At 41.1% G+C, this 288,358-nt stretch overlaps 13 protein-coding genes across 18 annotated transcripts; 4 read left to right on the top strand and 9 right to left on the bottom strand.

The window, feature by feature from the left end:
- Positions 1 to 41,121: 41,121 nt before the first annotated feature.
- On the bottom strand, positions 41,122 to 44,006 carry ap5s1 (adaptor related protein complex 5 subunit sigma 1). Its single transcript, XM_079573716.1, has 3 exons — positions 43,765 to 44,006; positions 42,558 to 42,849; positions 41,122 to 42,363 (listed from the first exon to the last, which is right to left on the bottom strand). Exons 1-3 carry the CDS (start codon positions 43,947 to 43,949, stop codon positions 42,235 to 42,237), a joined length of 606 nt encoding a protein of 201 aa, XP_079429842.1. The 5' UTR covers positions 43,950 to 44,006; the 3' UTR covers positions 41,122 to 42,234.
- Positions 44,007 to 48,759: 4,753 nt separating this feature from the next.
- Positions 48,760 to 56,067, bottom strand: cdc25b (cell division cycle 25B). Its single transcript, XM_079573319.1, has 14 exons — positions 55,519 to 56,067; positions 55,351 to 55,433; positions 55,136 to 55,187; positions 53,629 to 53,670; positions 53,488 to 53,521; positions 53,235 to 53,363; positions 52,860 to 52,979; positions 52,653 to 52,784; positions 52,474 to 52,551; positions 52,140 to 52,328; positions 51,605 to 51,769; positions 51,398 to 51,496; positions 50,867 to 51,112; positions 48,760 to 49,718 (listed from the first exon to the last, which is right to left on the bottom strand). Exons 1-14 carry the CDS (start codon positions 55,731 to 55,733, stop codon positions 49,578 to 49,580), a joined length of 1,725 nt encoding a protein of 574 aa, XP_079429445.1. The 5' UTR covers positions 55,734 to 56,067; the 3' UTR covers positions 48,760 to 49,577.
- Positions 56,068 to 64,870: 8,803 nt separating this feature from the next.
- On the bottom strand, positions 64,871 to 85,729 carry paplna (papilin a, proteoglycan-like sulfated glycoprotein). Its single transcript, XM_079573307.1, has 28 exons — positions 85,568 to 85,729; positions 83,600 to 83,662; positions 82,473 to 82,576; positions 80,137 to 80,197; positions 79,933 to 80,035; positions 79,731 to 79,861; positions 77,253 to 77,376; positions 77,093 to 77,173; positions 76,849 to 77,021; positions 76,652 to 76,775; positions 76,455 to 76,581; positions 76,282 to 76,341; positions 75,721 to 75,925; positions 75,269 to 75,448; positions 74,458 to 74,608; positions 74,303 to 74,380; positions 72,937 to 73,135; positions 71,783 to 71,867; positions 70,587 to 70,713; positions 69,817 to 70,285; positions 68,053 to 68,211; positions 67,568 to 67,695; positions 67,132 to 67,186; positions 66,898 to 67,044; positions 66,561 to 66,688; positions 65,872 to 65,980; positions 65,452 to 65,627; positions 64,871 to 65,350 (listed from the first exon to the last, which is right to left on the bottom strand). Exons 2-28 carry the CDS (start codon positions 83,654 to 83,656, stop codon positions 65,193 to 65,195), a joined length of 3,699 nt encoding a protein of 1,232 aa, XP_079429433.1. The 5' UTR covers positions 83,657 to 83,662; positions 85,568 to 85,729; the 3' UTR covers positions 64,871 to 65,192.
- A 6,788-nt stretch (positions 85,730 to 92,517) lies between these two features.
- Positions 92,518 to 105,045, bottom strand: psen1 (presenilin 1). The gene is made up of 11 exons (XM_079573324.1): positions 104,863 to 105,045; positions 104,072 to 104,145; positions 101,707 to 102,053; positions 99,756 to 99,897; positions 99,046 to 99,113; positions 98,747 to 98,967; positions 98,449 to 98,547; positions 97,475 to 97,567; positions 96,440 to 96,613; positions 94,942 to 95,054; positions 92,518 to 93,902 (listed from the first exon to the last, which is right to left on the bottom strand). The coding sequence occupies exons 2-11, from the start codon at positions 104,105 to 104,107 to the stop codon at positions 93,747 to 93,749; spliced, it is 1,449 nt and encodes a 482-aa protein (XP_079429450.1). The 5' UTR covers positions 104,108 to 104,145; positions 104,863 to 105,045; the 3' UTR covers positions 92,518 to 93,746.
- Positions 105,046 to 105,094: 49 nt separating this feature from the next.
- Positions 105,095 to 106,941, top strand: LOC306975683 (enhancer of rudimentary homolog). 2 transcript variants are annotated; one of them, XM_079573327.1, is made up of 5 exons: positions 105,095 to 105,132; positions 105,216 to 105,283; positions 105,725 to 105,812; positions 106,384 to 106,504; positions 106,671 to 106,941. In XM_079573327.1, the coding sequence occupies exons 2-5, from the start codon at positions 105,281 to 105,283 to the stop codon at positions 106,771 to 106,773; spliced, it is 315 nt and encodes a 104-aa protein (XP_079429453.1). In that variant the 5' UTR covers positions 105,095 to 105,132; positions 105,216 to 105,280; the 3' UTR covers positions 106,774 to 106,941. The 2 variants fall into 2 exon arrangements, with proteins under 2 accessions (XP_079429453.1, XP_079429452.1); XM_079573326.1 differs by lacking the exon at positions 105,095 to 105,132 and having other exon boundaries at positions 105,139 to 105,283.
- Positions 106,942 to 107,773: 832 nt separating this feature from the next.
- On the top strand, positions 107,774 to 121,021 carry LOC306975669 (BRD4-interacting chromatin-remodeling complex-associated protein). Its single transcript, XM_079573305.1, has 14 exons — positions 107,774 to 108,119; positions 109,443 to 109,624; positions 110,746 to 110,791; positions 110,904 to 110,946; positions 112,243 to 112,308; positions 112,780 to 114,285; positions 114,358 to 114,588; positions 114,751 to 115,387; positions 116,189 to 116,334; positions 116,666 to 116,727; positions 117,438 to 117,586; positions 117,664 to 117,758; positions 117,897 to 117,999; positions 118,663 to 121,021. The coding sequence occupies exons 3-14, from the start codon at positions 110,751 to 110,753 to the stop codon at positions 119,331 to 119,333; spliced, it is 3,750 nt and encodes a 1,249-aa protein (XP_079429431.1). The 5' UTR covers positions 107,774 to 108,119; positions 109,443 to 109,624; positions 110,746 to 110,750; the 3' UTR covers positions 119,334 to 121,021.
- A 2,226-nt stretch (positions 121,022 to 123,247) lies between these two features.
- On the bottom strand, positions 123,248 to 131,234 carry exd2 (exonuclease 3'-5' domain containing 2). 2 transcript variants are annotated; one of them, XM_079573066.1, is made up of 10 exons: positions 131,119 to 131,234; positions 130,368 to 130,440; positions 129,853 to 130,289; positions 128,383 to 128,639; positions 128,039 to 128,165; positions 127,234 to 127,547; positions 126,961 to 127,067; positions 126,750 to 126,885; positions 125,680 to 126,048; positions 123,248 to 124,981 (listed from the first exon to the last, which is right to left on the bottom strand). In XM_079573066.1, the coding sequence occupies exons 3-10, from the start codon at positions 130,255 to 130,257 to the stop codon at positions 124,765 to 124,767; spliced, it is 1,932 nt and encodes a 643-aa protein (XP_079429192.1). In that variant the 5' UTR covers positions 130,258 to 130,289; positions 130,368 to 130,440; positions 131,119 to 131,234; the 3' UTR covers positions 123,248 to 124,764. The 2 variants fall into 2 exon arrangements, with proteins under 2 accessions (XP_079429192.1, XP_079429193.1); XM_079573067.1 differs by having other exon boundaries at positions 129,868 to 130,289.
- Positions 131,235 to 132,305: 1,071 nt separating this feature from the next.
- On the bottom strand, positions 132,306 to 191,950 carry numb (NUMB endocytic adaptor protein). Of its 3 annotated transcripts, XM_079573316.1 has the most exons (11): positions 191,775 to 191,950; positions 158,300 to 158,436; positions 151,139 to 151,213; positions 139,956 to 139,988; positions 138,843 to 138,917; positions 138,205 to 138,345; positions 137,754 to 137,958; positions 137,285 to 137,590; positions 136,110 to 136,253; positions 135,440 to 135,577; positions 132,307 to 134,307 (listed from the first exon to the last, which is right to left on the bottom strand). In XM_079573316.1, exons 2-11 carry the CDS (start codon positions 158,423 to 158,425, stop codon positions 133,526 to 133,528), a joined length of 2,025 nt encoding a protein of 674 aa, XP_079429442.1. In that variant the 5' UTR covers positions 158,426 to 158,436; positions 191,775 to 191,950; the 3' UTR covers positions 132,307 to 133,525. The 3 variants fall into 3 exon arrangements, with proteins under 3 accessions (XP_079429444.1, XP_079429442.1, XP_079429443.1); XM_079573318.1 differs by lacking the exon at positions 135,440 to 135,577 and having other exon boundaries at positions 132,306 to 134,307; XM_079573317.1 differs by lacking the exon at positions 139,956 to 139,988 and having other exon boundaries at positions 132,308 to 134,307.
- A 4,216-nt stretch (positions 191,951 to 196,166) lies between these two features.
- On the bottom strand, positions 196,167 to 235,978 carry galnt16 (UDP-N-acetyl-alpha-D-galactosamine:polypeptide N-acetylgalactosaminyltransferase 16). The gene is made up of 15 exons (XM_079573320.1): positions 235,617 to 235,978; positions 228,599 to 228,777; positions 226,912 to 227,010; positions 226,673 to 226,740; positions 219,101 to 219,166; positions 217,325 to 217,446; positions 206,033 to 206,120; positions 205,603 to 205,687; positions 205,203 to 205,306; positions 203,324 to 203,450; positions 202,683 to 202,775; positions 202,304 to 202,387; positions 201,431 to 201,557; positions 200,649 to 200,765; positions 196,167 to 197,848 (listed from the first exon to the last, which is right to left on the bottom strand). Exons 1-15 carry the CDS (start codon positions 235,815 to 235,817, stop codon positions 197,705 to 197,707), a joined length of 1,704 nt encoding a protein of 567 aa, XP_079429446.1. The 5' UTR covers positions 235,818 to 235,978; the 3' UTR covers positions 196,167 to 197,704.
- Positions 235,979 to 243,250: 7,272 nt separating this feature from the next.
- Positions 243,251 to 257,620, bottom strand: vps39 (VPS39 subunit of HOPS complex). 2 transcript variants are annotated; one of them, XM_079573308.1, is made up of 24 exons: positions 257,086 to 257,620; positions 256,852 to 256,917; positions 256,708 to 256,772; positions 256,561 to 256,603; positions 256,371 to 256,465; positions 256,103 to 256,201; positions 255,931 to 256,023; positions 255,575 to 255,755; positions 253,453 to 253,573; positions 253,118 to 253,238; positions 252,747 to 252,876; positions 251,895 to 252,037; positions 251,657 to 251,797; positions 251,437 to 251,578; positions 249,541 to 249,627; positions 248,980 to 249,053; positions 248,645 to 248,861; positions 248,247 to 248,375; positions 247,804 to 247,906; positions 247,249 to 247,294; positions 246,831 to 246,980; positions 245,025 to 245,159; positions 244,656 to 244,747; positions 243,251 to 243,984 (listed from the first exon to the last, which is right to left on the bottom strand). In XM_079573308.1, exons 1-24 carry the CDS (start codon positions 257,156 to 257,158, stop codon positions 243,903 to 243,905), a joined length of 2,628 nt encoding a protein of 875 aa, XP_079429434.1. In that variant the 5' UTR covers positions 257,159 to 257,620; the 3' UTR covers positions 243,251 to 243,902. The 2 variants fall into 2 exon arrangements, with proteins under 2 accessions (XP_079429434.1, XP_079429435.1); XM_079573309.1 differs by having other exon boundaries at positions 252,747 to 252,873.
- A 1,851-nt stretch (positions 257,621 to 259,471) lies between these two features.
- Positions 259,472 to 266,356, bottom strand: LOC306975680 (transmembrane protein 87A-like). Its single transcript, XM_079573323.1, has 20 exons — positions 266,189 to 266,356; positions 265,280 to 265,337; positions 265,056 to 265,153; positions 264,179 to 264,295; positions 263,979 to 264,026; positions 263,858 to 263,899; positions 263,641 to 263,767; positions 263,500 to 263,561; positions 263,205 to 263,388; positions 263,024 to 263,123; positions 262,600 to 262,693; positions 262,379 to 262,450; positions 262,144 to 262,252; positions 261,802 to 261,860; positions 261,561 to 261,664; positions 261,407 to 261,483; positions 260,611 to 260,675; positions 260,482 to 260,534; positions 260,327 to 260,357; positions 259,472 to 259,786 (listed from the first exon to the last, which is right to left on the bottom strand). The coding sequence occupies exons 1-20, from the start codon at positions 266,288 to 266,290 to the stop codon at positions 259,745 to 259,747; spliced, it is 1,644 nt and encodes a 547-aa protein (XP_079429449.1). The 5' UTR covers positions 266,291 to 266,356; the 3' UTR covers positions 259,472 to 259,744.
- A 274-nt stretch (positions 266,357 to 266,630) lies between these two features.
- ganc (glucosidase, alpha; neutral C) lies at positions 266,631 to 276,646 on the top strand. Its single transcript, XM_079573329.1, has 24 exons — positions 266,631 to 266,696; positions 267,397 to 267,459; positions 267,534 to 267,636; positions 268,597 to 268,724; positions 268,833 to 269,040; positions 269,197 to 269,257; positions 269,484 to 269,580; positions 269,663 to 269,846; positions 270,505 to 270,649; positions 270,861 to 271,096; positions 271,825 to 271,951; positions 272,360 to 272,439; positions 272,520 to 272,663; positions 272,907 to 273,003; positions 273,098 to 273,199; positions 273,280 to 273,454; positions 273,533 to 273,601; positions 273,684 to 273,748; positions 273,828 to 273,904; positions 274,519 to 274,593; positions 274,811 to 274,924; positions 275,615 to 275,727; positions 275,813 to 275,916; positions 276,114 to 276,646. Exons 1-24 carry the CDS (start codon positions 266,674 to 266,676, stop codon positions 276,227 to 276,229), a joined length of 2,706 nt encoding a protein of 901 aa, XP_079429455.1. The 5' UTR covers positions 266,631 to 266,673; the 3' UTR covers positions 276,230 to 276,646.
- Positions 276,647 to 277,547: 901 nt separating this feature from the next.
- On the top strand, positions 277,548 to 286,924 carry capn3a (calpain 3a, (p94)). Its single transcript, XM_079573330.1, has 21 exons — positions 277,548 to 278,177; positions 278,427 to 278,496; positions 279,716 to 279,834; positions 279,927 to 280,060; positions 280,143 to 280,311; positions 280,397 to 280,480; positions 280,601 to 280,695; positions 280,777 to 280,854; positions 280,948 to 281,108; positions 281,663 to 281,832; positions 282,003 to 282,014; positions 282,108 to 282,316; positions 282,859 to 282,895; positions 282,979 to 283,056; positions 283,157 to 283,214; positions 283,315 to 283,379; positions 284,249 to 284,317; positions 284,446 to 284,524; positions 284,835 to 284,951; positions 285,606 to 285,664; positions 286,509 to 286,924. The coding sequence occupies exons 1-21, from the start codon at positions 277,878 to 277,880 to the stop codon at positions 286,533 to 286,535; spliced, it is 2,190 nt and encodes a 729-aa protein (XP_079429456.1). The 5' UTR covers positions 277,548 to 277,877; the 3' UTR covers positions 286,536 to 286,924.
- The last annotated feature ends 1,434 nt before the right edge of the window (positions 286,925 to 288,358 follow it).

Raw genomic sequence — 288,358 nt, 5'->3', positions numbered from 1 at the left:
GCTTCATCTCGAGCCGAACCTCCATGACAGCTTATCACTGCAGGAGCACGTTCCAGCTCCAGCCAATAATCGCCCAGGATTAAATCATCAGGGATTGAACCTGGGATTTTCTAGCTGTGACACACGAGCGTTAGCAAATAGTTGTTTGAAGTCTTCTATAATTTATGAAGTAATAAAGTTCTTGAGGTATGAATTGTTTTAGATTATAACATCAATATCAAGGTGAAGGTCCTCGTTTGAAAAGCCTCAAGACAAGAGACTTCAAATCACAAACACTGTGGTACAGCCTTTTCCTTTGAATGTGGACATAAAGCCCATTGTTCTTGAATTTTGTATGAGCTTTAATGAAGCAGATGGCTTCTTAGTCTGTGTTTTTTAACTCTCTTCAAACACTTTGTTATTTGTAATAGGTCAATGAATTAGAATGTTATTTTAATATTCCCTTTACATAATAAAAAAGTGTTTCTATTACATTCTCTTTGATCAGCAAAAAGCATTAAAGTAGGGAAACCTGCAGTGCTCAGCGATATGTGCAATGTAAACATGCGCTGTCTGATGTATGGAAGAGATGCCTTTTCTGAACTGCGGCCATCCTTACAGCACAATCACAAGGTGCATCAGAATGCATTACAGCCTTGAGTGCCCGTGCGCCTGTGGGGACTTTGCATGTGAGACAGTTGTTACTGGGATCCCCTCTCTGCTGGGTTTATCGCACCGGGAGCAGAGTCGTACTCCGAAGCGGGCTGCTGAGACTGTGATAAAACTCAGCGTGTTTGCAGCTAAATGGACGCAGTGCGGATTCATGGAGGGGATTTTCAGTCATGGCGCGCTGTCACGGCATAAATCACACAAATCTCTCGACGTAAGACGAAGATGAAGGCCACAGATGGGGAGTGCAAGCTTGTCAGAGTCACATGAGGTGCAGGAAACATCTGGGAGCAGCAGTGTCTACCAGTTTGTAGCATTTTGAATTAGCAATAAGACAAGACTGTGAATCAGATCTTGCTCGGTACGTAAAATAATACAATTCCATAACATTGCTGTCATTGCATCAGAATCCCAAAGGTAATATGTTCTATTCATGACAAGTTCTTTTTGAATGGATGGTGCAGTGGCATCAAGCGATTGGAACCAAAGGAATAAGTATGACCTCACAAGAGCTGGTTTCTGTGAGATAATGGGTGAGGTCATAGGCTAATTGTCCGGCTCGAAGAACTGCTTTAGGGCTGCACAATTTATTAAAAAAAAATCGAATTGAAGCATTTCTGCAGGAGAGTGTGATTGGTAGAGCTGTACAATACGAGAAAAATAACGACATCAATATATTTAGAAAATCCTGACTAACATTTTTGGGTTGCCTTTTTTGTAAATCTCAGGCAGCATTAATCCAAGATGGCACCGAGTAAGGTTGGCCTGGTGCTATTGTGCGCTCTGTTGTGTCTATTTTTGTGCGTTATTTGTGTGTCCCCGTTCTCTTACACTCGTGAAGAGCTACTGGACATCAGACCCTACGTCGACTGTTCGGAGAAAAAATCCTAGTTTGTGAACTTGATCTCAAGCAATGGCAATAAAAACTATTCTGATTCTGATTCTGATGGAGTTCCTCAGCGATTTCATCATACAGTATATTGTCATGTTTGACATCCAGACCCCGGCAAAAGAGAAAGAAATGGTATGAAATGCTGGTGCTGGTGCAGGACGAGCCTTTATGAGCAGAGTAGAGGTGAGACACGTGGAGGAGGGGCGGAGGAGGGTCACACCACCGCTGGGAAACGAGGAGCTTAAGAGGGGGATCCTGGGCGATGATTGGTTGAAGCAGGAGTTTGCTCCTGCGGTGATAGGCTGTCGAGGAGGTGTGTTTTAAGCGATGATTGGATGACTGTTGAGGGGCAGCCGGAGATGAGGCGATGGATGGAGTGCTGCAGGTTGGTCTTCCACGTTGAATTTACGCTTAAGCTTCATCAACATTTGGGAAAAGACTGAAATATGAACTGCTAAACTTGTGCTAGAATCACATGCCATCCCGAACATGTTTGTAGGGATCTAAACTACAGGGTTAGCATGCTTTGTAACAAGACCCCAGCTCTTAATAGCAATGTTTTTGCCTTTGCTTCTTTTATTGTATCCATTAAATGTCTTTTACTACACAGTGTATTCCCAGTGTAGTGTCTTTTCGCAGTGGCCATTAGTTGCCATTATGTGCCTTGATAGCACATGTGATCATTTGCCTTGACTGGATGACTGGCATTTCCCCCATCATGTTAGCAGCTCATCTCTCAGCAGCCAGGCAAACAGCAGGGTGACACCGAGCCAAATGAGCTTCTGTCTAAGTCTGTGTTTGAAGGAGAATGATGCTAAGGCACTGAAAGGCGTTGAAAGTTTATGATTTTAGACATTCACTGATGCTTTTGGGGCAATTTCTATTTCCCCCTACTGTTCAGTGACGGATGGTGATGTCCAAACTATTTATGTTGATGCATAAATAATTTCACCACTCAGCAGTCACACAACAGGAGGGAGCTCTTACTCGACAGAGATAAGATACATAGACCACTTGAGCATCATAAGACGTTTTTACATCCAAAATTCAAGCAGGATATGTTGTACATTTGAGACATTATCAGGGTCTGCGAGAGCTAGAAACGCATATGCAACAGCTAAGAGATTTTACTCAGACAGCTAAGACTTTCACAGTTTTTACAACAGAGTATTTCAGGTGGTTGTATTTGTTCTAGTGGACTGTTTATGGAATTGTACCATTTATTTATTTATTAAATAGATGTTTCATTCATCCTTGAGCGCTCTAATTCCTGCTTTAAGAAATGCATAATACATACAACGCTAAAAATAAGCTGCTAATACTCAAAAGCCGTACGTTTCCTCCATATTTAGCCTTCCTGTCATTCGTCTGGACAGATTACCCCACACCTGCCACAGTCTCAGGATCTACTGAAGTCATTTATTTCCCATAGTTCAACTGTGGCACACGCGTGGTCTCTTTATTTTGAGTTATTGGAGTGCTGAACTCGTACTTAGAGTGACTTACCCCCGTGCGCCAGCCGCAGCTAAAAAATGTCAACCAGCATTCATCAGCGGAGTGTCAGGCGTGCAAACAGCCGGGATCACACACGGAGGGAGGCTGCATGTATAATATATAGGAGTATTTTAGCCACTGAAGTATTACAGTATAAACCAAAGTGCAGCCTTGGAATTCATCAAGGAAGGTTTGGAGTAAATTTGGGCACAACGGGACTAAAATTGTTGTGTTTACGATGCAGATCCAATGGTGCCAAATGACGTTTACGCCTCTCCTACAAGAAAATAATTTGATAACCGCAGCTTTAAAGGAGGATTGTACAATGTTTTTCATCTGATCAAATACTAATACTGTAGGATGTGTATGTCTCCCAATAACAAGCATCAGTCTGCTGTGATGCCTTTTACACTGCACATGAATACTTGTGCAGAATAAACAAAGTCTGCACTAAATCATTTTGCTGCTCAATTAAAAAAAAAAAAACAACAACTTTGTTTTCAAACTTTGGGTCTGTAGTGGAGTGTTATTGTACATTATATATTTCATAAATGATCTGTCTTTGCCTCAGGACAGTTATCCAATCAGAAAGCAGAATTAGCTCCACTCTTATTGTTGCCAGATCCAATAGTTTTAAATCAGTTTGGAAATAAACATCCTCAATTGCAGCCTCCAGTCGTTAAAGCTTTGAACTCTAGAGGTTCTTAGCTTTCAAATGAGGATGAGGATGTAGTAGTGCTGTAGTGACTTTTTCAAAGCACTATGAACCTCCAACAAACATTCACTTTAATTTTTCTCAAACAACACGTCCTCAAATCTTCAAAAAAAATAACTTTTCCATGCACATTTTACAGCCAAACAATTAATTGATTACCAAAATAATCGTTAGTTATTTTTTTACTTTGGGCAAAGCCTCCACTGTCAGTGCTTAAAGGAACAGGCCACCGTTTTTACATACTGAAACATGTTCTTACCTGAGCTTAGACGAGTTGATACGTACCTGTCTGGTCTTTGTGCGTGCCCTCAGTCACGCAAAACAACCAAAGATGTTGATAGTATTTTTATTTGTTTTTTAATGATTGATTTCTATCACTAGCATCATAACTTTTTAGTTAATCCGTTGGTCGATCATCAAAGGAATGTGAAAAAAAAGACACGATAACTAGATGACCATGTTCCACCAACAGCACAAACGTTTGAGAAGCACTAGTAACTTACTGTGCTGAGAAACACTTCATTATTACAACTACAATCCGCTGGTCTTCAGTTGTTTCTCAAAGTGGCGTTAAGACATTACAGATGATGCATGCCTCCACTGTGCAGACTGTATAGTGGCAAGGCTTGATGTTTTCTCTCTTTTTCACGCGGCGAACACTCCTTGTCACGCTTTTGCCTCGCTGACAAATGAAAAAAGTAGACGGCTGTTTTTTTTGTGTGTGTGTGTTTTTTTTATTATTTGTTTCCTACCACACTTCACTTTCCTCCTGTGATCTCGGCGACAGTTACGGCTCATTATGGCGACTTCACACACACACATTTCGAAGGACGATTACAGGTTTGTGAAAATGACAGTTCGACATGCTAAAAGGAAAGCGTAAGGTAATGGGTGACGCCAACACAAGAGCCGCTCTTCTGTGCTCTCTCCAACATGTCACCCAGAGTTTACCATCTAATTTGTTCCTTTTTTGCACAAAACATACTGACAGTCCATCACTGCCAACCATACACAAGGTTGGCTGCAGATCAGCCGATGTCCCGACTTCACCCTGAAAAACGAAGATTGAAAATGTCTCCTCGTTTGTGGGAAAAGGGGAAGAGTCCCCAGGAGATACTGCCACCGTGTTGGTTCGATAAGTCTAATGAACGCAGATGTTACTGTTGCGACAATGTGAATTTGGGAAGACCAAGATAGTGGAGTAATTTCAGGGAATTCATATTTTGTAAATTAAGGAGAGAAATTAATAAAATGAATGGAGATGAATCTATTATGGGTCACCTTTGGTTGAATATATCACAGCACAATGCAATACAAGCAGAAAAAACAACCTTTCAGGATGAAAGCAGAATAAACGCACAGGCTTTGTGCATGAAGTCTCCCCGTTCAAAACAATCATCAGCAAATATAAGTTTAGATGCCCCAATAGAAAGTTAGCGACCGGAAGTGTTCTCTGGAGAGAGAGAGGAAGAAGAAAGGTGCAGAGAGAGAGAGAGAGAGAGAGAGAGAGAGAGAGAGGGCACATCTCCACCGATTCTGTGTCTTTGGGTTAATAATAAGTTCCAACTATGCCCTGCTCCAGTCACAAACAGCGATGTGGGGATGACAAGCCGCGGGTCACGGAGAAGAGACCATGATGCAACACTGCACAGACACAGCCAGATGTGCACGATAGGTTCTGCAGACAAAGGCGCAGTTGAATTGCCCTGGCTTGTGGACGTTGCCATCGTTGCTGAGTTTAGAGGTGTGAGGAGCATCAACAAAGGCAGCGTGAGCAGAGACTCCGCCCACTTTCGGCAGTATGAAAAACAGCTGTGGTGAGCACTTCAGTCAGCTGAATTGTAACGCGCCACTTTGTTTCCCCAGTTACGAAGGGGAGAGTAATTAATTTCAATTACTCCGTTACCAAAAGGGAAGCACCGTTAGTAGCGCCGCTATACTTAAACACTGTTTTCCTAACACTGTTCATGACTGTTTGAGTGATCTTTGAATCTTCAGCAGAAAATATGAAGTGCTCATACATGGCTCCTACAATCTATTCAATATCTACCTCCTGGGAGCTGCAGAGACAGTGGTGTTTGTTTGGATTTGGAGGAGGGTCTTAAAGCGATAGAGGCGATTATTTCCAATCCAAGGAAAACAACATGTGTCGGCTTTGTCTCCCGTCACTCTCCACCAACTCTAAAATGTTCTGATAAAGCCTGTGGCCGAAAAAGACAAATATTCTTTACACAGACTACCACTCCCTGAAATGTTTCTTTTTATGGTCATCTTGTTTCAACACTTCAATCTGCTGCTGTGACGTACTCCTCCCCAGTTGATGCTCTTGTCTGGCCTGGGTATATTTCACAGCCAGGACTTTCCCCTTTTCAATCTGCCATGCTAGACTATCCATGTCCGTCATGGGAGCCAGTGTGGAGACTTTGGGGTGAAAAAGTGAAAGGCTGATGAATATTCACCCTGCGTAGCCCCATGTAATAGGCTCTAAGGACTCGGAGCACAGTCTGTTTGTGACAAGAAAAATGCTCTGGTCCAAAACTGAGCTGTGGGAGCGTCATGATTTTCACATTTGACACAGCGTAGATTTCTCTAAAGACAAGTCTAACGTAAAGTTGGAAAATGTGCATGCTGTCTGCTTCATTAGTTTCTGATAGCAGGCAGGGTTTTTATCTGCTTACTCGTTTCTGCTTCCTGTAGCCCTGACTGGTCTTGTTGCTTACATACATTTGCCAGAGAGAGGAGAACTTTACACCCTAACTGTCTGACAAAGCCTCATGTTCCTAACAGCGGTGCTTGTCATGTTCATGTTGCCATCTGACACATACTTGCAGCGCACACAATGAAAGCCAAAGGGGAAACTAATACAGATGTGTTTTCTGAATACACTGTGTTACAAATTATTATGCAAATTGTATTTTTGTGTCAAAATGGTTAAAAAAATAAAAAAATAAAAATGAAACTCATGAATGGTATTGTGTCTCGGGGCTCTTTGAATCACTGACATTAATCTCAGGTTAAGCCCAGAGAAGGGAAAAACTACTGAAGAAGGATGTTCCACTTTATTAAGCAGATCATCATTTTCAAGCAATATGGAAAAGAAAAAGGGAGTTTCTGACTGACCACTTTCTTCTATGCTACAAAAAGAAGAGCCGTGCTTTCCCTAACAAGATCATCTTCATGCATGACGATGCATCATGTCCTGCTGTAAAGAATACCTCTGTATCACTGGCTCCTATGGGCATAAAAGGAGAGAAACTCATGATGTGGACCCCCTCCTCCCCTGACCTCAACCCTATTGAGAACCTTTGGAGCCTCAAGCAAAACTCCTATGAAGGTGGGAGGCAGTTTTCATCCAAACGGCAGCTCTGCTATTCTGACATCCTGCAAAGAAATCCAAGCAGAAACTGTCCAAAAACTCACAAGTTTAATGGATTTAAAGGTCCTATATCATGCAAAATCGACTTTTTGTTGCTTTTAGCCATGTTGTTATGCTATTTCCTTATCAAAAACACCCCCAGAGTGGTTTGTGGCTTCATTCACGCAGCTCTCAGCACTCCTCCTGAATCGTGCTCTCTGAGCAGCTGCTCCGCCCTCTCCTGGTGAACAACTGACCTGCTCCGTTGGGACGTCACAGCGGAACGGAAGTGCTCGACGTCTGTAATGTAATGTCTTACAGCCTGATTTTAATTTGTAAAATAGCTTTTTCATTATTTCTGTCGCAAGAGAGAAACAAAGAGGAAAATAAAAAGGTAAAAAAAATAATAATTAAAAAAATTAAAAAGGATGTGCCCGAGGTGCTTCCAGGTCAGCTGAGGCCAAAACAAACACATCCCTGAGCGTCTGAACGTCATGTTTGCGCTGCAGCTGTGAAGATGGAGCTCGTTATCACCTGTTCTGGACACCTGTTCTTTATTCTTACCTAACGATAATGTCACAGAGAAAAAGAAGCGTGTTTGGCTACGTGGACAGGAGTATATATACAGTCTATGGTTCAACCTTCCTAAAGAGGCCACTCGTCCGAAGTTGTTTTTTTCTCCGGGATTCGGCGACTATCACCAAAATAGTGTTTATCTGTGCCTGTCACTGATGGATGTTTGGTGAACCTTCGCCTGAATCAAAGTGGATTAACTTTTATAACCAACGCAAGTCCCATAATGTAAACAGCGATGGACCAGAGCGGTGAGTCAATCCAAACGCGTGTTAGCTTGTGTGTTATCTTCACTTATTGCTGTTAATTTAAGATAAGATAAGATAAACCTTTATTAATCTCACAAAGGAGAAATTCACTTGTTACAGTCGGCGTGTTTGTTATATTGTTATATTATGGTAAAGTTGTATGTGCGGAGAGAGGGGGCGGGGCTAACTGAATCGAAGCGTTGTGTCTTCCGGGTTCGAAAAATACCTCCAGAAAACACATATATTTATCACAAAAATGAGTGCTCCATAATGGTAGAGGTACAATATATCATATAAATGCCTATACTTAACTTTGGAATGGCTAAAATAGCATGATACAGATCCTTTAAGAATTTTGAAGCTGCTATCACACAAGGGCTCCTATGGTAAAATATAACTTGACCTGTTAATACTTTTTTGATTGAAATAGCTTTTGATTTCAGTAAATATGACCTCCTAATGCTGCAAATTCAACAAATAACCATTTTCAGTTAATTACAAGCTTTAAAATGTATGGAAACGATGAGTTGCATAATAATTTGGAACAGTGTATTTTGAGGTTTTTACTATATTTATTTTTGAAAAAAATACTGTAACTCAGAGATTTTTTCCACCACATTTAAATGATCCTCTACCAGTTAAAGACTTGAAAATTATGCTGACTCTCATTTGAGTTGACAATTTAGAAAATCTTAGAAAAATGTCATTTGCATAAAAATTTGGAACGCCGTGTAGATCCAACCAACAACAGTAAAATATGTCACAATTCTGGGAGGGTGAATCTTGTAAAATAGATTTATATATACTTTTTCTCTCTCTCTCTCTCTCTGTTTCTCAATTGGTGGCATTGTAAAGCTCAGCTGCAGAACCTAAAAAAAAAAGAAAAACGACGGGGATTGAATAGCCTTTCCCAGTTTAATGAGATCAGTGGGAGAGGAAAAACATGAAGAATCAAAGACTCCATGTTTTTGGCTGCGAGCTCCACTGTTAGGACTGTTGTTTCATGTTGGTTTTCCTGAGCCCCAAACAGCTCTTGTTCTGCTCTCAAAGAGTGCGAGTAAAAAGGGGCGTTTTTTGTTTTTTCAAAGAAAAATGCTTTGACTCAAGAACTGCCGCCTAAATCCAATAAATTGTTTTCACTTAAGCACTTGTTATTAAATATTTTCACCACTACAGAAGTTGGCTTAAGAAATGCAATTTTTATGGACTAAAATGAATCTACGCTGACTAAATCTTCAGACCGACGAATGAAGAAGCAATCAACACAGAACATTTTACCCAATACACAGAACAAAATATGAGCATTTATGTCAGATTTGTATTAATTGATGAAAAATAACGACTTACGAAAATGACGACTTACGACCTCAGAGCGTTGCAGGTGAATAAACTCGTATGTAAACAAAACGGCTAGTGCTACAACAGGTAGCTAACGTTTTATGACCGTTTCTCCAAACCAGATATAATTAAAAACATACGAAAAGTAACGTTCACATTACTGATGTAGTGGTTTTGTTACTGTTTTAACATTAGCAGCGCTGCTCCACTGGGGGGCGCCATTACTGTCGTCTCATATACAAACTCGTTGCAGTCTTCATGTTTCCGAGTTCATAAGTTGTAATTACCAGTTCGAGCGGCAGTCCAAGGCATTTTACCAAGTGGGAAGTGGTAAATGTACCAGTTACCAGTTGCCTGGAACGCACCATCAGGTTTGTGTCACCACTTCTCCTTATTCAACTTATTACGGAAGTTCGCGTGGGCGCAGCCATGAATTGTGCCCGCCCCTTTTCTCCTATCAGTTAACATGGGACTGGAGAAGTCCAGATAGAATCAGTTACTACACAAAAACAAAGCTGTTTTTAGGCCGCGCAGAGAAACAGTGCAGTGTTGACTTGTTGACCAGAAGTGTCAATACAACGGAAGTGCAGAGACAAGGCAAAAAGAGGCAAAAGTGGGCCGGGCGGAATCAGGTGAATACGATCTGGAGACAATCATGAATCAACCAATTTTGAATAGCATTCATAATCTACAGCAGGGATAGGAAAGTGGGCCGAATCTCTCAACTGAAGCTCTTCTACAAATGCCAACATTGTATTTAATAATAAGATATAAGATACAGAATTGACAATATTTTCCACATTTTTTGAGTAGTTCACCAGGTATTTGATCTCTTATTTGTGTAGTAATGTTTCTCACCATCATCTTGATAGCCAGAGGTTCTGTGCTGGAAGGCCATGACGTTGCCAGCTCTGTTTACACGGGGAATGTATCTTTTACACAACACACATTGTATTGCCTGACACCCGGCCTCAATGAAAACCCTGGAGGAGGAAGTTCCATGTCTCAGCGGGAGGCCGTTCTCAGCCGCTCTGTCTCGTATGAACTGTAAAATACAAGGGCAAAGCTTTATATATTTAGTCAAAAAACTGTTTGTAAATCATTTGTAATGACTTACATTCACTTTAGAAAGCTCCAGAGTTGCCTTTTAAGGAAGATGCAACAGATAAACTGTCTTCCTCTGTGAGCTCACGGTGTATATAAAAGCGTGTGCTGGGAACACAGCGCCATTTGCTGGACAAAGCCATGCACTGCAGTTCCAGATGTTTTGTTGACACCTCATCGTTTTCATATGAAAGCAGATCGAGAGAGGATGTGACTGCTGCGTTTTCCTGGAGACTATTGCTGTGTAAATATCAAACAATTCCAATCAGTTCAAACACAAAGAGAGTCACATATATTAGATTAGATTTAAATGAATTGTCCCTCGCTAGAAATTTGTCTTGGGCTCATAGCACTTTGCTAATCCTAACACAACATAGAAACATATATAAAGCACAAAAGAATCAGTCTATGCATCTGACAGACCTCTCATGTGCACTGACATGGCATACATAATGAAGCACAACTAGCGTCAATAGATAAAAGACACTGGGGTCAACACTGGGGGGTATATGTGACACGACTCAGGTTCCTGTCCAATTAAGATGAGATCACTTCAATGTGGAGAGGTCATTATCCCGAGAGCTGTGAAGGAGGCTGTTAACACTGTCCCGACGCTGTGATGGTTCAGTAACGATGCACTTTGGTGTGAGCTTCATACAGTGACATGTGGTCTGGAGTTTAGAGGATCTTTGTTGTGTGAAAAAAAGCACAAAATAGATTGAGAAACATTTAAGAAGGAAATAATTGGATGAGAAAACAAAGGTGAAGTGAGGTTATTTCATTGAGTAGGCGAAACAGCAAGGACTGTACAAAGTGTACGCTACACTTTCTACTGCACACATTTCTACATATAAAGCTTTCTACTTGTCTTTGTCTTTTGATGTGCAGTAATTGGCCTGTAGTCTTAGTATGTAAGTAAGTGCTGTGTCATTGTGTTCAGGTGTTAGTTCACAATAACTCAAAACTATATAATAACCATAATGATAAGGAATCAATTTGCCAACCTTCTAATATGAGACACTCACTCTTGCATCTGAGCCACGATCACCCCACTGTTCCAAATTCTGCTTCCTTGCTGTGTGCTTTGTATTTTTATTAGAACAGTGTTTGAAATTAGGAAAAATGGGTCACATACCGAGGAAAAAAACTATTTTCCAGGACACCTGCTGTTAAATATTAATGTTTTACTGTGCAGTAACAGCTTTCCGCTACAAAAACACGTGGAGTTCTTCTATTTTCCTCAAGCTGTGACTTAAATATAACTTTGTCTAGATCTGTCTCTCCAGAGGCCGCACACACCTGTTTCAACTGTGTAAACAATAATGAATACATTCATGCAGAGATAGTTTATGTTGATTTCACACTCCGGTAAAAGAGACAGGGATTCCTGGAAACAACAATCTAATTTAGTTTTTATCACAAAACCCAAGGGCTAAAACAGTGAACGTGGGAAAAGGCAGTAATTGATGGAGCAGAGAGGCTGCGATTATTAAGCAATATGAAGTCTTTACTTCAAAGTCTCTGTGCCGCCATGAGGTCTTATTAGGTATAAAACTTTATAGGTTAGGCCAGTGGTTCCCAACCTTTTCTGTCCCACGTACCCCTTGAAGGCTTAATTAATACCCCCTAACTCCAGAATCCTGCCAATTCTAATGAACTGGACAACTTAACATAGATTATTCAGTATTTTGTAGAGTGTTGTGTTTACTGAAAAACATCATTAAAAGTTTTTTTTTCTTCTCTTTGAAAGTAATATTGAAATTCTACTCAGTTTCACCTTCTTTTAAAAAAAAAAAAATCTGAGGCAATTCCAAGTACCCCTGCCAAGTGCTTAAGTCCTACCATTGGATCAAGTAAGTAAGTAAGTGCTTTATTTGTCATTGTACATTTGTTTAATGAAATTACGTTCAGGTGTTGGGTTAGTCCTGAGCCGCTGCGACTGAGCGCGCCGCCATAGTGGGCCGACCTGACCAGCATGCTTTTAGTACTGCCTTCAGTGATCCTCTGAAACGAGAGCGTGGTGTTCTGCACTGGTCAGCTCCTCCACCGCCTCCTTCCTCTTCCTCCTGCGCAGCTCCCTCCGCTCCAAAACACTCTTTCACCATCTTCTGGGAGACAAATATAATCTGTCCTATTGTCCAGTGAACGTACATGTACGTTAGTCAGCACAATAGTAGGGATAGAAAGCTTACTGTATGTGGCTGCAAATCTTGCCTGGATTGTTACTAACTTTTCGAAAATTGTTCTGCTGCTTTTCTTATTGAGAAAATTGTTGTCAATGAAAAACATACTGTACATGCATAAGTTATCACACAAAATCTTATACAAGTCTGAGCAAACACAAACGAGTGAGACGTCATTGTTATTAATACTCTCGCTAAGTTGAAAATGTTGCTGGTGTAAGCAAGCTGCCTGGGGTTACAGTTTCTCCGGGCTGTAGACATGTGTGAACATAGGTGAAGGCATGAGGTACAGGCAGCGTTTGGGGAATCGCGCTTGACAGAAATGCACTCATGCAGAATTCTGATCAAATGGAGGCAGAGGCACCGCCATCGAAGCAGCAAGATTCAGCGGAGATCTGGTGACGTGACTTGCACTTGAAAAGACTCAGCAGGCTGTAGTAAGAGAAACAAGTCATGCGGATTTTCAATTATCAGCCGTGCAACAGGTTGTTTCTGTCATGGTGATGATGATGATGCATCATCGTGTGGCTCGGCTGCTGTGTTGCCTGTATTAACAGAACATGTTGTTTTTGTAAAGTGTGCTATTCTTATTATATATATGGGGACGGGCATTCAAAACAATCATAGACTTTACATGTATGCGTGCCCACAGAATCTTGTACTTCTTAACAACAACATAGTCTGCCTCGCCTGCCCACGAAGCTTCTTAATTCCTAAGCACACTCTCCCTCTGCAGAGTCCTGAGACGTTGCCATATGACCTAATTATCTCTCATTAGTGGCCTCAGTAATTACAAGGCTCCTTTTTACGGCTCTATCTCCTCTGTCTCACCAGGAACGAGATTTCAATTAGGCCTTTCACTGCCCTGCTCAAGCTGCATCTCACCTGAGCAGCCGAGCATAGCCGAGGAATAAAGCAGCACTGGAGCCGGTGTGTGAGAATGCCCTTTTTTTTCTTTTTTTTAGAAGAGTAGGCTACAACTAAAACAGGATTAAAAAACAGGCTACAAAACGGAGTGACCCAGGACTGACATGGGAATTAATCAGGCCAAAACCAGGATAAAAACTAAACACAACAGCCTAATACATACCTAAACTAGTCCCCTATAAGTCCCTCAACCAAACCCCCATTCCACCTGTGAATCCCAGCATATCCAAGGATGCAGGCGGCTCCTCTCTTTCTATTCATTGCAAATCACAAACGCATCAACGGGACACGGCAACCAGACAGCTTCAAAAAGCCTGAAGAATGAAATAACCTTTTATGTCATTTCGCGAGCTGCACATTCTGAAAAATACATAAGTAACAACTATACTACTTCAGCCGCAGGTAAAATGCATATGACGAGGGAAATGGGCGCCGTTAGAGTGACAGAAAATGCTGCTATTAAGTTGGACCTGTCAAGTGTAACTGCGCGGCAAAAGAGAATGAATTAGCGTACCGGACTTGTGGATAAAAGCATAGATACATTATGACCATATGCAGTGTTTCGTATTCTAATTTATTTTTGTCAATACACAAGATAATCCACGTTTATGTGCAGTAAACCAGGTGTAATTGACATCGCAACGCCGGCCAATAAGTGACTTCCTGTTTCGATCCGGCACGCCAAAATAAAAGCACAAGTTCATGCATTAGTTCAGCAGTTCATTAGTTCAACTTTCTTTCTGGCTGACTATAAACAGACAAAACACCGCGTAGAATTCCAGCTCGTTGCCATGGAGATGTCGACTAAAGTCAGCAGAATTGAAGATTTAAGGCGGCTAGGTCCTCATCCAGATCCAGTCTTTGATTACCCACTGCAGTAATAGCATTTTCTGTGTCGAGCTGGTCATAGGCGTATGTTTTATACTGATGGCAACAGTATAGTGCAAAATGTTACGCAGTGTCCCTTTAATTATATTCTTGTAATGTTGCAAGAACCTGCCGAACTAATCAATGAGACGAGCTGTGTGCTTTTATTGTGGTCAATTGGGTTTAAAAAGGGGACAAACTAGACCAAACCAAACAATTCTGAGCTAAACATCGCTGATTGGAACAGAACCATCCTGGGATTAAAGCTAAAACTAAACATCAGGACTAAACATAGAGGTCACAAGTTTGGATATTTTTCTATCCACTCAACGCCCGCCTAAACCATGTGCATTTTCTCCAGTTCAGCTTTACTCAAATCATAAAGTTTACAGCCCATTGGCCAGTGTCACGCCCCATTTGAAAGCTAAGACCTACAAAACTCATCGAGAAGGATCTTTTCCCCCCCCTGTTGTTAGGTACATCATTTTTTCATCACTTCTTCATCACTTTTTTGTCACTTCTTTGTCACTTTTAATCACTTTTTAATCACTTTTTCGTCACTTTTTCATCCTCATTCTTGTCTCTTTTTTGTCACTATTTTAACACTTTTTCAATACTTTTTTGTCACTTTTTTTTAACATTTTTTCATTTCTTCATTGTCACTTTAGTCATCGCTTTTTCACCTACTTTTTTTCACTTTTTGATCCTTATTCTTCTTAACGTCAAATGTGCTCGGTTCCGGTGAGGGCTTATTAATGAAATGCTTATTTGGTCAGTATTGCAATAACAACACTTTTGTCGATATAATGCAAAAGCAAATAGAAATGTGCACAGGAAACACTTTACACCACACACTGATACCAAATATATGTGACCAACATATTAAAGCAACATAAAATACTTCAAGCAACCTTGAATAGTGATCAATTGCAGACTCGGACTCTAATGCTGAATCAGTCACCCTAATTAACAAGCCGTTGCCAGAGTGTGGTCAATACAGAGCAAAGGGATCGTTAACCCCTTGTGTGGTGGGTCGGCTCCAGAAAGGTGAGATTATAATTGACTGAGATGGTGTTGTCTAATTGTGGCTCCTCGATACAGAGTGTGAGGTTATCAGGAATCATTAGGTTGCATATGGCAGGGGGGTAAAGCAGCAGTGGGAGTGAAACATTGTAAATCAGTGAAAACAAGCTCTCATCTTCAGCTAGCGGCAGGTTAGCAAATCAATGACACTGTGATGAACCCACTTTGAGCGTGCTTAGTGATGGATTGTAGACTTTAGCAATGTGGAGGACAGTTTAGTTTTCCCAGAAGAACAAAATGAAATCCAGGACATACCGATCAGAGTGATTATTTTTGTAAAGAAACAGCCAAAGTGAACAGGATTACTCAAAACTGCATGAATGAAGCAAAATACAGCTCCAGATTTGTGGCGAGGGAACAACGTGACAACATGGTAAAAAGCTCAATTTGCATAGTTTGTCACGTTTATAAAGTTGTATCAAGAACAGCATAAGCAAAATGTCCACGAACAAGAGACACGATGTTGTGATTCTTTTCATTTATTCTTCACGCCACCATAAACGTATTTCACTGCAGAAAAAATGGACCTTTCTCCATTAAAATCCTGCCGTTTACATAAAAGCTGTGACTGAGGCAATGAGATATGGGGAGATGATATGTAAGATGACAAACATAAAGAGAATAAACATATGATCCTCTGAATGGCAAATAGATGATAATTATGCAAAGCTTTTATCCTGAACACTGCACTTAAACAGGATTAGCTCCGATGAGAGAGGGGCATAATATAAAACATCACTTAGACCAGATCAAAAACAGACCTGCACAATATAGTCTTGAAATTTATATTCGATTATAGGTTTAAAATTTTACAGAAAAGGCAATGCCATATACTACTAGTACTGGCGTCGTGAAAACAGGCAGCAACCTCCCTCTCTCTTGGTACAGCTGCATTTTTTGCTTTATTCTGCAAGCTGCATTTGTGGTTTCTGTGTTCCTTATTTTTTCACTGGATGCTTTTGTACGTCTTTGTACGAAAACAGCTTTTTAAAGCAGGACCAAGTAACTTGTTTACCTTAATAAATCCTTTTCGTAGTTCCTCTGGGGGTAATACAAGTGTTAATGGGATGATTGGGGGGCATTTCATCTCCCACTGGTGTTCCTGGCCAGAAAACCACAATTGCAACTTTGCTGCCTAGGAGTCACCAATACACACTAATGGAATCATGAAGAAGAAGCTAACGAGCTAACAGGCAAAGCTAACTGCGGGCTAGCGCAACTTAAACAGTATTTACAGCCAAGTTAGTGTAAAAAAATGTACCTCCATTGTGTAATTGGATGTACAATATCCCTTTCTCCCTTTGTCTTTTCTGTCAGCGTAGTATTTACTCTCATGGACAAAAAAACCCGCAACACTCTACGACACCTGCAGTGGCGCTTATGGCCTCTGGGGGCATGGGTTACTTAGTGCTGCTTTAGAGGTCAACTGCTGGCTTTTCAGCTTAACCTATTTAGTCCATGGGCCAAACCCCAAAATTTGGCATATCGGTACCGAAAAGGTGGCAAAGGCTATCGTTGATTTTTAAGTAGGTCCATGTCTGAGGTTTATATTTTTGTATGATAGCCTTTTTAGAGTTACAGCTTTATCATAGTTTTCAGCTGTTGAAGTGAACCACCCCCATGTCAAAAAAGTCGCTTTTGACACTGGTCCATATTTTGGTTTAGGCCATTTCCAGCCCATTAGATACTGATTCACACCATTGTATTTGGTATCATTGTAAAGAAGACATTTTCATGTTTCATTTGAGCCCAAATGTACTACACTCAAACTCAAACCTGAGGACATTTTTTTAACCATTTTCATAAAAACAGTTTTACTATGTTTAACGCTGCTTCTTCAAGGAATCTCAATCTCAGGTTTGGGTTTGAGGAGCTATGGTTACCACGGTAATAGTCACAGTGTAGTACATTTGGGCTCAAATGAAACATGAAAATGTCTTCTTTACAATGATACCAAATACAATGGTGTAAATCAGTATCTAATGGGCTGGAAATGGCCTCAACCAAAATATGGACCAGTGTCAAAAGCGACTTTTTTGACATGGGGGTGGTTCACTTCAACAGCTGAAAACTATGATAAAGCTGTAACTCTGAAAAGGCTATCATACAAAAATATAAACCTCAGACATGGACCTACTTACGATAGCCTTTTCCACCTTTTCGGTGGAAGATTTAATAAGAAAAAAAGAAGAAGAAAAAAAAGAAGTGTTGTCTTGGCACATTCACGTATTTTTGAGTAATCTGTAAAAACTCGGATGGCAGCCATTTTAGGGATAGGTTTGCCTGAGTCGTCCTAGGAACGCCCCCACCTCCTGACGCCTCCGAGCTTTCGTCGCCAGACGAGTAACCAACCACTGCTCCTCAGCAGAACCCCCTCCCCACTGATGTCACAGACAGCGTGTGGAGGGGCCTGTCGGAAAGGGTCAGAGGTTCTTAAAGAGACAGAGGCCTATTTCAAGACATTCACTACAGCCATTTTGAGAGAGCAATTTAATACAAGGCAGTTATTCTAATTTACTGCATTTACAGACCAGCAGAAGGTTTCATCATCATTGTAGTGTGCTATAGACTGGTGCGATGGGACTGAAAAAAGCAGAATATCCCCTCTTTAAAGCAGAATACCCCCTCTCTTTAGCCTCTTGACCCCCACCATACCTGAGTGCATGCTCCTCTCACAGCTATTATGGGAGATGGATGTGAAGGGGCATGACGGTAGCCTACTTCGGACCCGAATTAACAACTTTTTGAGTGACCAAAAAATAGCCCGTGTCCCGTGTCAGTGAACAAATGACACAGGATGGCGATGCTTGCAGTATCTGGGGTGATCGTTAGCTTACAACTGAACTGCATCATTCAGCAGCGTGTTTCCAAATCTCCGCCAAAACGTCATCTTTAGACCTTTATTTTTGGAGCAATAAAAAGAACAGGCATCAAAACAGTGTCTGGTTACAAGTAATGTGCCAGAAAAGCAACAATAATACAAGAAAAGGGTGACTGAAGAGCGACAAATAAGTGACAAAACCACAACAAAAAAGGCACAAAAAAATGACGGAAAAGGGACAAAAACACGCCAAAAAAAAAAAAACAGCAAAAAAGTGACAAAAACATGAATAGAAGAATAAAAAAAGCACACAAGCGCAAGTGAATGCTACTTTTAGTGAGTCCACGTCGGAGAGCCAAAGTCTGGAGTGTCTGGAGTGATGTCATCATTGTGAAATGTGCGCTCAAGTTTGAAATACTTTATTTAAACCACAAACAGAGACAATTGTGTCCATACTATTCACGTGTATTTACTTATTTTATTTACTTTTTAAATATTTTTAATGATTGTAATTTTACCTAGCCCATTTTTAAATTGGGCTACACGACAAAAATGTGCCAGAAAAGCAACAGAAAATGACAAAAAAGCCACAAAAAAATGATGAAAAAGAGACAAAAACACAACAAGAAAAACAACAAAAAAGTGACAAAAACATGAATAGAAAAAGAAAAGAAAAGAGCACAAGAGCAAGTGAATGCTAAGTGTTTATTGGCCGTAGCCTGGTCATGTGGCTCTATGCCCTGCGGCGCCTTGTCCGCGCCTGCTGGCGGCGGGGGCGGCGAGGGCGGCGAGGGCGGCGGGGGCGGCGGCGGTTGCCGCCGAGGGCCGTGCCTTCGGGGTTGTGCATCGCGCCGCCAAGCCTGCGCCTGTTTGGGCGCCTGCGTCTGCCTGCGGATGCACGTCGGCGAACCATAGTAACCAGTGCCATGGCAACGACACATGACAACGCTAGCTGTATCTGGAGTGATGTCATCATCGTGAAATGTGCGCTCAACACTTTATTTAAACCACAAACAAACAGTGACAATCCTGCAATCAGAGGTGTAGCGGTCAGTCTTCAGTGCTTTAACTGAAACTATTGTGTCAATAAATATTCACTTGTTTATGACATTTTTTGACATTGAGGAGGTGGACAGTTTCAAGTACCTGGGTGTTCACCTCAACAATAAACTGGACTGGTCCTACAACACCAACTCCCTGTACAAGAAGAGCCAAAGTGGCCTCCACCTTCTGAGGAGACTGAGGTCCTTCGGAGTGAGCAGGCCTCTGCTCAGGACTTTTTATGACTCTGTGGTGGCCTCTGCTCTCCACTACGCTGCCGTGTGCTGGGCCCCGGGCAGCACAGAGCGGGACAAGAACAGACTGAACAAGCTGGTCAGGAGGGCCAGCTCCGTCCTGGGCTGCCCCCTGGACTCTGTGGAGGAGGTGAGTGACAGGAGGGTGTTAGCCAAGCTCACCTCCATTATAATAATAACATAATTTGAGACCTTCAAATTTCTTCTTCTGAGACACTGAAGAGGCATCAAGAGCCCCCCACAACAACAGCACAGTGGAGGTGTCAAAAGAGGCGATAAAGGAAACAAGGAAGGGACAAAGGAAGAGGTATCCGGGTGAGACTCACAGATTAGCCACACTTGCCTTCCATTGTTCTGGCTAAATGATATTCACTGGAGAATAAAACAGACTAACTGCTAAACTCTTCCCAGAAGATGATGAAAGACTGTTGTGGGGAGGGAGCGGAGGGAGCCCCTCAGGAGGAAGAGGAAGGAGGTGAAGGAGCTGACTTGTGCAGGACACCACGCTCTGGAACAGGGACAAACCTAGGAGGCACTGCACTGTTTCAGAGGATTAGAGGAAACTGAAGGCAGCCGGCCAGATTTCCTCCGGGTGCTACGGATTCCCCGACCTTCATGAACATGCTGGTCAGGTTGACCCACAGTGGTGGCGCGGCTCAGTCACAGGGGCTCAGGACTAACACCTGAACACACTTACTCACTTACTTACTTACTATAGCTACATTTTTGATTAGGAAAGTGATTAAAAGCTCAATTTTATTATATGTTTCTTTGAAGGTAATATGCGCCACAATCGTTCCTCACCACCACCACTAACCCTAACCCTAACCCTTATATTCTCAATACGTCTTACTTAAATTCAACCCCTTGAAGATATTACTCCCTTTTTCTGGAGAATGCTTTAATTATTATAAGAAACCTATAGCCGTACATTACCCAAACAAAGACATAAAACATTACAACCTGTTTTCATCTGACACAAACTCATTGGACTGTTGCATCCACCTAAGTGTAACAACATAATTGGGCTTTTTGAATATAGCCTGAAAGTTGAAAGTATAGGCTCGGGTCACAAAGTTATGCACTTTTTTTTAAAATCACCACAAACAAAGGAAGTCATCTGCAAAGAAAGAAGAAAAACATATCTAAATGTAAGTCTTTAAATAAACCCTACAGGAGAAACCAACTCAGCATCTACGGCAGTCTTTAATTGGAGATTTTAAAGCCACTCATTAAAAGTGAAACAAAAGCAAGTCTTGGTTGTTTGGTTTGGAGATCACCTGTGGAGTTTTCTTTGTGGAGGAAGAGTCAAACGGCAAGATTAAGCTTGCAAAGGCATCAGGCGCAGGGACAGGTAGCGCTTTGAAACCTGCGATAATGAGCCGTGACAGATGCAATTGCAGCGGACGGAAATCTCTCATTAGCAAACGCAGGCAAGAACCACGAGCAAACATTAAACTGTATTTGAGGTAGGGAAGTTATTTTAGGTCAAACCAGCCCAGTCACGGAAGAGATATAATGCTATGGGTAGGCAAGCCATAATTACCTTTTGACCCATTATAATCTAAGTGGTAACCTTTGGAATTATGTATGCGATTGATAAAGGCAACAGGCGATTACTGAAGACCTGACAGAATCCCTTCTAACACCTGGTTTAGAACATGGGCATGTTGTCTTTGATTGATGCAAAGTTTGAGAAGCACTGAATGAGTGAATAGAAGAAGGTTGAAGGAAGGTTGTGTTGTATTTTTCAAATTCATGAAAGAGAGGTATAGGCTTGTCATATTCAGTGAATATTAAATGTAGCAGTTTGTATTGTTTGTATTGTCTGCTCTTGTTTTGTACACTCAACTCTGTGTGCATTGCGTGCTCCCCAGCAGATGCCTTTATTTCATTTGTTCCTTTTTTGTTATTTGGCTTAGTGTTTTAGAGCTTTAATTTGGTTATACTATAGTCTTAGTTTAGTCATTGTTTTTTTTTTTCAATGTGCAGCACTTAAAGGCACACTATGCCACATTTTAGATTCTATTTCTAATACAAAACATGCTCCTAATGACCAGCTAGACACAGAAAAGTATTTTTGCAGTGGGTAATCAAAAAATGGATTTAGATGAGGACCTAACCTATTTAAATCTCATATTTGGCTGCCTCTAGTCGGTCTCCATGGAGACGAGCTGGAGTCCCACTCCCAGTAAAGCTACAGTCAGGTTTTAGGAGAGGTGGTGCATGCTTGTTTTCTCATTAGGTATTTTTCAACAATAAAATATGTGTAATAAAATAAGGGCCTGTATTTTATTCTATTTATGAAGGGAAATGTTACGCAGTGTGGCTTTAAATACTGTGGGGCTCACCCATAGACTGTAAAAAATAATGGACGTCTTATGCTCACTCCTCCCCGTTTACCATAATGACCACGGTCGTGGGGGAATTCATGGCGGATTTACAGACTCCCCTCCCCAGCTCTGACGAAGCATGTTCCTAAAAAGGACATACGGGCGGCATTTTCACCGTAGACTCGGCCCTCGCGTGACGTGTAGCTCGCGCTGCTCCAATGCTAACAGTCCGAGCCTCTTTAAGTACGAGATTTCAAAAATTCTTTTTACGTAAACCAGCCTGGTTTCATATATTGTGATTAACCCAACGTTATCTCAGGAAGAATATCTAGCCTAGTCTAGTGTTGAAAAAATTTAAACCAGGCGTTAAAGTTGTTTTTAAGGCGTCTAAACTCCAATGCTTTTCAATGGGGGCCTAGTGGCGATATGGAGGTACTACAGCAATGGCGGAGCAATGGCGGCCCCCAGTGTCGTGGTCATAAAGCAGAGCAGCCAGCGCCCGTTGGGCTCACCAGTGCTGCCCCCAAAGACTAATCTGTTTAGACACTAGTCAAATGACAGGGCGGACACCAAAAATAGCAAATTGTTTTCAAACACAACAAGTCTTATCAAGTTACATGATTCATTCTTTGCAGTAATATTATTCTAACAATCCGTCTTTGTCCTCAAATGAACAGCTTTAACGACGGCCACATGTCATTGAGAGGCATGTCATGATGTGTTAAACAAACAGTACAGTGACACTGGCCTTTTGAATGAATCACAGCGACAGGCCGCTTGAACCCATGCCGCCCCAGACTGACGGATGTGCTTCCAAAAACAGGATGAACAGTCGGGCCTGACAATGCTCGCTCCAAAATCATTTATATCTGATGAGAAGTGACAGAATGGGTAATCGTTTCATCCAGCACAAAAGACAAATAAAGATTTTTTTCACTTTGTTTAGAGGGATAAGAGCCCTGTAACACTGCCTGTGCTCCAGTCTGAAAAGTAAGTCTTAAATGTGAATGTGTAATGAGTTCATACAAGGCTGCGGGTCTTTCTTGCAATTCACCCCATTACATTCATTAGTGACAGAGAGGAGCTGCCCACTCGCATACACAGGTGGCTATTATGTTGTCTATGCAAATATAAATGAGAGGGACCTACAAACCCAGCACTTACATTTAAATAAATGCTATAAATTATAAGTTACCATCAGGCATTTAACTCAATCACTCTCACAAATAGTAGCATGTCAGGGGAACGTTGGTATACGTTGTTCTCCTACCTCACAATCAAAATGTCCCTGTCCGTGTGAAGACGTTCTTGTCCTGGTTGGTCTCTTTCATTCCTGTCCCCCGATCAAACTATACCATGTACATCTGTATTATCCTCCCCACCAAACCTAACTCACAGGTTTCCCCAGTGGCATTGAAGGATGGGTCAAATGATGAAGACACACCTAAAGTAAGTAAAGTTTGCTTCTAACAAAGACCATGAAGTTTTTTTTTTTTATGGTTCAAATTTATATCCATCCTCCTTTGTTTTCCAGTACCTGAAGTGACTATTTGTTCTGGGGGAAAATGAGAGTCCATTTCTAAAAGGTTCAACTGAAAGTGATGTACGTTTGCTTAGTGACCAGGACTTCCGAGCAATGACCTACAACAAGAGTGTAACATAGCATCAAGCTAGGAGGACCCAATCAGGACAAAATGAGCGCAACTTCTTTGTTGATGTCAGGCCAAGCCCAGACATCTTTAGACTCGTCAGTTGATGGAGTTCACATTGCTCAGGTCATAGAAGCACAATACTCCACAGCTAAACTAGCTCCATGTTAGCAGCCTGTGCAGAGCGATGAAAAAGCTGCAAAGACGCACAAAGTGATGCTCAGTCAGTGAACCGCTCTTTGTGGCTTGATAGATTTTCTACAAATCTATATAAGTCTACTATGGAGTAACTAACATGTGATTTTTTCATTTTACAACAGTATATAATTTCACATGCCGCTAGAGGGCACTGCAGGCTAATCGAGCAGCAGAAAGACAGTTTGGAGTGAGCGAGAAACTTGCGAGGGACTGGCGAAAAGTGGAGGTTACTCTTACGCGAAGAAAACAATAAAGCTAATCACGGGCTTAAAGCGCGATGGCCACAACGAGAGGAACGAGTTTGCAAATGAGAGCTTGAAAAACATGCTGCCGGGAGAGGCTTGTCAACAGTGCAGTTACGCCTCCTTGCCCAGGTCGCTAGCAAGGGAGATGGAGAGTTTGGTATGTTATTTATGCTATAGTTATCTGAACTGTTTGTTTGTTTTTGTTTGTTTGTTTTATTGTCCCCAGAGGGAAATTCGTCCTCTGCATTTAACCCATCCTTCCGCGCGGCACTGGTCGACGGCAGTGTTGCGCCCAGGGACCCATCTCCATGATGTAGAGCCAGGCTGATGGTCAGAATCACCTGGCTGGAGGATTCACCTATTGCACATGTTTTTAGTGGTAGGGGAAACCGGAGTACCCGGAGGAAACCTACGCAGACACGGGGAGAACATGCAAACTCCACACAGAAAGGCCCCGTCCTGGTGGGAATCGAACCCGGGACCTTCTAGCTGTGAAGCGGAGGCGCTAACCGCTGCACTGCCGCTGTTTATGTGACGTTAGCATACCAGACGACACCTATTTAGTTTGTTATTTATGCTTCATGTAGCTAACCATCCATGTGCTACGTTAGCATACCGTACACCTATTCAGCCTGTTGTTTTTTTCTTCATTAGTGCGTCTTATACTCCGGAGAGACTAATAATCCGGAAAATATGGTAAATCATGCAGTGTTTGGGATTTGCTGATTGCGACCATGCAACTCTTCATTCGATGTAGTGAGTGATTCAAATGTCCCTGCAGAGTATTCTCCTCACACACACCTCACACTCTGAACCATAATCTCTTTTTTTGAAAATGCCATCGCTGGGCGCCATGAAACATGACAGCTGCCATCCGCTATTTCATAGGTGAACAGAAGCGGTGATCATGAAAAGGAGATCATTCTATTCATGTAAATTCTCCCTTGCTCTTCGCGTTTTGAATGGCACAAGGGGTCGGCCCGGAGCAGCTCAGGATTATGCAGATATGACATGACAACAGCACAGTGCTCTCTTACTTCCTCTTACTGAGGGTCCCCAGTGTCATACATGACCCACTTCCTCCCTCTGATTGCACTTTGCCTCTTTAAAAGTGTATAAGGAATGCACAAAGCAGATCTGAGAGCGGGCCACAGCTCATACGAGGCCAAGGGATTTGTCTTTGCTGTTAATAGGGAACCGGAGTGTTTATTATGTATAAGGAGCTAAACACAAGCAAGTGCATTTTCACAATTCATGTCTGTGCAGTGAGCAGAACCCGTTGTGCTATATTTAGGTTAATAGAAAACTGTGAGCATGGTTCTTCCAGCTAATCCCACATTGCTTTTTTTCTTCATGCGAAATATGTCTAATTATCCTTTGTTAATCCCTGTGTTGAAAGCTAAAGTCTATATGAGTCAGTTACATGATATCAAAGTGACATTAAGAAGTATTTGCACTTTTTCACCTTTAGATTTCCGTATGGGTTTTTGACACTTATTCACGGTACATACCGGTAACTCACCATGCCATAATGGAAAAAATATATATCCTATTTTCTCTAAAATTACATCAACATTTTCTACTTGTTGTAAACTTGTCAACAAAGAAACATATCTATGAAGACTCACAGCTGAGACTCTGTTCTCCCGCCCTCCAGTTAATCCGGTGTGGTCCTGTGCCATTTATCTCGACTTTACAAGTTGATAAAGATCTGAGCTTGCTGTTAAACGACTTATCAGGGAGTAATGCATTATGGGATACGTCAGGCCATGGCGGATTCACACAGACAGGCTGCATATTCACAACACAAGCCTCTGAGTCTGACTGACACTTCACACATCAACTACAGACAACAGATGAGTGATAACACCTCTGTTCCACTGATGTAATCTGTGCATGTAATTGATTTTAATACTGAGGATGGAAGAAAAACACGAGGCTTACATTATGCAGCGATACCTGTTCTTTATGTGGACTGTGAAAAGTTTTTATGAGTACTTTTCTTTGTGAATTTAATTGTTTATCATTTTTGCTTTTAAAGCCAAAGGAGTATCCAGAGCTGGAGGGTTATAGTCTATTGTGCGATTTAGGTTGATCTCCAAACAGTTAAGCACAAAGAAAAGCTCCACCTAAAGCAGGAATTGAACCCAAGACCTTCTTGCTGTGAGGCAGGAACACCACACTCGCTGTACAGCATTCCGTTTACTTTTCCCTGTAAAACAGATTACAGTGTGAGACATTTGGGAATAAAAACTCTAAGTGTTTCTTTAGTGTTATTTTTTTCTCACAATGCCCACTCGGCACTTCCTACTTACAGGTCCTATTTCATGCTTTTACCACTAGCCTTGTTTTATTGTTTTTTTTTTTAGCAACTAAAATAATGCTTTGCCTAGAAAACACACTAAAACATGAACATGAATGCAATGCGGTAAAAAATTTAACTAAATGCTTTTATAAGAGGTTTTCCTGTTCCCATCCATCCATCTTCTTCCACTTTTCCGTTTCCGGGTCGTGGGGGCAGCTGCTGGAGTTGCCCAAATCACATTGCACCAGCCCCTGGGTCCACAGAAGGACGGCCTCACGATTAACCAGGCCTGTTGGTCTCTCATAGGGGGCTTCTGAACCGCTCTTTGTCTGACCCATCACCTATAGGACCTGTTTGCCCTAGGAGACCCTACCTGGGGCACGAAGCCCCCGACAACAGAGCTCCCAGGATCATTCGGGCGCTCAAACCCCTCCACCACATTAAGGTGGCGGTTCCTGGAGGGGGTTTTCCTGTTCCCCAGTCTCTTAACCTCTTACATTTTTTTCCCCAGGCTATACTATAACTACTACACTGGTCTGATACTGGTCTGAGGGCCGCATTTGGACCACTATTACTTATAAAGTTACTTAACCTCTTACCCCTCACCTAAACCAAGCCCATTTTCTCCAAATCTAAAAGCTTCTTGACTGGGGAGCAACATTTGAAAGCTAAAACCTAGAAAAGTGATCGTAACTTTGTTGTCACATTGTCGCCGTGTTTTCGTCTTGTTTTAGTCAAGCTTTTGTTGCATTTTTGTGGCGAGTCTTTTCTCCCAATGGGGATGACACCAACATCATTGTGGACACAGTGATCCCATGCAGGTACAAGGCATGTGTGAAAAAGGACCTCCTGGACCTATAATAATTTATGTGAGCGCTGCATGGTTCATGCTGCTCGGCTGTTAAGTGGTTGCATGAAAAAGCCCATGCCGTTTTCCTGCTGGGTTTAAGCACATAGGGGATTCTCCGTGAATGAATAAAACATCGCTTCCCCCATTTAATTTGGAAAGCCTTCGTAATGAGCCACTTTCGCACTGTGTATTCTCTGTCACGTGCCGCAAGGACCGAGCTGGAACTGCTAATTGACTCTGCTAAACTAGCGAGGGCACGAAGTCACAGTCATAAATAATTTCAAGATTTTTAAGGAGGTGTAAATTAGCGTATTTTGTGAAGCAAATTAATTGAGTGGCATTAGCATCGAGATGAGAGATTGCGAGATTGTCGGAGGGATGTGATTAAAACAGGCTCGGCACCGTGGAAATCCCATCATGCATCGGCGCGCTTTTTATTACCGTGGGTTTCCGAGACGGCGTGGTTGTGCGCGTCGACGATGGGGAGATAGCGCTTATTTGCACTGAATCACCGTGTTCAACATCTCATCAGAAGATTTTATCTGCGCTGATGTGGAGTGGGCTGCCCGCGAAGGCAAAACGAATAGGAAATGTCAATAGGAGACAGTCATAACACTGCGTTGATGGGCGAAAAGTAAGTTGCATGTGCATCAGTAAAACAGACCAGTCAAACATAAGCAAATGATTGTTTTCTATATTGAAGAGTGCAGACAAGTGTTGCAGCAGGCTATAAGGAAAAATAGGCCAATGGTTTTTTTGTACGTATTCAGTTGTCGACATACAGATAGATTCAACTTTTCAGCCACAACTATTTCACCATTTGAACTAGGGCTGGGATGAAATATCGGATCTGCAATACCAAGTGTCGATACTTTGTCTAGTATCGCAATACTTTCAATACTTGTGTGTGGAGGTTTTTTGTCTTACACTCCTTTGTTTTCCAGTACCAGCGCTTTGTTACATTTTGTGTTAACGCACTTTTCAATCTTAACTCTTCAATAAATGTCAAATGGCATTTGGTTTATAAACTTTGGACACTTCTTTTTACACATTTTAAAGGGACTATAAGGAGTTTAAATATGTTAAAACAAAGCATCTTCCTCCCGCTACCTGATCCAGCCATGTCCTAATGTGTTAAATGAGCCGAGACCTGTTCACCACAACTGCCTTTAAAATCTCTCTCAAAAAGTGGTTAATTCGGGTCCAAAGTGCCGTCATGCACGAGCTTAATACAGAACCTGCAGTTACGCATAAGATCTGAAGTGGCAGTAGTGAGTTTAAAATGAACAACTTGCAACTAGTCCCTTTAAGCTAGACATATCACTTATCATACATAGTAATTGTAACGCAATACGTATCGGATTGGCCCCGAGTATTGTGATACATATCAGATCCAGGACTGTTTAGTGATCGATTTGTCAACACAGACTCAAATTGAACAAAAATGACATGAAAATTTTGTATTTTTTTATGAAAACCTACTTTGTTTTTAAAGCAGTACAAAGTAACTCTTTTACCTTAATAAGTCATTTTCGTAGTCCGTCCGGGGGTAATACAAGTGTTAATGGGATGATTGGTGGGTTTGTCATCTCCCCTGGCGTCTCTGGCCTGAAAACCACAATTGCAACTTCGCCTGCACCGGACCAGAGCAACCAATACACAGTAATAGAATCACGAAGAAGAAGCTGTTTTCTAACAGGCAAAGCTAACTGCGGGCTAGCGCCACTTAAACAGTATTTACAGCCAAGTTTGAGTGAAAAAAATGATCTCCATTGTGTAACTGGATGTACAATATCCCTCTCTCCCTTTGTCTTTTCTGTCAGCGCAGTATTTACTCTCACGGACAATTAATAAGCAAAAAAATCGCAATATGCTACGACACCTGCAGTGGCCTCCAGGGGCAAGAGTTACATTGTACAGCTTTAAAGTTAGGGTCTGTAGTGTTTTGTACATTGAACATTTCATAGATATCCGTTAGTGTCTCATCCAATCAGAAGCAGAATCAGAGCCAAGAGCCTCCAAAAACATTCACTTTAAGTTTATTCCATCAACATGTCCTCAAGCGGTGCCACTTTAGCGTTATGTGAAAATAATCGGTATATTAATCGCTTACCAAAATAATCGTTAGTTGCAGCCCTAATGGGATCGTGACAAAAGTGGATGGTCCCAGCCCTAATTTGAACTTACTACACTGATTTTCACTGTGTCTCATCTGGAAGGTCGTAACATTTAATAGCTGCCACTCCGCGCAGGATCTTATCACATTTGCACAGAGCGGCTGGAATTACAATCCCAAGTGCCGTGATGCCCCATAACCTCGCGTTATCATTTTAATTACAATAAAACTGGCAATTACTGACCAATATTGCCCAGGCATAAAGCAGCAGACGGTTTGCAGCGTGACAAAGATGGCTTTGTTTCATTAATTGGGCTGGAGTTGCAGATGGCACTGGCGCCGAAGTCAAAGTGAATGTTTGAAAGTGTCACCAGTCACTCCATCTTTGGTTAAATAATAGCGGGAATAGGAGGACGAGAGGAGAGGCAGATGGCCCAGTGTCTGTGTGTAATCTCCTCTGAGGCGTCATCACAGCATCAGGAGCAGGGAGTTTTCTGCAGTCTAGACAACTTCAGCACTTTGCTTATTTACAGATCAACAAATCAATTTGAAGGGAAAAAGAAAAAGTCTAAGAGTTTCTGAAAGAGTGTGTGTGAGGGATCACTGTGGATTCTGGCAGGGAAGATCAACCTCTGGCATCCTCACTGGATATTTTTGATCTGTATACAACAAGGAGGTATGGAGGCATATTGGTATAAAAACTATTTTTATCTCAGTCTAATATTTAATCATCAAGAGCAGAGAACACATTTCCCTATGGGGATTAATAAAGTATACCTTAACCTTAAACAAGAATATAAAGTGCATGTGCAGGAGTATACTGTATGTTTCCCGCTAAAGCCCCTGTGCATACTTTTTTTTTTTTTTTTTTCAAACTGGGGAAGAGTTGAGTTTAAATTGTAGGTCTTCACATAACTACTAGCCTGTGTCTTGCCAGGTTTACAATCGCAAAATCAGTTCATGATACGATGCAGACTGAATGATATGTGGGTACTGGATACAATACTACAGGGGGAAAAAAGTACAGCTACTTTAAATATATATATTATGACTTCCACCAAATGAGTTAATTTTTTTTAAACGAAAAACATTTGAAGTGCATTTATGTGACTGTCTCCCCTCTGCATAGCCACAATCAGAGTGCACTTCATTCCATAAGTGGAAGTGTGGTTGTATATATTTAAATCATGGCTCGAGATTGAAATAGATGCAATTCGAAGAGGAAGCATGGCTGTTGTGCCTGATGAATACAAGCGAAGATCAATTTGTTCTCTTCCTGTACTTCAATACGAAAGAGGCGTGCTTGAGAGCGTTACCGGCTGTAATGTGAGCTCATAGCCGTGCAGAATTCATATCTGTAAAATCCTAGACATTAATGCAAGCTTAACGTGTTGATGCCCACGCAGAGAACTTCCAACATACAACATAATCTTCCACCTACACAGGCTGCGAGCTAAAATTTTCACGTGTATTTAAGCCACTGCCCTGCGCCCCTCCCTTTGAGAGGAAAATGTCCAAATTCTCACAGCATGTGCTTGAAAGGGAATAAAAAAGAAGCCTAGTGTCAATGTGTTTGAGTGTTGGAAGAGTTGGACAGTGGAGTGCAAACTCCACGAGTTGAACCTAATTTTCAGCCAAAACACTAACCCCTCTGCCATCAAGAGAGCTCTAACAATCCGATGCTGACTTTTGATTAGAGCTCAGGATTGTGTTTTCAAAACCGCAGAGATTTCTGGGATTCCTGCCGGATTCCATCAAAATAAAAATGTAAAATACTGGAGTTGTTGTTCACATTTATGTTTTGCTTTGTACTTTTCATATGTTTCCTTGATGTAAGGCGACCTTAGAAAGTCACAAATAAAATAACAAATAAAATGTATTGTTATCATTATTAAGCATTTGGACACTACATTGTGTTAGCTGTATTCTAATGGAGAGGTTTCTCAGCTCTTTGCTCTGTTTTATATTATCTTCAGCTCATTTTAGTCAAAGGACCACGAACATTTTATCCTGCGGGAACGTAAGACTCTGACTTTATGATTTCTCCTGGGATGCCTTCTGTTTTGTATCTTTGCCAAATATATTCTTTGACTGATTTACTTCTCCAATGGCTTCTCTGCTACTGAATCTCAATAAAGGCCTTGTTAAACAAGTTTTCGGCAGCTGTGAACCACTGGCTTATCAATCCAAAAAACTGTCAACACAAATCAAACAACACTTTTCAGACGTCTAAATAAATGAATTAATTCCACGTGCCATGTTCAAGGTGTTTGTTTACCCCTAAGGGCCCTGGTACCCCGGGTTAGGAATCAGTGCTACTCAGAATATAATCTCCCTCCTACGCTGGTTCCAGGCAAAGTGGAAATTTACACATCAGGCATATCTGTTGTGACACCAAAAATGAATGTCATTTAGCCACTACTGCACTCCTAATCTCAAACGGTCTGCTTTAGAGAGGTACATTTTGAAATTCTCCTGGCGTGCCATGAAAGGGAATAAAAATGGTGCCTAATGTATATGAATGGGAGGCGTAGCATTGGGGGTATTTCACGGCGCTGTGCCCTGACGGAGGCTGGAGTGAATAAGCCGTCAAGTTTGCATTGAAATTCATATTGTATCCGCCGCGACTGGAGCCAGGCCCGTTCTCTCCACTCTCCACAAGACACACAACACGTCTAATGAGGCAGGAGAAGGAAATATTAAAAGACGAAAAAATCCTTAAAAGTTGGTGTGTTCAATGGGCAGGCACAAGACTCAAAGAGGAAGTCTGGTACACTTAACTTTTTAGAGCTGTAATAACATGGTAATAAGATGGAAATGACACAGTGACAATGGAATAAATGCATTTTTGCAGTTTCCATATTATTACCAAGAAAATACGAACCCCCCTTCCTGGCCATTTGGGATGCACTCAAACTGTCAGAACTGTGCCATAGTCTGGGTCGGTTGGGGAAAGGTCGGTGTCCCACATTTGCCTGCACTCACACCGGCAAGGAACAGAGACTATAAAAGCGGCAGCATAGAAAAAAAGAGAGGTTTAGCTTTGGTGAGATATGCTCCACTTTTGGGTTTTGGGTTAACAGAGGAGCAATAGATAATCCCTACAGTCTTCATACTTGGTTTGGATTAGTCATTATCACAAAATGAATTACCTTTTTCCATGTAATTAACTCACACTTTTAGGTGCTATTCCCCTCATATAACCATGGAGTGTGTTTGCATGTGGTCGAGTAAACTGGTTAGGCATATCCTGATTATGACAATATTCCGCATATGATGTTTAAATGTGCTCAATAAACCAGGACACTCATATCCATGTTTTCATGAGCAACTACAATATTCTGAATATTTAGATTCCAGAGAGGGGCGGAGCTAATGACAAATATGGTAAGGAGCTAAATACTTTAGCATGTTGCTAACGCATGGCCTTTTCCAACGTTTCTCTAGCACAGGGACATGACCTATCCAAGGGAGCACTTAAAACAGTAGAGTTCTTTCCCAGTTTTAGCGACAGACAAAAAATAAGACAAAAATTGGTTCGAGTTTAGAGCGGCGCTGACTTCCACCGGTGATACCACAGAGCAAAAAAGTAGTTGTTTTTGCTCTTGCCCTATCTGTTTCAAAAGTTTGCACACGCTCAGGACATCAGCAATGGTGAAAAAACAGAATACTGTGTTTATATGGAACAGTATCCTGGAAAATCTTGGAAGATGCCAGTGAGAATATCCTTGTTTCTAATAATCTGGATATTGGCTTTTCCAGGAAACTGAAACCAGGATTCTGTGTTTACATGAACCAGACGAAACCAGGAAACTTGAAATCCCCATTAATAACCTGGATACTCGAGTGCATGCAAACACACGCTGCTGTAAAGTCCTTCCAGAAAGTCCTATTGTTGCAGAAACAGAGCAGGTGGGAGGCAGAGCAATGAGGGATTGACTGAGATGAGCGGTGACAATGTCGGTTTGGGTCCGGTCGCCGCACGAAAACGATGAGCGAGGGAGTCTGAGGGCATTTGAAGCGGCAAAGGGAAAAGAACAAGGAGAACTGGCAAAACGTTTCAATTTGGAGACTACACGGGCTCAACATGCAGCGATTTCAAACAAGATTCTCATTGTTTACGCCCAAAGGTTGGTGAGGAAGAGCAAACTGAAGTCTCTCAAGCATACGAGCGATTAAAATACCTTTTTGTTTGGACTTTAGCAGAGAATATTGTGCATAGAGAAACCAACCACAGTCAAGAAGGGAAAATCATCCACAAAAAGTGAGGACAGAACATAGAGACGTAACACTTCATATAATATTTGGCCTTTCAACTACTTTCTGGGCCCGATCCTTATCAAATCGAGACTAAAGTGGGTCTAAAATGCAAAACAAACACTAAATCTGTAAAACAAGTCTAAAACAGAAACACACACAACTGAAATGCATTATTGAAGAAGGAATTAGATTATCTGTAGAATATATTTGTGTAGTGAAACCGTCGTAAATGGGGGAAAAAGTATGACTACAATTGTTTCTTTTCCCGGGACGTTTTTAGTGGTTGAAAACAGATCCCTAACAATGTGTGTCACTGTCATTCGTTTGCTTGCAATCAATGAACTACTCAAAGCAGAAGTGTGTGTGTACTTTCGACCTGTCGGGAGTTGTACTTGCTTGCTGTAAGATATCTAGCAAACTGTATATTCTAAGGTTTTGGCTGAAGGCAAAATTGTAAACTTTAGAGAAGTTTCCCCCCAGTGACTATAGGCTATCAAAGCGCTGGATGAAAGGTTCCCATGATTCTCTGAGTGGTACAGTAATTCAATATTTCCCTTTCTTTCTTTTTTGTTCACTCTCCCCAAGTCTTCGTTATTCTCTAAACTGATGTAGTGTTTACCTTTGAAGATTTGATTGACCTGGCTTGGTGGGATAACAAATAATATGCCAATAAGTTGTGGCAAAGTGCAACATCACTTTTTACGATGGAAGAAATACAAAGATACCACAAGGAGCCAAAATGTCACACGCCCTTAGATATTAGTTGTCGCATTGTTAAAAAGATCCAAAGTTGCATTCCTTTTTCATCAAGATCTTGTATTGATGATGGGAGAGTGTGAGCACTGCGGAAAGCCTTTGTGGCGGCCAATCCATGTGTGAAAAATACTGCCTGATGCTCCCTGAACCACTCTTTCCCAACGTGAGCCTGATGAATCCTGGCATTGTGGAATATGCCCGAGCATCAAGGAAGAAGAAATCCATTGATGGAGTAACTTTGGTCATTCAGGATGTAGAAGTCGTCAGCTGATCTCCTTCTTTTGGGCACATAGTGTTTCTGAACACTTCCACTTTAGCTCTGACTGTTTTTCTTTCAGCTCACTTTTCACAGCCTGAAGTCTGTGCTCTTGTGTTTGCGATTGCTGAGGTCGTGTCTGCTTGCGTTGGAGGTCAGTCATTAAAAGGCAGGTCGATTCTCCGCTCCGTGCTTCGCTCTGTGGGGACTGGTTTGGCCTCTGCATGCGGCGCTACAAGGTCCCGACCCATAGTGAGCGGTGCGGTGCGAGACACTTTGAGATTCGATGCTTAGTAAATAGAATTATAATTGATATGTGCTTGTTGATCTCATGGCCTTGGGTCTTCATGTGTGTGAGCATGTGAAGAATGAGGTTATAATCTAAGAAAGTCAAAGCTAGAACTAAGCAAGGCTGCATTCAATCTGGATTTGGACTTAATCGGGTTTAAACCGAGACTAAAGCAGTACCGGGACTGAGGATTAAACTGGACCAGATAGACTGAAGATGCAGGCAGACATAATAATGAAGCATAATGATGGCTGAGTTATTTTTGCCTCACACCGAGATGTTTAATTCCCAGTTCCTTGAAGGACAGGTCACGCACAAATCACAAATCACAAATCACAAATCATAAATAACAAACAGGGGCTGAAGTGAGAACTAAACCAGGTCTTGTGGGTCTAAACCAATCAAGGACTAATTTGACTAAACCAGTACAAGAGGCCTAACATCGGACTAAACCACATCATCAAGAGTCATCTATTTGTGGAAAAAAAAAGACTTGCTGCAGTTACTCAAGGGCAAATCATTTTGCAACTGAAAATGCTAGTACTGTCTTTTTGCTTCCTTTGGTAAGTCTGAGAGGAAAAACAAACATTCGGAAGTTACACAAGATTGTTTTTTTATCAGAGATTTTCATGTATACCGCCGTTAATGGCCTCCAATTTACTCCTTTTGTAAGTGTTTGTGTAGCCGACAAGTACTCAGCGTTTCATTAAAGCGGCTGATTTCTCCAATACAGCTCCTTTCGTAATCACAAATGGGCCTAACCTCTGTACCCTTGGATTTCGACGGCGGAGAGGAACCTTTTTCTACTTAGTCTTTTAGATTTAAATGCACTGTGGTCCCAGTTTAAAGTAAATATGCTCATTTGGTACAACTTGATTGCTATCATAACACGTTCCGTTTGCTCTTAAGTAGGTTTTGTAAAGTATTAAAAGCTTGTGGGTCAAAAGTCGACTGAACTCAACATGAGGAGAAAAAGGAGGTATGGGACATGCAGAAAACCGGATAATTTGTTGCAATTTAGTTTGTACATTTCCCATGGTGCATCGCTAGATACAGAAATACAGATACGGGGGACAGTGGCTCAGTGGTTAGAGAAGGAGTGCCCAAAGTGGGGCCAAATTTGGCCCGCCGAAACAATTCTGTTGGCCCGCCAGAGAGTGACCTACTTTTGCGCTGTGTGTGGTTAAAACTCTCTTCCATTCATTCTCAATGGTAAATATGGGTGCAGTAAACTTTTTGACCACCAGCGTCAAATTGGGGGCGCAGTTTCACTCCTTTTGGAAACACTTGTGGTGTCTTGGTATTTATTAATCACAGAGTGTTGTAGCAGTTTTCCAACTTTTATTGCAAAGGTTGTTAACATCGACAACAGTATATGTTAAAAATTGACTTATAAAAGAATTGATGCGTAACTGACACTTTCAAAATAAGCTAATGTGGCATTTTCTTTGCGTTAGCGAATGAGGTAAAGTTACCGTAGGTGCTGTAGATGCAGATGTTTTTTTTTTTTTTTTTACATTATGCACTAAATTGCTACAATTGTTGATTTTGTTCTACTAAAACTAGGCTTTTGCCATAGTTACCATTTGCTTTAATATAGCATATTATTTGCATAGATAGAATCCCGGGGGCACTTTTTCATTTTGGCCCTCAGAGACAAAAAGTTTGGGCGCCCCTGGGTTAGAGCGTTCATCCAGCCATTTCCATTTCCTCTCTTGCAAATGCATTCATGTACACATACAAATGTATATACTGAAAACAGATGTTGCTGTTGCTGTGTACTATTTGCGGTTTCTGTTTACCAAATGTTTTACTCGTTTTGGATGTGGGAACAAGTTTTTTTATGCATTCTATATGTAAGTCAAATTAAGCAAAATTCAAAATGCACTTGAAGTTTGGTCTGAATGTCCTTATGCACCTCTTAACCCCCACCTGAACCGAGCACATTTTCTCCAGTTCCTAAAGCTTCTTGAAAAAAAGCATCAAAATAGTGACAAAAACATAATATGAAAATACAACAGAATTGTGAAAATGCAACAAAGCAAAAGTGGCAAACACAAACGAAAAGAGCAACAAAAAAACAACAAAGTAGCCCTAAAGAGTGACGAAAACGTGCCAGAAAAGTGACAATAACACACACAAAAAGTGAAAACCGCACCAAACAATGTGACAAAAATCAGTTTTCTATCAAATGAGGCATTACACTGTTGCTCTCCAGTCAAGAAGTTTTTAGATTTGGGTAAAGCCGAACTGGAGACAATTTGTTAAAGGGGCTATACAGAGTTTAAAAGTGCTAAAATTAAGTATTTTCCTCCCCCTACATGTTCCAGCCATGTCCTAATGTGTAGAATGAGCCCAGACCTGTTCACCACAACTGCCTCTAAAATCCTGCACTGTCACTCAAAAAGGTGTTAATTCGGGTCCGAAGTGCCGTCATGCACGAGTTTAAAGGGATATTTCAGGATTTTTGACATAGAGCCTCATTTCCCAGTTATCCAGAGTGTTGCTGATACCTGGAGATATTTTTTTTGTAATTCATGCAGTTCTTATGTTTGAAGAGTTTCGTGGCGCTAGGCTAATGTAAGGCCAGTGCATTTCTACGATGTCAGCTAGCCTGCATTAGAAACAGTCTTATGCACTCCACAGAGCACCTGAGGCAAATCACTTATAACGCCAGACGGTATAAATGTCTGTGTCGATAGAATCATTTTTGGAATATTGAGGGACTATTTTCTAGCAGATCATTCCACCGCTGCGTAGCTTATACAACCACAAAGGAGATGCTGCTCAAATATAAGGTATTTTAAATGCAAAATGGTAAAAAATATTCTATCGACGCAGACATTTATATGGTTAGTCTGGCGTTATAAGTGATTTGCCTCAGGTGCACTGTGATGTGCGTAAGACTGTTTTTAATGCAGGCTAGCTGATACCATAGAAATGTGCTAGCCTTGCATTAGCCTAGCACCACGAAACTCTTCAAACATAAGAACTGCATGAATTACGAAAAAAAATATCTCCAGAAATCAGCAACACTCTGGATAACAAGGAAATGAGACCCTATGTCAAAAACCCTGAAATATCCCTTTAATATAGAACCCGGTGGCAGTAGTGAGCATAAGAATGACGAGCTTGCGTCTCTTTAAGGCGGGGGGGGTAAGAGGTTAAGAACAAATCAATCAATATGCTTCGCAAGACACTTTCCTCACCTAGCATCCACGCACAAATACCAGACAGTGACTCTGAAAATCCATTCTTGTTCTATGATCACATTGTAGTGTCTTGTTTTGATCATTTGAAGCTCATTAAGGCATAACCACGACACCATCTATCGCAGTGCAATCAAACAGACAGATTTGAATTACCTCCCCATGCTCCACCACGGACTGCATCATATTCAGAGATTGTATTCTGCACTTGACTCGTGCATTCCAGCAGACAGCTGTTTTCAGGCCGGGATCAGGCTCCTGTGTCAGTACATCTCTAATTAGATGTAATTACAAACTGCTCTCGTCAACACAAAGTAGAAAATGAACACAGCGTGGTGCGTTTGATGTCTCGCACCTCAAAGTTAAATTGTTTAGAGGCCGCTGCTGCATTCCTGATTGCGATTTCTGCTCCGGAGTCAACATTCGTCTCTTGTTATCAGCTGCACAGTCTGAAGGAGGCTTTAATGACTGGCTACACACCGCCCCCTAGCGGACAAGAATAATACGGCTTTTAATGCCTTTTCAGTGTCCAGATAACATTTTTAAAAGGCCATTAGAGGTGGGTAGAGTAGACACAACATTTACTCAAGTAAGAGTAACGTTACTTTTTCAATACTTTTACTCAAGTAGTGGCCCAAATAATTACAAAAAATGTTACTTGAGTATTGTTATAGCATAAAGGTCTGATTCATGTTACAGTAGTTTAGGAGGACATTTTTGTGTTGCTCTCACCGGCAGCAGTGACGTTTCAGGCCCTTCATCAAATTACTCATGTTTCAGTAGTGACATAAATGATGAGAAACAAGACATGATGGAATAATGTAAAAATTGTAGAACATAGAACAGGGGTCGGCAAGTTTTCTTAACGGAGGGCCAATTTTCTTTCATTGTAAAAAGACCGAGGGCCGAAGCCGCCAATTTTAGGCCAAAGTAAAGCACTACACTGGAAAAATGTGCATCTTAAATGAGATAAATGACTTAAAATTGCTTGAATAAAGGTTCTTTGTGTTGAATTTGAGTCTGTTTGGACTAATCTAAGACAAAGATACAAACGCTAATGCCAATGGAACAAGCATGAAACCCACTTTGAAATCAGACAAATTAACTTTTAAACAGATTTGTTTTTCACTTGAAATTATACAATATAATCTGAATTAAGAAAATAATGACTTGTTCCATTGGCGATAAGATGTTTTATCTGATCTAAGACCAGACCAAATCTACTCAAAACTTAGATTGAATCTCTTAATTCATGTAGGTTTCTGTCATTTCTTCCTTAAAATGATAATTATTTTTCCAGTGCACTTTCTACAAATGCCAGAGTTGTACATAATATATGACCTAATTGGGTGTATTGACAGTATTTCTCCCATTTAACCCTAAAAATGTTAAAGTACTTTCTGATTTGTGTCATAATATTTCTCAAAATCATCTTGAGGGCCAGAGGTTCTGTACTGGAGGGCCGGATTTGGCCCCTGGGCCTGACGTTGCCTACCCCTGACATAGAATATAGAACATCAAAATATACAAAGAAATCATCATGAAGAATTATGTTCATGAAACGAGAAATAGTGATCATCAAAATGAAGATTTGCCACTTAAAGATTTACTTCCTGTGGCATGAGTTACTTTTTTGGAGTCAAGTACAAGCACAGATAGGCCTACTTCATTTTAATATTACTCAAGTAGAAGTGAAAAGTCGTCTACTGAAGAAAGAAAAAACAGTTACTCAAGTACAGGGGTCACCAACGTGCCCAGTAGCCCTTGAGACCTTTTATAAGATGTAAAACACAGACTTTTCTTGAAATTGCTTCGTAAAAATAGTTATTTCTGCTCTTCTGACTCAGTACGACTTAAAAATAAAGCTATTTTTATATAATATGTGGTCAATATCCTATAAGGAAAACTGTACGTTTAAGTCTTTTAGGATTTGTTTTTAACTGGTAGCTCACGACAACTTACTGCTCTTGAGGTCAAGTACATGTGCTTAAGTAGTAATTCATGTTTTAGATTTACAACCATTCCATTATTTTCAATAATTTTAGAGGAATGAAGGGAGATGTAAACATTAAGAACATTTGGAAAAAACAGGTACATTCAGAGCCACGTTAACCAATGGGCTGGCAGGGGCTGGAGCTCAGGGGCCTACCATAGTCATGGCCTATCAGAATTAAGTGGGGGGGGGGGATTCGTTTCATGTCAATCACTTCACTTTGCGGCAAGACTAACCGTATGCGATGGCTGCGCTGCACTCCTATGTGTGTACCTGGAGTAGGCCCACCCGACCTTTCCCAGAGCGATACATGTAGGAGAAGCAGGGTTAGGGTTTTTGTGGGATTTAGGGTTAGGGTTAGGGTTTGCGCTGAGGGGGGTTGGGAGTCTACAATTCTGTTTAAGCCTATAGGTACATCAAGGTGGGCCTGGGTACATTGAGCAAACAACATTTGTATGGCTGACACAGACTTTACAGAGAATTTTATAAAAGAAACAAAGTCATGTGATTTGGATAGTTGATGAGTTTATACAGCAAGGCATGTTAGAATCAAATGTAATGCTTTTTAGTGACATTTGGCAGAGGACTTGACCTATGGTAGAATAGTTAGAATAAACTGTCAAGATTAAAGTATAAATAGACAAGAATGACTCAAACAATTATGTGGGGAAACAATGCAATTGACTATGTGTGAAGAGGACACTTAAAGACAGACTTAATTCATTTTCATTTCCCACTAGACTCAGGTGATGGTTTTATTGAAATGTAAATTCAGGCCAAAGTCAAACGATTGGAGATAAGATACAGAATTTCCTCTTCGATCTTGATCTCTCCTCAATACAATATGGTCTGCGACGCCTTCGCAACACTGCCCTCTGCTGGTGTCCTGACGCTGGACACTCGCGGCTCAGGTGTTCTAGGTGAATGTGTGATGTGTAGATTCTCGCACTGGGACGAACACAACCCTCACATCTCTTTCATGCGTGTCTTAAACTACCCCCTCAGCGCCTCGCCTTTCAAAACTCGCTGTGTCCTTGATTGCAAAGTACACAAATTTCAAAGAATTTGCCTTAGGTGAAAACAAAATCAATTTATTTTTTAATTTAGGAGAGGGAAAAAAAGTCAGATCAAAGCCACTGCTGGCATCTAGACAGGCTTTATTATTCATCTTTCAACAAGAACTGATTTTGTTGCGGATGCCAGCATGAAACAGAGGTCGTAACAGAGTTTTATGAGGCCAATGGGAGGAGTGGGAATTGTCTGGGTCACAGAAAAAAAGCTCAGAAACATTTGGCTCATGTTAAGTATTTCGTGTTCGCTGGAGATGAAAGCCTCCATTATGTTTCAAGGAACATTTTAACACTACATTATTTTATCCACGCAGAGGAATTAAACCCTCTATCCAATCACAGCAGGGTCACTTTTGCAATTATGGCTTCTGTTTCTTGATCAACTCAAAATCTAAACATTTCTTGTGATGTATTGATATTGTTTTGTCTGATCAGTGCATATTGTTCAAGTAGCAAAGTGCTCATTACTTCAGCTGCCTTCTATCTTAGGCAGGTATGAGGCTTGACATAAATTGAGGCTTCACTTCAGAAAATCAGTCAGAATTGAAATGCAAGTGCATCCATTCAAACAAAGAGGAAAACATGCTTCCAAATTTACATTTTTCTCAAAAGGTCTTGACTGTCACGACACTTCTGAACGGAAATTGCGTAAAACATGATTCACCTCAATCTCTATTTGCATCAGCGGCGTATAATACTCTAAACATTTGATTCCCTCCTCCACAGGGAACAAAGGTCCCCGATCAAGTCACCGTGACTCTCTTTTACAGCCATTAAAACGCGACGCAAACAACTGTACACAAATATCTGCAGAGGGCCTGATTTCCCCAAGGTCGCGCTGTGACATTTCGAGTGCGCTGAATCAGATAAATAGCAGCGTTTAATGTTGACAAGTAGGTTTTAACTGGCCTGTGCTCAGTGCTCACTTTGATGTGCCAAACGGTTCTTTCCACTCCTCCGTTTGACGAACAGGATTTGAACTGAAGCCTCCCACACAGTCAACAACAAGGCACCAGTCAAACAGGGCGCATATTTGCCATTTGTTTACCACTGGCTCAATTTTGGAAACTGTCACTAGTCTCTCCGTCTGTGCTGCCACGGCTTACGGCTCGAGAGCTTGGGCGGCTTTTGTTTTGAAGTTCAAAGTGGCAATACTTGAAGTTCACTTGATCATGTAGGCAGCCACCTCCTTCTCCAGACTCTGGGCAAATCTGTGGTTCAAGAAGAGGAGCTGTCCGTGAGGGAGCAGGCGGCTGAGCAGGAAGTCAACGCGGTTGCTCTTCAGAAGGATCTAGACAAGACATGAGTGTAAATGGTCGAATAATTCAATCAATCCTAATTTATACAGCCGGTTTTCAGTTTCTGCATGTTTGTAACCCTCGTAGTTAATAAGATCTACTAATAATGGCGTACACTTGCTGCACAAGCTTAGACAGTGCTGCAGAATGCTCAACAGTATCGACACGGTCATGTTGTTGCCCTCACCTCACTGCCTTGTCCCAGCATGTGCAGGTGCTCCACACACAGTCGGGCCAGTGTTCTGAGCGTCCCCTCGGCCAGCAGCAGGTTGTCATGAGGCTCACAGACCAACGTGAAGCCCACGTTCAGGACGCTAAGCCACAGAGCGCTCATCTCCCCAGGGAAGGGCTGTCCCATCCGGAGACGCACCACTCCACTGTCGGCCTCTTGCAGGGCCAGAGCCTCCTCTCCCGGGACCACCTCCACCAACTGCCGACCAGAGGCATCCCGGAACAGGGAGACAGCACTGCGTACCTGCCTACAACACAGAAACAGAACATACAGTAAGATACATGCAGAGTTCATCTTAAACAAATTAGGATTGTAATTCTTCATTTATTTTTTAATTTTGCCACAGTAACTTCTACTTTCACAATTTCCAATTATAATGTATCGAGTCAAAAGATACATTTCAAAATGCTCAGGAAGTTTTTGACAATAATTGCTCTGTGATGAAGATTCTCTATGCTGTTTCGGAGCAAGAATCTATCTTCCACCTAAAGAGAATGTATAGAAGTATTATACTTGAAAAATACCTTAATTCTGTTTACTAGTTTGTTTAAGACTGTCAACTTACTCCTTTTGAATGTCTGATGTTATGTTGGAAAGTTAACAAAAACATGTGCTGTAAGTTTAAAAAAAACAAGGGTAGGCAAAATAAGCATTAGCTTCAGCCTATACCTTTTCGGTCATTTTGTATGTTATGTTATGAAGAAGTATACTTAACTGAATGTAAATCTTTTGTTATAATTTTGACCGAATAAACTGAACTGAACTGAAGAACTTGTGAGAGAAAAAAAAAAAAAAAAAAGCACACTTCCTGCATGCAAGTTCTTTTTTTACATTTTCTCTAAAAAGCCTTTATTTCAAGGGACTGCTTCATTTAGAAAAAAACTTTGAAAACATTGCACGCTGGGTATTTCTTAAAACTACAATGTAATGCCAGAAAAGCACAATATTGATCCCTGACCATTGGCATAGTCTTCTCACAATAGCTTATGTAAACAATCAACATTACAGTGATGAGATGAAGAAACACCCAAATTCCAACTCAATCAAAATAAAATATTAGCCTACATACTCTTAGAAAACACAGGACTAAAAATAAAAGCTACCAAATTGAAGAAGAGCGATGTAATAATTATGCTGGGCTTATATGCAAAAAGAGCCAGACCTGGCGACCACAGCGACCCTCTCCCTCTGCAGCAGCCTGCTCTCCTCGGGACTCGGCTCCTGGGTCTGGTTCAGCTCAGCCTCGGACTCGTTTGGACCGAAGACCCGGGAGTAGAGCACCCTGCTGTCCCCGGGCCCCAGCGCACTCAGCCCGCACACCGTGTGGATCAGGAAACACCGCACCATCCCGGGACTCGTCCACGAAACCCCTAAAGTTCACACGCAGCTGCAGTCAAAAGGCTCCACTGTTCAGTCTGTGGGGCGTGTGACTTCCGGGTTGGTCACATGCGCGCGGCCTGTGGTCACATGACATAAACAAATGCGATAACGGGAAAGATCCTCTAGAGGGCGCGCGCAGCATTAAAACAAAACCCTAAAAGGAAAGGAAAGGAAAACTTATTTGCTGAAAGTGTTTTAGAGCAAAAGTTAATAAAGCTTAACACGTAATTACAGCGTTATTATAAAAGATATATTTGAAGAGATGAGACACAGAGTGAAGCTGTCAACTGGGAAGCACAAATTAAATATAATAGATTACCTTTTTTCTAAACAGTTTTGCATCCAGTGATCATTGGGCCTTATTAACTTTTTAATTCATGTGTCTTTGGGAAAGTTGCACTAGAAGTAAGAAATACGTTATGCTTTCCACCCAGTGTCCCTGAGTGGAAGCCACAACATTAAAATGTGTCCAAGCATTCATTCCTAACTTTCCGAACACATTTGTAGCATCCACATTCTTCACATGGAGGATTTTATTGGCACATTTAACAACATACAGGGTCACTTTAACTGAAATGTCAGAAAACTATAGACCCCAAGTTCATAATATTGTTCCAAATGATGATATGAGACACTGTTTTTCCCCACAAATGTCTAGATTTACAATATACTAAAGAAGGACAAAGCCAGGGGGGAAAAAATAGGTATAGTTTACCTCTTTATCGAATAAGCAATAAAAGGATAGACTATAGGCCTAAACCTTTATATCTAGCCTGAGAAAAAACATAATTATGTGTCAGCAAGGAATCTAATATAATACCCAGCCTTTTCCTTTTGAGGATATTGAATTAGTTTCCATTTGAATTTTCGAAGATTCTGCTGATCACTTTGACCAGGTGGTTGTTTGCACAGAGCTGTGGTTGATTGTCTTCATGCTGTGCACATTTATTGACTGATCTCATTCAGTGCTGCTGCAAGAACATACATACCTTTACATGTGCCACGACACGGTGACAGACTGAGTGTAAAATCCATCAGGAAACAATTAGCATCAACAAAAGAGAAAATCAATGGCCCAGACAGGATTTAACCATGGCTTGAGGTGGACTCTTTTCAGTACAAGCTAATAGATGAGATAACGTCACAAATCACCCATGCAACCAGTACCCTCAGACATTGATATAATGATCTGCTAGTGGAATAATAACACATCTTAAAGTTAAATTATCTTAAAGCATACATACAGCTACATATGGAAGTACAATGAATGGCTATACATTTCTAAACAATTACCTACTTAAGACTGCATTTATGAGGGAGTAATTATCCTATTGTCCCGGCTCACAGCAGTGCAGAAGTGTGCCACTGGTTTGTGAACAGATGTTTGGTCAACAGACAGATGGACCTCACTTTCAATGGCGCAAGCCGGAACTACTTTTAAATCACACGCTTTTATTTCATTTTCAAGGCAATTAACGTCTGTCAATGTGTCACCCTGATTAAAAACAGAAATGTGTTGTACATTTATTGTTCCAGCTGTGGCGTGCAATGGTTTCACAGCTGTCCTCCCCTCTCTCTGTGATGTTCAGACAGAAGGAGGTTTGTTTGACAAACACGGGCAGTTGTGGTCTCGCTCTCTTTACTCCTCCTGATCGGCCCTCCCATTTGTGCTGTCTGTGTTTGTGGCTGCTTCATTTCTAAGAGAGAGCGACAGAGATGTGTGTTTGTCCATGAACTAATATCAACTTAAATACAGCACTGAACTGAAACACATGGGGCGAAACATTGATTTGGACTGACACACGTGTGGACTAAACCAAGACTGGACACAAGAAAACAGAGTCTGTTAAAGGGAAGCATTTTAACACTTTTTTGAGGACTGCTGATTAAAAAGAAACACAAACATGCTTCCCATTTTCAGTTTTATTTTTTTTTAAATCCATGTGCAATTCTGCCTACTCAGTCAGCTATAGCTTTTGAATGTGCCTTTGGTTTACCAGTCAGCTTTAAACAGCTGTAGAGGCAGCTGTAGAGGCAGCTGTGGCGACAACAGCTGCTCCATTCACTGCCTCTCATTGGTCTGTTAACCCTTTCACCTCTGTATTCACCCTCGTATTGAGAGAGTGTCAGCTTTAGATAAAGTTAAATAGTTTTATGGACCTGGAGCTGATGTTTTTCATTTGATGTTTTTTGTGGTTTGTTGTGAATATATCTGCATGTGAATTCTGTGTTCGTGAAATTACTTTTATGTGTCAGGAAATAACACCCGAACTCAAGTTACTTCACTGTGGCTTGAATTTACCCTTCACATTTGGCCACATTTAAGCGTCTCACAAATAGGTAAATATCCTGGCGGCGTCAGTATGAGTCAATCAATCTGCTTTTTACTACTACTACTACTACTACTACTACTACTTCCACATAGAATTCTGCCACTCATTTAGTTCATAAAAAGGTGACCATCTTAAATACTTAGCAGAAGCACTGGTGTGTCAGAAGTACATTAGAGCTGTGTAAGTATTAACCAAGAATCACAACCAACTGAGCCAATAAGAACCATGCAATATCTACTATAGGGCGCAATTTGTCATTGTAAAAGTGGACGTTTTTTTCAAAAGAGAGCGTGCAGTAAGAAGGAGGGGTGTGCAGTTGCTGAAAACCATAAAGGTGCGGTATTTTCAAACTGAGTCACACTGAGCAAGAAGAAAAACAGGATATGAATGAAGAACACACCGCCAATAAAAAGGAAGCATAGTTTGAAAACATCCAGCATTTGTCTCACACCCGTGATGTGGAAATAATCTGTGCTAACAACTCTTTGAAATGGCCGGTTGTAAAAAAAAAAAAAAAAAAAATTGGATTAAGGTCCCATTCATCAAGGAAAGCGTTCATGTAAATAACCACAAGCACAGCAGACTCTTGCATGCACTTACCATAGCAATTCATTAAAATAAAGTATATTTTTTGAGCTTTACACCAAAGTTTCACATCTATCTATAGCAGATTGCTGTTGCGGCTGCTGCTTCTACTGCATATTATAGATTCTGCAATATTTACTACATTCAACACAAAGTATGCAACTACAATTTCATCATCCAGCATGTCGTGTTCCAGTTTCTGCGTGCTGGGTTTGATCATTCTCTCACTGAATGAGTTACTGTTTGCAATTCTCAATGACTCACTTTCAGGATTTGCGAAGAATAAGACGCTTTATTGGAGGGATCTGGTACATAAGAGCTGAAAGTTTCAATTCCCCGCAGTTCACAGCCCCTCCCTGTGTCTTTCAAGAATGTTTGTGTGTGTGTTTTACCAGCGTTTGAGGTGTCAGCGCTGAGTTTTGCAGTTTTGTTTGTTGTCAATAGCAGGTCAATGTTATCAGGAGCCTGAAAGCCACGTGGTAGGTCGACCGAGCTCTGAGTTTGGCCTAAAACTGAACAGAAAGAGGGCAACATTAGTCTAAAAGCACAAGACTAGAGGTGTGCTGGTCCTGATATAGTATTTTACGTCTTGTTTGATGAGGAAAATTATTAGCTTTATGTTTTAGCATGCACTGTCTAAATAATATAGTAATAATGTTGTCAAATAGTGCATTTTTTCCTCATATTGTGCGGCCCAAATATGCAACAATCCCCGTGTTGACTTGATAACTCCTTCACCCCTAATTTGTTTTGTTTTTTTCCTTTGAGACCTTTGTTGATTCACATGTTAAAACTGCTGCGGGGAAGGAAAAGGAAGGTTGCCTTGTTCCTGTGATGCATTATGTATGGATCAGCCCAAAGGTAAGACAAAAACGACTGTTCTCTTGAAGGACAGCGGCTCAGTTCAATGTGAAAAGTCCTTTTGACACATTAGGAGCACAGAGAAATGCTAAATAAGGCTGAGAAGAAATGGATGACAGACTAAATAAGAGGATTAAATAAGTCAATGCAGGGTCTCTTTGTTATTTGAAGGGCATACTTCCATATTTGAGCTTACATTTTGTATTCTAAGTAGCCTCAACATCCCTCTTTTCCTTTACAAGTTGTAACCAAGTCTGTTTCTAGTAATAAAAAACAATTCTAACCCTAAATGTTGAGGTTTTCAGGGATGTTTGAACAGGCAGGAGGAGACCGCTTTCTCTGAGACAATCCTGAAATCTCAGACTTTCCTTATCACTAATCTGTCCTACCATTTAGTTAAACAAGCCTTGACGGTTACACTACTATATATAACCTCAGATGAACTCGTACAATCCAAAAGCAGCGCTCACGTGAAGAAACCACCCTTGCACGAGCTGGAATGCAAACACAACCAGCCCTATAGCTCTTGGCGCTTGGGAAATCCGTGCGACGGCGCCAGATTCAAACTTTGGTCGAGCGCCCAGAGGGAGGGTGTGCTTACAACTGTTTACTATCACGTTTTTACAGCACGTGAGCTAGATTTTCTGTTGCTTTTTTTTTCCCTCTCACGTTTGGCTCTACCCTCCTCCGGTCAGGACATGCCCCAGGCGCCTCCCAGCTCCACTCCCCCCCCCCCGAACGCAAGAATGTATAGGAGAGGCCACTCCCAGAGCTTCAGTGGAGGGAGATTTGAAAAAACAGGAACTGTGGGAAATCTAGCGAGGCCCCAGCACAAAAGACTAAACTAAACACAGCTTTTTTTGTAGCGCTCTGAGAAATCCCGGTTTGCCTGTAGTGTTGCAAAACCTTTACAACTCGCTCTTTAAAAAGTCTAGCTGCCATGTAAACAACCACAAAGCACAAAAGAAAACATTGCCAACGATTTAAACACACTGGATTTTATTGCACAGCTCTTCTTCGAGCCCGTACCACAGATCAATTCAAACCAGCCTTAATTTAAGTATATTAACACCCAAGCTTCAGAACAGGAAGACATGTAATCTTTATAATTCGGCGGATTCACAAAGCAGAACAAAGTCACTCTTCACACACTCGCTGACCTGCAGCACTGGAAAAATAATCTCACTGCAAAGTTAACAGGTAGTTTGTTTTGCTTTGGTCTTTTCTTCTCATAAAAACCACAATTTTCTTCAGTATTGCAGCTCTGCGTCGATCCGGTGTTCTTACAATTAAAAGGAATGATAGCTTTCAATTTACATTATGGGACACGTTCAATCTAGGAAGCTCGTATAAAATACATAAAACAAAAGCAAAAAACATCGAAAGCACCTCACCATTTCAAGGCAATTTTTAAATAAGTGCTTAAATAAAAAAGGTGGGACGAAACAGAAAAAACAAAACTATTTTTGTGAAGAAGCAACCTGGGCAATGTGTTGATTCGGACACGCTCGGGCAGTGATTTGTGTTGCTCACCCAAAAAAAATACAAACAATAAAATCACGACTGGCAGTTCAGGTCCAAGTGGTTTTAAAATAAGATCACTGTCAGGAGATCCACCATTTTCATGTCTTTAATCTTAAAACTATTGCATAAATAACTAACATTTTGCCGTAGGCATTGGAGGTTGTGCGGAAGGGGGAGATTGCTGGTGGTCTGTCCCGAGTGTTGGAAGATATGGACCTTGTGGTGTGGGAGGTGGCGGGGCTTGTGCAGGATGATGGCAGTGATAGGAATCGGGATTACGGAGGTCTGAGTTTCACAGTTTCTTGAGGCGGCTGTACATGTCCCGTTTGCTGCGCTCGCCGGCCCATGTGCGGCTCTTCATCCTGAACTTCCTCAGGTCCTCCTTGAAGTCTTCGTGGTGCATGGGACGGTACGACTGGGGCTCACATTGCACCTAAAAACGGGACAAAACAGTTAAACGTTGTGTCTTTAAAAAAGGGAGTTTGATTAATTGAGTTGTAATTGGTTGTTGGAGAGAAGGAAACATTATCCTTTTCTAGTGACTGAACAATTGCTTATACTGGATGACATGCATAATGGGGGCCATTATGTTGTAAATTTTAATTGGAGAAAAAGGTTGAAAGAATTTCAAATTTGCCTAGTGCTCCCTCTGTAGACAGGAATGGGAATGGCATGTTAAAGGGGCTAGATGCAAGTTAGCCATTTTATACTCCCTACTGCCACCTCAGGTCATACATGTAACTGCATCTTCTATATTAAGCTCGTGCATGACGGCAATTCAGACCCGAAGTAAAACAGTTTTGAGTGCAGGATTTTAGCAGGAGTTGTGGTGAGTAGATCTGGGCTCATTCTACACATTAGGACATGGCTGGAACATGTAGGGGGAGGAAAATACATAATTTTAACATTTTTAAACTCTGTATAGTCCCTTTAAAAAGAGGCTTTTACTTTCATTCAACAGCATGAATGCAAATTGTGCCCACTCTTTCATGTAACAAAATCTAGGAAATATGGAACGGCGCACTTGGGCAGAAGAGAAATAAATGAATCAAGTGAACACCATATTTTCCAGACTATATGTCACACTTTTTTCCCATAGGTTGGCTGTGGGTGCGACTTATGGGTGCAAACTTTATAATTGCACATGTGTCGTTTTCACACTACAGCCGCAAGAGGGCGCTCTAGGCTTGGGTGCCAGTATCTGCTACTAATGTACTACTGAAAATTACAAAAATAATGGTAATTGAGCAGCAGAAAAAATGTGGAGAGAGTGAAACTTATGAGGGACTGCAATGACGAAAACAAAAAAAGCTTATCACGAGTTAAAAGCTAGACGACCACAGCTAGAGGAAGAGGTTCGCAAATGAGAGCTTGAGGTAGTTGCCAAGGCCGGTGCAACTTATACTCCGGAGCGACTTGTATGTATTTTTTTCTTCATTATGCATATTTTGGCTGGTGCGACTTATACTTCGGAGAGACTTAACGTCATATTCATTTTTTGTCATTACTCGTCTGTTGTCTGTGTCATTGAGCTTCTATGACCTTTTATTGTGAATTAATAACATTTGACTGAGAACAAACCTCGAAACCGGGGAAGAATTCCTTGTAGCCGCCCTTGAGGATGTAGAGCTCTGGATAGTGGAGTTTGGGATACTCGTTCATGGCCCTGTCCCGCTCGCGGACGAAGCGGCACATTCTCGGGCCGCGCTCCGACGAGAACTCGCAGTGGAAAACCAAGACCACACGCTTATCCTCGTTGCATGGGATGATCGGCCTCTTCAACAGGAAGTCCTCCACCTGGTCCTCCTGGTGCAGGTTGAGAGCGCCCTGGGGGAAGAGTAATGTTAGTGATGAAAAAAGGATTGTACTGCTTAGTCCAGCTTTAAGCACGAGTCTGGTCAACTAATTCTATACTAAAATTTGTTGCAATTTATACCTATTCAAGAAATGTATAGGATATAAATTACATGGTAAAAAAGTTTCCATAGTACTGCAGACAAAATGCCTGGTTTTCTGGTCATTTACAGCATTTATACAAGGTTCAAGTCCAATTTAGTCGCTGGTTTTAGCACTTAAAATAAAGTAAGTTTGAATAATTGCCACATTGCTCACCTTAATGTGTCCTCCCTCAAACTCATACGGATAGCGGCAGTCAATGACAATGAGCTGCTCGACTAGATGGTTGAAGTGACCTTTGAGTGCTGCCACCATCTGGAGAGAAAGGGAGAAAACTTTAGTCAACATAATACTGCAGCAACAACTTAAATTGTGCTTGAAGATAAATGTATTTTCTGGTTTTCAATGCGAAACACAACTCACCGTGTCTGGAGTAATGTACTTGAGGTCTTGGCGTTTTCCATTCACTGTAGGCAGAATGAATGGCTTGGTGAAATCTCCGATGAGGTCCCCAGAGCCACCCTCATCGTCCATCAGCTTCTCGATGTCCGTCTGACACAACGATTTGGACCTTTGTAACAGGCAGATCTGAAAGACATACATTAACATGGGAATAAACAAGGTGAACCTAGAAAGCAGAGAGATTTTCAAAAGAGGGAGAAAACGAATGCTGGGACTGGCTTTTTGTTTCTAACCAAATGAGATCGTCTTTGGCCAAGTCGCCAGAGCACCATCTCCCAGAACAATTGGGAGCTTTCAGGGGTCAGTTGGAACGATAGCCTGTGAAGCGGCGAATTTCAGCAATCGTTTCATTTATGTCTCTCATATCCTTAGCATAAAGTAGTAACAAAAAGCAAAAACCCATACAGAAAATTGAGGCACTTAGACGAGCATAACAAGTATCCAAACAGTGTAGTTGTATAATGTTGATTCACTGTTATAATTATCGATTGCTCACCGTTCGCGGGGATTCTGGATCCTGCTCCATATTTGTGACCTGTGTCCCCGCCAGACTGCGCCTCCTCTTCACTCTGACAGGTGTGTTCTCGTCGCCGGGGCAGTCGGGACGCTTCGCTGAGGGGCGGGAGACTGGGCTGGGCATGGAGGGTGAGCGGAAGAGGTTTCGGGGCCGACACCGGATTACGGGCTAAAGAATAAAAAAAAAACGAACAACTGATTATTTACCTTAAATGAATCAACAATGTTCGATCTGAATGGAGTATGCAGGTAAATATTTCAGAAACATAACAATAGTTGGTGAGCTACGTTTTGTGCAGACCTCTACGACTTACCGAATCTTCAGCGTTATTCTCCCCAACGAGTGGTGCGGTGAGAAGGCTAGCCATTCCCATCGGCATCCCAGAGTCACTCTGTAGGAAGCAAATATTTATAGAGGTCAGATTATTTTAGTCAAGAGCAGCACGTTTGCAGGTCGTACAGATGAAAAGTGTTAATTTGATCAGATTCTTACCTCCATGTTGTCGTCCATGATTTCCAGGAAGCCGTCGTCCTCATCGTCGAGGGAGCAGGTGAGAGAGGAGCGTCTGAGGAACATGGGGCTGGAGTCGAAGTCGGGCTGCTGGACGCGAGGGGGTGAGATAAACTGCAGACAAAAGACATCCTGTTATACAAACAAACTGAAGTGAGCTTTAGTGTATTGTATCATGACGAGACTAACCATGAGGGCTGGAGCGGAGTTTGGTCGCCGAGAAAGTGTGTCCTTGCCCTTCCCGTCGTTGAAGGAGCGAACGCGGTACCGGGACGCAGGACGAGTGGGTTTTTTGAACTCAAAGCCCTCCTTAAAACAAACAATTGACATAAGTTAGAATAATGGCCCTTATTAATCCAAGTTTTTCTTACGAATCTACAGTGTATTCAATAGGCCAAATAATGCAATTCTTTTTCCATAGCAACAGACCAAATCAAAAGTTATGTCTCTAAAAACAAAATTACAGTGATTTCCTCAAAGCATTTCCCCCCCAGATAAAAAAAAAAAAAAAAGGTTATATTCTATATCAAGTCACAACTATTTCATAGCTCCGTCTTTACTCACAGGCATATTTTCCTTGTTGCTGTGTTGCGATGACATGGGCATCCGGGATGGTTGTTGGCCAAATATCCCATAGCGATGCGAATCAGCCTCCTGGCCTTTCATAGATGGACTGAAACTAAGCAGCTGAACCTGAAAGAAAAAGAGATGAATTCCATAAGCCAAATTTCAGAGACAGTTTCAGCAGTAAACGGCATATGGTTGGGATAAAAAAAAATAAAAAAATAAAAATAAGGTAAATGAAATGCCGACTTACCGGTAACGAGTTGTTCCGCCGAATCGGCATTTTACTGTAAAACAGAAAGCAGTCAATACAAAAGCAAAATGCCTTCAAACTTACCAGTCCAAACAAATTCAGACAGGTCAAATTTATTTAATTGACTGAAAACCAACTTACTCATTGACAATCTTGCTTGACTGCTTTATAGCTCTTTCAAAGCTGTAAGAAAAAAAAAAGAAACATATTTAAAGTTGTGGAGTGGGGAACATGTACAAGGGCCAAACAAAACTTCCTATACAAAAAAAAAAAAAGTAAAAATATATGTACCACCATTTTTTGCCATGTACATTTTATTGCTTATTGCATCGTCACCCTAAAAAATACACAGTAGTATGCCAATTTTTCATCTAATCACTCCAAACACTGTAGTCATCCAGTGCTCCTGACAGGTGTAGCTGAGGCACAGTTTGAAGGATAGGTCAAAAGGAAAGGACAAACTGTCCTACGGGACAATAAATGCAAAGAAACTACACACATTGCATACTAATTAAAACATAAAATGCACCAAGAGTGCTCAGACAGCCAACTTTGTCTCCTAGCACAAAAAACTGCAGCTCCATTGAGGAAGTCAGAGAACGTTGGAGAAATGCGCTTGAATACGAGGGGTGGCCCAGGCCAGGGCTGGATAGATGCCCACCTGTATGCTAAATGAGCAGAATGCTCAAGTGTGTGGGGGGTGGGGGGTGCCTGGATCAGATAATCCACCATATGCCTCCCTCAGCCAGAGCCGCCAAGCTCCGTTCCACAAGAGTCCTTTGTTTGCCAAAAAGGGGGAGCGTGTCTCATTCAGACTGGCCCGGGACAAGGGAAGGGTGGGTGCTCCGAGGGGTGCCCTAAATTCAATAGAACAAACCAGGCCTCAGCCTTCCTTTAGAAATAACATAGCATAGGAAGAGTGTGCCACAGACTAGAAGGGGATGGGCTATCATTAAACCCATTGAAGAAACACCACGTCCTCAACCACCCCAAAAAACGCAGAGGAGAGGGGCATAGCAACCACCAAACAGCTGTAAAATGAGGCCGGGGGGTGGGGGGTAGGCTAGAGGGCAGCTGTGAAGGAACTCACACATCTGAGAGCAGCAAATGTCAAGCAAGGACTCGCCCTGACGCAAGCCCAGGGCCACCCAAGATACCGTGACAAGTTGGTTAAAAGATAAAGATGAGAAAGAGTACAGTGGAAGTTACTTGAGGTTACTAAGTCAGCAGATTTTTCACAAAATCTTAATCTTTTAATAAATTAATATGAATAAGCTTCATTAATTAATGGGCTATTTTTTATTTTAGCATTTTTTAATAGTCGGCCAAATGTCAATAATCAATTGACAACCATATTCCAAAGCTTGTGCACAATTTGTAACCGGTGGTCAGTGCACTACAATATTTTGCCATAAAAAGGCACAAAAACTGAAAAGTGAGAATTTCACTTAAAAATGTTCACTTAAGAAAGTCAAGATCATTATCTAAGCTCCTTAAGAAACTGCCAGTTATTTTAAAGCCAACGGCAAAGACATTAATCCTTCAGCTGAGATGCGCCGCTTGGTTCAACTGGCATGGGACAGGGGGGTGAAAAGGGGGGGACAGTGTGATTGATTGGGACAGACAAGCGGAGGACAGTACAACTTACGCGTCCTCGAATTCAGCAGCATCCACTGGACTCGGGGGATCCATGCCGAGGCCTGGAGGAGGAGATGCAATTATTCAACACAAATATAAAAGAGTAAAATGTGGCTTGTATACAAATGCAATATCAAAAGATGAAGTGTTGTGAGTGAACAATGGGCTGACACATTTAGGACAGTGGCATCAACTAGGAAAGACAAAAAGTATTGACACACTCACCAGCGTCAGATGAGGTATCTGATGCAAAAGAGGGGATCTTCTCAAATGGTGGGTTCTTTTTCCTTTTGGGGGTGTCTGACTGGCTGTGTGCAGAGTAAACAAACCCAACATGAACTACATTGAACAAAAAAAATACATGCACTCTGGTAAACATTTATAAGCAATTACCTCCCGAGTCCAACTAGGTTATTCATGTCTAGAGCCAAATTTGTGACAGGGGAGAGGACTGTGGCAGGTCCCGGGGAGAAGAGCGTCCTGCAGTGGGCGGTCTTGGCGCTGAAGTCGGGCAGCGACAGAGGGGAAAGGCCGAGGATCCCTTCAGGCCTACCACTCATCGCGTTGTTGACAGAAACAGGGCTGTCGTAAATGTTAGGCGACTGCATTTTTGGCTCCGATTCGGGTTAAACTTGCAGGATCAGTCGCTCTTTGGTTGCTTCTAGGGGTGATTTTCGGTCAAAGAGCCAATTCTTCGCCTGGGCATCAAGGAGGTCCGAACCTGAAGCTAACCCGGAAGCTAACACAGCACAAAAGTTAAGAAAGCATGTTCAGCGAAGGCGATCCAAACTCCGTCTCCGAGTGGGTTTTGGAAGAGAGATGAGCCTCGACTCGGTTTACTAATGCCACATAATGGTAGTTTTTGGTGTGTGAGAGCTGCAGCACGGCGTACTCCTGTGTGACAGCCCCTTGTGGTGTGAGAGGGAGAGCGAGGAGCTGCTCGTATTTATGTTCAAAATACTAGCTCACGAGCGGCAATCCTCCAGCCAATCAGAGGCCTGCTTACGTCGACGCAGCCAATCAGAGAGCAAGACTCTCCCCACTCTGACGCCCTGGGCCGGATGAGGCTGGACCGAGAGAAGGGGATGTGGTTCAAGGGAGGCTTCAATTTTCTCACATATTTGGGTTTCTTTGTTCCAAATATCCGTCGTGAAAATATGATAAGTATAAAAGCATGATGCATTGTTATAACAGTGTTTGCACGTAAGACAGTTAGCCAGTACCATGAACATAAATCAGCACAATAGAGGCACAGATGCAAAATGTGCTGTTCATTATAGATAGGCCCATTATTTATTGGTGTTGTTTAGTGGCCCTTTCAGGAAAAAAAAAACTATATATAGAAACAATATATGATTTGCAATTGAGTATAACTATAGCTGTGAATTGCATGATGTTCAGGGCATTTTTGATACACTGGAACTTTGTGCGGAAAGTATCGCCCACACAAAGTGACTAAGAACAAAGATATGACTGTCGAAACATAGGCAGCATACTTCTTGCGGCTCAAGCAGAATTTTGTTAAAAAGCAGAAGAAGAAAAAAACAGTTCATGAAACTGTATCATACATAGTAACCTATTGCTTGCAAATAGGTTGTATGATACAGTTTCATGTAGGCCTAGTTTATGTAGGGAAAAGTAGACTGTAGATACTGTAGGTGTTCAGAGATTTAAATGTATCTGAAATTATTTAGTTTGTAGCTTTACACAGCACATTTCTTTAACCAACTTACTACACTGCACATACATATTTCAAAGAAGTAATTCCCTTTTTCTCCTTCATTCCTTTAGAGACACAAGGATCTGTAAGCACCTTCATTCTTCAGTGAAACAGCGACAAAACCAGTTACTGGACCATTATTTGGACTGGATGGACAAGTAAGCTAGTATGTCTCTAGTTTTTACATTGCTATGTGCAGGAATAGTGCTTACAAATGAAAGTAATTCTATTCTTATACATTATTCTGCTTCATTTTGAGATAAACTCCAAAGATATGTATTTATTCCATTAACTGCTTAATTTGCGCTCGTGCCAGTGCTTTCTTTAAATGTTGTAAGCTTACATTTGTCCATAGCTTTCCATATTATCCTGCTTTTGGCATGTGTGGTTACATTGTATGTGTATGCAAATTACAGTGTCCCAGCATTTATGAAGGGGTTGAGTGTCTTCTTCTTACATCTGCATTTAGGTGCACCATGTGACCCACCAGCCTCTCGATTGTAAAAACCTCTTCAATGAACTTCCCAGCAGAGGTACAAGCACTAGCTCCACACCCCACATGTGAAAAGAACAGACAAAAGGTGATCTTACCCTCCTCACACCTCCTGTTCCCACTAAACCTGCAGCTCACCCCCACACTCTGCAACGGTGTCTTTAGCATAAGCAGCGAACAGGAGCTTTTTAACATTATTCAAGGGCTGAGGATCTTAAGGGTGTGTATGGGGCATTCCTGCACCAGTAACACTCATAATATGACAAAATGCACTGCTGCCTCTTTTTTGTAATAGCTTCCTGTTTGGGAATATTGTAGCATTTCAATTTGAATAGACATCACCATCTGCTTTAACTTGACCCAAAATGTCACTTTGGATTCTCAGATCGTCCTTTGTAGTATTACGATATGAAGGATTCTGTGGGTGATACTCATTAATTTAGAACCTGGTTGAGGAATGCAGCGAGTTGTATTACAATGATAGATAGAAAAATATAAGCCTTTACCTTATGTTATGTGATACAATATAAAATCATAACCACCACTTTACTTCCTGGAATAGAATGGTCAAGTGAGCAATAAATCAGTAGTTTCATAATTACTTGAAAGATCTAAAATCTTCTTTTATAGCTTTCATTCATCAGTCGGTTAAACATTAATTTTTACGACAGGGGAAAGCTATTGTGAAAGTAAAATGTCACACTTTTGATATTGCAAACTAAGATATGCATTGTATAATTTATTTAATGTTAAGGACATTGATAACTTGACACTATCACTAGTTTGTCTTCAATATAAAACATTTCCACTTCTGATGAAATGTTGGAAGTGACTAAAAATGTGTACTTAGTAGTATACTAGATTAGATACTTATAGAGTACAGTATACTCAACCTGAGGGCTTTTGGATTGCAAAGTTGGATGGCAAGGTCAAATACAGTATTCTCTCTTTCTTACTTAAAGGGACTATACAGAGTTCAAAAATGTTCAAATTATGTCTTTTCCTCCCCTTAAATGTTCCAGAAATGTCCTAATGTGTAGAATGAGCCCAGACCTGTTCACCCCAACTGCCTCTAAAATCCTGCTCCTCACTCAAAAAGGTGTTAATTGGGGTCCCATCCTGCACAAGCTTAATATAGAAGGTGCAGTTACACATATGACCTGAGGTGGCAGTAGTGAGTATAAAATGGCAAACTTGCATCTAGCCCCTTTAAAAAACATACCCAGCAAGTCCAGACTTAACAAAAATAAAATACTTTTCACCACAGATGCTATGTTGCATATACTGTACATTTAAAATACAAAACAAAAGAAACATCGCTCCTGCGTGAATAGGACAGACATTTGCATTGACTCTGCCAATAGCTGTGCGGGGTGTTCCTCCAAACCTGAAATCGGCCGTCCTAAATGCAGTGACAGCTGATTGGAGAAGCCATACATTAGCATTTCACTCATCTGTAAATGAATTAGTGCTCTGCATTAACATTGATGGCAGTTCAAATGGGCCATTAGCACCGGGCCTGACAGCTCACTGCACAAAAAAGCACCTCAGACTGTGGGCGTGAACTGACACCCCAAAAGATGATCAACTTCACACCGAAATGTCTACCGGCTTTATTTTGTGAAATAGCTTTTTATTCAAACTCTCATTTCCAGTCAAGTATTTTAAACCAAATAAGTATTCAGGCTGTACACACACACAACTTTCGCAGTTAAATGTGAGTTGGCACAATGTAAGTGTAGAATATAAAGAGCTTGTCACAACAGATCAAAGTTTTCCTCATAAAAGATGTGTATGGCTTTGGTAATGGATTTGTAGCACATTTTGTAACATGCAAATACAAACAACACTAAATACAACACTGGATAGGCCCTTTGTCACAAATTACAGGACTGTAATTGGAATATATATGTGGAATATATATATATTGACATGTGACGCTAAGTATACCAACATGGAAAGGCTTAATATATGATTAAAAAAATAAAAATTAATCTTGTTACACAACTAAATGTTGCGCAGTGTGGAATCGTAATTTGAACTGCCAAGCCTGTGTTGTGTTTCACTATCTCTTAATTCCTGTTTTCCTGCTACCACAGTGCTCAGATAAGAGGATCTCTGATAAGACTTTCCTCTATGTAGATAAGTGGCCAAAATAATGGTTTGGCTCAGGTTGAGTGGAAGCTACTAAGACAAATATTATACCAATATAAATATACCCATTAAAAATATGCCTTTCTATTCTGTTTTGCATAAGATCACCGGAGGCAATCTTTCACCTACCATAGTGTGCAGTGATTATGATGTGACAGGCAAAGTAAGTGTATGTCTTGTGGCTTTAGTGCACAATAAAATAATCAAATCAGACTTTGACTTCTTGGAGAATAAAACCCAACTTAGTTGATTTATGACGGACATGGTTTGGCTCAATAATGAAATCAAAAACGATCTTTAAAAACTAGTGAACAACAAATAGGATAGTAATAAAAGAAATAAATTAGGTACACATATGCAGACTTGTATATTTACACATTTACATAGTCTAAATAGTTTCACAGATCGTAAGTAACATCACAGGGAGACAGTTTGGCTCTATCCCTTCCTCCTCCTCTGCCCAGCCTTTGTCCGTGGGCTTTGTTTCTGAGCCGCCTCAAGTTGGGAGTCGGGTCATTCTGCTGATCACCAAGAAGCCCCCTTCCTGACCTCCACATGGGCCATATCCCTCTACTGCAGTGGTTCCCAACCAGGGGTACAGGGACCTCTTAGGGTACTCAAAAACGTAGCAGTGGGTACTGAGGGCTGTTGAAGTGAAACTGAACATTATTTTTGAAAAGAAAAGCTATGTTTTTGCAGTAAAACGTATAGTTTGGGGAGTATTTTTGTGTTTTTACTTACAAAGAGACATTTTAAGTGAGTGCTTTCTAAATAAGCTGCAACATCTTTTGAGGGAGTAGTACCACTAAAGGGTCCAAGGGGTCCGCAAGACACAAAAAGGTTGGGAACCACTGCTCTACAGTACTCTAAAGGTGCAAATTGAAATGATTTAAATAGTAAAATAATATATGAACATATTTAGTTCCAAATGAGTAAACACTTCATTGCTACAAAAGACCTGATCGGGTAATGCTTGTTGTACCCTAGTCATATTTGTAGATGTAGAAGTAATATTTTATAACTTTATCAACACGATTGAGATCATATAGGGTTTGCAGCTGGAATTTAATAAAAGCTCCCATTTTATTTATTTATTGTTTTTAGCAACATAAGTAGAATCAACTGACATGTTCTAGCTTTGTCTAAGGGTTCACCAAAACTGAAGTGCTTAATATTAGGTTTCTAAACAGTCCTGACATACTACATCGTGGTATTTTGAAAGGAAATTAGACTAAACCTTGAAAACCTAATGCAGCGATATATCAAGATGCTGAATTTTTTTTTTATGCCTTTCAGTTATGTCATTATTACTTTAGTACAAAAACAAAATACTCTTTATGCCAAAAGTCTTCAGTATGAATGCAGTCACAGTTACCTGCAGCACTTGCCTTATCTGTATATCAAGTAAAGGCTACATTAACATAGATCATGGGAGTTCAAATAGCCCATTAACACATCAGACTGGTGTGAGAGAAAACACCTTATGAGGTCATTTACCGCACACACCAACATGTTCGGGACAAAATGTTATCTATTGAAAGTGTATTGAGAGATAATACTTAAATCTAAAGGAGTCGAGTAATTCTGTTTTTGAGTTTTCCTTCATCATGGAAAAGTAAGTTATTCCTGTCTCCAATACGCATGTGCAACAGAAACTCTCTTACGGCGGGTTTTACCACCAATCTATAAGACGAACCCGGAGTCGGACTAAACATCTGTCCTAAAAAGAGTAGGAGGTGGATGTGGACAGATGGACAGCTGAGCCCGTGTCCCGAACAGGAGAATTCTGGAGGGAAACTGGGACAATAGACGAGCGCCAAGGAGACAGCGGCAGTGGGGCGGGGGGCAGGGGGCGGCGTAAACTGGGTTATAGAGTGAACGGACAAGAAAACAGTTAGTTATTAGTGGCACAGGGACAGATGTCATGAGAGGAGCTAAAGATCAATACTGCTCTGGTTTTAAGGCAGCAAAGAGGACGTTTTAGGCAGTAAATAATACCTAATATTGTTTTTATGTTGCCAATTTGGGGACAATGTCTAAAAACACTGCCATGGCATATAATTTAGAAAGCAACAGCCAAAGGGTAAATGTATGTTGTTGTAACTGTGCAGTGATCGCAGTACAAGTAGTACCAATGGAACAAAATTGATGCTTGATGTAGATGTTCAACAGCGGGAAATATATAAAACATAATATTCAAGAGACCTACGACAGGAGTAGCTTTTTCATCAATTTCACAGTAACTAAATCACTAGTTTCCTTTTTTTCCCCTCCGGCTCCGGCTGTATGTAAATCCGGCTTGTTAGAAGTGTGCCAGTCCTCTCGACCCCTGCGCGTGTCCTTGTGTCCTTGTAGGTTTCCCCGTCCCACGGCAGGGGCCCGTGAAGGGATGAGGAGGTACCAGAGCGATGTGTGGATTCCTGCTCCAACCCAAACCCTGAAAAGAGATTTGTGAATGAATGGCTCGGCAGTTGAGACTTTAATTAGAAGATCCTAATCTATGTAGTGCCACAGCTCCAGGCGAAACCCAGGGGACAGCTGCTACAGTTAACCAGAGAGACCCCCAGCATTTTAGTATGGTGGAGACCTGGTGTAGCTCTGGTGTAGTTTAGCTGTAAACTTGTTTAGTTCAGTGCTCTATTTCTTCTCTTATAGTCTTGGTTCAGACCTGAGGTTGGCTGCTCCAGATCAGACATGTCCAAAGTGCGACCCAAGGGCCAAATGCGGCTCTCAAACACATTTTTGGTGGCCCTCAGGCTTCTTGCTTTATTGGCACACATCACCAGAGATGGCACTTTTTACTGCAATCTTAATAATTTCACACAATTAAAGCCTTTAAAAACAATTATTGTGAGACAGCGCTGGCATTATGGTTCCTAACCTAAATAAAGATGTGGGGAACCTCTCTTAAAGTTATAGCCCACTGTTTTTACATACAAGTTGATACATACCTGTCTGGTCTTTGTGCGTGCCCGCAGAAGAGCGTGGTAGCTTCCAACTTCACCCCCGTTTGGAGCTATAGGAATACATTGGGAGAGGCACGAAGACCAGACAGGTACAAATCAACTCGTCTACGCTCAGGTAAGAACATATTTCAGTATGTAAAAACGGTGGACTGTTCCTTTAAATACACCCAGATGAATGTTTGAATGCACTAATCACGTATCCATGTCAGTATGTGGCCCTATGTGAAAAAAGTTTGGACACCCCTGCTATAGATTTAGTACTGGTTTAGGTCATTACAAACCAAAGAGGCTTCAAGCTATTTATTGTAAAATTACATTCTGCATCATATCAATCATGCTCCACTCGTGCAGATACACTATAGATCCCCAATTACGAGCGAGTGATGAATTTTCTACAACTGTTTCTATGAATGTGTCGGTGTGACAAAACATTCCCTGATCCTGAGCATCATACATTTTAATAGACAGAGTTCCGATGTTGACTTTTGTGTTTTGATATGCGAGCTCAAGATATGTAATTCCCTCATCTCTTTTCGCTCAAGAGGGTCACACTGGGCAGGTATAGGTTTGTTGACCTATGCTGCTTTATGTGGCTTGCATTGGTTTTGTGTAGTGTTGGTGCTGTAAAGAAGAAACTGCCTCGGGGTCTTTCTGTCACGGAATCTGCTGGGAAAAACTGTGACGTATGAAAAGGGTTTTGAAGACTTAAAATATCTGAAATTTTACCTGGTTTTATGGTAATACAATAATGGTAGAGGACACAGTGACGGGGTAGAACATTGTGGTATTTCTGAAAGTGATAGCCCTGAAGTATAAACAAGGGTTTTGCCTACATCATTTGTACAACTACTCATATTTGCAATCATAAGAAAAGCAAGAGCTAGAGAGAGTACGTAATGTTTCCTGCAAACGTCAAATACATATCCTGCCTCCATGGGGTTTTGGGTGTTTACATTTGCCGTCAAACAAAAAGGGGACATTTGTGGGTTGTGTGGTCAGTGAATTAACAGGTAGTACGTTGAAAGTCTACTGCTTTTGATATGTAGATGAAACTTGTGTCTCCATCTTGGTAATGAACACACAAAAGGTGACTTGGTAAGGAGGCCCCTCTTTGTCCGTCGGGTCACGTGACTCCGCTGTGTGCGTCTTGAATATTACATGGAAGTCGGTTGGCTCCATCTGTCTCTGAGTGACTCGTAGCCTGCAGGCCTAACATAACTGCAGGGCTCCAGACAAACATCCCTAAAGGCATCCTAAATGTTTCAGTGCCAGTACATCCCCGAGACGTTCACCATACTGTTCAATTAATCCTCCATAACAAAGTAGAATTGACATGTTTGAATTGTAACAACACATGAACTTAAGACACCTATGCTGTAAAGAGCGGCTGAAGAAGAGTGAAACCCTCAACACTTACACATATATTTTAATGTAAACTGGCACAATGCAGAAAAAAAAAACATTTTGACTTGTTTCCACATGACATAACTATGCCTTAAAGACTTTTTTCTTCAATCTGAAACTGCCCATTATGGTTGTCCTTCAGGCCCTGAAAGTAAAATGCACAAAAATAAATGTTGTGAGATAAACAGGAAACCCCAAAGAAACACTGTCTTTGTAATAGCTGCTCTCCTGCTGCTACAGAAAACCATCTCATTTTAAACAGAAACACCATACTCTGCTGCTGAGGTAGTTATGAAGAGGCAGAAATAACACAGAGACACACATTATATTGACAATAGCTTGAGCGGTAAGTTGAGTGATGGGTGTTAAGATTTAGCTCAGGACATTTGTTAAAACCGAAAAGCAACAATAAAACAGTGAGACATCCATAAAACAGCAGGGTAGCACTTACAATGCAGAGAAAGACACATATTCATTGACTTATTCTAAGTAAATGAGCCAACCACATTTCCTATAAATGTGTCAACAATTGCAGCGTATTGCTACATTCCCGTTGACAGATTTTACTACTTTACCTGAAATATCTCTCATGTCCCATTAAGTAGCTGATCTGTCATAGGCCTATATACCAGATTCTTTTTTCTAGTAGTGTAATAAAACACATTTTTAATTCAGTATATTGCCAAAGCAGACATTTGTGAGAGAATAAAGTCTTGTGTGCATCTAATTATAAAGCATTTACGCCTTGAAAGTTGTGAAATGTGCTTATAAACTCTCTGAAGAATTAGGATATCAGCATTAAGAAAGTAAGGAATGAGATTGGATGACACGTAGTTAAAACATTATCTGAGTCTAGTTTCATTGTTTGTAAACTAAAAAACTGCATTGCAGCGTTTGAAAAATGATTATCATGGATATCATACTTGCAATAAGTCAATATATCAAAATAAAGTTTTTAATACCAAATATATTACAATAATATCATCACCAAGAGACAAACCGAACAGATACAAACGAGGAAAACAATAATCATGTTCTCTAAAAACAGAGAATGTGAAAAAATATAATATCCAGTGAAGTTTTCTGCATCATAGTTCACCACCTTTTATAACATTATGAGGTCAATGATAGGAAAAGTCCCATAATTCCAGTTTCAGTGTTAAACTTAAGCAGTGAATGACCATCTAAAGTTACATTCATAGATTTCTTGTGAGTTAAAAACACAAAAGGATAATGAGTCCATTTGTTGCACTTTGTAAATGTCTCCAAGAGGCTCAGATGTTTTTGTTTCCTTTCTGTGCCATTGTCTCTCCTCTCGTCCTGTCTCTCTCTAGCCAAAACGCTTAAACCTGTCGGTCCGCTGGTGCTTGGTGCAGCTGGCGCAGCAGAAGCTGGAGTAGTACAGGTTGGAGCAGAGTCGGGCGTAAACGATCAGCTGACAGTTGGCCAGCTCCGGTAGGTCCACACAGTCCGGAGGAATATCATTATCTGAGAGAGAGGAGTACAGTTTCATACATAAGATAATAAATCTTTTGGTGCACAATGATCAAGTTCAAAATGTCAGGTAAGTATTTTTCTCCACGCCTCACCCAGTTCGGTCTTCTTGATGACTCGGACCTCGGCAGTGGCGCTCACAGAGTAGATCCCGGTGAAGGCGTTGCAGCTGTAGGTGCCTTCATCTGAGGGCTTCACCCTGTGAAAGACCAGGCTCCCGTCAGACGACACCTGGATGTTACGCCCGTCCGGTCTCACTGGGACACCATTTCTGTTGGATAACAAAAAAACAATTGTGGATGCATAGTAAATCATGATTATTCTATGCTTGAAAGTAGGCTGTGAGTGGTTAGCACTCAGCAAGAAGGGCTGAAGTTTATATATATATGAGAGAGAGAGAGAGAGAGAGAGATGTATATAGATATAGATATAGATATAGATATAGATATAGATATAGATATAGATATAGATATAGATATAGATAGATAGATGCCAAGTGAGTTGGTTGCAGGTACCTGGACCAGCGGATACTGACATTGTCTCCAGACACTACACAGGGCAGAAGAGCTGTGCTGCCTTCAGACACTTCGATGTTGTTTGGAGCTGTAGTGATCCTCAAATCGGCTAAATGGGGGAAGACAAACAATCAACTATACTGTATGTCTTTACTGGCCTCTAGTGGTGACTTGATGGAATAACAACACAAGACAATCAAATCTTTTTTTCCTCATTTAAAATTAGGTAGGTGGGTCAATCTTAAAACTACGGCTCAACTTGGGTTGCCTTAAGCCGCAGATGAGAGACGTACAATATTCACTGTATGTGAAGATGTCATTCTGCATTTTAAAGCTAGTGATCTCAAGAGATCAGCATGGACGTCAGCACTTGCACTAATTAGGACTTGACGGGACAGATGCTGCGATAGGGGATAAACGTTAAGTGTTGATGTTACTTTGTTAACTGGTTTTAAACATAATAAGATCTGGCAACCTAAGAGCCATTCTGCTTTCTGATGAGATAATCATCTTGAGAAACAAAACAACAACCTGTTACATCATGTAAAATGTTTTTGTAGTTTTGAATAATTCAACATTGCAATTGTCATAAGTAAAACCCCAATTTGAACATGTATGCAAAAGCGAAAGTTGTTCCATCGCAGATTGATCATTGACCATGTGAGCGCTCACATTGAATGTGGTCGTACCTTGCACTCTGAGCTGTAACTGCCGCTGCTCGAGCTGCTGTGGGCTGGACACAGTGCAGGTGTAAAGACCAGAGTCCTCAGACCTCAGAGCCCACACAACCAAGGTCCCATCAGAATCCTGAGCGAACCTACAAAAGAGTAGTAACATTGTGAGATTAAATATTCTGTACAAATGGATCAAGGGATGACTAGCATTGCTTCACATTATGTCCTTTTTGTATAAGCTCTCATTTGTACATGCGGTCCCTATCACAGACAAAGGTTTCTTGAGCTGTCATCTGTACTCTGTAGTAGTCTGCACTTGATAATATAGTTTATAATGTACAAAGAGAGTTACCTTGAGTCCGTGAGCGTGCGTCCGTCTTTGGTCCACTGAATGTTGACAGACTGAAGCGCTGAGGGAGGCAGCACAGTGCAGGCCAGTCGAGCAGTTTGTCCTTCTCTCAGCTCCAGCAGAGACGAACCGCTCCGATCAATATTAAACCTATAAGACCAGACACATGCAGAGAGCACTTTCAAGGACATGCAATATCTATTTATGTTTAGCTGTCTGACAGAAGGAGATTCTTACTTTGGGAATGGGCCGTCACTTGGGTGTGAATTGGGATCCACTGGAGCTGTTCCCTCTGAAATAAGTAGCGGCTGTTATTAATTACATAACATTCATTGTAGTACAGTAACTAGACTGTTGAGACATGGCCAGGGGCATTAACGCTAGAGACTGAAACTTGAACTGCTAAATATGGATTCCAAATCGTGTCTGTAGGCGTTATTATCTACAGGGTTGCAATAATAATAAGACATAATAAGAACCCATAAAGATATTGATATTTTGTTGGCAACATCACATCATACAATTTCGTCATTATAATTGCAATACAATTCAATTGTAATAAAGGTTTCAGGCTTAGTTGTGTGTGTAACCAATATTTTACAGTCTTTGGTAGCCCCGGTGTAGTGCCATTTAAATATGCAGGTCATGAACATTGTCTGAGGTGTATTGTTACCATTGACAGACAGGTAAATGTAGCGATGATCTCGTTCTTGCTCTTGGGTCGCTACACACAGGTACCAGCCTTTGTCTGTTTTAATGAGAGGACCGACCAACAACGAGCCATTGGGTTGCTGGTGGTGTCTGTCGAGAGAGAATAGGACAAATTCATAAGCAACAAAATCCTTAAACGGTAGTAGCTAGATAATGTCACGTCCATCTGCTGTTATATTTCGTGATTAAAAAGCTGGGAAGAATTGAGCTTTCTTTTTGTTGGAGTATGTTTTTCCCACTCATAATAACTTTAGTAAATTAACAGGAGAAGACAAGGCCATAGATACTGATAATAACAGGCCTAATCCAGGACTGTGTTGGCCTGAATCTAAACTGAACCTAAGCTTAAAAGTATCTAAAGTAAAAAATGGAGATCCTTAGTACTACCATAAGCAGTGCCACACTATGCGCCACACAGTGACCTCTACTATAAATCCAGTGGCCCACCTGTTAGTGGACACAGGAGTGCCGTCTCTCCTCCACTCCACAGTCACAGTGGATGAGGGCGGGGGGCTGACTCGACAGGGCAGAACCACTGTCTGTCCCACCAGAGCCTCCACTGTGTCCGGGTCTGACTTATCGATGGTCACTCCTCCCAGGGTCAAACTGTGGGAACAGAAGGCTTAACAAAACACATGGAGAGAAATGGATCGATGGAGGAAGAAAGATGTAGGATGGAGAGAAATTTGAAAAATGGAGTCCACCAAAGCAAGTAAAAAGTCCACCCACAGACAGGCTGATGAAAGGGGAAAAGTTGCACAACACCCAAATATGTCACCCACAAACATTTAATGAACCAAAAAATATTGAAAATGACTTATTCTTGACCCATCAGCCTTTAAAACTTTATATCTAAAGAAAATGAAAAATAATAATCATAGAGATAGACATTTCAAAATAAACCTTAGCGATTGTCATTGTCATAAGTCTGTTTCCAAAAGGCAATGGATATAGACTAGACTAGAATAGACAAGATTAAATTGGCACATAGTAACTAAACCCACATAGAAATGAACCCTGGCAAGAGCTGAATGAGACAAACAGTGATCGACAAACACAGACAAAGACATTTAGCGTCACAGCACAACCTTTATTAGTTCACAGACAACAGTGAGGTAAAAACAAGCCCAAAAGACAATGGGTGACACAGTGAAAAGGCGGCAGACAAACAAAATACATCAAAAGACAACCACCAGACAGTGAATGAAGTGTCCCACATGTGATTAAAGATAGGAGTCCGTTTGTGCAGGTTGCCGTGAGGTGAAAAGTCCCTGGTTCCATAACAAAAAGGGTGCAAAGCAAGCGTGAAAGCGTGATTTGTGACGCGACCAGCAAAAGATGCGGTGATTTGGGTGGAGCAAAGGTTTGGATCATAGTAGCAATAGGGCTGCACAACATGGGAAATTCAATGCCAATTAGTCTTTATCTTTAGTCCTTTTGATTTAGGCCAGTGCTTCTCAAATATTTCTCACCAAAATACCACCTCATAAAATATTTGATCTTTCGTGTATTTCCAGGCCAAGATCATGGTCAAATCAGGACTAAACTGAGGCTCTAAAAGAGACCTAAAATTGGACTTATGCAACTATGATCGCTAATTAAAATCAATAGTCTAAAATTGTAGATGACTCTAGGTACCAGAGGTGAACATAACACAGTTTGAGAACCACTGACTTCTATTTGAAGTTACTATTGCAAAATTTAACACAAAGGTAAAAAAAAAAAAAAAAAAAAAGGTTGCTATTGAAAATAGCCTCACAAAAAAACTCCTAAAAGTAACACTTTCATCCTAGTTACACATTGGGCAGCCCGATCTTGCAACACATAAATCATATACAAACAGCAATACACAAGGCATAGTGTAGCAATTATTTCACTTTTAAATCAATACTTTGAACACATTTTGTTCTTTCACTCATATTCACCCTTTGGTAAGACCAAATCAAAATGTTATTTGAACAGGAGGAGCTTGTCTACAGATTTCTGTCTATGGCTGATTGGAGGTTTTAAATATAAACGTGACATTCAGATATCTTTTGCAAAATATCATCACAATAGTCGATCGTTCTCGTGGCAAAAAGCAAGAAATCTTCACCAGCTTAATTATATTGTATAAATATTGTCACGGTGAATAGACATTTTGGCAACATTCACCTCTTTCCTTCATTCAGAAGATGTTAAACTTCACTTCCCATGATCCTCTGCTCTTACCTGGCTGCTGGGCCAGTGTGTGCCGCGGCCGGGGCAGTGGCGGCTTCGGTGTGGCGTGACCTCACCGCGGTCCTGGCTCTGTGGGCGTGCGTGGCCGCGTTTGTCCCGTACCTACCCGCGGGGGCCGCTCCACTCTGCACAGTGAACACCCGGCCCATGCTGCGATCGCGGGCCCCTGCGGCGCTACTGCCCGATCCCCCCGAAGCGGGACGTCCGGCTGTGGGGGTGCTTTCCCTGGAGGGTGTCGCTTCCCTGGGGGTCGTGACCGCAGCGGGGTCTTGTTGGCTGGGAGCAGGGGTCGGGCAAGCTCTCTGGCATTCGGCGCGGGTCATGAAGTTGTTGCTGTTTCCGTGGCAACTTCCGAACCAGAAGTGGACGCATTTGTTGGAGAGGACGTCGAAATGGTACCGGGGGATCCATCTACTGCAGGAGCCGGCGGCACGGGGCAGGGAGCAGATAGAGCGCTCGACTAAAAAAGACGGAAAGAGTAAAGGGTAGACTGAGCTGCAGAGAAGCTTAGTGCCTAAATATGTTTAAAATATTACAGTAAAATATTATACAACTATTCTCAAAAACTCTGGCAACATCTAGCATTTGAAACCCACAAATTAACTAACAGTATTTAGCTAAATCAAATATAATTATCAATACAAGAAATAAAGGGACTAAAAGACAGATCACTAAAACAGGCAAATTTATTACTATTTATTACATATTTTGGTATGAGATTTTAATATTTTTCCATTTATTTTGAAATCAGTGTGACTTACTGTGTCTGGGTGGGTCGGGGCATCCCTCTCCATTTGGTCCAGCTGCGATTGAAGTGCGGTCAAAGCAGCACCCATAGGTGGTCAGTCGACACTGTCTGGCATTTTCAGTGGGGAGAGAGGACGCCACCTGGTGAGAGGAGCAAGCAATGACCCCGTTATTTCCTACTATTGCTAAGATAGCTGTTAAAAATAATATTACAAAAGGCTGTGTGCAGAGAGGAGGCATTACTAAAATAAATTGTACTGATCAGACTGTATTACATATTATTGTCACTGGTTGTTATTATGTTTAGACAGGGGCAGGGCCTATTCTATCTTTTGAATACTGCAGGTTAAAGGGATATTTCAGGATTTTTGACATAGGGCAAATTTCCTAGTTATCCAGAGTGTTGTAGATTTCTGGAGATATATAAATATATATATTTATTCATGCTGTCCTTATATTTGAAGAGTTTAGTGGTGCTAGGCTAGTGCTAGGCCAATGCATGTCGATGGTAACAAGTAGCCTGGATTAAAAACAGTCTGACCCAAGCACAATGCATCTGAGGCAATTCACTTATAACACCAGACTACCGATATCTTTCTGTGTTGACTGAATTACTTTTTAAATAGCAGCATCAGCTTCCTGGTTGTAAGCTACACAGCGGCGGAATGATCTGCTAGGTTACCGGATCTACAGTAGTTTGTTTGCCTGCGGCCGGCATTACTACACATGGAATTCACAAAGGATATGGCAACGTTTGGAGGACTACCCGATGATTTTTGAAGAGGTTATTAATGCTACTAGTTACCATAGACATGCGCTAGCCTAGCACCAAAAATCAACAAAACTCTAGATAAGTTGGAAATGAGGCCCTATGTCAAAAATCCAGAAATATCCCTTTAATGGGGTCTGGACAGTAACCCTTCATTGGGTCAGGACAGGAAGAGTAGGAGTAGGGCTGACCACTCTCGCGCTCTACAGTGTGTCTGCTACACACAAAAAAGCCGTCAATTATCTTCCAAATTGGGAATGACTGCGAGATATGTAGAAACACCATGTACTAAGACAGACCAAACATTGTTCGAGTCTAAAATAGTATGCTTGTATGTTCTGGTTTCCTAAAGTGCAGACGACTCCCACACATGTCCCTGGATCTGGTTGCTAAATGTTTCCTGTGGCTTGGTAACAGCTGACTTCTGTATGTTTTTCTTACAGTGGGCGTCGGGGCCGCATACTCGGAGCAGCCCTCACTGTTCGGGCCCAAAGCGGTCGTCACACCGTCCTGGCAGCATCCGTAACTGCAACACGAGAAAGAAAAACACAGTGAGTGAGTGGTGCTCGGAGGGGCCGATGGAGCAGACTGGTTGCCTCGCTTCTGTCAGTCTAGCCCAAGGCAGCTGTGGCTACAACTGTAACTTACCACCTCCGAGTATGGAGTGAATGAATAATGCAATGTAAAGCGTCTTTGAGTGTCCAGAAAAGTGCTGTATAAAACCGATGCATTATAAAAACAAGGCTATGGAAGAAATAAGAAAACTAGGAAAATCATGACTAAAACTGGAACTCATTTTTAAGTTTTTGTTGCTGTTAGTAAAACATGGCAAAATGTCATTCAGACTGAAAGAGTAATTTTGCGATATATGGCAAAATAATATGGCATATTTTTTCCAGAAGATGCTATGAAAGCCAATCATATTCTGATAATTGATGTGCCAAGATCGATTCCCGCAATCAAGATATATAAAGACGTGAATTTTCAGAACCTCAGCTTACAGTTACAATAACTGTTTCTTTTACAATAAACATTGTCTATAGAGTAACACAAGCTAAAACTATATAAAAAAGTAGAGAGAAGAGGTACATCCAACACAATACGAGCGATCGCGATGTCGTCACATCCATTGGCCGTGGTAGGCATTTTACATTTTCATATTTGATAAACATTTTATTAAAATCCTATAATCAGCAAAAACAATGTCCATAAACAGTGCATTGCTTCTCTTGCGCTGTAACAGATCTATCATTTTATAAAACCGAGTTAGAGGCCTGGATGCATCAGCTGTTGCCTTCCATTCACCAAAACATCCGGCGAAAATTGTGGAAGTAAACAATAACAGCGATCGCTCGTATGCAGTGTCTCTCTCAGCTCTGCCTGAAGTGCATGGTTGAACTGAAATAGTTGTTATGGTCTGCAGAGGCTGTGGTCTCATATTTTTAAGAGCGATGTGTAAAACTAACAATATACATTTGTGGTAGGCCTACAACCCCGCACCCCCTGGTCAGAATGGTCACTTGATCATAAATGTGAAGACTAAACATAAACTCAACACTTGGAGCATAACCACATAGTAATCGCAGGCTCTGTACCTGGTCTGGACACAGGACGGCAGGGCAGGGGTTGAGGTTTGGATCTGTGGGCAGCCCAGGCCCTGTGGCCCGCCGGCGGAGGTGCGGCCGTCGGGACAGCAGCCGTAACGTGATTGGCTGCAGTGGATGGCGGGGGCGTTGCTATGAGGGTCTTCTACTGCGTTGGTCCGGGATGTGTCCACGGGGTCTGTACGGCGAGCTACGAGACCAAATAAAACGTTTGATTACATGTTAGAGATGCAGCGTTTAGGACTTTTCACTCAAAATAACTTTACTGATGCAAAATGGAGCGTTACTGCCAGATGTAATGTGCAGAGGCAAAACATAGGCTCTACATTTATTTTCAGGACTCAATTACATGTTACTGAAATCCTCCTTCTTTATATAAGTGTAACCTCTGCACCCAGGTAAGAAAAAGCTCCAGATTAGGACCTAGTAAACCAGAAGGCACACTGAATTAAACTGTCACCAAACCGATACCGAGTATGTATTTTTCTAAATAACAGCCTATCGATGGAAGCACCAGTGTTGACTGCATGGCGGCTAATGCAGCTTAAAAACTGTGGAGGCTCTGCAAGATCTAAAACCAATAATCACAGAGAACGAAAAGGCTCTTTTACAGGCCTTGCTGTTGTTTTAATTGGTTTAGTAAATGAGAAAAGGGTTAAGTCTATTTTAAAGGAGTCTGATTCTAGCATACTCACTGTTTTTTTTAACCTCTTTTTTTAACCCTACTTATCCACTACTGGTTGTACATATACACAAACAATGTGATTATGTATGTACTTGGAAAACCCCTGTTTAAATAGATGATCCCATGTGGCTCCAGTAAGTATTGTGGCATGCTGGATATATCCAATGGAAGGAAAGGTAAACGCTAAAAATTGCTTAAGTAAATTCAGTTTTTTGTTCAAATTAATTGTAGCATTATCGCGATATTACCTCGAGCAAACTCATAACATCGAGAGTCACAAACAAAACAAAACAACACAAACAAAGCGAACTTGCCAGAAACACTGCAGTCAAAGCTGTAACACACTTCAGTGGTTAGAAAGCATTTTAATCAGGCTGACAGTGGCAGTGGAGCCCAGAAAACACGGAGGATAATTAGAGCCGGGACAAGAGGAGGAGGGGCGGCTCAGAGGGACAAAGTGACAGGTTTATGTAACAAAATGTCCCCTAATTAGAAAGCTAGTGACCAGTAATGTTTTGTGAAAAATTACCGTAGTCTACAGATAATGATTTAAAATATAACCAGTGGAGACAAATACGATAAACAAATTATATTATCCTTGTCATACCATGCAAAATGACTAAAGCTAAAACTATCTATACATCTAAGGAATTCCTGTTTAGGATGGCGCACCTGTTGTGTCTGGGACATAGGGCTGGAAGCCGGTCTGGGAGCTGTCATGTCCACGTGGGTCCTGAATACTGGGGACACCTGCAGGATATACAAATACAATACAGTATGCTCAGGTTTTAAATGCACATAGGTCTGCCGTGAGTGTTGGCACTGACTCTGCGGGCTGTAGCAGGGCTGGGTGTTGCAGCGCTCCATAGTGGAGGGTTTGGGCTGCGTGCTGCACTGGTCCGCAGGGTACAGGTGTCTCTCTCTGTCCGAGCATGTCGCCTGTCGCTCACGAGACCCAGAGCCACAACTTCTCGAGCACTGAATGGGAGAACAATGAACATTTTACTAACCTTCTTTGACAAAAAAGTTTTTAAAAAGTACTGTATTTTCTGGACTACAGGTCGCTCCAGAGTATAAGTCGCACCAGCTAAAAAATGCATAATGAAGAAGAAGAAAACATATATAAGTTGCTTTGGAGTATAAGTCGCACCAGCCTTGGCAGCTACCTGGGCACGGAGGCGGAATTGCACCGTTGACAAGCCTCTCCCGGCAGCACATTGTTCAAGCACCCATTTGCAAACTCGTTCCTCTAGCTGTGGCCATCTAGCTTTTAGCCCACAATTAGCTTTTTTTGTTTTCTTCATTCCAGTTAGAGTAACCTCCAGTTTTCACCAGTCCCTCACAAGCTTCTGGCTCCCTCAAAACCTAACTGTTTTTAAATTTTCAGTGGTATAGTAAGTGAAAAAACAAATGTGAAATGATATATTTTGATATATAAGTCACACCTGCGTATAAGTCGCACCCCCAGCCAAACTGTGAAAAAAAGTGTGACTTATAGTCCAGAAAATACGCTATGTGTAAAGTCCTCTCATTTATTTCTTGCATGCAGTAAAGTTACAGCAAGAGCTCCTCACAAAGCCTACACAATACCCGCATACATTTTCATTGTGATGTGTAGTTGCTAAGTCATGCCCTTACCAGACCCCAGGGTGTGACATGCCAGCTGAGCTCTCTGGGACAGGGCGATGCTGCCTGACAGGCTCTGATGGAGGGCGGCCGTGGCACAGCGGCACAGGCCGTCTCCTCCAGCCTCATGCCCCCAGACCCCACACAGTTCACGTCCCGGGTCTGCTCTCCGGAGCCACAGGTCGCGGAACACTGGAGACGTAAAGGGGAGCACAGTTTAGTCTACAGTGTGAAGGGAAGGCGTGGGACATGGTTTAGTGCCTATAGTTGTAATAATAATCGAACCTCGAGGCTGGATGATTATTTATGTAAAGCTAGACTGGGCTGACTTGTCTATATTACCCAAAAAACTGGACTGAAGTTGTACAAAAAGTTCATTAAACCTTTTGAATTGAACTTAAAATAAATTCAAATGTTATTAAAAATTCTTCGATGTAGAAAACTCAGCATCTCAGCTCTCTTACCGGGCTCCACCTGCTGGCGCGGTACTGGGCGCACTGGTGCATGTTGCAGGTCTGCATGGTGGGGGGCGCCTCCGAGTAGGCCGCGCACACAGCGTCCTCCACCACACGGGGCCCGGATGCATCATGGGTAATACACTGCACAGTACGAACCTGGGAGCCCCCTCCGCAGGTGACAGAGCAGGCGTTCCACTCACCAGTCTTCCAGCTGTGAGTTATGGGACAGTAGAGACGGGACAGGATGAGAGTTAAGCCTAAATTACATTACAAGCTAAAAAACAAATCAATAATCAATGGTAAAAGAAAGTGCTCAAGTTGTTTCACAAGAAAGTATGTAACGCCTCTACAACTAGAACACAACGGTGAAACATACAGAGAGTACATCATTTACAACCAGTGATTAAAATGTAGCTACATGAATTTAGCTGGTGAACTATTTGGTGAAAACTATGACTAATGTGATTGTTTACTTCAGTGATTCTTAGAAATTTATAGAAATCTACAAGATTATTTTATTGTACTGCTACTATAGTCTTTACTAGGTCTACCTTACTATACAGTTACCTGAATATAAGTGCTCTGGGTTTCTTTGTCCACAACTTTGGTGGATAGAGGTAGGCCATCCTTTTTTAACAATCATAAAGCAACAATATAACAAAATCTGAATCTGCTGCAGAAGATCACACATGCATATGTACTCTATCTATCTAACAATCTACGTTTTTTTAATGTCCTACCTGTGGACCTGTGGGCACTCCTGTGGGTTGCAGGTTCTGTTGCTCTGTGGTCGGGGCAGAGAGGCACAGAGGTAGTCTGGATACGCCTCATGATCAATGGTGCAGAAAACCAAACGGCTCTGGTATCCTGGAAGAGACACAAAATTAAAGAAATACTAAATACATACAGCATTGTACACTTGGAGAAGTTGTCCTACCTGATCCACACTCTTTGCTGCAGGCCGACCAGGATCCAAAGCTCCAGTAGTATCCCTGAGTGGAGCGTCCTTTGGGGAGATAAAACTCGTAATCTACTCCCTGGTTTGGCTCTTGGCTGATCAACTAGGGAGACAGCAAAAATTAAAAAAAATTCCAACAATTTCATTACATAATACACAAATGTTAAAGTACTGACCTCTACCACCAGAGGCTCAGTGGTGGGTCCACGGCCAATGATAGTTTCTGGGACATTGTCGCCCTCAGCCCCTCGCTGGTAGTACAGGACGGTCCCAGCGATTGGTGTGGCTCTGGAGAACTCGATGACCCAGTGACCATTAAGGTAGTATTCACCCCTCAGATTCTTAATAGCTGCACAAAGACGTTTTCCTTATAAATGCATAGTTTTAGGTTTGTAAAAAGAGATTGCTTTCAAAACTCACAGAGGTAGTTGCGAGTGGCCACAGATTCTCTAATGCTAATTGTAGTCGCACCAACAGGGATAATGAACATCTGGTTGTAGCCTTGACAAATAGGAAAGGAAAAAAAAGTGTAACTATCGAATAGCATGTGTGTTTTCCATTGATGCTTAAAAGGACAAACCATTGGGCAGATCCCGTACGGAGAAGGTGTTTTTGACCTGGCGACAGGTTTGGCCGTTGCCCCCACACTGCAGGCAAGGGTCCTCCTGCTGAGCAGACTCCAGCATGTTGTCACAACCAAGACGCTGAAAGAAGAATCGAATTAGTAAGATTAGTGTGGTAAGATTGAATGGAATAGGTCAAAAATAATACATATTGCACAATGACAGAAAAAGATAAACAAGCAGTGAAAATAAAAATGCCCAGTCACAGAATTGCACATCTGCAGGCCAAACCAAAAAGACTGGATTTAATGTTGTGGAAACCAAAGTGTCTGGGAACCTACCAACTACAAAACCAGAAAACAAAATACTGGACAGAAAGTGAGTCATTTAAATCTATATTAGGACCGGTAGATCTGAGCAACTGCTGTGAGCACAACCGTGGAGAGGACACAGGTTACAGTAACAATCAGCGGAGACCGTAATGAGAGGAGAAGAGGTGTTGACATCGACAAATTATTCTGAGATTCCACTGTTCAGCTCCTGTTAGAGGTGCACTACTCTTTAGGGGCTCCAATGTATATAGTACGTCTGACTCTCAGCCCAATCCACGAGCAATCTCTCACAGACACGCTGTAGATTCTTCTATCAAAGTAGTGCAACTGTTCTCTCTTCCACATATACCTTTAATCTTATATTAGAAGTAATTCATTCAATATTATGAAGACCAAGACAGGTAATTTCTTTGTCTATTCTTATTTTGTCTATTCTTATTTTAAAGAATAAATGTTTTCACCATGTTCTTACTTTTCTATAATATTTGCACAATCTAAGTCAACATAGCAAACATGGAAAATGCAAACCCTAAAAGATGCTGCTCTAAAGTCGTCGTGTGATCCATGAAAGTCGTAAAGTGAGGTGTCGTTGAAGGATTTACTCATTTTGAAACATGCACTTATCCAGTTTACTCCGCTCTTGTTTCCCTCCGGAGCCTCACAAACACAGCATGACTCCAAAGTTATTAGACAATAAACGTGTGTAAAAACAGGGGGTGTTTCTACAGGGAGGTATGAAGAGGACAAGTTCAGACTGAAGGTTATGGCATACACACACTATAGGTGGGTTCCAATAAAATGTGGTTTATTTGCATTTTGGAGTTTTGCAATAGAAAGACAATAAAAGGAAATTCCATATTTTATGTTTAGAAGTTGCTCGAGGTCTCACTCTTGCTTTAAAGTGTCAAAGCCTTAAGGGGAACAATATGTAAAGCATCTTAACACATTCACAGACTATGCCCCAAAAGCAGATTGCATGGATCATTTTTAGCTTATACTAAAAAAAAACGAATAGAACATATATACAGTATAAATACTTATGTTTATCCCATTTAATATCCTTTTTGAGGGTTGGTAATTGTTTGGGTAAAGCAGCAACTAAAAATCTCTTAACCCCTTAACCCTTACTTTAACCAAGCACATTTTCTCCAGTTTTACGCAAATCTAAAAGCTTCTTGACTGGAGCTTGCAGCCTATAGGCCAGTTTAAAGCAGTACTAAGTAACTTGTTTACCTTAATAAATCCTTTTCGTAGTCCCTCTGGGGGTAACATAAGTGTTAGTGGGATCTTTCTCTGGCCAGAAAACCACCCTTGCAACTTTGCTGCCACCGGGTAGGAACCACAAATACGCACTAATGGAATCACGAAGAAGAAGCTAACAGGCTAACAGGCAAAGCTAACTGCGGGCTAGCAACACTTAAACAGTATTTACAGCCAAGTTTGAGTGAAAAAAATCATCTCCATTGTGTAATTGGATGTACAATATCCCTCTCTCCCTTTGTGTTTTCTGTCAGCCTAGTATGTACTCTCACGGACAATTAATGAGTAAAAAAACGCAACATGGTATGATACCTGCAGTGGCGCTTTTGGCCTTTAGGGGCATGAGATTAGAACTGCTTTAACACCGCAGTTGAAAGCCAAGACCTACAAAACTCATATAAACTTCTTCCATTTTTGCCACGTTTTCATACATTTTTTCGTCAAGTTTTTATTTGGGTTTTCAATTCTGTTTTCGAGCGTTTTGGCCTTTTTTCCCCCTGTAATGTAACTGTGATCAAGCCACAAAAACGTGACCAAAACATGTCAAAAAAGCAACAAAAACATGATGAAAACACAACCGAAAATGATGAAAACGTGGCAATCCTTACGAGGAAGAAGTTTAGATGAGTTTTGTAGATCTTAGCTTTCAAATATGGATGAGAGCTCTAGTCGAGAAGCTTTTAGACTTGGTTAAAGTCAAACTGGAGAAAATGTGCTTGGTTAAGGCGGGGGTTAAGAGGTTAAATAGCATTACTATTAGTATTATTTTCTTACTTTTACCTGTATAATTATTCTATTTCTTACATAACTGCCTCAAACTGCTTGGACCACTTCAAGAGCTTTATGTTTTTCATGTCTGCTGATGATTTCTATGATGATAATTTCCCTTTAGTGCGTTCTTACCTTGCAGACGCCGCCCACACAGACGTCATTGCGCCCCGGGTGGCAGGGCGTCCCGTCCACGACTGAACTGCGGTGGCGGTAGTAAAAGTTTTCTCCTCGAGGCATGCAGTTCAGCTCACACGGGTTCTCCGCTGTTATACAAAAGAGCATTCATGAACCCATATTCCATTAAAGTTATGTGTATTTTTATCTAGAGACACACCTCCATAATAAGGCAGCCACTTGTAACGTTTGCCCTGGAAGTCTGTGCCATCGAACTTAGAACACTGCTCCTCACGGAAATCCCTGGCGCCCTCAGGACAGTCCTGAGTCGATCGAAGAGTAAATAGAAAACGTACATGATAAAGCAGGCACAAAGCAGATATAGTTTAGTACTTGATCATTATTGTGTGATATCTTTATCTACCTGAATGTTGCAGGAGCGATACGACTTCTCTGGTCCTACACAGTTGTGCCCTCCATCAGTCCTAGATGTGAAGAAGGAAAAGTTAGTTGTCGCTTCACTTGTACCACCCAATTTATAGCTATTTTAGACCCTTTTTGAGACCCGGTTTAGTCCCGATTTGAGCTCAATCAAGTTTGAGAACTACTGCTCATGTTCATGCTCTTCCTGCTCTTCCAGATAATCACCATTTAGGAAAGGTTTGTAGATGTTTTAACCTCTTAACCTCCGCCTGAGCTGAGCACGTTTTCCCCCTATCGGCTTTTCCCAAATCTAAAAGCACCTTGAAAAAAAAGCATCGAAATAGCGACAAAAAGTTGTTTCTTTTTTTTTTTTTTTTTTTTTACAAATAATGTATATATATATATTTTTAAATACATAAAAATACAAAAAAATGAGCAACACAAATGCAAAAAAAATTACAAAGAAATTACAAAAAAAATACAAATTACAAAAACATTACAAACAGTGACGACAGCGTGACAAAAAATAGACAAAGAAAAAAGATTACAATTAAATTACAAAAAAAGGCAATAAAAAGAATATGACGAAAAAGCGTGGCGAGGAAAAATCTTAGATCAGTGTTGTCGGTATTAGCTTTCAAATGAAGCATGACACTGTTGCTCTGAGCTGCAGTTGAGAAGAACTAGAGAAAATGCACCTGGTTAAGGCGGGGTTCACAGGTTAAACAAATGATGGAAAAACAATTGATAAAAGAAGTGGTACACAGTTATCATACATCTACTGTGCACTTCCTGAGAAAAGAAAGAGTATCTTAATAATCCATGTGTCAGTGTTTTGTTAAATCAAGATCTAATGTCTTCACTTCAAAGTTCAGACGGTTTAACACGTGTTAAACCATCCATGAAAGTAAAGATTAGCCAAAGCTGGGTGCTCCCTTTGACACTGTCTGTAGCCTGCAGCCCCTGCCCTAAAGGTCTAACTCTTACACAAACAACAGCTCATGCAGCAGTGAGACAGTGTTGCGTGTTGCCGCCTTTCCTTTCCGCCTTCTCGAACACTCACGGTTCAGTCACCTCCCAAAGTACCTGCCTTTAAGCCCCAAAAACATAACACGCTCTCGTCAAAACGCCAAAAGTCAATTACGAGACATGTCCGTACAGATGCAGATGTCTCCTTGGACTTTTCTAGAGAAATTAATCAGGTGAGTTTGCTGGATGAATGTTAGGTAATAGTTTTCAGTGTATATTAAGTATTGTTTTTAAGAAAAACTATTGCAATAAACTGGAAATTCCCTCAAATACATACAATTATGCAATGACACCACATCAGTCTGATTATAGTAGTTTGAGGCGTGATTCAGACAAGATATAACAGCGCTTATTTGGAGCAAAATGCAAGAGGGCAGGACACTGTTTACCATCTTTGAGCTGAAGGGACTGACTCAGCAACACGCCACCAGGAGTCTGGCGCACACTGGACCAGAGATGGAGCCACAATTACATCTTGGTGTAGTATTTTGCAAACAGTATCTATTTAAACATGCTTCTTCTTCTTACACAAGCTTGCCCCTCATAGTTTGAAATATGACGGTGTTTAAGCAAAAAAAAACATGCTCGTCAGACAGTTGTTCGGACATGATACAGATATTTCATTACATGCTTTGCCCGGTGGTTACATGTCTTTTAGAAATAAATCAACTTTGTTTTCATTAAATTGGAGCACGTACTGTATTACCTCAAAACTTTGACCTCGGATAACCTTTATTCCTGTAAACGAAATGTTCAGGATGTAGCAGAAGCCCTTGAGAAAATAAAAACAGATCTCTTCTGTACGTAAACACCTGAAGAGGTTATGTCCTGGTTCTGCTCATGCTTCAGCCTGGTCTTTCATATCATTCAGTTGAGCCAAACGTGCCAAATATTTCCATCCAAACCTCAGCCAAATGGCAACACCCAAAAAGTCCTTTTCATGTTGAAATAGTTGACTCCCTAAAACATAGGAGTCAAGGCATGCAGTTTTGCTAATCAGCTGCTGCCAGTTTCATCCAGAAAAGGTCCAAATCTATGTTCAACTCTTGATATTATAATTGATTAAAAAGCATCAGTTTAAATATGATGGTGATCTCTAACAGAAAGTGCCCTGTTTTCAGTTCTCCTTTTTGCCAAACAAATAGCAATTTCAGTTTTAATTCAAATAAATGTCAACGCATGATAGAGAAAGGCGCAGAAAACACTAAAATGTGTTGAAATAGATGCTGATTGGCAATTATTGTTAAGAAAACTACATTACATATACACGTGGTCATGTCTAAATGATACAGTGTGTGTGATCCAAACCTGTGAGTGATGCAGCGTCTGGTCCTCATAGTGACTCCAGAGCCACAGGTGCGACTGCAATCTCCGAACGGGCCCCAGGCGTCCCATGAGTCTCCACCAGGACCCTGCGCATGAGAGCAGACTGGTTTAAAATGGGCATTTAAATGAAAGGAAGTTGGTCAAACGGGTCATATTGTCATCATACACTTTGAGAACCACTGCTTTAGAGGATTGAACCACAGGAAATGCCATATATAAAAATTATATTGAAGTGGGAAGGATCTACACAGACAACACCACACAACTAGAGCTGTCACGATAAATACTATATTGACTTATCATTAAATTAAAAAAACGATAAACGATACATTTTTGGGCTCGATATTTATCGTCTGTACATTTATTAGCATTTCCCCCCATTCTTTCTTTGCAAAACTTTGATTTTTCACTGAAGCAAATTGAGTTTCAATATATTTCATGTTTATTGCAGCTTGTGTGGTATTTTAGGATATGATGATGCACTTAAACTAGTAAACTATGGTCTACTGTCATTTTTGTGCCTGAGAGTTGGCAGTGTCTAGTATCGTTAGACTCAATAATATCATTTATCGCAATACTTTCCTGCCTCAATGTATCGAACTTCAAATTTGTTATCGTGACAGGCCGACATACAACCCCTTCAAAAGCTAGAAAATAGACAAACAGGGAACAACCCGTGGAGGAACATACAGTTGACCGAGTGGACAAGCTCATAAATACCAAACTAATAACATTTCAGTGAGATGCCAGTGGACAGAGTGGCTCAGTCGGTAGAGCTGCCATCTCACTGAAAGGTCAGCCCCATGTCATGATTAGTTGGTATGAATGGTTATGAAATGTCCCCGTTAGTCGCCATCAAGGCTCCTGTTGCTACATAAGAAACTTACCATCACTTACCAAACTTACCATCACTCAGCGAACTTGAAGGTGCTTGTCATGCTTGTAATGCATAATATTAATCAAAGCTGAGCTAAATGAAGATGAACATGCTCACACTAAACTGCACACTTGGCGACAGATGATTTCCTGTTGCTACTATAAAAGGATCAGCCCAAAGTGAGAGAAGAAGGCTATAGTGTTTCACGTGTTTGTGTTGTGTGTAAATTCACCGAGTGCACTGGAGCCAGGAGCAGCTGTAGAGCCACCAAAGGCAGGAGCGTCTTCATTGTTCCCTGGAAGAGAAGAGCCAGACATCCAGAGTTAGTCACTGTGACTAACGATGGGGCAAGACGCGCAGCAACCTTTTTTTCACAAACAAGCTCGGGCAACTACAGAGAGGAAGCCGTCATGGATGTTTGACAGAGACCACCATTCACCGGAGGGTCCCCGGGGTTCACAAAAGCTACGCTTGACTTCTGAACTCCACAACACAATGCGACGCAAATGATCAAGACGTAACAGGATTTGGCAGGGAGACCATGATCTTGCTTTAAGTGCTTCCACAAGTGCTGCCAAGTGCATAAATCTGTTCAATCGGAGGATGTAGGAGTGATTTAGGAGCAGATTTAAAATGTGTAAGGATTGTAAAACTGAACATTTGCTAGTGGTCTGTGGTTTTGGGTCGAAGCCACCACCACCACCAGCACCAGTTGCTCCTCTACATAAGCAAAGCAAGGCAGAAGGGAATGATGTTATGGTGCCGAAAATACTTTACAATTTGAAGATGAGGTAAATGTATTTCACAAATTAGCTCACTAAACAATCGGTAAGGGCTTGGGGATTGCTGGTCTAGGTTAATTTACTTCAAAATAATGTACAAGCAATCGCATTCAACATGAAAATAGACAAATCCAAATGAAAGCTTTTAGAATCCACTTGTCGCATAAAGAGCCTCTCTCCTGTTCATGTGAGATAAAAACATAAACCATCAGCCCAGAGTGTTGCACTGCATACTAAGACTAAACAACTGCCATATCTCAGTGCATAAGACCAAGAATGCATCACAGCACAACTATTATATCAAATCCTACTTGCTGCTTCCATAATTAGACATACAATTTCTATAATAAAGATATGAGAACTGGCAAATACTGAAAATGATCAATCATACTATTTATATGTGGTCATAATGGTTGGCACAATAGTATGGCTGAGCAATAGGGACACTAGGGGGTCACTATACGCCTGCAGAATGGGAATCTAGAAATAATGACAAATTGATGTGGAATTGGCCATCCCCAAGAAACACAAGAAATAGAAACAACAAAAACTGAAAGGGAAACTGTATAGTGGAATATTCCAGTAAACGGTTTCAGTTTTTGTGGAGGATTAGTGTTATAGTGGAAATGCGTCATGCACATAAGAGTACAGAATAAAATACTCAATACAAAAAATCACATTGACTCGAAGCAAAAGGCAGGAGCATCATCAGGCAAGGGATACCACTTAACCCTATAGTTAGGTCGGTCATTGGGCCATAGTGAACCTGTGAAATTCATCGCCGGATCTTGTGCACAATGTTTTTCTTCCGGCCTCAGGTGATTACATTCATTTCATTCACTTCGATTAACAATTACCAGTCATTCTGCAGAGAGCGTGCACAATCTTGTACGAGCCGTGCCTGATAGTGAGCACATTCAGCCCTGAGTCATTCATTTGGCAGGACGTAGTAATAAGAAATAACCTGTCCTCAGGGGCTTGGAGACTTTAGGTGTCTCTGAAAAAGCTATAATGTGTTTTTTAAAAGATAGGTTGTCTGCAAGTATAAAGCATCGATAACTGCTTAACTCTGCTACAGTATAAAGAATATTCCAGTCTATTCCATTCACTTGCCTATACTACTTTCGATCAACTTTTGGCTACAAATGTAAACATTGTATTCAAACACTTAATTAAACTGATAGTGACATTCTAGCAAAGACAGTATTATTTACCTTGTCATTTTTTGCTAAAACAAACCAAATCTCATTAAAAAAAAAAAAAAAACCTTTGCTCGTGCTGAATCTTGCTCAAGTCATGTTTGGCCAATGATTTCCCTACAGCAAGAAAATAAAATGGAAAAAGGCCTATTCTTGTCCAAATCTACACGTGTAATTGAAATGGCAAAAACAATTCAAAAATGAACAGAACTTGCTCACCTTGTGCTGTAGTGGTTTTTTGTTGGATGCGGTCAGGCTGCCGCTGCGTAATGACACTTCTGTGTGAGCGCAGCCGCGTTGTGTCCCGAGAGTGTGGGGTCTGTCAAGTGAAATAACTCTCCGCTGAAGCTTGTCCAGTATTTATACACCGTAGGTTTCTGAATGGACTTCTGTTTCGTCCGTGCGTCTTTCTGTCCCGGATCCAAACGGAAACAGGGGCACGAGGGAGAGAGAGAGAGAGAGAGAGGGGGTGAGAGAGAGAGAGAGAGAGAGAGAGAGAGAGAGAGAGAGAGAGAGAGAGAAAGTCTCGACTCTCGAGGGACGCAGCCTCCCCCGCGCGTCATCACTGCGCTTTTTAACCCGCGCGCGTAATGCCCAATCACGGACCCCCCCCCCCCCCCTCTCTGTGTTTTTGGATCTGTTTACACGTAGCCTGTCATTAGATATAGTAAAAATAACAGTTAATCACCGTGTTCGTTTGTTGTAGGCTCGACATAAGCATTTCTTTGATGACTTATGGAGGAACTTTATATTACCAGTAACTTAACCAAAGTCCTTATTATGGCGCTCTCCCACTCAGCGTGTGTAATGCCAGGGTAACCATTCAAAAAGCACCCATCAAAGCCTCTGATCCCGTGGAAAGGCAAGGCTGTGATTTGAGGCTGGTAATCGGTGCCAAATGTTTAGACTGTCACAAACTGTTGGCTGATCGTGAATGAATGGAGGATTATGAAGATACAGCATGAGCAGGACCACTCACATCTTGCCTCAGCCCGTGTTTGTGAAGGATGATGTCTTGCTTAGACAAAAGAAAAAAAGGATGAAGAACAACAGCCTTGTCCGAGAAAATGCAGGTTATTCCAAATGATCCATAATTAATATTGAATGTTACCAGTTTGGTAAGAACTGCAGTATGTGTCTTTGGAGACCATTTAATCCAAATCTGAAAGCTTCTTGAAAAAAGTGTCACAATAGCAGCAAAATGAGACAAAAGCAAGGATGAAAATGCACCAAAAGAGAGACAAAAATGCGAAGAAAAAGCAATGGAAAAAGTGACAAAAAAGTGACGGAAACACAACAAAAAAGAGCAACAGAAAAGTGACAAAAAAGTGATGAACAAGTGACAAAAGTGATGAAAAAGTGACAAAAAAGTGACAAAAGCAATGAAACTATGTCTAAAAGTGACAAAAAAGTGACAAAAAGCAATGAAAATATGTCGAAAATGTGATGGGAAAAAAGCAATTTAAACAATTTAAAAAGTGATGACAACGCGGCAACACCGTGAGGAAAAAGCTCCATTTAGATTCATTTTGTAGGTCTTAGCTTTCAAATGAGGCGTTACACTGGCCTGTCGGCTCCAGTTGAGAAGCTTTTGGATTTGGGTGAAGCCAAACTGGAGAAAATGCACGCTGTTACGGTGGGGGTTAAGAGGTTGAAAGATTTTAAAACACACTATATGATCCGTGTCTATACCACAATATATTTCACAAGCAATTGAGCCTATTAACTTAAAGTGTGGAAACATGTGTCTGTTAGGGGAATTATTTGGAAACTTAGCCACAGGTTAGAAATTGTCCAAATAATGTTTTTTTTTTAAAGGGGGAAGATCTATTCAAGGAGAAACCTACTGTCTCCTTTGATACTGGAGGGTTCTCGCTGGTCCTTCTCACTCTCCTACGATTACAGCAGCTATATATGAAATCCATCTGAACTGGCCCGACTTAAATGCATCTGACAACACTGAAGTCACTATGTTATTGTGAACATGTTAAAGGCGCTCAGAACGCAACAGGAAAGTGAATATTTGGGGTTATGAAGTGGAAACCTCAAAGCCACTCCGACGGCTAAGTTTAACCAGACGCCCATGCCCCTCCTCTGTCATGTTCACTTCAGGAGGTGAGGTTTCTCCCAAGCACAAAGTAAGTGCACCCAAATTATGCAAGGTTATGTCGTTGTGGTTCCAAGTAAAAATATAGCATACGTTTTTGGGATGTTGAGTAACTTTCATGGCGGTAATTAAAATGTTGTGGGCCGTAGAAAAGAACATGTTGTTCGTCTTACATGTGAGAAGCAGAATCAAATGTTTAACACCTTTGGAGCCAATTTAAAGCCACACATTTTGTATTTCTGGTTATAATAAAGCGCAATTGGGAGGATTAGCAGTTTCTCTGTTGAAGTAGTGCACAAAGCGTTCCAAGCCCAAAAGACAGATCTAGTTTAAACAATTTTTAATAGTTCAAGTCAAGTTCAGTCTTTAAAGTGAACTTCACATACTTTAAGACAGTCACCAAAACTGTTGTTCTATTTGGTTGCTACTACATCAAAAATGCATATCAAGTAATTTTACTTTTATCCAGACTTAAATGCTGAATTTATTTGTCTTTTTAATTCACTATTGGATCAAGACAAGCCTAAATAGCTTTGACCTGTGGGGGTTCCCCAGGGGTTGATTCTGGGGCCCCTCTTGTTCAATCTGTACATGCTTCCATTCCATGCTTCCATGTCTCCATTCTGACCAATGACAAGGAAACTCACTGCTGGGCCTTTCTACACAAATACATAGAGTCACCAATAACAATTGCAGTATTCACAGATTTTGAGGAAAGTGCAGCCCAAAGTGTCAAGCTGAAGTGCCACTTATGTTCAATGGACCATCACAGTTAGTTCACTTTGGTCTGAATCAGAGTCAAACATTTATAAAGGAGCAGTGCCGTAATGCAGGGGCTCAGGAATAAACATGTCACCTTCTCCCTCTGCTACTGGGAAAGTCAAATGGCCATGTCCTGACAGCGTATTATTAAAGCAGTCGCAGCGTCTATGTCATACCTGAAGATGATGTTTAGTTTGACATTGCTGGGTCTTATGATGTAAATTGACAAGGAAAAAGCTCCAAGCAAATGAGATGTTATGTCTAAATTCTTTCGCCTTTAATCCTCGGTTAAAATGTATGATGCCTGACAAAAAGTAAGAAGATATCAAAGAAAACTGTACATGTATAGTTCATTTAATAAAATGTAAGACTGGCTTTAGGGATGTCACGATTCTAAATGTTTGAGTCACGATTATTGTGTGGAAGAATATTGTGATTTTACGATTATTCACAACTATTTCCTCATCCTTTACAGTCCTGTCAAAAATGTTTACAAAAACAGAAACAAGACGTTTAAGGGTTGTGTAAATTGAAAACCAATTGAACATTCAGCCTTTCATTTTTTCATTCTTAATGCGTTTTCCTTTATTATGTAAAAAAATATAATAGGCCTAATAAAATGATGATTTAAAAATAATAAATAGGCAATAGAATGTTAGTATTAGCAATATCTAAAGGAAGCAAATTGGTGTGAATGTTTTCAAATGATATTCTAAACAAATGAACCTACTGTATATCATTCCAGGTACTTGCAGAGTCATGGTGATATAACAAACTCAGAAGCACATGGTTCTTTTGGGACTCTTCCCTTGGCAACTTGATGCAATTTATCATGCAAAAATGGATCAGAAAGATTTGTTCCCTGCTTAGGCCGGGTTTCTGACTGGAAGGAGTTTCTTCAGTCTTTACCAAGGCGTGACGGCGGTTTACAGTGGGTCCTACAATTCTTAACTGTGACAATAATACAACCGGTTAATCTTGACATCCCTAATTGGCAGGATCAAAATAAGTCAATGCTAGCTAATTAACTGGTGACAGTCAATAACTTTTATGCTTCCAGGTTCGGCACTGTGACCTTTGATTCTATATTTCTATGAATCTATATGAATCTCAACACAAATGCCCATTTTCTAGTTCGCACACGAGGTTTTCTCCTCTGTCACCTTGAAGATAATCGTGTATTTTTACTTTTCCCAAGTCCCAAAATAGATGACCACCCACTTTTCCATTGAAATCTAAACATACTCCCCCCCATCTAATAAACTCTTTACAGTCCAGCATGAAGCCTTTAGTCAGTAAGTGTGTCTTTTTAATCACATACATTTAATTAGCACAATGCCTTTCTGTACAGTTTAAGATTATCCACCTTTTCCTCGAAGACCTCCGAGCTTTACTGGTCGTTAAGCCTAGCCGTGGCTTTTAAGAGAAGCCACAAGAACTGCTATGCTATACATTTAACCTCCTAAAAGTACACATATGTTAGAGCGACATGCCTCTTGGATGTACAGTGAGTGCCAGTTTTAGCTTCCCCACTGCCCACCCAGTCCTCTCCCCTCGGGGCCAGTCTTTTGGTCGAAATCCGCCTCCGCACACGTTCCCATCATCTCAGAGCTGCCTGCTCAGCTTCCTGGCTTGCCGCTCCTTGGCGTTGAAGGCGTATTTTGTGTCTTGCAGCTGATCAATGATCTCCTTGGCCTCCTTCATTTCGCCGCAGAGTTGGGTGTATTTCTCCAGAAGCTCCTGGTTCTCTCTCCGGAGCTCCACCACCAGCTGGCTCATCTCCTGCGCTTGCTTCCCGCAGTGCACCTTGAGCTGCTCCATCTCGGACAGCGTCTCCTCCATGCGCTTCACCAGCTGCTCCAGCTTGTCCTTGTTCATTTCCGACATCCCGTGACAACTTTTGCGAGCAATTCAAGTCAAAATTTGTAGCCGTCCTGGTGGAGCGTGTTGTCTGCCTGAAGCTTATTGGAGACTAATCCTCAATGGGCAGTCTTGCAGTGAATGACATCCCAGTGTAATCTGCTTTGTGGGGCTATCCTGGGAGAGCTCAAATGTAAATTGAGACAAAGCACCACGTTGTACCCAGCTTAACCCCTCATTAAATAATAAAGGCAGTTGAAAAACTTTTTTTTCTGCCTATCATATTACAAGTGCTCATCATCTGTCTCATCTTTGTCTCTTGTCATCCTCATTATGTAACGTATGCTCGCCTACAGTGAATATGTCTCAGGTTTTAATTAGGCCTAAAGAAGGAGGGTAAAATTAGTTGTGAAACACTATCCACACACAACAACGCATTTGTAGCACTGGTGAAAACTTAAAGCATAATTAAAAAAAATGTTAATAAAGCTTCCCTTATCATTGACATCCAACTATATCAATGTGTTGCCATAGAAACACTTTACCATCATTGTGTCTTGGTTGAGGTTAAGGAAAGGAAAAAAAATGTGTTGTCTTTTACATCATGGGGTCAGAATTCCCCAAAACATCAGGAAATTTGTCCAAACTTACAAGATTTTTTTCATAATCATCATAATCAAGGGAAGACATTTTTAGTATCATCATTTTAACCTTAAAACTGGCCGGAAAAGAGTGAATTCATGTGTGAAAATCATGCTTAGACCTCTTGATCTCTTTGTGAAAGTTCAGTTTAATCCAGTTAAGTAAAGCTTCAAAGAAATAAGATTAGTCGAGGCACATCGGGTGAATTGATTATACACTACTGCCTTGGCCACTAAGGTACAAATACTTTATTTTATAGTTGAGTACTGTAGGGCAAATGGGTCACATTGGAGGTATGTACAGGATATGCGACAAAAGCTCCAAAGGGCTTCATTTCTTTTTTGCTTCATTTTATTAAAAAAGAACAAAAAATTAACTCAAATGTATACCCCTTGCATAACACACACAAATGCATGTGAAAGACAGAGCGAAGCCAGTCAACCAACAATCACTAAATACAAAACTCAGAACAAATGAAACATTGTCCCCCCCCAGGTTTTGTCTTTGCAAACACGAGTGCAACAAAAAGAAAGTCAGTGCCCCTTTCCTCCTTCACCAGCGATACCATGACGAAAAAGCTAATCTGGGTTTTTTAGCTTATCTTTTCTTTTTTTTTTTTTATAAACAAACCTGACTTTTTGGTTAGTGACATCTCCACATTGTTTCACATTTAAAGGAATACATCTTTTTTTTTTTTTTTTTTTTGCAAAGTGTACAGACTTGTGTCTCAAAATAAAGAAAAAGGTAAATTTCGGATTTATCTGAAGGGACAACAGGTGTGAAATACCAAAATCACTGCAAATGACTGGTGATTTGGTGTGTGGTTACCCCCTGCGAGTGGAGCAGATTATGCCTCATTTGTGGCCAAAAGGTTCACCCATTAGTCACCCAAAAAATTCAATACAGATGACAAGGGGAGGATCATTTTTAATAATTTGGTCCGGTATTTTGAATCAGCTGTAGAGCTTTTCATGTTGCTGCTTGAACCACAGAATGAATGACTTTTGGCTTAATCTGCACCGTTACACAGGAAAATCCCCTCATCGACACGTACCTGCATTTATATAGACCTGTCACAATAATTACTATATTGACTTAACGTTCAGTAAATGACAAACACTGTATTTTTGGGATCAATATTTATCAAAAGTAGATTAAGATTTTTGTAAAACTTGAACAATTTCACCAAAGTAAATTGTTTTTCACCGTTTCTTGTTTATTGCAACGTATGTGTTATTGAAGATATGTTAATACAGACTTTAAAACAAGAGATCACTGTCATTTACATACTTTTACATACTTAGTTTTGGCGGCATAAAACGGTCTTCAATCGTTTCTCACAATATATTCTTGCCTCAATATCGCAAACCTAAAATGTTGTAATTGTGACAGGCCTATTGATAAAGCTTCCAATCACATTAATCACATAATTTCTGGCACAATTCTGGCTGTCTTGTTCCTTTAAGAACCCCCGAACGAAAGATAACTTGAAAGAACACCACAATTTGTGTGTAGTCAAAATTATTTTACAGTTAAATGTAGCATAGTTAGGAGACAGCACCAAGCTTTGTGACCACACGATCACCGCTTACAATCCCCCGGACAGTTATTAAAAACAAAATGAGGATATTGAAATTAACCCATTTCTGATCCACTACCGAGACGCCCTTGAGCAAGGCACTGAACCACTGACAGTCAGTACACAAAGCCACGGGCCACATGAGAATATGTGTACAGTTGGTTTAGAAAGTAAATCTTGCTTTATTATGCAGCGTTTTCCCAATCATACTCGGTCAATGGACTGTTCAAAGACGGCTGAATGCTTATGTGACATTGTAATTAAATCTAAGTAGGGTTTTTTTAATCAGTAGAGTTATAATTTTAATATCGACTGCCACACAATAAAGCAGAAATAAAAATACTTTCTGAACCCACTGAAAAGTTGCTCCCTATTGAGGCACGCTGTTGTGAATATTGAGACCTTTTTATGCTCATGGTTAGTGGAATCTGGTTTGTTGATGAGTGATGCAGCATGAACGACGCAGTGAAGAACAATAAAGGTTCTGTGTGCAAATGCATTACAAAAAAAAAAAAACATCGATGATCTACTCGGTAATGTTAGAAAGAAAGTAGTATGTTGGAAAATGACAACTGTGCAAGATCACTGTTACAAAGGCATTATCTTTGAGAACGTGCAAAATGGATAACGCGTGCTAAACTGGAGCAAAAAGCAGGTGCAGTTGAGATTTGCTAAAAGGAAAATGCTAAAAGGCTGTGGCGTAGATTTAGCTTATGGGACTAAATTTACCTGCAGTGGTTTTGTGTTTTGATGATTTACATGGTAAGCCTAAGTGGTTAAACAATGTTAATGGGGAAAGAGATGGCATTTGCTCAGAGCATAAAGAGGTTGTTTGGTGGCTCATGTTAAACTTATTTCACACAGTTTGTTATTATTAAGATGAAGCTTGGAATGAAAGCAAAATTAACATTTCGCAATGAGGCAAAAAGCTCACAGATTACAAGAGTGTCTATTAATGCAATGACGTGTGATTGTAGATTGCAGATACAATGGATTATGAAGTTTGTATAAAAGGAAAAGTCTCCCCTTTGTTTTAACAGCTTAACCGCCAGTGTGTCCCTGAGCAAGGCACCTACAGCGAACAGTAGAGCCGCTCAAGTAAAAAGAAACAGTTTGAATCCCAGCGGTGTCTGTGTCGATGTGAAGCACAGGGAGTAGCCTTTATTAAGACTGCCATGTTAAGTAATGATAAAAATTAATCTCTCAGGTCCGGTGATTACCTCTCGGACCTTGCTTGAAGAGAGAAAGAAAAAAAAAAGTCACTTAAAATATAAACTTAACCGTTGTTTTCTCTCCCTTGGCGCGAGAAAGAAGAGGCAGAAAACAAAACTAGTGTCCAACCCAAATGTCCTCACTCCTCCGGGCAGCCAGGGGGCGCTCTCGTGTCGTTGGCAAAAGAGAGAGCGGCGCGTGTTGAGGGTGAGATGGGTTTCGGAGCCAGCGTCCTGCTAAATGTAGAACTGATGTAGCGCCAGTTTGTCCATGAAGGGCCGTACCAAGTTGTCTGTGGCGAAGTAGAAGACCAGGCCGAAGAATATGGAGATGGGGAGCGCGGGGAGGGCTTTCTTGAAGATGGCCAGGAGCAGGAGGGTCACACAGAGGCCCTAGAGAGGAGATTAGATTAGGTTTTTTGGGTGAGCAGAACAACATCCAGTCAGCAATGTGGAGGAATAAACAATAGACCTAAAGCTCTTAGAGAAAGCTTGGTTTTTGATACCTATACTAAAATATTTGTTGTTTAGAACCATAAAAACAGAACAACAATGTGTGGAAGATCTGCAAAGTTACAATATCGGATTCATCACTAAATGTCAAGAAATGTGTGAAAAATGGAGAATAATTTGGTGAGAAATTGGGAGAAATTGTGGCAGAAATGAGCAAAAATAGTGTAAAAAAAAAAAATGGGGAATACATTTCTGAAAATATTAGGGAAAAATGGGGAGTAATAGGGAAGACGTTAGCAATGAAAAATTAGCAAAAATTAGGGAAAGAAATTGTGAAAACGAGAGAAAAAAAATAGGGCAAAAAATTTGAATAAAATTTGTAAAAAATAAATGGGAAAAATGGGGCAAACATTAGGCACAAAAAAAGTAAAATTTCTTTGAGCTGATAAAGCAAGTCACTTCATTGCTTTCAATACTTTTTCAAATACCAGTAGAACCTAAACTTTTTTTTAAATGGTACTGGTATCGTTTAACGGTACCTAGCCTTATTCCTGTGATAATCTGCCCATTTGGAGAGAGCGTCCTATCGTGATTCAATGCTCCTCTGTTTAATACAGTTCAAGCCTCAATTATAGACATGTTCCCCACTCACTCACTCCTATTGCTCAGTCTCATCACGGTCAGAGTGAGTGACAGGAGCAACCAATCATGGTAAAGTGTGAATTGTCAGAAAATACTAAGTGCACATAGATTGTGATAACTTGAACTCTAGGCTCTAGGAACATTTATTTTAGTAAAATGACACAGAATACTTGGCCAAACCATTGCCAAAGATGTATCTTGTTAGAGGCTAAGACCAAGACACTGCGGGGGAAGGCAGCAAATTAAACGTGGTGCGAGGAGATTGACGGATTGTACGAAACCAATCAGGCCTGAGGGAAACAAAGTGGCCATAATAAGCAGGTATACGGTCACTCACGATAAGTATGGCCACGAAACAGGCCAAAGTCGTATTCCAGTCTCCGTTCGCCGAGGCCTTTCCCACCAGCATACTGTAGAAGATGAAGTCCCCAAGTCCCAGCTTCACACCCCCTGAACACACAAAAAACATGGGACACCGCATCTTAGGGTGGAGTCAAGTCAAAACACAAGATTTCTTAACTGTAATTACTATACACACTGTATGTACCATAGGTTTAGACTGAGGTCCAGACGTGAAACCTAGCAATTGCCATGAATAATCGCTTCCTAATCTGCGCGGACTAAAAACAGTACAGTGCGGTGTGCTATAGCGGCGGCGTTTGTGTACAACGGAAAAAAGCAGCACCTAAAACATTCCTAAAATGTTTTATGGGATCTGACGGATGATGATTACAGCGCAAAAGGAGCCACTCAGACAATCTGGGGAAAGTTCAAATTACACTTTATAATAGGGACCAATGCAAATCGTTCACAACTCACTATTATGCATGTTACAGCATTTACCACTCGGTTATATTCAAGGGTTGAGCAATAGAGAAAACACGTGAAATCCCTTTTTGGAGCTGATCAGACCTGTGTTTGATGTAAGAGGATGAAGGTAATTTCACAATGGTACAACAAACGTGCGTAGATCAGCTTGAGGGTCAACCCCAACACCACGTTAGGAGGTATAGGGAACCAGAGCCCCCAGAGGAAACCTATGCAGCCACTGTGCCGGCCAGTAACATTGTCTCCAGGTAGTTTTCATTGATTGCCTGCACTTTTCCCAGAAATACTAACTATAAATAGTCATTCAAACCAACATTCAAGAGCTTTTTTGTATCTTGATCATGATTTTATACTATTAGCCACCCTTTATTACTGCTTTACAGACATTCCAGATAAGTAGAAAACGCGACTCTAAATGGTGCTATGCAAGAGTAAACATCAGACTTAGGGGCGACTGTATAGGCTTGGTTTGGCTTGAGATATTTATATTCACTCAACAATGTAAATGGCTATGACTGCGTATGTGGATAATGCTTTGTGACAGCCCAGTACATGGTTTTGTGGCAAAGACTTTGAGACTGGGAGAAACTCATTAGTGGTAATTATTGCATAGAATGCATGGGTCAGACATATTATATTTAGAAATGGTCTGGTGACATTCACTTTTGTTTCCACTGTAGTAGGCTCACTGTAAGAACATCTATTTGTAACTCAGGACAACTAACAATTCAATTCAGCTATATGTGCATGCTTTTGGAATGATGGGAGATAGTTGATAGAGTTGCATAAAAAGTTGTTTATGAAAAATACCAAGACTTGCAACAAGTAGAACCTGAATATCTTCTGCTTTGCCTCAAGATCCTTTCTTAACATCATCATTACATGACCATCACCTCTTTAGTAACTAACATAACGAATTATAACTAAATGTAACTTTGAAACCAGAACACTGCCCCTGCTTAAACCTCTGTTCAAAGGTTCTCCGCCAAACACTGTATTGTACTCACTCTCCTCTTCATCATCTTCGGGCGTTGGCCGTGCGGAGGGCATCTCTTGTACCTCTCTGCGCGTGTCTTCTGTGGACTGGAGGGGGCCGAGCTGGTGCTCTTGATGATTGATCCAGGTTGAGTTGAAGCCACCATCGTCCTGGGACGGGCTGGAGGGTTCTGGAGGTGCCACAGCTACAAAAGAGAACGACGAGAAAAACTAAACATCAACTCATCTGGTTTCAACTGAGGTCACAAGAGGGAGAATACTTAAGTTATTCATATTTCATAAATGCATTTGGTGTAACATTTAGTGTGACCCATTAATGTAAGCCACGTGCCTGGAGTCGACTAATGTGCAGCTGCTTATGCTGAACTGATGAACACTGTGTTCTCTGACACTATTGCTCCTCATGTTCATAAGAAGCCTGGCCTTACTCGTCTTCACAAAGACAAACCATAAACTGTTTCTTCCAATTCTGATGGAAGTGATTGACAAGAAATGATCAATAAGAGAAACACAAGGTCTGTCCAACGTGGCGGGTGATAATATGAAAAATGAAGACCTAGAAACAGTGTCATCTTCTCCAAATCAGCGGGTGAACTTGAACAACTTGAGTCGTAGCCATCCTCATCCCTTTCACTCACATCCTTTGGCTACACACATCAGCTTTGGGGACACAAACATTACTCAAAACTACCACATTTGCAAAAAATATGTGAACGCAACGTGAAATATTGTACCAGAAGATGAGCATGAATTATCTTAAACTTGGTGTGTGTAACCAGAAAGCCTAGACCACAATCAGTTTAGACAAAAATCCAAAACAAACAACAATCTGTTAAATTATGAGTGGTACAAAACTGTATTTTGGCCTCTCTAAAGTTGTTTTGACTGTGCAAAGAGAAGTTTTGTGGCTAGTGTTTTTAAGACTTCTAAACCTTGTATGTTTGTGTGAATGCTGAAAGTGCACTTTGAGAATGGCATTTAAACTCAATCTCAATGAATGTGAACAAAAACTGCTTAAATGTACCAGTGACTAATCTTTCTCGTACCTGGTTGAGCTTCCTGCGGAGGCGATGCTGCTTCTGTTGAGTTTCTTTTTGGTCCGTCAGTGTCGGCCATGTTGACGAGCCACACCATCGTAGCTGGGAAGAAAAAAATGATAATTTCAAGCCAAATTGTGTAACATTCCAGTTTATATGTGAACCTCTTAACCCCCACCTGAACCGAACACATTCTCTCCAGTTTGGCTTTACCCAAATCTAAACAAGCCTCAAAATAGCGATGAAAGCGAGGATGAAAACGCAACAAAAAAGTGGTGAGGAGCGAGAAAAAACGCACACCGGAAAAGCAGCAATAACGCAATATAAAAGCGACGGAGAGCACAACTAAAGAGTGATGAAAAAGCCACAAAAGAGCGACAAAAAGGTGATGAAAAAGTGATGAAAATGCAACAAAAACATGACAAAACTACAAAAACGTGACATAAAAAAGAGGCATAATAAAACAACAACAAAGCTTCAGAAATGTGACAAAAACGTGGCGACAAATAAGTTATCAGTTTTGAGGGTCTGAGCTTTCAAATGAGGTGTAACTGTGGCCTATAGGCTGTAAGCTCCAGTCGAGAAGCTTTTAGATTTGGGTGAAGCCAAACAGGAGAAAATGCGCTCGATTAAGGCTGAAGAGGTTAAGATTAAATAAAAATGTCTGATATCAAACGTTCTCCTAATCATCAGCTAGTTACTGACAATGCTATTTTTGCAATGGTTTAGGAAAATAAAGCATTTGTATTTAAACTTCATGTTCGGCCAAAGCGAAGCAGCAACATCTCTATGAAGAGCAGGTGATGCTCGTCCTCGAATCAGGAGTGAGAAGAGTCGAGCCCGCTCACAGTAAAGATTCATGTTTTTTTTGTTTTGTTAGCATTTTTCTCCACCACAAAAACTATTACAGTTGAGTGAAATGTTCAGCACTATGACTGTAAGACCTGTGTAGCTAATAAAACAGTGTTTGTGTAGCATCGTACAGGAGTAGATGAGAGCAGGGAAGATGGGTTCATTCCTCTCTTGAGCCGTTTCCACCAGGATTCTCAGAGGACCTTTGGGACAGAGCACTGCCAACAGATCTATAAGAGAAAAAAAACAGTAGGAAGATAAAATACCTTAAGTCAAAGTTACACATAGTTTGAAAATAATACAAATTTAAATGTATCCCAGGACACCAGAGAATGTGAAAGAATAATAATAAGAGAAGCGCTTTGAGAAGCTTGTAAAGCACAACACAGCCATTATTAGCAAAGGTTAACACAAAGTAGTTTGATTTACCGTAGACTGAGATGACTGCCAGTATGAGCCAGGCGGTCCACTCAGGCAGGTACTTGATGAAAACCAGAGCCATGAGCGCACTGATCATGATGAGGTAGGCCTGCTGCAGTCTCAAAGGGCCCTTCCAGTGGATACACATCATGCCCACCACGCCGAAGTTCCAGATAATCAACGCGATTGTCAGGAAGTCCATCGCCAAATTGTAGGTCTTGAAAACCTCTCTATTAGCCACATGGGGGAGACGAAAGGTTTATATAGGTTGGCATTGAGGGAAAGAAAAATGTGGGAGCGTGGCTTACTTGAGGTAGATGTAGGAGAAGAAAAACAGCAAAAGGAGAGAGGATAAGAACAGCCAGCCTTGGATTACCTTGAGAGAAAAACATCGCAAGAATTAGACTTTAACATGACAACAACATGTCGACACTTGTAGACATGGGGAAGCTAAAGAGCAGCAGCTTTAACCTCAAGTGCTTTTACTACACACTTGAGGATGACATAAAACAAACACAAGTGCAGGGCCTTTGTAGTGAGGTGAAAGGTCCTATATCTGTCTGTTTTTTACTATAAAAATGTAGTCCTTTTGTTATTGTAATTTGCAAAAAAATACCTCTGTGCATAAAACCTTTATATCAATAGTGAACAGAATAGTTGTTGTTTATATGACTGTGAGATCATTGCTCCCTGGAAGTTGTGAAACACGTCGGTCAGAACTACCAACTTAAAATGAATGCTTTCCCTCCTTTATTGTTTGTAAACAAAACAAAACCTGGTATAGGGTCTTTAATGTTAGAGCAGTGCATTGCATCTTGGGAGCCTACCTATGTTTCTGTCTTTCAGAGCACTCAACATTGTGGTGTAAGCATTAAGCACTGTGCGAAACTTTGCACTTGACAAAATATTGTGCCATTTTAGTTCCATTTCACATGTTTACAATTGTGATTGTGATGATAAAGATGTTGAGTCAAGACATAACTGAGCATTGTAAATGTCCAGACAGAGGAGGGAGTACCTTGTAGCAGCGATACTTGTAGAGCAGCACCAGCACCAGCGTCATGACGATGATGACTGTGATCATGATGGTGGCGTTGAGGATGGAGTTGACTGCTCTCTGCCCCACTGTCTCAGTGTCCTCTGGGAATGGAGTGTAGATCCTGGAACAGGCAGGAAACACCGGGATAAGAATACATAGAATTTAGCAGTACTTCATATTTCAGCCATCTCTCAAAATTAATGCTAAATGTATTGAAAATGTTCCATGTGAATAGAATACTGATTTTCTTTTTTTTTAATCTAATCGCAAACTTCAATGATTTTTTCCCCCCGGAGTCATGCAGCTGTTATTAAGCTGTAAACTAAGGGTTTTTGTTCAACACCGTGATTATGCAATGAATTGATACTGATTCAATTGAAAATGAAATTTGCTTATATTCACTCATTCGTTCCTTATCTTTTGTTTCCACATTTCTATTGAGGCCGGACACAGCCTGCTCAGTTCTCATTCAATCATTTCAAGTCACAAGCAACAAAGAAATTAACTAAAAAAAGACGATGTAAAATTGTTTGAGGATCACATGAGGTCCCCAAGTCACACGAGCTGAAAACCTCATCATCAATCTTGAACAGTTTTTGAAAGAATATACTATTTCTCTTTCAACACTCTGAAGATTCATGCAGCTTTAGGGTGTGTTCATAGTTGTTGTTTTTGGATTTTATTCTTTAACCTCCTGCTGAGCGAGTACTTTTATAGTTGATAATAGTTTTGATTCCTCTACGGCCACCGCAGTAAATAGATCACGCCTAAAGGGAAGCCAGAGGGCGGATCAGGCCACGGGAACCTCAGTAGAGATCCACAAAGAAGGTTTTGGACCACCTACAGACCAACTGAAATAGTCTTACAATTATACAGTAATTATAGAATGAGTTTTAATTGTATTTATTTATTTAATATGGGCATAGCAAGGACATTGGATGAATCACATGTATTGTTTTAAGTGTACTTATTGTCAATACTTATTATTTTAGCCATACAATTCTTAAGTTATAACATAAACTTAAAAATAAAATAAAATACTAATGCTAGATTGTCCAAAAGTATTAAAAAAAAAAAAAGTAAAAATAATGCATAAAAGTGCTTTAAAATATGAAGAAAAGAAGAAAAAAGAAAAGTCTGTCTAATCTAGCCTACATTAGCGCCATCTAGTGGCCATGGAGAGCATTGCAGATCTCTTTACATTTCATATTTTTGGTTCCTTTTTTGTGTGTGGCAATATTTCATAAATAATAAAATACTACTTTTAATTGTAATTTCTTAAAGATTTTTTGAGGTCAAAAGGTTTTGGGAGACATTGCAATACTAATATCTGGTCATGTTTTTGGCTAAACTTTACACTGCTCTATTATGTGGTGTTTCCCAAAGCGTAAGCGCAACCCCTGAGCTGAGCTGGGGGTCCCAAAATTACTTCAAGATATAAATAAATAAAATATTATGTGTATTTAATACAATTCTTAATTTAAAACAGCATATAGTATTTGTGAATTGAGGACAAATAAAGTAAACAATGTAAACATATTTACTAAACAGGATTTTAAAAAGTTATTTTGCTTGATTTTATCTATTTTACTAATTGGTGAAATTATTATTTTTTACAGTGGGGCCTCAGATTGTGCACAGGATAATTTGGGGGGTCATGTGCAGCCTGAAAAGTTTGGAAACCTCTATCGCAGTAACTTTCATTTTTCCTTTTGCATTTTTAGTTAATCTTATCCAGATCTTGACTATTGAGAGAAAAGATCAATCGGTTTGCCGGAAATACAAGCCCTCAAATTGTATATATTTTATTTCACATATTTTATTATTCTATCATTCTATTCTTTTAGCATTTCCCTGAGTGGATCAATAAAGTCTACACACTTTTATCGTTAATGTATGTATTCTCTTGTGTGTGTGTGTTCGCACTCACAGCCGCTGCCCGTCGTTCTGGGTGTAGAAGCTCACAGACTTGATGGTTGCCACGACGACCACCATGCAGAGCGTCACGGGGACGAACAGCATGATGACGTGTTTAGCCCCATATTTGAGGGTCAGCTCTTCGTCCTCCTCCTCCTCGGCCTCCACCACTCGAGCGGGGCGGGTCGCCGGGGGCTGACCGTTCTGCTCCGGGCCGCTCCCCCCACCTCCCCCATCATCTCCCCCTCCTCCTCCACCGGTGCCTCCGTTACCTGCCCCGGCCACCCCTCTGGACCTCAGCCCCGACTCGGGGGGCTGTGAGGGTGCTGATTCCGGAGAGGTGCTGGTCTCCTGTTGGTCCTAAGTCAGAAATAAATATGTATATTTTACTCATAACAAATGGTTTTGTATTTTGTGATATTGCGACTCGGCCCTGAACCTGAAACGTAACGTCATGCACCTAATTACTAATATTACGCAAATGATGGTAGAGTAGGGTGGATGAAGAAAATAAGGGACCTGAGCAGACTGTGGCGTTGACGTTATAAAAGCATTTGAAAAGTAAATGGAAGCACATGTGTGAATCCTTTAGGGTCCAACTTTTTGGGGGGATGTGTTATTTACTTGCTCATTCATTTATTCTAGTCTAGCAGAGCTTCCAGTCTCCAGTGGGAGTTTGCTGTCATCTGTTCTGTTTGATTAAAAATTACAAAACATTAGTAGTATTTTGAGGCCATCTTGTGTTTGCATTCCTCTGCTCCACTTTCACAAAGACAGGCAGATTTCCCAAAGGATCCCCACCACCACCAAGCACCACTTTCTCTCTCTCTCCGAGTACTGAAGCCTAAGGAAACAAGATGAAGAGGCGAACCAGGGAGACTGAACCAGAACTGTCAGACTGTCAGCAAGTCCAGACACGAGACAGCAGCTCCAACAGCGAGCAATTTGAGCAGGTAAACACGAAAACGCATAAGAATCTGCCTCTGGAGGACAACGCTGTGTAGGCAGGAGAACTCTTCATCAAAGGAAGGAGCAAACAGAGTCACACCAGTGTTTGTTTTCAAGTGGTATATTAGCACCATGAGATGAGCAGTGTGGACTGAATAACAGATGCTACACTGCTTAAAATGCACAATACACAACTTGAGCAACTTTGTAAAAATGAATGGACTACTGTATGATTACTGTTAACAACTTCAAAATAAATGATACCCTATGTTAGTTTCCTTAATTGACATTCAGTATCTGCCACACGTTTAAAACCCATGTGCAGCCAAGTGCTAAAGGCTGCTGCACATCATTTATGACAGAGCTCACCCTAAGCCGGCCTGTCAAATAAAGCCTACAATAAACAAATAAAACGTTTCATTTGCACAATTTTATTGTAATCTAGATAACATGTGTACATACAATATCACAATTGCCTTAAAAAAATGCCAAGTTCACGCCAAATACAACAAGTCACTGGTTAAGTGTGCACAAAATCCGGATTGTGTAACCAAAACGGATACAATTTCCAGGAATACTAGCTCGGGCATTGCATAATAATAAACTAATGGTTATTTTTAAATGGAGATATTGTTCACATTAAAGCATTTGGACACTACAGTGAGTTGGATGCAAATACCAGCTGTGACCCAGCAGCTGACAAAGTTGTTCTGCGTCTCATTTCACCACTTTTTTAATATGGTTTTAGCTAATGTTATTTTACGGACATTGATGGCTAGAACCATTCATGACAGATTTCTATGGTTTCACAAACTCTATATCTTCCAACCCGTTTCTGAGGCTAAAACTGGTATAGAATAATCTGTGTTGACATAACATCAGAACCCCCTACCTTCAGTGTAAATCCCAAACACTGTGTTGCTTTAGTTGAGAAAAGTTAAACAATAATTTCATATCATACATACAGTAAAGCAAAAGAAATGTACACATGTAAGCTGTAGTGCACATAACTGCTTATATTTTTTTAGCCACCAAAAACTGATTAGTACAGTACAACAAAATCTTTGCCCAAATATTTCAGTCATATCCAACTGTAGCGGATTCTAACATTTTTTGTTTGACAATGCTCAGCTTGGTACGAGAAGTAACAGTTCCATGATCTGTAGGCCACACCTTACGACAAGAGAGAACATTGTCCTGGTACAGTCGTATTCAACGACTCCAGAGTCTAAAGAGCATATGACTCATAATGTCTCTAAATATAATAATCTTCTCATAAGTCAAGCCAGAAATTACATCAAAACTCAACAACCAGAGCAATATGTCACAGGTTTTGGCACAGAAGTCCTGGATGACATAAGCAGGATATGTGGCAATGCACTACTACAAAAGCCAAGAAAGAACAAATAGAGAAATGAGTGTGTACTGACCATGTTATTTTCAACGTCTTCTGCATTGTTTGCCATGACCGTCTTGAATGCAGCTCCTCACAAACAACCCAAATCTGTTGACAATAACATGACACAGTTGGGATCATAACATGAAAAGTGATGGTCATTTTTTTATTCCAGCAACTGAACAGTAGGCAACATTTTTTCCATATACACATTATAATATTTACTAAAAATAACATAACTTGGCATTTTTTTGTGTATGTTATAATGCAGTGAAAATAATTTAAAACACAACACTGGATTTCTTTTCTCAGAATAACCTACAAGAATTACAAGTGCATTAACAGGCTACAACAGTATAAAAATATCTGACATGAGATGAAACAGGCTACCAACACTTTCTATTACATATAAATCTGATATACCGCTGCATAATGGACTGAATATCTGCACAATAACGCTCCTTATTCAGTACAACTTCGCAATACAAAGGCAGTACAATATATTGCCTCCCTGCTACACACCTGTAAATAAAGAGATTGATTTAGCACAATGAGTTAGCTTGAACAACAATAAAGTAGCCTTTCGTAGACATAGAATAGTAACATTTAACATTTATCTATCTGGTTTCGCCATCGGTGTGAACCACATCTGAGTTTTTCCCTTTTGGGTGGTTCACTTTGGGATTTTTACAGTTCGCTATTTGAGAACCGCTAAAATGGCTCGTTAGCAGCGGCGGGGCATTGTAGCCACTTTACAAAGGAACACTCGCACCGCTGAAATCAAACATCGTCCAGGAAAAGTCGTTGTGAATCCAGTGCTCGTACCTGTTACACGCCGCAGTTTGCTTTGTAGGTGTTGATTTTGTGGCGTGGTCTTTACTGCATTTAAAACCCGGGCACTTTCTCCTCTTTGTTGTTCCTGTCTCGCAGCGGTACTTCCGGTTGCTGGTGTAGCTACTTCCACAGATCCACAGGGAGCGTCCAAGAGCGAAACGTGTTTGAGCAAATATTGTTTGGTAACGTAAAGGGGTTTCTGAAAGAATACTTGACACGTAATTTCGGCCAATCTACCCGAAGCACGTACTCGACCAGACAGTAAGTTAGGCAGCGAAACTAAAATAAACAAGAAAAACGCTGAACTGAACCCAACTTCAGGAGTTGTTCTTCCGGTGTCACAGGTCAGCCGTCTTGAAACAGCACAGGATCCCAACAGCAGCGATAAACTCCAGACTCCGTTTAAAACATGGTCAGTATGACAAAATAAACATATTCCTTGTATCATAAAATGTTATTGGGTAAATGCGCACGCTATCATGCACTCCATCGTCTGCGAGTGAAGGTTGTAGCGATGATGCTAACCTTGTGCTAACGTTAGCATGTAGCTATGCTATGTAAAAAAGTGTGTATTTTAGTAGTCAATCAAATCAAACCAAGTGAGTAAGGAATTTTACATGTTGCATGGATTGTCAACAACGATTAATAACTACCATGAGACACGAATATCAATAATATCAAAAAGATAACAACCAGGGTCCATTAGTGATAATATACAGTGTTAGTGTGGCTTATCTTTCAACGTGTCACGCTAAGGGTGATAATTGTGTCTTGCTGTGTGCGTTTTTCATTAAAGGTCTCAATTATACACTTAATTCACTTCATTTCATGAATGTTTTCTTTTTTGTTTCAGTCTCACACTATTCTGCTGGTGCAGCCCACCAAAAGGCCAGAGGGCAGGACATATGCCGACTATGAATCTGTCAATGAGTGCATGGAAGGTAATGCTCTTTCATGAATCTTTCATAACATTTTGTATGTTTGACAAAAGAAGGCTCTGTTATCTTATATCTTTGGCATAGAGCGCTTGCACTGCTTGTATATTTAAATATCATTGTTGTTAAAGATGTAAGTACCCAGACTTCGGTGCTGGCTGACAGAGGACCAAATGCATTCTCAAAACCGGTTTCAATATTATGTATTTGCCTGTGTGCAACCCTGCAACAGCACCAAAGGCTGGGAGCTGATTTGTGAGATACTGTAAGCAAGCACAAGTGTTCTTTGGGGTGACATGGGGCAGAGAGTAGAGCGGGTGATTTTGCGAACAGAGGGTCAGCTGTTCCAATCCCGCTGGTTCCCTCTGTCGTTGTGTCCTTGGGCAAAAAACTTTACCCACCTTGATACCAGTGTCTGGCACTGGTGTACGAGAGTGTGAATGGGTGAGTGGTTCCGTGATGTGAAGGGCTTTGAGTAGAAAAGCGCACTATAAATGTGACCATTTTCTGAAAAGTGAAAATTTAACAATGTCTGCAAATAATGAATATCTGCATCTCTCCCCCCACCCCTGAACAGGTGTGTGTAAGATGTATGAAGAACATTTGAAGAGAATGAACCCCAACAGTCCATCAATAACCTACGACATAAGCCAGTTATTTGACTTCATTGATGACCTGGCGGACCTCAGCTGTTTGGTGTAGGTTTCTCAGATTATTTGTTATTAAATATAAGCAATTCATCAGTGAGTCATGTTGACAACTTCTTTCAGTGTTTATACATTTGATACGTAACATTATGTACACTTTCCAATAACATGCCATCACACTGTTACTAATAGACCAATTTTCGGTTGTCACGAGCAGATATCGAGCTGACACACAGACATACCAGCCGTACAACAAAGACTGGATCAAAGAGAAGATCTACGTGCTGCTGCGGCGTCAGGCCCAGCAGGCGGCCAAGTGAGAGGAGCAAGAGGTGAAGAGGATATGTGTGCGTTTATCTGCTTTACACAGTCATTTGTTTTTGGAGTTTTTGCCCAACCTTTATAAAGATGCTTTGTTTTCTTTTATTCTGAAGAACTTTTGTATTTGAATGTCGTACTTACTACTATTAAAGGTTCCTTTTAAATAACACTGTCTTGACTAGTTTTTATGAACATTTTATTGGGTCTTTGATTGTTTATCTTTTTAAATTTTATTTTGTGATTATGTCCCTACTACACATTCACACGTACAGCAATATATCACCAATTTAGCTGGATTATGAGTCTAAGATGCCTTGACTTCCCTACCCCGGGCACTTCCTCAAGTTATGCCAAGGGAATCCAGGCTACCTGAGCCTGTATTTTAAGATTTTCCCTATTCTACTCTCCATCGAAGGATCTACCACAGACGCCATTCCATGTATGCAGACTGAAGGGGATGAAGAGACTTCTTGTTTTTTTCTGTCTACAATGTTGGAAGTAGACAATTTTAAAACAGTCCATTTTGTATATATATATTAAACATGATAAGCTTATTCTTAACAGTGTCAAAGCCAATGGTTAAGACAGTTTTTCTTTAAATATGTCCTAACTTTTTGGAGATTACCGCTTACTTTTTGGAAATTGCATTATTTTATAATAATATAGGGTATTTTTTATATATATATATATATATATATATATATATATATACATATATTTTGAAATAAATAAATCGTGGCTTTATTTGGCCAACAGATCATATTTTTCCCTAAATTTTGTTATCTATAGATTTTATTTTATTTCCAGCACACAATTCTATGTCCAAAAATCTTTTCTCTCTCCTTAGTAAACCTGAACAATCAATACAGCTGCTTAGAGCCCGTCTCTAAACATTGATTGAATTTCCCAAACTGCCTTTAGGAGAAGCGCGAACAGATTTAGGATCTAGCACTCTCCTTCCAAAAAAAAAAAAAAAAAAAAGTCTGGCAGAGGAGAACACGTGCGGGACTCACTGGGCTCTCGGATTGAGTGGTGTGTGACGTGGGCAGGGGGGCTTCAGAAGCGCGTAAAAAGCCGCCTGACGGAGCGTGAGATGCGGCCAGGCTGTCACCGCTCTCCGCCTCTCATTGCACCTTTGTGTTGTGATCAGCTCTCCCCCAACACCACCACCACCACCACAGCGAACCCCCTCCTCCTGCTCCTCTCTCCATCCCACCCTACCCTGCCCCTCTCTCCGCCACTGCCGCCCCCCTTCGCCTCCTCCTTTTAGCATCTGAAAGGACCACTGAGTGAGAATCGATGGCGCAGAGGCCCGCTTGACAGGACAATAAACCACAAAGAAGGGGTGAGTTTTTTTTTTCCTCCACGTCTCGGCATGTTTGTTCCCCGTCTGCGTAGTATTGCGATATATCTCCCCAATGTCACCACGAGAGGATCGCTGCTGCTGCGCGTGGCTCGGGCTGCGCGGCGATGCTATTTAACACAAGGCATCTTTTGTTACCGCGATATGATTTAGAGCGGCTGCCTCCAGTGTGCTCCTCTGCTGCTGCTGCCGCCGCCGCCGCCGCCGCCGCTGCTGCTGGTGGTGGTGCCTTGACGCTCGGCACTGGTCCCACTCCACCAAATAACACGGCACGTACGGGATGAACAGCCGAGCCAGCGCCAGAGCATCCTCTCTTGCCTTTCTTGCTTATTAATTTCACATGAACACACATTCACCTTACATAACCCAGAAAAAACACCACTGGATCGCCGTGTTATTTTACGCACTTGCCGCGGCAGGTCTGCCCGGTTCTCATTGGGCGATGCAGTATAGCACCTAGAGGGTATTATTGCGGCCGTCGCGTAGTAAACAAAATGTCAATGGGTTCATTTGGAGAGGAAAAAAAAGAAAAATGTGTGTACGTGTATGCTGAGGGAACCTTTACTCGAAATAGGCAGCAGCGTGTGCGGTGTTGTGATGCTTTCTAGGCGCACCTTCCAGCAGACAGCAGTGCAAGTCAAATCAATGCGCAGGGGAGCCGTCTATTTACAGATATGCCCCTCTCTCGTGTCTGTGAGAGCCATAACAATAGCTCCCCTCGTCCCGAGCTCAGAGCTTAATCAATACACACTAAAAATAAGATGTTATTGTTGGTATAACGTCCAGACGCACTCCCACTGTCTCAAACAAACTGGTGGTGAATCACATATTGATCCCCTAAAGCTTGACTGAGGTGGGAATGCGTTTTGGCTTTGACTTGTGGTAGCCTTGTGTGACCTGGCTGATATTTCATTATATAGAGGTAAAAATAATGTCCTATGAGAAGTTTCTGTTATGGATCTGTATCTCCAAGGGAATCCCCCCCCAAAGGGAATTCCTCTATACTGCCATAAAGAGGAGAGTATGCAGAGAGCACCACAGCTTGGCATTAGACGCCAAATGAATATCAATGTTGAGTTGTGAAATGTGTGTATTTGTTTTGACACTTCGGAAACGTTGAGACCTCTTCATAGTGAATTTGGCTTCAATATATCCATAAAGCATGCAGAGGTATAGTAATTGCAAACAAAATTGAGCACAGAGTGTCTACATATTATTGACACTCATTTGGCTTCGGTTGCCATGCTTTTGCTCTGCTGTGACATTCAGCTTGACTTCTAACAACATAATCTCTCCTCCTGCCAGGCTTCCACGAGCAGAGATGCCCCCTCGCCGGGAGCGCCCATCTCTTCACATACTGTCCCTTTGCCATTTCGGTCTGGCATCTCTCCGTCACCACAACCAGCTGAAGACCAAGCACTTCTTCCCATGAGGCCACTAGCAGAACTCAGCTCGGACCGCTCTGTATGGGGCCTCTTGCTTATCAAGTATGTTCACATTTGTTTTACGGTACACTTTATAAACAAGCTACACAGGGAGAACAAGTACAATAATACAAAATCAAATTGGACTGCAATGGTTGGGAATGAACTGCATTTCATCTAAGGTTAGATATGAGTTTAATTGTTAAACTGGCTATGGATATGGTTAGGAACAGGGGTATAGTTACAGTTAAAACTTACAGCGGCTTCAGGTTTGTGAGTTTGTTTTTACTGAAAATGTAAAATCTGTTTCAAGACATGATCGTCCTGTCTGATTCAGATACCAGGAAAAAAATGGCAGTAAATGGGAGATTTTCTTTCTATTAGACAACAATTGAACCATTAGTCCTCATGTTAGATTCATTGGAAGCGGGTAAAATTGGCAAGCCTAAATCTTGAGCAAATTTGCCAAATCTCTAAGTATGAAAACTAGGTGTTTATTAGCTCTTGAGATGGGTTTTATGTCTGGAGTGGTCAAAATTGGTCCCAGGAAGGAACTGTAATGAACTGGTGACAAGTGAGACAGTTCAGCAGATGAGTGAGCGTGATTGTACTGATTGAGAAGTGTCAGAGTACGTTGCAGGTACTGACAGGTGAAGTGAATGACCATGTTGTCTCATAAAGCATTAAAACGTAAATTGAGTGACTCAGACTTGGACCATTGTGACCTTGAGGTTCATAGAGGGATGTGACTCACCAAGGTGGCTGTAACGCGACAGCTCCAATGTGCAGTTTTATCAACAGCAGTTCGAAAGTTGTGCAAGTTAAGGTAAATTTGTGTATTCACTGGTGCCCCCACGAACCCAGAAATGGAAAAGTGGAAGAAGATGGATGGATGGATGGATGGATGTATGGATGGATGGATGGATGGATCATATACAGTCTATGGGATGGATGGATGGATGGATGGATGGATGGATGGATCATATACAGTCTATGGGATGGATGGATGGATGGATTCACTGGACATGAGCAGTGCACTCTGAACAAATATGTCTGATCCATTATATGCTTTTTGCAATGAATGAGTATATCATCAATTAATATTGCAGTACTTGGTGATATGCTGTGCAGCCCTAGTTCTTTGTCAAGTCTATTTTCTATACAATCTTATTATGTGTCTTTAGTTGACATGGAGGATGATGATGGGACTTGTCTACTTGATGTTTTGTGGTAAGTGTAGTCCTCACATTATATTATGTCTTAACAGTTGCATAACAAGATCTTGATGACAATACATCCATCCCAAAGATATGTACAATTTACTTCATATTTCTCTACACAGTGACCCTCAAGCCCTGAACGACTTCCTTCATGGGACCAATGAGGTAAGTGCTGGAGTAAAAAAATCAATAGTGTAAATAGTAAATCTGAGCTGGGAATCTTTTTTGGCTCAGCTCGGTGCAGAGGCAGTCTGTCAGAAAGATTTGCAGAGGTGGAAGAAGTAGGAGAAGTAGCCAGAATGTGTTAGGAAAGTGTTTCTCCCGAATAATGTGTTCACGTAAAAGTAATTCATGAAGAAAGTAGTTGATGCATATTTGATTTGAAATAACATAGGAAAGCACAAAAAGCACACATTTTGAAATTGTTTAAATCAAAATCAAATCAAATTCACTTTATTTATCCGTTAGGAACTTCATTTGCAGGAGAAGTGCCAGTACGGGCCCGATAAAAACAGTACATCCACAGACATTCAACAACATACAGCAATAATAAATACATTAAAAAACAATATAGTGGGCCTTTGATAGACCAAGGTCCACACAGTCATTTATTCAGTAGGCGGATGGAGGTCGGTAGGAAAGTGGAGGTCGCCCTCTTTGTCCCCAGAGGGAGGGACCTGAACCTGCGCCCTGGCGGCAACAGGGCGTAGTGAGAGTGCAGAGTGTGGGAGGAGTCTGTGGAGATCTGGGTTCCTTTCCTCAGAACTCTGGAGTCATAGATGCTGCTGAGTGAGTCCTGCTCCTGACCGATGATTTTATTGCTGATTTTGATGATTTTATTGAGCATGTTGCGGTGGGTGAGAGTGAGTGAACCAAACCAGACAGTGATGTTGAATGTGAGGATGGATTCAATGAAACATTTATAAAAAGAGGCGAGAATGGACGGGTGGACTTGGAGTTTGCGGAGTTTACAGAGAAAAAAGAGGCGTTGTTGACATTTAATTTTAGCATCATATAGTATTTGGCTTGTTTAGATTTGCTTTAATACAATGACAGTCATAGGTTCAAATTCATATGTCAACATGAAGCTTTTGTCACTTACAGATATATTCACCATGGAAAGACTAACCAGTACAAAACTGTCTCGACAAAATATGACTCAAGTAGAAGTAAAATTTACTAGAGAGTTACTTCAAAAAGTGTTTACTTAAATAAATGTAAAATACTCTGGTAATAGCATTGGTGTTGGTCATGAACTTTATTTCCCCATAAAGTTAAAATATGTGAAGAAAAAAATATTTTAAAAAGATATGTAAGGCAGACTCAAAAAAAATGCATTCAAATTCAAGTTACTCAGGTAATTGCAGCCTCTCACAGTCACCTCTGGAGATTTGTAATGTAATACTGCATGAATTTGTCTCCACAAATCCTTTCCTAAAATTGTCGCTTTGGTCCCAGCAGCTGCCGACTGAAGACCTGCTCATTAACTCCTCCTCTGGGGAGGCGTCTCTCTTCACAGATGCCCCGGTGAGTGTCTGGATCCACTGCCAACAGCGTCACAACAACCAGCAGCATGTTCCCCACGAGAGAGGCTTTCTGTTCCCCTTCTGCGCCCCAAAATGCATCCTGCTAACTCCTGCTGATCACACTTCAACTACACGCAGAGCTTAGAGGGAGATTCTCAATGAATAAATAAGACAACTCAATGACTTTCTACAGTTTAAACTTTAGATCCTGCCACACATCATTGTATTCAGTGCACACCAGCCTGCCGTTTGAACGCTGTCGCTGGTGTTCATCATTTGATGTCATTTACACAGGCCAACAGTTATAGTAATACACCACTTCATCAGCATTTAATTCAATCAACTGCCTCAAATTAGATCAGGGTGTACTTGAAATCTCAAGTCATAATCGAACTATGGTGATTTCTACAGACCTACAGATGCTGCCCCATTCTAACATGTTTAGTGTGTATTTTATCCTTGTCCCCTACAGAGCCCAGGGTCTCTGCTGGGAGATGGAGTGGGCTCCCCGGACTCACCCACGCCCGGCTGTGTGGACCTGTCGTTTTTGGAGGATGCGCTGCTGTCCTCTCCAGAGGCAGAGGACCCTTCGCTGGTGCCAATGGGGACACCTGTGGAGGTCGCGCCCAAAAAGGCCCCTGTGGAGGAGGCAGAGGAGGCGCAGGTGGCCTGTGATATCCTCCAGCAGAGTCTGCAGGAAGCCGACATCACGGAGCAGACCATGGCGCTGGAGGCTGGCCTGGTGCAGAGTGGAGACAGTCTATCCCTCTACTCCCCTGCCCCTCTACTGTCCCCAGTACCTTTTGTGTCCAAATCTATGAGCATACCTGTGGCCCCCGTTCTGCCCAGAGACACCCAGGCAGCAGTGGATCCTCCCCAGCCTTCTCTGTTGGCAGTGGGGCCTGGCTGCCCCTCTCTAAAACCAGCTGCGCCTCCTCAGCTCATGGGCCTCCTGCCCGGAAATGTGTTCCCCGCTGCGTCTCCTGAGATATCCCTGAGTCCAGCCAATGGCTCCAGTATGATCATCCACAAAGCCCTGCCCACCATGTCGACACGCCCCATTATCACCCAGACTCTGAGGGCAGCTACAGCGGCCCCTCCTGGCATCGTCCTACAGCGAGCCCCCCTCCCTATACAGCCCAAACTGCCCATCACCATCCAGCCAAGACTTGTTCAGATCAGCCCCAAACCTTCAGCGCAGAAGTCCGCTCCTGGTCTGACCTTTGTTTCTGGTACTGCCACACAGAATATTCTTCTGTCCCAACCAGCCACCCAAAAAACTGCTCCCGTACCGCAGTCCGTTGCACAGATTCCCAAACCGGTCAGCCTGCAGCTGCTTAACCAGGCGGGCTCATTCCTGCTGCAGCCTCAGGGCCTCTTCCATGGTCAGAACCAGTTACTTCTTCCAGGACAGTCTCCTGTCTCTCTCCCACAGCCAGCTCCTGCGCCGCGGCAGCTACTAACGCCCCAGGGCCCAGCACTGCACACCGTTACCCCCGCGGCAGGACAGCTCGTAGAGGGCTCACAGATACTGACTGTTCCTCAAAGGCAGCTGAACTTTAGTCCTGTGTTCACTACCCCTACAGGGCAGCTCGCTCTGCGCCAGGCCACAGTGCTCTCTGGACCTCTGCAGCTGCAATCAGCATCGCCTACTGTCTTCCAGATGCCTGCGCAGCTGGCTGGGACCTATACAGCCGGGACCCAGGGGCACCGGACCACTCTGGTCCACAGCCCTGCTATTGGAAACCACATCACCCTGATCAACAGCTCAGGAGTGCTTCCCCCTGACCTTGCCTCCATCTCTATATTAAACGGTCCATCAGTGGTCCAGGGACTGCCTTTTACTGCTCAAACCCAGGTGCCCCAGGCAGCAGTGACAGAAGCTCAGCTGGGCCTGCAACAGGCCTCTGTGGTGCTGCTGCCAGAGCGGGCTGTACCAGAGGACAGAGGACCAGAAGAGGCCTTTCACCTAACACAGGTGAGCTCCCACTGTCAAAGTTACAAATAGTTATTAATGACAACTGCAGCCTCACACATGTTTTTCCCACAGTCCTATGGACAAGTGCTCCAGCAGGTTTCGGTCCAGTCGGCCTCGGCTGGACTTCAGCCCTCGACTCCCCCAGTAGTGGCAGTCATACACCCCCCTTCAGAACCTGCTCTGGCTGCTGACCCAGCGGTGGACATGCCCAAACTCCTGATGGCTCCCACTGAAATAAGTCAAGTAGTGGAGGAGGTGACTCAACTGAGCCAGAACCAGGCTTTTATGCAACAACTCCAACAGGTCAGACACACTGCAGAACTTAATCACAAACATTTTTGCTTTTGTTGTTGCACAGTGTAGGATTGAGTAGCATAAGTCACAAATGACTGTATTAAACCTCTAAAACTGACTCTAGATCATTTCATTGTAGTGCTCATTGTCTCTCTATAATATCATCTACAGCAAGCACTTAATTCCCCGCTGTCGTCGGAGCTGCTGGTTGGAGCGCTGCCAGTGGTGCCGCTTGAGGCTCTTTCCTCGCCCCCGGACGCGGATAAAGAGGTCAAAGCTGAGGTCCAAGCTGTGTCTGGACATGACATCCAATCAGCGCTGTTAGACCAGTGTGTGGAGGCCTCTCCTCTGCCCTCTGAGCTGGACGACTCCTCTCTGCTCTGCTCCTCTCCCTCTCCCACAGACCTTCCACAGACCTTCACTCCTCCAGCACAGGGCCTTGAAGGCTCAGTGCCCCCACCTCAAACCAAGCCCCCATCCCATTTCCAGCTCCAGCTCCAACAAGCCTTATTTCTCCAGCAGCAGGATCAAATACAAGCGCCCTTGTCACAAACCCAAATACTGAACTGCATGTCCCAGCCCAAAGTCCATGTCCAGAATTCTGTCCTGCAGTCTCTGTCTCAAGTCCAAAGTCAGGCGGCTGTACCCCAGTCCCAAGTCCAGCCTATTGTCCATGTCCAGTCTCCTGAAGTACAGAATGCAGCCCGGACCCCCTCCCCTGCACCCATTGCGCCTTCTGTGTCTGTGCCTCAGCCTGGTCCCACCGCTACCACCACTGTCCCCTCAGGAGAGCAGCACACACACCACAGTGAGTCCTCCCTATAGTGCAGCAGAGTGTCGTGTCAGACTGATTATACAGGGGTTATGTGAGGTAGTACTGAGCCTCTGTCCCACACGGGACTTCTCTGTGGGCTTGCGACAGAAGTGAAAACACAGCTTAAATGTAGTAAAAAAAACAAAAAAAAACAAAAACATTTATCTTAAAACTAGACCAAATCTACTCAAACTTTAGATTTAATCTCTTAATTCAAATAGATGTGTGTAATGTCTTCCTTGAGATTATTATTGTTTTTCCAGCATAGGCTTATCTAATGCTTATTCAACAATGATTTGTGAGGAAAATGCAATATTTTGCATTATGTAAGACAAAATCCATATTTTGGGGGGTTGCAGATCGTCATCCTATCGTGATGGTGGGAGAGTCGAGAACCTCTGCTCTATACAGTCACTGTAGAAACATGTTCTCGTAACTCAAGCCCAAGTACAGTGTAGTGTTAATTGTTTATTCATAATTATAGATAATATAAAGCTGGAAATATTTAAGTCAGACACACAAATGTTTATTGTACTGGAACATTGTAGTCTCTCATTCATCAGCCTCCACACCGACATGCCAGTTGTCACTTTCTCCCATTTGGCACACACAATGGCACTTGGATAAATCTGTACTAGTTGAATTATTCCACCTAAATTACTTTTAATTGTAATTATGTCATTCATTTCTCTGGTGATCAAGTCTGTCACTGCGCTCGTTACGGCCATCACAGATTTAATCTTTATGAAGACACATGAGACACTAAATCTTCATCTGTGCCACTGTGTCGTCCAGAGCCAGCCGCTGCCTTGGTCCCGGAGAGTAAAGTGTTCCATCCGTCGTCTCCTGCAGCCCTCAGTGCCCCAGCGCAAGGGCCCCTGTCCCACAGAGAGCGAGCTCCCACCCAAACGGGACAACCCAGTCAGCAGCAAGACATCAAGGTAAGATACTGTGACTGCTTTTACAGTTTGATAAATCAGCTTTGTATTGCATGGGCACTGGGCACAAGATTCTGCCATAGTTTGGACACAGTGTCAACAAAAAAGAATCCTGGAGTAACGGTCCGACTCCGACGCTCTCATGACAACACTGGACAGAAAAAATGTTTGTGACATTGCGGAAGCTTATTGAAACATTGCCAAAGCGAATTGGCCTGGCAGTGCATCTAATTATACCAATGTTATATGTTACTTTTAATATGTTATCCTACTGATGGCAGTTAAATGTACTTGTTGTGTAGTCTTCTGATGTCCCCACTGTTTTCTCATGCAGCCGTTGCCGATTGTCTTGGAGCAGCAGTGGGAGCAGCTCACACCAGCACAGCGCCGGCACAGGTGCAACTCACTGCTTTCCACAACTCCATTGCACCTTGATAAATACTTACCAGGAGCCCGAACTAATAGCATCATTCTTTTCTCAATGACTCCTCCAGGCTTTACCTGTTAAGATGTTCAGCAAGCCATAACGAGAAAGTGAATTTATTTCATTTTATTATAATTGGCCAAATTTACATGGATTAAGTACTGTTATCCCAGACAATGTGTTTTAAATCCACCCTCGAGGGCTCATCACCAACTAGATAATTTACTCACTTAATTTCTACTGATTCAGTTACAATACACATTTGCATCAGTTATTTAAAGGAAATGTGTGATATTCTTCAAACCCTGTGTAAAACATTCACTAGAGACGCCGTAAACCCAACAATGCTAAAGTTAAATAAATGTTCTCTTTATTTATCTTGAAAGGGTTTGTGACTGACACAAAAGGTAACACCCTGAAATAAAGAAATAATTAGGTCTCTTGGTAATAACAGTTCTTGCAAAATTTGGTGCAACAGGCCCCGCAGGACCACAGGGTGTTGATGATTTCTTTGTTAAACCACCCTAATATTGTTATGTGTAATACAAAACAAGTTTTAGTTTTCAAACTAAAAAGTAATATCAGATTATCCTAAACACTGAAACTACTGAACGTGGTTATGTTTTATAATTGTAAATACATTGAAATAAACAAGCCAAATAATATTAAGATACATTTGCAGATTTCAGCAGCAGCTGTGTTCGGACCATGCAGCTGTCCAGAGAGCCTCGACCCGAGCGGCCTTCTCCTCACTACAGGACGTGGTGAAAGGTCTCCTGCCCTACCACACTTGTGCGGGACATTTGCCCACGCTCGACCACTTCAACACAGGTCTGTGTCACCTGTCGTGGTTAAATATATTCTCGGTACATTTGTAAAACAAATACTAGTCTTATTTCTCTCCACAGTGGACCAGGAGTTTGACACTGTGTCTGGGTTTCTGCTAAAGCGGACCAAGGACATGGTTAACAAATACAGGCAGCTGTTGCTCAGAGAATCACTGGTAAGATCTCTTTGTCTGCATACAATGAAATAAGGTTTAGTATAAAGACTACTTTTAACCTAACCTGTAACAATTAGCATTTTTGATTATAAAATTTGGGCTTAGCGGTTAAAGTGACGTACCTGTCATTGCCTTCAGCAGGACATCCCGTCAGCGGAGATGGTGATGTTGGACAGACTCTTCCTTCAGGCCGAGCGCTTCTCCTTGGCAGAGGACCGACGGAGAGCGAGCAGAGAGCCAGGTCAGGAGGCTTTAGTCATTTCCTGCTGATTATTTCTTCATCAACCTATTCATCCTGGGTGAGACGCCCCTAAACCAGGGGTGCCAAATATGCGGCCCGCGGGCCAGATCCGGCCTGCAAGTTGATTTAATCCGGCCCCTGCCCTGTAGAGCATGATATCCAGAGTATGTAAAAAATAAAGTAAGTCTCGAGGCCATTCCTGTGCGGAGTGATGAATTAAAGAATAACGAGAATGCTCACTCCAGCCACAAGGGAGCAGCATAAATTTTAAAAAGGAAAGGCAGAGGGCACTGATACAATAAGAGATCAGGATATGAACAACACATTATAGCCACGTGGAAAATGAACAGTCTGTCCCAGGGCGGCTGTGGCTTTAATAACAGCTTACGACCACCGAGCATAGTGTGAATGGATAATTACTACTATAGCACTTTGAGAAACTTGTGACACAGGCTTGTAAAGTGCAATACAGTCAAGATGGGGCTTTGACCAAGTCACAGCTCATTATTATTATTCATTTATTGGAAAAATGTTCTTGAGAGTATTTTCCTGTTTACATTATATGTGGCTGATTTTTTTCACTACGAGTTTGACACCCCTGCTCTAAACAATAGGTGTGAGCATGAAACTCTATAGGTGTAAATGTGTTTCTTTTCTCTGCAGAGTCTATGATGACAACCTTGCCCTCATCAGCATCTCCCCCTGGCGATGCCCCTCCCACGGCTCCGCCCCACCCTCCTCCACCCCCTTCTCCCCTGTCCCCTCCCTCTCCTCCTCCCCCCCAGTCCTGCTCCTCCAGCGACAGCCCGCCCTCTCCCCCGTCCTGGACCAGGCTGTCGGAGCGCCCCCCGGGACTCCGGACGTACCGCTCGAGCTCCCGCGGCGGACTCCGACTCACCATAAAACACGAGTCGGGGTCCAGGAAAGTGGTCCACAATTCAGCGTGCGACCCCGGACTCAAAAGGGACCACTCGGGACAGTTGACCAACGGGAGCGGGCGTCACTGTCAAACCCCCAGCAAAGCACTGCAACCGGTATCCAACGGCAACCTTTCCATGGAGGAAGTCCCGCCTCCGGATTTCAAAATAAAAGCCCCCATAAAAGACAACAGAGAGGTGGGCGCTCCCAAATTAAAATGTTACCGCTTGGATACGTCACCGGACCATCCACCGCCAATACAAGAGGACAACATGCTTAGCGAACATCTCCAGAGTGCTATCGATAGCATTTTGGAGCTTCAGCGGCTTCAAGGCCCGTCCACGGCCCAAAGCAGGGCTCCCTCCGCCCCCTCATTGGACCAGGCAGTGACCAGCATTCTGGAGGGGCATCTCTGAATGGGACAGACTCTGGCGGGACCACTTTAAAAGATGGAGAAAGGAGGTAGGAAATACAAAAAAAGAAAAAAAAGGCACTATTGAGAGATGCAGACAACAGCACTATCCTTAGCCGCTCAGTTGTTAGATACTTCTTTTCGATGTACGTTTGTAGACAAAAAAAAAAAAGTCTATTTGAGAATAGGAGATCTATTGTTTCAGTGGTAGTAAAGGCATCCAGAGGTTTTACAACACAGCGTCATCAGCAAATAGTATATAAGTAATAGTGCGGACCAAGTGGAGTAGAGATTATTCAATAGTTTTTTATAAGATTTCTTTCCAAATGTGAATTTTTTCCTTTTTGCATAGTGCCAAGCTTCCAGGGTATTTATTTTGATAATCTGTGCCAATTTTTCTGATCGAGCGTGAGTGAATGTGTGTGCAGGAAAAGATGAAGAGTGCTTTTCTTTTTTTTTTAAATATCGCACCTGCTCCATAATATGCTGCGTTCATGTGGTCCTCGGGTGCTTGGTTGTTGTCCAGAGTTGTTTTTTTTCTTTCTTTTCAATTCATAAAAATCACAATATAAAGATTACATGGGTTTTACGCATTGCAAAGTAGAAACGATTTTGAATTGGTCTTACAAAAGTGAGACGAAGCCTCTGAAGATAGTAGTGAAATGTCCTCTATTTCTAACTAGTCCACTTGGCAACATTGGAAAATCTCTACCACAATGGATAATTACAAAAGTACAAAGCCTACGAAGCACATACTGTAACATTTTCGTGCAGAATCTGGCAACAGCTTTTTGGTTGTTTTTTTTCCTCTCTAGTTTCCGAGGACCACATAAACGCTCCTTTTGTCTCGACTTAGGCTTAATGAATGAAACTCCAAAGAAAATGTGACTTACTACATCCTGAGTACACCAGCAAACGTCCATGTCGCGTCTCTTCCCCAAAAACGCGTGAGATCAGATCGGGCACAAAGGAATAATAAGGAAGGAAATGTTGTTTTTTGATCTGTTTATCACCACATCAGCGTCTGTGAAATATCCTGTCTTTTGTCTGTTTTAAAGTGTAAGCAATAATGAGTCAGTGAGAGGGGTGAAGGGTAGCTTATCGAAGTCGCTGGGTTTATCCAAGCAAAGCACTTGTTAATGAAAGAGCATAAATGTAGTTGTTTTGATGGAGTTGGTGTCATGACGCGACAAGAGCTTCTTATATGCTTTTCTAAAATGTCCGCCTGCTCTATGGATCCCCTGACAACCATGAGTCGCTCACGGGGGTAAAAGTGAAGTGTCTTGCCCAAGGACACATAAACAGTAAGCACTTGTTGAATCAAACTTTCTGATTTGTGGGCAAACCATTGGGTCACTGCCTCCCTTCATGAATTTTGAATTTTTAGCTTCAGTATAGCATTTTAAATTAGATATATCGGGCCGATATTTGGGGATTTTACCATATCGGCTATTGGCCGATCTAGCACCAAAAAAAGCTGATATTTCCGGGACCGAAAATGATAGAGACTTCCCGTTTTTTGCATTTGAAAGAGCAAGTCAGGGCTTTAAAACGAGTCCTCCCACAACTCCCGAGGCCTCAGGGGAGGTGAGAAACATCACAATGAAAATTGTTTAGCTTCAAGTTTGTTAAACACAAGTTTCACTAAACCTCCGTCTATATGGACATGCTGCAAGTGGAGAATCTGGAGAATTCAATCGCTGAGTTAGTTTTAAACTCCACTATTGTGTTTTAAACTCCACTATTGTGTTTTTGATCGCTGCGCAAAATGCAGCGGCTAGTAACAAAATGCTAATGCTAACAACAACAAATCAAAGCTGGGACAGAAACTATGATAGGATCACCTAAAGTAATACAATAAAATCGTCCATTGCTGGAGTGGCCAAGGCTTTGTTTTTACAGGATTATAGACCTGACATTTGGAAAAATCGGCCAAAAATATCGGCATCGGCCAATTAACATCCCAAAATATCGGCATCGGCCATAGAAAAACCCACATAGGTCGGCCTCTATTTTAAATTATAACTCACTAATTGAAGTACATATTGACAATAAGCAGTGAATTAAATGATCCGTTTCGTAAAGTCAAGCCCTGGTAATGATGAAAGAGTTAATATATGTCTAGCACTTATCAGCATATAATGAGCTCTTTAGTGGCTACACCGATCTCCGTTTAGATCTCAACGCCAAAACATGTATATTTCCTTTTTATTTTAAAACGTGTGACTCAAAACATTGAGCCTCTTCAGCATCAAAGAGCCTTTGACCAAAAAATAAATTGAGTCCTGTTTTGTTCAGTGGTTAGTCTGATATGCACACAGTCATTTTCTCATGTTTCGATCATGTGACAATCTTTTAGTTCATGTCAAATCAAGTTCATATCACTGAACCATGTCTCCCATAGACTGTGTGGATGGCTTACAACCTTAAAGGGGGTAGTTCAGTATTTTCACATCAAGCACTTAAGAAATGGGCTGTAACCATGTTATGACTGAACTTTTGCATTTATTTATGTAATATATCGTCTAATGGCCACACTTTGAATTGACGTTTACTCTCATATTAGTGAATTAATAGCCTAAAATGCTACCTAAACCTTTATTGCCCAAGTTATATCAGAGGATAATGACTTTACTTTTGTTCTCGAAAGTGGACACACAATATTGAATAAAATTGATGGCATAGTAAGAGTGAAAGGTTATGAAGATTACAGCCAGACACCGAACTATCCCCTTAAATGTCTAATCGTAAAGTTACAAATTAGGAAGTTTTGCAACAAGATTTAGTGATGAACTAAATAGTAATAGTTTGAATAGTAACTGAAACTGCAAATTGTGTGTGATAAAGGTCCCAAGCTGTAAATTTAGAAAATGCCTTACTATGATTCAGACCCTTTAAAGTGAATGGGATTTACACAAATTATATGTTTATGTATCTTGACCTCTTAGTGTAGGTTAGATCCACCAGGCCTTCCCATTTGTTGCAATGCATTGTTTCCTTTGAAAATGTCTTTGGTTGGAATGAAGGAGTTGAATATGCAGTAACGTAGTGTCAGGACCTCTGTAGTAGTCAAGGGTAGGCGTGTACTTTTACTACATGTGATGTAAAACTACATCAAGTGCAGTAACTGAATCTTTGAAATGTGCGTCTGTCCTATAGAGGTCTCTGTGATGCAGTAAAGATGTCAGAGTGTCATTTCTACACTCCAACTTCTCTCAAAGGGGACCCCAGTTAAAAGTAAAAGTTAGAATATTTAGGTGGTGGTCAAAGTTAGAAGGAAACACATTTTAAAACATTCATTCATTTTCCCTCGGGGTAATTCCCCTCTGTTACATGCACAGAGGGCTAATGCTCAGCTAGATTCTCCTGACCATGAACCTGGCTCCTAAGGCTCTGCACTCTGGACGGGTGCGCTTACCTTGAATGGGTTTCACTAATTGTGGCCACCTCTATATTTGTTTCATTATTTATTATATTGAAAAATCTTCAAAAGATTTTGTAGGGTTAACTTTGGTGTCCCCTTTATTGAGGAAGCCTCATGTGCCATTGTCCTTGTGTTAAACACATTGAAGGACAGAAGTGATTGTCACATCTGCATGTTGAGCCATTTCAACATTTATTTATTTGTGTTTTATTTATTCTTGTGTTACTGAATGAACTGTGAAACCAGGGGAGCTCACACTAATTTAAACATTTGACTGACAGATTGTTTGATGCCAAAATCAAGAGGCCTTAATCCAGCAGAACTAGATTGTAAAACAATGTCATTCCTGACAATAACCCGACTCCTAAAGTCACGAGTGATTCATACAGTATATGAAATGTTAAGAAAACCGCTTTTGTACTCATTTTTACAGACTATTTATTAAACTGTGATTTTGTAAGAAATAAAACATGAAAATAGCTCTGTTGAAATTGACTTTTTATTTTAGTCAGATCTGCTTCACCACTTCGCACAAGATGGTGTGTCCCTGCTGCCCCCTCTGACTAAAATGGCCACCTAGGTAAAACAATTGGGACCGGTTGTTTTGTAAGAACATGGAGGGACAAACTGGAGAGAGTAAAATATCAAAGGGTTAGGGTGAGTCTAATTGATGTAGGCTGTCAAATCATGTCACGGAGAGTGAGACAGTACAAGACCACGACTCCAAGAGATAAATCAAAAAGGCTGGACTCGCATTCAAAAAGGTGCCGACGACGACCAGCTGGATGATTGAGAAAGGAGTTTGTAGATCACAAATCACAGCACACACAAAAATAAAAGCGAAGACGACGTGTCCCTCTATCCACAACTAAATTAGATTGGCGTCGGTTTAAAATCTACAGGAGCATAAAACAGACACCGGTTATGCAGAGATCACATCATTTGAAATTAGGGTCAAACTAAGACGACAAACAGGATCGTTTAAAGACAGGATTTCTTTAAACAATTCAAGGGAGCAGTTTGTCATATTAACACCATAATGTGACTAAAACGCACCCCTGGTTCCAAAGGGATTGTGCTCTGAGCTCTCAAATCTATTACAACAAACACTTGGGTGCCAGATTACAAGGTTAAGCCACCAGTAATATTACAAACATGACTTTATTATTTTTAATCATTCACTTAGAAACAAATCCGCTCCAGTCAGACAAAGACAGAGCAGTGGTTCAGGGATACAGTTTGAACGATCATGATTAAATGCATCTGCCCGGCAAAGTTTTACATTTCTAAAACACAAAGTTGGCATCTTCTTCAACATAATTGTTCTAACACTACATTGCACTGAAATCAGTGAGCTGTAAAACATGAAGGGTCCCGGAACCTTGCACTCCCTAACCGCTATGGGTTTTAAGAGGAACATTATAACATGATCCATAGGGGTGTCCCATATACATTTAGAGGAGCAGGCAACGGGGCAAGTGTGGGGATCTGTGAAACAAGCCAACTTTAGCGTCTGTCTCTCCCTGTGAAAATCATTGAGTGGTTGACAAAAATACACGAAAAATTAAACCTTGAGATCAAAAACACATCTTTTAGTGAAATAGGGCAAAGACGGGTTCAGTGTCAAGGTCAAAGTCATTCATCACGCACTTGCAAAACAACACCAGCAGGGGGAGCACTTAATTTAAAGGCCATTTGCACATGTCCTTTTCAGCAAAGCATTTCATCTTTAGAGCTGCAGGCCTGCACAAAAGTCTGGAAAGTTAATTTAGGGGGAAAGGACAGTCCAAGCAGGCAGCAGCTTACATAAAAAAGACAGTATTAAATTACAACAAGTACTTATTTTATAAATATTTTTTAGTGTTCATAAAACGGCACAAGTTCTTTACTCCAGATAAGACACTGAAGTCAGTCCTCAAGCATAAACTCAGGTCCTCATGTGATCCTTAGTGGTTCAACAGTTTAGAGGTCCATTCTGTAGGTCCAGGGTGTTAAAGGCAGATCTTAGCCCTCAGTTGAGTTTGATGGGGATGTCGGCTCCGTACTTGCGCAGGAATTTGCTGTGGTTGTGATCCACGGACCAGAGGGGCGGCAGGTGTTTCGGGTGCATGCTGCTGAGGAAGTGTTGCCTCCAGCGCCGCTCCAGCGTCATGAGGCCCTTTAGACCCCACTCTGCATGGGCACGCACCACTTTCAAACCGTGTGGGACGTACGCCTCATTGAAGATCCTGGAGGGAGAAGGGTGCAGAAAATAGAGAGTTTAAACAGAGACACATACGATGACAACTAAACAGATCCATGTAAACTGCTGTGTTTGACAGTAAAGCTCAGGCTCATTTTCTATGTATCTGGAATAAGAACAAATCACATACATTTATAGCATAATTGCTTAATTTCTTCAGTGATCATGGGTGATAAAATACAATTCTCTGACAAATACCAAGTCCTTTGTATGTATGATTTCACCATGAATGGACAACCCATTGAGGAAAAAGTTTTACGCCATCAGTACTGGGATATTTTATAATTTAAGACGTTTTCGCCTCTCATTCCAAAGCTTCATCAGTTCACCTGAACTTTTATTGGCCTCAAGTTGTTCTGGTTGGTGTGAGAATCTGCTAGGCCCATATTTACACGGAGCTGTAGCATCAGAATAAAATAACTCCTGCCTGAAGTAGCATAAAAGTAGCAAACTCCGGTACAACAGAGCTCAAACACAACAGGCCATAACATCCTTTATGATCATCACAGATGTGTATAAAATGTTTGTCAGACGTTGAGGACTTATCTGATCTACGATTGTATCTGGTATTGCATGTATTAATACATGTATGTATTATGCATGTATAGTTTCTTTGCAGCCGACTCCAAATACAATGAGTTAACAGTACCTGCTAACAATAACAGCTCTGCCCCTCCGTCTCACCTGGTCTCCAGACTGGCGGCCTGGTTCACAGTGTCCAGCGTCAGTGGCTCGTCATGGTTCATATTTAGGTAGTTCTTGATCATGTCCTCCAGCTCCACTCTCCTGGATTCGGGCAAACCGTCTCTGGCACTGAGCAGAGCTCGAGCAGCTGATCTGACCTTCCTACGGTCTGTGTCCTCCAGCAGTCTGACCCCCTCCTCACAGCCCTGCGGCGCAGAGAACTCCTCTGCCAGATGCTGCTTCAGGAAGCTGTCATGCACGTTGGACGCGGCGTGGCAGCTGGTGCACAGCAGCAGGATGTCATGGGAGTTGTGGTCCTTCATCTCGGTGGGGAAATGCCGCCTGTATTCGTGTGGCACTATGTTCTTCCTGTAGGGGCCACAGGGGGGAATTTCAAACAATAGTGAGTAGGGCAACAATAACCATGATTTTGATATTTTAAGACGTAGGCGGCCGAGTGTCACATAGTTCCTCTGGAATATCACCTGGGTCAAGCTAGTCTTAAGCATAATTCATCAACATGCACTGTCCCGACCAGATAAATAAATTTGAATCAAGAATTTAACATTTAAATGTTATAATTCTGACAAACCAGCGTAGGAATTTGTTCTCTGCAAACCCCTCCTTCGATGTCACTGGGCTGATCTGTAAGGAGCAGTGGGCGAGGGCAGTGCCGTGCCCGGCGACCCATCTCCATATGTGGAGCCAGGCTGATTGTCAGAATCAACTGGCTGGAGGATTCACCTATTGTACATGTTTTTGTAAGTTTTTGTAAGACTGTAAAGTAACATGTGCAATAATCTCTGTATCAGCTGCACTTTATTAACTCTGAGTGATCTTCTTGCACACCGACTGTAACAAGTGAATTTCTCCTTTGTGAGATCAATAAAGGTTTATCTTATCTTATCTTTTTAGTGGAGAGGGAAATCCTACACAGACACGGGGAGAACTCCACACAGAAAGACCCTGTCCAGGTGGGAATCGAACCCGGGACCTTCTTGCACAAACAGCTGAACTACTGTGCCGCCAGTGGGTTAAAACATCCTTAAAATAAAAGTATATATAATTACCTAATGTAAGAATCTGCTTTCCCGCAGACTACACAAAGATTCTCCTTCGCAGTGAGGTAATAGTCCTGTTGAGAGTCAGGACGTCCCGATGGCTCGAACAGCAGCCTCACTATAAAGGGGTTTTCACTTATGAGCTCTGGAAGGCAGAAATACACATTCTACATTAAGGGTGTTACGACAGAGTAAACATGCATTAGTTTACACAGCCTACCTCCGATCCCCTTGTCCAGGTACCATTTGGCTTTCTTCTTGTCACATGTGCACAGCGGCTGTCCGTCTGGGGCTTGCAGGAAACAGTTGTCGTACAGAGGCGACTTCCTGTGTGTGAATACGAGATGCCACTCAACTGTAGACTTTTTATACATTTTTAAAAACCCTAGCGTCATGTTCGAGCTTGCCTCTGGTGTTAATCTTTTGAAGCAGAATGTTTCGAGCACTGGCTTTTTATGTGCAGCCCAAACAGACTGTGCAGAGGACGACTTACCTGGCGGAGTAACCGACACCCAGCGGTTTCCTCTTATTGTTGCGCCGAGGGTCTGGGACTTGTTGATCTTCAGACTCTGGGCTAATGAAGGCCAAGGGTTTCCGCATAATCCTTCTTTTCCTCTCTCCATCCACGGGACTGTCCTCTCCGTCACCGCGACCTCTGAACGGGACGTCCACCAGGCCTTGGCAGCGGGACTTCAGCTCTGAATAGGAGCATCCACTGAGCGAGATGGGACCACCTTCAGACTCCAGACCAAGGAGGCAGGAGAACAGCGCAACGGATACTTGTGCATCTTTGGCAGCATAACACACCTGAGACAGGAATTCAAATATTTAATCACCAAAAATATTTTGTTCAGAAGATTTTGGCACAGGTTTAATGCCCTATAACTCCGTCTATATCAACTTAAAGCTACACCGTGCTACTTTTTATCCAATAAGTAAAAGAGTAAAATACAAGAATCAGCATTTATTCTGTACTCGGGTGATCAGACCAGGCCAGACACTAAACGTACAAAAAGGAAATGTAGCAGCAACATGACAGTCAGTACAGGGAAGGAGGTTTGGCCAACAGAATCAGAACAAGTTTGGTGATGGTGTCAGAATCTTCGTGACGTACACTAGAGTATGGGTTGGCGTTTTGAAAGCAGGAGGCGGTGAACGGAACATGCTGGGGTATAAAAATATGCAAGCATAAACGAAACACCACAGGAATGTTTTTTGGCAAGGGTTTAGCATTATAACGTGGTCAAAGCCTCAAAAAGTAAAATCTTCATTGTACCTTCCTACACAGCACGACCCACCTGTTCAGGTGTGAGCGTGTCTGCCTCCCAGTCGCTGCAGCGAAGCTCTAGAGACTTGTCTAGAGTTATATTCAACAGATCTGCAGCCAACGACTTCAGGCTCAGGCCATTGTTTAGTGTTGTCTTCCTGAAATATATCACACATTTTGATATGAGAAAAAATTATTACAGTCAAACAGGAAGTTATAAATAACAAATAACTATAATTAAAACTTTAATCTCTTGTTTTGTTTTTTTTTACAAATTAACTAACCAACCAATTAACTAAGTGCAATATTGTTCAATTTACCCTGCGTGTAGAGAACTACTATAATACTATTGTACTACTAGTAAATGGAGTTTACTTCTGTCTCAAGGCGAGGTAGCGCAGGTCCACAGTGCACACCAACGACAGGCCATAGTCTCGCGTTAAACGTTTGCCATCTTCGTAACATCCCACTCCAACTTTGAGAACGTTTGGGTCCCGGAGCACTTCGATCAGACCCAGGGGGAGGGGCTGCTGCGCATTTCGAAATGGGAGCAGCCTCACCAGGACACAGCGACCGGAGTATGACGCCATCTGCAGGAGGGACACCACCGATGCTTTGCCCTTTGTTGATAGCTGCAATAAACACAGGGTTACTATGTCACCCATAGTGATATCAAGGTGATGTTAGTCAAATCAAGAAAGGAAAAAGCCTGAATCCAAATTTGACAATAGACGAATAAATAGGTATAGAAACGGGTCCGCCGCTTTTAGATCCAAACCGCCAATTCTTCTCCAAAACTTTTTTTCTTTAAATCGGTAAAGAGATGCAATCAGTTCTAGTGCATTAATTGTGAATGTATGGATTGAACAAACACTGAAGTAGAACTGAGTTTTAAGCCAAGACTAAAGCATGTCCAAACCAGAAGTAGCTAGTACTTTGTAAGAGCATCTTTCTCTGGGCAGCCGAAGGACCACAAGAGGGAGATGGGGGCTGAAGAGCTGCATGTATCTCTGAATGCATAGGCTGCACAATCATGCATTTGATTCACACCCTTTTCCCCACTAAACTAAAAACATTGGGCAGTGAACTTTTTAATAGGAAAGAGTAACTATATGAAGAGGCACCAAGAGCCCCCCACACCATCAGCACAGTGGAGGCATCACAAGAGGCACGACAGGAAACGGCTCACAGTTAAGCCACAAAAATCTTCCATCTCTACCATTGTTCTGGCTAATGGATGTTTTCTGGAGATTGAGAATAAGACAGATTATATTTGTCTGCTACAATCTTCCCAGAAGATGGTGAAAGACCGTTTTGGAGCGGAGCGATCATCCCATGAACGGAAGGTCGTGGGTTCGAATCCCAGCTCCCGCAAATGCACACTGTCGTTGTGATAATTCACCCTACTTGCCTCCAGTGTCTGCGTACATTGGTGTATGAATGGGTGACTGGTTCCTTACTGTAAAGCTTTGGGCCTAAAGGTAGCAAAGCGCTATACAAGTTGAGTCCATTTACCGGGTGCTACGCTTTCCCCTAACTCCAAAAACATGCTGGTCAGGGACGGGTAGACCCACAATGGCGGCGCGCTCAGTTGCAGTGGCTCAGGCCTAACCAAACACCTCAATGCACTTTCGTTGTACATTATAGACAAATGTGTATTATTCTTACAATATGACAAGGTGGATAAAACTATTGTGTTTCCATTAGCCTTGAGTGTCTGGAAAGGCTCCCAGTTGATAAATTATATCTTAAATGCAGGAAAGAAACCATCAGAACAATGCTATTTGGATTGAGGCTGGATTTTTCCCTGTGTGTTAAGAGTCATGCAGATCAATGTTGTCTTACGGCGTTTATCTTTACCCATTCACAGTCCAGTCCAAGCACAGGGAACACCGACAGCTCCTTTTGGAAGAGGGGCCACAGCTGCTGCCACTCCTCTTCAGAGCTCACAGTGACCGGGTTCACACACAGCACCTGATCCCACAGCGGTAACACAACTGCAGGTGGCGCCAAAGTGGGCTGGGTCTCCACTGCCTTCACCTCCTCTTCTAGGAGTTTGGGAGATGGATCACGTTCCGCTGGTGTCAAGTCTTTTTCAGTGGGACAGGGAGGTTCCACCTGTTCAGCTGCCTTTTGGTTGGAAGGCAGCCTCTTTCTTTTGGTTCGATAGACTCGCCACACCAGCAGCCCGCCTAAAGTTACACTCAGGACTGTGGTCACAACAGCAGCCAGGGGTCCGCGATGAGACATGGTTGAGGCTCACAGGGAGTCAGAATAAAGTGCTGTGGATAAGAAAATTGCATTAATTTTGAAGGCAACAAGTACAGGTGCATTGTAATTCAGTGATTAAAGGGGTTTACCTTTTTGTGCGTCAGTGAGAGACCAAAATAACTTCACTTTGGTCTGGCAAAATTGGACAAGAACTGCATTTCTCTAAAGAAAAGGGTAGATGACCAACACATAATCAGGAGGCAGGTAACACAGAACATGGTACGCCAATTATGTGAAATGTGTGGAGGAGGATAGTTGGTCAAGATTGTAAATAATCAGGCTCAAGGTGTTGTAGCAGCTAGAGGACAACAGAATCCAAATTCAATGAAAGTACATTTTGATTATCTTCCAATGAGTCTTTCCTGCAGCATGACAAGCCTAGTAAAAAAAATGCAGTCTATGTGGCCAGTGATTCGTGACTTATGGTTGGTTATGGTTGGTAACATTGGTAATGCTAACCGGGCTAACATCAGATTTGCATTATATTTTAAATAAATCCCTAGATTAAGAAAATACGTAACTAAACAACGGCGCCATGAAACAGCTGCCATGTTTCATTCATCACCGAAGTTAGTGAGGGGTTTTGAAGAGTTCAGAGGATGCTTAAACGATAAACAAACACTTGAGAGTTGGCGCATGCGATATTAATAATTTCGTGCACGTCTAAATGCAACACAACGCGTCGTTCTCGCTTTTTTTGTGTCCTGGTTTGACTTGTGCACAGTTGCATTAGCCAAACTTAGCCTCCAGGATTTGTGTCCAGTGCTTAGCTTGATCAACGCTTCAGCATCCGGGTGTGTTTTATCTTACACCTCCCTACACACCCATTTAAGATCTTACCTTTGCGGTATTATCCAAATCCACGCCGGTTATTCATCTCACCAACACTTGTTAGTTGCGTTTGCTCCATGTCTTCCGGCCTGTATTTATAACGAAATGCTGCGCTGCGGTCCTCTCCCGTGTGGGGCGCCCTCTGGTGGTCGGAGGTCAGAGCGTATTGTGATCTTATTCATATTTACAGTATTTTGCGCGCTTATGCTGTGACTTATAATGTACCACAGTGGTTCTCAAACCAATACCTGCTGTACCACTGGTGGTGTTTGGACTTCCTCAGGTGGAGGCCTCCTCAGGGTCTTCTGCAATCAAAGACTTTTTTCATTTTAATAGATCATCATTTTTATTTTCATAGATTTCATTTATACTTTAGTAATGCATTAACCTCCCACAACAGAACTGAGTGCATTTTCTTCAGTTTGGTGTTACCCTAATCTAACAGTGTAATGCCTCATTTGAAAGCTAAGGCCTACAAAAGTGATTGTCGTCACGTTTTTGGTTTTTTTGTTACTTTTTCATTGCTATTTTTGATGCTTTGCGTTTTTGTGTCACTTTTTTGTCATGTTTTTGTGTTTTTTTTCATTTTCTTTTGGTCGTGTTTCCGCCTTGTTTTTGTCACTTTCTTGCTGTGTTTTCATCCTCGTTTCGTTGCCATTTTGAACCTTTTTTTTTTTAAGCTTTTTGGTTTTGGGTAAAGCCAATGTGCTCGGTTCAGGTGGGGATTAAGACGTTGAAGTAAGGTTTTTATTTTCTTCAGACATCATTTAGTCCAATATAGGTCTTTTCTATGCCTTGTAGACCTGGTTTAGTCCTGGTTTATTCTTGATCTACGCCTACTGGTACTTGGAAGGTGTAATATATGATGTGGTACTAGGTGTGAACAGTTTGAGAACCACTGTTGTATTACATGGTAGCTCTTTAGACAATTTATGGCAACTTTAAATCCATTCCTTTTTTTTCCTCCAGCCCTACAAAATAGTAGTATAATGATAATTGGCTATTTTTCTTGTGAACCCTGAGACCAAGATCCTTGCCCCAGCTCCAGAGATGTCTTCCCGGGTGCGGCATTGCTTGGTCAAGATGGAAGAAGACAAATTTAGCTTCCATGACATGAAAATCCACAAATCCAATAAAACATTTCAATAGCATTATGGATGACACACTTTTATTCTACCACCATCAATTTATTCAATCTTTTGTTCAATAGATCTCCAAAGAAGTGGAATAAAGTAATGAAATAATTACAAAATGGAAAAATAGATCAGAGAATAGTTCATATTCACAGGCTTGATTAAAAAAATAAAAGCATGAATCAGAAAGTGAGAAGATGAGTTTGTTGGATCTCCCTGTATGTTTTTGGTGCAACAGCCAATGCACCAGAGCTAACTCTAATTTATGTAAGTGAGTTTAAGCCATCTACTTTAGTGCTTGTGCAAAATAAAACATTCAACTACTTTAACTTAAAAACTGGTGAATCAGAAAATTAAGTAGAGAGCATGATGAGTAAAAAGATTAAGTAGTGATTTGTAGTAAAATCTCCGCACAGGTAAATGAGGCCACCAGTCGGGCACCGCCACCATCGCTAGGTCCACATCGATTGTTGCTGCAACAAAACCCTATTTACAGTGAGAAGCTCCTCCACATCCAATCACAGGATGTAGCAGAACAGACGCAATAACGCAAAATATAAAAAAAATTAACAAAACAAAAGTAAAGCAGCTGTCCCTTCACAAAAAATCTCTTTACATCACATTAAAAATTAGCACTGCTGTGAGCTCTGTGTACACTATAGATTCTTTATAGATATATATTTTTATGTATAATATATACTGTCTTTTTTGTATACACACACACATAAACTTGTCTCATTGTAGCTAGCCTGCGCCTTTGGCAAGATTACTTACAACTCTTCTGTTAGATTCCAAAGCTATTTAAAATATACTTAATGCATAAAAATAAACATTTTGGCATTGTCTCACTTTTCTTCTGATTAGGAAGTTTTTATTGAGAACTCCTCGTCTCGGTGCTGCAGTCATTTTGAGGGAGGTCTTGTCCCGCCCACTGGGTCCTGCGAGCTGATTCTGAGCGAAGGCAGTGGCAGGGGGCTGATTACAATCCACAGGGTAATGGCGACTGAGCTCCACAGCACAAACAAAACATAACAGACGATGAGAATGGACAGCAGGGGGCGCCATGTCTTCCGCAGCGGCCTGATGTGTGACCTTCCCTCCTGTATGCAGAGTTTTCTCTCTGTATGTTCAGCTTGTGCGCTCTTGAGCACTGCTTTAGCTTTTAGCTTGTCCGCTGGTTTGGAGGGACAAACACACATTCACCTCCCCATACAAAACAGGCAAACCACTTTCATTTCCGATTCACTCCAGCTCTGGGTCGGTCCAGTCCACGCTCGCCGTCCTCAAAGCTGGATCTCGAAAGTTTTGTGCAGCTCGGTGGAGAAGGGATTCGTGGGGGAAGGGGACGTGCGTTGACGCGACCTGCTCTCTAGCGCCGCCCACTGAGCCTCAAAGGCGTCTTCCTGCGGCGCCGGAGCCGGTTGCGTCACTGGCGAAGAGTGGGGAATTTGAGCTTGATTTGCCCAATTGTCTGCTCCGTTGAATGTTACGCTACCGTTGGAGGGTTGAGGCGGGTTTACAGGCTGCGGAGGCTTGATGAACGGGCTAACGTTTGGGGTACTTATCGGGATGTCCTGATGTGGAATAGTAGGCACCGGGAACGACTGGGTTTGCGTGGCCGATCCGAAAACGTTAGCCACCATTTGAGAAGGGGTGATGCCCACTACGGGGACACTTGGCTGGGGGAAGGACAGCCCGTTGGACATTGGGTAAGAGGCAGGCGCTGGGGCATTGAAGACCGGTTGCCGAGGTGGTATCATTGGGACAGGGGGCGGAAGAGTTGGCATAAAGGCCACTTGAGGAGTGGGCGCTACAGGCATCGGCACAGGGGCGATGAAGGGCTGAGCGGGAGGGGGAGGAGCGGAGGGCATCAGGGGATTCGATTGCGGGACAACGGGTATGATGGGGTTAGGCTGTGGGACGCGGACAGATTTGGTGACTTCCTCCAGCCATCTGTCAGCCTCTGACGGTGTGCGTTTGTGGGACGCTATGACAGGAGACGACGAAGGGGGCACCATGATCACCGGGGCAGGGGCGGCAGCAGGAGCGGCCCAGTCTCCGGCACCTGTCAGAACAAAAGAATAAGAGTTAGAGGCAAAAGAACCAAAACAACCTAAATGAGGTCAGGTAGGCATGATGAAGATAATATCCATAAGCAAATGAACCTCAAATGCTTGTAACTTTAAATACTGTATGTTATTTCTTGTAGTGATAACAGACTGAATAAAGTTGCACACATTTAGAGAGAAAAACCTTCTGAGAAGTGTGATTAGCTTTGCATTTACAGTGGACACCTCCTGGAGGACTAACATTATATTAAAGGGAAGACTGTAATATGGCTGGAGAGTAATCAGGTTTTAAACACAAAAAGACGGAGATGGGATTTGATGTTGTTTACAAATGTGAACAATAACTACAGCTTTTGTAATTTCTCAGTTGTGACTAAGATTCAGACACAGAACAAAAAAGACAATAAAAGAAGCGTGTGGAGCTCACTCGTAAGGAACACCATAGGAATCAGACAAGATGCAACAACAAATCAAAAAATGACAGAGTTTATGAGTCAGATTATACAGTGGCAAGAAAAAGTGAGTACACGTTTGGAATTTCACACATTTCTGCTTAAATGTGTTACTGAATGTGGTCTGATCTTCATCTAAATCACAGGAATGAATTAACAGTGTCTACTTCAACTATGCCACCCAGACATTTACATTTTATCATGTTTTTATTGGCAATAACATGTAAACATTCACAGGAGAGCGTGGTGTACTTACTTTTTCTTCACACTGTAGATTTCAAACAGCTGTTTGTTTTTACTATGTTAATTGTAATTAGATTAGACGAGTAGTTTAAATTGCTTTTTCAGTTCTAATACTGAAGTTTGAAAATGCAATGTTGCTACTCTGTAATTTTAATGATTAAGTCAGTTTTAGGTTGTATCTATTGACAACATATGGTCAAGTGTGGAATGGTTGGTATGACTGTCTAGCAGATAAATGCAGGAAAAAAAAAACAGTTTTGTATAGAGGGTTCATAAAATTAAAAATTAAAAATGAATGCATGGTTTTGCGAGTTAGAAATGAAAGGTGAGCTCAAAAGCATCATTAGCATATTTGTTTGTCAAGTAAAAAAAAAAAAAACATGGATCAATATGAAAAGAGCAAACTCTGCAAAACTTCATGGGAGTCACTTACCTGTGTGTACTGGGAGCGTGGAGCCTGCCGCAGGGGTCTTGGCCCAGGGGTTAGTGTCCCGCGCGGGCAGGGCGGGGGGTATTACGGGGGGGTTAGAGGGAATAGCAGCCACAGAGAAGCCAGGGGCAGTGCCATTCACTACAGCACACAGAAACACAAGCGCGCTCATGTTGGGATGCATTTAGTGTTGTTAGACATGCAGAGATTTACTGTGTTTTTTAGCCAAGATTCAGCCTCAGATGACAAATTACAGATCATTAATTTAACAACAGTCAGATAGTTCAGTGCGCATAAACAGTGCAGTTACACAAAATTAAGAACAGGCTTTAATTGGGTTATTAAGACTCTGGAAACTCAGCCAAACTCTGAGGCATGGATTCAAATTTGCTGCCTAAAAAAGTTGGCTGGCAAGCAGCACTAAACAGCCATTTAGGGGTTTTTCTGTCTTTGGTTTGTTCCACTTTTATAAACTTGTCTAGCACATCGCTGCCATTATTCACAATACAGCCAAATAAGGAACTGTTCTGTGCTTAAATATGTTTTGAAGAAAGACAATGAGCAAAGAAAAACGTAAATCTCGCAATGGTAAAAATATGACAAGGCGCTCTCTCTAAAATGTTTGCATAGTGCTTTGGGTAGTGTTAGTTTGAATTAGTAACTTGATATTTACCTGGGGCGACGGGAGACTGTGGGGAGGACGTGGGTTTGGGCATCGGGGCGGAAGTGAACGGGTCCTCAGGAGGTCCACTGAAGGCGGAGGTGATCTGAGTGCACAGAGAACTGATGCTGTCGCTTTCACCCTCCACTTCAGGAACTGTGGAAGTAATGAGAGACATTCTTACAGGTATACATGGAAGAATGTTGGTAAAAGGAGCTATATTTTTTTTTTGGTCGCCTGTGCTGGTGCAAAATGTTCATTAAATTAAAAGACCAATCGCCCTTGGAATCATGGACTTTTTGAACCTACTGGTATTGCACCGTGGAACATTATAACGGCCTCCAGGTGGAAGCAGTAGAAACTCCTGCCACAAAAGGTCAGCAGTAATGGCTTTAGCCTCCTGACCCTGTACACCTCGCTAAGGTCATTTAAAGCAGCGCCAGCAATTTTACGGCACACTTTTACAACATCATTAAGACGATTCTTTTGCTTTACTGAACGTGACCCGGGCCAACAGATAAATGAAAATGTAAGCATAGATTCGATAAAACATGATGGATACTGCTAGAATGGTGGTGATAAATTGCTTGACCAAAAAAAAAGTTGTCACAAAATCTTTTCTTTGATGAACCGCCTTTAGTTTTGATTAGAGCACACATTCACTGTGGCATTGTTTCAATCTTCTGCAATGTCAAAAGATCCAGTGCGGCATCAGTTTCTCTTGTGTGAATTCAAGACTGACTGGAAGCTGTCATGACAGACTGACTTCAGCTTAACCTTGAGGTATATAGGGCTGTCACGATAAATACTATATCGACTTATCGTTCAATAAAAAATGATACATTTTTGGCCTTGATATTTATCGTCTGTACATTTATTAGCATTTCCGCTCATTCTTTCTTTGTAAAACTTTGATGTTTAACTGAAGCAAATGAGCTTCATAATACGTTTATTGCAGCTTGTGTGGTATTTTAGGAGATGGACACTTTTAGAATAAAGGTTTACCGTCATTTTTATGCCTGAGAGTTGACAGTATCTAGCATCGTTAGAGTCAATAATATCGTTTATCGCGATACTTTCTTGCCTCAATATATCAAACTTCAAATTTGTTATCTTGACAGGCCTAGTGGTATATCTGATCGCTCCATAAACACTATTATCACAGACGGGCCAGCGCTCGCCCTCACCTGTGTTTTTGATGGAGAAGTCAGAAGACTTTCGCTGCTGATTGGACGGCAGCTCGTTCATGCGCAGAGACAGCTGGCGTTTGAACGGGGACGTCTTTTGGCTCAGGGAGGGGAATCCTCGGAAGGATCCTTGTCGCGCCAGAGCCTCAGCCGTGGCGTGTCTGCGCGGGATCACCTGGATTCCCAGGCTGGGACCAGAGAGGGGCGGGGAGGAGGAGGGCGAGGACGAGCCTGTAGAGAGGGGGGCGGAGGGGTTTGTCCCACTGCTGACCACCACCGAGTTCACACTGACTTTGGGATCAGTCTCTGTGGAAAGAGAAGAGCAACATTATGACAGACAATAAGAGCATTCAACAGCAGTCAATATTTTTAAAGGTTTTGTTCGTTCCACATAAAATAAGTGCCTTGACATTTCTTGAGCAAAGCCAATGCCGGACCACCAGTAATGAGCTGTTCAAACTGCACAGACCTTTCTTGGCGTCCTGGAGTTGTCTCATCACCTCCTCCCGCTCGGCCGCCTCTGTTGCCGTGGTGACCCTGAAGGACCCCTCCCTGGTGAAGGTGGTCCTGTTGGCGTCGAAGGTTGCCGTGACGCCGCACTCCTTTTCCCTCTTCTGTTTCCGCTCCAGACAAGCCGCGAAGGCACAGCCCACCGCATGGCTCAGACGCTCGCCCTGGGAAAGACGAGATAGTTATGTTAGTAATATCTCAAGAACCGAATCGATCTCCTGCTTTACGACATGCCTTAATATTTTATGCACTAAACAAGATAACAAGCTTTGAATTGGCTTAATAATTACACACTCTTTGAAGATTTAATAATTTCTAGGGGCGTATGGATGGCTAGACCCTGTCCCAGCAACTTTTTGGCCTATGGTAGTTTTGTGGACAAGGGCTAACAATGGAGCGGATGGTCTTACTGAGTCTTTAATAGCCATGAAGCAGTGGCAGATCCAGCGTCGCGTGGTGCCGTCTCTGCAGATGTAGGAAAAGGCCTTCTCGAAGTTTCGGTCTGGAGCGCAGAACGATACCTTCTCTATCGTCTGGTCCAAAATCAAATCCTGAATAAAAGATGACAGTGTGAAACAAGTGTGATCAAAGCCTGCAGCACTATTCTGCAGTTATAAAGCAAATGCAATAACATGGGTCATCCAGCAGGGGTCCTTCTAAGATTAAACTCCTGACACTATTTGCTCATGTATCAGATCTTTCTCTGCAGGTGCACTGAGTACACACTGCCACAGAGCTGTTTGGAGGTCAGTAAAGCACAAGAACAACCACTGCAGTCTTCTAGCACTATTTCACAAAGTGTGCTGGAGTAGCATCAAATCGAACTCAATCCACTTTATTATTAACGCACATTATATTAACTAAAATGGTGCACATGGGCACAGCGTATTACTATGAGAGTACAAGTTTTACTGCTATTGCGTTTTATATGATGTCATGTTTCGTATTCAGATTGAACACAAAAGTAAATACTCCCCTAAAAGTACAAAAAGAACTAAAAACGGTGTCATTCTTACAATTGTGAATAAGTCATAGTCATTATATTTACCTTTGTTTTATCATCTACCACTCGAAGACCATCTGCAGACACCCAGAGCACTGCTCGGACCGGCTTCTTCCCCGCCTGAACACAAAAGCACAGAGGAACAAACAGCAGTGAGTACAGTATTAACATCTCACTCCTTCCAGCCCCTCAGCCTGAGTGTTTTCATTGGCTTGGTATTTTTAATTCAATCAAAAACACAGAGCACACCTGTGAAGGAAAGCACCAGGTACAAGTAAGAGAAGAGACATGAGATACTGGTCTGTGTCATCCAGACTACGTCCACACTAATGATGGAAATCTGTATTAGCCCATTTTATTTATTCATTTATTTAAGCAGGAAAGTCCCACTGAGATTGCAGAATCTCATTTTCAGGGGAGTTCTGGCCCCAGAGGGAAACCTATGATAAATGTTGTTATTGGTAGGGGAAACTGCAACACCCGGAACAAACCTACATGCAAAATCCACACAATGAAATCAGGACTTTCTTCTTCTTATGTCACACAGAGTCATTTGGGTGTTCTGTCTTTCTTTTTTTTCTTTAGAAATAGATAATATGAACAGCATTTTGTGTTTTAGATTAAATTCCATTTCTGTTCAGTCCAACATTTTTTGTTTAAATCATTTTGATAGCCCGAGGATGTATGCCAAGAAGAAAAGGCTAAACAAAATGGGGGGAGGGATAAGAATACGTGCCAATACTGTAGTGTGGACATATCCTGAATATAATTTACACAGAAATATTTCACAAATGCCAAGAAAGTCTGGCATAAAACATGGTGCTCTGATGCAGTGGTGTTCCCCATTCGGTTACGACAATAAAGCTACAGTACCGAGTTAAAAAAGATACATAATAGACAATAATTTCTCATTGTTCTGTTTGTAGAGAAAGCGCTGAAGAGAGAAGACACTTGTTAATATAAAAACACACAGGAGAAAGTGCCCTGCCCCGTTTTAATTTGATAACACACACATGCATCAGACATGTTCAGTGTCGGTGTCTTCAGCCACGAGATGTGATCAAAGGGTGAGGTGTTACGTGGTGAAAGGAGGAAATAAAACGATACGCTCATGATAAATAAATATAAGAGACACTCAAAAACACACAGACAACTTACTTTTGCAAAGAATCCCTTGAAGAATTTCCTGTCCTGGAGGTGGATGTGGTAAAAAGGGGGAAGGGAGGGGAGACGAGGGAGGAACAAAATTGTCAAAATGTGTGTTGCCTACAAATCTACACATGGTCAGGAGCCCAGAGGAGGAGGAGGAGGAGGAGCGGGTTCTCTGTGTGGGATGAGCCAGGTTATTATAGGCTGAAGAGTGAAAGAATGGCCCTGTGACACCCAGGACAATTACATGCACCAATATAATCCTGTTTATTTTGTTTGCTTTATACACCTTTTCCAATTCATAACGCTCCTGTGTGGTGGTAAAGGATGTGCATTATACTCACACATACTTAAAATGTCAAAGCAGAGCCCCTTCAAATGTAGCATGCTCAAATTAAAATTTCAAGCTTAGATAGTTCAGAGACATGATGACTTAGACCGGATTTGGTTTGCCAATGCATGGTGCTAGTGTGATCTCAGTGTTGCTACAATTCTGTTTAGCTGTGTATGACAAATGAAAGTGCTTTATCTGCACTCTTTGCTGCAAATGTAACTTTTAACAATTGTTTAATTGATCTGACTGTTTTTTAAATGTGATTGTATGTAATTTAATACATTGTTCTTGTTCTACAAAAACTTTGAATTTAAACTACGACAGGGGTGTCAAGCTCTTTTGGAGCGGGGGCCAAAATGTAAACACAGTATTGGTCAAAGGCCGTAACGGAAAGTCTGATTTAAATTATTTTTTTATATATATTATTTTACATAATATGCTTTAAACAGACTGCACATAACCTATCCCTATTTTTTATGCTTCCATGGCGTCATAAGGCGACAATTTGTTGTACTTAATTTGCCACAAACTGATGATAATGAATGATCCGTGTATTACTAACTAATGACACAGTGACCGGTATCAGACTGGGTATTTCATCACCTGATGGGAAATGTATTTCAATTCATCGGTGGGCCAGTTTTAAAGCAGTACTAAGTAACTCTTGCCCCTAGAGGCCATAAGCGCAACTGCAGGTGTCGTAGCAAGTTGCAATTTTTTACTCATTAATTGTCCGTGAGAGTAAATACTACACTGACAGAAAAGACAAAGGAAGAGAGGGATATTGTACATCCAATTACACAATGGAGATCATTTTTTTCACTCAAACTTGGCTTTAAATACTGTTTAAGTGGCGCTAGCCCACAGTTAGCTTTGATCATTAGCATGCTAGCTTCTTTTTCGTGATTCTATTAGTGTGTATTGGTTGCTCCGGTCCGGTGGCAGTCAAGTTGCAATTGTGGTTTTCTGGCCAGAGACACCAGGGGGACCCTCCAATCATACCATTAACATGTGTATTACCCCTAGAGGGACTACGAAAAGGATTAATTAAGGTAAACAAGTTACTTAGTATTGCTTAACTTTAGTAATCATTCTGGGGGCTAACAAAAATCATCTCGTGGGCCTGGATTTGGCCCCCGGACCGGAGTTTGACATGTATGACATATTTACGCCCCAGATATCTATTGAGTTTATCGTCGCAGAAGCGTTCTTTCATCAAATATTTCATGATTGGAGCAACAATGTCACTCGTTGCCTCCATTTAGTTGATTTTGTTCATCTTGTTTAAGACAATGGGGGCTGGGGGAGTCACCACGGCCTCCTCTTTTATTACAAAGCACTATATTTGGCATCATTATTCTTCGCTTTTTGAAACTTAATTAAAGTGACCAGAGATCCACCACCAGAAGAACTGAGTGACGTTCATTTCATTGCCAGCTCTTAACAAAACATATAAAGGCCATATATCTGAAGACGCTGTGTGGAAGGAATGCAGGAGGGGAGCTCTGTTGGCAGGTTCGACACCATCAGTGGAAAGCATTATGTTGTTATTGGTTGAAATTGTGCATAGTCAATATATTGTTAGCAAGACTTTGTTTTTCGTACAAGAGCAATAATAGAATGAATGAATCTTGAATGTGTTTATGTGCCAGCCAGGCAAATAAAATTACAATGGAATAATTAGTGCATGTAAATTGAGAGCTGGGTAGTTTGATGGGTTGTTACTAAAGAGATTCTAGATGAAAGTTAGTAGAGCTACTTATCCAAGAGCGGCCCAAGACTCCCCTTGCTGCCTTTTTATAAACCCGCATGTTGAGAGGAGACTTGGCCACATAACTTCAAGGTGTGGTCAATCCCAAATCCCATTCACTTGAGTTTCCTCTCAGACAAAGACGTGGCCGGCCTTTTGTTGTTCGGCAGACAGAAACCCATTTGTCCAGACATGAGTTTGACCCCTGAGTCAGAGGCCGCGCTCGCACCGAGGGGGAAAGAGGTCCGGGGAGAACATTTTGAAGGACATCTTTCTTTTCTGCGTTTGTATCCGTATTTAGATATGGAAATACACACTCCTTATACAAACTTACTGAGGAAATAATACCACCTGTACTCTGAATGAAAAGAAAGCTTGATTTTGGTAAATGGCAAACTTGTCCAACGCATGATTTACTTTGCTAAAACAGCCAGAAGAAATGGGTCCAAGGACTTTTGTAAGGGTCTGTTGAATTGTGAGAACCGGAAAGGCCCGGTTTGAGAGAGAGGTTTCAAATAAGTAGTGCAGGCAGTTTGGTGAGTTTTTTAAAGACTCATTTCTTTTAAGGCTGGGATTTGTGGTTTGTAAATGGATGACCAATACTTTGAGCTTTAGCTAATGAAATAGTTTCCTACCAAAGCAAGGATGCGCTGAAGCTTGTACCACCAAGAGCAGGTTATGTACTCACACTAAAAGGGTCTATGCAAACACTGATAAAAGCCTATAGCTTGGTGGTTCATCTACTAGAAAACTACGGCGAGCAAATTGAAATGGCAGCATAGAGGAGGAGCATGTGGGCATTTCTTGGCAACATTGCAAATACCTGCTTAAAAACACAAAACAAGAGTAGCATTCAGGACTTTAGTGTAGGAGGATTCAACTCTAAACTATGAGACTGAAGAAAGGAGGCTTTGTAGAGAAAGAATAGACAGGTACGATAAGATCAACAATTCACAAACTGTGAGTCGTGTTCAGCGGGACAAAAAAGCGTGGTATGTTTTGAACAACAACCAAAATGAAAAGTAGAAACTATGGCATTAACGTCAAGAGCCAAAACAATAAACATTACTTGTATTCTGACAGGCTGTGTGTGGTCATTTGGCGGGTTGCTCTTTAATTGTGTCAGTAATAGGTCTATGGTCAAAAGCAAAAATTTACAGGGCGCTTGCGATCCACACATTAAGCACGCCTGAGTTAGTGTTAACCAGTCAAAACAGCAAGATGTTTCCTCAACTTAATCAGTGTCTAGTTAATATTTGATCTCCACTACGATTGAAAACTCTTGTACCATGCACATTGCAAGGACAAATCATCAGCAACAATTACAACCCAACGTACTGTCGGAAACCCTTTTAAACCCACACTTTTGGGAGTCTCTGCTCTAAACATAGCAGAAGGAGCTATTAACCAGCAGCTGGCGTCTGAGCGCGTCTGCCCCCCGTAACAACATCCGGAGCCCGCGGATGTGCCGCTACAATTCACGCTTCAGCGCAGCATCTGTCACACGCGCAGAGGAGAAACAGCGCGGCTAAACATTTGGTACAAGCATCATGTGGGAGTGAACGAGCTCACTGTCTGAGAATTTAAAATATTTACAGAGTGTAGGCTGAATTGTGGTGTGTTAGGATTATTATATTATTGTGCTTTGGTATATTTAAATTCAGATCGACTGGATAGACAGTAAGGCTGCATGGGTTTGGAAAAATATCTAAAGGCCAGTATTGCTTTCACATTAGATTTATGCGTTAAATGCGGCCATCATTTGCAATTTCCTGTTTTTAAATGTGCACCCCTGATAAACATGACACCTCTGGTATGATGTGACATGGATTTAATTGTAAGCAAGTAGCCTGTGAGTAATCCACATCATCAACATCAGTGAATAAATTAGGATTAGGTAAGAAAAAAAAGAAACGGGAACAAACCAACCCTAAACAGGAACTCTAAACCTATGCCATTGGTTCAGTCTGAAACCATGTAAACCACTTCAGATCCACAAGCTCAGCGTCTGAGAATTTAAAACATGAACATCCAGATCTGCTCTGATTCTTTTCTTTCCTCAGATTTTTTTAGAAAGGTATTATTCTACTCTGTGCAACATTAGAAGGAGGTAATGTCCTGGCTGCCTTTTTATCAGTTCAGTCACTGTTTCAGACAGACACAGATCTGCTGAGTTCACAGTGCTCATCAGATAAAAGAGCACAATATGCCGGAGACTTGTCCTTACAATAAACACAGGTGAACGATTTTTGCTCATGTTTCACTGTCACAAAACTGATATTTCAACTTTAACTGAGTAAGATAAAGGTACTACTCAATACATAAAGTAAATGTAATAATGTATGAAAACAAAACATCTGACTCCATGAGGATTTAGCAAGTACAAAACCTGCCAACACTGTAGTTTACACTCTTACCAAGATGTTCTAAAACACGTCTTTCTTCTCAGTACTTTCTGGTTAAAAAGACAAACCTGCCTGCTCTGCCATGGCTGTGAAACATACTAATATTATCGAGGAAAATAAAATTCCTGCACAGTAACATCATGGTCAAATCCTATGAGACGTTCAGCTTACTCTTGTCTGTTTAAACTATGACCTCAGGCTCCTGACAAGCACATTCCTTCATTGTTGAAACTCCACACACCTCCAACGCTGGGCCGACAGCCAGCACATGCAGGAAGTGACGTCACAGTGACCTCACAATGACAGAGCCAGAGGGCAGAGGGAGTTGGCACCTCTCCTGTGCCTCTGAGTCACAGGTCAGAGTGCAATGCATGCCAATGGATGCTGGAAAAATATGGTGTGTCTACAATGAACGTCATGCAGATTCTCATGGCGCCTTTCAAATGTGTATCGGAATGTTAAGACCTGGTTTAGTCCTCTTTTAATCCTGGTTTAGCCACAGTTTGTGCCAGGTTTGGTCCTGGTTCCTGGTGAGGGCCTGGCATGCACATGTGCACATCCTGGTTTAGACATGGATAAGTCCAGGCAAAACAATAGGGTAGTTCTTTATGGAGACAGTGGTCTTATCGCACAGTACTTTTTGCTTCTACTTGCAATTATATTATAATAAAGTATCAGTACTCTGCTGTGAGTACTGGTAAATCTGTAATTGGCGAAAGCTTCATGTTGACCTATAAAAGAGATGTGTTTCATGTTGGCGTAACTGCACCGTTGACAAACCTCTCACGGCAGCACGTTGTTAAAGCACCCATTTGCGAACTCGTTCCTATAGAGCGGCATCTAGCCTTTCGCCGACGATTAGCTTTTTTTGTTTTCTTCATTGTTGTAAGAGTAACCTTCGCTTTTCACCAGTCCCTCACAAGTTTCTTTCTGCTGCTCGATAACCGTTTTAAAATTTACAGTAAGAAAGTAAGTGATTATACAACCATACAGGAGTAGCAGATACTGGTACACAAGCCTTGAGCGCCCTCTAGCGGCTGTTAGTGTGAATATAACAAACGCCAAATGATATATCTATACTAGCTGAGACCCGGCCTTTGGCCGGGCCTCGCTAGTCTCCACATTTGATAGTCTGAGATTATGAGTTATTACAAAGAAATGTCCAACCGGTCACACAGTTCAGCTGTAGACCAGTGGTTCCCAACCCATTCCAAAAACTATGGCCACTACAAATGTTGAAAATAATGAATGCTAAAAATAATTTCAAACAAACTGCAATTTGAGTGTTTGATGCACCCGTACTCCTTTCTTAGAAACTACAATGACAATGTGTTCGCTAAAAGGGAATAGAGGTCAAGAGACAGTGGAATAAGTATGGATAAATATTAGGGGTTCAGCTCTAACGGTTTGGTTCACGGTGCAGGACCCGTGGTTTGGTGCATCACGGTGTACAATGTAAAAAAAAATAAGTTGGTTTTGAAATGAAATAGCCTAATGATCGTTGTTAGACAGTAATCCTAACCTTACAATAGAATTGGCAATGCGTTCAAAGCTGCTTTAGAATAAAATGTACCTCTGGGCTCACAATACGTGAAAGCAAATGACACAGATCGGCCGTTTCGATGCGCGCGCGCACACATACGCGCGCGCGCACACACGCACGCGCACACGCACGCACACACCGCCCTGTTTTGATGCTCGCGCGCACACATACACGCGCCGACGCACACACAAACGCGCGCACACGCGCACACACACACATCGCCCTGTTTGGATGCGCGCACACGCACGGCAGTCAGATCTCGTGCACTCGCGTTGTTGTGACGGCGGGTTGTCCTCGGACAGCAGCACCGCGGACCCGTGGTCAATGGCCGCGGGCGGCGGGACCGCAACGTGGGGGCCGGCACCACGCACAAACTCACTACTGTCGCCAGGCTTCCTGATGTTCCCAAACGGTCTCCCATCCCAGTCCTAACCAGGCCCGTCCCTGCTTAGCTTCGGAGGAACGGTCTCCCATCCCAGTCCTAACCAGGCCCGTCCCTGCTTAGCTTCAAAGTCGGTATGGGAAATAAACATGGCGGCGCCCAGGCGGCGGCCATTGAGATAGCGTTTTCTATTATAGATATTAGTCGCACCTGAGTATAAGTCGCCCCCCCAGCTAAACAATGAAACAAAGTGAAACTTATAGTCAGGAAAACACGGTACCTCATTTTTCAGATTTTTTTGCTTAAATCTTCCGAAACATCAGATCACACAAATGATCAGAGTCATTTGTGTCTTTATGACTCAAAGAGGAATTCGGTGTTCATGTAGCATTTTCTGTACTACAAGCACAGAAGTACTACAAGCATTTTGAGGAAGTACTTGGTGTAAAAAGTTTAAGAATGTCTAGTCTGTACAGTAGTTTAAGAGGTTTCAGACTCGAGCGCGTGGCATGTGGACTTTGACACAGCCCTATTCTCTGCACAGTGTAAAAGTAACATGACTCCAGCCCCTGCAGGTGTGGGCCTCCTTCCTCAACAATTAAGTCATCAGTACTTGGAAATGGCCGCTCTCTTGAGCAACGTTAGCAGCATTAGCGTAATTAGCTTACACTGTGGAAGCGGAGTCGAGTCGCCTGGCAACCGCATACTACTTTTTTTGTAGCAGTGTAGTTGTAAAAAAGGGGCAAAGAAAAAAGATTGACTCCAAGTATAGTGTAGTGTAGTGTAGTGTAGTGTAGTGTAGTGTAGTGTAGTGTAGTGTAGTGTAGTGTAGTGTAGTGTAGTGTAGTGTAGTGTAGTGTAGTGTAGTAGTTTAGTCCTCAAAAAGCCTTGCACCTGTAACTACCACAGATCATCATAGTCCAATTTAGCCAGAATTGTAGATGTTAATAGAACAAGGGAATTCATTAGTTAATGGGTAAATGCTCCAAACCTGATTAGGGGAAAACATGCGGTAAAATGAAGCATTCTTGGTCTTCATATAAAGACCGTTTAAAATACATTGATTCAGTACGGATGAATTGGCGCCGAATTGGATTTGCACAGACAGAGGAAGCAGAAGAGCGGAGTAAATATCATTAGGTTGGGTCAGGTCACGGTGGGACGGCAGCAGACACACACACGCACACACACCCACACACACACACACACGCACGCTCCTCTCCCCCTGACAGGACGGGGTTTCACAAGCAGTAACTCAATCAGATCCAGCGCCTCAAGCTCTGGTCGTACCATGTGGCCATCATCAAAGAGCACAATGTTCAAGTTCAAGTTCTTTGAGGGTAGTCGTGTAGAGGAGCCTATGCTGTTAACTTTGGGCCTTAGGCGGAGTACACCTTGGAATGGTCGAGCTGCCAAAGTTTCCAAATTCAATCACAAGCACAATTTACCAACAAGCCACCTGAGAGTCAACCATTTGTTTTCTATTCTCTTCAGCATTGTGAAGTGAATTAGTTCATTCCCTGTAAATAAACATAATAAGCTGATCTCTTGGTTAATTTAGGGCACCGTTTTTTAAAGCTCAAATGAACAAACTCATTACCAGCTCCTCAAGTGTGACGTGTGAATGACTAAATGCCCTTGACTCCTTAAATAATGAACCAGGACGAATGGGTACAGATAACAATATGAAGAGGGGAGCGGGGAGTGGATTCTCAATCAAGTCTGAGTCACCCAATGTGCTGCTGCCTCCAAACCTTTTCTAACTTGAAATTGGATGCTTTCCCGAGAGCGATGACGACGTGATAATCCTAATAAAAAAAAGTGTGTATGTCCGGTCCCTACAGCTTCTAGTCAGCTCGGGGAGAAAATAGGACTACAATATCTCAGAAACAATGGCATTTGCATCAATTCAAATACCACTCTCTGATTTATGATTTCACATATGACGTATGGAGCTTCAAGTGGCACTTTCAGGCCAAACAGAATGCAATTTAATTTTTGCAGTGTTCACTATCCTGTTTGGTGAGGAGTACAAACCAGTTTTTCCAAGCTCAATTTAAATAATGTATCTGCTTGCATGTGATCTATTTTACATGCAAAACATTCCTGTGTTGACCCTTGAACACGCCTTCTCTGTTAGCCCTGGCCAAATGAAGTAAGTGCAAGTGTAAAATGTCTTAAAACAGTATATTTAATTTGTAATTTATTTGTATAATATAGAGTTGAATTGCTTATAATGTGTAGTGTGTAGCTTATAGTGTTAATGTAATTTCCTACTCAAAAAGTACCTTAAACACCCCTGGCGAGCTGCTCCTTCTTTGGGCCTGCTCTACAGATTCAGGTACCCCTCTCTTGTCAGGACGCACACATGATTGGTGTGACTGACAGAATGATCAGCCAGCCAAAATCTGACGTACAACAACCCTCCTGTGTCTCAAAAGTAAACCGCTAATGTAACCGCGCATGGGCAATGTCAATATTCCAGTTCCAGCTTATCAGAAGTGCAGGCTCAACTAAACTGGACAAATAAATATTCCTCTAAAGAAATGTCCGAACGAGGCAAAATTAAGTGGATTCAAGGCCGTGGGAACCCAGGGTGCTGAGGGCGCTGCAGCACCCCCTGGTGGATAATTTGCAAACTGCAGGCAATATGAATTGATAGGAAATATGCACGGAAAAAGCGTTTTTGGGGTCAATTTTGTCCCTCAGCGCCCCCTAGCTATAATATCTTCCCACGGCTCTGAGTGGATTTATAAATCACGGCTATTTGGCGCCTGTATTTTGCGTCTCCTCCTGGAACCGCCACCTTAATGTGGTGGAGAGGTTTGAGCACCCGAATGATCCCAGGAGCGGTGTTGTCAGGGTTTCGTGCCCTTGGGAGGGTCTCCCATGGCAAACAGGTCCTAGTTGACGGGTCAGACAAAGAGTGGTTCAGAAGCCCCTTATGAGAGACCAACAGGCCTGTTTAATCGTGAGGCCGTCCCTCCGAGGACCCACCACCTGCAGGAGGAGCAATAAGAGGCTGGTGCAGTGTGATTTGGGCACACGACCCAACCGGATGGGTGGGTGACTGGATTTTGCCTTTGGGTTGATCTCTGGATGTCTCGCTCTGTCGACAAAACATCGCACAAAACAACTGTTTCGAAATTATAATGAACTCATCTCCGCCTGTTATGTGTTGTGTGTTGTATTACAAGTGTTCCCGAAGGTTTAGTTTGGGGGCGGAGGCACCGCTGCTTTGGTTTGCATTGTTGATACATCATTTGGTGCCACGTAAAAAAGCTGTTATAGCCATATGCCTTTCTATTGTCAGTTAACGCCAATGGCTGTCACTGAATTTTGGACATGTGAGGATAAAGTGTAATATGAAGCAAGCCAACAAATAACTGTTTTTCAACTAAATGCTGATTACGAGTCAAAAAATTGTAATTTTTGGTAAAGAACTCCTATGAACAATGCTTTCATTATTTGTGAATTGGCTCATAAACCTTTCTCGTTCTGGACCATTGGACTAAATCTTCACCAAATCGAGATCAATGCAAAGTTAATAGTGGACAAAAGCACGTTTAAACCAGGATGAGAATCTGTCCAAACCAAGACTTAGATGAAACCAGAAAAGGTATGATTGGACTGAGTGGAGTGAGTCTTGGGTGGAGTCCTCGTCCACAACAACAACACGCTAAATGGAAAAAGCCACTGCCCTCCATCCCGTTCACTTCCCCTGAACCTAGAATTTGCTTCTTTTGTGTAACACTTCAGGAATCGGCGGCGGCAGCAGGAAGTACAAGTCGGCCTGTCTTCTCCGGCTACAGGGTGTTACGAGAAGCGCTATAGGAAGGAACAGATGTGGACAACAGGACAGTGCCCCCCGCCCCTTACATGTGGTCTGACGGAGTCCAGGGTGGAGGCCCTAGACAGTAGAAACAAAAGTAGAGCCTCTGGGAACATGGGACCACATTTGAAAAACACATCAAACAGCATGTATAAGGCAGCTGTAACCAGTCCTTATTATTTTCCACTTATAGGTTAGCATATGTAGCAAGCACTCATTTATTTTTAGTTGTTTGCTTTGTTATCCCTGCTACAAAGTCCAATAAGTGGCAGCTGAGTGGAACAAGGCGTTTAAATTAATTACCACTGATCAAATGTACTACAGTGGCGTTACTGTGCGATTGTTAATTTATCTGAAAATTAACAACAAAAGAGAAGGGATTAATGCCTCATATAAAGTTATTAGCTGGTGAGGATGATTCATAAAGTACAGCTGAACTTTCCAGAGCACTAAATTGATTGTAGCACTTCTTTTCGGCTAATGTCAATGTCTCTACACCCTTTATTCTTCAAACACGGCTTTGATGTGTCTTTCAAGCTCAGGGCAGGACTCTGAGCTGCCATCCAAAGGAGATCAGAAAAGAATATCTCACAAATAATGAATGCAGTGAATGACTGAATCAGTTCTTTCCCAAAACAGGAGTCAATGGGCCAAAAAAAAAAAAAAGAAGGATTTTCCAGTCACTATTGCGAGGCTCTACTGTCCGCCGTTCTACTGTCTTTGGCAAAAAAAAAAAAAAAAAGTCAGACACTTAAGAGGCGGGGATGAAAAGAGAAATCCTACAAAGAAAGAACAAAAAGCTACAACTCGATGTGACAGATCCAGGGCTTTCACAGAAGTCTACTGTTTTTGTTAGTGAGAAAGAAAACAGAAGAGGACGGAGGAGGCAAGGGGGGGGGGGGGGGACGTCCCGCTACAGATGGAGGGGTTTCCTACTGGGACCTACCGTCTTGAGGCGCTTCACCGCGTCTTCACAGATGTGCATGCCCCGGGACTCCTCCACCTCCACGTGTCCCAGGTACTGCAAGGCACAAGAGGGAGATAAAGCAGTCAGTGATGTGGGGCTTATACAGTAACCGGGGGCGATCTGCGCTTAGCATCAAATGAAAGACAATCGTAAATTAGATTAGGAGTTTAATTGAATACAAATCCCTTGATAAAGTAGAACTGCTAATTAATTTACCTTTGGAAGATTAATTTGGAAGTGGTAAATCCACAGTGGATACTTGCGTTTTTACTTTTCCAGGCCAAAACACTAAGACAACTTCATTTGTCAAATTCCAGAAGAATGAGAGATAGAATTTTCTACAATAGTTTTATCACTTTTTACAAAACCAAAAGTTTACAGACATTTCATTAACATTTGGTAGCATTGCCTTTAAACTGTGTAACTTTGGTCAAACGTTTTGGATTTCCTTCCACAAGCTTCTCACAATAGTTGGCGTTTTGGTCCATTCGTCCAAACAGAACTGGCGAAACTGAGCCACATTTGTAGCCACCTTGCACATGCCTTTTCAGCTCTGCCCATACATTTTCAACTGGATTGGGATCAGGACTTTGTGATGACCACTTCAGAACATTGACTTTATTTCCTTAAGCCACTTTGTAACCAGTATTGGCCGTATGCTTTGGGTCATTGTCCATTTGGAAGACCCATCTGCGCCAAAGCTTTAACTTCCTGGCTGATGTCTTGAGATGCTTCTCTAATATTTCCACATGGTGTTCTTTCTTCATGATGTCATCTATTTTATGAAGTGCACCAGTCCCTCCTGCAGCAAAACAACCCCACAGCATGATGCTGCCACCCCCGTATTTCACAGTCGGGATGGTGTTCTCAAGCTTGCAAGATTCCCCCCTTTTCCCCCTAGCATGACAATGGTCATTATGGCCACTCCAATTTCCTATTTTTTTTTGGTTTGTTTTGGAGTAAGAACTTCTTCCTGTCAGAGTACCCTCTTAATCTTAGTGTATGTAAACTTCTGACTTTGTAAAAAGCAACAAATACATTTCTAAAATTCTTCTTCTGCCATTTGGTATTAGAAATATTTTTAATAATTCTAATTGACCCAACTAAAAAAAAAAATCCTGCTTCCATGTCAGACAGTGAGAAAAAATGCAAATGTCTCTTTTTATCTTTTTATAAAGTGTATGTAAACATATGGTTCCCGCTGTACATGCAGCAAGAAATAGCAATGCTAGCCGTGTGTTGGTGGAGACGTATTAGACATTGTTGTGGGACCCAGCTGAGAGCAGAGTGGCTCATTAGACGTGCTCAGGTGAAGCAGCTGGTGGCTCTAAACAAACAGGGATTTTACAGATGAGGCCTCCTATATTGAAAACTGCACCATCATTTACCATCCCGTTAGCACCGAGAACAAAAAAGAGCTGGACTCTTTTGGCACGAGCTGAATGATTAGTGCGGGATGTTTATGCAGAAACAACTCCCAAGATAACCAGGAGGTACAAGGACAGATTAATTAAAAATCCTGTTGCAGCAGTAAATTATCAAAAAAGAAGAAAGTGATATTTGATCTCAGTTTCTGACGAACAAGTGGCAAAGTAAAGCATTTATACAACAAAAGAACAACAAACAACAAAAGAACTCTTTATCCCAGTGTCGAAATTTAATTTGTCTCTGCATGTTTTGACTTTATCCTTCAATCAGTGCCATGAGTGAGGAGTTTCCTATATGTAAAAATGACAGATGCATGTTGGATGTAGCTATACAGAAAATTAACAAATTAAAGCTACAAACCAATTAGGAAGGAGAAAGATGCTGTCAAAATGAAGTGGAAAGAGAAGGGAGAAAAAGTCCTACAATGCAAAAGCTGAATAGGGAAATAATAGTACGGCAAACCTAAGAGACAACCGTGCAATAGTTCGTTTTTTTGTTTGAGCAAAGCCTAAAAGTCTGTCCCCATTTTATATATTAGCAGACATGATAAATAGCCTGTCCAATATGACCTGACCGCTGCTAAATGATTATGTGGAAAGTCTCCCTCCTCCTTTCCCCCCCTGTCCCTCCGGTGTTGCCCCGTTCTGTTCAGTGTCACTGCAAAGCACGACCCCGACTGTCCCGGGACTATTGTGCAGAGCGCGTCGGGAGGAAGTCCTTACCCTTTTCCTCAACGATACAACACAAGGAGCCAGCGATAACCTCACCCAGGAGCCCCTGCTATTCTAAGAGTGTGACGCCACAGATGAGTCACTCTCTAATGTCGTGGATAAAGCGATGTTGTACGTAAGAGACTGGAGAGACGTGCACAGAAATACAAGGGAAGTGAGCACTGAGCTGGCAGAAGTGGCCAGGGAGTGGAAAGAGGCAGCAGTTAAGGGCTGTCACGGATACTTATTAACTTAAGACGAGATACGCAGCAGGTTTATGAAATGAAGGGCTGGGCAAAATGACACACAAAATTTGATATTTCTAAAAATATGTTATTTAGGCGAGGCAAGTTTATTTGTAGAGCACAATTCATACACAAGGCAATTCAAAGTGCTTCACAGTTGCATAAAATCACAAGAAAACATCAACATAAAAATTTATCAATTACAGTAAAAGGCAAGAACCGTTTTCAGCCTAGGTTTGAACATTGTCAGAGTTGAGGCCTGTCTCACATCCTCATCAGACTGTTACAGATTTAAGCTGCAGGAAACTGAAACCGTGTTTAGTCCTGACTCTGGGAACCACCAGGAGACCCCTCCCTGAAGTTCTTAGGGCCCGAGATGGTTCATGTGGCTGTAACATGTCAGTTGTGCACAAGAAGAGCTGTTTTAAATTCTATTCTCTGAATGACAGGAAGCCAGTGCAGAGACCGGAGTACTGGACTAATATGGTCGTGTTTCCTGGTTCTTGTCAGGACTAGAGCAGCAGCGTTCTGGATGTACTGCAGCCGTCTGACAGTGAGCAGCCCTTACAAAAGTCTAACCTGCTGATATTATTGCTTTTATGTGGCTGTTTAAGTTCAGGTCTGAGTCAATTATTTAGTGTCAAAATAAGAGTAACTAAATGCTAAATCACAACCAAACCAAAGATAAAATTGAACTAAATTGGGAAACTTATTAAAACTACATTTTGCACATTTTCAAAGGCTTTTGGGAGGATTCTGGCAAAAGGGATTTTTCACACCTAATATTGCAATTTAAAAAAAAGTAATTGTTGATATATTGTTCGTCCCCATTGTTTATTGTGAGTTTTACTGTTGAAGGGTGGAATAATGAAGATGACTTTGCACAGCTTGATAGCTCCCAAGAAAGTTATTTTATTTCTTGCACCACATGTGACGTTTCGGGCGTGTCAGCCCTACATCACACTGTTGAAGGGTGCACCATAATAAAGATAAACTTTATATTTCTTCAAAAGAAAGCAAAAGCACAGTCTACACTTCAAATTTTAGTAGAGTTTCTTCGCAATTGGTGCAACTGCTACAATCTGAGCAGCAGAATCCCTCGAGGGTGTTCAATTTAGAATGTATTTTATTTTATTTATTCTAATTCATTGTAATACAGGTTTATACTAAATAAATTACCATTTTCCTACCTAATGGCCTAATGATGCACTATCATCCTGTGGGCCTATACAGAACACAGTCCACTGCTTACATTTTACAATAACAACAGCATTTCATGTGAGCATGTTTTAAATATCATGTCGTTATCCATTTACGGGAGCGAGCTTCCCGATAGAAGGCTGACTGGGTGTAATCCAGAGGGATTTGAGGAATTAATTCATAGCATCGCAAAGAAAAATGTCTGGGAAAAATGAACCCTGCTAAATATTCAAGACACATTTCATGTAGCAAGTGCAGTCAATCTGCTGCAGAGATCTATGAAAAGGCCCACAATAATATTTCATACATACTGTATGACTATGTAAATTCAGCCCATTAGACACGATCATTATCGCTATAGTGTGTTGCAAAATACATAGAGGCAGCAGACTTCTGATTAAGCTTAGACAGGGAACAAAGGGAGTGCATGAGCAGATAATCAGGAATGGGGATAATGGAATCAACAATGAAAATGAGAATAGTCTATTTGGATAGCACCGATCAGAATAATGAGGAAAATCGATCAATCAAGCAATGAATCAACACAGAAATCAGCTTAAGTATGAACAGCTTTTCTATCTAATCTAAGGTTTAGCCTTTTTGGACATAAATTTGATGTTGTTCAAACTAGACATGTTTATCAGCATACAGTTCATACAAAGACCAATTATCTCCACTTTCCAGCATGTCCTTGTACTGCGCTCAAATGACAAGTGCATGCAAATGAACACTAATGTTACTTAACAAGCCAGAAACAAAAGCCCAGTCTGTGGAAGTGGCCAGCTCCAAGCAACGCTGTTAAAAAGCTCAATTGACTCTGTGTGAAAAGCATTGCCCCGAATGCCGTTTTTCTTTGACCGGACTTCCCTCTCTTCCCCTCTTTACTCTGGGGCGAGGATCGTTTCGCTACAGCCGCACAGACCAACTGAGCACCAGCAGCAGGCTCTGTCAGGCAGCCAGCGAGCCAGGGGAGAGAGAGGGAAAGGGGGAGGGAGGCAGTGGGGCAGCAGGGTAGGTTGCACCAGCACAGAGGGAAACTGAAGCATGTAGGAAAAACTGTTTGAGCGGAGCAGATGAGGAGAGGGACGCGTAATACACCAACAAATCAATTGTTATGAGTAGACCCTTGGTTTTACTGACAATTACAAGCAAATTATTGACTCCGATGCGGAAAGGACAATTGTTGATGACCTACTGGATCTAAGAGCTGATTGCAAACCCCATGGAGAGAGTCTATTTTGTTGTTGGCAAAGAATATTGAATATCTAAATAATTGCATGCTTCATTAATATAAATTGTGGTTTCAGTTGCTATTGATCGCGCGTCCCTGTAGTGCAGGTTAGACAACGCGTTACCATCGTTGCACTGACTCCACATTTGTCGATTGTGTGAGAACAAAAACATCAAAGTCCACCTGTCTGCATCTCCCGTCTAACTTGCAGAGACACTTTCAGTTCACATTGGAGTCAATTCAAAGGTTTGCTGAAGGACACTGCGTGACTACATCTACTGGTAAACAATCTCAGTTCATCTGTGCAGTTTTTCACTTCTGCTGCCGCGGTGAGACCGGGGAGATCGTAGGAAGTGTACCGTGGCGCTTCTGTTTGCAAAGTGAGCGGTTTGTGTTGGCTAAATAGTGTGAAGCATCCAGTCCATTACTCACACAGCGGGGCGGCTTTGCTCGTGAATTACTGAACTATCCCTTGGATGCTACGAGCTTTTTAGAGATGTGTCTTTGAGCTTTATTCAGGAAAACATTTGTCTTTGTGAATTGTGGGGGGGAAAAGGAGGCCTGTTTTATGAATTTGCTTAATATTATGCTCAAACAAGAATGCTTGCTGAGTACAACATCTCTTAATAAGTAAGGCATAAAAAGACAAGAATAATGAAGTAATCAAGTGGTGCCAGAGGGTGATGACAGGAAAGGCAAAAAGAAAAAACGCCAAGCCAAAGTGTTCAATCAAGGAACATGCAAAACTGGTTAGTGGCTCAGGGACATCCATACTCCTGATGAACTAACATCATCATCAAAAAATGTATCTGGAGAGGTGTTGTCTTTAATTTGCACACATATGAGTGTAGGGATGCATCGATACTAAAAAAAAATACGATATGGGCTACAAATATTTGATACTGAACCGATACCAGTTTTGGCTCTTAACACCGTAAAAACTCACCTTTTACCACCTAAATCTAAGCGAATATGGGCATGCAGTATATCATTTTAAAGAATACAACCATTGAGTTAGTTTTAATGTTAGTTTTAATGTATGTTGGATTGCATTAGCATCAGTATGCTAAAGCTAGCGGGAGCATGCTAATACTAACAAAAACTTATCAAGGCTGGGACAGAAACTATGGTACAAACACCTAAAGTAGCCCAATAAAATAAAATAACCACTACTGAAGCCAAGTGTTTGTATTTTAAATTAAGAAATAACTGATTTGATCAGTTACTGTAATGATCGGATCACTTTATGTGAGTTGTTTATACAGTATTAATGCAACCTAAAGCCTGTCATATACCCAAGGATATTTACTGTAGAATAGTCCTGTGATCCTTGTTAAATGTTTACCCAAGAGTTTATCAATAGATTTAATTGATAATTGAGCTGCAACATCATGACAATAAAGTATGACTGTATTGGTCTTAAAATGGAGAAAAGAGTTGATTCAGCTTTCCCTCAGAGAGACACTTTTAAGAAAGTCTCTTGGCATCGGTAAATATCGGATACTCAAAAAACCCGGTATCGGTATCAAAAAACCTGGATCGGTGTCTCTGAGTGATTCTATCTGTCTTCGCTCTCTTCCTCTCTCACAACATGAGCCTCTCACTGGCTGACATCAGCAGTGATCACCAATTTCGTAAAAACTAAGTAATATAGTTAGACCTGTCGTTCTCAACAGGTACATATGCCATGAGGACCCTCCATTCCCCCAAAACGACAACCCGTGTTCTTTGCCATTTGAATGCTGTATTTTAACACTCATTTTTGGTGAACTTTCGAGGTTCATCTAGTCAGACACCAGGAGGTCTGACTAGATGAACATTGAAAGTTATACTAGTAACACAAGTGGACACAATGAATGTTACTTAGCTTAGGTTATTTTTTGTTGATTTAAGCATTGAAAGATAAAGATGAAATGATGGCCAAAAGAACTCGGCATCAGACATTTTAAACAGACTCCCTGGCAATGTTCCCTGGCAAAGGTCCACAGAGAAAATGGTCTCGATTGAATTATTTTCATGTTCGTATTGTGTGTGACATCTACGGCAGTCAAGTTTGTAAAAGCTTCCACTACAAAACTCTTCATTTTTACGCTTTGCATAAATTCTATCAATATACAGTCTCGGCGGGCAGAAAACATAGTGCACACGCCTCCCACAAATTAGCTTGCACCAGTAATGAAAGCTGTGCTCGACGGTTGAACGCCTATGATTAATCACTTGCAGCGTCCTTGGGGATCGCACAACTTTCTGTGTGTAGTCCTGAGTGTGTGCGGCGGTGGTTATTAGTGCAGATGTGTCTATGGGCGGGTTCGGCGGGGAGTGTCACCTTGACTGCAAAACTGCACTTTCCGCTGCGGACCGCCTCCTCGTCTGTCTGCCACTGGTGCGGTCGGCTCGACTCGGGGACGTACACATCTTTCTTCCGCCGGAAACTCTGCCGTAGCTTGTTCATGGCTGAGCCCCCTGAGGAGAGCGCAAAAAAGAGGAGTTTATTAATCAACCGTTTGGTTATTAGCATCAGTAAAGGTTAAGTAAAGGCTGAGGGGGATTCAAAAGCAAGTGAGTAAATGATAATGTTGCACCGTAGTGAGATTTCACAGAGCTGCCGGGAAAGTGTGACAACATAAGAGGTTTGTACATTTCCTGACAGGACAAAGCTGTTGATAAGGCGGTTGCTATCTGCCACTGGAAACCCGATTAAATGTAAACATAATATAAAAATGTCAACCTTCATAGACTCACTGCAAACACTGACTTGATACAAAAACACAAGTTGTTTTCTGTTGTAAAGTGCAGACTGCAGACTTCCACCTAACCATAATGATAGAAACGCATGGTCACCAAACTTCTCAGGCCGTGACCCCCCAAAAGAGTGGATCAGTGGAAGTCAAACAGGGGTCACAAGAAGTTTTTTATCGTTCGCCAGTCCCTGAACAGTCCTGAAGGCATTCCTGTGTAAAAGCCTGAAGGATCAGAGCCAGCTGTGAACAGATGTTTGTCACCACATCAGCTCAAGCTCCGGGCCTCGCTGAGACCGGCCCCTCAGAGACCAGAGCTGTAGCAGGAATCGTGTATCAAGCTAATAATCCCAGAGAGGAGCTGATTGGTGAGAGGCTAAAAACATCATTAATATGTAGTTATGTTCTCTGCTATAGGCTAATTCTGGAGGTATGTAAATCACTAGCGATCGCGGGAGACGACTCACAAGAGGCTATTAATATTCAAAGAGCTGTTCTGCTGTTCTGGCATTACATTAAAATGAATTATTTAATATTTTTCTCTCAAATAAACACAAAGGTGTCTTAAAAAGTTGCTTTAAATAACTGTACTTTACAGCAGCCTGGTTTTCAAACAATAGCAATTGCAATTAGACTTGTAATTTATGTTGATAGAAGCAATAATAAGGCCACATTTAACATTTGAGCAAAGTCACTATTCTTGACTTCTTCTAAAATGTTATACTTGATTTTGATATTTCATGTATAATTCACAACTGCAATAAATATTGGTCATGACAGGTTTAGATCTGGTTCAGTCATCATTTCTTCACGGTTTAGATCAATTTTATCCCCAGTTTACACCTGTTTAGTCCAAATTTAGCTTTGGTCTAGCCCTGATGGTGCTTGGAAAACCACATTTTTAGTTGGTACCTTTTTTTAACTACTTTTGATCCACTGACCTAAATAATTGCATTCTTTGTGAAAGGCTAATTGCGATTTGGGTGAACTTTACTTCAGAGATGCTTGACTACAGTTTCCTTAATAACCAGCACTTTATCATGCCTTCCATTCGTCTTAACATAACTTTAATACATGTTACTTCATAAATAGCCATGGTGCGCACCGAGTGTGAAGCAAATCTAATGCCAGAGATTGTTCAAATGCACTCTTGGATTATCTACAAATTAGCACCATTCTGCTCGAAGTGCGAAGACGATGAGGTGCCAGACAGCCAAAGCATAATCACCAGGCCATAAATATTTAGTAGGAGAAAGTTTTACAAGTCCAAAGCAAATGTCCTTAAACTTTATGCTGCTTTTCTGAAACTGAATTCTCAAATATATTGTCAAATCCACATCTTTTTTAAAAGGCTATGTTTTATTAAATACCGACAGAAACCACTGATCCAGAACTAAAGTGAAAGTGCTGCTTGCAAATTTGCCAGTGTTTCACAGCAGAAAAAAGAATTTGGGCAGAAAAAAACCTCTCTCCTCAAACAGGACTTGCATGTCTTTTCAGTCTTTGGCAGGAGATTAAGAGGCACTAAAAAGCAGAGAGCCAATTAAAAGTTGCTGATCCAAATTTAAAGTGAGAGGTGCATCCGTCACCGACAGTCTGGACCCCGTCTGCCCAGTGCAATTCTTACATGCCACGAACACGGCACTGTGGCGCTAAAGCGGTCGGACTTATAATTTCATGATGACTGAGATTGCGTTAACAGGTTGTACCAAGCCACTTTTGATCTGACAAGGATCTGTGGGATTAGAGATGGTTAATCCACTCTCTCTGTGCAAACTTTGAGACGAGGCAAATACCACGTCTTTCAAAATATGTCCACGTGTTTATTATGGCTGGACTGATGTAACTGGAGTATAAGGCTGCACTATTAAGACTGCAATTATTTAGGTTATTATATTCTTGCTAGCAAACAACAGAACAGACCATCTCCATGGGGTGTTGCTATATTAAAACCGTCTAACACTGTAATTTATACCTCTACAAATAACTGAGTTTGGAAATTTGTTTTGTCCTCCTTTGTACAGTGTGAACTCAGATAATCGCAGAAAAATACTGAGCATTTCATTGTGAACCATTTGTATCAATTTCATGCACTTGCATGCTAGTCTTCCGGCATATCTGTCACAGTCACCCTGAAACGTGACCCTGCAATTTGGAAATGTGCCAAAAAACTCGTCCCTTCGGGTGTTTGAAATGTGTTAGGAAGATGAGTTTTGACCACAGCTAACAATTTAATTCATTGGCTCCCCCAGGTGTAGGGCCTTTAAGCAAGTCTTTCCATTTTAACGCTCGAATTGCACAGCTGTGGTCAATGCAATGCAAGATTCAACTGGGCACATTTAGCAGAGATTTAAAGCAGTATTAAGTAACTTGTTTACCTTAATAAATCCTTATCGTAGTCCCTCTGGGGGTGATACTAGTGTTATTGGGAGGATTGGGGGTCTTTCATCTCCCCCGGTGTATTGCAACTTTTCCAGCACCGGGTTAGAGCCACCAATACACACTAATGGAATCACGAAGAAGAAGCTAACAGGCTAATGGGCAAAGCTAGCTGCGGGCTAGCAGCACTTAAACAGTATTTACAGCCAAGTTTGAGTGAAAAAAATGATCTAATTTGTGTAATTGGATGTACAATATCGCTCCCTTTGTCTTTTCTGTGAGCGTAGTATTTACTCTCACGGACAAGTAATGAGTAAAAACCCGTAACATGCTAGGACACCTGCAGTGGCATTCATGGCCTCTAGGGGCATGAGTTACTTAGTACTGCTTTAAACGCTGAAACCACATCTTTATTTGGGAGTAGAAGCTTAATGCAGTTTATTCTCAAATCAAAATCTCAGGTATGGAGGTTATAATCATCTGTAATTATCAAAACTGCAGTAAAACGTACATTCTCCGGTGATGTGTGCCAACTCAGCAGGGGGCCACATTTGGGTCCCAGGCCGCACTTTGGGCACCCCTGATCTAGATGGTGGACAAATTGAATCTTAATTAAGTTATAAATAATAATCAAGACAAATTGTAAATGCTCAGTCAAATAATTTACAGTCAACATTTTAAGAACTGCCACTGAAAACATTACAAGTCTTTTACTTAACCACTAGCAATGTCATAAATACAGCGCATTACTATGAAATGTCTCTTTATTTAATTATCCTCATTATACGCCATTGCAAAAAATATTATGACAGTCCAATCAGGCAATACTTTCTATTCTGTTATGTAGACTTGTCAGAGGTGCATATTTGCATAGTTAAACAGTTTGAGCTAAAAGGCTGGATTGTAAAGAGGACATAAGGTGAGCCTGTTATCGTTCAGAGCCAGGCCGCTGCTGTGTGGACACAACACAATAAGGCTTTCATCCCTGTCCCAAGGCTCTCCAATACATCAAACTTGAGCTGTCAGAAAAAGAAGAGGAGGCAGGAGAGGAGCACCAACTCAACACCAACAACAATCATAGAGCGACAACACTGTATAATGAATCTGACATTATACCCCTTTTACAAGTCAACTGAGTCACACAAAATAAGAGATCAGGGTAATTTAATCAGCATTGTAGCTCTCTCTCTCTCCAGCGATAACATGTATGGTTAATCTTTGGGAGGCAGTTTTGTTTGTTTTGTCATTTCAGGCTCCTTCTCCATGTGGCCTGCGTGGATCACAATATCTGAGTAGAAATGTGACAGGTCTAGCTAACGGAGCCGCTCCCGTCCCCAAGCAACCACTTCTCGATGCTAATGCTAATGCCACATATGGTCAGAGCACGCCTGCTAAACAGCAACGTACCAGTGATTAGATGGGATGATCAAACTAGTAGCCTCGGATGACTTATCAAATGAATTCACATTTCACTCTAATAGTCCGATTCACTATGTAATTTTGACGGATTCTTGTGGAAAGTATCAACACCATACATTAAAAAAAAATAAAAAATAAGCAATCAGAAAAAACAATATTTCCATTTGCTCTGATATGAAAAAAAGGTGCAACAATAATGATAATAACATTTATATGGGGAGTAAAAACATAGAAAGTCAATGAAACCCTTGTCATATGTTTCATGGAGTTACACGAGCGACGACCAGCACTCCCCATTTACTCTAATGGAAAAATTGTATAATTGCACAATTTTACCAAATGACATGGGCAAATGGAAACATTGTTTTTCTCATAGCTTATACCATAAGGCTTCCAAAAATATATAGTTTTTCACACTCTCCATGAAAATCCCACAGCAGTGGAAATCTAAACATAATGAACCGGACTATAACCTCATCAGCTAAAGCTAAAGCTAAAGCAAGTCAAGGGCGACCAACAGATTCAAGTCAGTTTGGATTAATATAAGTAAGAAATGCTTGACACTTGTTTTGAAGTGTTTTGTCTGGTGTCATTTATGAGACCTCTCTGTGTGGAGTTTGCATGGGTTTCCCCTGGGTGCTCCACTTCCCCTGGTCAACCTCTCGTCTAGTCATGCCCACCAGGCTAATGTTCTAGAAAGCTATACGGGTCCCAGTAGAAAAGTAAACTCCTGTCTGTCCACTCACAATGACGGAAGGATTATCCAAGAGTAGCATTTCAAAGATGGGCCAAACATAGGGAAACATTTCCAGGCCTTTTGGAATTTCAATTTTCCAGAGCTGTATTCAAAAGAGTAAATCTGTGTTCAAAATTCCTTCCAAGATAGAAAGAAAGAAAGCTGTTTTTCCAACTATTACACAAGAAGAGTAATAGTCAACATGCCTCTCAGTACTTCAGCTAACAGGAAATGTTTCTGTAACCCGAATAAAACCCTCCTAAAACTATTCCCTATTTTAACTACTGGAAGCCTCTTAATATGCTCTGGCATTTTGTACTAGAAGACGCCTTTAGGGAATTACAAGGAAGAATGGATCTCTGTAGTCTGACTTGAAATGCTTGCCAAAGCCGTTATTTATCCAATTCAATTCAATTTCCAAGGACTTTCAGTCAGAGCTAAAGGGACTATTTGAAACTGTGGAAGCAATCAGGTCACCCAGAGAAACTAACAATTTAGATAAGTTTCAATTTGATAAGTGATTCAAATTCATAGCTTTCAAAATGGTACAGTGTCACTTATATGGAAAAGTGGGCTCTCACAACCAAGCAAATACAAATAACTTAAAAGACTATAACTCAGATATTGTAAACTTTATACTCAAGATGATTAATAAAAGACTTTCATTCAGCAATAGGTTGGTGGAGGATGAGGATGAGTTGTTTCATCAATGTGTCTGGAAAGGAAACTTTTAGAAAGCTTGTGCAGACCCAAGGACAGGGGCACTATACAAGCCGACATTTATGCGTCAATAACAATCCTTCAGCACCTAACTACTTTTATACAAACAAGTCTTTGTAGCTGAAAAAGCAGCTCTAAGATATTTCTCCCGACAAAAATCGACCTCTTTTTTACTTGTATTTCTTGAAACAGCAGAAGATTGTGAGTGAGAGCTGGCATTTTATGCTATAAAATATAAAAGAGGGTTGAATTTGAATTGAGTTGAGTTGAAATGTCAAAAATGCAAACCCAGACAAAGATGCAAAAACTAAAAAGCTATAATATCAATGCCTTCAATTAAAGTAGAACTAAGTAACTCGTGCCCCTAGAGGCCATAAGCGCCACTACATGTGTCGTAGCATGTTGCGTTTTTTTTTACTCCTTAATTGTCCGTGAGAGTAAATACACTGACAGAAAAGACAAAGGGAGAGAGGGATATTGTACATCCAATTACACAAATTAGATTTTTTCACTCAAACTTGGCTGTTAGCTTTGCCCGATAGCCTGTTAGCTTCTTCTTCGTGATTCCATTAGTGTGCATTGGCGGCTCCAACCCGGTGCAGGGAAAGTTGCAACACACCGGGGGAGATGAAAGACCTCAATCATCCCATTAACACTAGTATTACCCCCAGAGGGGCTACGAAAAGGTTAGTTCTTCTTTATTATGCACAGACGGTTTACAGCCTTCATCTGATGCAAATGCAGAAAAGGGCAGGACATAATGTTTAAAGGGAATTTTTTCAAGTGATAAGATATGAAATACAAACATTACAGTGCCAAAACTATTTACAAAAGCATGGAAAATATAAAAAATATGACATCTAAACATTTAATCCTCATCATTTATGATATGACAACCATAAATTCAAGTTGACAACAGTCTCAAAATATACCACAACAAATGTTTTTATACGGCTCACGGAGAAGACAAGACGCAGCAGCAGAGTTTCTCCTCCTCTTTGCTCCGCGCTGGAAGCACTCAGGCTGTCACTGGCACCGCACCGAGCCCAAACACGACGTGACCTAAATAATCCCAGAGTGAAGCAACGTGATTCCTCTCACTTAGATGACTTAAGGCTACAACCTGCATGCAGCGCAGAACCAAAATAAACATGTATTATACACATCAAGAAAGGCAACCGTTTTAGTGACGGAGTTTCACCAAAGGATCAAAACAAGACTGAGATACAAGGCTACGAGATTAATCACACATGAGCGGCAGTTATTTGGGCAAGATAATAAATCACAGCATATTACTTGTCCGTTGGGGTTTTCCTTCGTATAAAGCTTGGTTTTATAGAAGTTTAGACCTGTACAAACATTTTCTGAAAGGCATGTGATTCTTTTAAAGTTAAGCAGTTCATATTTTACTCTCAATTGTTAATGCTCCTGGACATGTTTTTGTTCCATGTGAACCCTATGTAGATTTTCAAACAAATTGCAAATCTAATTGCAATTGTGACGCTTCCCAATTAGCCCTACTGAGTTATGAGGACTGTTTTAAAGGCCACACAGTGTTTTATTTTAGATGGGGCAGTCAGACAAGTTTTGTGCGCGTTTGTGTCAAAGGCTGTGATCTAATTTAATTGATGGTTTTCCATATGCAGCTATTAAGTGGAGCTTTTCTTCAGAATTATCTGCATTGTTGTTTCTTACATTGCATTAGATACTAGGGCTGGGACGAGATACGTATCACAATACTTAGGGGCCAATCCGATACGTATTGCGATACAGTAAGTAAATATTGATAAGTAAGAGCCTTGCCTTAAAATCTGATTAAAAAAAAGCATGAATTAATTGTTTGGAGTGTTAAGTGTTTGGATTGAGAAGTGCATTATTAACAAAAACTGTAACAAAGGGAGTGTATGATAAAATGCCTCCTAACACAAGGTTGTGATAAAGTAGTGATACTTGGTATTGCAGGAAAAAGTCTTGCGATCCAAATCTGATCTGATATTTTGTCCCAGTCCCCATACGTGCATTTTATAGGGTGGCCAATTTCTCACACACGTTTCCCATCTCCTTCATGCAGTATCAAAGGTACTGCAGCTTTCGCAAACCACCTTGACTGAGCAGCTGCTATTTATTGTTCTAACCATTTTACAGCGTCGTCCAAATTGAAAACATGAATTAATTTACTTGATTAAAGGAAAGACAGTTAATGATAGTTTGTGTGTAAACTCTGTGTTGGCAGCAGGTGAGCAGTGCAGTCCTGGTGTGGGCTACAGGCGGGTGAGCCGAGGCTGCAGTGGAGTGGAAAGGTCCCGGTGCCGAGTAGGTGGGTGGAGGTCATGTGAGGTGGGTCTAGCCGCTCGTTTGGCAGTCGTCCAGAAAGACAGAAACCAAAGGGACTAAGGGGGAAAGATGAAGCAGCAAAAGCAGAGTTTAAATCATTGCCGCGTAACCAGAAGAAGAAAAAAAAAAAAGTCTGAATGAATGCCACAATGAAATGTTTGTTTTCTATTGAAGTGTATCATTATAAAATGTGCAGCAACATATCAACAGACAATAAATAGATAATAATTCAGAGGCTGGAACACTTTGCCTTTGATGCACTCGTGTCTTATGAATTCTGAAGAAAATTAACTTGGCTTATCAAAAATGGATCACATGGATTCACTGATGACGCCAGTGGAACTAATTGTTGATATATCGGCCGCGTCTTTCCAAGTGAATGAGGCAAAAACAACTGAATAAATCCAAGCGGCTGGTATACTGTTGCATGTTTTCCTTACGTAACAGAGAGTTCTTATATTGTATTGACGTCCAGTTCACTGCAGTCAGTGGCTGTGGGCGTCTCTACAATATTTACTTATGCAACAAAAAAAAAGAGACTCAAAAGACAGATAAATATGTGATGAAGACGAAGTGGCCAATGCATTCAATTGAACTGTTTTAAGAAGATGTAGTTTTATGAAGAGCTTTACGTGGAAGATAGAATCCAATCTCAAAACGGTCTCAAAACGGTGCCCTGGGGTGCTCCTTTTAAACTAAAAACATTACACTGAAGTAAGTACTGTGTTGGGTGGCGGTGTAATTTCCCCCCCAAGACAGCGCTGAACCATGAAAACGAAAGGTCGCAACATAATTAAGAGCAAATTAAAGGTCAAACATGCCCCCTTTCCAATAAGATTAACTGGGCTGGAAGCTGGAAACACTTAATAGTTTGTTTGTCTTCCTAAACATGTTTGCTGTTCCACAAAGACTCAAAACCAATGACAAGAGACTCAAAATCCAGAGCTTCTCAAACTGTGGCTCAGGTAGCACTGACAGTACATAAGGTCCTCTTTAAGGCTTCATTTATCTTACTCAATAAAATACTGGATTTAATACTGCATGGAAATAATGGCAAATAAACATTTACTTTTGCTTACAATACAAAGTGAATCACCAGAGCTCAAAATCTCATGGGCTGGTTTTGACAGCGAAGAAAAGGCTTTTTTTTTTTTTTGCCCACAACATAACAGGCTTGTTTGACAAAATGCGGTGTGTCATCACAAATATTTTTGCTGACTGTGGCACCGACGTCAAAGTAAATCATTTGAAGGCGCACGGGAAAGATTGCCTTGAGGAGTTTTCTGGACACAAAGGCGACTGAATGGAGGACTAACAAAAGTGAGGAGGGGCTGAGGGATTTGGTTAAGATCCCAGTTGGAGCTGTCCCTTATGGTCGACTGCTGCGGTGATCAGTGGCTGTTCCCTACCAGCGCTAATGAGGACAATTACACAAGCACCATGCATACTGGAAAGCAATACGGAACAACAATCGAATCTACGCTGCTCAGCCCACATGCAATTACGATGGAGATGACGAGGGAGCACTGAGGGAGAGAGACGTTACTTAGACTGATAATAGTAGATCAAAAACTGCCGCTGTCAATGAGAAAACTGTCATTGTCAACAAGAAAACGTAAAAATCTAAAGCTTGAGAACCTAGCGAAGTGAACTGAAAGACATTTCAAGGGCTTCAGATTAAGAGCAGCCTTCTAAGGGTGAGAAAACATACAAATATACAGTAATTTAGCGCTGCACAATGAATTACAATTGGATCAAAACTGTTGCAGAAAAAGGCAAATTACAGGCTTCAATTAGATCATAAAACGTCTTCTATAGGTTCTGTATTTTAGGACAAAAACAAACAATTGGTTTAAGTTCATATTTCAATCTCTCAAATAACAAGGCATGCTAAAAAAATATGCCAAAAGGACAAAAACAGCGTAGAAAACATGCTAATCGCAATGTAAATGTTTGTGAGAACGTTCTAGAGGTCAACTGATGGCTGATATTTGGGAATTCTTCCGGCTATCTTCCGATCTAAAGCAGATAAAAGCTGACATCTTGGAAGTGATAGAGGCTCCCTGTATTTTGCACTGGAAAGGGCTCAGTCGGAGCTTTAATATGAACCCTCCCACAACTTCTTCAGGGGGCCGAGAAACATCTCAAAGAAAATCAGTCTGAAAAAAAATCTGTTTAACACAAGTTTGACCGACTAAACCTCAGTCAAGATGGATATGCTGCATCTACTTTGGTAGCACATAACCTGGAAAATCCGCTCACTTAGTTTTAACCTCCGCAATTGTATTTTTGATTGCGGCGCAAAAATGCCGCGGCTAGCAACAGTATGCTAAAGCTAGCGGCAGGATGCTAATGCTAACGTCAACCAATCAAGGCTGGGACAAAAAGTATGACTGGATCACTTAAAGAAATAGAATAAAATCGGCCACTGCTGGAGCAAGCGCTTGTATTTTCTTTTATGAAATAATTAATCAAACATTATTTGTCACTTTATGTGAGATGTTTATATTAATTCAACCTAAAAGCCTGTCATGTAGCCAAAGATACTTTGAACAGTCTAGTGATGCTTGTTTAGTGTTTTTACATTAGTTTAGATTTAATTGGTAAATGATCTTTAACGTCTAGTTTGCAAGAAAAAATTAAGACTGTATTGATGTCACACTGGAGAAAAAAGGACCATTCACTTTTTCACTCAGAAAAAGCCAGGACAGGAATGTTTTACATAAATCAGCCTGATGCCCCTAATGAAACGCAGTCACAGTTCAACACATTTTACAGTTTAGAAGCCTCATATACAGGATTATAGATAAGAAATTTGAATAATCGGCCAGAAATATCGGTCAAAAACATCGGTCTTGCAAATCGGCCATAGAAAAAACGGTCGACCGCTATAAGAAAATGTAAACTGCCTTACTGTGATTGTTCGGAAAATGTGGTTCAAGAAAAAAAAAAAAAAAAGGCAGCAATACACTAAGAGGAAGGTAATTCCATTGTGCACCACCAGGTCACCATGACACTTTTAGAGGCTCTTCCATTATCAGCCAAAGTACAAAGCACCCCCAAAATAGCCTAGCATCTCTTCTTAAAACAAATTGAGAAATTCGTGGCTCAAGACATTCATTTTCTTCTTAATCAAAACTGTTTTCAAGTCAGGAACAAGTCTAATGGCAGAGACACGCGACTTTAAACGGTTCAAGGTGTAACTCATGCCCGACCATTAAGGGTTGGTTGTTGTTTTGGCATCTTACGTTACATTTTGCTTCAACTGGAGTGAACAGGGGCCAAGTTTTCCGGGCCGAAGCCTTACCTCTGCATTGCATCATCACCTCTGCATTACATCATCAACTTACAATCCAAGCCATTTCTCAGCTCCGCATGCCACTGGACTGGAGGTCGAGCTGCTCATGATTGGACCAAGTTACAAACATTCACGGAAAGTAAACCACCTTTTTAGTACAACACGAGATGAAATACCTGTCCAGTGCGGGATCAAACTCTACTTAGGACTTCTATAATGTTCAAGTTTGACTTCTTTTTGTGTTTCTTAACCCCCATCGAAACCAAGCAGATTTTATCCAGGTTTGGCATTACTCAAATAAAAACTTCTTTAGAAAAGCGGCAAAATAGCGGCAAAAATGAGATGAAAAAGCAACCAAAAAGTGACAAAAACAAGATGAAAATGAACTGATAATGACATGACAACAAAAGCAATGAAAAAGCGACAAATATGTGACAAAAAAGCAAGGAAAAACCACAAAAGAGTAAAAGAAAGGCAACGAAAACGAGACGAAAATGGGACGATACTGAAAATGCACAGCAACAACTTGAGGAAAATATCCATTTAAATAAGCTTTGTCGGTCTAAGCAAATTTAATTCTACAACTAGAAGACAAAAATACAGTACAGTACAGTGCCTTAATGTTTTTTCTTTTTTTTTTTCAAATATAAACCAGACTGAAATGCTTCTTAAATAATGAAAAGGTCTGAAAACTCCACGGTAAATAAAGTGTTCCAAGAGAGTTTGACCGCTGGCTGTGGATGCAACAGTATTTCAATAATCTCTCCAGGAATGGAAAACTGATTAATCCTCAGAGAAGTGTCTTAGGCGGGACGAGTTCAGCGGTTGGGTTTCAGCGACTGGAGTACAGGGAGGGAGAGGAGGGAGGGGCGGCAGAATAGGCCGAGATCCAAGACAAAAAGGCCCCGCTGTCTGCTTTCAGGACGTCCCAGCACTGCGCCGGCCGATACCTTTCATCCTGGGAATACCGTGTTATCCGCGGGCTTATACTTGGAGAGCAAAAACACGGGATGGGCTCAATGACAGGGGCCGAAGTGTATAAGCTCGTATCGCCCATTATCAGAGCCCGACTCGGGGGTGATAGCGCCTCAGCGTTGCTTCTTAGAGAGCCGTGGAAAGAGGGAATTTGAAAAATGCCGTGAGCGTGATAATCCAATTGTCCAGGATTCGAATTGTGGTTTGGTATGCTCATGTTAAAAAAATTATAAAACGGAGTGGAGTATAGCGGAGTAAAAAAAGAGATGAATTTTAGTATGAATGGGTGACGCGCATCAAGAGGAAAGGCCACACAAGGAGTCGGCTAAAGCATGCTTCTCCACTGAACAAAACACGATGAGCTCTAGGTTCAAAAGTCAAAGTCGTTTAATGGTAGGGCTGCAACATTTTGGAATAATATCAAATTGCATTTTTTCTGCCAAGTAGGGCTGTCACGTCATATACGATACATTTTTGGGCTCAATATTAATCGTCTGTGCATTTATTAGCATTTCCCCCCATTATTTTTTTGTAAAACTGATGCAAATTGAGCTTCATAATATTTCATGTTTCTTGCCGCTTGTGTGGTATTTTTGGATATTATGATGCACTTTTAGAACAAAGGTTTACTGTCATTTTTATGCCCAAGAGTTGGCAGTATCTTGTATCGTTAGAGTCAATAATATTGTTTATCGCAATACTTTCCTGCGTCAATGTATCGAACTTCAAATTTGTTATCGTGACAGGCTTTCTGCCATGTATCGATTTGAAAAGCTAAACTAACACAGAAACCATGTGCATTTCAGGGAATACGCTCTAAACTATACAGCAGGGGTAGGCAACTTCAGGCCTGCGGGCCAAATGCGGCCCTCCAACATAAAACCTTTGGCCCCCGAGAGAATTTTAAGAGAACATTGATTCATTAATTAGAGACCAAATGTGTGATAAAGTACTCTAAAATGTGGAAAATACGGTCAATATTTTCACATTTCCCGGCAAAACACCCCATTAGGACATATATGATTTGCAAAACTTATATTTGTAGAAAAAATGTGCTTTACTTTGGGCTACAGTTGTTAGTTTCGGCCCCTGGCATTTTAGCAATGAAGAAAATTGGCCGTCCACCAAACAAACTTGCCTACCCCTGCTATACAGGGTCAGCCATTTTCATACATTAGACACATTGGAGACAGGATATCTTGGGGTTTGAAATGATTTATTAATTGGCAAAAGATGTTACAATAATGTTATAATGTAAATGTGACAGTAAGCTATGAAAAAAACAAAAGATTTCAAAGGATTTCCAACTTCTGCAGGAACACGGCTGAGAATGACATGATAAAACAAGATGCCAGCTCCAATTACGCGGATTAAGTCATTTTTGGCAGAGGTACCTGCTAAAAGCATTTCAGAACTCCCATCTGTTTGTAATGCAATACTAAATGTGTATAACAATAGAGACACAAACTGGCGGACGTCCTGACCTCGAAGTGAACTTAAACCATCCTTTCCAATCCTCCAGAAATACCAAATGTCTAATTCAAATCTGGAGTGACATTTTCAATCTAAGTTGGATGAGTGTTTGGACCAGAGAGGAAAAAGACCGAGATTAGAAAAGGCGGCTACTGTGTGCGTTGCCCGGCGCTGTCCAATTCACCGATGAATCATTCCGTTGAATGGCCTTCCCCACCCCCAAACGAGACCCCATTTCCTTCACTCACTCAAATCACCGGCTTCTGACAGACGCCTGCAACTGTTGGGTTTCCTGCTCACGACAAGGGAATGTAAAACAACTGTGGAAATGTAACGTTTCACGTCCTACATTTCAGAATCAAAAATCAAGTTCCTCTTTTCGTCACTAGTATTGAAAATTGTTGAATAATTCCTATTCAATTAGCACAAAATGAGGAAAACAATCAGTATATAGGTTTGTATTTCATGATTAGACATTGAAGGAGATTATTTTTTCAACAACAATAAAATAGTTTAAGAAAATAGACTTTTTGCTGCTTAATCATAGAAGCACTCTACAAGCTACGTAGACAAAGCTGCAATACCCTTTAAAAAAATGTCTTGCTAGTAAGTTTATGAAAATTCCAAGATCCTAAGAATGGGTTTGCTCCTTGTATTTTTCAGACGTATCCATGAGTGACTAAGCGTGGCATTAAGAGGCCCCTCCAGTCGACCATCCAAAGCCTTTTGGGCCACACATCACTTTGACCAGCGGCGGCGGCCATGTTTAAAGTCCGGGGGCAGGATCGGGGCAGTGGGGGTTGAGAGGCAAATAACTGTCACTGTATCAGCTCCCCTCAGGCCTCCCTCGGCAATGATTCATCCTCTGAATCAATGAGGCACTGGCCTGCTTTCCAACAAGGACACACACAACTTGGCTCCCAGATATGTCTATTACGACTTCCCCCCCCCATAGAGCATCTTCACGGCTTTCAAAACAGCGCCACAGGACAGAGAAGAGGGGGGTTTAGTTGATGGTTGCAGCTACAAGGTTGGGATTGGTGACCTGGCAAAACAAAAGAGTAGGAAGACCAGTAGGAGTGAGTCAGTCTTTTTCCCACATTTACAGGAGTCAAGGTGAAGAATAGAAATAACACTTCTGTAGACAAACTTATAAATAATGCAAGCTGTTTTCGAACCCCAGCCACTTTTCCATTAAAGCTTTTATGTGTAAAATTGTTGAGTCAAGTACAGAATTGATGGTCTACTATTGCACTTACTTGCAAAAAAGTTAGAATTGCGTAAGGGTTTCTCTGAAGGACGGTTGTTCGCCAACGTGAATAAATCAGGACGTACTGCACTGCATCTTATGCCTTGAAACTGAGTGGCCATTGCCCAACGATGGCATCATTCAGGCGATCTTTAAATGCTCCCACAAAACATTTATAAGCTTTAAGTAAACACGGCTCAAAGCACTTTGCCACTTTGTTCAGGAGTACAAAGGTTCCTCCGCAGATCGGCCCGCCGCACCGTCCTTGACTCCAGAAGTAAACTGTAGCGGGAAACTTTGAGTAAATCTGCAGCAGAAAGGCTACTCATGGAAACCGTGTTCAAACTTTCCCCTTGACATCACTGCGAGCAGCGAGAAGAGCGAGAAGAGCACGGAGCCAATAAGGAGTTCCCAACACAAGACGTCCAAACCAAAAGTCTAAAAATACGACGAAAGAAACAGAAACACAAACACATTTTTGCTTCTGTGAGCCAGTAGTTTCATTCATAAATTATCTTCATATTTTAGCTTCAGGCAATATTTGAAAACGAAAAAGTAGCTGATTAAAGCAACGACTGATTCAAGATATTTTTGTGGACTCCTGCTGAGCCAGTTTGTTTTTTCAATCAGTCTCAAATCACCAAACAAGACAGGTCCTTTGTATGTTTGATTAAAGGTCTCTGAAGTCCTCTAATATAATATTTTAATACTTTTGGATTGACTGTGCCACTACAACTCAATTAACTCAAAACTAAACTAAATAAGAAATGTCCAAATCAACACTGACACAAAGGAAACAGGGTTAAAGTCAGTTGCTTTTTTCGCTTCTGCATCAATATCACGGGTTATTGCCAGGGGATATTTTGCATGATCAAGTCAAGATTGAGATATATCTTTAAACATATACGGCTGACCTGAGGAAACACCATCGCTGTTACATATTCACCAGGCCTCAGGTTAATACATTATCTATTAAATCTACTTAGAGTTGCCTCACAACAAAATAGGAATAAGTATACGGAGCCTGGGAGGAAGAGCTAAAATCACTGCTCAAGGCAAGTACTGCGGGACAAATACAGCTGGGTTTAAGATGGTACAGTAATCAGAGTGCAATCTAAGGTCACAGAGGACCTTTGATTGGTCTCCAGTCTGATGAAATCATATGCTCTGGCTGACCTGATTAAAAGATGAGATTTTCCATTTCGTGGGTAGGAAATTCTCTATCGATCGACATCAAATGCACTTCTTTGTCATATTTAGGAATCCTATATAAAAGGTGGAGGTTTCACACCAAATGCCACCATATAGAAGATAGTGGCCGTGTTAAAACCTGATAAATGCCAAACTTTAATGAATTATTGAAGCATAAAATTGTCAAAACTTGCAGATGACCCGAGTGCCACCACTGCTAAAGTTTCTAGTAGAGAACAGTAGGAGCCTCTTAAAGCAGTGTTAAGTAACTTGTTTTACCTTATCAAGAACCTTAAAAAATCCTTTTCGTGGTCCCTCTGGGGGTAATACAAGTGTTCATGGGATGATTGTGGGGTCTTTCATCTCCCCCTGGTGTCTCTGGCCAGAAAACCACCCTTGCAACTTTCCTGTCTCCGGGTCGGAGGTGCAATAGACACGAATGGAATCACAAAGAAAGAAGCGAACAGTGGGCGAGAGCCACTTAACCAGTATTTACAGCCAAGTTTGAGTAAAAAAATGATCTCCATTGTTTAATTGGATGTACATTATCCCTCTCTCTCCCTTTGTCTTTTCTGTCAGCTTAGTATTTACCCTCACGGACAATTAATGAGTAAAAAAGCGCAACAAACAAAGCACATATTCTCCAGTTTTGCATTACCCAAATCTAAAAGCTTCTTGAACAAAGCATGAAAATAGCGACAATGACAAGGATGAAAATACAACAACAAAAAGTGACAAAAAACATCAAAAAAGTTACAGTCTGTGTTGTCTTTCAAATGAGGCCTTACACAGTTGAGAAGCTTTTAGACTTTGGGTAAAGCCGAACTGGAGAAAATGCACTCAGTAAGAGGTTTAAGCCTTCAACTGGACTGGATTATTTTGAGTTGAGGTTTTGCACTCTAAAACAAGCCAGTCCAGGCGATGTGAAAAACCTCTGCTACGATGGAAATCTCCTGGACGACAGAGCTCAGCAAATTACGTATTACTTATTATATATCTTTCCAACAAGCCAGCACTGTTGAAAAGTCCATGTACCTGAAAAATGAACAGTTGTTGATGCATTTGGAGGAGGCCTGCAGCGGTGTGTTCACATTAGTTGAGCTCATTTCCTTTGCACTGGCAGCAGCGATTGTGATTTAACCGCAGCAAGGCGAGTGACGTCTGCAACCTTGGTTTTTCTACTAATTCCAGACTGCTGAGTTACACGTACATCAACCACCTCTAAAAACCACTAGATATAGATCAGCAACAGCACTGCACAACGGCAGGCAACGCACCATTTACAACATCATGTCACAGAGATCAATGTAATCAAAATCACAGAGTACAACAACAAAAAGGTTAATTGGTTTGTGCTCGGGCCGCACAATGAATCACAATCAAATCAAGATCATTATTTTAATTCATTCAATATGCTCTGGATTGCATGTGATTCTTGTTTCTTACAAAGTTTCTAAATTTGCAGAGAGCAACAATTAGGACTTACCAGGTCTTAACTAAGGTCTGAAAAGAAAGTATGGATTGAACTCCGAGAGACACTGGCCTTATCCACTGCTGTTCCATTCAAGTGTCGAGACTTGAAGCTGGTTTTGACAGTAGTGTTTGCAGCGAGTATCGACTCTGGTTTCACAATCGTTACACTCTGTTGAGGAATCACTAAAGTCACACGTCTCAATGGCCTCACTGTCTTTGTTCATCCTACTGCCTTCAAAGAGTTTCTCCTTCTTCTGCCTATAGCAATATATAGCTGTGATGTAGTGACTGAGCAAGAAAAGCGAATACTTTCCTGCTTAGTTGGAGATTTCTCATTCGAATTGGAGTAAATGGAACTGTTAAGCAGGGCTGCACAATATATCGCAAAAAATATGACAAACTATGACACAAGGCATTTATTTAGGCGTCACAAAAGTCAAGGAGCAATATTGCTGAATGAGAAAATTATATCAATTTTAGGACATCAGCTTTCAAAGGTGTGTGGAGGAGCAACAGTCACAAAACAAATAATTCAGAAATAAACTATATGATTTCTGTGTGACTGTAAAGTGTCTTCAGGAACCAATCATTTCCCTCTATTAACTGCTATGTTATAGAGCTGAAACAACTAATCTATTAATCAACAACTAAGCAATTATTGAAATAGTCGACAATAATTTTTCTAGTAAACACAGACTCAAAAACAGCAAAATGACATAAAAATTGTATATTTTTCATGAAAACCTAATTTGTTTTTAAAGTTAGGGTCTGTATTGCTTTGTGCATTGAAAAATATCAAAAATCTGTCTCTCATCCAATCAGAAGCAGAATTAGAGCCTCCAACAAATTCACTTTAAATTTACTCCATCAACATGTCCTTAGGTGATGCTACTTTAGTGCTATGTGATGAAAAAAAATGGAAAAAATAAAATGTTCCTACACCATTCACAGCCAAGCGATTAATCGTGAAAATAATCGGTAGAATAATCGATTATCAAATAGTCGTTAGTTGCAGCCCTACTATGGTATTAGAAACACTAAAAATATCCAAATTACTTTTAAGTCATAGAAAAACTGGGCTGTCTTGCTGTGACATGAGGAAACAGTGGAATTTACTAGACCTAAACTTTAATGAATGATCAAACAGCACAACTGAGATCAATAGAACGGGTCTGTGGTGGTTGTATATGATCTAATTTTTTTATATTTTCACATTTTTACAATACTTTAAAGGTAATACTTTAGAATGATGATAATGACCAAACAGAAAAAGCACTGTACATAATTTTAGGTTGTCACATGAAAACTTTGTGAACCCACTGTACTGTAGTATGTAGGTCATTCATGGAAGTCAAGTGCAGCCGCGGGGCAGATCTGTGTTGGTCCACTGTGTGCGCAGTGACTGAGAGCCTCGTCACTGCTCGCCGCAGGCCTTAAACACCGCGCTGACGACACTTCAGGATTCATCGCAAACATACAGCACTTGACATTGAGACAAACTCAAAAAGCAGCGAGGGGAGGACTTCATGTACCAGCCGAGCTTACAAGGGCATTCGAAAACTTAAAGTGAATGGGGAAAAAATGACACAAATAGTCCATCATGGTGGCATCATTGGAACTATATTAGACTTCATGAGCGACATAGTAATTGCTTGTACTCTTTTGCATGTTGAATTTGAGAGAGGGCTAAATTACATGAGGGCTGCACAATATATCGCTAAAAGTATCGGTGAGAAATATAGACGATGCAATATCCGTATCGCAAGAAGTCACAATATATCGCAACATCGACACAGAGATCAACAGCTTTTTTTGTAAACAAACAATGTGTTGAAGTTCTGTTTGAGTTAAAGGGGCTAGATACAAGGTGGCCATGTTATACTCACTACTGCCACCTCAGGTCATACTTGTAACTGCACCTTCTATGTTAAGCTCGTCCATGGCGGCAATTTGGACCCGAAGTAACCAGTTTTAGAGTGACAGTGCAGGATTTTAGAGGCAGTTGTGGTGAACAGGTCTGGGTTCATTCTACACCTTAGGACATTGTTGGAACATGTAGGGGGAGGAAAATACTTAATTTTAACATTTTTAAACTCTGTATAGTCTCTTTAAAAATGTCCTAATTTAGTTCGATCTTAGTCTTGTTTTGGTCCTCGTGTAGTGTTAGATGTTTTGTTTTGCTGAAAAAGTAGTTACTTGCAATTTGTGTTTGATTAAAATGGAACATATTGTGTGGAAATGGTTTAGTGAAATAGCGCAATGATATCGTCACAGCCGTATCGCAAGTTACTTCAATATCGTTTAGCCCTAAATTCCATGTATTTCAGAACGCTTCGCTGAAGGTCGAAACTACAGGGTTAACATGATTTCTGCATGATATTACACTTGGACACAAGGATGTTTTGTTGTTTGCAGAAAACAATCTGTATCTGTTGCTTCCTTCCAAACTGCAATGCTTGAGCTGTAGTCCCTTTGAAGAAAATCTTTGCACTTTACGGCAAATACAAAGCATCCTACCAGTGCGTAAAAAAAAGCAGAGCAAATCTCATAAAAATGACTGTGGACATAAATCCATAAACAGACGGAAAATATTCACAGGAAAATCAATGCCCAGTGAGAACAGAGTCTATAATTGTAACTCTGAAATCAATGTGTGGCGAGCGCGGCAGCTGCGCGGCGGTCAGCGGTGGTCAGTGGCACTCACGGCCGCAGCGTGTGGGGGGCAGAGGCTGTATTTGTGGAGCAGCGGGAGCAGGAAGGTCTCACTGAGTGGACAGACATGAAATCACTGCCTACTACTGTGACCACGGAGCAGGCCAAGACACACAAGAACCAATGATTCCAGCACGTCAGAGATCAGCTCACCTCCCCTGCCCCGAAACACCATACGCTCACTGTGAGGAGAGCAGCCAGAATATTTCTAAATATAACATGTTCAGATAAAATTGATCACAATGTTAAAGACACAACTCGCTCCAGACATTTCTTCCTTCCTTTCATATCATCTTCCAAATAGCCAACAGCTTTTGCAACATATTTTAAAGGGGGCATACTTTTTGATGCTTTTAACCATATTGTATCATTGCTCACTCATCAGAAACAATCCTGGAGTAGTATTTAGTAGGGCCCGGCCGATATGGATTTTTGGGGTCCGATACCAATACTGATATGAAGGGGGTTGGCATGGCCGATAGCCGATATTTTAAATCATTCAATGTGATGTTTTGTTTTTTATTTTTCAAATAGTTAAAACATTTAATATTATATTAAAGTTTTAAATCATAAAATTATATCTAATAGAGGTCGACTGATGTGGGTTTTTCTGAGGCCGATGCCAATTTTTGGGGGAATTTGATTGGCCGATGCCTATATTTACCACTGATATTTTTGGCTAATATTTTAAAGAATGTCTGATCCTTTGTATGAAGCTTCTAGACGTGTCAGTGTTGAACTGTGACAGCAGGGGGCGCTGTCGTGCTCATGTTTCGTAGGTACTTCAGAGGGAGCTTGTTTGAAAGGCAAAAATGAGTAGATTCCAAAACAAAAAACCTTAAGTCTATCTCTTATGGTTCCGAAATTATACACAAAGGTCTACAACATAAAATACGTAAACTGGTGACCGATATTCACCGCGAAATTTCTTCGTTCCCCTAAGGCCTAGGAAGTTGTGAAGAAGAAAACGGGAAGTCTCTATCACTTTCGGTTCCGGAGATATCGGCTGATAAAAGGCAGATATCGGCTATAGATATCGAAAATACCCGAATATCGGCCATAAATATCGTCCGGCTGATTGTTGAAAATGGAAACAAAATGTGTCTTCTTGCTATGTGATGCTACAGTGAGGGATATTGTTAGTAATGGCAGTGTTAAAAGAGATTTGGTTCTTATGATTTTCCTATTGGAGGAACTTCCTAGGAGAGGATACACAGTGCCTATTTTTCCCGCCACTGAAGCGTTCACATTCCACAGTTTCCCAGTACAGCGCATGTTATCCGAAGCTGTGAATAGCCTTTGTTCATTTTAAAGGGGAAACTAGAAACCAGAAATAGGAGTCCACATGATGCAAGCTGTGAGTGATGACGTCACTGAGATTATGCGGCTGGACTGGTTCTGTGAGTTTGAGTGAAGAAGGAGAGTCCTGAAGAAGTATTGAGAACAGCTGTCGACTGACTCTCTTCAGGAATGTGCTTCCCGCCGTACCTGAACCGAGAGCTTTGTGTCCGGCTTCCTTATCGATGACGGGGAGAGGACAGAGGAGAATATCAACATACACGAGAAGAGATTGTGTATAAATGCCCTCAGCCCTGTAAAGAGTAAAGGAAAGAATTGGCTGAGGTCAGGATACAGTTACGGGGTACTTCATGTTTAATGGAGGGAGAGATGCACTAATAAAGTACTTTTAGTGTAGCATCATGTCTAAAAAGAAAAACAAAGCAAATGTCTTTCATCAGCTGTGGCTTCAATTCACACAGGCTTGACACAATAACAAATTTGAAGTTCGATATATTGAGGCAGGAAAGTATCGCGATAAACGATATTATTGTCTCTGACGATACTAGACACTGTCAACTCTCAGGCATAAAAATGACAATAAACCTTTGTTCTAAAAGTGCATCTTCATATCCTAAAATACAAGCTGCAATAAACATGACATATATGGAAACTCAATTGGCTTCAGTTAAAAATCAGTTTTACAAAGAGAGAATGGGGGGAAATGCTAATAAATGTACAGACGATAAATATCGAGCCCAAAAATGTATCGTATGTGGTTTTTTACTGAACGATAAGCCGATATAGTAAGATGGCCCTATTTGTGACATCCAAAGAGAAATTTTACGTTCTTAGCTCATTAAAACAAGACTCCTGTAAAACACGCAGGATAGATACTTAGCTCAATATCTCGTGGAAGGTTCCCAGCTGCCTGCTTCTGATGGGATACTCTTACAGCTTTGAGGGATGGGTCTAATGCAAACATGAAAGAAACTATAATAATGTGCCATTTGTCAATAAAAACAACAACTGACTGGCAGATGTGACTTGCAAAACACAAGGTTTTTTTGCCACTTCTGTTCTGGGTCTTTCAAATTAGCTTGAAATAAGTGAAGCCCTTCTGGGAAAACAGGAACTATTTCAGTCACTTGAACAGAGCTGTAAAGCAGACATACACGTGCACCTGTGGAGCCCTATTGACAACACAGTCATGAGCAAGTCAACAGCAGCAGCGACACAGAGGTGGACTACGGACTGTACCAGGATGAGATCATATCATAGAGCTATAATTTAGACTTTACGACAGCGTTTGTGTCAGCACTTCTGTTTTACATGCTTGGGTCTAATATTTCAAAGCAGCGTTTGCAATATTTGGAGAAATTCAACTATACTGGGATTGTTTGGGATTCTCTTAAACAGTTTATCTCGAGCTAGTTATGCCATCTGCAGGTAACAACACACAGTATTCTGTCTCTATTGATAGAATTATAAAGAAGAAACAGGATAAACTAATCTTATAGTTTAGACCATCGATAAACTTAATATCTGTATATCTTTTTTTTTCTCTGTAAATTGTCATACATTTTTTTAATGGAGAGAACTCCTGACCGTCTTCCGCATATGCCCGTATTTCTAAATTATGTTAGATACTATATTTGTGCAAATTGTTTAACTCAATTTGAAAAAGGAAGCAGGGGTTTCTGTAAAGCCTATATGTCTGACTCTGGGATGGTCATGTCAGACATTTATGAGAAAACATTAGGAAAAATGAAGTGGAAAACGGGGTCTGACAGGAAGCCACTGTAACAGAAGACTGAATTAGAAGATGAGGAAAAGAGAGCTCTGCAATCAACTGGGAAACGTGTGCAGGGCCTAAAGGGCTGGCTTGATTTTTTTGACACATGATTGATTTCTTTTCTTTTTTTTTCCACATAGAATACAAATCAGAAATCATTTGAAGCATTGTATAAGCCCAGATGCACAAATACTTATAATATTTTGGCAGATGGATTACCTATAACTACAATTGGATAGATTCTCTTCAACATCATTAGTTGCCTATTTTAGCTACTGCACAAAACCAAACAAAAGTAAAATCATAAATGTCCTGGTCGTTCGAAACAGATTTTTTTTGGCCGGACGAGCTGCAGCTACTATGAACCTGATGGTTGAGTGACCAGAAGGCAGGGGCCCGGTCAACAGGGCGCAGCCAGCTAAAAGGGATGGTGCCCCTGGATCAAACACTGCTCTGATGCTGCCAACGGGACAGACAGGATCAGGACAGTGCGGCTATTGTTCTGTCCTTGTCCACTCAGCACTGGGGCACTCTCTGAGCTCTCAGACGCATATCCAACTCGGGACCTGCCACATACCAGTACAGCCTGTACAATATCACACAATTCAAATAACTAATGGTTTTGCAAACGTATTGTCTGCAATGTGACTTTATAGGCATGTTCCTGTTGTCAAAATGAATGATAAAGTGCTGCATTTTGTACTGATTTGGTCTAAATGTATTTTTGTCCCGACTTTGCCCAAAGCCACAGTTTAGCAGCTACTTCAATTGCTTTACAAGGTCTCTGTGCTTTATCATTCCTCTTTTTGAATTACAATTAAAAGTAGGGTATGTAAGATTTTCTGTATAAGCTGAATTGAGTCCTGAAATGTCCACATGTCCTATAGGCTAGAAAATACAACTTGTCAAGAATAGCAGTAGGAAACATTGCACCCAGGTAACATGATTTAGTTAGAACACATTCTTTTGCCAAATGTGTTTTTTCGACAATTTTCACATTCCCAACTCCCTTGACATGGAAGTACCACCCATGCCTTCGTTTCATGTCTGAACTCTTGCTACACAGAAATGCACAGGTGATGCAAGCCACAGGAAACCAACCTTGCCTCGATAACGCTTTTTTTTTTTTAACCTGTTCCTCATGAAATCGGAGAGGAATGTGCAGTCTGACCCCGGCTGCACCAACAAACATCAAATTTTAATCCAGCTTTGACTTTAAAATGAGACACTTAAACATCCCGTTACACCCCGAGCTACTTGTTCAATGTCACCTCAGTGAACCGTGCCCAAACACTGACACCGTGTTTAAGTAAGTAGATCGTTACTCATTACTACAAGGTGAAATAAACCCTTTGGTAAGTGATTTCACAAAAACATCCCACCACTGCAATTTACAATACATTACATGGCAAAACTGATCTGCCTTTATTTGTAACTTGGATCTCACTACATCAATGATCAAGGCTGGTTATGCAGAAATCATTGCCATCAAGACAACAAAGCCAAAAAAAACAATTATGTCTTTTTTTTTGGCTTATTTTGAGTCACCAGCGCAAACCAAAAGTGAGAGGGTGAGGCAATATCTTGTCTATTGTTGGTAGTACTTTAGAGCACAGTACTAGCGAGGTAAAAGAATGGAAATGACGCGGTGCTTAGAAGAGTAAAGTAATTACTCATGGAGACGGGACAATAAAATTAACAACAACCCTAACTCAGGGAATGAATGCAAACTAACAAGAAACAACGTCGTAAATTATTTTCATGGCTACCATGTAGAAACTGGGCTTCAAGAAGAACTAAGTAACTTGTTTACCTTAATAAATCCTTTCCTTAGTCCCTCTGGGGGTAATACAAGTGTTAGTGGGATGACTGGGCGCCAGTGGGCGGGTCTTTCATCTGCCCCTGGTGTCTCTGGCCAGAAAACCACCCTTGCAACGTTCCCTGTACCGGGTCGGAGGCGCAATACACCTTAATGAAATCATGAAGAAGAAGCTAACAGGCTAACGGGCAAAGCTAACTGCAGGCTAGCACCACTTTACAATATTTACAGTATTTACAGCCAAGCCAGCAGAGTGAAAAAAAATATCTCCATTGTGTAATTGGATGTACAATATCCCTCTCTCCCTTTGTCTTTTCTGTCAGCGTATTATCTACTCTCACGGACAATGAGTAAAAAACCCACAACATGCTACGGCACATGCAGTGGTGCTTATGGCCTCTAGGGGCATGAGTTACTTTAAGCTGCTTTAAATTCATTATAGTGATCATTAAGCAGTGGTCTCCAACCTTTTTTATCCCATGTACCCCTTGAGTTGTTCATTTACAGTCTGAGTACCCCCCCTACCTTGGGGACCTCTTAGTAAACTTATATTGTTCAGTAGTTAATAGAGTATGGTGTTCAAAATGTTGTTAAAATTCTCTCAAATGCAAACTGTTTACAGAGAAGCCTCCTTAAAATCAACTTTTAAAATTGAAATACGATTCTGTTTTCCAAGTGCCACCTGCTGACCCCTGCTAAGTGCTCAAGTACCCCTGAGGGTGCCAGTACTGCTGTAGTAATGTAGAAACAGCATAATACAAGATTGACTACAGCTAACTCTCTAAAATTGGTTTTAATGACCGTTGAATCTATATGCTGAAGATATGCATTATTCTGCACAAAATTGTTGCCTTTCACACTCACGCTAAAAGCCAAGCCTGTACATTAAGTAGAACACGATATTCCGCCCATTCATAATTAATGCGTTTCTCAGTGGGAAACGTTCATCGATAGCGCTGCAGCTCCACAGTCCGCCGCTCTTGTGTGTCGGCCTAAAACTGTTCTTGGAAAGCCAACGGTTAGCGCAGACGTCACAAAAACAACTCAGTTTGACAAAAACCGCGCTGCACACCCCAATGGAGAGCCTTCCTTTGAGCATATGGTTATCTAAGAGGCAGACAGCGGCCGGAGGAATTTGGATTAGGCACAGCGCGGTTACACAATAGCAGAGCTGGTTCCAAGTCGGTGCCACGAGAAGTGTCCCTTATCACGACAAAGCAACTCTCGAGGCAGAAATATTATGACAGGAAGAGGAGGGCTTTCAAAGTAATTAAAAAAAAAAACCCATTCTGAGGGCTACAATTGGCACGCTTGACTCAGATACAGAGACAAAGAGACAGGGATGATTCACAATATTGAAAATGCGCATCTTGTTCATGCTGTTTACTGGAGGTGGTAACCAGGGAACTGTGTGTCAAAAACAAGATGTGGCGATGTGACTTTGCTGCAAATTAGACAAACAACGTCAGAACAGGAGCTAGATCTGTCTCTGCAAAGTGGGAGGCAGGTTATGCTCCAAGGCTGTGCAGATGAGTCTTTGAAGTATTCCAACACTGATTCACAAATGCAGCCATTGAGTATTCATTGTTTTGGTCTTTGTTATGGGTTTAGTAGTTGGGTTGAACTAGATTGAACACATTTCGCTTCAGTTTTACCAAATGTTTTGTGCCTACCTAAACCTACCCAAAACCACTCCAGAGCAAACAGCAGATTATTAGGTCAGTGTAAAAAGACCTTAAAGGTGGTCATTCGGCATCAAGATGGTAGTCTACACAACTATTGCTTTCACCGAACCTCAACTATATAAAATGGAGAACGCTGCATTAAACATCTTAACATGCACAAAGGGGTGTTCCTTTATTTGAAGCAATGACAGCGCTGTGGCACATGGTACAGCGGAACAATTGAACTGGCAGCGTGTGACGTTTGATTGACAGCGCAGAGGGTGACGCCTGTCTTTCTGTCGCTTCATTTAGACATCAGCCCATTGTTTGAACACACCCATTTAGATACTTCAGAACAGCAGATTTTTCACAAAAACATAGCCAAAAACTTTTGCTTAGTCTTGCTCGGGCGGGTTGCATGATTAATTGCAATCAAATAAAACATCTCTGTCTCAATGGGAGCTTGTGGTCTTACAAATAGGCTCGGAGATGTGTGGATTAATACACTATGTGCACAGACTGAATCCAATTGTTATTGCAAAACAAATCCCAATTCAATGTTTTAGCTCCAATTCTTGCAACATTATTTATTGATCACAGTGCACATTCTCCAAGTGCCTCACAAGACTAGAGTAGTGCTCTTACTTAAGCTGTGTGGGAAAATGCAAGACACCCAGTCACCCACTGAACTAATGACTGGCTTCACACAGCTTCATGTTCGGCTCATTGTGTTAGCAAATAGTCGATATGGTTACCGGCATATAGCCAAAAAGCTTTTCACTTTCACTCGTAAAACACTGCATGTTCCCATTCCCAACATTAGTATTTTCACGTTTTCTTTTTATCTAATGCAGCAACAGTACTTTTTTCATGAACTTGTATGACCCCCACTGCCTTCACCCTGGCGTCCCGTGGCTGAACTCTTGCCAGTAGTTTCCTCCTCTCCCTCATCTCCCTCCTCTCCCTCCTCAGTGGGTCGGCCCGCTCAGGTCAGTGTGATTACAGGCAGCAGAGATCATGGGTCTGAATAAGGCATGAGCTGTTCCTGGAGGAGGCTCAGGTATCTCTTACACAGGGCCCCAGTCAGACAAAAGGAGGCTGCGAGATCCATATGCTACCAAGGCCGACTGTGGAGCAGACCTCAACTAAGACTGAGCAATATATTCCAACTTTTCAATGGTGGAGACTGTAGAGTGAGTAAGTAGACCATTTGTGATCATATCTGCGTGGGCAATACACCCAAAAAAACATGATCTTTGCAGAGTTCTGATCACCATTTCGATTTTATCTAATATCTATACTGCTGAAGTTTACAGTTACACTTCACTGTGATTGGTTGAATCAGCATATCACTCAGTTACAGCATGAGGGAGGGAGACCAATATGACGAGTGAATGGGGAAAGTGTCTGAGCAGAGTTGGATTGAACCAGAAAAAAACAATCACAAAATGCTGCCAAAATAGCAGATTGTCACAAGGAACAGATCACAGCTCGATTTTATCATCACATCACCCAGCCTTAATAACAACTATTTTATTATATTATTATAAATTGTCAAAAAAAGGCTCCAAATTAATAACCTATAAAGACAACATCACAACATAATTAAAGCAGAGATGCGAGAGTCAAATTCCAAGGGGAACAATAGGATCACTGACTTTCTTGTGCTGCTAATGCTTAAATGTGTCTCACAAAGGTTTAAAAATATAAGTGAAAATATGCCAAGGTGTCATGGAACATAGAGAATTCTTGGAAAGGAAAAAAATCGTACACCGCTCGGCCCTACCTTTCCCCGTAAGCTTTAGTGTAGTTTGAAGAGGCGCAGCTGAGCTCAAAGCCCCTCAGACCTAATTAGGATCTTAAGATATTGTCCCAAAAGGCGTCGCCAAAAGAAGTGCGTTCAAAGCAATAAAACGCTCCCCACAACACACAGGGAGGGAGCAGACTGTTGTTTTCCATGTATTCAGATGAGTGCTGACGCAGCCCAGTGCACTGGGTGCAGACAGTAGGCGATAGCCTTGAGGTACGAATGCTGCATTGCTGGTGAAAAGTATAAAGATACAAGCGTTGCATTGATGCAGTTATAATACTGTATAAGGCCAATTGTATGTACAGTAAGCAATATTAAATATGTGCTACACCTATGAGTGTGTTTTTAAAAAGTTTGAAGTAAACAATGAGACTGAGGTGCAAATGGACACAAGCCTAGCCCCATATTACGCCAGTACAGGGAGTTAAGGACATTTTTCTTTGCAGGATTGCCACTGGGGTTAAATAAATATAGTAATAGACCAGGGCATACCAAAGATCTATTATCAGAATTAGGTTTGTATGCAATTCAAGTTAACTGTGTGATAATAACATCCTCATGTCAAACCAAAAAACAAACAAACTTGTAAATAACCACTGCAATGCATTTCTTCCACAAACTGACCCCATGTCAAATTGTGTCAGCACACAAAGGGCTCTATAAACTTGATTCTGTGTAAACATTTGTGCATTGTGAAACTGTAGTGATGGATCTGTGTACAAACTTCTTTCAGTACCAGCTGTGTCAACTGCAAACAGTATCAAAGACCAACGAGGTTTAGATTCAGAGCGCCCTGGGCCTATTTTAGGGACTAATGAAACCGGGTCAGTCGCTTGTGAGATCAAGACCAAAGAGGACTGTCTCTGCTGGAGCTCAGCCCAATCGAGACTTATAAACCAGGGGAGCCAACTTCATCCACTCTGATCTACTACACAGACCTAGTTACTCTGTGCAAAAGATTTAGGTGGGGACATATTCTTCAGAATACCTTAGTATCAGGGCTGGGTATCATTACAAAAATCCTCAAAGGCTTCTGTCTCCCTAGTCAACCTAGGGATTAACCATCACCTTGACTGTCTGTTAACTGCACACAGATAAAGTAAATTATCTAAACGATTGGTCTAATAATGGCACATGTTCAGATAAATGGACAATTGGGAAATGTCCTTCACTTTAAGAAAAAATAACGAGATTCTCAGTTCAATTTGGGCAATATTGCTACATTTTTCTCATCTTCTTTTCTATTTCTATCACCAAAACCTGCTTGCTGCACCTGGCAGAATATGAGCAGCAATGGTACCAAACTAATTTCCCGCCACCAGCGCTGCAGCCAAGGTTTTTTTTTTTTTATGTCTCAAATACGAGCAGACGAGACAGGTGACTGGCACAGACAAATTGTCGTGCTGGAGCACAGATGGGGAAAAGGAGGAGACGAATGCGGAGGCTATCGGCTGCTCCTGTCGCCTCTAATCGATTCCCTTTCCGTTTGAGTGAGAGCCAAAGTGACGCCGACCCTCTGCTTTCTCAATTGGTTGTATTCACGATATGTCACTCTATTGGCCTCCAAAACTGATATGTGAAAGAGTTAAAATTCTATGATGAAAAATGCAAGTAAGTGCTTATATTCACGAGCCTTTGATCAAAGTAGAGTATTATTAATAGTGAAAAAGACACAGAAAAGGGTGTTCTCACTTACTTTTGAAACTCTCAACAGTAGAGGCCGACCGATATGGGTTTTTCTAAGGCCGATGCCGATATTTTGGGATGTTAATTGGCCGATATGCTTGGCCGATATTTTTGACCGATTTTTCCAAATGTCTGGTCTATAATCCTGTACAGACAAATACTCGCTCCAGCACTGGCCGATTTTATTGTATTACTTTACGTGATCCAATCATCGTTTCTGTCCCAGCTTTGATTAATTGTTGTTAGCATTAGCATATTGTTACTAGCCGCAGTATTTTGCGCTGCAACAAAAAATACAAAAATGGAGTTTAAAGGTAACTCAACGATTGACTTCTCCAGATTTTGCACTTCAATATGACATGCAGCATGTCCATATTGACGGAGGTTTAGTGAAACTTGGGTTTAACAAACTTGAAGCCAACAAATTTTGATTTATTTCTCACCTCCCGCCAGGCCAAGGGAGTTGTGGGTGGAGTCGTTTTAAAGCCCTGACTTTGCTCTTTCCAATGAACGTCTCTATCACTTTCCCGGAAGTATTGTCTTTTTTCGGCGCTAGATAGGCGTATAGCTGATATTCTAAAATCCCCAAATATCGGTAGGCCTCTACTCAACAGCACTAATAAATATCTAAATCATGCTTTGCAAACTAAGAGCAACACTGCCTGCTGACATGCCTTGCTATCTCCGCACTATCAGGGTCCAAAAGTAGAGGTCTTTGATTGCCTTCTTGTCATCTCGCAGTACGAAGTTTCATCTGCCCACGTTGCATCACTACACACACTGCTGCATTAACTGCTCGGACGAATCCCTGCCAAGAACTGGGCCTCCCTCTGTACTCCCGGAGCTCAGAGCAGCGGTAGTTTCACCCACAGTAAAGTGAATCACCAAGACGTGCCCGGCTGCTCCTACACTGTGCCATTTTGACAGGCTCTGAAGCACTGTGGGGCGAGATAAACAAGCGTTGCAACATACTGAGAAAAATGCAGCAAAGTGCAACATTAGCTTTACACCTACAGAGGAGGGGAGCACAATGGCAGTAACTCAGGTCTATACTGGAAGTCTTTTAATTACAGGATTGTAAAGTAAATGGGGTATGGAAAATTATGCTAAGACACCATGGGAGCAGCGCTATCCTTAATTATTCCGTTATTTTCTTTTGCATCAGCGCAACAGTAGCTCTATGGACAAAGAGAGCCTAGAGAGAGGGGATATAGTATATTTACTTAACACTTGCTTTACCTTCCTCTTTGCTTCTTGATGTCGTGTCAGTTAAAAAAAAAAGGGTAGTGGTACCGCTTGACTGCAACTGCAAATTCACTAATCTAAGAACCTGATTAACAACTTCCCATTCAGGGCCTGTAAGGACATCTCACGGTGGCATCTGAAAACTGTCATTCTCATAGCATATATTCTCAAGGCATATTCTGACTTTTAACTAGGCAGAATTACACTTCCTGTATTGACCCCTCATAATCATTATCCACACCTGATAGTCAAAGCATGCGGTGTCATTTATTCTACTATCTCAAAGACTAAAAGTTCTCTATTCATAGTCCTCTTGTCCGTGCCTTAAATAAACTTCTGAACTGCAAACCAGTTGACCAGAGAAATGAGGATCTGAAAGCTAATTGTGGTTTTGTACAGTGTTTGTATTGCCGATATAAACTAGAGGAACGACTAAAGGGGGAAAAAAGAGCTGTAATCTCCTATCTTTTATTATGCTAAATACAACAAGAAGCATAAAGCTAAAGAGTTTTTCCGAAAGATGGCAAGTAAATGGAGGACGTGCAAGGTGTCGAGGAGGTACATCCCGTGTGGTCTGCAGGCAACACAATCCGAATGGGAATTTAAGCCCTAAGCAAAAGGCAAATGAACTTCATCCACATTTTAAATCTGTTTGTTCACTCACGATAACCAGTCCTCACGTTATAGCAAAAGTAATGTGCTTGACGTGTTGACCAAGAAAATACTGAAACAGCAAACAAGAGGTGTTATTACATGTTACACACGAGGCGGCCAGTAAAGTCAATATTTAAACTGCATACAACATGCTGCAAGTTGAGGACATGAGTTAGAATACAAGCTGCTCTCTTCTTTACATTTAGATATTGAGAATTTGATTTAATATGTGATCGAAGCTGCCACTTTGAAGCAGCTGACCTAAAGCACTGCTATAAATTATGCAGAAGTGAGTCATAATCGCACTATTGGCACAACTACGCTACACCGATTGTGTAACAAACTATTAATGAGTTGTGCATGGCTATGTACGTTAAGAAAATGCCAGGCTTGTTAGCAAATCTAGAGCAAAGCATCACAATGTATCAGAATGTGTTAACATGAGTCACAGCATATGCATTATTTGGAAGGAAGCTGGTTGACTCATATCAGTACCTATGAATCTGACACATAGTATGGTTAACATAGCACCTTATTAACACGTAGTCAAACCCTTGGCCCGTGATCATTTAAAGGGGGGCACATATAGTATTTCTTGTGCATCCAAACCAGGAAACACGCACTATTTCAAGGCACATTTAGCACAAAAGTTGATGTGCAAGAGGTGCTCACCAACACTGTGACATGACATTAAAGAGATCATCTGAGCAATAATGACAAGCATTTCTCCACGGCTACTGACTACTTGACAGACATTTAACACGCCATACAACTGATGAGAAGTGTTCACACTGAAACGTGCCTCTCAAAGTTACCAGGTAAGTGCAGGTTAGCCGTTTGATTCGGGTTAGCTAAGTCACGTTTTAGCTCAGCCCGGGTGGAGAAAATGACCAAAACACAGCGCGTGGCGAGTCTGTGTAGTTTGTTTTTAGGGGAGGAAAAATGCCATGTAATTGTGACTACGGATGGGTCTGTGAAGGGAAGCGTACAGGGGCTGAGTGTGTGTGTGTGTGTGTGTGTGAGAGTGTGTGCGTGTGTGTGTGTGTGTGTGTGTGTGTGTGTGCCGCATCCGAGAGAAGAAGACACGGCTAGTGCAGCTTTAGCCTGGCGAGCTAACGAGCTAATTATCAAAACACGGCGCTTTCAAACTCACCTGTGCGACCCTCTGCGACCCGCAAAAAAGCCCCGATCAGTCCGTCACTTATTCTCCGAGACCAGAGCAGATCCGAAATAATTGAAATTCCACAGAGAGAGGCGCTGGTAGTAGAGACACAGTCCTCTCGCTCCCTTCACCGTCGCTGCTGAATGGCTACTGCTGCGGCTGCGGCTCCGGAGAATCAACCAAACTTCCTCCGTAGCAACGCACCGCCCAGGATCCGCACAGCCGAACAGGATTGGCCCTCAGCGGGGAGCGCGAGCGGGGCGCGCGGTGATGGATGGCAGTGTTAATTTTGACAACATATTTTGATTTAGTTTTAGTCTTAGTCTTTTGACGAAAATGTAATTTGATTTTAGTTTAGCTTTAGTCAAAAAAATATCTTCAATTTTAGTCTAGTTTTAGTCGACTAAAATTGCAAGTAAATTTAGTCGACTAAATTTAAGAAGAATTTAGTCGACTAAATTTAAGAAGAATTTAGTCGACTTTGCATTGATATTATTCATTATAATCATATTTAATCTTGTTCCTCTGCTTCATGGAGCTGCTCCACATGATCAAAGCTCAGAGCTGATCCTTTGGCAGAGAATTTACATGATCTGAGGCTCTTTCAGACTGTCAACAGAAGTTTGGATGATTTTAGTCTCTCCTTTTCATTTTTATTTAGTCTTATTTTAGTCGACTAAAATATCTGGACATTTTAGTCACAGTTTTAGTCTCATGCGAAACTTTTAATTTAGTTTTAGTCCAATTTTAGTCGTCAAAAATATCACTTTGACTAAAATTAAGACTAAATATTTTAGTCGACGAAATTAACACTGATGGATGGACGGGCTCTGAAGTTGGATCCTGTCCTGACTTTCACTGTACTTATTCATTAAATCATTGTGTGTGCATTTATTGATTTATTTTTTATCTCTTAACCTAGTCATAAAACACAGTTTCGCTAATTGCAGATTATAAGTAATTGTTTTATTAAAGGCACACAGCGTAGAATTTTGCTTGTAAATAAAATAGAAATACTAGCATTTATTTTATGGTAGATCATTCATCATTGAACAATTACCTCATAAATGTACAAACGAACATGTGTTTTTGCTCAGCTCTCCTAAGACAACATGACTGTAACTTTACCGGGAGTGGGTACGTCTCCAGCTCGTCTCCATGGAGATGTGACTAAAGTCAGTGGAATTTGAGATTAAAATAGGTTAGGTCCTCATCCAACCCCATTCTTTGATTATTCCCTGCAGTAATATTATTTTTCTGTGTTGAGCTGGTCAATAGGAGCCTGTTTTGCACTAATGGCAACAGTATAGTCCAAAATGTTTACGCAGTGTCCCTTTAAGCTATTTAATTGCAAAAGTACAAATGCAATCATCTTTCCTATATGTTTGAATTTGGTTTAATATACTGTCTTCAAGAAAAAAATGTAATCCTTTAGATTAATTTCGATGCATTTAAAGTGATAGTCTGTAAATTTGCAAAGTGAGGAGAGATAAAGTTATATCTAAAAGTAAACCTCCCCACTTTACCCAGAAAGGTAAAAAAAAAATGGTATCCCGGGGATTTTGATAAGTTGCTGAAATCAGCGAAGGGAGGGACTTTAGAAGAAAATATTATTATCTAATTTTACTTATGCTACCTCAAATTCAGACCCAGGCAGTCACGTAGACACAATCTATTAAACTAGCAAAACATTTAAACTTACAGACTATCGCTTTAACAAAGACAAAGAGTGAACCATCCATCCATTTGAATATTGATAATAGCCTTAAAAATGATCATTGATGATTGCAGTTGCCAAAAGTAATAGCATTAAAAGAAATAGGCCTAGTTTATTTGAACAATTCATCAGCTTGTAAATAGTTTCAACTCAATTTGACACATTGTCCCATTTGTGAACAAATGACAGAAATAGACTTAAAGGCTCTGTTGTACTAGTGAAAAATAATCTGAAATCTCGAAATATTTCTGAAATATTCATGCTCTAAAATACTTTGTCCCAGGGCTGTGCAGTGGACCTGGCTATTCCCCTAATGATGAAACCCAACTCTTTGTAAAAAGGGCAGAAGTTTATCAGCATTAAGCCGCATTCCTCACATAGCTCCTGGGAGGACTAAGCTCTACTGTGTGGCGTGTTTTATGACCTGAAAAGGTTACAAAACCAACAGCACCATAGGTAACAAAGTTGTCAAGCCTGTTTGCCCTATTGTTCTTTTTGGTGTCTTTTTAATCGCTTGTCTGTCTCTCTCCTTGTCACTCTCACAACCCACATATCTTGTCCTTTCCACGGCTTTTATTGTGCCTGTTCACTCAGTCAGTATACATAATTATCCAGAGCGCAGTCTCTTTTATGACTTCTATACAATAAATGGTTATCCATCAACCTGTCAAGGTCAACAGGCTCATAAAACACAGCTGGTGACAGGGCTGACTCATCTTTGGAGACACTCTGACCTCTGGTGGTGGTGAAGAGCAGGTTCAATTATGTAGCACTTTATACCGCAGTAAAATTTGAACATCATTCATATTTTATAGAGAGATCGTGCAAGCCCATTTGGCTGTTTATAGGCCTATATTTACATTTGACATAAAAATAGCACATGGGATCATTTAAGGCAGGGGTGTCCAAAGTGCGGCCCGCGGGCCAAATGTGGCCCTCAGACCAATTTTTGGTGGCCCTTGGGCTTCTTGCTGAATCGGTTCACATTATCATGGTCCTTTTTATTTAATATGTAATAATTCTACACAATTCTAGCCTAGCAACTAGCATTTTATTGTAATACAGAGCTGGCATTAAGGTTTTAAGCATAAATAAAGGCATGAGGCACAATTTAAACCTCTGCTAGTCGAAGGTTTCGTGGAACTAACCACCGACCCATGGCCCTTTATGCTCCAATATGTGGCCCCCCATGAACAAAGTTTGGACACCCCTGATTTAAGGGGAGACACTACAGGCAAAACTTAGTTTTTTCAGTTTTCAGGGATCAGAGATGGAAATATACCTAATCTTCACAATAACATGCTTAAATATTGCACTGATTCAATGTTTGCCCATAGATTTATATGCATTTATTGTCTCATTGTGGCGACACTATCTCCACGTCAGTAGCTCCTAAAGACTTAAAATTTTCTAGCTTTGGACTGAACAATATTTGGAAGATTTTTTCAGATGGGTTTTTAAATATCTAATTCCTAGCCTGATTTATTGAGTTTTGAATGTCAAAAAATAAGGCGAAAATTTAATTCTTGCTAATTTTTCCAGTAAAAATAACAGCTTATTTTAAAACTAAGCAAGATATCCAAAATCCCCTCTGAAAAAGTCTTGGTAACTCATATATCAATAAAATAAAACTCAATCTGCTCAATCTGTTATTCAGATTTCGTCGCCGAAAAATTTAAGAAATTTAGGGCATTTTTAGGCATAAAACACCTTGGTTTTATATGAAAACATAAAATGACAGATATGTAATATGTTTTTTTCTCACATTTATGTCAGTAATCTACAGTAAAAGTTTCAAATTGATGTCTGTACATTTAAATCTTTCCCTATTCACCTGCAGTGTCTCGCCTTAAAATACAGGCCTAATCATCAACAGGCTGTTCACCCACATACATTATACATTTACAATATTTAGTTTTTACACAGACTTATGAAGACCTTTGTATGTTCTGATTCTACTTAAGAGGTCTGGGGAAACCCTGTGTTTCTGTCTATTGTCTTTTGGTTTCTATGGCTTCGAATCGCTGTTGTGAGCTAAATTAGGCCACTGCCTTTGGTCCATTATATTCAAATGAGTTTTGTCTCAGGCGCACCCTGAACTTGAATGATGCAATTGACACAGATAGATCTTGTTCCCTACAAACTACTGAAGTAGGGAGCTCAGTATAGATATAGGCCAGTGGTTCCCAAAGTGGGGGTCGCAAGGCCTTGGGTGGGGATCCCCAGATGATTTCAAGATGAAACAAAAAGAAAAATGCTACTGTTTTTTAGCATCTTTTAAGTTTAAACCAGTCTATAATTAGTGAAATCCATTCAATTATTCAAAATAAACAGTTGAAATAAATATAAATTTGATGTTTTTTCTGGCCTAAAGTAGCATAAGAGGCAATACCTTTGTACAATGAGGGTCCCGAGATGTTTACGTGTCAATTTTTAGAAAAACATCTCTTTGGGAACCACTGGGCTACAAGATGCATTAAAAACTACCATGTTATAAGATAGCATTTATTAACTTAGAGAGCCAAAATGTGGTAATCAGTGTTATGGTGTTTTGGTTTTGAAAGATGGTGAAGCAACAGTAAGAGATATATAATAAAGAGACATATATAAGCAGGAGGATACACTGCCAATATATACAAAAAAAGAAGAAAAAAAACATTGGACTCTTTATTACCACATTTTATTTTTCAAACAACATATATAGTACTTTACACAAAATCCAAGCCATATCTGCTTCAAATATTTACATAAACCTTTAATAGAGAGACAGAAAAAGAAAAAAAAAAAACATTCTTTGGGTCTGACCATGCAAAACAATAAATAATGTTCCTGACAGTGCTTTGCATGGTGCCTTTAGGACTGCTATATCCAGCGAAACAAAAAAAGCTCAGTTTCGGTTGGCTATACACATAAACACTGTCCCAGTCTGTCCACGCAGCCACCGGACGCGCCTCGGCCTGACGACGATAGGCCACGAGAACAAGTGCACCCCGACATGTTTGCTACAGAGAAGTGCACTTGCCAGCTTGAGGCGATCTTCACTCTATGAAAAATATTTGGGTTATTGAAGTAAGGCTGTTTTGAATGTAGTTACTCAAATAGCTGTTTTAGCTGACAATGCGTTTATACAATAGCAGCAGCAGAGACAGTGAAGAAGTTTTATAGATATCACAAAAGATGACTTGGGTGTTGCAGCAATTTATCAACGGCGTCTTTTTTAGCAATTTCCTTTATTAACAGATCTGCAGAGACCGCCATAGGATTCATATCATACTTCTATTTTGAGAAAATGTATCAAAAAGCAATACTTATAAAGTTTTTCTCCCGCCTCAGTCACATACTTATAAGGTAAGACCAAAGGCATAGCATTAACTTCATTCTCAAAGCCACATTGCGTAAAATTTGACCAAATCAAAGCAATAAAAGGCAAATATTTATTTCAGGTGTTTATATTCGATGCGAGCGGGCTCATCTCTCCGCAGATTTGACTTGTTGGATGGTAGAGGGACATCACCAGCTCGCTTCCATGGTGTTATGCTGCTTTGCTTAAAGGTAGCCAAAATGAGGATTAAATACATGAGGTCCTCTTCCAAGTGCTTTATTTTGATTATCCTCCACTTTGTCTGTGTCTGGACGAACATCCAAAGCATTTTTGTTTGTTTTTTGGAGCATACAACAATTTATTTGCTCCAGCGATGTAGCAGAATACACCTAGAATGAAACAGAGTGGCTCAATCAAGATAAGAGTCTTCAAAGTATGGTATTTGTAGTGTGTTGCCTTGTCATTCTGCTTCTGAGAATCACTTGTCAGTTCACATGATCACATACTTCATCATTTTTGCACAAATTGGTGACCAGGACAGACACACACAAACCCCCCCCCCAAAAAAACAAAAGTGAAATGTGCAACAGTTCAGTGAAAAGCTCTGGAGATGACAGCAGCACCTCAGAGGATGATGCTCTGTACAAAAGTGGCCTGAAGATTTATTCTCAAGGCCTTAAAATGTTTTGAGCAACATGTTTGTCTTGTCAGCAGCACGATGAGCAGGAAGTTGACATCACAGAAGTACAGCTTGCAGCCAAATCATCCTTCGAGTTCAATTTCACAGACCTCCCGAGTCCAGCTTTAGTCCAATTTCGAGTCCTCGCCTTTGCACCCCTCCTCTCAGACTGACCCAGGATGTCCTGCAGTGGCTCAGGTGGATCAGGTGATGATTTGGGGCTCCCAGATCTGACTAGCCACTTGGGGGCGACACTGCATGATGACGGGGGGACTGGTGGGGCTCTGGCTGTCCAAACACAGGCCGCTGACCATGTGCTGGAGGGCCGCGCCTTTGGGCTTCCACTTCTGCAACAGGAGCACACAAGAAATGCACGTTTGATATTGGTCAGTGTAGAGAGGATACAGTGAGACGATACTGTGGTTCAAAGATGTTTCGGACATAAAAACACTTACAAAAATGAATGCATGATGAGAAACATTTTTGTTATGTAATGCAAATTGTTTAACCTCGTAACACCACCTAAAACGTGCACATTTTCTCCAGTTCAGCTTTACCAAAATGTAAAAGCTTCTTGAAAACAGCATCAAAATAGCAACAAAAATGTGCCGGAAACGCAAAAGAAAAAGTGGAAAAAAATAAGGCAAAAAAAGCCACAAAAGAACCACAAAAACACCACAGAAAAATGACACAAACATGACGGGGGAAAAAGCAACCAAAAAAAGGGATGAAAAAGCAACAAAAACACAACAACAAAAAACCCTTGGCAAAAAGAGAAAGAGAAAATGTGACAAAAATGTGGTGATATTTTCTGGATCTTAGCCTTCTAGAACCAAGCTTTTAGATTTGGGTAAAGCTGAATTGGAGAATATGTTCTTGATTAAAGTGGGGGTTAAGAGGTTAAGAAGTAGTACTAATCAGTGTTGTTGTTTTAGGTTTCTTTTTAGGGAGAAGGGCAATCATCAACACTGTCTCCCCTCCTGGATGTACTCAGGACCATCCAGCAGTGCCTCCCTGAGCTGATGAGATCAGGTGGCTTCAGTTCTTCAACTGTGGGCTTAGTCAGACATGAAAAAACAAATCTATCAAAAATAATCAGCCCTCTGTATAAATAATACAATAGTTTCTACCTGTAATTGCTCCACACGATGCACAAATTTAGTGACTCTCTCTGCACCTCTAATTAAAGCTCAGATATTGGAGGAACATCTTCCCTCACACAGTTCCTGTTGTGATCAGCGCAGCAGGTCTGTGTTACAGTGAGTAATGGCTGAGTCACTTCTAAATTGCTCTAATCAAATGAGAGATCAACTCACAGTGGAAACAGCAAAGAGCGGCCAATTGCACAGAGAGGAATTAACAACTCCATTTATTTCAACTAAAAAGCCCTGAGTTTTAAGTGTATTGATAAAGATTTAGTTTAGAAACAGTGTGCAAAAGGAGGTCATTTTTCAATATTAGGTGCACCTAATCCTGAAGAAGCCCTTTAATTCAACACTAAAAAGACAAACTTTTACTGACAAAATCCATTAAGCTACGACTTGTGAACCTTGAGGCTGGAGTTTTTTTTAATACTATGTCAATTTTCGAAAACAGATCAATCTTCTCCTTAAGTGCTTTTAAGGAAAGTACTGTCATTAATCATTCACTGTTCTGGGAGTATTCGCATTTCCGCATTTTTCAAAAGCAAAGTCAAACAAGAAATACTCTTTAAGGGCAGAAAAAAGGCAAATAGCTTTCCCTAAAAATTGGTCAATGGGCACTGTCCCAAAGAAGCCTCAACGGACTACAGAGGGCCGAAAGGAGGGGAGGATGGGACGTCCTGGCAACTGTCCTGAATGCACTCATTGGTCTACACATATGTTTTTGCTTAATAAGTCACTCGTCAATGTCTAAACTAAAGCTCAGAGTCAAAAACAAGTCAAGTATAGTAAGATTTTAATATTATTTCAGAGGCAAATGAGGAAGGGGAATGGTCGGGTGAAGTGTTAGACTAGAGCTTAATCAAAATGGACTTTGGCATTGAAAATTGCATGTTTCGAAGATGATAATATAGTTATTGACTATGGATATCTGCTGGCATCAAACACAGCCAGTCTGCTCAGCATCTGTCAAAGCTTACTTACAAATGTGTGACTGAATGAGATGACACAAGCTCATTCTAAAAACATTCTCAACGGTGGATGAAACTAGAACTGTTTACTTGGTGATTAAACTAACTGTGTGCCAAGTTTTATAGTTGGAATTTGGAAAGATGACCAAAATCTTTATTTTAATCAACATATTTGCATTGTATGTGAATGTTAGTGAAGGGCGTTGGACGTTGATCATATGAAGTAAGTTTAAAGGGCCTCATTTCCTAGTTATCCAGTGTTCTTTTTTTTTTATTCATGCAATCCTTATATTTGAAGAGTTTAGTGGTGCTAGGCTAGCACATGTCTATGGTAACTAGTAGCTTCCATTAAAAACAGTCTGACCCAAACAGAGTGCACCTGAGGCAAATCACTTATAACACAAGACTACCCATATAAATGTCTGTGTTGACTGAATCATTTTTGAAATATAACCATTTTGCAATTAGAAGAACTTGTATTTGAGCAGCATCAGCTTCCTGGTTGTAAACTACGCAGCGGCGGAGTGATCTGCATAGTTACCGGATCTACAGTAGTTTGTTTACCTGCGGCCGGCATCACTACACGTGGAATTCACAAAAGAACCTTTTTACAAATCAGATATGGCAACGTTTGGAGGACTACCCGATGATTTTGAAGAGGTTTTTAATGCAGGCTACTAGTTACCATAGACATGCGCTAGCCTAGCACTAGCCTAGCACCACTAAACTCTTCAAATATAAGGACTGCATGAATTAAATAAAAATAAAAAATCTCAGAAATAAACAACAGTCTGGAAAACTAGGAAATGAGGGCCTATGTCAAAAATCCTGAAATATCCCTTTAAGGTCTGGTATGAGCAAACATTTTTTACATTACATGAGAAACACTGTATAGCCTAAACATATACATTGACAGAAACTCATTTTGAACCATCTGTATCTGCACACTGGAAAAAAAATGCTTTCTTATAAAGTTAGTGGAACAAAAGCTGATGTTTAATTCATGTTTATGGGTAATTACAATCGACCATCACCTGTCTGGGCTCTTTGGAGTTGCACGGCTCCATTTTGACCTTTGATCCGGCGGTGAAGGCTGTGATGGCGAGACACAGATCTTGCTGCCGAATCAGTGGCTCGATCAACTCCCATCTCTGCAGCATTCAGTGACAAAGAAAACGTTGTAACAGTCAGAACAATACTGTGCACCATTTTAAGTAAAAAACAATGGGTTTTACGAGCAAAGTCACCTCATAAAAGCATGCAATGTAGAACGGTGAAAAACGGCCAAAACAATTATTTCTGTGCAGCCACTTTCCATAGTTTTACTCTGACAATGAAACTATTTGATTTGAACTTGGCTTTGTGTTCTCATTCTTTAAGAGATTTACAATCAACTCAAAGACTTAACGGGGCTCTAGATTCGGTAAAAAAATGAGAAACGATGATGTGATGGGGAGAAATATCTTACATTTACTGTAAGTCACCACACCCAAGTTCGAAGGCACTTTGGTCAAACACAGAATGCCAGAAAAGTGTTTTGGTGATTATTATTTATGGATTTATTTGTATTGTATTGTATTGTATTTGTGCCTATCATTTTGTACAATTACATACATTACGTTTTCTTTTAGTTCTGAGCATGTTACAAATACAGCATAAAGAGACAAAATTAAGTGGTTTTCTTTGTTGTAAAGTATCAGCTTCACACAAGTTACACCCAAAAGGCTGGAGAACTCTGCTCTAAACATAAAGACTCTCCATTGTCACCCAGTCTCCTGTGTACTATGCGATCGGCATCAGCACAGACGCTCCTGACCTGTGCCTGCGGTCTGTTGGCTCCGATGCCCCTGCACTCCCCCAGCCCGAGCCCCTCCACACCCCGGCTCTCCAGACACAGCCCGCCCTGTCTCAGCACACTGGACACGGCCTCCTGCTCCGGGACCCTGGGGAGCAAAGCACACAAGCCAATGAGGGCTCGCGTTACACCAATAAGGACCAGATGGGAGAGATAGGCTGGCTGGCCCACGGTGAAACTGAGCTGCGCTAAATAATGAGCGCTAATAGGACTGCTTATACAAATATACAGTTACAGCAGAAGAAGAGACTAAAGTCATTTGGAAACAAAGGATAATGGATGTAAAGATAGGTTGTGAATTTGCTCTAAAAATCACACAGATCATTAGAATCACATTTTCTCACATAAAAAAAACTGTTTATTTATTTCACACCATTATCAATACTTTCACATCTTATATTCAGATTATGAAAGAAAAGAGTTCTGTATATTGCAGTAGAAAAAAATGATGAACTGAGTTATTTAAGCACCTAATACGGCTGAGAAAAATGTCCGATATTCAACATCTGTCTTGAATATTGCGACGATAATATTATTGCAATATTTTATTAAACCATTTCAACACAGTATGAACGATTACATTTAAACATAGAACAAGATATCTGTTTTTTCAATGTCAAAAGACGACTTAAAAAGGCTAAAATGGAGCTAAATATGAATCATGACAAAACTGAAGCCAAGCTTGGCATGTGTTTTTGTTTGAGGCTGTTTTTAGCAAAAAAAAATTGTAAATCTTAGTCAGAAGGAAGACCTCAGTGATGTGCCAATATATTGTGGCTTGTTGTGATATGGATACTGCTTCATTTAGCCGGATCCTAGTCCCAGGCACTGTACCTGAGTTCAGGATAGACGTTCTCCATGTACCAACGGAAAGGTTTACAGTTCAACTTCCTCCTGAGAGTCACACGGTCTGTGACGCTGAAAAGAAATATGAATAAAACATGTTACTTAGACAGATAAAAAATTAGTGTTTTGATGCTTCTAATTGTGTTGTTTATTTTAACATTATCCAGCTACTTTCTGAGAAAACATTCAATTTCCACAGAGACAGCGAACGATAGGTCAAATGAGCTTTTGTAACTTATTAATATTGTTTTAGCAAATACCATCAGATCACAATATCATTGCATAAAACAGTAAGCACTGGTGGACATTTCTATTTGTCAAACCAATAGTAATGAAGATGAAGTGTAGAAGTTATTGTTTTACAGACCTGCCGTAAGCCTTGCCCTGGGCTGACGGTCTAGCCTGGTAATAATACTGTTTGTATTCATCCATCCACACCTCAGCGGCTCGGCGAGTGTTTCTGTCAGACGCACAGACAAACAGGAATTATACTTTATTATATATGACCCCAGTGACGAGAACAGGCACAAATTACATCCTGTATCTGCACAGCATGTTCTTATATGTTATTTTTATGCTGAAACTTTTCACAATATTTTCAGGGCAACTTTTCTCCCCGCTTTCAAGTGGACAGACCAATGTTTCAATACCAGATGTGATGACTACATGCATGTTTGTCAGACATACATTTTAGATCATCATTTTAAATTTCTGCTCAGTATTACTAACACGGAACTCTTCGTCTAACACAGTCTATTGGCTAAGTTTTATAAGGTAGGGTAAGGTATTCTCTCTTCTCGATATATCTTGATTTACATACGTCACTGTAAACCTGTTTCTGATTTTGTAATTTGTTTTTGTGTTACTAACTGCTTCCACCCAGGTGTAGTGTTCCCCGGCCGCACTCTAATTTGCGCTAATCCTCCTCATGTGCCGTGTGAGATGGAGGGCTGATTAGCAGATTATGGCTCTTGGCAGTTCATAACCACTGTTGTGTTTTGGACTCACTTGATGTAGGTGAGAGCGTTGCCTTCTGGGAAATCATACGGGTGTCGTTTCCTGAAGACGTGGCCCACTCTGCTACAGGGCAAGATCTCCAGGCTCCCTCCGCACATCCACACACGGAAAGACAGCTCTGCCGCACATGGGATGGACAGCAAAGTAGTCAAAACCCAACGACCTTTAGTAGAATCTAATTGGCCAAATCAGGAGCCACACAACTCCAATATACAGTATATATAACAAAAAACATGGGCTAGGCAAATAATGTCTACTAAGGGAGACAATCTTAGACACTTAAAAGCAAAACCAAGACCTAAACAAAACCAACCCTTGACTAAAACAGGAATATAAAAGAACTAAACCAGATCTAAAGCTGAGTCTACAACCAGGGTCAGCACAACAGCAAAATACTGCATATACCACCTCAGTTTGGAAGCACTATCAGGCTGTATCTTGCAACTCGGCACATAAATCTCTTTGACGGATGTTCAGGTGCAGATTAATGTCTGCGCTGCCTTTCAGATATCAAGGACACTTTTACTAGAGCACTACTTGACCCTAGCTGTATCTAAAAGCAAATCAGATAGAATGCTCTGATAAAAGCAGAAAAAACACTTGTATTTTATGTAGCGAAGGCCTCATTGTGTCAACAAGGAGGTTTAAAACAGATGTTAGCTTTAGATAAGAGACTATACGGAGTTTAAAAATTGTAAAATTATGTATTTTCCTCCCCCTACATGTTCCAGCCATGTCCTAAGGTGTAGAATAAGCCCAGACCTGTTCACCACAACTGCCTCTAAAATCCTGCACTGTCACTCAAATAGTTACTTCGGGTCGAATTGCTGTCATGCACGAGCTTAATATAGAAGGTGCAGTTACACGTATGACCTGAGGTGGCAGTAGTGAGAATAAAATGCCATACTTGCATCTAGCCCCTTTAAGTAAATGCATATAAAGTAGCACTACAACTGATAGTTTAGATTGCAGAGCACCTTATACTAAAAGTGATGTACTGTATAAATAGTGTTCATGTGACATTCTAGGTCTAGGAGGTCAAAACACTAGGCAAGTGCCATGGTACCGCTTGCTTGTAAGGATAGCAGGTAAACATTCCTGCACTGTCTGAAGCACTGTGTACTCAAGTTAAACAAATGTCTGGGCTCTGCTCTTGCATATTCTCATCAGAAAGAACCCACTCAAAAACACAACAAATGAGCTGAAGCGGCACATCTTCTAGCTATGTTTCCTAGCTGCGTAGCTCCGTATATTTCGGGTTAGGATTGGAGTGGGAATTGAAGGCTTGATGTCGGACCCGTCAGTGGAGGAGAACGCGGGGAATGTTGGCCCCAAAATCGAGATGGTAAGACAAGACCAGCGGTACCAGCCAGGCGACCTCAGTACTGGGCTATATAGGTACGTCAATCAAAACTATCTATACTGTGTACTTCCAATGTACCACCTTTTCCTCCATATAGCTACTGTGCACAGGCAGATGCCAACTCAAAAAGCAGAATAATATTTTTTTGTGACCGGTTGCCCGTACCTGCTTGTATACCAGAGTATCTGCAAAAACAACATTGCTATAACACTCACATATCATTAGGGATTTAAAGAAACGCCAATACTTCGCAAAAGTTTCTCTCAACAGCCACATTTATTCCATCCTTAACGTTATATCTCATCGAAGAAAAAAAAAATCAGTGGCTCATAGCGCTTCACTTTCTTAGACCTTGACGCACATTGCAACACCTAAGCATGAATATTTTACTCTATTTTGTCCGATAAAATCCCAGCTGTGTGCTTGCTGGAAGATCAAGCGGAACATCCCTGGAGTAGCCTACATATCCATATAATAAATACAAAATGAAAAGTAGATGTTTCTCACCGAAGTTCTCTCCTCCCCAGATGTCCATGTGCGTGTCGTATTGACCCAAGTGATTGAACCAACTTTTGTCCATCACAAAGATCCCTCCAGCGATCACCGGAGTCCTAAAGTTAGAGAGAAAAGTCAGATTAACTACACAGGAATCTTATGGTACAACACAGCGTTTAATCACACAAAGAGAATGTTTTAATCTCATGCACGTGATTCAGTTTAGATCAGTGAGTTCTGAATTGCTATGGATTTCTATAATAGTGACATAATAACAAAAGATTTACACTGAAGAAAGATAGGATAGAGGCTGACAACTGTAACTGTTTTTACTATTTGGCTTTAATTATGGACTAAAAGTAGTGAAGTGACAAATAGCCGTGTCCATATTTAGCGACAAACGCGGCTGTACCTGATGGGTTGTGTGGGGTCATTCCTGGCCATCTTTTGCTCGATGGGAATCTGCTCCCATTTGAAATGCAGGCTCCAGTCAAACCCTGGAAACAAGCAGAAGCAAAGGCCTCAACATGACACCAAGGCAAGGCAAGGCTTTATTTATACCGCGTACACAAGGCTTTATTTATATTTCGTACACAAGGTAACTCGCCTCCACCACATTGTTGTTTTATTCCAATGGCTTATAGTGTGTGGCCTGTGCTGTCTACAATCTACATGGTCCCTACTGTTGCCAAGAAATAATCCGCACTGGGAAAATATTGCGCTTCAAATCATATGAGAGTATACTTTGGTAAGTCTCCAAGTGATGTAATACAAAAATTAGTTTCTCCTACTTCATCAGCCTTTCCTGTATGTTTAAGATAACATGTGCGTGAGAGACTAACCTCCTCTCAGGTCGGCAGAGGCAGCCAGGTAGGCGAAGTTATCCAGGCTGATGACATCAATGATGGGGCTCACTACTCTGGTGTGGTCCTGCACAGAACACAAGAGCAAACAAAAGTAAATATTAAGAAAACTATGAAGGGATTTCATCATTTAGTCTAAAAGAAAATCACGGTGGGTTAAACTTTTCACTAAAATCTAAGCATTTTTATTTCACATTGGAATAAAAACTTTTGCTAATTAAGTAAACTGTATAAGCAGTCGTTCCCCTGGGGGACCTCACAGGCAATGCAGGGGCCCCCCAAAACATACATTGATTTTGAAAGGAGGTGTATTAGTATTTGCTACTTTTAAAACTGTTTTTAGTTTGCAGTCATTTCTAGTTACTATTTGACATGTTGTTTCAGCTGTAAACTAATGATCAATTATTTTAAATTGATTATTACTGGGGGGGCCCTGAGTGTTTTCGGTTTGATAAGGGGGCCGCGATCTCCCGGTCCGTTATGAGTAATTCTTCAATTCTCAGAATTAAATCAGCTTTTGCTTCAGTCTGAATTAGTATGTTTTTTTCTTAACAGAAGTTAAGTAATTCAATCAACGCACAGAGCGTCAAGTGTCCAGTAAATTAGATTAGCACATCATCACAAGGTAATCATACGATTTTGCCTTGAGAGAATTTATACATGCAGGGGTAAATATCTACAACTTCTCTCATAAAAGTATTTTTAGATTTGCTATATGGCATGGGCAGCAACTCAAACACGAGTATTTTGGTGCACGACAGAGGAGCGAACAGCGATGAAACCACTGCTAATAGTGTTGACATTCTGAAGTTCGTAATTGCACTGTATTCTTCTCAAGAGAAAACTGTAATCACAGTTGTTTGGTGAAGCCGACAAGTTGGAGGTTTGTCAAAACTGTACTAATTATGACTACAAAGGTGAAGACAGTGATCTGTCAGGCAGTGATGTGGAGGGCGGATATTGTTCTGCCAAATTGATGCAGGAAGTGAAACTCTCTGCAGGCTTGTATAGTGCTTTTGATGAGGCTTTGTGATCTAATGGATATGAATGACCCTCGCAAATGATTTCCCAATGAATTTGCAAAATAATTTGAGAGTGGAGTCATCCGACACAAGTCTGCATTCGCTAAAACATCCCTTTCTCAAGCTCCCAATTCATATTGTCCACCACAATCAGACAAAGAAGTTTATTTTCTGGCATCATTCTGAATCAATATTGAAATAACTACAGACTTGGAGGCTGGATGTTTCCTGTGTCCTTTGCGATCTATTTTTCTGGTGCTCAGTGTGAGTGTTTCATCAATTTGTTTTTGTAGAAAGACAAAACAAGATGCAGTAGGAAGAACTGTAGACGAAATCAATTCAAATCTCAGCATGTGGCAACACTACACAAAGGAATCTGAGGATGAACCATCGAAAATACAAACACAACAGACAAATAAAGACTTGAACTCCTTTAGGACTAAACTAGGACTCAAGTAGAACAAAACCAGAACAAATGTTACATAAATTGAACGTTGCCATACAAGTTTGTCATGTTGGAATCAGAAAACATTATATAACATGAAATGGAGTTAGACTTAACCAGAACTAAATTAGGACTGTGCAGGGACTGACAGGACTAAACCAAGACAAAAGAATGAAGAACAAACAAAGACTGAACAGGAACTAAACCAGGACTATATCTCACTCAACACACTGCCATTTGCTCTGAGGACCCTGTTTGTATTTGCCTGCTCTCTCCTCGACCCTGAACCGCAGTGACTCATCCAGTTTGTATTAGATCTGTGCGTGGGGCGTTTGAGTGCACGGAGGTCAGTCGTAATTCACAGCTCCTCCATCTGACTGCGCTCTTGTTAATCAACTGTGATGGCTTTGTAACATAGCCGCCTCTGACAGGCTCGATATTCCCATCTTCAATGGCCAGGACAAGATCAAAGGATGTGCTGTGGCAGAGTGGTTAGTGCAAAAATACTGCTTAGTATAGTGGGTAAGTATTGTAATTACAATTTTAGGCGATGCAACACTCACATCACTCTCTCATCTGACACGAATCACACGTTTTACTAATGAACATCTGGAGACTTAAAAATGAATATTACGATTTTCATATGATTTTATGTTTTGTTTCTTATAATTTATGTCAACGACTGAAACATCAGTCACTGTGAGTACTCATTACTCACTGTGAGTACTCATTACTCACTGTGAGTACTCATTACTCACTGTGAGTACTCATTACTCACAGTACTCAAGTAACATTTTCTCCACTCCAAATGCTTTTCTGCGCTTACTTGAGTAATTATTTGGGCCACAATCTTTTACTTCTGCTTGAGTCAATATTTTGGCTACTCTACCCACCTTTGCCTCAGGATCATGATGTCATATCGCTAAGCATCATGGGATTTGCAGCGGGTTTTATACATAATAAACTAAGGGTAAAATACAGTTATTGTTTATATTATAAACATTTGAACACTACTGTGTCCTCGTCTGCCAGTAGTGACTTGGCAGCTAATGTTGTTCCACGGCATTTTTTCTCCACTTTTGATACAGTTTTTAGTTTATTTATTTATTTGTATATTTGTTCGGGACAGTGCATGTTAATGAACATACATGGATACAAGCACGTAAACACGTTGGATTGCGGCGCCAGGCTAATTTCTCATCGTTGTCCCTTGCACTCTCAAACACACACTCATTCATCCTGACCTATTGTACATGTTTTTGGTGAAAGGCGAAACAGGAGTGCCCGGAGGAAACCCACACAGACACGGGGAGAACATGCAAACTCCACACAGAAAGGCCACACGGCGGATTTCCATGGTAACAGTGAATTTAAAAAGGCACTAGGACTGACCCAAATCAAAAGGCTTTTTGCAAAAATTTTAATCAAGACAGAACACTTGAATATCAGCCGTTTAGCAAACTTGCATGTGCAGATTTATGGCCGATAATGACCATTTCCCCATATTTTGAATGTTTGAGAATCATATCTGTACAGGCAACCATGTCTTTAAATACATTGTGAAAATAATATATATTTTTTAAATCTCCATTGGTTAATTTATTAAAAAGAATTTGCAACTAACTCCATAGTTCTTAGTGGCTCTACTTTAGAGGTCAGGATTCACAAAACACCCATGCCAAGTAAGGTTAAGGTATACTTTATCGTCCCATCCTTCGATGCCGCTGGGGAACCCGTGAGGAGCAGTGGCCGCTTGGGGACCCATCTCCAGATGTGGAGCCAGGCTGATTGTCAGTATTGCCTGGATGGAGCATTCACCTATTGTACATGTTTTAGTGGTAGGGAAACCACCTGGAGGAAACCTACACAAAAGGACACAAGGGAGAACAACTCCCGTTCGACTCGGGAAGGGAACCTTCTTGTTGTGAATCACAAGCGCTAACTGCTTGTGCTGCCCTAACTGGCAAAGTTATTAGTGCACGGTTTTCACACAGTTTGAAATGTTTGTTTAGTTGTTTAGTTTGTGTATAGTGTATGTATGGTGTATAATTCAAATTTAGAATTCAAATCATGTGACCTCTGACCTGCAGCATGACATCATCTGTTGCCAGGTAATGGAAGAACACAGCGCTCCGCATAGTTCCATTTAGGTTTCATTCCTTCCTGTGTCACACAACACAGAACTGCAGTCCTGCAGTGTAAACAAACCTTTGGGGGACATTTTTCAAGCTCTCTGAATGCATTTCTTCATTTTCCTTAATTTTTGTGCTTTTTGCGAGTGTTTGGTGAGTATCTTTGAGCATTCTTTGGCTGGAAGCATTTAGGTGGATGTAAATTTGTAAAAACAAATGTTTTTTTGTGTGTTTCAGATGTGATCCGTCATCATCATGAGCAAATCCTGGCCCAGGGACGCTGGACGTCGCTGGAGTACCAGACGTAAGTATATTTTAAAGGGTTAAGGTTATTTAAAAGGAGCTTCTTGTGACTTTTGAGTGTAAATGAATTAGATTAGTGGCTGAAGTGTTTTGTTTGCTGATGCTTAGCAGACGACAGCATGCACATATCCCTAAGTTAGCGTTGGTAGCATAATAATTAAACTATATATGACTGAGATAATGAGATGTATATGTGGTATTTATTTAATTTACATCGTCTATTTACATAAAACACAAATCATGCTTGTTATTTTTCAGGACAGCAGACGTTTCCAAGCTCAACGCCCGAGGACTGCACCACCAGGTTCAGTCCCCATGGGTGTTCCCCTGTGTCCTGTCCTAAAGTTTCCAGTACACTGATTGCCGAGCCCAGCATGGCTTCAAATTCAGACGGACGTGTACCCAGCAACAAACGGAAGAGAACTGCTGAAATGGACGAGGACACTGCACCTACAGAGTCCAGGCAAGCAAGTTCTCCAAAGAAGAGGAAGTTCAAGACGAACAGACCCACTCCCACGGATGAAGCAGCACGTACGTATCTTTCACACAACATAACACAGCATAACTTACGATACACATACACAATATTGCTGTACGTGTAATGTCTAGATCTGTCTGTTAATCCTACGGAAGCTGGAACATTTATTCACAACACACAAGTAATTTAGCACCATCTCTAACACTGAATACCACAAATGTTTCTTGGCCATTTCTTACGTGAGTTTGTTTGTCCCACTGTGTTCAGAAAACTCAGAAGACCCAATTCCAGAAGCGATGGAGCAATGCCCACAAGGAAGCTCAGATGACAGCAATAGGATGTCCTGTCAAACATCCCATCCTTCTGAGAAAGTGGAAGACGTCCAAGAAAGTAAGACATTGCACCAAAAACTGCATTACACAAGTCACCAACAATTCAATTTAGCAGAGGATTGTTTTTATTAACTATCTTTTCACTTTTTGCACCCACAGGTTACACAAAATTGGAACGCGAGAAAGATCAGAGAAACTATGAAGTCAAGCCAGAGGTGGTACAAGGTAAATGGAATTTTCACATCTTCACATTTCACATATAAACAATTTGTGTATAATATGTTTCTTGTCTGTAGAATTCTTCGCAAAATACGAGATACTCAAGGAACGGGAAATCGGAGGCCTCGCGACAGTATGTTCTGGGGAGCGACGCGTAGACAAACGGCCTGTAAGTATCTTGTTTACAAAGAAAAGAGGGTGTCCTTCACGATGCCAGTAATCATTCTGTGTCCAAAAAAAAAACATTGAGTTGTTTATTTATTTATGTATTGCATGTGTTGTTTGCTGGTATTAACTTGGATATGTCTCCCACAGGTGGTCCTTAAAGTGATCCCAAAAGAGACCGTTACTTTCCTGACAAAGGTGGTGAATGGAGAACAAATGGACAAAATGCCCCTGGAGGTGTTCCTGCTCTGTCGGGTCGGTGCAGGCCCTCGCTCCACAGGGTCCACAATCACACCCCTGCTCCTGGCCTGGTACGACTTAGGCCCTGAAATCGTTCTGGTCTTAGAGAGACCCGACCCTTGCATGGATTTAGTGGACTTCCTTCGCTTCTACCATAAGAATGGTTTGAATTGCGAAATTGCAAAAGTAGGTGTCAAATCTATGCTATTACCATGTCATTACTGCGCTGGAAAGTAGTACCAATCTTCATTTGTTTTTGTTATTTTTGTGCTTCAGGTAATGTTCCGTCAGCTGGTGGAGGCTGCCATTGAAATGAAAGCGAGAGGAATCTTCCACAGGGACATTAAGCCTGAAAACGTCTTAATTGAGCACAACGATGACATTCCCAGGGCCAGATTCATCGACTTTGGCAGTGGAGCTACCTATCTACCTGGCGACATCTTTGTAGAACCACAAGGTAAACTGTCAGATCTCCTACAATATAGAAACGACAAACTAGAGAATAATTAATGAATCATCAGTATCTTATTGTTGTACCACTTCTCATCTGTTCATGCCTCTTGTGTTTTAGGTACAGTCGTATACTCCTCTCCAGAGTGGTTCAGGTGCGGCGAGTACAAAGCCGACTCCACCACAGTGTGGCAAATAGGCCTTGTCCTGTATGCCATGCTGTACAATAAGATGCCACTGAAACTGGAAGAGACCATTGGATCCTTCAGAGAGGTGCCTATTCCAGCAAGCTGCGACAAATGTAAGTAAAACATTGTGAGAATTTAGTATCTTTACTAACTAACTATTTCAATAATTTTATGATATACTGTATCAAAATATTAACTACTGTTTTTTCTGTGTGCAGTACTCAGGCACTTAATGAAGGGGTGTCTGGACAAGGACCCTGAAGCGCGCCTCACCCTCGACGATGTGCTCAACCATCCCTGGCTAAACATGTAAACTCCCCGGTCCAACTGCACATCTGTTCATCTCGGTTATTGCTCACTTGAAAGGCCTGGCACTGACACAGAGACAAAGATGGTAGCCTATCTGAGTCTTCATTCACAAGTGGAATTGTGGATGTAGACTCACTGGGTCACTGTCCTCGTCTCCCTTTTGGGGAAGGTCTGGATGTGGATTTGAACGGATTTGAACAGATGTGTCAAAGGCCATGTTGTTGCAGCAACGACCAAGCAGGTATGTGAGGCTCCCCAAGACCATCCACTGTATCCTTTGCATATGGCTTTCTTTCTGTGTGTTTCTTCCTGTGTGGGTCTTTGGTTGTATCTGGTGCACACTTTACTGTGGTAATCAACACAGTGAAAAGTGCATTGATCAAAACCAGAGACACACACAGACACACAGACAGGACCACGAAGCACGGCCTCATTATCTATTCACTTCAGCCTTGTGTTGACAGAGAGAATAAAATGTCAGTCTGACTGAGTTTACATTCACAACGGTTGTTGTGGATGGAAACTTGGTTGGGGTCACTGTCCTCTCTTTGTTGGCATGGGCCTGGGTGTGAGTCTGGACTGATGTGAACAGTTGTGAGCATGTTGCATCTGAATCTTCAAGCAGGTAATTCAACATTCTCCATTTACAACCGCCAAAGAAGCGCCCTGCTTTCTATAGCTTTCACCTAGGACCTTGCCACATCAAGGCTTGTTCTAGGAGGGAAGCTATAGAAAAAAAGCAACTTGGCATACCGCTGCCCGTGCTCTGCCTCATACAGTTCTCTGCTGCGACAGTCCGCTATTTGCTCAGCAGTTTGTCTTGCATCGCATCTCCGTATTTTGTCACTTGCGCACTTTCCGATCTCATCGCCGTCTTTGCGTCCGATTTTGCTTCAGCATTGCATCCTCATTGTGTCCTATTGTCCGTTATTTGTGTCCGATTTTGTCCTCACTGTGTCCTATTGTCCGTTATAATAACACAGTAGCACTACAATGACTTATTGTAGTGCAGTTTGTCCTGCATCGCATCTCCGTATTTTGTCACTTGCACACTTTCCGATCTCATCGCCGTCTTTGCGTCCGATTTTGCTTCAGCATTGCGTCCTCATCGTGTCCTATTGTCCATTATTTGTGTCCGATTTTGTCCTCACTGTGTCCTATTGTCCGTTATAATAACACAGTAGCACTACAATGACTTATTGTAGTGCTACTGTGTTGTTCAATAGGCGGCACGGTGGCGCAGCGGTTAGCGTTCGTGCCACACAGCAAGAAGGTCCCAGGTTCAATTTTCGAGCCGGATGAGGCCTTTCTGTGTGGAGTTTACATGTTCTCCCCGTGTTTGCGTAGGTTTCCTCGGGGTGCTCCGGACTCCCCTACTAAAAATATGTACAATAGGATCTCCTTTGAGGCCAGGACTCTCCTGAAAGAGATGTTAATCTCTGTGGGACTATCCTGGATCAGTCAAGGTAAAAATAAATAAAATATATAAAAACTAAACAAACAACAAACAGATCTTTAATTTAATATCCTTTAATTATTGCGCCTGTTCCAAGGAAATACTCTGCTGACAGTCTATTCAGTGCACAAATTAACCAAAGTTGATAGCCTACTCTAAATCTAAGCACCATTTCTGGAGTCCTGCTTCGGGCACTCCTGTTCAATGTGAAGCACTATTAACTATTAATGCTAATTCAAATTACTGCTATTGTGTCAATGCTCCAACATTTTTTGTTGATTTACTTTTCCCTACAGTTAAATTAATAACAATGAAGGAATGTAACACACAATCTAAAGCACATCCTTTGGTACACTGCAGTGGTTTCTAGTCTTCTTTTGTCCTTCCCAGTGGGCCTTTCATTTATACTTCCGAGTATAACTGATAAATTGGCTTTACTCACATGGATGGTGCTGCTGACATTTGCAAAGACAGTGAGTGCTTTTTGGAAGTGGTCGCCATTTCTGTGAGTGATCAGTGGACATGAGATTTTGACTTTGATTTTTGACTAACTACAGCGTCAGCCGTTAATCTGGTTATTCATGTGTCTGGGATTAGAGAGCAGAGAATGGGATTTGATGGGCTGGAATATATAAAGACTATTGCTAAGGATAGGAGAAGACTAGACTTTCTAAATCAAGGTCATGCAAGGTTATACCAAACTTGTCAAGAAGATAGCTTTCAATATTCAATACAAGATAAATATTAAAGGCACAAAGTTACAGTCAGGGCTGAGGAGAGGTGAGCCACTCGCGTAAAAAAACAATAAAAATATCTATAATAAAATAAATGCTTGTATTGTATTATTTTTCATGGGGTGAAATGTTACATGGTTTGATTGAAGCTCTTTAAACAACAGGGCCAGTCAGTTCCTCATAATAGATATTTTTGCATGACGTAACCATAAGTAGATTTTATAATCGCCATTTTGAAATGTCCAAATGAATCTCATTAAGCAGTTTTCACACAATGGAAAAAAAAGGTCCAGATGTTGCACTGCAGAGAATGGAAGTAGACCACGTTGTTAATAGGCGGTGACTGAGTGTGAGAGGTGATCACTGATAAACTACGCCACATCCAGAGTCCTCAGAGCCAGAAAAATGTTGTTAGATGGTTGAAGATTTAGGAGCAGCTGCGCTTTTGGAGCAGTGTCAGAGATTAGTAACGTCAGGGGGCGGCCAGGGGAACACCATTACTCAAGAGAGAGCAAAGAGGAGCTGATTCGCCATTTATCAAGCACGCAGTCACCCAGCAGCCTCTGCCTATGTGGAGCTAAACGCCTGGGTTTTACTGCAATGCACACGATGTGGAGTCAAAGTAAAGCAGTGTTTCTCAAGTCGTGGTACAGCTGACCATGAGGGTATTCATTCAGTCTTTTACTTGTAACACTAAACACTCTATTCAGATACAGTATTAAAGTAGATAGTTTTTTTTTCCTGTTTCTCCTTTTTCCCTTGCTGCAAGCTTAATGTTTTAGCTCATGTTTAGACCTGGTTTAATTTGAGCATAGACCCAACGTAGACCAGCCTTGGACCTTGTTGTGTCCTGTTTTGGACATGATTCAGATGTGGTTCATTCCTGGTTTAGTCAATTATGCAATTAGTTAGTTTCAGTTTAGTACTTGAAATGTGTAAAGCCAAAAATGATGATGTGTTGCTTGGCGTGACAAAAGCTGGATCATTTCTTAGTGAGGATGATTTTGAAATATAAATATGACGTTCAAATGTCCAAACATAACTAAGACATGGCCAACATCCATCCAGCCCGCGGCAATTCCTTTTGCATTGTGTTATGTGACTGTGGCGATAGTGTCCCAGTGGGCTGCATAATTCAATTTGCAGCGTGTGGCGATTAAAAAAGGGATCTTCCAAAGTGTAAAAAATAAGGGGATTTTGGATCAAAAATAACTCAGCGTGAAACCATCCCCCAGGGGAGAAACAGCACACACGCCTGTCAGTTTGAGACAGTCCAAAACACTGGGCTGAAATGGCAGAGAACTGAGCTCGGGCAAACAAAGCAGCAAAAGAGATTGATTAGGCAAAAATGTATTAGAACAGTGATACCAGCCATATCTGCCCTATACAAGTGTTTTAAGTGATGAGAGACAGAGTGAAATTTGAAAGTAGACAATCCAATTCCTCCCATCTTTAACCAGAAAGCCCTTCTTAGTTTGCAAAATGAGGAAAGCAAGAACAGAATTTTAATAAACGATCAAGCCCCTCCCCCTTCCCTCCTGATTGGACCTGACAGGCTGCTCTGCAAGTTTTCCTAGTTTCCACTTGGGCTAGTGCTTCACACAGCGATCAAAGACACGCACAACAGGATAATCCTCCAAGAATTCTGGTGATAAGTATTGCAGACAATGTGAGCCCTGAGAATGTGTCTAGTAAATATGACATCAGCAGATGGGTGTGTTTTGACCATTTGATTCTGTGGCAGAATAGGAGAGATTGCAGCAAATGCATACATGAAACAAAACACAAATGATAGAATACTTTTCCTGACGTAGTTCTACCCAAACACTGCACACTATCAGGACCAAAGTCACAAAGAACGTTACTCTTCGGTACAAAGTGCATTTCAGTGTAAACTCATGAGCTTTGTTGCCAGAAAATACACGCACTAAGCAGATTAAACACATTCCACAGCAAAACACTGAACAGTTCAAGCCTTGTATTCTTATATGCACAGCAACTGATAATAGAAATAATGCAAATGTAATATAAATGTGACTCATGTGTGCTGTGACAAACATGTTCACAGAGAATGTTCACAGTTCTCTGACAAAGAGAGAGTAAGGTTTTTGGAAATTGTGTCCAAACCATGAATTGTGTTTGGTGCAGTCAATGGCATTTATAGTAGAGTCGTGTCAATTGAGGAAAAATAGTCTTTTTTTTTCATATCATGGGTCATTTTACAAAATCTTAAATCTTTTTTTAACCTAACCCAGCTTTATACTTCTCAATAACTTTATCCCGGACCTGTCTGGTGTGTTCTTGGACTTCATGATGCTGTCTGCTTCCCAATAGTCTCTTAACAGACCTCTGACACCATCACAGAGCAGCTGTATTTGAACTGACATCAGATTACACACAGGTAGACTCTATTTAGTCATTAGGTCAACATGTGATCATTCAGAAATCATCAGGCAACTTCTGAAGGCAATTGTTTGCACTAAAAGGAAAGGGTGCCTATATTCATTTCACTTCACGATTGTGTGTCACTTAGTGTGTGTCTTTCACATAAACTTTCAACTAAATATATTTATGTTTTGGTCCATTATGGCAAAATGTGGAAAAGTTAAAAGGGTGCCCATACTTTTGCATACCACTGTAGCTTCAACTCAAGTACAATGTTGACCTTGCCTATTTCCACTGTCACAACCGATGAGCGACAACCCCTGAGGTGAGTTTCCGGTGTATGATTAAGGAACAGCCTGTACCCAGTGTATTTTGAATGACGAGGAGTGAGTGAGCGCCCCGTGGGTTCGTACCTCCTTGACTCTCTGGAGCATGGGCTGCAGCCAGTCAGCGTTGACCTCACAGTGAGAGTCCAGGAAGGTCAGCACGGAGGCAGAGGCTGAGTTCGCCCCTCGCACCCGGGACCGGATCAGACCTGGGTTACAAGACATGAGTTTTATCAAAAAGAGTTGACGTTTCTCTTCAGAAGTATCAGAGAAATGTAGCTAAATTGTGAAAGTAGTGATTATTTCGAAGTAGAAGGGTGATGTCCACTTAATTGATGCAACTGAACTTTCTTGTGTGACTAAAGCGGCCAACGTTTCTTGGAAACTTCCTCCTCTGTCCTGTTCCCAAAGCTTCCTACCTGAATCGCATCCTTGTGTGTTGTTGGCATGTGTTTGGAGCGGACATTTTCTCTGTGGGGAGGAGCAAACTACGTGCCAACAAAGAGAACAATCTGATCTGTAACCTGACAGGACTCCACTTTGGCTGAACTCTCTGTATTTAATCAGAGGTTAATTTCATTTAGGGGTTAATCTGAGCTTCCAAAGAGGATAAGCTGTCATTTAAGATGTTGATTTCGGCTGTTTTTGACAGACAGAATTTAGACTAACTAAATAACTTATGTAATATTTTAACAAGTAAGTTTTGACTATAAAGTTGATGTTACAAACAGAAATGAGTAAGAAATTGTTTCACTGGTTGATGATTAAGGCCCAATCAACATTAACATATCCAAAGCGGCAACCCTTGTGGGGTGAAGTGCGATGTGAATATTCTAGATTGTTGAAGAACATACTGTATGTACATAATACATCGCAATAACTTATAATGAGCATAGAGCAGCCAAACTATTTACTCTTTAATGAATGAGGAATACTGTTTATTTGAAATTACCAATTAAATAATTTATTAAAGTGGACATATGTGTATTTGAGATTCTTGCTTCAGAAGTGATGTTTTATATTCAATCATTTCTATGTAAAGCACGTAAGGAGTGAATTCGAGCGACCCTACATTTCAAAACAGTTAAAAAACAAGCTTTTAGATTCTGTTAAAGAAGAGCTAAGTAACTTGTTTACCTTAATAAATCATTTTATAGTCCCTCTGGGGGTAATACAAGTGAATGATTGGGGGGTCTTTCATCTCCCCTGGTGTGTCTGGCCAGAAAACCACCCTTGCAACTTTCCCTCCCTCCGGATTGGAGGCGCAATACACAAAGAAGAAGCTAACAGGCTAATGGGCTTAGCAATCTTCGGGCTAGTTATTACAGTATTTACAGCCAAGTTTGAGTGAAAAAAAAAATACCTCCATTGTGTAATTGGGTTGTGGCACAATGTACAATATCCCTCTCTCCCTTTGTGTTTACTGTCAGCGTAGTATTTACTCTCATGGACAATTAATGAGTAAAAAAACAAACATGCTACGACACCTATGGCCTCTAGGGGCAGGAGTTACTTAGTTCTGCTTTAACAGAATGCAAACAAATGTATGACTCTGTACACTTTGAACTAGGCAGAATGGGTCCAGGGATGGATTATGGGCTTTAAAAATGTGGAGGATAGTTTTGAGTCCCCTCTATGACAAGAAGGAGAGGGAGAAGATTAAGACATGTGCTTTACCTTCAAAACTTTATAACTAAAGTACCAGTAAAAAAGTATGGTGTGCTGATAAAATGTCTGCACATATAGTATTACGCCCCTTTTTTTTGCTAAATTTGACTATATACTGTTTATTTTTACACTATTTCATTTCATTCATTTTGCATGCTCTTTATTCCGACTATGTTCACTTTATGATTAACTCACCTTCTCTGCGTCCATTCCGGAGGCAGCGCACTTTGGGGATCTGGGAAAGCAGCTGGCAGTCCTCAGCTGTGATGGAGAAGGCGGAGGAGAGTAGGATGTTAGCACAAGGAGGGAACACACACCGAGAAACAATATGGCCCATCTCAGCCCTCTGTCAGTCACACGGCCACAGACGCACCACACGAGGTTCAACAAATGTAAACACGACCAGCGGATATGGACACACTGCACTGCACATTTTAGATGGAAGCTCGAGTTACGCTGCAGTAAACTATTCATGTTTGTACAAGCACAAACAAAGGGAAATTTGCATATCAAAAACATTTTCAGTCAAAGTTGCCCACAGATTGTCAGAAAATGATGCAAAATGTCAAGCATAAAGGCAAGCTGTTGAGTTACTTTTATTTATTATTTGCTTCTTTGTCAAGGCCTTTGTGAAACGATTGCTCACAACATTGACAAATCATGCAACAGTTAAAACAGTTGCGACATCAATGTGACCGGTTGCTCTATAGGTGTCATGTTTTCTAGTTCTGGTATAAGACTACAATCATAAAATGATCATGTCTTACTGACGGGTGGTTTCCCTATACTACTAACATGCAAAAGAAGATATATAAGAACCTATAAATACCTGGGGGCAACCCTTGACTACAGGGTCCACATACAAAACCTCACAAAGAAGTTAAACCAGTTTGTGTATGGTAAGATCAGAGCATATTTGTCACTATCCGTCTCAGGGACATTTAAATGCCATCATCCTCTCCACCCTGTCCTACTGTCTCCCAGTTTGGACGCTCACACCTAAGGAAATACTGGAACCTGTGGCTAGACTCTACAACAGACAGAGCATAAAGATCCACCACAGGCTCCCTGGTTGGACCCACCACTGCACTGCTCTATCACAGTCTGGGGCCTTGACTTTCCAAGACTATGCCCTGAGCCATGGGATTAAGCTCTACTTCCACCTGCTCAACAACTGCCCATCGGCCTCACTGTCTGCTCTGGTCCCAAGACCCAGCTCTTGATCCGAGCGTTCAACCAGATCCACCACCAATCAAATCTTACCCATAGCTCACTACAGGAGCACCTTTGGACGATGTTTATTTTACTGTGAGCTCACCAGGGCCTGGAACAGGATGAGATGAGATGAGATGGTACTTTATTGATCTCACAGATGGAGAAATTGCATTCGATGAGAGAGCATCCGGCAGCAGCACCCATTCAGTGCGCACCACTCTTTTTTTTGGGGGGGGGATCCCCCTCACCATAAGAACCATACAGGCACCTGGACTTTTTAAAAAGACTATGCTGAAATATCTGGCCAACACCAGTGTGTTCCTCCTTTTGTGTGCGACCATATGTTTTCTGCAGAGTGTTGAGCAGTTGTTGATGCTGTGTTTGTGTGGAAGGGGCTGTGTGTACTGAGCCAGGCACGATTTTGTTTTTAAATCTTTCCTGCCTCATGAGATGAAATGAAGATCTCCTCTGAGGTCTGGACACTAACCCTAAAAAAAAAGTTCTGAAATCTCTGTGGTTTGCCTGGTTTAAAATATTTTTCAAAATCATTCAATGAACCTTTCTAAAAAAAAAAAAACTAAAAAAAACATGATAATTATTAAACATGTACATAGGTAAGGTAATTTCTTCCTAATACTCATGGTTTATCTACATCAGCCATTACCAAAGTCCAGAACATTGCGGCCCCTATCCTACCCGATCCAAAATTCTCTCGGGGCCCCCCAATAATAATGATTTACTTAATTCAGAAGGATTTTACAGCTAAAATTACATAAAAAGCAACATTAAGCTACAACTGTAGACTAAATACTGGGTTAAATAGTGCATTTTTAGCAAATACATGTATTTTTTCTTTTACTTGTTTTGTAGAAAGGCTTTCGGGGCCCCCATAGTGCCTCTAAGGAGCATCACTTTGGGAACCACTGATCTACATACATTAGTGGTCCCCAGTTTCTTACAGGGTTGAGTGCCTCAAAAATAGTTTAGACAGGGAACCCTGCAAGGAAATACTCTATAGGACTGCACAAGATATCCCCTGATATTGATATACTGGGTGATGGATCGACACACACACACACACACACACACACACACACACACACACACACACACACACACACACACACACAAAATCACAAAATCACAGAGGTCTTTCTTGTAACTGATATTTGCAACAACAACAAAATTGCCAAGATCCTAGAGCAAAAACACGTGGAAATGTTAAAATGTACAACAGTCCAGTTTGAGCCATGATTTTCTCATTTGGTTCCACTTAAGCCTTGTGTCAATCCTGATTTAGTCTTGTTTTAATAGATTTTTTTTAGTATTTTAAATTCAATCAGATATGAACATTTTCTCATATTGTGCAGCCCCTATATTTAATATATTTATTGTAACAGGTTTAAACAAGAGTAAATTATGACTTGAAATGACAATAATGATGCATTTGTATTTGGACTACGGTTTGTCATGATGCGTTGACGGTGGGACCCGAAGCACCACAGATTCACATCCCTAAGCTAAAGGCCCATTGAGTGATTGCCAAGTGTCACTAGCGGTCACCCATGGTCAGTAAGACACTTGAGGATTAGCTGCGGAGAGAGTGATCGCGCTGAGGGATTGTGGGAGATTGTTGAGCCACGCCCCCGACAGCGATACTCAGAAAAGAGAGAGAGAGAAGAGCCCAGGATGAGATGTAATCCTCTTACAGTGGATGTGCGGTGTGGTGTGTGTGTGTATGAACCGGTGAGTTGCAGCAAAGTGCGATGGACACAGGTGTGTGAGAGAGAGGAGTCCTGCACTGGGACGCCCGACGATGGGATAGGAGGACAGCTGGTGTGTGTGAGAGAGAGGGACAGAGGATGAGGGGGAGAAGGAGGGGAAAGGTCACTCCCACAAAACAGATGTTGTGGACAGAGAGGCAGACTGTGTGGAAGAATATATTAAATTTATATCAACAGGAAACACTGTCCAGCTCTGTTGTGAATATGAATAATATCTTTGTTTTTCCCGGGGGTAGAAGAGGCACTCAGAAGCAAGTGATGAAAGAACTGTAAAGCATAATGCAAGAACTGTAACATCTGATTATACGACTGGTAAGGATTAGCCATTAAAATCTCGTAAGGTTTTTTATCGTGTTATTGTTATTTTTACGGCACGTGGACGACGATGGCGCAGTTGGTAGAGCGGGTTCTCTCGTAATTGGACAGTCGTGGGTTCGAATCCCAGCGCTCACAAATGCACGCTGTCGTTGTGTCCTTGAGAAAGAATCTTCACCCTAGTTGCCTCCAGTGTCTGTGTACATTGGTGTATGAATGAGAGAGTGAATGGGTGACTGGTTCCTTACTGTAAAGCGCTTTGGGCCTGATAAAGGTAGAAAAGCGCTATATAAGATAATAATATATTAGATTTGCATAATGCCAAGCTGGAGAAAATGTGCTTATCAAGAGTTTAAATAGTAATAGATTCGACATGGAGGAACAGACTTGAAAGAGTGAAACTTACTGACTCAAATATCAAAGCCAGCAAATAAAATGGTTTGCAGAACCTACTAATTGTAGCTTCTGCAAACCATTTTATTTGCTGGATCCTCCAAAACACATCCTCCAAAACACAACTCCATTTTATTTGCTGGTTATCCTCCAAAACACATGTTTTCGCAATTGTAATGTCCATTGCACACATTTTCTTCACCAATATATCTTGGTTAATTATTCATAGAAAACAATTTTGAAAGTTCACCCACTAAATATGTACTGGTAATTTCACACAGCATTCACTTTTACAAGGGTGTTTTTATTGGTGGAAAAATACCTCTAAAAATATGCGTCTGTCTTGTGAATGGGCTCACCTCTGCTCAGACCTGTAATTTTGCTGGGAATGACGCATCACCTTCTTGTCTTGAGATGTTGCTACTTTGCTTTGACTACAAATGATTTATTTTAATAACTCATTGCAAATGTAACATTGTTGTTAAGCAATGGATAACCTGGAATATTTCGTAGATTGGCTTAAAATCATATCTTTGAACCGGGCTCTACGGTTCATTCAAGTCCACTTAACATCGACAAAGTTAAGTTCTTTTTATTGCAACTGCTCATAAAATCTTATTCCAACTTCCAAGCACAATAATAACATCCATAAATTTGTCTTGTTTGCCAAACTTGATTCAAATTGCAGACTCATCCAAAGCCAAGACAGCATATTTTAAACAACATATGGAATACAACTTGTCCTGTCATGCCCTCGGCTGCACAGTTTAGCTTTCTATTGCTTTAAACACAATGCAGCCCATCCATTCTCCAGATAGGACTTGTCAAAATAGTGCGGTGTCATCAGTTTTCTCATTGTTAGCGCTCCATGCTGCCAGCGGGACGTCTCACTGGGTTTAAGGTCCCAGCAGAGTACGGTGACCCGGTGATTAACGCGATCCCGACCAGTGTTAACAAGATTAGACCCCTCCTCGTGCCCCCTCTAACCCCTCCCTTATACAGCGTACTATCGCTGCTGTCCCATGCACTCTCAATGCCCCAATGACCTTCTGCTGCACTCAGTTTAACGGCCTGTATAGTTTCACAATAAGATGTTACAATATTAAAAGCTTAGCCAAAATCGACATCTCTTGGGTTTAGCTAAACACAGTCATGAGCCTCTGTTTAAATAATCACAGCATGTTCAGCAAACATTAAAGGCACGGAAAGGAAGGATCAGTCGAGAAACTTTGCAATGGCGTGGGCATATTCCAAGATAACGGCTAAGTCAAATATCATATAATATTACAATCGTAGGGAAGTGCTTTATTTGTCATTGTACAAGCGTACAACGAAATAGTGTTCAGGTGTTAGTCCTCAGCCGCTGCGACTGAGCCGTGCTGCCATTGTGGGCCGACCTGACTGGAACGTAGGGGAATCCATAGCACCCGGAGGGAATCTGGCTGGCTGCCCCCCTAGTCCTCCTCTGATCCCCTGAAACGGTGCAGCGCCTCCTGGGTCTGTCCCTGTTTCAGAGCGTGGTGTCCTGCACTGGTCAGTTCCTCCTCCTCCTTCCTCTTTCTCCTGCGCAGCTCCCTCCGCTGCACAACAGTCTTTCACCATCTTTCTGGGAAGCTCGCAGAAAAAGGCAAGAAATGCAGCTGTACCAAGAGAGAGGGAGGGTGCTGCCTGTTTACACGTCGCCATGACACTGGGGTTAAAAGGCTTACAGGTCCTATATATCCCAACATATTTTTACAATACCATCATTTTTTTTTCTCCACATACTTATTCTACAGTATCATGCCCTGTGCGCTCAAACAGGTGTCTAAAAGTAATCTTACGTCACCATAACAACACCTCAGTCTCTCACTCCTAATTTCAGCACAAAATAAACAGTGTCAGGGAAATGTATGTTATCGCTGAGAGAAAAATGTCTATAAACAATTCACCCAGAGGGGAGAGGCGCTAACAAGGATACAGGCTTTGTACCGACACGTTTAACTTCCTGCTCATAATTGTGACTGTCAGCTCTCCCAGGTGGCTTTGGAGGCTTTTAATTTGACACAATATTTAAGGAATGTGGAGGCAGAGAGAGAATAAACTGAGACAAGGGGGAGGAAAACAAAACCTTCTGCTTGTAATGTAACATGGTATTCATGTGGCTGTCTTGTGTCTTGTGTGTGTGTCTAAATGGCTATTTTGTACAGGATGTAACGTGGCTTGAACTCACTCTTGATTTGATTCTATTGCTCACAACCGTAATTCGTTTTACAGTGGCTCAATCTCCTCTGGGTGCACCACTTTCTCACATCAACCTAAAACATGCACAACAGGCCGAAAACCTCCCGTATATCTAGCTCAGCTGTCGAGTGATGGGAAAAATGTTTATGCCTGATGCTCTTCCAGGAGGGGGCAATGTAGGGGAACAATGAATTACATGCTTTCATTGGAGTTTGGGTTGTTACTCTTTGGTTTATTGGGAAATAATAAAAGAAGTGGGTACAAAAACAAAGATGGTGATGCAAAACCAAGTCTATTAGAAATCATGGCAGATTTGACTGGCACCTTCCTAGTTTTCCAGTAGCCGCGGGCAAAGACGGAGACTGGCATGAGCCCAGACTGAACAAACAGGGCTTTAGCGAGATAATAGCCCCCCTGCTGCTGACCCAACACTTCTGTATGTCTGGCCAAGCGGACACTTCGGACTGACTGACTGACTAAAGTGACTGTCAGCTAAAGTGTGTGCACAGTGTATTTAGGTCATTCACATAGACAGGAGACGCATGTGCTGTAAGGACATAAAGAGGTCTGTGAGGTCATCTTACATCTCACAGCTGCTGACAAATAAGATTACTCAGTATGTGATGTTACTTCACGCAACAGTTTCAGACGCAAGAAATGGCTGTCGCATCTAGTTTCATTTATGGAGAGGATATTCACGTTCTTCCTGACACAGCTCTGTCTGGATATTTAGACATATTGGGAACAGCACAATCAAAGACATATCTATAGAGCTTCCTGTTTGGAAATGAGACCTGTCTCTTATAGGTGAGCCGCGAACCATTTGACAATATTTCAATAAATCTACCATGAAAATCTTGGCTCTAGACATGTTGATGTTAAAGAGAAATGTTATGATGCTCAATCGTGAAATGCATTGTCTTTATGTAGCCACAGATAGAGGAGTGTCTACCTAACCTCTAAACCACCACCATATCCAAAAGCTGCTTGAAAAAAGGATCAAAATGGCGATGAAAAAATGTGACGAAAAAGAAACAAAAAGTGACAAGAAACAGGACGAAAACACAACAAAAAAAACAATGAAAAAGAGACGAGAACACAATAAGAACGCTTTCATAATGTGACGAATACACAGTGGCAATGTTACAAAAAAGTTACTATTTACTTTTGTAAGTCTTGGCTTTCAAATGTCACTGTTGCTGTCCAGTCGAGAAGTTCAGTTTGAGTAAAGCCGAGCTGTAGAAAATGCGCTCGGTTCAGGGGCTGGTAACATGCTACGACACCTGCAGTGGCGCTTCTGGCCTCTAGGGGAATGAGTTACTTAGTGCTGCTTTAACACATCCTTCAGTTCTTCCTATTTATTCACCGGCAACTCCTTGTGCACATACAATATATCATACGGAGCAAAACTTAATTTTACAATGACAAAAAGTCCGGCAGTAGTAGTATGAACTAAAAATGCATGAGTAAAGTCACAATACTTGAAAGTTGAGTACCCGACATGCAAACACAAGCATATGTTAAACTTGGATGCGTCTCCCAGCCACATTTATCCCCAGATCATTACAAGATTTACATCAGCACAATCAGTGGACAGTCCAATACCACCACCGCCACCGCTCATCACTGACTAAATCACCGTATCCAGGCATCCATATCTAAAACACATGTCAACAACTGCCCCATCCTTTGATTATGATAATGGCCTTAGCAACCATTGGAGGGTGCAGTTGTGGCATGTCAACATTGCTAAAGTCGTTCCCACACTATCCCAGCCACGTCCCAAGCGACCGAACCACGAGATCAAACATGTCAACGTTAATCAGGGAATACTCACGGTCAGCGCTGAAGTCGTCTATAAGGATGATTTCTTGGACCAGGGCTGGAGGGGTCCGCGTGAGGACACTGACGGGGTACAGAGAGGGACAGGGGATGTAGCCTGTAGTTGTTTTGATATACTATTTCACTTGAGCTGTTCGGCATATAAAAGTGCTATGTGGTTGATACTGATGCCTTTCAAGTGAGGCCATTGGAAACTTTGAATTGGGGTCTTAAGGGCTGAAGAAAGAGCCTTACCTTTTGACAGTGCGGAGGAGAGTGGAGCGCGCTTCATTGTGGAAAGTTATGATGATGCTTGTGGAGGGGAGGTCCACGTCGTAATTCACAGAAGCGCATCTAAAAGACAGGATAGGATTAAATCAAGGGATTACATGACAGTGAAGCAACAAAGCGACAGTAATTTGCCAAAATACGAAACCAAATTAGGTCTATTGAATTCTCCTGTTGAAAGCTTAGCATGTTGTGTTGCCTTAGTGTGCTCTGGAAAAGATGATCCTTTTTGGTTGTGAAGGGGAAATTACGAGTGCATTGAGCTCCAGTGCTTTTGTGCCGTAGCAAAGTCGAACGTGAACAAAAACTATAAAATCAATTCACGTGAAAAAGTCGTCTACAAACCGCTAACCTTTGACTGATAAAACATATAAAGTTCTGCTTTATAAGTGGGAAAAGAGACCATATTAAAATGGAGCCGTTAATTAGCTAAATGCACAGTGTAAGCTTCATAATTGTTAGAGAATTAACAATGGTGTTCGAGAGGATAGATGAATAACAGGCAGCAGTCTGGATGTCTTATGCAGGAGAAGTCTATTTACCATCGGTGCGGGACCCGGCGACATGAACTCGAGACATTGCGCAAGTCCTACCATTCAAGTCTCTCTATGCTTCCACAGAAAAGGGATAAATACCCTCTCAGAGCGTCATACTGATACGCAAGCATTCAGTGGCTGAGAGTGGGCGCCTGAGCCTCACAGTCAAGGCTATGACAGAGATAGTACGACTGTACAGCCTGACCCAGTATGATAAATTGCGATTTAATGTTATCCTCTAACAACAACAATCAGCCATTTAAAAAATATTATCACTGCTTTCTGTTGTGTTGAAAAGTCAAAGGTCTGGCATCAAAATGATTTCCCAGTTTCCCATTCAGCAAGTGGTATTTATCATAATCACGAGACCGCATGAAGGCAGCATCAATTGTGGAACTTTTTTTTTCTTCAGTTTTTTGTCTGCATTGTGGTTGGCCGTGACTGTTTGGTGTTTCCGTGAGTACACTTATTACAATGTCCATCGAAAGAAGATTTTGCATGAAGTTGTGAACGCACATTTCTCTCACGGCTCACAAGAGTACACAGCAATGAGTGCATGACAGTACATGTATAGGCCATGAGGTATTTGGTGTATCGGTGATGTCAAATATGGAGCCGGACTTATTGAATCCCTCTATTGTATTGTGCACTGATCCTATAGCCGTTCTTTATACTCCAAGGTCTCGTCCAGATCCGGCTCTCGGTCCAGAGTTAAATCCAGGTTTTTTGGTCTTTGTTGAGAACAGCTGGGCCCGTTACCGTAGAGACAGGAAAATATCCGGTTGCTTGGAAACAGAGGCGCCGATCCTGACCCTTCGCTTTATTTAACCTCGCACTTCAGCTGCTTCTTTTATCACAGATCTACACACTGTTTTCAGATTGTGGTTTGCTGTAGACCAACAGAAGCACGTTCCCCCCCCCCCCCATCAACCTGACTATCTCACATTTTTAATTTTTACCTTGTTGTTTACACTGGTAAGAACAGCCAGACAAGGGCATGACTTCTGACTTTATACTTCCCCCTCAGACGGCTTATTTTCCTCAAACGCCCCGATTGATCTCCGTTAATCCTAATCTCCGAGCGTAGATTTAGCTGCACACCTTGGTCAGCCTCTCACCTGTAGTGTCTGGTGTCTCGAATGGCTCTCTCGCTCCCCAGGCGATCGCTCTCTTGCAGGTTAAACGCGTGTTCTCTATACGGGTCATCCCCTGGCTTCAGTGTTTTGGCAGAGAGGTAGGATTTCTCGTCGAAGCCGCCCAAGAGCTGGCCCTGGTCCAAGCGTGGGGGCTGGGTCACCTATAGAGAGAGAGAGAGAGACAGGGAGAGGATTTAGCGTCGCGTCAAGCCATGTTTACACACAGCAGCATCAAGTGGCGTTTACTGTCAGTCTGTCAATACGCCACTCCTTTAGGTTCTTAATTCTACCAACAAAGCAGCTCCGGACTCAGCCTTGTTCAAATATAATCAGCTGTCAAGCGTGATGCATGTGCAAACAACAATTATTTCCTATCGCATGTTAAGAAGACACTGATATTGGTCACCAGCTAGTGATGTGTTGCCAACTTTGCTGTGACCTGTGCCAGGATTACAGACATGCCATCAGAAATGTTAGTATTTATTTATAGCAGGGCATCTTATAAAGTTTCCGTGGAAAGAAGAGGCAGAGAAATACATTTTGTAAACTCCATCTTGGCTTTGATCTAAAATGCATAAATAAACATTGACAATCTGCTCCCATAATTCCACAATTGTACACAAGCTAATTCCTCATAAACCTCGCCACGCATGATTATTTTGTATCAATATTTCCCACAGTGGTGCTTCCACAGCTGCAACAACATTGTATCATCATAATCAACAGCTTGCCAAATACACTGTCTCCCAAGCTCCATACGGCACAAAAAAAATAGAAAGCAGAAAAGTAGCAGCGATAAACAACAAAAAGAAATTAGATCAATTTCAGACTTTTTGCATATCGGTAGAAATTGACAAACACTTTTCCACTATTTGAATAATTGAAAAGGAGAGTAACCTAAGAGACGTGGTCTGATGCGAGAGAATAGAATACAGATTATAAATACATAAAGCATAACAGGCTGCAGGGTGAGCTGAGACAACACAGTGTCAGTCACTGCCTCCCCCTCAGTGACAGAGGAGCTATGTTTAGATTGAAGGGTCAAAGATGACGGTAAACAAGAAGACTTTTACCTGAAATAGATTGTGTTCGGCTGCCAAGCTCAAAAATCTCACAAATGAAACTGCTGGTTTTGAAAAACACTCAGGTGACCATTTCAGATTGTGTGCGAAGTCTCGAAACAACAAATCGACTAATGAACTATTTTAGTAATCGATTAATCATTTCCTGGTTTACACAGACAAAAACACAGAAAAAATGACATGAAGGTTTAGTATTTTTGATGAAAAAGTACTTTGTTGTAGAGTGTTTTGTACGTTATACATTTTATAAATGATCTGTCTGTGCCTCAGGACAATTAGAAAGCAGAATTAACTCCACTCTTATTGTTGCCAGATCTAATAGTTTTAAACCAGTTTCCAATAAAAACCATAAACTTCCTCAGTTCCAGCTCTGTCCCTGATAAAGTCACAGTCAGTGCCATTGCAGCCACCAGTTGTTAAAGCTTTGAACTCTGGAGGTTCTTAGCTTTCAAATGAGGATGTGTTCATGTGCAGCTTTGAGCAAACCAAGTTTAGCTGTAGTGACTTTTTCAAAGCGCTGAGATCCTCCAACAAACATTCACTAGTTAGTAGTTAGTTAGCTGCAGCCCTAGTCAGTTTGCATGTTCCCCCTGTGTCTTGGTGTGATTCCTCCAGGTGCTCCATTTTGTCCCCCCACATCAACCCAAAACATGCACAATAGGCTAGTCCTCCAGGTAGTAGAGACCAAGCCTTAGGAAATGGCGCCCACTGCTCCCTGCAAGTTGCCCCAGAGGCTTTGAAGGAGTGTAGACACCTTAACCTTTACCTGACTGATTAAGGTCATTTTAAGATAAAAATAAACCTTAATGATAAATGTTAATGATATATATATAGTACTAAATCACAGATGTCCCATTGCATATAGTCCACTGCACCATTTATCCACTGTGTTACATTTGTGCACTTGTGTTTTAAGCCAATCACTTAAACTTCAACACTTAAATCTTCACTATATTGATCGAACATTTATCCAAGCTGTTACCTACTCTCTACAAGCTCTCTTTTGAGATGCCTGGTTGCACAAATTCACCTCGTCTCCTCCACCAGCTAATTGCTAACCTCAGTCTAGTGTTACAGCTCGGTCTACTGTAGCAGACGGTGGCTTTAAATGCAGCTGGAAACAGTGACAACTTTCAACTTAACGGCGAGAGTGAAATGAGACGGCTTAGCACTAAACCGGGGCTTACTTTTTACACCTGCAGTTTCACAGTTTATGCACATCCTGAATCATTTCTCTACAGTTAGAAGCTCTGACCCTATTCAAGTGCAATTTCAGAGTTTGATATTTGAGCCATCGCTAATGTTGAAATATTAACGACCGCGGCATTAGGGGACGCCCCGCAATTTAGACAAACTAAAGGCAATAGAGACAACGGGTGCAGGGTTACAGGTGCTGCCTTTTGTGAGTCAGGAGTCGTTATAGCAAAAGCACAGTGATTCTCCTGCATTACTATAGGCAATGGGCAGTGACGTGTCTTACCCAGGGTCACAAGTATCTACCTAACTTGGAGGTGACATTGTTGCTGGAGAAGAGCAACTAAAATATGGGTTTATGTACTGACGAATTCTGTAACTATACTTCAAAATGATCCCACAAATAATACACAATAATGCCCCTGGTTGAGAAACACTAGCTCAGACCATTGCACTACTGCGATTCCCCAGGATTAATGTTTTATGCAGGGGCCAAAAGGTGAGGTCCTCTGTAGCTGAAATTAGACTTTTAACATTGTACCGCTAGTTTTAAGCACTAATTTTAGGCATAAATTGAAGAATTGTTTGTTTGAGCCTGGGCAAGCGCATCCTGTTGTTGAGTCCTTGCAGGCTCCACCATATTCCCTCAATGCCCCATGGTAAACAGCTGGTCATAACAGTAAGGGCATCTGGCATTACGGACATCCAGCTGGTTTGCTATGGTGACGAAAACAGGAGCGAGATGAATTTGGGGAAAATCGGTCTCAAGTTTCCTGAGAGTATTTGCCCATTATTGGAAATCTTTACCAACCCTTTTGTTCAACTAGTGTCACCTTAAGTTAGTCATCAATTTGCCTCTATTACCACTTGGCAGCAACACTCCAAATATGTTCTTTCAGTAGTTCATAGCTCAGTGATTGGCATAAAATCCCCACTTGTTAAGCCCAGTCTATCTGTGGTCATACGTTTGCCTCATGGCCCTGCTCCGGTCCAACGTACACAATAAAACGGTGACAACAACCGCAGTTTCCACGGAGACCGACCGGGTGAAGCGGTGCATGCTGGGTAATGAGTGAGGAGAGGGGGAAAAAGATGGACACGTCTGAACAGATGAGGTCATTAGTGGAGAAATCGCAGCTAATGAAGCGACCGCAGAGGAACAGGAGGAGGACATGGCTGCGGTCCACGCTCCGCACTGAGAAACATGTGCGCACAATAAACACAGGTATCAAGCGGTTATCATAGTAACTATCATCCTGCAACTATGGACTTTAGGCGGGTTATAGGGCTGCACAATGTACCACTCCGATATTTGTCCTCAGTAACACTCATGTTTGAAGATCTCTGTTTGGCGACAGGTGAATGACCAGGGTGAGTAAATGGAGCATTGCAACAGACGAACAGTGCAAACATTTCGCAAAGAGAGCCGATCAGAAAATATGAATATTTCTGTGGAGAACCGGCTGTTTGAACATCCAATAGAGCCACCCAATGCAGAGATATTTATTGTATGCGCACACTGTAGCAGGACATGACTAGAGTGACAAACTGAGCATTGGCGGGGAAGCACTTTCATTTGTACTTTACTTTGCAGCACAGTCATAACGTGACAATTTTGCATAAATGTTTCCATATACCGGTACTTATTTTCCTGGTAATTACCCTTTATTATGAGTTGAGGTTAGAGGGTATAGTTAATCAGTTACTATGAAATAAAGTAGCTGCTTTTTCTTTCCATGTAATTACCACAACTATTACATATTATAGCTACATGTTATCTCATGTACCATGCTGAAGATATGAGTGAGTCGCAGGAACATTTTCAAGCCTTTCCCAGAAAACATTTCCTTCAATATAAAATGACAATTATCAGTTTGCTTTTATCATAGTGTCAGCATTTTTGGCTTATTTAATAGTTTTGTATATTAGTTTATTTCAAGAGGGACAATGTGCAAAAAACATGAAGTAAAAAGGATTTGCACCAGATATAGCTTGAGCAATTTTTGCAGCATCACGAGTCAGTGTATTCCTAATAGGTTCAAAAACAGACAAACTGTTTTTAGAGTGTTTTTTATTACTAAACGTTGAATCCAAAACAAGGCCTAGATATTTAAATTCCTCCACTATTTTTATTTGACTCTGGTTTACATAAATGCATGGGAAGGAGGACTTTGAGTTTTTGAGTTTTGGTAAAATACATCGCTATGGTTTTATTTACATTCAGTGTAAGCGAGGCAGAGGAAAGCCAGTTTGAGATGTATCCCATGACATTGGTTAGTTTATTGGCTACACTGGTCGCATCACATCCATACACATAAACTACAGTATCATCCGCATACATAATGTGTCCACTTCACTGCACACCGAAGGGAGATCATTTATGTAAAGCGCAAACAGCAATGGCCCAAGAACAGAGCCTTGTGGGACAGCCATTTCATTAGCCTTAGTTGTTGATAGCTTACTTTTGACTCTTACGCACTGGACACGGTGACTGAGATATGATTCTACCCACTGTTGTGTTGTGGGGGCTGAACGTGTCAAACTCCTTGCGTAGGTCCAAAAACACGGCGCCCATGCTTATCCAACAACAATACTTGAGCAACATTTTACAAGCCTAAGTCGTATTTGGGTCATATGTGTCATCCCAGGGTGATTGTGGGACCCGACGCCATACCGATTGCTATAGCGCTGTAAAGTTCAATTCATGTACACTCTTGTTTGTCTGTTTTGTTTCCTGTAGCTCGGCATGAAACTTAAATCTGTCCGCATCACATCAACGCTGCTATGACAGTGGTTTTTCCAGTTTTGCTTGCTTGACTCCAAAAGAAGAAACATTAAGCTTTTACTTAAGAAGAAGTAAAATAAGTTCAGAAAGTTTTTAAACCAAGCTACACTTTAAAATGCCACTCTCAATCACATCGTTTGAACATAATCTTCAGGAAGTGCTCATGACATGTCTGTGATAACATGGGTTGGGACATATTTCAATCCTCTGATTCAAGCCTAGGCAGAAACACCACCTTGGCACACCTTTCCTCCGCTTTAACAACCACACACATGCAATTACCGATGCATCAAACTAGATTTCAGCGCTTCCAACTTGAGAACAAACCGAGCATCCTTCCAACACAAGCCTAAACTAGCCCTGCCTTGCTCTCCGTTTGCCCTCAGAGTTCGCAATGACGTCTCGTAGGAAAGGAAAGGAGAGACAGTGAATATTGGAGCACATTCAGAGGCACAGCTGGGACAGGGGTGAGATCAGAACTGTATAGGGGGAACAGTAAGAGTCTTGTCCAAAAACACAATGGGATGTTGCATGTTCGAGTGATTTGTCAGCAGAGAGGAGGAGCATTTGGCAAAAGGAGTAGCGCCCAAATCATTGAAGATGTGGCTCATGTTACCACGCATAAGGGAAATTACAGATTGGAAGCTGTCTTTTAGGTTAAAATAAAGGAAAATATGAGTCTATTCTACAAGCATTACTCAGAATATAAATTAAACAATATTAAAAATGTACTGATTGTGCATTATGGATATAACCACATTGGACCAGATTTATATTACTTAATCTATCACAAATTATGCACATAAACTATAGTGATTTGTTTCACATAAATAGTTGCATCACACTGATTGCAAAAGCTTCTAGAATCCTTTTCCCAAAACAAATCTAGGCAAACACTGGATCTCCCAAAGCACTGGACAGTTTGCACAATGTTGCAATCATTTCCCTTTCTCCCCCTTGGCTTATTGAATGCTTTTCTATCGCAACAAAACAGATACAAGCTTGACGTGGGAGTAACCGTGCTTTGAAATGTGACAAATATCTACAGGAGGGCATCTGGGGTAGTTCAGAGTGTGGTTTTCACCTTACACGTGCACAAGAGACAGAGATCCTGCAGCGTAATATGGTTTAGGAGCAGTGGACTTATGGAAAGCCTCTTACGGGAGATGCACCGAGAACGCTGTGAAGAAACTGTCTCCAACCAAGGCAATAAATGGAGAGGGAATGTTTTCCAAAGGCATAGAAATGTGAGATTATGAATAAAAATGTACTCAAATAATATAACCTGGATATATATGATTTGTTTCATAATTATATTGCATTGGTTTGGCTTTTTGTGGAGCAATTCTTCCGTAACTACAGTACATTACTATGAGATTGAGCTGTGCAATATAATCTCAAAGCAAAAGACCCAGGCTATAGCAGCTCTGTCAAAATGGGATATAAGTTAATACTAGTAATGAAGCTGCATGATGCTGTAAAGGTAATTGTGCTGTGTAAAGAAACCCTTGATTTTATTGTCAATTCAATTATGTAACAACAAAAAGCTTATTTCTCAGGTTTTGACCAGTATAGACTAGACTTGCTGATGTTGCAACTCGCATATTGCAACTAAATGGCTATTCATTATAATGCATAGTGCTGCTGCTGCTGCTGCTGCTGCTGCTGCTGTATTTTTGTGGGACAGTGTGAAATGACAGAGTTGGCCCAGGGCAGTAGCTCATGTGTTGATACGTCTGTATGACAGTGGCGTGTTTGGCGCGCGTAAAGCACTTGACGTTGCCATATTGTGTGTTGTTGTGAAGAGGTTACATTTGATCATGATCAGAGCTACGGCCCCGTGCTTCACCGTCTCGTCGAGGGGAGGTTACGCGCATCAACATGCAGCACACACCTTCCTGCAGCGCCTCGACATTTGCCATCAAACAGAAACACTCACTATGAGCGGGATGGTGCGGTCGTCTCGGTGGATCTCCAGCCGTCCGGGGACCACCTTGGGCAGTCCGCCATGCCCCCTGCTTCGGCTGTCCGTGGAGGAGGGCGGCGTGTGCGGCTTGCTGTCCTGCCACAGGTAATAAAAGGTGCCCAGGATCCACGCGACTGTCAGAATGGCGATGGCGTTGGCCCGTATCCTGCGCATGGTGAGCCCATACGGGGAGGCGAGCCGAGCCTCCGGTGCTGTCCGCCGGTGATGGTGATGTGTTGAGCCGCAGCAGCTGCACGCGCTTACTCACACGCTCACGCACAGAGACGCACAGTGAGCGGCTCCTCTGCGGGAGCGCTGCCTCCTCTGTGAGGCAGGCGGCTGTGATCTGCACTGACACCAGGATCAGGCGTGGTCCTAGCGCCGTGGATTTCCCTCACACAGTGATGCACAAACAAAACACGCGGGTTTCATGGCTATAATGTCAAAGAGCCGAAACAAAACAAAGCCTATCCAAGCGATACATGAAATTATTAGCATCATAGTTTTGACATAATGTTGCTTACACATAACATGTAGCTAATCCACGAGGGCATGGAAACTCATTATGACTGCAGTCAATTTGGGATGTTAATGTACAGCAAACCTCTTATCATAAAGAGTTGCCTTTAAGAAAAAGACTGTGTTTCAGTGGGCTATTCATGGGCACTGTGGCCAAATAGGACCAGTGAAGCTTGAATAAGTATGGACTTTATATGCAGAATTTCCTCTCTGGAAAAATCCTCATCTTTTCTCTGCATCAACACATTCACTCCACGCTCCACACAAGTCATCAAAAAGAAATTTTAATCCTCACCTCTGCTTTCACTGCACATAAGAGGACTCATTGTTACTGCTGCATGCATTTTTAAATTATGCATTCGAACAGGGGCTCGAGAACAAGTGAGGCAACACAAGTGATCATAGAAATACCTGGCTCAGTATTGCACAGCATGCATATTAAATATTGTTTTACATCAAGAGCCTGTTCTAATAGGACCTGGAAAGTGGTTGGTTACAGACATATTGAGAGGAAGAGAGGAAGCATAGAAACAGGGAAGTGCATAAATATGAAAAAAAAAAAAAAAAAAACAGACAAAAGGATTCACACATTTTTCCAACTACGTCGTTTCAATTTAATAACGAAGCAGATATCACAGTCAGAGGTTCAAAATTCAACACTGGCAAAGCTGTTCTGTACATCTCCGTCTCTTCCACCATAATCTCATCAGTAGAATCCGAGATTTGGTGAGAAATGTCCTATTCAATTTATCTTTTCTAGCGTTGACATTTTCAAACATTTATTTAAGACCACTGGACCCTATGGAGCATAATCTCATTATAAATTCATTCACTCTCTTTATATATTCAGACATATACAGTACAGGTCACGGTTAATGTTGTGCTCTATTTTATATGCTGCTTGCGTTGGTGAATAAGGTCAGCAACGGTCGATGCCACATCTGGCTCTGGGCAGCCGCTGGATCTACTGTCAGAATTCATTCAAACAGACAAGGACAAACAAATGAGACAGTTCAGTGTCTTGTTTCTGCTATTTGTCTTTTTACATAGCATTACATTCATTACACGATGCTTTAATAAATATGTGAAGCACTTTGTTCCTAAGGTGAGAAGTTTAGCTTTGTTTTCTGTGTTTTTCAGAAGGATTTGAATGAATGAGCTGATTTATAGAGATTTTAGGGTAAAATTTAAAACGTTGCATCACTGGGCGGTGGTAAAACTGGTTTGATAAAGGCGAGATTATCGTAGGAAAGAGCTGGAGAACAGGATACATCAGGACACATGTGGAGGAGAGACAGTCCACACCTATTGTCAACAGTCTCTCACAAAGCCTCATGGAAACACAGGGCTGGACGCTCCCACAACACGCTTTCCAAACTCAAATATACTGGAGGCTTGTGGGAAATGGGACAAAAACTGGACAAATATACAAGTGAGGATTCGTCAAAAGTCTAGACTGTATATAAAAGTATCTCAAAGCAAATTCTCTTTTTGTATGTTCCACTGGACTGTTATGTCAATATATAGAGTTTGAGAAAGAATGTCATGAATTGAACGTTTACTATAGAAATCTGTCACTCAAGCACAGTGTTACAGTAGGATTGTGCCAGGAATCCCACAAGTTTTAAGGATTTAGATGACACAATACTGAGCTCTATAAACTGTGTTCATGTGATATCATAACATCCTTAATCTCTTAAAGGAACAGGCCAACGTTTTTCCATACTGTGATATGTTCTTGCCTGAGCCTAGACGAGTTGATGCGTACCTGTCTGGTCTTTGTGTCCGTGGAAGAGCTTGGTCGCTTATAACTTCACCCTGTTTGGAGCTATAGGAATATACTAGGAGAGGCCAAATGCTAACAGCATCTTTGGTCGTTTTGCGTGACTGAGCGCATGCACAAAGACCAGACAGGTACACATCAACTCGTTCAGGTAAGAACATGTTTCAGTATGTAAAAACAGTGGCCCCCGCCTTAATCAACCTTTTTGACATTTTATTTGATTACTTGCGTTTTTGTCACTTTTCTGTCACTCTTTTGTGGCTTTTCTTTTGTTGCATTCCCTCGGTTTTGTCTCATTTTTGTTGCTATTTTGACACTTTTTTTTGTCAAGAAGCTTTCAGATTTGGGCAAAGCCGAACTGCAGAAAATGTGCTGGGTTCGGGTTCGGGTTAAGAAATTGAGTTAAGATAATAATGAGTCAAAGGGCAGTTTCTATGCCACAATAACATTCTGAAACAAGGTGTTCAAAATGCTGACAAGGATTTCCTCTTTCTCCTCCAAACGAAACTTAAATCTGCCCTCATCGCATCAACACTGCCCTGCCATAGTGACAAACTGGGCAGCTGGAGAGCAAAATGTTTCTATGTTCGATTACTGGACAGTGTGGGGTCTTTCTCAGTGGAGTTTGTGTGCTCTCTTCTCGTTTCCCTTAACCAGAAACATGCACAGTCTCAGATCTGGAGAAGAATCTGTGGCTCGCTGCCTTTGGTGAAAGCCTTTGTCCCGAGGATTAGTCCACAGCAAATGTTTGGGAAATCCACCCAGTCACGGGGTTAGGGTATGCAAACGCTATGCAAACAGCAGACCAGAGAGCGAACTCAGGAACCTATGACCTCATTCCTATGACATTATTAGTTTTAAATGCAAGCCATGTATCAAACAGGGTTCACGTTACACCTTAACGCTTCACATGCATTCCTACACCGCGGAGGCATTTTAATGATAAAAAATATGCCTCACAATGTGTCACATGGGTTTAATCATTTCAAATAATGTTATAATCTAGACAGGACTTGAAGTTATTGATCAGGGCAAAGATTATCTAATTTAAAAGGCATGTTATGTAGGTTCAATGGCATTCGATCACAGTGGCCTCAATGTGCTGCTCCTCGGAGACTTGATGCCTGATGCACAGAGCGTTAGTACAAGTGGCCGCACTGTTCATAACTAACCAAATGAAGAGTCCCAAAAGAACCATGTGGCGCTGCAATTGTTATGTCACCATAAAAACTGAAGTGAAATTGTGGCGAACATATGGAAATAAGACAATATTGTTCATTTGTTTGACACAGATCACTGGAATGTTATCAGGGGTGTAACCGCGGTGCAAAAATCTGACGATATGCACTGTACAAAAATGTGAGCGCATGTTTTACTCTATGTTTCTTGATATTTAAGCTCTGTGGCGTGTACGCATGTGTTTCATCGTCACGTACCAATAAAGTGCAGGCTGTAGACACCCATGAACAGCAATGTGCATCCTCCAAAAACACATGAAGTCTCCTATTAGTTTAATATTGTACTTGCACCGCGATGCACCAAACCGTGAGATGGCTGAACCGTTATTTTGAAAACATTCACACCAATTGTCTTCCTTTACAATGCATTCACCATTTGCAGTTCAAGGCACCTTGCATGACCAATTTGAATACCATTTAACAATAGAGTAAAATAGGGACATACTCGGCCTGCAATATCATGCTTCGATATCCCCCTTATTGCAATACACTTTCACAGTGGTCCGGAATGTGTCACAATATGTCCACAACCTGTGATAGTACAAAAATGTCCAGCCAAGTTAGTGGACTTTAGTGGAAGAGATTGACCCTATATTCAAAAATATATTTTATTATATTATACTCTAACTCTGACGGAAAACAAGAATTAAGCAATGGCCCATTTCATCTGATGTTAAAAATATCCATATGTGGCAGGGTGGAGCGGTATGGCATTTCTAAAATAATGTGAAGGCCAAAATAGACTAAAATTGACAACGCCGCCGGAAAAAAGGCTCCGTACCTCAAGTAGGTAGGTTCGCAGGTTAGTTTTTGATTGATAGGCAGACTAGTCCATACTTGGCAAAAATCTAAGTTTACAATGTAGTTTGTTTGAATTAATGACTTTATTTGTTGTTAAGCGTTCAGTTGGTTCACAATTCAGCATTTGACAATTAACAATATTAAATCCTGTTTTTAGTTTCTCTCAAATGTTATTGTGAAAAGGTCCACTGGCCCCATTATTTTGATTGAGCTGACAGGACCCGGAAGTCGATTAACGGCTGCGTGTCAATCCCAAAATGTATGGAATTCCCGGGATAATAGTGGGACTGGGGCTAATCTCCTGCCGCCTGTAACCACTGATCCACAAGTTCATAGTGTTCAAGTCCAGTCTTGTATCACAAAGTTGTGCGAACTAGCTGGGGTAAACACAGGACCCCTCTCCAGATCTCAGTTATCCACTACAGATACAATGTTGATGAATGATGTCACCTGAAACCCATCAATGAGGCATAACCAGAGCTGTCAATGGTCATAACATTACGACCATGTGTCTTGTAAATGTCTCAAAGTCAAATTGTGGTGCAATAACTATAGCTTCTCATCATCGCAGGAACACATTGGCTCTATTAACTAGTGAAAAATATGTCCGCGGGTTTTAGGCGGGTTTGGCTACATCGGGGAACACCCCACAGAGCTGCAGTTTTGAAGATGCCATACAGTCATGTAGACTTTATTTTTCACTCAGATCATGTTTTGTTTTTATTTATTAAAAATCAACTCCAACTCAATATTGATTACTTTTGTAGTATTCGGGATTTTATCCGGCACGACGGACCAATGTTGGGGATTGTAGGACTGTATAATGATTTTGGAATTCTTCATCCACTCAACATATTGAAATCGGACACAAAGGGCAGTTTAGGAAGAAGAAGAAGAAGAAGAAGAAGAAGAAGATCTTTATTTATATAGCGCCTAGTAAGGTTTACTGGAGTTCAATTTGTCCATTTGTCCGTCAATTTTGCCCGTTCTGAATCTATTTCCCAACAATCATCTGCTGGTTTGAATCACAGCCCTCACTGGAATAAAAGTAGGATTATACTATTTATTGTACCAAATCATTTAGGATTTTTGAGTTGTTTTGTTTGAAAAAAAAGAAAGAAAAAGCAGCTAACAGCACTGACTGAAAGCAGTAGAAGCGCTCTGTAAGTGTCCTCCGATTCCCGCCTTTTACGTGGAGGGGAATGGGGTGAGCGGCAGCCAATCACTGTTCAAAATAGAGGAAATTACAACACTCCCCTCCTTTGTTGCTCTGTGGCTTTTGAGTCATTTGCCCAAGCCAATCAGAGCCAGCATTTTCCATGATGACCCTTTTGAAACTTCTATGGATTTCCACATAGCACGTCAAAGCAGCTCTTAATTCAGAGAGATATTGAGGACCACACTGGGACAGCTGATAAACAAGAGCTCCTCTCAGGAAATAAAGCACATTATTGCAGACTTATAATTATAAATACAGTAACTTGAAAAAATTAATGACATTTTCGGGGAAGCTCAGCCCTTTCTGCAGACCACTGTATGTGCAGGTGTCATAATAAAGAGGGTGGAATAAAGATTATTATTTTATATTCTATGTGCCAAAAGCACATGGTGCTGCTGGCAAGCTTTAAATACATAAACACCTCAGTGCCCTGGTATACATCACTGTGCCTGCTCTGAAAATCAGTCGAGAAACAGAAGTGAGGGGTAGTTTCCAGCAGACGTTGTGTCATGTTGTGGTTATTGTCGAGTCACTTTTGTGTCGGGTGGAGCTCGGGATCTGGACCTGTGATCAGGACCTAAAGTCTGAATTTAAACACAAGGTAAATGCTCTGAAATAATACCCACAGCTGGCCCCGTGTGTGGAGATCTGTTGGCACTGATGATTTGTGTGGCAGATGAATGTCATATTTAGACTCTAAATATACCTGAACACAATTTATGTACAGTTTGAATACCTGAACATTGACTAATGGGAAAAGTGGTTGAGGGGTTAGTGATACCTCCATCCTACAAGAGGATTTTGTGCTCAATTCTCTGTCTGCATGTCCCTTTTTGTTTGTAGATTTAGCAGAAACATTGGCAACTCTAGAACTGCCTCAAAGACATGAATGTTTGCCATGCCTCAAACTTTGTGGAAATACTGTCTCATGTTCAAGAGGAAACACTGCCGATAAAAATATCATATTTTTTCAGTCTTGTAATGATCACAAAATCTTTTAACAGAAAGATTTGTTGAATCTAACTTCATGCCTCATTTACATTATTTTTCTTTTCCGAAAATACAAAATAAAATAATCAAAGTCCCCTCTTAAAAAAAAATGTGCTAAGAAATGCTATGATTTATGTCAACAAAATAAACCCATACATTCCCGCCACTCTCTTCCCAAAAAGCAGATTTTGTCCCTCATAGGAAATTTTGCCACAAACATAATTTAAATGCTTTTATTAATAATAATTAAAGCCAGAACCTCTTGTGTTACAGATCACCATTGCAATAGTAATAAATTTATTTGAAACAGTCGTTGAGTACATGAGTGCAATGTTTGTTTTAGAAGCAGAAGACACTTAATGCTACGTGAAATTATCTCAGAAGATGCTAAAATAGACAAAAAGCAAACAAAATATACATATTAAGGCCATTAATTTCTTTAGTCTCTCCATCTTAAATCTCTTCAATGCTTTTATTAAATTAGTAAAGAAATATTCACAATTGCTTGATAAAGTTAAGTCCTGCTTCATCCAGTAGCTTCATAGGAACTGAAACAAACATTTGATTGAAATATTGCCTTAAAATGACTTTCCATGTCATCCACATTAAACTTGATAATTCCACAATAAATAAAAAGGCCAACCCCCCACAGATAAAGTGCTGTAACTTCATAAGCTGTGATTATTAACACAGAAGGACAAAAACATTGAATTAAAAGTCAGTGTAACATAGGTCGCATGTCCATAGACCGCATAGAAACAAGGCAGCTTGTCATGTTACCTAGGAAACGGCATGGGACTTTGGGTTACATTTCTGAATGGGTTATTGTTTACTGGCTACACCAATATCAGTAAGGTATGGTTGACTTGATTGTCCCAGAAGGAAAATGTGTTCTCTGTAATTGTCCCATCCTTCAATGTCACTGGGGCGTCCTGTCAGGAGCAGAGCAGCGCCCCGAGGACCCATCGCCAGAAGCTGAGCTAGATTTAGAACATCCTGGGTTTAAATCAGAGGCCAGGACTTAAATGGCAAGGGAGGGTCTAAAAGGTTTGAGCCCAGCCGGAGAAATGATAATGTCAATGTGAATCTTAAGCAAATATGACAAATTGTTGATTTAAATAGTGATACTAACAGTAATCTGTCTATGGACACTCCGATTTCACAAACCAAAATGAACATGTTTAAACACTGAATAGTCAAAATAACCAAAATAGCTATTGCTAAGCTTGGAAAAGAAAATCCAACATCGGGCCAGTTTTGTAACTTCACTAAGAGTACAATCTTTTGAAACCCATTTCAGATTTCTCCTTAAAAGAGAACATGAGACATAGAAAGCAGAGATTTAGGCCAAAACGGTGTCTCAGGAGGAAGAGGAGAAACCATATAAACACTACAGTAGGTGCAAATATCTTCAATCTTCATTCAGATAAACCTCTTGCTCCTGCTCCGTGAGTAAAGTCTGGAGTGTCCCGTTTAGCGTTTCACTGACACATGCCTTTCGAATGCCAGGCCTTCTTCCCCTGCTTTGTCCACTGCGCTTGAGAAATTCCTGCTGCTTCTCCATGCACACAGAGATTTAGAGTCTTTAGACAGGCCCTAGCGCACTTTCAAAGCCAAGTCAAGTCCAATTGGGCCGGATAAAGTTCAGTTTGCGTCCCTCGTTTGCAGCTTGGACTAAAAGTGAGATCTTGCTACATGGAATAGGATTGTTACTGGTCGGTGGGGCAGGTGTTCCGGTCTTTGCAGCAGAAGTAGTGCACCACGACTCCGTTGGGATACCGGGCGAAAGCGCTGAGGGGAGACACCAATTTACAGAGTTAGTCGTGCAATCAGAGCACATAAGCAGGTGCTAACAGAAAAAGGCTATGGCAAGGGATGAAAATAAATCTGGTGTTAAAGGGCTGTAGGTGTCTTTGTCAAAATGTAATGTAAAGACTGCATCAACGCATCCATGTGGACTGTGTAAGAAATTCAACTATGAACGAAGCAGAGACAGAAAACTGAGAATGGAATGAAACTATTAGCCTTTTATTTATCTTCAGTTATCTTCAGTATACTGCTTGAATATTAAAATAATAATTTGTCTTCAAACATTGCCAAGACCAAGACCAGTATATTTTTATTGGCTATAGTACTCATACTCGAATTTTATTCAGTTTAATAAGGCCTGGGTTAATTATATTCCCCCCCCCCATTTTTTCATTCCAGTTCATAGTCTTTGTTTCTTTGTCTGGTCAGTGCATTAGTAATTTTGATTCTCATATACTCTAGTTAAAAGAGATTTGGCATGGTGTTGACTGGTTAAACATTTTATAGCAATTGTTACAGTGACTTGTCTCACCGTGAGAGCCATCAAATAATTTACAAAATACATCATAAATATATTTAACGTGCACAAAGCAATACAATAATGTGTAAAATATCAGAGCAGGAAACCCTGTGAGATGAAACGGGGGCAGTACCTGTTGCCGATCTTCTTCTTGCAGACGCGGCAGGTCTTCTCCTCAGTGATGACGCACTTCACCTGCTGGTGATAAATGCGCTCCTCCTGAACCTGAGATCAGAGAGATCACTTGGATCAGCTCCTTGTATTATGTCGCAGTACACGACAGGCTTTTACAGTAGTTTCTTTGACAATATTAAGAATGAATCGAGAATAATGTATCTGGATGGGATTCTAAAGCTGAACTTGTCGATTGATTTACATTATGATGAAGATGTAGAGTATTTTCCCTTTTACTCTTTACTAACAAATACAAAATAATCTCAAGGAATAGGTAAATGCTTCCTTGATAATACGATCTGTGTAAAGTAGTTGAGTGAACGCCCACCCTGAGAAACTCGGCCTGCAGCAGACTCTTCAGGACCTGGTCACAGCGCTTCCTTTGGGCCTTCTCCTCCAGGACGCTCTCCAAAAACACACGGATCTCTCGGATCTGGGTGTTGGCCGGGAGCAGGTTAATGGCCTGAAAATAAAAAGTGTCACATCAACAATGAATACATTTGGTCAAAACATTACGAGCACTGGTCTAATTCAGAATCAGCATTACTGTAATTAAACCTGCCCACTGTTCCCTACTGTCCCTTAACCCAGTGACCCGAAAGCGAAGTCTAATTACAGCATCAAGTCAAATAAATCCATTTTAGATACTGAGGAGAATTTTCAAGTCTTATCTACTTCTGAGTGCTTCGGTCGCTGCCAAACCATGACGTAACTTTGCAACAACTTTGAAAAACACGATTATCAATAAAAGCTCCGCTCCCCGTAAGAGGCTGGCCCTTTTGTTCCGTCTCAGTGCAGCTTTGGCAGAGTGCATTCTGGGAGCGAGGCCAGGACGAGCACATGAGGGCTCACATTAAAGTAAATTAATAAGAGGTGGGATAAAGGAACACAAAATGGAGACCTCAATGAAACCTTGGACTAAAATGTGCTCATGGTTGAACCTGGATTGTTCCTTTTTGAGATAACTCGCACAATAAAGCTGGAGACAGATCAGGGGCAGCTTTTACATCAGTAGATACTGTGTGGATAAGACCAGTGCTGGGGGGGAGTATACTTAGTGATGGCAGAAAACACCACATTATGGTACACGGAACAACAACAACTGATCTAATTGTTAGAACTCATTTCCCATCATTTTATTGCACTACATTTTATATACACTACGAGACAAAAAATGTAACATAATTCAACAATTGTCTTGAATATTGCTTGCCTGGCCGGCCAGACTTCATGCTTTTTCAAAGATGTGTAGTCTGGGAGCGTGCGTGATCTCCTGATCTCCTCGTTTCTCTAATAGGTTGATCCCGTCTGTCAATTAAGCCAATTGACAGACGGGATCAACCTATTAGAGAAACGCTGGACATGTCCTTTTTCACAAGGAACACTTTCAACACTGTTTCTTGCTCCGGTTGTGATTAATGATTAAGAACAGATGAAAGAGCAGAAGAAAACAGTGTATAAGTCGCCTTGCAAGCCTTCTCTACTGTAAGGAGGAGCGTCTGGCTGGCCAGGCAAGAATATTGCCATATTACAATATTTTCACACTTTCATATAGCCTGCAGTATTATGCAGCCATGAATGTGTTTATCTTTGAGTAAAATTGTATTGGCAGATACTGCTTGCTTGGTATATTTGAAAAGACACTACTATGAAAATGAATATCTGAAAGTCTTGTATGCTTTCACATTTGTGTGGAGAAAACCTTTGTAAAGTAGGTCATGTGGAAGAGAAGCAACAGCTTTAAATCAATAGTTGCTTTGCTATTTTTAGTTGAGGTAACAGATAAATAACAGAAAATCTGATGAAAGAGCATATTTTGAAAACCTAACAAGGGAAAGTCTTTATTCTCATTGTCTGAGTGTCCATCTTTCACAAAATGGACTTCAGGATTACTCCTCAGTGTGAATCCCTCAATTTTATTTCATGAACCAGATGTTCCTTTAATTTCACACCCAAAACTACAATGCATTTTGCTATTTTTTAATCAAGCTTGCCACTCTTTTAGCAGCAGGATGCCGCCTATGAAGCCGTCCAATTTAAAATGCATGAAATTGGTGATAGAAATACGACTTCCTCCTTTCATGTTCTGGCTTTGACTGGCTGGGGCGCGCTCTCAGCAAACCTTCAGTGGTACCTTGGTGGTGTTGAGCTTGCTGTGGTGGATCTCCAGCACCTGCAGCGCGGCCTGCAGATTGGCCTGGGGCTCGCACACCTCCATCTTGATGGGCCCCAGACAGTGGACGTCCGGAGGAGAGAGGTACATCCTCAGCAGGGACAGGTAAACCTACGGAAACACAAAAGATCAAAATTAACCTGTCAAACTTATTTTTCTTTGGGTGATGAGTTACTGTCTGTTGTAAATAATATGGCCAAAGTTTCTCCCACACTGAACTGGACAGATTTAATGAAAAAACACACCAACAAAAAACCTCTACATCTAATAATCTCTAATCTTAACCACAATCTTTTGTTCTCTTTGTAAAAAATATACATCATGCACTTTTTTCCAAGACACACTAAAGTTTTCAGCCAAAACGAAGAAGAAAACTCACATCTTTATTTCCTTCGACCGAGCTGTTGTAATGCCTCCGACAGTATCTGTAGATAAAGCAGACACAATTATGTTATTTTCTGTTGTTGGCTTTGGGCCGAACCCTGCAGCTGTTATAAGGTAATCGGACTGGCACAATCAGGTCACACCGTCTTCTCTTGAGTTGGAGACAAAAAAAGGACTTTCATAATGAGGGAGTGTTAACCTGAGCATTGAGGAGTGATCATTTTGTGAATATGAATGTACTTTGAAATGAACAATAGCCTACACTATGTCAATATCCGACTGTAACGTTAGACAATAAAGGAAAAGAAGGAGTAAAGAAGCTCTCTTGTTGCGTTTTGTACTTGGCAGCAGTGTTTAAAATCCTATATTGGATGAATCAGCATTGCTTGTAGCTCTGTAACGCTGTGTGTTAGCATCATCAGGATGCCACAGTCAGGCCACATCAGCTCTTTAGCGTTGCGCATATAGAGGAGATTTTAACAAGCTCCAACACTCTGCTCCGGGGCATGAACTGCAGCACATATAGAGCGACGTGTGTGCGGAGACTCACTCCTCGGCCATGCGCGTGTCTTTCAGGATGTGCACGTAGATGAAAAGGGCTTGTTCGTGCTTCCCCATCCGCCCCAGCAGCAGCGCCCGCTCCTCCAACAGACCTGCAGGACGGAAAAGCAGGTCAAAAGGGCAAGTCACACCCTACAGAAAAAAAAGGCCAATATATAAAAACACACAGTAAGAAATTCCCCTATAAAAGAACATATGGGGTTTTCAAAGGACATGAAGCTGCACATCCCAAGGGCTAATGTTGATGCATATAACGATTTTATTTACAGGAATTGATTAGTATAACATATAATAGAGAACCATTTTACGGCATTTTGATTTATCACCTAAGGGATATTCTTTGTCAAACATCAACAGAAGTAGTGACTTCTCGTATTATTCTAATCATCATTGCTAACCTAAATCCTTATGAGTTAGATTCTCTTTCCGTACCGTCAAAGGGGAAGTTGCTGATGAGCCGCTCTGGTTCGTAGCTGCAAGACTCTTCCAAAAAGGACAGGAGTTTGTGTCTGAACTCTCCCAGCGTGCCAGGCTCTTTACCAGCAGCCACAGCTGGGACTCCTGTGACAGAAACAATAAAAAGTCAGTCACAGAACTGACTCAGTAAAAACACGATTGTGCACAAGAAAGCATTCAGACGCAAGCATTCACGACGGAGAAATGGGACCAATTCTTTGAAAAAAGGTTAATATTCTGTCCTTATTTTGCGTCACTGGTTATGTTTATGGACAATCTATGAATCAGTAAGTTCATACATTTTGAATATTCCACTCCAGACAATAAAAAAGTCAAATTCTCTGACTTAATATTTATAATTTTTCCAGTCTGACCTTCAGGCAGGGAGTTGAGGTATGTCTTCATGAGGCTCTGAACCGTCTCCAGATAGAGCTGGATGAGCACGTTGTGAAACTCGGGGCCCTTGTCGTCCCAAATGGAGATGATGTGCTCCAAATATGGCGCGGCCAGCTCCTTAAAGCCCTCCTTCAGGAAGTTGAGCACTTTGTCCCGGGGCAAAGACTCCACCTCTGGCAGGTCCTCAGTGAAAATCTGCAGCACACCACAAAGTTAAATCTCCAGGAATGCTTTTATCCAGGAGACGGGACGAAGGCTGAGCTCAAAATGTCTGATAAACGGAGGTGAAGGAAATAAAAGATTTGAGGGTAACCTTCAGGCCATCCTCCGGACAGCTCTTCAGCACCCAGGGGGAAAACTCAAAGATGATGCCCAAGTTCTCCACTCCTATAATAAAAGAGTAAAACAAAATGAAGTCCACAATAAATATAAAAATAAAACTATTAGCGTCTGAATCTCAACTTACGTTTTAACCTATTGTGTTACTATGAAGTCCCAATATGGCATAACATTTCATAGTTAGAACTGTACCACATTGAATGTAGCAGAGACACTTTCAATTGCAATTTATTATTTTTCGCCATTAACAATGTGTTGCAGGAAGCTTTATAGAAAATCTGTCATTGTAATCTATTAAGGAAGTCCATGTCCAATGATTCAACAACAGACTTAAGTAGACATAGAAATTGAGGGGGAAAAGGTGGCACATTTATCACAAAATCTGGGATCCTCTGTGAGTTGTTTTTCAGTGAGAATGCAGTGAAAGAGACTTTTTATTAGCTGTCTCAACATTGTTACGATTTAACAGCTCTGTTAGTGGTCAATTATAAAAAGGGAGATTGATAATGATCTCGTCAATAGACCTCCCACTCACCCAGTCTCTGTAGATACTGCACTGTTCGCTCGTGGCCCTTCAGCGGAGAGTTGGCCTTCGTGGACTGATCCAGCAGCACCTGCAGAGCTGTGGAGCCAGTCAGGAGTGAGAACAGAGCCAACTAAGTCTTTCTGTAATCCCTCACAGCTCTTTGTATTTGATAACTGCCATCAACACTGTAAATTGGCAACAGCTGGTTTGGATTGGTACAGACCAGGAAAGTTTAGCACGAATGACATCACACACAAAGGGGATGGAAACCAGACGCTTGTACAGAAAAATGGGCCAAAAATTTTGCTGTACAATTTGTCAGGCAAACAAATGACTTTGTGACAAGTTTGATCAGCACAAAGATGACTCAGCGTAAAACTATAAGTCTAGACATTTTCTTAAAGCAGCAACTTAAGTGTACTTTTCAATTGCTGGTCAAATATATTTTATAACACAACTGTATAGTTGGAACACGACTTGTTGATGTAACTTTGGCTGAAAGTAGCCTTTTTTCCTTTCGTCAGAACAAAACATCTGAGTGTGTGCAGTCAGTGTTTTGTTGTACGCCCATGCCCTTTCCAACACAAAAGCTGTTACTTATCAAAGCTTGTACAACGTGTAATTGTAAAATGGCACTAAAAGTATATGGATGAAAGCAAGTACTTCAAAAAGTCTCATGGTAAAGTAGACAAGACAGTTCTCCTAAGGGCACAATCACTGAAGATAACATCGCCATATCGTAGTGGATATAAAGATTTATTTATATTATTTAATCCGTTAGTCACATGCATGAGACCCATGTATGTTTATTAAAATGCACTGTCCCGACCAAAAAAAACAATATACAAGTCATAACTTTCCAAATTCATTTTTAATTTAGTCTAATTTTGGTCTTAATTGAGTCGAAGTTTTGATTTTGACACATGGGACATATGCGTGTCAAAATGGCTGAGCAAATACTGCAATATTCAAGGCAGTAATCAAATATAATCTAACATATCTAATGAGAAAGTCACTGGATGTGTCTGGGTGCAATGTTGTCTTAGACTCATGAGTCAAAAGACACAAAGGAAAGTTTTACTTCATCCAGAGATGTTAATAGAATGTGTTCATGATATTATATAGAGATTAACTCTCTTCAAAAATATTCTGAGGAGCCTGAATCCTGCTAACTATCAGTCCACTAAACTCATCAGAGATCAACTACAAAAAACAAATGCAGTATTCAAAAGATTTCCCACAAAACAAATCTTGGCCCAATTTAAACAATTCGTTTCTGGGAATCTCAACACAGCTGGCAGTAGTTTCTCAGTGAATATTCAATAAAAAGAAAGATTATATCACATGTAATCAGGTCAAACCATTACTCTGTGCTGAATTACGCTCAATACGGTCATTGTTTGGGAAAATCTGAATGGTTAATTATTTCAACTCTGCAAGAGAGCGGAAGAAAAGCGAAGAAGAGGAGCTCAGCCATTATGCCGATGACCACAGCCAGAGCGGATGATACGGGGCAAACATGAAGGGGACTTCCCATCGGAGTTCAACAAGTTCCCTCCCTCTATGTTACACACAAGGCTGGACAGTTCTCAAAATGTTCAACTCACTTTGTACAAATGTATCAACATGTGCCGAGTGCAATTGTGGATTATTTATTCTGTTGCGTGAGAAAGTTAGAGGGGACACGCCCATGAGCTTGGACGACAGTAAAGTCACACACAACGGTAAAAAACCCTGGTTAAGAAGGCCTCCACTAAGAGACATTACATAAACAACTTCATTATTCATTTACTGTGAGTCAGACGTCTATGATGACTCAAATGTAAAGAAAAAACAAAAAAAATGTAATTACTGTTTGAGCGCTATAGGTGCACTATGTTAAAGCCATGTGTAAATTATCCGTACCTTTCTGATGCAGACCCTTCTTCTCGTAGAGGATGATCAGCTCGCTGTATTTATGGGCCTTTTTCAGGACGTCCTCGCTCACCTCGATGTGGCAGTGGTTATTCTCCAAACGCAACAGCGGAGAGACAAGGGCCACATTGGTCTAAACATCGGAAAGATTCACAGTTATACAGTAATATTCTATATATGGTGGTAATGCGGCTGTTTATCTGGCGCTTACGTGCAGGTAACATTTCAGGAGAGTCGTGTCTATGATCTGCAGCAGCTTCTTGCGGCTCCTGATGGTGGGCGTGCCCTCCATTAGCGGAGATGTGGTGAACGGATCGGCGTCGTTCAACTGTTTGACCAAGTGACTGCGTTTCTGTCGGAAATGAAAAACAAATGACTTCACTATATAAAAGAAATACAAGGTAACATTTTGAAGAACAACATGGCTGAGTTGTCCAATGAAAACCCACCTGTATGAGATACTCGATGAGGGCGAGATGGGCCTTCTCCAGCTCGGCCCCGGAGAGAGTGGGCAGGGGGTTGGGGTAGTGCAGCTGTTTTCGGTAGTCGGCGGGGAGCAGGTCCGGATAAAGGCCGATCACATGAGTGGGGTCTGAGAGGCAGACATGATCAAGTCTCAGAATACAATGCTAAGCCTATTTAGACAGAATCAAAAGTTATAAAGAAAAGTATAAGTAAAATGAATACTTCTATTTAGTGTCAGGAGGAGTAGGAGATGAAATCAAGGTATATTGGTATATTGGTAATTACCGTATAATAATTGCCTAAGTTGCACCAGCCAAAAAATGTATTATGAAGAAGAAAAAAACATATAGAAGTCGCTCTGGAAAATAAGTCGCACAAGCCTTGGCATCTGGGCATGGAGGTGTGACTGTACCGTTGACAAGCCATTCCCAGCAGCACGTGGTTCAAGCACCCATTTGCAAACTCGTTCTTCTAGCTGTGGCCGTCTAGCTTTTAGCCTGACTCTTTTTCCTTCATTGCAGTTGCAAGAGCAACCTCCTGTTTCCTCCAGTCCCTCACAAGTTTCTCACTTACTCCAAACTTTCTTTCTGCTGGTCGTGTACCGGTTTTTAAATCTTCAGTGGTACAGGAGTAGCACATACTGGTACAAAGGCCTAGAGTGCCCTCTAGCGGCTGTCAGTGTAAAAATAACAAACAGGTGAAATTATATATTTTGATAGATAAGTCACACCTGAGTATAAGTCGCACCTCAGGCCAAACTGTGGAAAAAACTGCGACTTATAGTCCAGAAAATACGTTATGTTTCGAATGGAAAACTAAAAAATGGGAGCTTGTACCTGTGCCGAGTTTAGCGAACACCTGCATGGAGTCGTCAAATCGCTTTTGACAAAACAAGTTGAAGGCAAAAAGATTCTGGATGTGATGAATCTGCTGCTTCTTATCTCCGTCTGAATCATCTTTCATCTTCTGGAGAGAACAAAGAAACAATATTCACAAAACTGTGACGTAACACGATAAAGAAAGACTCACGCAGAGATATGAAAAATTGACATATTTTATTCCTGGAAACGCTTGTACTTATAGAGTGATTATGCAAGATTTCAAGGAACTGCTTTAATACTACAACTTTTAATGTTGTTCCCTTAAAGGCAGAGAACAAACTGGTATAATATGTTTTTAATGTAAAGTCAGTGTTTCTTGTGCTCACCGCGAGCTGAAGAGCCAACTCAAACTGCTTGTCTTGAAGAAGCTGCCGGATCTGACTGGCTATAGACACGGGAACCAGGCGCCAAACAAAGTGGTTACTGGCGACGTAGACGATGTTTGGACTGGGGAGGCACAGTAGAAATGTAAATTAAACACTGATAGAACAAATGACAAAAACTGACTGTACTATTGCAATGCCTAATGTTGCGGTAACAGTATTTTGGTGATATATCGTGCAGCCCTACATAAAAGTTTGAATTCTATTTCCCTGCAAACCACACTTCCATTAAAGCAGAAACCCGACAGAGATGATCAACCTAAAGCTCTGAGCCTCACCCCGCAGAGGTGATGAAACGCGGTCTCTGCAGCTCCACACTCTGCACCAACAGTCGTGGCTCGAAGGTGCGGATCTCCACGTACCGGGGCAGAACAGCGATGATGTACGGAGGCTGGTGCTCTGGGGTAGAGAGAGAGAGAGACAGTTTCAGGGTGTGTGCATAAAAAAAGATTCCCCCCAAAAATGTGCAAGTCCTTAAAACCAACCACAATTTTAAACAAGTAGGGCTGCATGATTTTGGCGAACAACATTAATAGCGTAAAAGCAACGACGAAAGACCGTTTTAACCTCTGGAAAGTTGTTGATATAAAGCGCTTTTGTCGTCGCCATGGAGCTTGTTACAATATTTGCATAAAGTCTATTTTTACAACCTCGGCTGCGTACGGAGATTGACAGAAACTGAAAGAACTGAACAACGGTTCATATGTAGAGATGCTGTCAATGACCAGTCCTTGTTCATATAATTGGAATAACTATGTGAGAAAAACATTTCTGACCCTTGAAGGCGACTGTTGGACAAAGTCCAGGGTCTGAAACTGTGGCCTCATGTCGTCGATATTCATTACATTTAAATTGGAATGAGAAATAAGGAAGTGGACAGTAAACAAAATCTTTTTTTATTTTTATTATTGTGACCAGAGAGATCCACATACACACATAGGCTATGCCATCTAAATTTGCTTTATTTGTTTGTTTGTTTTTTACGAGTGATCTGATGTACAACATAGCTAATCGGTCGCTAATTTGACCCGACGGAAACGTACCCACTATATTTAACATCAACACCATTTTTAAACTGTTCCCTGTGATTTCAAGACAAATTTAAATGATTTAAAAAGTGGCGGTGTTTGTGTCGGGCTGATCCCAGGTCCTGTCGTCCCCCTGTCCGCTGTGGTCCCCTCCTGCCAACGGAGCCGCCGTCCTGACTATTCCCTCGCTTTCAAGATATTGACAACATAAATATTTGCAAGAAATGTCACTTGAGACTTATAGTCTTTAAACCAATGCCCGTAGGCCTTATAATTCACGGTTAAGGCTCAATATACTTCGGTGTTCACGCTCCGCTACCTGAACTCGCTCATACATTTCAATGGCGGAGTGGTTTGTTTGGACCGAAATTAGGAGCCTGATTGACCCTCGCAGTCGAGATGGGCATTCAGCTTATTATAGAACATGGTTGTTGACAATCAAACTACAGACTAGGGTCAACATGTTTATCCAATAAGATATTTTGCTGTGTCCAAAGGATAACTGCAAACATCCTATTGTTGTAATGAAAGATGACATAAAGACATTAAGAACATAAATGCGATGCTCGTGACAAGTTCTTCCCCATATGTGCCAACGCCTTGACACTACTTCACTAAACACGACATGGGGATGTAGTTAATCCTTTACTTCCTCTTTGTGTCAATCTTTTGTAAATTTGATCAAACACACACACTTGAATGTACGGATCATGAACACTTAGAAACTGTCATTACAACTTTGCAAAAGGTTACATTAAAACAAGGACAGTTATTAAACAGTAATTGTGTACAGAATAGAGCCTATTGTTGGGGCCATCAGCTGTGCTACCAATAATGAGAACAAACCTGTTTAACAACTGTCACATGATGCTGTCAGTTTGTCTACAGTGGCTCTGCATTAACAACTGCATGATCTATATATACTACACTATACTTGTGTGGATCTGCTGCTGTTAAATGTGTTGTGGGCAGAGAGCATGGTTTAAAAAATGTGGTGATTCAAGGTGTAGCCCACTTTGTGTCCGAATTTCTGACCAAAATGAAATATAAAACTCTCTGTGGGCATCTGGACACCAGCCCTGACAGTGCAATAGGAAGCCGCAAATCCAGCTCCTTTTTCTACGGCTGCAAAAAATTTACAAATTTGCACAAATGTGGCATATTTTTCATAGAATGTGTTGAGGGTTTACTGTAATAAAAATTGATCTGAAGAAGAATGCCAAATAATGTGAGGATATTCTGATGTCATGGCAATAAATGAAAAAAATAAAGAAAACAAAAATAATACTGTAGATTATTAAAAATGCGGTGTGAAGGTTTGCAATAAACTAAATGTGTAAGCAACTGCTCTAAATAAATATTGGTGCCTTACCCATTGCTATAGGGATGTCTGTCCACTTGAGGGCGCACTTCTGAGTAAAAGTCCCTTCTTCGTTGAGGACCACAGTGAGATCATCCTGCCCTACGGCTACTTTCCCATCAGCCAAAGGGGCGACCAGAGGCTCTAGCTGCTTTCCTGTCGGGAAGAGCTCTTTTAAAACTCCACCCTCCATCTAAAAGAAAGAGAACAATGTAATCTAGACAAAAGATATTGCTAAGTGTAAAGTTAATGCTAAGTATGTTATGAAGTGAAACAAATCTTCATCAAATTCATAAACCAGAGCCATATATTGAGTGTGGATGCCAATATGGTATAAGCTGGATACAAGTTGTTCCATTGTCACTTACTCGAATGAGATAATAGTCTCTTTTAAAACCCACACAAATGGAATTTCCACACCAGGCCATGGATTTGGGAAAATCTGGTGCAGCAAAATCAGCCTGAAAACAGACAAACTGTTGCGGTCAAAATAACCTGAGCGGGACTGAGAAACACTGGAAATATTTACAATTTTTTCACCTGTAGCTCAAGGAACTCTCTGTCTTTCCAATAATACAGCTGTAATTTCTTTTTTACTGCCACACACATCCTAAGCCTCTCCTCCCCTGTGCTGGTTTGCTGTTGAGACGAGAATAACAGGATGAACAGTCTTACTAGGAAGAACTTTTCATACAGAACAAGCAAAAGTTGAAAACATGACTATTCAATAGCATGTGGGAAAGATGTTTGATCGCAATGTAAAGCAATAACATTTTTAATCATGCTGCTAAACACGTCCACAACCAACCTGAAGGTCACATGCGAATAACGTGGCCCCCTTCGCTTTGGAAACTACAGTGATCTGTTGAAACGTCAACAGGTCGTGGACATGAATGTTGTTTTCTTTAAAACAAAATAAGAAATGTCAAGATGGGGATAAACAGCACAACATAACAGAACATACTGTGAATAAAAATGAATACATAAAATATCATTACCTAGAAGACTGACCAGGATTTTATATTGTGAGACAACATACAGCTGTAGGATAAAACAGGGTTAGCAAAGTCAACGCTCATTTATCAGATCTAATCTCAAACTATTGCTAACTATGACTTCCACATACAAATGTTGTTTTCACTTACCTGCTGTATCTTCTTTGAAAAATTCTTATTTGACTTTACTAAGGTCACTTCAAAACGGTTTGTTGCTAAAGGAAATACAATGTGTTTATTAACTACATATTAGAGACACAAACATTGTTAAATAAGCAAGTCATCAGACTCTACCTGTGTCCTTCTTTATTCTGTATAACAGCAGATGACCAGGTTTAGTTCCTACAAGCAGCCAGTCCTCTGTGAGAAGATAAGACCAAAGTTGAGTTACAATTATGCCCAAAAAGTGGCATACTAATTCTGTATTTACAATGTTGGTATTTTATGAAGCAAACATGTCATGGGTCACTCCCATGAGCTCAGTTAAACATGCCATTTATTTGATCTAATTCACGTTAGATAACTTACCCCAGGCCGTGAGACAGTCAATCTGAAGAGGGAGTTTTTCCAGAAGAGGCACTGGTTCATATGCGTCATGCATTTTGAAAGATGTTGTAAATCTTGTCTCAATCTATACTGTGTTTACCCCTTTCAGAGAACAGCTGACAACCCGCTATGGCTCCCACTAGGATTGATAAGATCTCCCAGTTGCCATGAACTCACTCAAATTGTGCGTGACTACAGGCCTACAGGAAAGGAGTCGTCCCCAGTACATATATCCACCGCCGCTGTAGCGCTATGCAGTCCGCCTTGGAAATCTCCAAAATCAAAACAGCAGCAAGCTAACTGTTAGCATGCTAGCTTAAAGTTAGCAAACGGTGGCAATAACTCGTCAGCAATGCCTCATCTCATTAAAACAAAGTGAGAACTGGTCACCGATAAGGCACTAACCAAGTAGACATATTACAAGAGTTGGGTTTTGTAGTGCAAGCCGCGTATGAGCAGGTAATCTATGTAGAGTCGGTTAGCTTCGTGTTACTTCCTCAGCTGAGCCCAGACTGCGCAGGAGTTTGACAGGCACGTGACTGTGGCCTCCACTCACGAGGATGGCATTAAAGCAACAGTCCGTATTTTGGTTTTGCTGTAGATGGTGCTGCAGCATCTGTTTACAAAATCACTTGTTCAATTTACGCATTATGGCCAGAGGTCTGGAAAACTAAATGGTGCGATGTGATCTTGTTCTGCTGGTTGAGTTGGGCTTAACAAAAGGCAGGCGTTGTAATATAACCAATAATATAACTAATATAACCACACAGCAAACACAATACAGTTTCAATACAAATCTTTATTTGCTGAACATATTATGCAAGAAGCCATACATTATCATCAGTGTCATCAGCTTCACATTTACAATGCGGACTTAAAAACACGGGTTTAGTGTCTCTTTAAAGTAAAAGCATAAATCATCAGAACAAATATAAATAATATAACAAAATAAAGCAAAAACAGTATTAAAACAATATTCAGACATGTTTTGCAGTATTGCACAAGGACAAGGTTCAAGTTCTACCAAATGTGAGATTCAGGTACGTATATAAGGATAAAGACGCAATGTGTGATCTTTGAATTCATTATGTCTAAATATAATTTGACAGATAGAGTAAATTGCTGCATAAAATTGTAAATTACTGGTGTGAAAAGTTTTCAAATCTGTTATGTTAAGCATTGTGTAAATGTTACTTAAGCTATTTTTGGTGGAAACAAATACAACCAAAAGGTATTTCTTGTACAACTGTATGCTTTATAATCTTATTTGAACAATATACTTTTATACACATTAAAAATACCATCTGTGTTATTTTTTGACTCGTTTCATCAGTTTGATATATTGACAAGCTCATGACTCCAAAGTGAAACCACAAGCGTTTGAACAAAGTACTTAAGCGTTTTGTAGTTTCTGTCTTTGTAATGGAACATAAACTATATATTTTTTATATTATACAGTTGAGACTAATATTTCCCATTACTCAGTCATACTGTATTATATAGATATTTCAGGAAAATAAATCATTTTGAGAGTGAATCTTTACAGCTCAAACTAACATGTATTATCAGTGAGGTTTCTGTCATATGACTTGACAGTAGCAGTAGTTTTTCCCAACAAAACCCTGAAGTTCAAGTATTACAAAGTATTGGGAGTTGTGTAGAATACAATTTTCCTGCATCCAACATCTGTGCATATGTGCTCTACAAAATCCACAGAACATTCTGACTATAGATCTGAAAATCAAAGGTCTAGTCATCGATCAACCTACCCCTTGTAAACAAAAGATACATGGTGGATTGGGCAATAGACCTAATCAATAAAACACTATGTCTGGATGCTGCTATAAACATCTGTGGCTTTGCAGGGCAGTATGTTAATGCTTTTTACAGACACATAATAGTCCCCATGATACAAACACCTCCATAATATTTTTGCAACCTCAAAAATAAATATGAAAACCTTGTTGAGGCCTAAATAATAATAAAAAATCCCACACATGATTTGTGTATTTACATAAAGCAAGGCTTACAAGTGTGAATCAAACATATTGTGTCTTGTACAAGAAAGAAACGTGGGCTTCATGAAAACCATTGGCTCTTACGGGGAATTGCTCTCACGGTTTAAGCGCTGCCCTCTATTAATCTGTGTGTTTGAGTAATGAGTATTGTGTGTATTAAATGTGTATTCTTCATAGAGTCAATGTAGGTTCGTCCCTATATCCAGGTTAGCAAATATTCAGCAACAATCAAATACCTTCAGTTGAATTGTTGTTGAATATATTCGTATTCAGTTATAATCTGACTCTGAGCACACTGACTGTGATAACCATTCACATTTCCGAGTGCAGGATTATAACAGGACGGTGGTATTTGTAGCAGAAGAGATTCAAGTTTTGAGAAATCTGATCCGATACTGCTCTTACGAATATGGATGGCAAACACACAGATCTCAGAGTTGAGTTTAAATATCTATAGCAGCCTTTGGGTTGTATCACATATTTCTAAAGTTACACCAGTCAAATAAGATGTTGGAGAGAATGGTTGTCTTTGCCTTCATATTTGGTTAGCAGATCACTTCAACACTTCACAACACATTCAATAATACCTCTATGAAACCGTTAGTCATTCTCTCTGCATCTTCTTACTCCATTTTGGACCGCTCCATCTTGGTCTTGAGGATTTCCTGAAAAACAAGGATGAATATATATATTATAGTGTGTATCGTATAGTAATCTGTAGTAATCAAATTAGGTCAGGTAAAGCAGTGTGTGCAACCAATAGTTTCCATGAAAGGTAATTTATAGACATATTTAACCCCTTAACCCCCACCTGTACTGAGTGCATTTTCTCCAGTTTGGCTTTACTCAAATCTAAAAGCTTCTTGGAAAAAAATAAAAGGGTCAAAATAGCAACAAAAACGAGGATGAAAATGCAACAGAAAAGTAACAATAAAGTGACAAAATGCGATGAGAAACGGACAAAAACGCGACAAAAAAACCTTCGAAAACACACCAAAAAAATGTGATAAACAAAAAGGGTAGATCAGTTTTGCAGGTCTTGGCTTTCAAATGAGGCGTTACACTGGCCAAGCTCTACCGTCGAGAAGCTTTTATATTTGGGTAAAGCCACACTGGGGAAAATGTGCTTGGTTCAGGCAGAGAGTAAGAGGTTAAGCAACTAAGTGTTAGAATAGATCATAACATCAGTTTGTCAATAAACTTACTTCCTCCTCATCTAGTATTACAGGGAGAGCTCTGTGAAAAGAAAAGCCACAGATTACTACACAGTTGTGAAATTATTGTTCTCTCTGAGGTATTTCCTTGTTTTCTGTAGTAACAGAATACTGATTCAAAGTTAATGATTTTAATTAGTACATACACATCTGCAACACTTGTGGGAATGTTGTCCTCCACCCATTTAAGGTCTTCATCCTGTCAACATTCAAAATATATATTTAATGATCACAATCTAAAAAGATGCAAGCGATAGCTGTTCGACAAAACTAACCTCTTTACTCAGTAATTTCTGAGAGCCGTTGGTGTCAGGCTTTGAGCCTCGCATCTTCATTCCCTCTGAAACATAATCAACAATAATCATTAGATATTGCAAGGTAAAGAAAAACATGCATATTTCTGTCAAGTGTTTCCTGGAGCATCTGTTATCCTTTGGTAAATGTATGGGTGATTCTGTCCTTGGCCTCTGTTGCCAAGGTTTACATAATACAACATCCGACAAGGTCCTCGTGGACTACATTTTAGAAAATGCCCTGTATCAAGATATTTGAGGCAGCAGAATACAATTTATTTAATTTGACTTGAAGTATCACCAGTTTATCTAGCAATGTATAGTTTGCCATTTGTTTCTCAGTACTTAACATAAGGAAGGTTTTGACACAATACTTTGTATTTGTACGTCTTAACTTCCAAAACAGCAACTTAGCAAAAGAATTGCATAGAGCAGTGGGATATATCTCACACTACATTGACCCGAGCGCTAATATTTTTCTCAACAGACACGATAGGGGCCCACAGCTCTCATAAAAAATACACGGACTAGCATGTTATTTTTGATAAATATAACCATGTATGAATATAAACTGTAACATGTTCATCATCATTTATGACCAGAGGCTTCAACTTCTTGAAAATAGAAACCTGCTCGACAACATTGGCGACATGTAATTGGCGCAAGAACTAGACGTGAAAAGAAATGGATCTGTGACGCACTTGTGTCACGCACATAGATTTGTCTCCTAAAAACAGAGGCTGATTCAAAAGTCATGCGCCGATAACAACAGTCTTACCAAAAGCCTCATTCAGCATTGGCTCCTTGGCTTCTTCCTCGTCGTCGTCTTCATCAATGAGAGGGGAATGAGAGAATCTACAAGGAATGTATAAAGTCAATGACAAACATAGTTAAAAATAGAAACAAACAAAACACACATAATCAAAACTGACCTTTGATTGTTTGCAGAGGGCCGCAGCAGCACCATAATCACCAGCAAAATAGTGGAGAAGAGAAGGCGCCAGAAAGCATCATCCACCCACAAGTCCCTCCAACCCTGTGGACACAAACAACATGACTTTGAAGTTACCGGGGATTTTGGAAGCTTTCTCTGAGAATTGACAAAACAATTATCTTTTATCTCTATCATAACCAGGATTGTAAATTAACGAGGGACATGGAAAGGAAACTGACCGTCTGGCAGTCGACCAGCTTGAAGACTTTGGTGGTCCAGATGATAAAAATAATGGAGGCTGTGGGTACAAAAGGAAACACATGTCATCATTTTGTCTGAACACAATATGTAAATAAACGTCTAGTACTGTCGACATGCAGACAAACATCTGGGGGGAACGTTTTACTCCACTTTGAAATAGATGTAATAAGGAGATCTCATGGCCTCCTTGAAGTGCTTTCTATGTAATATGTACATGCTACTGTATATTTTTGATTGACAACATCCTGCTTCTTCAAATTAGAATAATGCTGTTAGTCTTCAGGCAAACTATTTAATTTACAAAGGTGTTTGATACCCACCAGCCACTGAAAAGATGAGTGTGTTGGTAAAATGCTGGTACAATGAAAGCTTCACCACATTTCTGCGAAGCTTGAGAAGACGAGTGGTTTGAGACAGGCTGATGAAAATGTACTTGCGAGTTAAGGAAAATAAACAAACGTGTTAATGTGTTGTATGTTTTGAACTGATCTTAAAGTGGTTCGGGAGTTTTAATATCCCCTGGGCTGTCATCTCGTTATGAAAAGTAAAGGATATCCACCACATGACACAGGAGTCGATGAGGGAGAGGCTAAGATTAGCAACCAGGGCCACCGTCCCATAGAAACTCTAGAAAAACAAAAAATGTAAACAAGATAAGTAGACGGGCAAGCCTCATAACTTCGAGTATCGGTTCTAGATTTCAGGATAATATTTTTGTTGTCATGTTTAAATAAAAATCCAAGTATAAAGTAGTAGTACAGTACATAGTTACTTACTCCTGTTATTCTGAGCACACCATCCACAGAGGAGAATAGCAGGTACAAAATACCTACAGCTGCCAAGCGATGAACTGTGGTGCCCAACCTTGGCCTGGGGGAAAAGAGATATTTAGTAACTTCTCAAAATGGCCTCAGATACAGGAACAGTGATAAGCTTTATGATGTTATTTGTGCCAAGTTGCCTTAATAAATATTGCAGAATAGGATTAGGGATGGTAAAGACATCGCAAATCCTAGTGTCTGACTAAAAGAACTTAGTACATTAGAACAATAGTAGTAATACATGTACAGTCTATATTACAGCTGTAGCCAAAATGACAGAATGATGGCGGAAACTTAACAGGCTAATACATCTATGACCTCTGACAAATAGAACAAGATAATAACAAAGGGCATTAAATCACACGATTGCAACACTTACTTGACAATGCCATATCCGAGGCTCACAATCAGCACCAGAATCCGAGCGAGAGATCGTTTCAGAGCGGAGAGCAGCTCAGCGAAAATCACTGCACCTTGGACTATACAAACAAAACCGCATAAAGGCAATTTCAAAACAAAGTAAAGCAATAGAAATGATTTAACATCTCGAGACGCCGCACCGTAGTCTCCTTTGTACCGGATGCTCTGATACTCGGAGTAGAACACGGCCTTTTCCAACATGCCCAGGATGATAACGGCGCCCACCCAAAACTGTATCCTCAGCAGGTCCCTCCAGTAACAGGCGCACCACACGAGCCACAGGGCGCCGAACAGGACGTACACAATGCACATGGCCATGAAAAACTACAGGAGAAACATGTTAAAGACAGAATGCAGTAAACACTCATGAAACAGAGGGCAACTTTGACAGTCCAATTGTAAAAACATAGAGGTTTATCCTGCAACTGTACCCACCATCATAAGAGGCCAGTCTGCTGGGGAAGAATAGTCATGGGGACCCTTCATTTCCACTTTCACTGTAACAAATACAAAAATGAATAATATGTGAAAAACTATTTAATAAAAGGGGTACAATGCTATGGTTTACTGCTTTACTTGAAAAGGCAAACTTGGCCGGCAACATTGGATTTTCGTCGTCTTCAATGGAACGAATCATTGGCTGCACTTTCACGATGAACAGATAGGGGCTGTCCTCCCAAGCTTTGGCCACTGCGCTTAAGTCCTGTCAGAGATACGACACCCAAACTCATCATGCAATCATGAAAAGACTACAGAACACTGAAAGTGTGAAACAAGCTACAAAGACACTTACAGGCTTTTCAGGGAAATTAAAACTCTGATTTGAAGCAGGACTCTGCAAAGAAAGAATATTATTCAAGAGATTGTGTCTTTGTCATTGGAAAGAATAGCAAAATGGAGACACAATTACTTACATTTGGGCTACTAAGAGGCTGGTAAGGGAAGAATTCTGTATAGTACCCCTGTGAAGTGGACAGGTCGTTACAGACATAAGGGAAAATTCAACCATCAACCATTCTCACAATCAGTCACTATTTTTGAATTATAAATATGCAATTATACCGTCGTTATTTGATTTAAGTTTTGCTCAAATATATTTTGTATTGAGACAAACCTTTGGTAAGAAAAGAGAGGTGCAGTTGTCGAAGTACATGAAGCCCTGACTGTAGAAGCCGCTCCAGCCATCTTTCAACATGTGGTCCATCCCAAACATGTTCATGGCCTTCTGATCCTGCAGGGAAGCATGAAGACAACCAGGACAATGTTTAAGGACAATGTGCAATCCATTAGAAAAACACATCAAATCTTTCTACATGAATAAATTACATTTGAAGCAGGTTAAATACAAATACAAATAAATATAATTAAACAGCATAGATAAAGACTAACACAAAGACTAGTTGAAAACAATCTGTAGATGAAGCAGATGCAATGTAAAGCTGCATGTGGTGGTAGCATGTGAATTTTAGGCCATGTTGTGGTTACGACGGAAATACAATTTTGAGAGGTGTCAGTTGAGCGCTGTGGCTTGAGGCAGTGCAGTTCACGAGGACTGCAGTAAAATTAAGAAGAACATTTTCAAATGAAGTCATTTAGTGACAGCCAGAAGCATTATTCATACACTGAATATTAATCAGGTTTGTCAAAACAGACTAGGACGATGTTTTAAAAGATGCATAGACCTCTCGATTAAATTGAACAGACATACCTTAAAGCAAAAGAACGAATCGTGCTGCCAGGTCTAACCAAATTTTATGGCATTTCACAGTCCAAGCGCACAGTCATAAAGCATGGCACATTAAATAAGTAAAATATCGCAATGTACCACAATCATCTACCAGAATAATGTACAATCTCTATTTCCCTGGTACTAGTTTATGAATGAGAGTTCTGTGTAAGTTTATCTTAGGCAGCCGACGTGACCATGAGTGTGGGAGTGTGGAGTGAATGAGAGAAGCACTAACGCAGAATCAGCTTCCGACAAAACTCACCGGGGTGTTGAAGACCTCATTGTAACAGACAGAAGAGCGCAGGTACCAGCTTATGTTGAAGGCCAGGTTCTTGTCACATGACGTGGCGTCTCCTTGGACTGTGTAAATAACCCAGGCAACATTTTAAAACTGAACAAACACTACACATGCAACACACTTATTTGTGTTTTCACTGCATTTTTAAATTATGAACTCCTTCATTACAGCAACAAAAGGACACTTACATTTCATGTAGATAGTGGTGTTGGCGTACAGTGTCTTGCGAAACACGGCATCTTGGCCCTAAACATAAAATATGCAAAAAGGTCAGCACATGTTTACTAATGTAATATTATTATGGACTTCATAACCCTGATGACTTTGCATTGCAGGCCAGCAAAAGCATGAAACGCTGTATTCAAATTTGTCACAGGACAAAATACTTGAATGCATATGCGGCACTGAGACAACATTTCAGTTTTTCCTCAGAAATACTGATGCCTCCACTTGGCATGCTTCAACACATACACATTGTGGGACATTTATTACATATTATATGTATATGTGTGTACATGAAACTGAAAACAAGCAAATATTTGTCTACAGGGAGCTGCTTTGTTGGAGAGGAGGGTCAACTACATGCCACAACTTCCTCAAAGCAGTTCTTCCACACTTTCATTCTGGCTCTACGTGTGCTAACATTCTTAACAGAGTTGCATTTCACTAGTTGTAAGCTTGTAATATCAGCGTCCAGCGTACACTTACAAATGAAATATTCAGTATCTTCCTTCCATAATAATCTCTTAAATAAATAATTAAAGCGTATTAAAATATTTAAATTAATAAGATGTTATACACACTGCCTAATGCACCTTCTTCTTGGTTGGACAGCTGTCACACTCTCCTACTCAAAAATCACAGAGGAGATTGTCGTGCCATCATCTTGAGTGATATTTTACACCACGATAGTAATAATGGAGACTTTACACACTGAGTAACACGGGTGTAGATGACTATTTAAACGCATTCATAACATGCTAGATGGCTTTAGCTACACCGGCTAACAGCTGCTAATACACAACAAGACCGGACAAACTGGAAAATTAAGAAGGAATTAAGAAAAGAAATCCCAGTCATGAACGCGTAACACTCACCGCACTTATGTCCACGGTCCATACGGAGACCTCAGCGGCTATGGAGAGCCGGAGAGCCACAAAAACCAGCAAACATATCCGAGACGACAGAGCATTAGACATCTTTCTTCATCTGTGCATCAAATTCAGAGTTTTAGCTGCAGCTGCTTCAAGATCCGCGTCCACTTCCGGTGTTGGAGGCGTAGTGCGCAGCATGACCGCAAGAGGGCGCCAAATCACAACAAATAACATAATAACAATAATAATAAGGCTTCTTTCAGATTATTATAGCAATTATTATTTTAGCCTAAACACTCCGTACATTACTGACCTTAAAAAGCAGCCTACTATCTTTGTTTCATGTTTTCATGTTTTTGTTTTTTCAATGAAAGAACACCGGAAGTGCGATCCCGCTGCTGGTGAAGGGTTGCACTGATCCTTTGCGTGTATTACACTTGTCTTTCTTTTCCACAAACAGATGTTAAACACCGAACAGCCCATGTGCAATGGCGGACGTGAACGTCGCTAGGTATAAATAATCTTTCTGCCAAAATTCCAACATCCGGTGTAATGACAAACTTTGTGACATTTACATAGGCTATAACAGTACAAAATTGTTTCTTACTTCCTATCTGTTACACACGTTGTGCTTTACTTAGGTAATGTATTCCTACTGTCTCTAAAGAGTCTTTAGTAGTGCAGTTACCTTGTTACTATAGCCACTACTACGCCATTATTACAGAGATTTAAAGTAGTAAGTGTCATTATCAAGTATATAATGTGCAGCTTACAGTTTGGGAAATTCCACTGTTACCATGGAGATCTGCCATCTTTGCAGCTGTTAGCATACATTTCCATAGACTAACATTAGTTAAAAATAGTATAAAAAGTGGAGAGAAAAAAGCTGTGAAACAACTCCATTAGCTGCTGAGTTTCTGCTGGTGAATACATCTAACTCACTGTGGAGTCCAATTTTTTTAATGTGAACATTAACTCCAGCATTTTAACTTTTAGAATCTCCATTAGTTTATAATTGCTGCTTATCCCATAGTACTTAGTGATATGACATCACATTCCTGAACTCTATACTTTCTAACATTTGATTCATAATGTATACTAGCCCATCTTGTTACTGTTGTGCTTTCCTGTTTTTTTTCTCACTTGAAGTTTTCTTTTGAGTTGTTTATTTATTTATTGTCTTTCTATTTGTTCATCACTGAAATCTCCAGCGTCGTCCCCAATGATGAAGGAAAAGAGAAGTTTAAAACAAGTGAACATGTGGCTTTCTATAGGTAAATTCTGTTTAATAGCATCTTCTTTTATCCATGCTCTATTGAATAAAACTGTTCTTGTTCTGTAAAATAAGGCGGCAAATACAGGGCCCAAACAGACTGTATCGGACCCTTTTCGACTCTATGGTTCTGAGTGAAGATGGGGCCCGGTTTGATCTGATAGAGACAAACACACAGGTTTGTATAACAGCATTATTAAATTGTACTGTATTCAATTGAAAGTACTAATTCTTTATTTATTTATTTGAGCATACATTTTGCTCAGAAGGAGTGAGCGCCTGCCCCCAACTCAATATGATAAACATTTCATTTCACAATAGTACAATCAAGGTAAAAGGGAAAAAGAACAACAACAAGGAACAATAGCAAAAAGGATGAAGTGCACAGTCATGGTTGGCAAGATGGCATTTACGTTAAGGAAGATTACATGTCTGAAATTACATGTCTGTCATGTGCTATACACCTTCCCCAAACAAGTAATACTAATTACAACAATAGCAATGATAATTCTATGTAATGAAATTGTGATCACTCTCGACCCCTGAAGCTTCAGTTTCCACAGCAATAATAAGAAAATAAGCTTACATGTTCGGTCATACATTTGTAATTAGTCTCATTGACTGAAAAGAAGAACTTGTAACTTTTCAGAACAGCTTATTAACATAGACCAAACTCACAACCACTGTTTGAACTGTTCATATAATTAACAGAATGAAACATTATTACAAGAACTGTCTTGTTTCATGTAAGATCCTTACAAAGCAAGTAACAAAAGGCAGCCATTAATATATTTCTTTCAGATGGTTACCAATGCCAAATATCACCCATAATCACTTGTTTTATGACATAAGGGCACATTAATATATATATATGTATATATATTACACGCTGTTGATATTGTTTGTCATTACCATGCTCAACACCATATTAATCTGTGTACATTTTTTTTTTAATTATTCTATTATGTACAGTGTATGATATAAGCCCAAAAAGTCAGAAATAGTCCAACACAGAACAGCTACTAATTAACTAACAAATAATTACTACAAGAAGAATACTGCAGTACTAATGCTACTAATGCGTATCTCTCCATTGTGATGAAAGTTATAATGCTGCAATAATTTCTTCATTTCACAGACCAAATTGCTTTTAATTCTGTCTCCTTGTAAAAACAACACCATAAGGATAGTGATAGATGAACTCCAGCCCATTAAAGCTCGCTATAGAGTCAAAGATGTGATCACAGCAGAGCCACCGTCTGAGAGGTAAGACGCCGTAGAAAAAATAAAGGAACTTGCAGTAAAGTTTATTCAAAATGTGCTCCATTACATTTCTCAAACTACAGTATGAAGTAGATTTCCCATTGTCTTCAGGTTAAGGGTGGAAAAGCAAACCAAAGACTATACAACACTCTCCTGGTCGACTGGATATCATCAGGCCCGCGTTTGGTGTTTCCCTTTTCACATAGAGATCTTGTGTGAAGATGAAGTAAGAGTGACATTTAACCCAGAAAATAAACTGTGGTTTGAGACTCTGCAGGATACTAAAAGGCAAGGAGCGCACACAGCAATTCACACAGCAATTCCTGCTAAGAATAACATGTAAAAACAACATTTAACTTTTCTTCATTCACTGTCATTTTAGGGAAATGTCTGGCTCGATGGAGGTGAGACTAATATGATAGCAAGAAGGAAGCCTGTACTGTAACACATCATTTATTTCTGTGTACATCAACAGGAGGATAATAATTTATTATGGAAGGAGACCTTTGGGAAATTTGTGGATTACAAGGCTAATGGTTCGTGATTTTTTTATCAGAAAGTTCGCCAATGTTTTTTTTTTTCTTCAGGTCAGGCCACGTACAACAACAACTAACTACAACAGCCATGTCACACAACAAGTATATTCAGTTTTTGCACCTGTCAGGGGCCTAGACTGCAAAAAACTTTAATGGTTATCCTCACAACTGATTTCAAGGTGTTGGCCTTACTTTTCCCCTTTGAAACTAAATTAAATCTTCTCAGGTCCCAGTAGCGTTGGAGCAGATCTGCGCTTCCATGGATTCAGTCATGTCTATGGCCTCCCTGAACACGCTGACCCACTGCAGCTCAGAGACACCACGTATGCTCATAACAACTGAATACTTTAAAATGACTTTGTATGTTGTGTGTAATTTTTGGCTCATTGAAATATCTGTTTGCAGAGAGGGTGAACCTTATCGCCTCTATAACCTGGATGTTTTTGCCTACGACCTGAAAAGTCCATTTGGGCTGTACGGCTCTGTCCCGTTTGTGTCAGCTCACTCTTCAAACCGGACTCTTGGAGTTTTTTGGTTGAACGCTTCTGAAACCTTTGTCAACGTTAACCACAGTTTGATTGATGATAAGGCAAGACTGACATTTACTTTCTTTCAGACTTTACAAGCTTCATAATGTCTTGAGGAACTTCATGAAATCACACAGATGGACCGAAGCATTTTGTTTCAAAGATTTTTCTTACTATAACCAGACAATTACAAAATGTTAGATTGATAGTTAGTCACGCTTAAAGGGATATTTCAGGATTTTTGACATAGGGCCTCATTTCCTAGTTTTTCCAAAGTGTTGTTGATTTCTGGAGATATATATTTTTTTAATTTATTTAATTTATTTATTATTTTAAATGCAAAATGGTTATATTTTAAAAATTATTCAGTCAACACAGACATTTATATCGGTAGTCTGGTGTTATAAGTGATTTGCCTCAGGTGCACTGTGCTTGGTTCAGACTGTTTTTAATGCAGGCTACTAGTTACCACAGACATGTGCTAACCTAGCACTAGCCTAGCACCACTGAACTCTTTAAATATAACAACTGCATGAATAACAAAACAAACAAAAAATCTCCAGAAATCAACAACACTCTGGATAACTATGGAAATACTGGAAATGAGGCCTTATGTCAAAAATCCTGAAATATCCTTTTATATGTAAAAGTCATCAATCAGCAATAAATGTTATGTTGTTGTTTGGATCCTTATGTGAAATATCTTGATGTCCGATTCAGGGCGACTCGGCCTCCCCAGTGAAGAGGAGGCGCGTTCAGCCCCACACCGACCTCCACTGGCTTTCAGAGAGCGGGATCATCGACTGCAGGGTTCTCCTCGGGCCACAACCAAAGCAAGTGTTTTCACAGTACGCCCAGCTCACAGGTGTGTGTTCAACATGTTTTCACCATGTCACAAATTACTGAATGACTTAAAATGGCACATGCAGGTAGATATAGGGATTGAGCTCAGGAATATAAACAACATAAAATGGAAAATTGTTTGTTTATGAATGCACTAAACAGGCAATTCCCTATTAGCAAAGACACTACAATGCTGAAGAGTAGGCCATCCCAAATCCTTTCCTCTCTGTCAGGTTACCAGTCGCTGCCCCCTCTGTTTGCCCTCGGGTATCACCAGTGTCGATGGAACTACGACGATGAGGCTGATGTCACAGCTGTGGACGCTGGATTTGACCTCAACAAAATCCCATACGACGTCATTTGGCTGGACATCGAGCACACCGACAGGAAACGCTACTTCACCTGGGACCCTGCGCTTTTCCCCAAACCTGCAGAACTACAGCGCCACCTGGAGAAGAAGAAGAGGAAGGTCAGTGTGGGAAAGTAGGAAAGACTTTGCATTCTCACCAGGGAAAATGCAGGATATTTGGCGATTTGAAGTGTTTCTATATTATTACTAAGACAATACTGCATGTTTCCTGGTCATTTACAGACTTTATATCATGTAAGGGTAATGATTAACCTCTGAACCCCCGCCTCATATTACCATCAAGTGTGTGTCCTGTTATTTAAGTTCCATGTTATTTCTATCCTATTACCAAACTATGGCGGTTCTGATCAATAAATTCAAACTACTTGGTCCCTATTCAGCATTATACATTAATTTAAGGATAAAATTACTTGTGTCTCATGTGCTGAGAAGAGTCTGGATGCAGCAGATGGAGTGGCACGTGATCAGTGGATCTTCACTTCTCCACAGGAAATGACGTCACCTCTACAGGAGGTCATTTCCTGTGTTAAACTAATCCAAACTAACCCTAGGCCTAACCTTAAGGATAGTTAGAAATAGGAAGGATAGGTTTACTAAAGGCGTCTTATTGAGATTCATTTAAATAAAAGTAGCGGGACACCATTTCCTGTGGAGGTGTGGAGCTCCACTGTAACTCTCCATTGGCTGCATTGAGACCCTCTTGCTTATTAACATGCAATGTCCCAATCAATTACCAAATAATATTGATTACACGGTTGGGAAACTTTTGGTCTATCTTTCCTGTTAAAAGATGTAAGAATAATTTGGCGATGTGTCTCCATTTTCAGCTGGTTGTTATTAGTGACCCTCACATCAAGCTGGATCCTGATTGGCCGCTGTTCTGTGAGGCGCGGGACAGCGGCCACTTTGTGAAGGACAGAGAGGGGCAGATCTTTAAGGGCTCCTGCTGGCCAGGTAATTAAACCCATTATAACCCATCCACATGCATTGTGTTAGAAATATAATAAGTAAGTAAGAAAGACACGTATTTGGAGTTTGTCATATGGTAAATGGTAAATGGTCTCAACTTATATAGCGCTTTTCCACCTACATTAGGCACTCAAAGCGCTTTACAGCAAGGATCCACTCACCCATTCATACTCTCATTCATACACCAGTGTACGCAGACACTGGGGGCAATGTGGGTGAAGGACACAACGACAGTGTACACTTTCAGGAGGTGGGAATCGAATCCCTGACCTTCCAATCATGAGACGACCCGCTCTACCATCAGCGCCACTGTTTACTTCTTTCTGCCTGATCTACTGAATACTGCATGCAATACATCACTTTATATATTTTTGTAATATTTTTTAATCCCAGGTGAGTCCTGCTATTTGGATTTCAGTAACCCAGCCACACGAGCATGGTACTCAAGATGCTTTTCTCTCAAAAACTACAAGGTAAGTCCTCAATACCAATAAGTAAGTAGTAGTATTAAGTATTGTTGTCCATGTTTTAGATATGTTTTTTGTTATAACAGGGATCTACGTCCTCATTGTTTGTGTGGAACGATATGAATGAACCGTCAGTGTTTGATGGACCTGAGCAGACGATGCCTAAAGACGCGCTGCACTTTGGGGACTGGGAGCACAGAGACCTGCACAACCTGTACGGCTTCTATCAAGTACGGTAAACTGTTGTACACAGGAGACATCGTATATTCACTTAAATATAACATTAACTTGATAGAACTTGATACATTAGCTTAGCTGTATCTCAAGAAATGTTCTCAAGAGTTCGTTAGGTACAAACTCTGTGACTGTAAAGTTATTTCGGTTACAGTTGCCTTTTTACTGCCATGTGATTTACTAGACCTAATAATGTAGCCAGTGTTCATGTTACTTAGTCGTTTCCTTGTGCGTTTTAGCAAATGGCGACAGCTGAAGGCCTGTTGACTCGGTCTGGAGGGCTACATCGGCCATTTGTGCTGTCACGCTCTTTCTTTGCTGGCTCACAGAGATTCGGTTTGTAGTCACATACTGAACATGTGATCATTTTCGAAGCAGTTTAAAGACCACACTGTTTACAATTTCATCTCAAATATGGTTGTTTTTTTAGGTGCAGTATGGACAGGGGACAATGTGGCCACCTGGGACTATCTGAAGATCTCCATACCAATGGTGTTGTCCCTAAGCGTGGCGGGAATTGCGTTTTGTGGCGGTAAAATTCAAATTTGGGGATTGCCAATTAAATCACCAGAATAAAATAAAAATAGGTAGAAAAGTTGCTTTTGTTTTCAGCGGATGTGGGAGGATTTGTCAAGGACCCCACACCGGAGTTACTGGTGCGATGGTACCAAGCTGGTGCCCTTCAGCCATTTTTCCGAGGACATTCCGCCAACGTAACAAAGCGGCGTGAGCCCTGGCTGTTTGGGGACGAGGTCACTGCTGTAATTCGAGCCACTATCCACCAGAGGTCCTTGTCACATTTATTTCCGCTGCTCCTCTGGATGCTCACACTATTGTTGCTCAATTTTTCCCCTCTTAACTATAGATATCTACTGCTGCCGTTTTGGTACACACTATTTTATTGGGCTCACACAACGGGGCTGTCTCCACTCAGGTCACTTTATTTCAACACACACTTAAAAGATGAACGGTGACAAGAGTGGACATATGTAAAACCAATAATTTAAACTCTACAGACCTTTGTGGGTGGAGTTTCCAAAAGAAGAGGACACTTTCACCATAGACAATGAATACATGATTGGTAAAGTTGTTTTATTTAAGTTTTCTGACAAAGTAGGATCGTATGAAAGTTTTCCAAGTATCCACTGTCCTTCATGTAGGTGGTGCTTTATTGGCCTGTCCCATCACTGACCCAGGTGTCCAACAAGTTCAAGTCCTGCTGCCTGGCTCTGATGAGGTAAATTAACCTCTTAACAGTTAACCGAATGCATTTTCTCTAGTTCAGCTTTACACAAATAGGCCAGTGTAACACCTCATTTGAAAGCTAGGACCTACAAAACTCTCATCTAAATGGAGCTTTTTCCTCGCCTTGTTGCCACTTTATGGACATTTTTTCCACAGCTTTTTTGTTGGGTTTTCGTCACATTTTTTGCTGCATTTTCATTGCTTTTTGGCATTTTTTTTTCTTTTTTGTTCTTCTTTTGTGTTGTTTTCTTGTTGCTCTTTTGTAGCTTTTTTGCCACTTTTCTGTTGCTCATTTTTGTTTTTTTGGTCACGTTTTCCTCACACATTTTTGTTTAAGTCATCGCTTTTTTGTCACATTTTTGTTGCTCTTTTGTTACATTTTCATCCTTGTTTTTGTCTCATTTTCATTGCTATTTTGACACTTTTTTCAAGACGCTTTTAGCTTTGGGTAAAGCCAAACTGGAGAAAATGTGTCCGGTTCAGGTGGGGGTTAAGAGATACGGATATAGTACAATTTTCTTTTAACTTTTTTTGTCCATTCAGTGTTTGTGTTGATTACATAGTATCTAAAAGTACGTAATGTAAAAGTAGCCTGTACTGTTTCAGATTTGGTATGACGTCCAATCACTGACAGCGCACAAAGGAGGCAGGACAGTCTGTCTGCCTGTCACCATGGAAACAGTATGTTAACCTATTATCTTGTTTTATACATATGTGACATACGTTTTGTTAGAGTTACAACGAGTTTAGGAAGTCTACCCCACTGTTTATGTTTTTTTTATTTCAGCTACAGAATAGATAGAATTAAGAAATGATTTAAAACGTCTGAACTTTCTGAACCCACTATAAAAGCACAGTATCATGGCAATTTTAGTCTCTTGCTCTGTTCGTTGTGTAGGTCCCTGTGTTCCAGCGCGGAGGGACAATTATCTGCAGGGCGACAGGGACTGGTTCATGCACAGCGGACTTCCAGAAACAGCCGCTGTCATTGACTGTGGCTTTAAACTCTCAGGTGAGAAGCATGAATGGGCAACTAACCAGATCCACTTTATTTATGCCTGCAACCAGGAAGTAAAACAATTTCAACTTGTACTGAGACATTTTGCAGTTGGACCCTGTTATACTCTAATTTGTTATCAAAATACATTATTTAACCGCTTAACCCCCACCTGAACGGAGCACATTTGGCTTTATCCAAATCTAAAAGCTTCTTGAAAAAAGTGTCAAAATAACGACGAAAACAAGGATGAAACTGCAACAAAAGAGCAACAAAATGTGACCAGAAAAGTGACAAAAACATAACAAAAAAGCCACAATACCAATACAAAAGTGACAAAAAAAGCAACAAAAGAGTGACAGAAATGTTGCGAAAAAAGTGACAAAACAAACAATGCAAACAATGCAAGAAAAAATATATGTTTAGATTACTTTTGTAGGTCTTAGCTTTCAAATGAGCAATTATTCTGGCCTGTAGGCTGTGAGCTTTTAGACTTGGGTAAAGCTGAACTGGAGAAAACACACTTGGTTAAGGCGGGGGTTAAGAGGTTACTACCCCATTCTTTTTTTTTTTTTTTTTTTTTTTTAAATAGAGCAATATATTGAAAAATGCCAGAGAATATGGGGTCTTCAGAAGAGATTCAAAAAATGTGTTTGTTTAATTTATTTCTAAGCCTAATTATGGTCTGTACACATATTTTACCAGGAAGTAGCTGGAGGAGAACTGTATCTGGACGATGGTTATTCATTCAATTACCTGGACACAAAGACCTTTTGTCTGCGCAGGTTTAAGATGGACTCAGGTTTACTCTGCTCCCGGTGAGAGAAATACTCCTCCCCTTTAGGTTTGTTTTGTTCTACAAGCCTGGCTATAATTAAAATGTTTGTCCTGTTGCCTTTTTAGTGCTTTTAGTGAAGAGGGATCATTTGACTCTGACACAGTTATACGGTCAGTTAAGATTATGGGGCAGAAGAGCACGCCGTCCTCTGTACTTTTGTCCGTCTCAGGTAAGAGAAATATCACTGGTTCATAGAGGCAAATACAGCTCAATATTACATTGTGAGGAAACTCTGATAACGTGGACAACTTTTTATTTTACATTAACACAATGATTTACTCTAATGACAATTGCTGATCTGATTTGTCATGGTTTCGAATCAAGACTTCAACCTACTTTACCTTTCTCTGTATTTTGTCTGGACAGGTGTTGTGGAGAAACCAGCTTTTAATTTTGATGAGAGCTGCAGGATTTTGACCCTGAACAACCTGAACCTCAGAGTAGTGACAGACTGGGAGATACAGGTCCACACTGACACATAACATCACCCACAGAGAATGACACCGTTCCCCTCATAGACGACTTGAAAGTATGATTATGTAAATCAGTGTCCATCAAGGCAAAGCTGTACTGATTTTGTTAAAGTAGTCTAGGTGAATTATTGGAAGTTGACTCTGTGTTTTCCTGCCGTGCTTGACCCGACCTTTCCCTAAACGGTTAACCCTTGAGAGCGGCTGAGACAAAGGGGCACAAAGAGAATGATCTTGGCTTGAAACAAAGTTAGCCTCAGCCTATTATCTGATACTAGAAGAAATGTTCATACCAGTATTTTGTCGAACAGCTTATCCTGCCTTCTGTCTGAAATAGAAAACAGTTTTATGGTAACAAGGCCAAACCAGTGACTATTTTAATGATGGAATTAAGTTTTGTGTGTATTTGATGTCATTATGTGTGGTATTATAGTGGTACTACTGAGTAATAATATCTGATTGCATTTGAAGGTCTCTGTTTAAATCAAGTGTTAAATCTTAGGTATTGTGATGTTTTATATAATAATGCTTCAGCATTGTGTCTGTATTTCAACATGGCCCAAACCTTTCACACCAAATACCACCTAATAAAATATTCAACCTCCAAGTACTACCAGCTCTAGATCTAAACTGGGTGTAAACCATGTCTTAACCAGAACAAAATCATTATTTTTTTCATATATATTTGTTGGATTTTAGTTTACATAAGGCAAAACAAAAACAAAAAACAGAACAGAACATTCCGGCTCAATTCAAAGACAAGTGGAAAGCTCAGAGTCTGTCATGTGCTATGCGAGTTCACATTATGCCTCTACTGTTAGTATAGATGATATGTCCATGTACCGCATTAAAGGGTCCCATATTTTGTGAAACACAACGTCTCTACATTGCAATTTGCTGCTTAAATAATCCAAGGACACACTTTCAAGTACTGTATGATGCCACTGACTTTTGCAAGGTGCTTTATCTGTAATCTAGTTGAGAAGAATACATTTCCTTGCACAGAATGTATCCTGTGAAGTTGCCTACCATACTTCCCTGTGTACTTTAGTCATATGAAAATGAATAAAGTCTAAAACTGCAGATAGAAGTACCACCATGTTCCCCAGTTTGAAAAAAAAAGAAAAAAACTATATTAGAGCAATATTTTGCTTATGCTGCAACTAATTTTGTAATAACACTGAGTAATGTAGCGTCAGAATTACACCACAATTGCAATAACAATATGAATGCACAGTATCTAGACTCATTAAACATATTTCCTCATCCCTTACAAAAACCTGTAAAAGATTATTAATGTGTAATATTTAGGATGTCCATATTAGTTGTACTAGTTGTTGTGCTGAGGCTGTAGTTGTCCCAGCACAATAGGTTTAAATGGCCTGAATGCCTTCTGCTGATACAGGCTATACACTGACCACTCTTTGCATCCCCAGGGGGCTTTGTGTCACCCAACAATGATGGCACCAAGCTCCCCCGTCGCCCAATGAGAACCCAACATGTTGAGGGCCAGCTCCTGCATGCGTGTGGCAGTGCAAAGGTGAACTGACGTGAAATTTAGAGCAATTTTGTGACGGAGGAGGGAGGGGAGAGCTTGCACAAAGAGGACAGCCAATCAGAAAATAGCTGTTTGGATTTATGCCAGGGTTTTTAGGCCTGTATGACTTTAGTACAAGCTGCAAAAGACAAAATATTTTGCGGCGACGAGATGCCCTATACGCCGTCCGGCTTCTTTTGTGACCGGCTGATCCGGGAGAGGGAGAGGAGAGATGGGGAAGGGTCGCTGAGCAAGCCCCTGCGGTTCAACGGGCAGGACTACAACACTCTGAGACAGGAGCTGATCCAGAAGAAGACGCTGTTTGAGGATGAATCTTTCCAGGCCACAGTGGAGTCTCTGGGCTTCAAGGAGCTTGGACACAAGTCCACCAAGGTCAAGAACATCGTCTGGAAACGGCCCAAGGTACAAGGAGTATTTCAGACCTAAAGCTACTATACGAAACCCAAAATATCCAAAATCCATAATTTGAAGGCATTAAAGGAAATGATAGCGCCGATAGAGTTGGGAAACAATCTTTGGCTTTTGGATATCTATACGATTGGGATTGGGACACATTATTCTCAATTTGTCATTCATAGTTTACATTATAAATCAACAGTGGATGGCAGACTTGTATTTTAGATACTCATTATATTTTTTAAATGTCTTTAGGAAATCTGTGAAAATCCTCAGTTCATTGTTGGAGGAGCCAGCAGAACAGACATCTGTCAAGGAGATTTGGGTAAGTCATTAGAATACAAGTACCTTTTTTTCCCCCTGTAAATGTGGCTCTAAAGTGTCAGTGTTGACATTTGGAGACACACAACCATCATTAATTCTCACATCACACAAGTCAATAGGTGGCTTAAAAAAACAATCCTTTGAAAATTGAGTTTATAAACTTTGGACAGATATAACAAGTATTTATATCCTATTCTATTACAAGTAATGTTTCAGATAGAAGCCAAGGGTCCACTGGGAAGTCAAATACCTTTACCTGCCCAGTGCCCACGTGCCTCTGAGCCCCCTGTGGCCTCCTACATTGTGCTTACTCTATGGGAAGAGAATCCATCCGGCAGCACTTCTCATTGTTGTTCCGAACCTGCCTCAAATAAAAGGGACAGAGAGACAAAGGTTCAGTTTGACTCTTTTACTGTTCCCTGTTGAAAACCACTTAACATTGTTCGGAACACACTCACCTGAACAAAAACACCACTGTCAGCACTCAAAGAGGTCTTATTCTTCATGTGTAGCCCATTCAGAAGCTGGGGTACCTGAGTTTGTGTTGTTGTAGAGTAAATTTGTTTTTGCCACCTAAGAGTATGTTGTAACACAGCAAAAAAAGCAGATCTTGTTGCTTTGTCTTCACCTAAATATTTCATCTTTGCTCACGAGCTTAAAGGGACTATATGGAGTTTAAAAAGTGGATATAATGTATTTTCATCCCCCTACATGTTCCAGCAATGTCCTACTGTGTAGAATGAGCCCAGACCTATTCACCACAAGTGCCTCTAAAATCTTGCTCTGTCACTCAAAAAGGTGTGATGAAATGCCGTCATGCACGAGAGCTCAATATAGATGGTGCAGTAACACGTATGACCTGAGGTGGCAGTAGTGAGTATAACATGGCCAACTTGCATCTAGCCCCTTTAATGTAATTGTACATTGTCCTGATAAATAAATGAAATGGAAATAAAATTGTTTGAACAATTCAGATGTGTAGGAGGGATTGTGAGAGCTAGTTCAGGCCAAAGCTAAAAATGTTACTATTTGAACAGAAAAAAGCTTTAATATATCTGTGGTGAAATGATGACACTGCATAGTAAATTTTCATTAGGATCGTTTGTTGGATTCCTGCTAACCCAGTTGTATGCTTGAGCAAGACTTGCTGTTGTTTAACGTCATTTATTAGTTTTGCTACTATTACAATTCCTTAAAGGCTTACGTTTCCCCGTGTGCAGGTGACTGCTGGCTGCTGGCTGCCATTGCATGTCTGACTCTGAATGAGAAGCTGCTGTATCGAATTGTTCCTCAGGAGCAGAGTTTCTCCGAGAATTACGCTGGTATCTTCCACTTCCAGGTCTGATAAATAAACATTCAAAATTATTTATTTTACAACATTGTGCATTATATACAGTATAATTGTCCCTGCCATCCTTGTGTCTCCTATAGTTCTGGCGCTATGGCGACTGGGTGGATGTTGTCATTGACGACCGTATCCCAACCGTCAACAACCAGCTGGTCTTCACAAAGTCAGCCGAGAGGAACGAGTTCTGGAGCGCGCTGCTGGAGAAGGCCTATGCCAAGTCAGTCCCAAGACTTCAAGACATCGTACACAGTATATAACACATTTATAACACATTTATATGACCTTTGCCATTTGTCCAGGCTGCACAGCTCCTACGAGGCGCTGAAGGGCGGGAACACCACCGAGGCCATGGAGGACTTCACTGGAGGAGTCACTGAGTTCTACGAGCTGAAGGAGGCGCCCAAAGAGCTGTACAAGATCATGAAGAAGGCTTTGGAGAGAGGGTCGCTGATGGGATGCTCCATCGATGTGAGGCAGTCGACATCGTCCTCAGGCTTTTGTTTTCATTCTGTAATTAGTGCTGAAATGTTCTTGTGTATATTTGTGGTTACAGTCCATCGTTCCTGCTCGCTTTGAGACCCGCACAGTGACTGGACTTGTGAAGGGTCACGCCTACTCAGTGACAGCTGTTGAGGAGGTAAGAGTTATTAGTGTTTTACACAAAAGCAAAATCATTTCACAAGAACGAGATGTTGTTGTAAGTTGTTACAAATAGTCAGAAATGTGCCGTACATAAATAAATTCTTATCTTTTACAGTGCAGACCGTCTCAGAATAAGGAGTCTAAAGTCCGTCTGGTGAGACTCAGAAATCCCTGGGGTCAGGTGGAGTGGAACGGACCCTGGAGTGACAAGTATGATAATATACTATAGAATTTACAAGCTATACAAGCACTTAGCTAACATTGTGAGTAACATCACTTTGACATTGACAGCTCTAAGGAATGGGGCACATTGTCTAAATCTGAAAAGGAGAAGCTACAGCACCAGAATGCGGAGGACGGAGAGTTCTGGTCAGTGTCACACCAGGGCCTCAATCCCGTTGTATCTGTGAACATGTGTGCACCTGGGTCTTACATTCATTTATTTAATTTGTGTGTCTTCAGGATGTCCTTTGAGGACTTTAAGAAGAACTACACAAAGATTGAAATCTGTAACTTGACTCCCGACGCTCTGGAGGACGATAAGATCCACAAATGGACTGTGTCTGTGAACGAGGGCCGCTGGGTCAGAGGCTGCTCGGCTGGAGGCTGCAGGAACTACCCAGGTATCATGAGATGGAGATTAGTGAAGCTGCACAGTCATAATATTGTGATAAGATGGATGCATTTTGCAGCCCTGTTTCCATAATATTACAAACAAATACTAACTAGGCTTCTTGGTAATTTACGGTATTCACACTGGGTTAAAGGGACTATACAGAGTTTAAAAATGGTAAAATTATCTAATTTCCTCCCCCTAAATTTGCCAACAATGTCCTATAGTGTATGAGCCCAGACCTATTCAACACAACTGCCTCTAAAATCCTGCACTGTTACTCAAAAAGGTGTCACTTCGGGTCTGAATTGCCTTCATGCACGCACTTAATATAGAAGGTGCAGTTACATGTATGACCTGAGGTGGCAGTAGTGAGTATAAAATGGTTAACTTTGCATCTAGCCCCTTTAAGGTTAGGATTAGGTTTTTGTTCATACTACCATGAAATAAACTAGAAGTGTCTCCTGTTCCTGGTAATTACCATCATTAAAAGTAAACTTTTTCTGTCATGTGTTTTATGCTGTAAACTTACCTGTTATGCACAAATGTAACTCCCGATCTTAGACACGTTCTGGACCAACCCTCAGTACCGTCTGCGTCTGCTGGAGGAGGACGATGACCCGGAGGACAGTGAGGTCGGCTGCACGTTTGTGGTGTCTCTGATGCAGAAGAACAGGAGGAAAGAGCGCAAGATGGGAGCCAACCTGTTCACCATCGGATTCTCCATCTATGAGGTGAGCTGCCGGATGTGGACTCCAATGCAGGAAAATAATTGTGTAAATGTACTGTATATGAATGAATTTAGTGTATGAAGTAAAGAAATTAGTATGTAATGTAGGTTTAAGGTGTAGCTTGATAATCAGCGATATTGACTAATTGTTCTTTGGTTTCTCTTTATCCATAGGTGCCAAAGGAGGTAAGGCTTGCAAGTCAAATCACTTGTCACTGTTTGTTTCTATTATGCAAAGAGCTCCTCAAGCACTGAGTTTTGTTTTTTACTCTCTCTCAGATGCACGGGAACAAGCAGCACATGCAGAAGGACTTTTTCCTTTTCAACCAGTCCAAGGCTCGCTGCAAAGCCTTCATAAACCTGAGGGAGGTGACCCAGCGTTTCCGCCTGAGTCCCGGGGAATACGTGATCATCCCGTCGACCTATGAGCCGCACCAGGAGGGAGAGTTCATCCTCCGCGTCTTCTCTGAAAAAAAGAACACATCAGAGTGAGTGGGGCAGATGGGAGAGGGCCGGGGATCTACAGAGTTTACTTGACTTTATTAGTTTTCGTTTGCACCAAAGAACTGCAAGTAATTTGAAAGTTTGTTACTGAAAAAGAGAGATTAGTAATACCGACCCAGCCTATGTACGTATTGGATATAGAGTAAGTTTATTGTACAGTGATTTTGAAGTGTGAACTGGGGGATATCTTAGGAGGGATACCAACAACAACCATGAACATTTTTAACAAAGATTTGATTTGTAGAGTTGGAAGAACTCGGGCCCAGTTCGAAGCTGTTATGGAATCTTTTTTAGGACAAGACACTTCAGATTTGGTCGTTCAGCGGTAACGTTCATGCAGCTCTGGTTATCTCTAATTCCAGATAACCAGGATGTGGGTGGATGTCCCTAGCCACAGAAGGAAATTGTTTTACACATTATTATTCAAATATATACATAATCACAAGAGAAAGCATCAGACACTGTAGATTAGTCTATAATGCAAAGTTATGATGTTGGTGACCACTGTCTGTCCATCTTTATTCAGGGAGATAGAGAACAGGATCGAGGCCGACCATCCCGTGGTAAGTTGCTAAAACGTTCACTGTTTCAATCTTTGAGGTGTTTGCAAATGTTGCCAAGTGTAACTCTGTTGCTGTCGCCTCAGCCTGCTCCAGCCTCGGCGGGGGAAGAGAGTGAAGAGGACCAGCAGTTTAGGACTATTTTTCAAGAAATAGCCGGTGATGTGAGTGCTGTCATTTTCAGAAAGTTTATTTAAAATGGACAAAAGGCCACAGCATTGATTTGATACTCATGTAAAGTCATGTATTTCCTTATCCTCACAGGAGATGGAGATAACAGCCAATGAACTGCAAAATGTCCTCAACAGAGTGATCACCAAACGTAAGTCTTCAATTTGACTTTTGATGTTTGAATTGAATACCTAAAAAGCAATAGCCTTTTCTGCTTTGGTTAATAGTACAATGGTGTTGTTTATCTCCAGACAAGGACATGAACACAGAGGGCTTCAGTCTGGAGAGCTGCAGGAGCATGATTGCTCTGATGGACGTATCCTTTGTATCGAGTGAATCGGGACGGCTGTGTTTAGCACACAACCTGCCGATGCCCAATGGAAAATTTAAATCTACATTTGGCCGTAGGGAGTCAGTAAAAATCAAATCAAAACCTTTGGGAGTAAAGTACATTATTATGAAAAGCCACAGAAATATGAATGGGTATTTATTAAACTTCCTTTGATAAAAATCGCTCAAATTGAAAAAATAATTTAAAATAACTAAGCATGGTTAAAGGGATATTTCAGGATTTTTGACATAGGGTCTCATTTCCTAGTTATGCAGAGTATTTCTGGAGAGTCCTCATATTTGAAGAGTTTAGTGGTGCTAGGCTAGTGCTAGGCTAGCGCATGTCTATGGTAACTAGTAGCCTGCATTAAAAACAGTCTGACCTCAGTGCACCTGAGGCAAATCACTTATAACAGCAGACTACTGATATAAATGTCTGTGTTGACTGAATCATTATTGAAAAATAACAATTTTTCATTTAAAAGAACTTATATTTGAGCTGCATCCGCTTCCTGGTTGTAAGCTACGCAGCGGCGGAGTGATCTGTTACCGGCATTACTACATGTGGAATTCATATAAGAGCTTTCTACAAATCAGATATGGCAACGTTTGGAGGACTACCCGATGATAGTTACCATAGACATGCGCTAGCCTAGCGCTAGCCTAGCACTAGCCTAGCACCACTAAACTCTTCAAATATATGGACTGCATGAATTAAAAAAAAGAAAAATCTCCAGAAATTAACAACACTCTGGATAACTAGGAAATGAGGCCCTATGTCAAAAATCCTGATGTATCCCTTTAACACTAGTGATATAGAAAGTGCATGTAGTTATTACCTTAACCGTACCTCAGATGGACGGGACGGGCCGACTGAACCTCCAGGAGTTCAGACACCTCTGGAACAAGATCAAACAGTGGCAGGTGGGTCACATCTCCTGAATCTGAATTCACAACACAGACCTATCCATAGATGCTTCAAACGTATTACTTTTCCTCTCTACAACTAAGAGACAAGCACCATATTTTTAACATGCCTTGTTTTCTTGTAGGGAATCTTTAAGCACTATAACGCGGATAAGTCTGGAAGCATCAACAGCTATGAGATGAGGAATGCCGTCAACGATGCAGGTACAAATCAATGTAAAAACAACTTTTTTTTTGTACATTTTTCTTTTCGAGAGATGTTTTTTGATAATTTTTTGTTGTAGGGAAGTTACATGCTCAGTGAAGCCCGCCTTTATGCTTGTAACATTTTGTGTTTCTGTGAGTGGGAAATACATGGGAAATTATGAAGTAGTAGTAAATAATTAATTCTCCCCAATTCACAGCACTTACTTTTCTTCTTATGTGACTGATACATCATTTTTAAACCTATCTTTTTAATGTTGTACCTAATGTTGTGGTCACTGTGCAGTCAAATGTCTTGTGCCCCGCCTAGGCTTCCGTCTCAATAACCAGCTGTATGACATCATCACCATGCGCTACGCCAACGAGAACATGAACATCGACTTTGACAGTTTCATCAGCTGCCTGGTCCGACTGGAGGCCATGTTCAGTAAGTCACCAACACTTTGTTTGTCATTATTCAGTTCATTTTATATTGTGACTATTGTGACTTGTAGTTTGTCTTATTTTGAAAGGGTATCTTGTTATTGTGTCTTGTAGTTCTTCTCATTTTGAAAGGGCATCTTGTTATTGTGTCTTGTAGTTCTTCTCATTTTGAAAGGGCATCTTGTTATTGTGTCTTGTAGTTCTTCTCATTTTGAAAGGGTATCTTGTTATTGTGTCTAGAAGTTAGTCTTATTTTGAAAGGGTATCTTGTTATTGTGTCTTGTAGTTAGTCTTATTTTCAAAGGGTATCTTGTTATTGTGTCTTGTAGTTAGTCTTATTTTGAAAGGGTATCTTGTTATTGTGTCTTGTAGTTAGTCTTATTTTGAAAGGGCATCTTGTTATTGTGTCTTGTAGTTAGTCTTATTTTGAAAGGGTATCTTGTTATTGTGTCTTGTAGTTAGTCTTATTTTGAAAGGGCATCTTGTTATTGTGTCTTGTAGTTAGTCTTATTTTGAAAGGGTATCTTGTTATTGTGTCTTGAAGTTAGTCTTATTTTGAAAGGGTATCTTGTTATTGTGTCTTGTAGTTAGTCTTATTTTGAGTAGGTTATCTTGATCTTGTTGAGTCTTAGTTGCTGTGTGGTGTTTTTCTTCTCAGGGGCGTTCCAGGCCTTCGACCAGGACGGAGACGGCACCATCAGACTCAGTGTCCTGGAGGTGAGATCTTCTTTTCTCCCAACACATGAGGATTCATTCATTTGCTACTCAAATGTTGCTTTAGGTCTAAGATTTGGGCCTCCAATACTCAGTGCCCTCACTAGGCCACTCAAGTAAAAAGGTCTGGACATGTTCGTGTCCAGAGATTTTCAAATATCGTCGACTGGACCAGGTCTATTGAGTTGATGGCATTTCACTTTAACTTCAGGAGCTTCTTCTAGCTCTTCAGAATGTAAGACTACAGTCGACGATAATTGAAAATCTCTACTACGATGGATAGTTCTTGGATGACTTAACATATTAAAATATTTTCTTTGTTGGTTTTGTCATTAGTATGAATAACTCTGAGTATACAGGTGAAACTCGGAAAATTAAAATATCGTTCAAAAGTTCATTTATTTCTGTAATTCAACTAAAAATGTGAAACTAATATATGATATAGACTCATTACATACAAAGTGACAGATGTCAAGCCTTTATTTGTTGTAATTTTGATGATCATCACAGTCCATTTTCAAAATATTCCAATTTTATGAGATTTTACAAGCTGAGCCATAATAATCAAAATTCTAACAAATAAAGGCTATACATATCTCACTTTGAATGTAATGAGTCTATATCATATACAGTGGGGCAAAAAAGTATTTGGCCAAAATCCAGCAGGAACGGAATACTACTTTTTTGCACCCACTGTATTAGTTCCTCAGTTTAAGTTGAACAGAAATGAATGCACTTTTAACGATATTCTATTTTTCCAAGTTTCACCTACTGTAGCATTGAGTGGTATTGAGTTTTATGTTTACCTTATTTCACTTATTCTAAACTTTATCGTCCTCTCTCCCAGTGGCTCCAGTTGACCATGTACGCTTAAAGACTCCGCTCCGGACCTGGTTTTACCTCATACTCACCACTTCCTCTCCATCACAGATCATCAGCATCACTGTCTTCACCTCAATCATTTGCCGTTGTATGACAATAATTCTCAGGCATCTAGAACAGAACAACCTCTTTATTTTTGTCACAATACCTCACAAAACCCTCTGGTTTGTCCCTAACTGTACACCTACTGCATTCTACTTTAATGTTGAACAAACTGAGCAGCAATTATCATGTATCAAACTGGACTCTGTGATGGACAATAAATGTGAACACTTTGGAAACAGTTTGAACAAATTCAAAAACCTTTCAAGAGCTGTCGACGTCTCCTTCAGGCCCGGTTAAAATCCAGTCACTGTGGTTTAATATGCCCTTATGAAAATATAGTTACATGTATTTGGACTCTGGAGATAATAATCCTAAATATTTATGTGCCTTAAACTATTGGCACTTAGTCATTTTTTAGTTTATTTTTCAGCTACTGCTGCTAATACGACCAAGATCCTCAAACTACTTTAAGCTTCACTTTTTTCTATTAGCAGGACCCCACTTTATCCCTGTGATAATTATATTAATAAACCTAAGGTACGAAAATCAACTGAAAGCAACATTTATCAAAAGAAAAAACCTTTCCACTGTCTGGATTTACTGCTGATTCTGAAGGAGGTGTAAGTTTCCCACCAGCTGTGCCTGACGTGGCGAAACAAATATAGTTGCCGCCTTCGATTTTGGATCTGATTTGAATGGAAAAGGCTACTGGGTTGAACTGTGACTTTTGTGATTTTCCGATGAAGGCCTTGGTCAAATGATGAGTGTATTTTCCCATTTTATTCCAATAAATGTATCTTATTGGTTTGATTGTTATTTGAGTCTCAAATAAGTCGTCTGTGCTGCTACTTCAGTTACTACCATTACTGTAGTTTAAAGTTCACGGCTGATTTAAATGCACTGTAAAATACACCAAATGCATATTTTTAGTGTTGAAACATTTTAATAACACTTGGTTTGATTGCACATCTCTTAAAAAAAAGGCTGTTTACATTTGACAACAGAACAACATGTTGAAGAAACTTGGAAATGCCAGATCAGAAGGGGCTGTCTACTTTCCTTTGCTTTAAAACGATGTAGAAAGTGGAAAATCATTGCTGCTGCAACAATGAAACCAAGAAAATACCGTCGGGTTTGCCAGGGAGAGCACCAGCCAGTTAAAATGTTTAATTATTAGGTTTAGAACATGGCTTAGATATGAGCGAGGTTTTAGTGGGGTGAGTTATGGCATGGGACATACACCAATCAAGCAAAATATTATGACCATAAAGCACTGTATTCTTCAGGACTTTGGGCTATAGAGGGTAGGCTTACATTCCCTCTGTAAGCGCTTGTTTGGTTCCGCTTGTATTAAGAGTTCTTAATAAGCAATAGAGCTCTCGTCATGTCCGAGACTTTGCCCATATGCCTGCATTTAACACATTAAATCTGGGATCAAAATGTTGCCATGAATCACTTAAACTGTTAGTGGTCAGAATATTTTTTGCCCAATTGGTGCCTCAACAAATCCGTTCCTTCATGCTTTTCATCCATCAAAGTCACCTCCCCAAATGCCTTTTTAGTAAACTATCGGGTGCCTTCTGCTCAATTCTCAACAAAAGAATAAAAGGAAAAGAAAAACAAACAAACAAACAAAAAAGTCCACCCACATTGGACACACTTTGGGTCTAAAATCAACAAATTGTACTCGAAATCACATTCACGTCTTGGTTCAGTTTCACAGCAAAATGCAAAAAAAACTCTCCAATATGGCAACCTCAGGCCACTTCA

The sequence above is a fragment of the Gobius niger genome (assembly GCF_951799975.1).
Source record: "Gobius niger genome assembly, chromosome: 16".
NCBI classification, from domain to species: domain Eukaryota; kingdom Metazoa; phylum Chordata; class Actinopteri; order Gobiiformes; family Gobiidae; genus Gobius; species Gobius niger.
This window is presented reverse-complemented; position numbering and strand designations above follow the sequence as displayed.

Coding starts and splice junctions, on each gene's coding strand:
- ap5s1 (XM_079573716.1), bottom strand. CDS start 43,949: ATGGTGCGGTGTTTCCTGATCCACACGGTGTGCGGGCTGAGTGCGCTG. Junction 42,850..43,764: donor AGGGTCGCTGTGGTCGCCAG/GTCTGGCTCTTT, acceptor TCTGTGTTGTAG/GCAGGTACGCAGTGCTGTCT. Junction 42,364..42,557: donor TGCTGGGACAAGGCAGTGAG/GTGAGGGCAACA, acceptor TGTCTTGTCTAG/ATCCTTCTGAAGAGCAACCG.
- cdc25b (XM_079573319.1), bottom strand. CDS start 55,733: ATGCAGTCGCCTAACATTTACGACAGCCCTGTTTCTGTCAACAACGCG. Junction 52,980..53,234: donor GCAACAAGGAAAATATGCCT/GTGAGTAAAGAC, acceptor GTTTGTTTTAAG/GAGGGCTTTGAGTTCAAAAA. Junction 52,785..52,859: donor ACTCCGCTCCAGCCCTCATG/GTTAGTCTCGTC, acceptor TTTTGTCTGCAG/TTTATCTCACCCCCTCGCGT.
- paplna (XM_079573307.1), bottom strand. CDS start 83,656: ATGAAGACGCTCCTGCCTTTGGTGGCTCTACAGCTGCTCCTGGCTCCA. Junction 76,776..76,848: donor CTGAGCCTCTGGTGGTAGAG/GTCAGTACTTTA, acceptor CTGTCTCCCTAG/TTGATCAGCCAAGAGCCAAA. Junction 70,714..71,782: donor ATGCGGCCCCGACGCCCACT/GTAAGAAAAACA, acceptor TCCTCTCACCAG/GTGGCGTCCTCTCTCCCCAC.
- psen1 (XM_079573324.1), bottom strand. CDS start 104,107: ATGGCAAACAATGCAGAAGACGTTGAAAATAACATG. Junction 99,898..101,706: donor CAGAACGACGGGCAGCGGCT/GTGAGTGCGAAC, acceptor TGCCTGTTCCAG/GATCTACACTCCATTCCCAG. Junction 98,548..98,746: donor GGCAGTCATCTCAGTCTACG/GTAAATCAAACT, acceptor TTTCTCTTATAG/ATCTGTTGGCAGTGCTCTGT.
- LOC306975683 (XM_079573327.1), top strand. Junction 105,813..106,383: donor TGTCAATGAGTGCATGGAAG/GTAATGCTCTTT, acceptor ACCCCTGAACAG/GTGTGTGTAAGATGTATGAA. Junction 106,505..106,670: donor GCGGACCTCAGCTGTTTGGT/GTAGGTTTCTCA, acceptor TGTCACGAGCAG/ATATCGAGCTGACACACAGA.
- LOC306975669 (XM_079573305.1), top strand. CDS start 110,751: ATGGAGGATGATGATGGGACTTGTCTACTTGATGTTTTGTG. Junction 112,309..112,779: donor CTCTCTTCACAGATGCCCCG/GTGAGTGTCTGG, acceptor TGTCCCCTACAG/AGCCCAGGGTCTCTGCTGGG. Junction 116,728..117,437: donor CCAGCACAGCGCCGGCACAG/GTGCAACTCACT, acceptor ATACATTTGCAG/ATTTCAGCAGCAGCTGTGTT.
- exd2 (XM_079573066.1), bottom strand. CDS start 130,257: ATGTCTCATCGCGGACCCCTGGCTGCTGTTGTGACCACAGTCCTGAGT. Junction 127,068..127,233: donor GGTGTCGGTTACTCCGCCAG/GTAAGTCGTCCT, acceptor ATTCACACACAG/GAAGTCGCCTCTGTACGACA. Junction 126,886..126,960: donor CCTGGACAAGGGGATCGGAG/GTAGGCTGTGTA, acceptor TCTGCCTTCCAG/AGCTCATAAGTGAAAACCCC.
- numb (XM_079573316.1), bottom strand. CDS start 158,425: ATGAACAAGCTACGGCAGAGTTTCCGGCGGAAGAAAGATGTGTACGTC. Junction 135,578..136,109: donor ACAGTCTCCCGTCGCCCCAG/GTAAATATCAAG, acceptor TGTGTGCTGTAG/TGAATGGCACTGCCCCTGGC. Junction 134,308..135,439: donor CACGCTCCCAGTACACACAG/GTAAGTGACTCC, acceptor TTGTTCTGACAG/GTGCCGGAGACTGGGCCGCT.
- galnt16 (XM_079573320.1), bottom strand. CDS start 235,817: ATGCGCAGGATACGGGCCAACGCCATCGCCATTCTGACAGTCGCGTGG. Junction 226,741..226,911: donor CTCCTCCGCACTGTCAAAAG/GTAAGGCTCTTT, acceptor GTACCCCGTCAG/TGTCCTCACGCGGACCCCTC. Junction 205,688..206,032: donor CTCTGCCGACCTGAGAGGAG/GTTAGTCTCTCA, acceptor GCTTGTTTCCAG/GGTTTGACTGGAGCCTGCAT.
- vps39 (XM_079573308.1), bottom strand. CDS start 257,158: ATGCATGACGCATATGAACCAGTGCCTCTTCTGGAAAAACTCCCTCTT. Junction 248,862..248,979: donor GTCCGGAGGATGGCCTGAAG/GTTACCCTCAAA, acceptor GGTGTGCTGCAG/ATTTTCACTGAGGACCTGCC. Junction 247,907..248,246: donor CAGCAACTTCCCCTTTGACG/GTACGGAAAGAG, acceptor TCCGTCCTGCAG/GTCTGTTGGAGGAGCGGGCG.
- LOC306975680 (XM_079573323.1), bottom strand. CDS start 266,290: ATGTCTAATGCTCTGTCGTCTCGGATATGTTTGCTGGTTTTTGTGGCT. Junction 262,451..262,599: donor GTGTGCTCAGAATAACAGGA/GTAAGTAACTAT, acceptor TTGTTTTTCTAG/AGTTTCTATGGGACGGTGGC. Junction 261,484..261,560: donor CCCTCTGCAAACAATCAAAG/GTCAGTTTTGAT, acceptor CATTCCTTGTAG/ATTCTCTCATTCCCCTCTCA.
- ganc (XM_079573329.1), top strand. CDS start 266,674: ATGGCGGACGTGAACGTCGCTAG. Junction 272,440..272,519: donor TTTCTCTCAAAAACTACAAG/GTAAGTCCTCAA, acceptor TTGTTATAACAG/GGATCTACGTCCTCATTGTT. Junction 273,749..273,827: donor AGACAATGAATACATGATTG/GTAAAGTTGTTT, acceptor TCCTTCATGTAG/GTGGTGCTTTATTGGCCTGT.
- capn3a (XM_079573330.1), top strand. CDS start 277,878: ATGACTTTAGTACAAGCTGCAAAAGACAAAATATTTTGCGGCGACGAG. Junction 279,835..279,926: donor CTGGTATCTTCCACTTCCAG/GTCTGATAAATA, acceptor TGTCTCCTATAG/TTCTGGCGCTATGGCGACTG. Junction 284,318..284,445: donor ACAAGATCAAACAGTGGCAG/GTGGGTCACATC, acceptor GTTTTCTTGTAG/GGAATCTTTAAGCACTATAA.